Below are 202806 nucleotides of genomic sequence, written 5' to 3' on the forward strand. Positions count from 1 at the left end.
TACATAAAAAAGTATTTTGTTCATTGCTTTAAAAATTACTGTAGTCAGAATTTGCATCTCTCTCCCTAGTGACATCCACCTCTTTATTTTTTTAAGCTATAATCAGGTCAGGTAAGTGCTTTTAGGAAGTCTCAAAAAAATCTATAATAGAACAAAAAGGTCTATGCTAGGAATCATGATTTCTAAAGCATGAAAAGTAGAGATGAATTGCTGCAAATTACTCTAGAAAAGCCTTTGTAGCCCATCGCCCGCAGACTGGGCCTCTCCCCAGGCTGAGCTTCCAGGCAGTGATGAAATCTTTCTGGTTTTATTATAGATCCTCACCCTGACGGCATGCAAGAGGAGAAGCAGCAGAGAATGTGGCTACTTCATGGATTCGGACCACCTGAGCCAGTTGTACTCTCGCCGAGGTGTCAGGCATGACACGCATTGATGATGGTGCAATGTACTTTTAATAGGAAAAACTGATATTTTTTTCCTTCAGTGCCTTATGGAAGACTCTGAGACTCACAACAATGCAAACCATCACCGAAATATTCTTGCTTTGCTTGAAAGAAGAAAAAGACAAAGAAAAAAGAGGAAAGAAAATGAGAAAAGAAATTAAGAAATGAAAATAAGGAAAGAAGAAAAGAAAAGAAAAAAGGAAAAGACAAGAAAAGAAAAAAGAAAAGAAAAGAAAGAAAAGAAAAGAAAAGAAAAGAAAAGAAAAGAAAAGAAAAGAAAGAAAAGAAAAGAAAAGAAAAGAAAAGAAAAGAAAGAAAAGAAAAGAGAAAAGAAAAGAAAGAAAAGAAAAGAAAAGAAAAGAAAAGAAAAGAAAAGAAAAGAAAAGAAAAGAAAAGAAAAGAAAAAGAAAAGAAGAAAAGGAGAAAAAAAAGAGAAAAGGAGAAAAGAGAAAAAAAGAAAAAAGAGAGAAGAGAGAAAAACAACAGAAAAAGAGAAAGAGAAAAAGAAAAGGAAAAGACTGGTAACAAGATATTAGTATGTGGGAAAAAAAATCTTGTAAAAAAATCAGTGCAACAAAAGCCATTCTTTGATACCACTGCACAGTAAAGGAACTTGTGTCCTGAAAGCAAACCGCAGCCGGTTTCATCAGCCACCCCGACCGTATCAAATTATGAAACTCCTCCTGACTCAAAGCCTCAGAAATCTGCTGCGTGCGAACACGGACTGGCCTGTCACTGCTTGTATGAGCTGATGTCAAGACGTTTCAGAATTTACTTACCAGTGGTGTGACATTTTTTTTTTAATTTTTCTTTAAACTCTCCAGCTAATTTGAGCGATTCTGTATAGCAGTAAAAGGTGTAACGCCTGAAGAAAACAATCTGTGGATTAAAACCAGTTCAGGTCAATGACTGTGAATCTGTAAATCCAAAAGAAAGTAATTTGTGGAACTGTATGTCTTGCTTCCAGATCAGTAAATTAATTCCTTGACAAGGTAACTAAAGTGTGGGCAGAAAATACTGCATTCCTTTTTTTTTTTTTTTTTTCTCTATCATCAGGCATACCTACAGGTGCTTTATTAAAATGACATTGGGTGGCTTTTAAAAGAAAAAAAAAAAAATACAAGAAAAGCTACTTGCTGTTTAGGTTCAGACCATATATCTCTTTTCTTGCTGTGCATTTGCATTTTAATTCTCTGTTTAATATCAAGCAATGAAGCAAGAGAAGCGCGGGTTAGTTTTTCCCAGGCCTGCTTCCGCTCCCCCCCGGTTCTCTCGCGAGTAGCACCGTGCTCCGCTAACGCTTCCCGGGAACGGCCGGTTTAAAAGAGAAGTAAGGGAAGAGGCCAGTAACTCCAGTTAGAGCTGCAGTTCCAGAGTAACACTAAGCGATCTAACACGACTCCTGCTAGTACCGTTCTATTTTATCAGCTCCTGCCAACTCTTGTTCCGTGGCTACTGGTGAGAGGATGCTCCTGTCCGCACCCTCTCCGGAACGAGGACCCCGCGCTCCAGCCGGCACCGCCGCGGGTCGGGGCTCAATGTTACAGCCAACCTTAGGCAGCAGCAGCGTTTCAGCCTTGAACCTCTGCCTGGAAACTACTTATAACTTCAGCTTTTAAAACAAAACAAAAAAAATAGCAAAAGACAGAAAAGAAAAAAAAAAGAAACAAAAAAACACCCCACAAAACACCTTGAAACATATTGTCAATCACATGGGAAACGTTCAGTGGAATATCTGCATACTAATTACCTCTAATCGACAATATGTATTTTCTGTAGTTTACTATAGAGTTTTATTTCATCAGTAACATACAATGAAAAAGAAACTCATTTAAACCAGTCTGACCCTTAGGCGTTTAGTTTGCTGATGATAGATCTGAACTTTTAATAGGATTTAAAAAAAAAAAAAAAGAAAAAGATTATATGGGGAAAGTCTTGTTAAAAATAAGTATTTCCAACAAAATGTAATATAAAATCATTTTAAAAGCTCATAGGAGAATAATTTATTGTTCGAGTTTTTAACAAGATCTTGACAAAAAAATGTTGTTTCGTTTTCGTTTTCTTTTCATGAAACTGTAATTTTTTTTCAACTTCTCAACGCGATCACGTCCCCAGCCAGGGCGAGCTAAAGCTGTGCGGTATGAGTTGTATTTAAAACAGACATTTTTTCTTAAAAGCTGTATAAAAGATGTATGTTTATCAAATCAATTTTTACGAGTGGAGGCTTCACACCAGTGAAGGGAGTTTGGTAAATGGTTCGATATATTTTAAACTTGCATGTAAAGCTAAAACAAACCGTGTTGAGTGCTTTCCAATTCCGGCTACCGACTTCAAGCTATCGGAAGTTTGGCAGTAGTCTCACAATGATTTGTTTCAGTACTTTTTTTTTTTCACTTGTTTGCTTTGGGGGATTTGGAGGTTCTTTCCTTTTTCTTTTCTTTTTTTTTTCCCCCCTCCTCCTTTTTTTTCTTTTTTTTTTTTTTTTGTAATTTAAGTTCCTATTTTTGGTCGTCGAAACTGCACTTCAGTGAGCAGAAAAATTGCCATGCAAACTAATGGCTGTAAAAGCATAAACTGCATGTGTGGGCATCAATTACTGAGCCTCATTTTAATGAGGTGTTGTACAAAGAGTTTTAATACATTTTGTAAATAAAACTGTAAAGAAAAAAAAAAATAAAGAGCCTGCTGATCTTTTCACTGGAGGAGAAAGAGTCCCTACCCTGATGTCCCTTTGGCCAGGCAGATCTCTCTCTCTATTTGAAATGCCCCAGTTTGGGGTCCTGGAGGTGCCACCGATGCTTCACCCACAACGCTGAACTGAGGATGCTGCTGGGAAATACCGTATTTCTGTTTTGCTACCCTGCAAACAAACTAATTATTTTTTTTCCTTGATGAGTGGAGCTGGTTGATTTTTGCCAAGTCTGAAGGGTACGCTGTGGGGATGGGGGGACGAGGCAGGGGAGAGCCCCCGTGGCTGCGCTGGGGCAGGGGGTGCTATGCTGAGCCCCAGGGTGCGCAGCAGCGTGGGTAAATAAATTCCTCAAATGGTGATATAGAGATTTATTTTCCTACAGTTGCCACAGTTTCAGCAATGCCTTTTTAAAAAAAATAACTTCACCCAACATTGCAGCTAATCCCAACTCTAATTTATGGAGCTCACCCCAGCCACTGATGGGCTTTTCCAAGTCGCCACAAACTATGAACCATAGGGAGTAATCCTGGTATTAAAAAGCGAGTGTGCACCTAAATCACACCTCGGCAGGGGCAGCCCCTCCATGGGCACCCCTGGGCCAGCCAGCCTGGTGGCACCCACCAGGAGCCAGTCCTGCTGGGCTCCCTCCGGGGGACGGCAGTGATGGTGACAGGTGACAGTCCTCAGTGAGTGCCTGGTACCTTCTGGGGGCTGCACTGGGGCAGCATGAGACTTTGCACAGATGGCTGGGGGTGTGGAGGTCATCTCCTGAAAAAGAAAATTCCAACCGTGCAGGTTGCATGGAGGTAGCACTGCTGCAAAGCTGGCAGGCATGGGGTCTGAGCTACCCGTTCGGTCGCTGCTGGCCCGAGCACACCCTGGAACCCAACCAGACAAGCTGCGTGGAGCATCCTCACCACGGTGCCTCTGTGTCTGGGGAAAAACATGTGCGGGGTCCTGGCTGTGGGGCTGCTGCCAGCCCCTGGTGCGCGTTGTACATGAGCACAGCGGTGGGACATGGGCTGAGCCCACCTGTGTGTCTTCAGCCACAGCAAAATGCGCTCAGGAATAAGCAAGGGCTAGGTAAAAGCACTAAACAGCAGTTATTTGACCCTAAACCATCCTACAAGGCTGAAGGTTTCAGGTTGTTTTGGGGGTGAAAGAGCACTGTGCTCCACACCAGGACACGCAAGTCCCTCACCTTGGCCTTGGGGCACCCACGCTGAAATCAGCTGATTTGTATGTAAAGCGCCCACACAATGAGTCCAGGGAGGCGTGAAAAAAACGCTTCTTTCCTATTGGCTTCATTTCATAATCACCATTCAGGCCAACATGGGCAAGTTGCACTTTTCTAGAGAGCGATCTTGACCCGCTCCCCAGCACCTGATGGCCACACGATGGCCACGGGGCGAGCGGTGCTCCCATCCCCATGTACCGGCCGAAATGAGCCGCTGCGAGCAGGGTGGGATTCGCCTGCTGAGCCCCAGCACCGAGCTGGGAGGGTGTGAGGGAAACGGCGATGCTGGACTGATTGCCAGCCCTGACCTGTAGCAGCCGACGTGGTGCTGCCCGCCGGGGTCACGCCGAGCACACAGCAAATCGGGATTCAGCTTTGCTAGTAAATACGCATCAGGCCAAACAGGGTAATTAGGGCTGGGGCAAAGAGGCAGGGGAGCTGGGACGGAGACAGCCCCACACGGGGCCGTGGCCACGAGGACGAGGTGCAGGGATGGGGCACGTTGGGCCAAAACCTGGACTTTGCAACATACACGGCAGTGAAGGCAGCAGGGCTCATGCAGCAGCCCTGGGACGCAGTGCTCTAACAGCCCCCAAGTGACTGTGCCTGCACACTTTTGGGAGAAATGACACAAGGAAAAATTCAGAGTAATTCATCTGGTTTCCAGAGCCAGCAGTGGGAGCAAAAGGACCACAACAGTGTTCAAGTTCAGCCTTAAAAAAAAAAAACAAAGCCATAGCAGCTCCTCCTCACAGCAAAGATCATATCTGACAACAAAATAAAATAAATGATAATAAGTTGCAACAAACCTCCACTGTGTTATTGACATAGTTTTTGCCTCCAAGGTTTTGTGCAAAGCACTGCAACGTTTTTTTTTTTTAAAAAAAAAAATATTATTTATGGTTATTAAAATAATAATGTCATGGTTATTAAAATTAAATTACAAAATTTCTTTGGTGCTCATAGTCATCATCTCAATCTGGAAAATTGACTCTATTTTGCAGGCAGCAATACATAAACAAGCTCTGGATAATGATAGCTCTTTTCAATTAAACTAAAGGATTTAAGCACAGAGATAATATTTTCATGGATATTATAAATTTTAAAGTAATAATAGCTCAGAACACAATACATCTAAAACTGGTACTGGGGAGGACAGTGCCCACAGCAGCAGCTGTGCTCAGTGCCACCAGGACTGCAGGAAAGGGCCAGGCTGACATTATGCCATGGGCTAATGCTGACGGGCTCGGCTGCAGCCCCACCACCACGGTGGGACACCTCCACCCCCCCATCCTGTGTGGCACCCTATGGAGAAGCAAGTTTGGCTAAAATCCACCCCAGTCCAGCTGTGGCTCTGTGCTCAGGCTTTCTTGTCTTTAGTTTATCAGTTATCACTAGAGGACTTACTGAGCCCAGTTTGTAACACGGCAGCATCACCACAACATCATCAACGCCAGTGCTTTCCCACTTCCCTGGCTGTCAGCACTGGCAGCAGTCGCCCCACAAGGCACGGAGCAGTCAAACACCGTGCCGGTGCCAAGAGAAGGGTCCAGGCAAAGGAGCTACCATAGCCCTTCCAGCCAGCCTAACAGCAAAACCTCTGCCCCTTCCAGCTCCCAGGCGTTCCGCTACCCAGCGTAGCTGCTACAGCTCACTGGAAGCACCCGCGGCACCAGGTTTCGTGGGCACCATGGCCCAGGCAGTCGGAGGCGGTGGGTGCCAGGACCTCCATGGTCTGACACCAAGGGCAGGATAACAAACCCCCTCATGCACACACCAAGTATTTATTTATTGCAGTTTCTAACGTTGAAGTCTTAGCCCTAAATTATTTATGATGGCTATGGTGTTTTAGATGTCAGGACAGGTTATGGAAGAGCAAGAGAGGATGAGATCCCACTCTGCAGCAACTTGCAATTAGGGGGCAGGAGGAGCAGGAAAGGTACCATGAGAAGTGATGGAGCACAGGGCCAGGGGAGCGGAGCCCAGGAAGAGGCTTTCCAGCAGCGGGTCATTTCCAGCTGGTGAAGAGGCTGTTGACATGCAAACGGGCAGAATTGACACCGAAAGGTGAACTTGGAGCCAATTTGTAGCAGCAAATGAGGATCAAAACCGGGCTGAGCGGTGACACCTGGCCTGCCCCAGCAGACAGTTACAGAGGAGTCTTCCATCCTCTATTTTGTTGTGGTTTCAGGTCTTTCTGGCTTTATTCCAGTTTTAGGCAGTGTGAAAGAAGAAGTGAGGAGCTGAAGGCGGCAGCAGAAAACAAGCTAAAGGCGAAGGGAGACAGCTCTGAGGAAGGGCTGGGAAACACGGCTGGTGACTATAGAGCGGGGACCTGCGCAGGCACTGCGGGGCTGCGGAACGGGGCTGAGCTGGAGACTGGTCCACAAAGGGTTAACGGGGTGCACGGGAGCACCCCGGCCTTGCTGGCAAGGAGAGGGTGAGGCACAGAAAATGAAAAATGCACAGCACACACCACAGCCGCGGCGCTGGTAATGACTGGTGCTTTAGATAACGTTTAGCATATAAATAAAGTAATTGACCAATTAATGAGCGCATGGCAGATGCTTGATACGCTGTGACGAGTAGGGAAATGTACGATATAACAGAAAAAAATTGATTAAAGGACTATAAAAGCGGAGCTGCAGCCCGTGCAGGAGAGCGGGCGCGGTGCCCGCGCCCCGCTGCGCGGCGGGTTCGGGTCAGGGCCGCCAGCGCGGGGGGGGACAACGAGGGTTTGGGCCCCGGGGCGGGGACGGAGCGGGGCACAGCGAGGGGAGGGGATAACGCCAGAACACCCCGGCCCGGGGAAGGGGGGGTCGGGGTCCGGCCGGCTCCACCCGCGGCAGCACTTCCCCGGTGTAAAATCGACCCCTTCGGCCACGAAGCGCCCAGCGGCGTTTAGCCCCGAGGCTGCGGGTGCGGCGAGAACGTGGCAACGAGTTTTCCTGGTGTCTGCCCGCTCCCAGCACGGGCAAAGGCGGTTTGAAGCTCCGCGGCTTTGGCTGCGGGACACGGTCCTCCCCGCGCCGCCGTTGTTCGGAGCAACACTGCCGTCCCGCGGGCCCGCCACCGGCCCTCCCGGGGTGCGCCCACCCTGAGCCCCCCAGGCTGCGTCCGCGTCCTGCCAGGAGCTGAGGGCTCGCCCCAGGTGCCCCCCAGGCTCACCCGACACGTCTTCCCCTCCCCAGGTGCCCCCCGTCCTGCCAGGAGCTGAGGGCTCTCCCCAGGTGCCCCCCGTCCTGCCAGGAGCTGAGGGCTCTCCCCAGGTGCCCCCTAGCCTCACCTGACACGTCTTCCCCTCTCCAGGTGCCCCCCAGCCTCCCCTGACACGTCTTCCCCTCCCCAGGTTCCCCCCAGGCTCACCCGACACGTCTTCCCCTCTAGAAGAGCCTCGAGGGCAGCAGGACCCCACAGCAAAGGCAGGTCCCAGCCATCCCCCCCACACCCCCTCCTTCCCAGCTGACAGCACCCCAGGGTTTGCACCCTTTTAAGCCCATCTCCGTTCGACCAACTCTTTCGCCCCTGTGCTGCCGTGCCAGCTTTCCATGCAGGACTGGCATTTTCCGAGAGGGAGAGGTGTTTGCTGTGCGCTCAGCTCAGGGAGCAGATTTTAATATCACGCAGAGCTTTTCAACAAATATTGGATTTGAATTCCAAATATGGGCTGAGCAGGCTAATTACAAAAAAACACCCTACAAAATTAATGTAAGAGCCGCAGTTTGATCCGAGGCAAATAAATATAAATGGTATTTATTTAATATTCCCCTGCCCTTTAAACAAGGCAAGTTTGCCATATTCAGGCAAAATAGCTGATTATAAAATAGCTGAAGCTGTGACCTGCCACAGATGCTGCAGATCTCACAGAGCGATTAGAATATCACATCCGACAGGCCACACCAGGAACAGGCTTAACTAATGGGGCCCTTGGAGCAGGTTTTCTGCCAGGGGCTGCCATCCCCGTCGCCCACTCGCCCATCAGGTCCTGTCTATTCTCCACAACCCTCTCGAATTTAGACGATGGACACTCACTAACCCCATCGTCTAAATTTGAGAGGGTTGTGGCCATGACACCTGGCCAGCTCTGGAAACACAATCCCCTTCTCTCCATGATTTCCCCAGCCCTCCCAGACTCACCGACCCCCCCACCCCCCCCCCCCAATATTTCCACTCGATCTCTCCCACCATGAGCTGTGATACAACTCCCATCGCCAAACACCCCTAAACCCTCACTGATGCCTCCACTCACGTGGCTGAGTCCCTGCAGAGACCCACACAGGGAAGAAGGACCAACTTTCTTCTGGGACGTATTCTTGGGGGAGAAAACCTTCCCATAAGCACAAACATGGTGACTTTAAGGGAAGTATTTCATTTCAGACTGCCTTAATGAGTTAATTAAAAGCACCTGAGTATTTAGCCTGGTTGCTCTCCTTTTTAGCAATTCTTCCTCACCTCTAATTAGCCAGGTAACTCTTACTCGATTTGCTTCCCAATTAGCCTGTGTCTTTCTTGCACTGCAGGACACAGGTTTGTAACCTTCTCCGATTCATTCGGAAATAACCTCTAATTAATAAGGACAAAGCTAATCAGAAGAGTTTTACTGATCAAGTCTGTAAGCACTCCAATTTCTTAATACTCAGTATTTTCAAATACAGCCACTGAGAAAGACATCCCTCTGTCCCAAATCCCAGATTATTGAAGACACAAACTGACTTTCACATAGCACCAGGGACGGTCAACTTTTGGTTCAAGTTTCTTCCCTCTGGCTTGTATTTTTTTTTAAAAAAAACCCAACCCAACCCAAGCCACAAAACAAAGTACAAAATCCCACAATATTTAAAAGACAAATAAGCCTCTGTGTAGGTTAGGTTTTTATCATTATAGCCACCAAATGTTTTATTAGCAATAGGTGTTTTTGTTAGTATTGAATCCATGCCAAAAAAAAAAATAATCTATTTCTAAACACTCCTGGGAATAAAACAAATTAATTTGCTTTGTGGACAGTACCTGTAAGCAAAGATCATCTTTTGCAATTAAAACTCTTGTCAAGTTACGAGTCCTTACGAGGCAGTAATTTTAATGTGCTCCGTCCTCTGAGTCCCACCATCTACATCAGCACCAACAGCATCGCGCGCTCAGGCACGGCAAGCGCGCTGCCAGCTGCAATCATTCCTGCAGCCCCTGGAGCGGGACCTGGCTGTAGTGAAAGAGCACGACAGATGCAACATCTCCAAAACTTAACAAGAATCTCACTGTAGCAGCAGCTCCTGTTCTGCAGTGAATACGTATTTATTGGGTATGTACACTGCTGTTCCTTGGCCAAAAAAGCTCAGCTTCCAATTACATCTTTTTAATAATTAAATAGTGAACAAAGTCTCTAGGCAAGACAAGGGAATCTCCCCTTCTTCAAAGAGTACCAACAGGTATTCCTTCACAACCCACATTTTCTACCTCAAACAACAGTGATCATGTTTACTAAAAAAAATCCAGAAATCCAAACCTTTGGGAGGGCGGGGGTGAAAATTAGTCATGAATGTGACCTAAAGACTTCCAGACCTGAAGATCTTACCCAGGTGAACCAAAGTGACCTACCATGCTTTGTCAGAAGCCAGACAGAGCCACTTTTGTGTCAGGCATTCAGCTAAACTGGTCAAACTAAACTGAGACATTTTCAAGACACTCAAGGTCAGTCTAATTTGACTAAATTAGAAAATGAGAAAGAAAAAAAAATAGTGACCTGCGAATGAGGGACAAATGCCTCAAAAGATATAAACTTAACCGAATGCAGGAAGCCAAACCCTGAGCTCTTGGAACCTCTGGAGGAGTATAACACATCTGCACGTCCCTCGTAAGCAAAGACAGAACAGACCCTCCCACGATTCCAACATCAAATTTTCATAACAATACACAAAGCAACAAAGTGACCACGCAGAGAATGATTTACGACCCATTGAGAAAACTATTGTTTATTTAGAAAAAAGGTTACACTGGTAGAATTCAGCAGATAAAAAAATTCTTTTTTTTTTCTTTTTTAAAAATGTCATTGTGAAACTTTTCAGACTAAAGTTCAGCAATACAAAGCTCCTGTAGCTGTAATTGAAACTTAATTTATTTCAGTTTTTGAAGAGAGCATTTCCAATCAATCTAAAAACAACATGACGAACAAAAGGTGTGGCAAGGGACAACTGAGCACAGGTTTAGGTTGGGATGGAAGGGACAGGGTTCATTCTTTGTTTCTTTAAACAAGTCAACGTTGTACACAATATACAAATAATCCCTAAGCATTGCATGAAAACAGTGCTCCCACTTGACTTTTTTTTTCTTCTTTAGTCACTGATATTAAAAACAGGCCAAGTAATAAATAAAAACTGAGTTTAAATGAGGTAAATCCAAAAAGGTTCAATAACTGTTTATTCGTGGTTTTCAAACATCTAAAAGAATGCATTTCAGATTGAAAGAATTACTAAACTCAGGCAGTATTTTCGACAACCTAAAGTGGAACTCTGTACACATGAAACCTCATTTGCACTATGGCAACTGTTTGTTTGCAGCACATTGTGCTAAAATATGGAATAGGTAACACTTTCAGCCAGGTACTGAAAATAAATGTGTAAGAAACTAAGCAACAAGTTAAAATACAGTAATGTACAACTCAACAATTAAATCCTCAGCATGGGGAAATAAAGCAGAGAACTGAATAATTTAAGGAGATGCAGATGGGTCCTCTTCATTCACAAATTTCTGTGCAATCTATACTCTGGAAAATACATTTCTGGTCACAGCTGGATATCTTCCTATTTGAATCTCACCTGCAACAAAGGCGTACATAATCGGAATTAGATGTTGTTCAAATGAATACCAATCTCACAACTTAGCATTTTATTCCATTCACAATTCAAAGAATGAAGGGGAAAACAAACCTATTTTCATCCTTCATTCATTCCTTAACTCCAGTTTAATCCACAGCAAGAACTACATTAATGTGAGCACTGCATTGGAAGTAGTGAAACACACATTTAAAGATACAAATGAGAAACAAGTGGTCACTTGTGAAGGTAAAAACTCTTTTAGAAGTACAAGCCCCTTGAAATGTTACCATCTCCAAATCAGGCAAGAAATAAATGCAGTCAATCAGACGTACATTAGGAAGAATGTTATAAAAGATTTAACAAACAGGAGCACAGGATTAGACTCCACAACTGCATTGCTACAAGAAGCATTTCTGGCATTGTTTCATACTTCACTAGGCAAACGATGGGGTGTGGTCAGTATTGCAAGCCAGATGCTCCAGTTTAGCCCATTACAAAGCTGGATGCGAATTTTACTGTGCAACTGACATTTAATCTAAGCACTTGTTGCTTAAATCATGATGTAGTCATAAAAACACAGTTGTGTTTTTTTAATGGATGACAATCCCCACTTTGTATTGAATTGCTGGTCAAGATAAAACTTCATATTTTATCAAAGAAGCTGCAAGTCCTCAGTAGTGAACTTCATCTACTAAGATTGCCTTTTTTTTTCAAAAGTAAACGAATGGGGAAAAAAAAGCTGGGATACTTCCACAGTGATCAGACAATAACGGCTACGAAGGAGAAAGAGTCAAAAAAATTCCATTAAATTCTTTACAAAGAGTGCTCGTAATTTTCAGTTTGGAAGCGATTCATGGAAGGATCTATTATTTCAAGAAGATTAAGCAAAAAGAAACAGTACTAAGTAGTAATAACCAGAACTCCTATCCTGTTCTCTACCAACACCCTCCAAAGAGCAGCCGGTATCAGCATGAGCTTTATTGACCCAAGACCCCGCCGCACACTGGCCCTCAGCTTCAGTGGCTGAACGAGCAATGTCACCAAATGAAACCCTTGAGATCCTTTTTCCAATAATCTCCTCTTTGCTCTTTCAGGCTGCAATCCACACATGGAGACTTTTTTCAGAAGACATTTCCAGATGATCAGAAAATTTCAGAATTCAAATTGGTTTTGGTTTGGTTTTGTTTTGTTGGACTCTCATCAAAACACTCCTCTGTAAGTGTTACATAAGATATCCTGTAATCCTTAGGCCTCTTGGAAAAGCATTCCCAACAGCAAAGCATTTGCACCTTTCAGATTCAGCCTCTGTTGTTTTAGTTAAACAGAAGGACTTGGGACTATGTCATGATCTTTCTCTGACACCTAAGGCAAGCACAGCCACTAGCAGGAGCTACGCTGATTTGAGAGTCCACAGCCAATAAATCTTTCCCGTAACTTCTGCCATATCACCTTAAATATTCTCAAACATGATATCTATAGAATTGAGTTTCGAAAACACTGATGCTGGAAGGGACCTCTGAAGACTGTCCTTGGTCAAAAAGCAGAGTTTACTCGAACGTTGCTCAGGACTGTGGTCTGCCAAGTTGGGTTTTGAACAGCCTAAGGATGGCAGCTCTGCTGCCTCTCTGGGCAAACAGCTACAGTTTTTGACCATTCTCACCGTAAAAAGATCCCCCTCCAATATCTTTAAATGGAATCCACAACAAATAGTGTTTGTGAAAGTTTGCATCACTTTCTAGTCCAGCCAAGAGAGTCATGAAAAACAGACAAATTTTCAGCCTCATCAATTCTTCTTCAATATGTGAGCTGAAGGAGGACTCGTGCATTTAAAGACGTCGTCTTCCCCCTCTGCAACAGTCTGTCTGATAAAAAGGAAAACTCAGCCGAACTTATATGCTGTTCAGCATTCAACACATATATTACTCTATAAAAGCAAACAGTCTCAAACCGTGAAAAATGTGATGAATTAAAAAATTGTTTCTACTTCATTTCTGCTTGCGTTCACTTTGAGTGCTTACAGAATCCATACACAAAGTTTTAACTGAAACAATTCATCAACTCTGAATAGACAAGAAACATAAGAATTGTAAAGCACTTGGACAATTTGTGTACAGAGAGAAGCTGTATTCTTTGATATTTGTTGAATAATATCAGTTATTTTCATGTTTACCCAACATATACACACTTTTTAAAATGTAAAATTGTCCACTGCTTTATATACAAAGGTTGGTAGCAGTGTGTGACTCAAGTTGGGTAGGTCAGGTGAAGTAATTTTAAGTTCACTGGGGCAATTTCCTTCCCAAATAACTGAAAATGAAACATTCCAAGACTCTTAAAATGGCTAGATGCAAAGAGGAGAGAAAAAACCCTCATACCCCTAAAACTAAATTTAAATGTACATATATTTGCACAGGTCTGAAAAAAAAAATTCAGAACTCTGTCAGCTTCAAAGAGCAATTTATTTTTCTAAAAGCTCCAGTCTGAATATGGGTTACTCAAAATACTCTGAAGTCTCTTTTCTTTCTGCAAATAGTCAATGCCTCCATGTGAAACTTCCTTTGGCTTCTTCCTCCTCAAATCTGATCAAATAAAAGAGTAAGCAGAGATATTGAATTGACTTACTACACTATATAGCAATTTGGTTTAAAATCTAGTGCTTTCGTTAAAGGATACAAAACTTGACCTTCCAACAATTAAGAATATCTTAATATAACAGGTAGGTTATCAAGACTGATCACTATCAGTATTCACACAGATTCACCTTCTGGTTTTGTATGGCAATCTTTCTTGGAAAAAGTGCCAAACATGAAACTGCTGACCCCACCACCCCGCCACTTTTGAGGGTTTTTTTTTGGCCAAAAAAATTTGACCATCTATACAATCTCTATGCTGATGATGTGGAAGGTTTTGTTTCCTGGGATAGAATTTAAAAAACAAACAAACAAACCAACTGAAACAACCAACTACTCCAAAAAAAATTTGCCCCCTCGAAACAACAAAAAAACCACTGTCAAAAACCCACCCTGGGTAATTTCAGTACTTTCACATTCAGGGTCTTTTGTTTATATATCCTTTATCAATCAAAAGGAGCCACAGGAGATATCAAGTCAAACTGAGTAAATTATAAAAATTTTTACCTTGACTGGAGAAATCTTCATTATCTGTGCTTGTCTGAAGATTTATGAGTAGATTCAAAGTTAAGGAAAAAAATGTATTTTACTACATAAAATAAAAGGAAGGTTATTTTCTGTACTTTTTTGAAGAGTTCATTTGCAAAAGGATATTGTTTCTTTTCTTCTTTCCCTCCAGTACTGTCTCGTTTTTCTTTCTTTTCTGTTTTTTCTTTATCATGTCTTGATTCCTTCAAAAAAAACATGCATATGGGAAATAGTTTATTATAGTATACATGGTACGATCTGAGTAGAAGGATTATACATATTTAGTTATAACTGGCCACAGTTAAAAAAGAATCATGTCAGAATTACAGTAATCAGCTTCTATGATTTCTGAGATTATTCTAACTTTGTCTTACAGTTCTATAATAACCGCTATGACTACTACAGAGTTACAACAGGGAGCTATTGTTTGGTGTTTTATGAACATGACTACAACATACTTACCTGTCTTCACAAAAAAAAGCTGTGCCAACACATGCACTTGAAAATCTGAATACAAGCAGACTAGTTTATATGTAAATTAACCCTGCTTTCACCTATTTGCTCACCAAATCAGTTTGCAAATATTCTAGATTATTCAACACCTGAAGTACAAGTTTTGAATTTTCCTGGCTACTGCCAAAATGAACTATTCCTCCAGTTTATCCAGGAGCAATTGCTGAAATATTTAGAGCTACAAAATACCAGAATTTCCAGAAGTGTTTCCTACACATTCACAGCGTGTCTTTTTAATTCAGGCATAAAGCAGCAATATAATTTAGGAAAAAAAGAATCAGCTTGTTCTGTCAACAACAACGAAATCAAATAAAAAAAATAAGAATAGCTTATTTTACCTTTTTGCTACCAGAGGAGCTCTTCTCCATCTTTTCTGCTTTAATTGAATCACCTTTCTCTTTTCCTGAAGATTTTGATTTGTTCTTCTCCTTCTCTTTTTCATTTAAGCGGGGGGAATCAGAAGGACTTTCACTTTTACTATGTTTTGAAGAACCAGCTAAAAACACAACAGAAAGCTGTAATTCACAGCAACTACAAGCCCAATATACACATACAAAATAAAATACGTACTTGTCCCATTTTCCTCTTTGCGCCGTTTAGTTGAATCCTGTGGTACCTCTCGGTCACTGTTTGAATGATCCTGGCACCAAACACAATTATGCAGATGTTAGCAGATTAAAACACACTCCTGACGTAGCATCTGCTTACAATGATGGTTTGGAGAACTGATTTTTGAATACTTAAATGTAAATGTAACTGAATTATCATCTCTTGCACAAAGTCTCTCGAGATCGGTTTTGAAGGGACAAAGTTCTGAACACATTACTGTAAACCGACCTTTGAAAAAGAAACAGAGCAAAAGAAAAACAACCCTGATACAGATCACTTCTGCTTGGATAGGTTGTGCAACCAATTATTACTGCAAGGACTTGGAACAGAAAGCTTTCCAAGTATATACCAACTTTCTAAACTAGTTCATAAAAATTTCACCAACCCTTTTTCGATCTTTCCTTTCCTTTTCATCTTTCTTCTCTCTCTCTCTGGATCTTTCCCTTGACTTGTCCAAATCTTTCTTGTCCACTTCTCTCTCCTTACTCTTGGACAGTGTTGGAGTAGTGTGGTTAATGTAGTGCTGTTAAATTAAGGCAATATCACCAAATATTAATATATATTCCTAGATGTGTAATTAAGAAGTCTTACTCTAACATAACAGATCTAGCTCAAAGAGCAGAATTAAACATTAACACTTTACTAGCAAAAAAAAGAGTGATTGAAGACACTTTCTAACTTGTCATCTATAATTTAACCTACGGCTTTGTTTTCTCCATGCTGGAAATTCAAGAACACTTTCTCTTAACTGAAACGCTTACATTAAATAAACACAACGTTGTTCGCCTGTATCGTTTGATATAGCAAAACAAGTCAAACAGCAGTACTAGTGAAACAGGATATGCAGATCCCTGGGCTGGCTTTAACGCTTGCAATCTTGCCTGGAATGAATGAATGGAATCAGGTGCTTAAACACGTTCTAATTAATTTAAAGAATAATCTTAATTCACAAAGTACTTAAGCCAATACTTTGAATAATGTGTTTTTTCACCTGAAGTAATACAAAACTCCACCTTAAGCCTCAACTGCAAACGATAAAGGCAGTTGAACATACAAAAGAATTGGTTTTGCTCTGTAATGTGTTCTAGGTTGTTATTCCACTCTCTCTTCTACACCATTTTGATAAGCTCTGTAAAACATACTAGTTTCACAAAGCTGAATATTTTTAATATAAACTGGGGTCGCGTGGGAAGAGACTAGAAAATAAGTCACAGTAATGTCAAGTGTAACACTTGCCAAAGTTTAAATGCTACTGTAACTAATTCTGTCTTTTTAAATACAATTCTATAGCTAGATCTTTCTAGGAAATATTCTTCATAAAATACCAGTAAGTGCACATTTTAATTTAAAAATACCTTTCCTTGGTATTTTATATATTTAAGTTACAGCAACACACAGATTTAAATCAGTATACTTTACTCTTTCCCCAGTTCTGTAAGCTAACAATTTTATTTGGGGAAAAGAACCCCAAAAAGCTTTTTAATTAAAATATTCTCTGTATTTCTTTTTAGAGAGACATCTTACTTGAAAGGACACCAAAGAAAGGTAAGTGAAGGATTAGTTTAGCACAATGCAGAAATCACTTGCACCAAACCAAATCATAGAATCATAGAATGGTTAGGGCTGGAAGGGACCTTCAAAGGTCATCTAGTCCAACCCCCCTGCAAGGAACAGGGATATCTCCAACTAGATCAGGTTGCTCAGGGCCTCATCCAACCTGGCCTTGAACATCTCCAGGGATGGAGCGAGCATCCACCACCTCTCTGGGCAACCTGTTCCAGTGTTCTACAACTCAAATAATTTTATTATTGTAATGAAATTAATCCTGTCCTTCTCCAGTTCCAGTAAATGTTTAATTTACCAAAACTTGATGTTACTTGTCCTACATTAAAAGTCACACTGAGAACGTTAGGTCTCTTTTCCTTTTATTACTTAACTGGGATTATATTTTCTTCCTCTGCCAGACACTGAACCTTCAATACCCCTTTCACTAGATATTCTTTCCGCTCTTTTCCCCTCACTCCTCTTTTATTGTTCCATTTCCTATATTGCCATTCCAAAAGTAAGTTTATCCTTGCTACTTTTTTTGCTGTCAACTTTTAACAGTGACTTGCAAATATGTTTTTTTTCTACACAGCCCCATTCCGCTGTCTCCCAGAGATGCTTTCCATGTGAGAAAGCAAACACGCAGCTCTGCTTTCTCCTATTCCATTTCCTAAGTTCACGTGGTTGTTCGCAACAGATTCCACTGCTCTTCTACCATCTCAACGAAGAGTTTTGGAAAACTGCACCCCTCCCACCCCCTTTTACAAAAAAAAAAGGGTCTGGATTTAGCTCATCAGGTTTTATCAGCTTGCTTCTAGAAATGCTGCTAACTGAGACCACATCAAATTTCGGGCACTGTTGTATGCTGTGTAACTTGGGCAAACGCCGAAGCAAGAACAAGCACAAACCTATCTCAAGTCTGGCACCATTTATTTCGTAACTTGCAATGTAACCAACACTTCAATGGTCTGGCCCCTGAAGTTGGGCAAAAGCAGCAATAAAGAAAGCCTGTAAGCATACAACAGCACTAGACTTCTAACTTTCAGTGGAAGCTGAACTCGTAAATCTTAAAGGCTTCTGAATACCCTGTCCTTTCGCCACCCAAGCACATGGCAGTAAAAAAGAACATTTAACTTGTCCTACACCATGTATGGGGAACACTGTCAAGAAGTGCCTTAAGTCCGTTAGAACGGCACTGAAGAATGAAAATTAGTTCATTCAGCGAGAAAGAACAGAAAACAGCATTTAGAAGAGGAAGGAAAGGGTTGGACACCCCCCAACCCCAAGCATGTAACAAACAATAAATCCATGAAAAAGTCACACAACTGCAATACACTTCCAGCTAAGTCTATACAAATGCATTATAGTTAATTCTAAAATGTAACTTTTCAAATGGACTAGGAAAATAAAGCTGTTCATTGATCATTTAATTACAAATAGCTCCACTGTCTGTTTGATTACCTCATCAATGTGTTAGTAAGTATAATAAATAGTTTTGAATAAAAATTTAGCTTAACTAATGAAAACTTGAGTGAAGTTTCAATTAACCAATTGAACCTTGTAAGGTTCAATTTACAGCTGGGAGAAAACTGACAGTAAGGGAGGAAAAGGCGAGATTATATAGACTACCATATACCACACTTCAGATAGAAAACTATAATATTTGTCTTGAGCTCACATCTAATTGCAAAAACCAAAAATGTACAAGATACCATGACAATGATTTACAAATTATTTTTTGAAAGTATATGGATTCAAGCTATGGACACTATAATTTCATCAATTGCAAGAATCAAAGGATGCTTGCTATATACACTCTCCCTATAAGATTCAATTAAAAAAAACCCTCAGCAAGTGTCCATTATAAAATCAGAGCTATTTTGAATTAAAACATGTATAAACAGTGTTCAGAACACTTTACAAAGAGAGCTACAAATAAAACTGTAAATATAGAATAGGAAGTGAAAATCCATTATGTATTTTTCAATTAAGTGAATATAAGTAATCCTAGACAAAACCCTAAGTTATCTGGAAAGTCAAAAAGGTCAGCATTTTCACCATTTCCTGAGTAACCAAAAAATCTTAATAGCAATTTTAGAAGATCTGATCCATTTCCTACTAACCACATACTCTAATATATTAGCAAGTTCACAGTATTTGTAACTGTTACTATGAAAGTGGTTGAACAGTTGCAGAATCTGTCTAAAATCCAATATTGCAAAATGTCATTCAACTCGTATCTCACTCCACTCAGCGCTTGTCAGGACACTCCTGGAATACCATGTTCAGTTTTGGTCCGTGCTATACAAAACAGCTGTGGACAGGCTGGAGAGGGTCCAGAGAACGGCCACAAAGATGATCCAAGGGCTGGGAAGCCTGCCATGTGAGGAAAGGCTGAGAGAACTGGGCTTCCTCAGCCTCGAGAAAAACAGGCTTGGGGAAGACCTTATCACAATGTTCCAGTACTGAAAGGGTGGCTCCAAAGAAGATGGAGACTCCCTTTTTAGAAGGAGTCACGCAGAAAAGATAAGGGGTAACGGGTATAAGTTATTCCTGGGGAGATTCCCATTGGACACAAGAGGAAAACTTTTCACAGTGAGATCAGCCATTGGAATAATCCCCCCAGGGAAGTCGTGGGGTCCCCAACACTGGACACTTCTCAGATTCAGCTGGACAGGTGCTGGGCCATCTTGTCTAGACTGTGCTTTTGCCAAGAAATGTTGGAGCAGATGATCCTTGAGGTCCCTTCTGACCTGGTATTTTATGATTCTGTGAACTCCTGAAAGCATTTTTTTAGCATATGTTCTCCTAAGATACCAAATCCGAAGTGCGTTTATAGGAAGCAAATGTACAAAGATGATCATTTAGGAGGTTGTCTGTGATGTTTAGAAATATAGTACTATAGCACTAAAACATGAATACAACAGTGGTAAGGGGAAAGAGTACTGATATTCCAGAGATATGTCTCAAATATTTTTGGTTTTAAATAACTACTGTTTTTTTAATTGGTATCAAAAAAAAAAAAGAACTAACTACTCTAAGAACTATTTTAACTGTTCTATTACCTCTTCAGCCAAATAAATGGCTTAATCATAAGGACATTTCTATAAATTTTCAAGCTTCAGAGAGCACCAGAAAACATACTGACCCATTAAATCTCTTTAAAATATTGACAGAATAGTAAATTCAAGGATTTTAATTATGTTGCTTCCACATAACTATCCCTTCTTCTCCTGTACAGAGGTTCTATATAGCAAAATCCCTCTGTTACTACACTAGAATTAATAGGATGGAATTTGAATTTTCTCATGGAGCTTGCCACAAGACCAAAAGGTAAGTTCTCTCTGCAACAAAACATGAAAGTAAACTTTCGTGGTGTCTAAAAGATTCAAACCTTTGCTGAAGAGTCCTTGAGTTCGTTGAGGTTGTCCTGTAGAAAATGAACGGAGATGACACGTAAGCTGGAATAGTTTTCAGAAACCAGAGGAACTTTGGGAAGCATGGCCGTACCCTTGAAACAAAAAACAGCTACTCCTTCTGAAATAAATCTTATGTTAATAATGTACACTGAATAAAGCTAGGAACCAAAATATTTTTTTAAAAAGAAAGAAGGAAGGGAAAAAAAAGAAAAAAAGGAGACAGTCATATCTACTCTCTAGACCCAATTAAGTAAAGTATAAGATGTGTTTACACCTAATTCTTCATAAAACTGTGAAAAATACTCTCCAGCCAAGACAAAATATATCGGAAAAAAATAGTCTTAACTCTAAATACAGCTGAATCACAGGTGAAACAGGTTTAAAGTGTTTTTAAACCTGTATCTTCTCCACTTGCAGTTAAACGTGGTAGAAGTCACTCTAGAATTATTTTACACTGCCATTTACAAAAAAACAGGCAAGAAGAGCTTCCTCATTTTGAGTAGCTATTACTGTCACCTGCTTCCTCAAAACTACTGACAGCTATTTGATTTCTCCAAAATTAACCTAAATCTTTCACGTAAATCTTACACAGAAAAAGATGTACTCTGAAAAACCAGAAAAAAAGAGAAGCTTGTTCTAAAGTTGGTGAGATGGTGAAGTTTAAAGGCCCACATAATCCGTCACAGTGCTCTTGATGAAGTATTAGTAACTTACAGTTTTAAATGTTCAACGTACTGCAAATTCAAAGATTCCATGAACATAGATGGCTTAGAAATAAAATAAATATGGAGCAAGGAGTGGCTACCCTGAGTCTTCAAGTAGGCTACGCCCATGGTTTTGTGCTGCGCTTGAATGCTTGGGGTTTCTCTTTGCTGGGTAGTAGGCTTGGTTGCCACATCTGGTTTTATCGTAACGCGGGGCTCAACATGGTGGGAACCCATTGGAAATAAACAAACCTCGAAGGGAAGGTACAACAGAAGCTGCATGCGCACTGAATACACACAACTACAGGAGAACTGATCACCAAGGAGACTTTAAAATGGAACTCCTTTCAAGACTCCTCCTTAGAAGGCACATATCGGTATGATGCTCATCAAGAAGCCTGATGAATTCAGAGGTATCGTACATCCCGTATCATCCAGGAATCTTCAGTGCTATAGATTCTTCAATAGAAGTGCAGAAAAATACGCTCCACTCTGCTGCAAAGACTCATTTGCTTGTAGCTACCATTGCACTCCAAAAAAACCGACTGCTTAAAACAATGAGGCACTTCTGTGTAAAAATTCTCTTGCCATTTCCAAGCACTATTTACAAAATTTGTGCTAGGTCCTTGAAGCATTATTTTGGTCAATTAAAAATATTTTTATAGAAAAAAAGACAGTCCGCCAATAAAGAAAAGGTATGCATTTTCTAATGCAACATAAAACCTCCAGTGGTTCCAGTGTATACTTGGCACAAAACTTGAAGGAAGTCGAACATTGGCATCCCAAGCTTGTGAGCCTAACATGGGTGCTGCCTTCCTCAGGCTATACTAACCTTTACTGTTGAGGAATGTGATGGAGAAGAATGTGTATCAACTTTGCGGCGTTTTTGTTCTGAGGAAAGAGAAGAACAACAGCATTATTAAAAAAACATTTAAAAGAGGATAATCTAACAATATGGCCTTCTGAAGTACCACAATAATTTAAGCTAGAACTCAAGTTTTACCAGTATGTAAATCTTGTTTTTCTTAAGCTACCTAGAGTCACCAGCATGCCTGAACTCTCTTTAGGAAAGTTTGCAGGAAAAGTGTAATGTGAACAAACTGCTACCAAATTATGCTCACATCAAACTTCCACTTTATCTAAGTCTGTATCTGGATTTCAGAGTTGCTATGAAAACTCTGAAAAGGGGAACTCAAGGAAAAGCACGACGACGCTCCTTTACTTGGCTTTCCTTAAGCAGCGCAAGTATAAAACTCAACATCGGCCTCAGATTACAGGAACTTAAAATATCAGCCTTAAGGATATGTTAACCCTCAATATAAGAAGGAACAGATCAAGCTTACTGTGTCCTTAAGGAAAAAAGCCTACATCTTCCCTATCCCCTGTTTTCTTTCAATTCCAAAGTTATGATGAAACTCTCAGAATACACTCTTGAGGTTTTTGTGTTAAATTTTTGCAAAACTTGCAAGGCCACAGTTATACAAGTGTTAATAAAAGAGCATTTAGACTTACAGTAAAAAATGACAGGCTTCACAAAAATGAGCGCTCACTGAAGACACGTGAAGTTCACACATTCACACAGTTTGCATTTTGGAGATATCCTGACTACCCACTTTAGGAATTAACCACATTTAAAAGCCAGTGCCAAAATGCTTAGCTAATACATAGCAATTCTTTCTCATCTTTAGCATTTTTTGACATTCAAGGATTTTCCAGTGACACAATTCTATTTTTCTAGACAGAACAAAAATTAAATATGCAAACTTACCCCTCTCAGATTCTGATGTTTCTGATCGGGGAACAGGTGACTTCAAGGACCCAGCTACTGGCATCTTTTCTCCTCCTTTAGCATTTTCCTTGGATTTCATTTCCTTGGTTACATCTCTTTCTCTGGATGGCTCCTTTTCTCTCTCCTTTTCTGCAGTTGACTTTGACTCAACGATGGTAACAATTGTCTTGGATTTTTCTTCTTTTGAAGCTTTTTCTTCTTTCTTGACTTTTTCCTTCTCTTTGTCAGATTTTGGCGTTTTCTCCTTGATCTCTCTTGCTTTCTCATCTTTGTTTGCCCGTTCTTCCTTTGGTTTGTCTTTCCCATCCTTCCCAAGTGCCTTCATCTCTGGAGTGGCAGCTGGAGTCTTTTCTTTTTTCTCTTTCTCTTTTTCCTTCCCGCTTTTTTCTTTATCATCTTTCTCTTTAATAATTTTGCTGCATGAAAAATAAAAAGGCCAATTAGTAGGCATACAAAACCAGCTCTAGTTTTATCACATTCTGACAGTTTGATAGAACCTCCTGAAGCAGTCACTGTCAGATTCCAGATTTGCAGTCTCCGTCAGAATAGCAACAAGCAAATGTTGTTATTTGCTCTGTCTTTATGTAATTAAAATGGAATGCATTTAACAACAGTGTCAGATCAGTACAGCTGTACATTCTGGGAGAAATAATCTCATTTATTAAACTTTGAAGAAATAGAAACAATTTATATGGAACCTGAAAGTAAAAAAGAAAAGGCAGGTCATTTTCAAGTGGAAGAAAACAGAGAATGCCAGAGAGCAGTTCCCCTCACCTATTAGAAGCACTGTTTCCATTGCTTGTCGTCACCTTCGGTGCAGCATTGACAGCTTTATTAATAACTTTCACCACACCTTGAGACTTCTCCTTTAGTTTATCTGCTTAAAAAAAGACAACAGCTTTATTTCAAGAAATTAATACACATCCTACTGGTTAATATAAAACAAGTATCTAAGGATATTCATGTAAGATCACCTCTGCTAACAGTTAAGTAAATAAATGCAGAACACCCTCTCCCAAAACCAACCAAAAATAAAAGAACACACACTGACTCTGATACTTAGAATTGCATTTAGATTTTTTTTTCTTTTCAGTTTAAGGAGCCAAATTTTGAGAGAATAGTCTGTAATGTCAGAAGAATTCTACTAAAAAAAAAAAATCATAGGTTTGTTTACCAGTCTCCTCAGTAGTGCCTTCTTCCAGTCTAACTGTATTTATTGTGAGAGATGTAGGCATCCCAGCACCACCTGGCCCATTTTGTACTGTTGCAGCTACAGCATTCCTGGCAGGTGGGTCTTTGTGGTGGAATTCGTTTTCAGGTATCATGAAAGGCTTCCTACTTTTCAACTGCCCAGAATAGCTGCAAGTCGCACAGATTGTTAAATATGCACAAACATAAAGCAAAACATGGGTTGAATTTTAAATGAGGATCTAATCTAACAGTTCATCTGTTATTTGTTTCACAGTTTTTCCCAACTGATAGGCAGTTTCTTCCCCCTTTATTGATGAGCTCGAAAGAAAAAAAGGCAAAACAAACAAAAAAACACTAGACACAGAAGAAGCTGTACCTCCACACCCTCTTCACCACCACCACACACACACCTGCTAAATACACAGCTGACACAGCCTACAGACAAAACTTACAACTGTTAGGGCTACCTGAATTGCCCCTCAAACACACGTGGATGGTTCTGCATTCATCACAGAAAGACGTTAAGACATAACTAAGCATTTTGGTTTAGCATTTTAGAATCACAACTTCCAAAATCTAAGCAGTCTTGCATCAATAGCCCTTGGCTTTCTTCATTTTATTCTCTTTCCTACCTACCAGCTGCTATACTATTTCTCTAAAATTAAGCTATGATCTTGTAAGTGGAAATCTTTACTATTTAAAGTGTTTTACTAGAGTCTTGTAAAGGAAATTAGTGATCATCCAGCACAAAATAAAAGTTTTCATTCACACTGCCAGCCCTGAGATGCAGGATAGCAAAATCTTCTGTGGTAAGGTTAAAAAAAAAAAAAAAAAAAAAAAAAAAAAAATCAAACGTTAGGACTGTAACAGTTCCGAGTCTTCAGAAACCTTTCATGATCCACTTTTAACCACTTTCTTAAAGTAAGGTGTTGTTACCCCATAGCCAACGCATATAGATCAGGTCTCTTCTCTTTCTCTTCCTGACATATTTTATGTACTCTTCTTTCCAAGGCTTGGCCCAGGTTCAGCACTTTTGGATACCACGGAAGGATTTTCGTCAGCACAATCAGGATATTTCTGATATGTGTATATTCACCTGTTTCAAGGCAGTGCACAGAAGCCTAGAACACAAAATAAATCTCATGAAGTTGCTTTTTTTAATTAAAGCTTCCAAAACTCCAAGTTTTTCAGCATCTTTGTTTACCTTAGTTAATTTATAGTGCCATTTGTGTACCACATGCCTAAAATTCTCATAATCCAATTGATCAGCTTTATTTCCACCATCAAATCCGGTCGCCCGTAATATAGTTAGGAAGCCTGGATAGTTGCCACATTCCTACATGTGCATAAAAGAAAAAAAAATATTTTTTGGGAAGCATAAAACCAGTAATTCTTCAAGAGCTAATATGATAACTGAAGTACTTTTTCACTGATTCTGCTAAAGACTCAGATACAACCACACTTTACAAGTACACATACTTTTTTTAAAAAAAGCTTATTCATGTTGAAAACTTAGTTGTGGGTGAGAGAAGAGATTATTTGTAATTCAATTAGCGTTTGCAAGGAGTATTATGAGAGTTTCCATATGCTCCCTAAATTATCTTCAAGACAAGCCAGGAGAAAATCAGAAATGTAAGATTTTTTTTTAGCCACTATATTTTTTGACACTATACAAAATTACTTCTATTAAAACTACATGAATTACAGAAATGTAATTCTAAGATTATGTCATCAGAAAAATTCAATCACACTGTTTTTAAATCCAACGATTTCACTAAGTTCATTTTTATTGGGCTGAATTACACAAGTGGCCATTATATACCCTCATGAGCAAACCTGTTTTAATAACTTCACATACCTTTTCATATATGACTCTATCACTGTGCCATCTAGTCACAGTCTCCAGCATGCAGCACAGGAACCTGCCATATCTACTAGCTTCATTTTCAGTGCAACTTGCAACTGTATATATAATATCAGAGAAAACCTGTGAACAACAGCAATAAAAAGTTATGACTTTACTGAATTACAAAAGGAACGAGAACTAACAAAAATTCCAAATGTCTCTCACCTCAACGACTGTTAAGCTAGTTTCTAAATATAAAGATCTCTTACAAAATATGCCTAGTTTGTTTTCAAGACTTTATTGCCCAACTGCTGGTCCTTCACACTTAGCCCAGAATCTAAGCACTGCGTATAGCTGCTGCTGACATGCAGTTTTCCATAGTTAAAGTGTGTCTTCATTAGCATATAACTGTTTTGTTTCAAATTAATGAATTTACTTGAGTAGGTAGAAGTAAACACCTACCCAAGCTGATGCAAAAGGATTTTTTTCCTGGCCTACACAGATTCATCAGATCAGGGCATGAGCCCTCTTTTGTCACCTAGAACGTGGACTCAATATTTGAGTAAGAATGCTCTTTTGGACTCATGATATCAAAGCAAATACCTCATTCAAATGTCTCATCTCAAAAGAAACCAGACAATCGTAATTGAAGGTTCACATGAAAACAATCTTCCCCATAATTTTTTACAATACAGCTCCATACACATCCTTCTAATCAAAGCTCACAGTTAAATCTGTTACAACTGTACAGATGATGCACTAACTTAATAATTTGACTTCTTATAGCCCAAAGTGCCAGAACAGTTCTGATATCCCGGAACAGTACAGTCAGCTGGAGCTGAATGCATCCTGCAAGATTATTCTACGTTCTCCACCTTTTTCCTCCACAGGAGAAAAAGAATGGCTATATAAACAGTGAGAACAGTCTGAACAAATGCCTGCTTCAACTGCCACGTTTGACCCAAAAAGCCAGGTTGCTACTGCTATTGAAAGTATCCACCATGTCACCATGGGGGTCCCTTCCCATGTCTCGGCAGTGATACAAATTAGTCCACTGTCTGTAGTACCATTCACCAGGGCCAAAGGGTCCTAAGGATGCTGCTTGTAGGGCACAAGTATGAGGAAGCTCATACTACAGTAGTAGGGCACCTACAGCTAAAATGGGAGCTAAGGCCCTAGAAACACAGACCCTGAAAGGCTGCAACTCCTAGGGCTGCTAATGACTTTGCTCTGAAACTGTAGACTCATTAGGATAAATCAAATCCAAAAATTTCTTGACAACAAACTCCTGAAGATCTAGGAGAACTTAGTTTGTAGAATCTAAAGTACAAAAGGGAACTTTTGATTATCACAGATTCTAGACTTAAACACAGATTATGATTTTGTTTACTTCTTTTGGGAGGCAGGGAGGATACTAGTTTTGCATGCTCATCATAGTAATTAAGTACATAAACACGGGCAGTTACAGCTACTTACTCTATCATAGCAGAGGAGAGTGGAAAAGTTGGGTGTTTTCTGCTGATGCACCAGTTCTACAAAATGAGCACAATAAACCGCATCGATCGCCGAAAAAATGCATCGAGGAAATATACATAACTGCAAAAATTTTGTGATAGTCTCATTTTTGGTAGACTCTTCAAAAACAAGGAAGTTGAGAGAAAAAAAAAAAAGAAGACAGACAAAGTTAATGGGTTAGCACTCAACTACTCTCTTCCCAAGAAGTTCAGTATCACGCATCCGTATTCTTGCGTTTGTGCATCAGGCCACTTGTATTCCGGACATATCTTTGGCACTGCGCAGAAAAGTCAAAATAAGCTTAACTGTTTGAGGATGGGGGGACGGTAGGAGGGTGGTTGTAGCAAATCCTTATTGCTTACTAGGAAAATTCTATCACGCAACAGGGGAAAACACAGGCTCAGAAAACACTTTGGTAAACTTCTCCAACTGCTCAAATTCTGCACATTAGCGAAAGGAACACCATCTGCTATTCCTCTGGAGCGCTTGTTTTCTCCTTTCTAGGTGGGGCTGGCTTTCAGCTCAGTTTCCTTAAAAATGGAAGAACATGCTGTCTCTATACAATCCCTTAACAATCATTTTTCCAATCAACGAACCAATTACACGAATTCGAAGAGAGGAACAGTTTTCAGTAAACCACCATCCCAACACACACACACTTTGTGAAAGTCTCCTTCTACCACTAAGCAAAGTTTCATTCTACCACTGATTGCACTGTACGGTCAATGGTTACCCGCTCCATTTGGCCAACGACTGGTTGGTCAACATAACAGTCAAACAACTGCCCAAACTGGTCCCCATGGCAGCTCAAGCTCAGTTAACGAGGAGCATAAAAACAAGCTGGGAGGGAAGGACAGTGCAAAAGGAAGGCAGGAATTAAAATATATGGATGTAAGCACGGAACTAAAGACTGCAAATGGATGCCTCAGAGGAAGAACAGTCATGATCCTTATGAGGTCAACTGGTATTTTTGCAACTGGGATTCTTGCACAGGCTGCGGGGCACAAGTCGTAAGACCCAGAATTTACTTGCTTTGATTCTGTGATGCTCATGGAATAAAGCTTGTTCAAGAAAGGACTGTCAGCTTTTTACTTAATTAAAAATTTTATACTGATTTTATTTAATTTTAGTATCTACCTCTCAAAGGTTATAACAAGTCTTTGACACTTAAAAAAACCCAAACCCCCCAAAACCAAGAGAATCACAGCTTATAGAACAACCAAGTGTGTAAGCTGCACTTGAAAAGTGTAAAAGTAAAGCAAGTAAGCAGCCAGTCAGAACAGCTAGTTTCCGACTGTTAAAACTACTGGTCTACTTATTCTGCTAAAAATTAACCCACTCTTAACGTTATCACCACTCTATCACAAATATCTACATGAGAAGTCAGTCTTTTGGGGAAAAAGAAAGAGGAATAATTTTTTTAAATAGTAATTAAAACAATACTACTACAGTGGATGTACGGTTCAATTTCCTCCTACAGCACAACTTCAGGTAACTTCTGTGAGTGGGGAAACTGCTGAAACAGTTAAGTTTATCTCCATATACAATGTTGGGAAACTTCCTGCAGTTGAAGCCTGGACACTTGAGCCAACAACAAGCTATTCCCCGCATCCCACAAATGGCTGTATTATTTACAAGTACGCATTTAGGTACGGATCAGATCTACAGAGTCTTCTACACACTTTTGGGTGCTTCCTTAGGCAGACAAATTTATCAGTCAGCTCTAGACCAAGCTTCAGTTAGGTAGTAATTTTTCAACCAGTAATTTCATGCAGCTAGTTAGCTGTCCATACCAGTACATGAAATATTTATAGGGAATAACCTTTCTTGATTTAACTGTCAATGTTTCTTCATTAAATCAGTTGGGTGAATCTTACATGAGTCGGACAATAAAACGCTTTTCCACTGGATTATGCTAGGATCCTTGGGACAGACGAACAACTACTTCCAGTTACAAACTGAAAGTTCTTCCAGAGAAGAAAACTGACCAGAGAGAAACATTTCAGATTAACCATACTAGTAGAGTTCACAATCACTATGAAACATTACAGAGGCTTTGTCAGAGAAAGTTTGTTCCGCCTCCTGCATATCTGCCAAATGAAACATTTGCATGCTGTTTCATTTCGTGGTGCTGTCAGGCTGGCACAATATTTATCTTGCCATTGGAACAGGGTTTATATTGCTGCCCAAATACTGGCATGTTGCTCCTAATCACAGGACTCAAAGTAAGTTAACTCAAACCATGCACTGAGAGTTTACATGCCTATTTCTTGCAATGTAGCAATTATCCTAATTTAGCAGCATTCTATCTTGCAATTACAACTTTCCAATGAATTGGTCAACCTCTTAATTTATTTTCTAAATTAGTGCAAATCTAAAAGATCTTGACATTGTAAGAAACATCTCCCTGAAAACCATTTGCAGCAGAGACACATTACATTCTAATTAAAAGTTTACCTTGCTAACAGACCTCAACATATAAAGAGATCAAATTTTGAAATGAACATTAAGAGTATTAGTGTAAGCAGAACTTTCAGTTCTGGAGACAGCGATGACTACAAAAACATCCAGTGTTTCCCCTGCACACACTTACTTGCCAGAAGCCAGTTATCCTTTTCTAGTTTCAGTCTCTGTAGAACCCTCTGCACATGCTCCAACTGCTTCTTCTCCTCTTCAAGGAGTTTGTCCTGAAGAGCTGTGCAACGTTCTTTTTCTTTTTTCTTTTTATTTGGAGGCTATAAAATGTCAATGCAACTCATTTAGTATTATAGTAACACTTGCTATAGATAGAGCAATTAAATTCCTGATAACGCTAAAGAACACTTGAAAAGCTTTCTATTTCACTGAATAATGTTCTGCTCTAGTAATTGATTGATTTTATGAACACTAGCTGACTAAAGACAAAAGTGAACAGCTAAACCACAGATACGGGTGCCAAAGATTACTTTCCAAAACACAGATTTACCAGTAATTTTCACTTCGTAAAGAAACTGGTATTTTTAATGCAGGAATTCTAAGGAAGAGTCAATCCAAATTATGTGAATGTGACAAATCAGAATGGATCAATCAGTTGACATAAAACCTCCCATATCTAAATGGCCTTAACATAAGAATTCACGAAAAAGAGTCTTCCAAGGTCAGAAAGTTTAAACCGGACCATAAAATTATATAAACATACCATTTCCTGATTGTCATCTATGGCTTTCATCTGGACTTTAAGTTTATTGACTTCTCTGTCATAGCTACTGTGCGGGACGGCAAGGTCATACATTGTCAAAGACCAGAACGTAGCATAAAACTGAGGGCTGATGTCATCCCAAACCTTGGGAAGGTGCAGAGAAATCACAGCATCGTGAACAGGAGCCATCACCAGCTCACAGGATGTAATGTATTTGTGAACTTTGTGCTGCTGTTTATTTCCCTTCTCAGCTTTTTTCAGTTCATCATACTTTGACTGTGGATTAAAAAAATTAAAAAAATGAAAATGTGATCTTTGTACGCAAACAATATAACTGAACTTTTACAATATAATTTAGCTTTTCTCAAAAGTATTTCTACATAACAAATATTTACACATACGAAACATCATTTATATACACAAAGCACTGAAGAACACCACACAGAACTTTCAGTATTCATCCATATTGGGTGGATTTATCTTTCTTCACTGATGCTGTGACCTGGTGTTATACTAACACATTATACTGCACCAAGTAAAAATTGCTCTTGATATTGAACATTTGAGACGCGGGCACAAATGTACTTCTGACACTTCCTGAGATACCACATCTTTTGGCAGCTGCAACATTTTCCTCCACAGCAAAAATCCACCTAAAACATCTGCAAAAGAACTTATACATTTGGGGGAATGGGGAGGGAGAGAACTCCTACTGATCACCTAAATCATCAGAAGAGATGACTTCATTAGCTACAACTTCTGTCAGTTGTGTGAAAGTGGACACATGGACCATATTTTCTGTGAAAATAAAGTATAACCTGTCCCAGCCCACAGCTTCTCTTTGTACCTCTACTCATAAAGCTTCTGCAAGTTTTGTTTAGCAAACTTTCTCAGGAACCTAAGATGTACTTTGATAATATGTAATACAGCAGCACTAACAGCAGGCAAACAGAAGAGTTCTACTTACTGAAATATGATGTGCATACATGGGTCTTGAGAGGAAAAACGCAGCATCATGAGGTGTGTGAAACTCATTACAGAGAACGTCAATAGAAGGCACTCGCTTAATGTAATCCTCTGTGCTTAGATTGGATGCTAAAAACCCACCAAATTGTACCAGGGTGTCATGGCACTACATGTGAAAGATACAAAAAGTGACCAAACGGTATTATTTTCTTCAAAAGTGAAGTTAGGGAGAGCTTGAATGCTTTCTTTTTTAAAAAGCTAACATCACGTAGCAGGGCAAGAATTTTCTCATAAGGGAAGAATTGCTAAGTTTTCCATGCCACATGCTTCTGTCACTCACTGCTGGCTCAACTCTATCTGCATCAAAAAAAGAGCCCTACAAAAGCCAGTAGAACTGTAAGAGCATTATGTTCTACCAGAATGAAATGAAACTAGTTCCTACTGCCTAAGGCGGCAGAAGAATTTAAGCTGCTGCTTCAAAAAAAACGAAAGTTTCCCTAACAAAGTAAGATCAGAAAACTGTAATAGCTGACTTAAGAAATAAGAACTTTTTATGACAAAGGATGTTCTAATCTTTCGCTCAGAAGTCACTTGTCATTGTAACATGTATTTAATACACCCATCTATTTTAATAATGAGATCATTGCAACTAACTTGGAAAATTCTTATATATTTGTATTTATTGTGCTGAAACACTACAAGTTACTGAAGAAAAGGAGGGGTTCTCACAAATTCAAGTGGTTTTACTTGCCTGATCATACAGTTTTCCCACCAGCTTCAGATGTTTTTCCCCTCCCTCCTGAAAGATCACACCATTTCTCTGTTGAGCCATAAGCAGACACAGTGGAAGGGCAAGATCATGGTCCAACAATGCATCTTTCAATCTCTGAGAAGATTTTTTTGTATTCCTGATTTGGCCAAAGTATCCACCCTGCATAGTACAGAAAAAGTTGCCCAAGTTTGGAAATACTGCATCACAAATGCAGTGTGTGTTTCTGACTGCAGAAATACTGATAAATTAACATCAATACAATTTCCTGCTATCAGTAAAACTCTCTGGATCCTGTACTGCAATGTATGTATGTAAGAATCAGAAACCAAGTCTTGGATGCTATTAGTTAGTCTTTTAGACAGTAAACGAAGAGTGACATTTCAGCTCAGGCATCATGACACTGTATTTTAGACCTAGGTCTGCCATGATCTGCTCAAAGACCCTTCTCTGTTCAGTAAAGGAATTTTAGATTTTAGTTCCAATTACACCTATTCAAATCCCTAGAGAGTTGAGCCTAGGTCAGACTCAACTCGGTCTTTGACGCCAAGGCTGCAACAGTTTTAGCTGTTAAAACAATTTAAGATGTTACTCCACTCAACAGGGAGCTGCTACCCTCAGAGCAGGGCGTAAGTGGCAGGATGGCACAATACACAAGCTCACCGGCTGCTCTAATTCACAGGTCTCACATTACACTGAATAATGAAGGCTGCTTTAATATGAGATGCTGTGAAGCACAACAATTAAGGCTCATTTATACCTTGTCTTGGCTGCCTGTCTGCAAGGTTTGTAAGCTCAATGGAGTGGGAAGCTCCCTGATGAAAGAGTAACACCTTTCTCAGCTATGCTGCCAGAGTTCATGAATCAGAGTCTTTAGAACCACCATTGCGAAGCAATAGCTATTATTAATTAAATTTAACACAAAACACACCTCAGCTTTTAGTTGTTCTCCACCAGTCATGGCTTCCAATTGTTCCATTGTCATTTCTTCTGTAATTTCTATCCCTGCCATTTTCTGTACTACCTCTTTTAAAATAAGCAAATCAAAGCTGCATAAAAAAAACAGAGAAGTGGAGTAAAAAACAAGCAAATTTGTTTAAGAAATGGAAGCTATGTCATTCAATACGCAGTACAAAGCAACACTATGATGCACATTAAAAGAAATAACATTTTAATTCTTTTTCAAAAAGAAACTAGTATGCCGAGTGCACAAGGATCTCTTCATTGCAAGTAAAAAGTTAGTACTTAAAAGCAACGCAGGCATTCAACAGCTAGGTTTCAGAACCCCTTCAGAACAATTTCAGTTTTCGAAAATAATAGTGAGTGTGGTGTTATTAACTCTTAAGTATCACCAAATTAATCAAAAAGTTGATGGATTCCTTTTTTTTTCATGCTTCATACTGTACCTATACAGTTATTTCATGAACAGGGAGTATTTCAGATTTTATTGAAAGTTTCTTGAATAGCGCACAGTCTTCGAAATTTACTGGCAAAATTAGTCTGGAGAGGTTATTTGGAACATGAAAAACCTTTTTACTTAAAAAACAGAATATACAAAACACTCCAGTAATCATCCCACCCAGAGACTAGGCTTTTACTTCCTGCTTTGAATTCTATAAGGGAAATAATTTTTCATCAACAGGAGTACAGTAAATGGTATCATGATCATTCAAATCAGCAATATTTTCCAGTAACTTCTGAAATCTGTGTGACCTACTTATAAAAAGTGTTGATCCATGTCCTCCAAAACAAAGTTTTATATTTAAATAATTTATATTGTTTCTATTTTTGTTTGCTGTTCCATCTATAAGCATGTTTTCAGTCTAGGAACTATGCAATACCAGCACATACTCCAATTCAAACACTTGAATACTCCAGTCCTATGGAACTGATCATATGGTAAATCCATTCTACCTCTATGACCCAGGTACTAAACTGAGTATTAAAAATAAATTGATTTTTTTTCCAAAATATTTCAAGTTTTAATACTTAACTCTGGGGAAAGACAAGAAACATTACTTACCCTTCCTCTGTAGTGCAATGTGATTGTACCATCATCAGAATATAAAACAAATTGGGGACAGGGGAGCATATGAGACTGAGTGTCTACATTGCAGGGAAGGGAAAAAACTAGATTTCTGAACATAAATACCCTGAAATAAGATGCTGCGTTATCTCCAGTGGTAAGCTTTCAGTAAACATATGGGGATTCATAACAGAAAAAAGGTGATACTCACCTATGTGATAAAAATAACACATTAAAATTAAATAAATAAATGAAACAATAATACTAGGTGATAGCAATGGAAGGATAAAAGGAAAAAAAGAAGATTCAAATTGCAAAGCTTGTTTAAAAATTCTTTTTTGAGTTATGATTGACAAGGACACATCAAGAAGCAATTCAACTGCCATTAAATAAATCAGACAAAGTATTTAAAATAATATTAAAACACTAAGAGCCATCCCTGCGGAGAAGACATTATGAGAAAAAAAACCTAAAACTGTAACAGTCACACCCTTTTATATCATGGATACTTATTTTTTTAAATAACGTACAATAATTTCTATGACAATATTACAGACCAGCAGGGTTTTTTTCCTGTCTGGTTAGTTGTTAAGAAAACAGTGTTAAAATTTAAGTTACAGATAAAAAACCAATACTCAAAAAAAACCCCTCAAACGTTTCACAGCTATAAAATTAGAGGAAAAATTATGTACTAAAGAGAATATTATTCTTTCTGCTATTTAAATTTTCTTAACCTTCCTAGTATTATGAATGGAGCTTTATCACTACTAGAGTAACTACTACTTCAAGTGCTCATGTATCAGCAAACACCCAAATAATAAATTATAAAAATTGAGTTGATAAAGACCAGTTGTGCAAGACTTGCCTTTTCCCAGCTTTCAGTTGGTTGGCTACATATTGAAGTAGACCAGCAAGTTCAATCGGATATTTTCGGAAAACTGCACCACAAAAGCTAGCCAGACCTAAAGCAAGGAGAAACAGCGGTGATCACACCTCATGAAATACTAATCATCACATAAGCATTAGTGAAGTACATGTGGAGTGTTATCAATGTTTGTATTTTTGTAATACAAAGAAAAAAATATTTTCCTACTGATTAAACTTGACAGCCCTCTGGTTTGTTTAAAAAATTAGCTGGTAGATCCCAGTGAAATATTGATCATAATGATCAATAGTATGGTAGATCGAAGGGAAGGTGAAGTATCTTAAACATTAATGTAATAAATAAAACAAGAATACTAACTCTGCAGCCAGCTCGAGATTGTAGTGTCATCATGCTTCATTCTCTCCTTCTCGGGGTTTGCCAGAGCTTCAATGATACAGTCTTTAGTGGAGTTAAAGAGAATATTTTTCCTCAATTTATAAAAACAAAAGTTACACAGACCCGTTTTTCCAGCTCCACAATTAGTAATATATGAACATGATATGTAAGTACAGCAAGCATGACATAGGGGATGCACAAACATAGTTATGGTATAAAAAATAAAAATCATGAAAGAAATGGTAACTTAAAAAGCAGTATTTATCTCAGTATTTACAAGATCACTATGCCTTAAAAAACAGAGTAAAAATAGTAAAAAAACCCTTAAAAATAAAGTATAATTTTAGAAAGAGTGAATAGAGAGGGCTCTGTAACCCACTAGGAGTGCAAAGGTATTTGCAAACTCCACTAAAACTTCCAGCAAAAAGCAGCAAGAATAGAAAACAACAAAAGACAATATTTACTCACAGGTAACAGATTTAATCTGGCTACAATTGCAACTTTATCAGCACCGAGATACACCGATTTACGTAAAAAGGATACACGCCAAGACATCGTAGTTGAGCGAAGTGAGGTATTTCAGTGAATCAACAACTGGAGTTATTAAGTTATCATATTTTTGAATTTGGGATAAAATCTGAAAGTTACAAAAGACATTCAGCTGAACAGGAACTGTATTCCTTATCTTTCACATAATAAATCAAAAACCACTTAATAATGCTTGTCTTCAAAACCTACACAAAATATCCTTCGAAATTCATTTTTCCAAAGGTCCTAAACCACTGCCAAATTAATAGATAACCTGATTAATTTATCTAATACCTTAGAGATATCAGTGAAACAAGTCTCTAACATGTAAAAACAATTACATATAACTATTTTTCTTTTCAATCATCAGAAAATAAAATCACAAAAACATTTCAACCTTTTTTTCTTCCCCTAAGATTTTTTAGGAATCCTAAACCTTAGCAGTAAGATTTCTGTTGCTACTTCTAATAATAATAAAAGACTATTTATAAAAAAATGAAGCTAGGTCACAAAACAATACAAGTAAATTGTGTTAATAAAATTTTACAAAGTTCTGTTCGGTACATAACACGTGCATATGTGTGTATTGCAGTATTAATTTCTTCCAAGCAAAATCTAAAAACTGGTAGATCAATAATCACAAGTCACATTTATGAATAAGGTGGAGGTCCACCAACATACTTTTACACCTCTCAAGCATTCTGTAGCACTCAGTAATCTTAAAAATCCTCCTCAACTTCACAGGTGTACTTCAGACTTTAAAAGCTTTATATTTTCTTCTAAATGACCCCGATATATCTCCATCACACATATACAACTGCTCAGAGTAACCTAACTTGAATTTGCATTCTGTATAACCCCATCAGCACATCCCCTTAGCTCTGAAACACAGCTCAGCTCTCTCAAATTAAATACTTCACTCCTGTAAATAAGTGGATGTAATTTTCCAAGCAGTTGTGGTTATTGAAGAGCTATTGTCATATTTAATATCTCAGACCTGTGCACTACTAGCAAATTACCGTATTTTAAAATTTGCATCAAAATAATGGAATTAGAACTGCCCTCTAAGACAGCAGGTCCCTTCCTGTACTTTAATATCTATTGTTAGGATGAAATAGTATTCAAATACATGTATCTACATACATAATCAAATAAAATTGTAGGATTGCTGTGGCTGAGCTTCCCAATTTGTCTTCCAGAGGGTTTCACATTTTCCTTAGTTAAACGCCTGTAAAAGAGAACATGTTTTATTGCAACAGACAAGCTAAAAGAATACTAAACCAACAGGTTTGTTCCAGTGAAGAAACACCTTTATTAGTTGCAGAGATTAGATTCTCACTAGCACGTGCATTTTTAAGGAATCTAAGCATAGAAATACTACTCCTCTGGGAATCTGAAATTTATAATCCTATAACGTGCAGACAGTACAAACCAGTTGTCCCTGTATTACTGTGGACTGTATTCCCAGTTTCAACTTTGAGCGCTCAGCATTCAGAAGTTGTCAGTGGGACCTGTATCACACACAAAACCAGCATGTGATGTGTTAATCTCTCCTGCAAACTGAAGCTGCAGGAGAGCGGCAGATCAGTCGTTTTGCATTTGTTGCATTCTGTCCATTGAAAACCAGTATCAATAGTATTAATTTCACTGTGTTACCCTTCCACGGCACTCCCTACTGAAGGCAAGAGCATAAAATGAAACCTGAAAGTGATTAACAAAAGGAAATTGTACACACAGCAATCCCAACAACCTACAGCACTGTGACTCATCTGCACAACTGAAATCCATTTTTTTGGATTTCAGTTGATATATGATAGCTATGCAGCAAGTGAGAAGAGAACCAAAATCGTCGTTTCTAGCTTTCACAGCTCCAAGCCCAAAGTCTTTTACCCAGTAACAATTATTCTGTTTTGCCTATGTAGAAAGGTTCTAGTTATCCACGTTGTAAAACCACAGCATCTGCTGGCAACAACAAACAGAGAATCCAAATCTCTGACAATGATGTCAGAGACGTTAAATGTGAGGTAAATCCGAAATTGTTGTGAGCCCACTTGAAGAGGAGAATGAATCATTCCGCTCATTTCAACTTACTGCCCTACTTTCAAACCTACAGAAACTGTGACAAGAGTTTTAAGACTCTCTGGATTGAAAAGCCTCCATATCTAAAGAAAACATTTTGCACTCTGACATGTCCATAAGGAAAGCAGTTTGATCAAACAGCATACCCACAGAAAAGGCTTGGAATAATTTAATGGGATGTTTTTCAGATGAAATATCCTTGTTGGTGACAGATTCACCTGTCTTCTTACTTATCTGACAGTTTTTAATCACAGTACATCAAATACTTCATGAACAAGGATTATCAGTTAAATTACTGAGTCATGAGAAAGGGAATGTATTTGTGAAGTTTGTTTTCTTTAGCTGGTGACGTGCAATACATTGTATCACAGTTGATGATTATTTATGGAATTAGATGACTTACTTCATTATGTATTTGGCTCGGTCTATGGTCTGAGCTTTAACTTTCACGAGAAGTGGGTGACTATTGTATGTTTCATTCTTCCATTGCCCATAAAGACGGTACCTTGAAAGATTATAAAGGAAAATTTATTTATTTTTAGTACTGGCAACTCAAGAGACCACTTCTAAAGAAAGGAAACAAATTATTCTACTCACCGGTACTGGTATGGAAAGGTTTTGAACATTCCCCATAATTCTTCAGACATGCATGCATTGCAGTCCATCAAAGAAAGAGATGGAAGTAAGACTTGATCGGTAATACTCAACAAACAGCTAAACAGTATCTCCTGAGATAAAGACAAAAACCCAAGGTAACTACGAAGTAAATACATAAGAAGCAATGCTACGCATGCTATGCAAATACACAGGAATTGCACATCTTAGTAGACAGAAAAAAACCAAGTTTGCCACAAGATTAACAATTCCGAAATAAAAACTAACAAACAAATCTGAAAAGGACTTAAAAACATCTCTCCATTTTTTTTTTTTAGATAATTCACAGACCATATGCACTATCAGTATTTTATTTGCCCATATATGATATTTGAGCAAAGCTGCTGAAGCTTTCAGCAAGTTGCACTCATATTTTCAAAACAAATAAACAATTTAAAAATGGAAATATTGTGAACTTGCACGAAGCACAAGGAGTGCAAAATAGATCTTGGCAGCTGCTTTCAATGTATTAAGGTACTCCTTGCCACTACTTCCACTTTCCAAATTCCAGATTAAAACCTGAAGGAATAATACATGTTCCCAAAGCACAGTACCAATTTCCATGTTTTCAGTATTCTATCCTCACCCTTTCCTAACATCTCTCTTTTCCATTGAGCTATGTTAGAATAACCATAGCAAAAAAACCCAAACCACACACAACAGAAGAGACTAATTTTCTCTGCAATGATTCAGGAAGTCAGGAAAACACGACAAGTGAGAAACAGGAGTAATAATGAAAGTAATAAAAAACTGCACGAACGCCACATTGAAAACTTGCTTATTGATTCAAAAAAAACCCAACAACTTGTTTTTATAAGTTAGATCTCAACTGGACACTTGTGCTGCACTGTGACCAACGTTGATAATTCAATAAATTAGAAAATTTAGAAAGAAATTCATCCATAAAGACAAATTAGTCATTGTAACATTAAACAACTTCCTTACTTCCAATTTATCTTTTTCTCTATGCTCTTCCCGAATAAATTCTTTAAGATACAATGTGCCACCACAAAAAGTGTATTTATAGAATAAATGAACAAATAGTTGGATGTACCCCAGCTAATTCTGAGCAAACAAGCAGCAGAATGCACCAAACTATAAGACGATGATTAGGTTTGAGGAATGCAGGAGAGAATGAAAAAAAAAAAGACAAAAGGGCACGAATAAAAAAAAAAACCACCACCTGTGACTGGCTCAAATTTGCCTATAAAAATCAAGACAAGTCTGCAACTTGCATTTGTTGAAGCATAAAATTCTACAGAGAAAGAAGAGTTGTACAGTTAGTAAACATTACATGTCAATTACAATCTCACATAAAAACATCTTCCTCCAAAATAAACTCACCATTTTCTCTTTATCTTCTTGTTTGCTTCCGTCCGACTGAAACTGTAACAAAGACAATATGTTAATTGAAGTATAATTAACGTAACAGTTACAGTTTCAGAACAAGGCTACCTCAGCAAAAGCACAAACCTGAAGGGCCATGTGTCTAGTAAAAGTTTAATTTTCCAGCTCTGTCAGCGTTAAAATATTTTTGAACAGAAATTCGAATGCATAGATTAAATGCGCTGGTTACATATACAGGGGCTTTGTACGCTTTTGAGGTAATAACTAAAATATCAAGGAAACTTACTATTATATATGAAATACTGAATTTTCTTACTGAAGAAAGGAAAAAAAACAACCTAAGCATTCACCTTCCATCTAAAAAAACCTCAGGACTTTCAATCCAACTATCAACAGCCATAGATGATTTTCCCCACCCTTCTCTCACAATAATACCCTCTTAAGCTTTTAGTCTTCATTACTAAATTACTTTCTTTTCTCTCCTCTTGCTCCACTCACCACGGAAAGCACATTAAGCTATCACACCAGTAAGTGCACAATTATTTTAAAGGTACACTTGAGTATGAAAGCTGCAGTGCAATGTTAGTAGTCTAACTTTTCAACTACTGCATGGGTTAACTTACAGTCAAATCACCTCCAGTTGTAAGTATTTCTACTGCGTGTTAAAGGTAGTTTCATAACTAGAACATGCTGATGGCAATAGTGCATTAAAAATAACTTTCCCTATGTTACCTTTACCATTCTGTCACTGACGAATTTCTTCATAGTTCCAACCTAGAGCAAATAGCTAAAATGTTGCTCATTCTTGTCAGAAACACATTAAACTATTATATTCATGTATTTACAGTAAAACTGCATGAGACATTCCTATAAACAAGTAAACTCCATTCTACCGTATGTATCCAAAGAAATAAGGGCTTTCTCACAAGCCTTCAGTACTTGAACTTAATTACAAAGTAGCCCTAATAGTCTGCTGACAGCAGAAAAATTAATTACTCTCTTGAAATCATAATTTCCAAATTAACTGCACGGTCTGTGCCACGTAGTGTATCACTCAAATATCAATCTTCTCACAGGCCAGCAAGAAATAAGCATGCTACAAGCAACAGTATTAACCACTGGGAAATCTTATTCTGGATGAGAAGATGCTGAGAAATAATACCTCCTACAAAGACACAGAAGTAGAGGAAGATGGAAATCCCTGAAGTTACCATGATTTTATCACAAAGACTACTCGAAACCCAAAGTAAGAGTAGCTTCTGCCACCCTACCGTTGCATCTTGGAACCTGATGAGAGCAAACTCTCTTGCCAAAATCTGATAACTTAGACAAAAAGATCTTCAATTCCAAAAATTACCTGTGTTATTAGCCCTGCATCAAGTACAGCTGGACATGAGAGCTTCCCCTCAGGTGGCACATAAGTTTTTAAGATTCCAATATTTGTTAGTTGTAGTTGAAATAAAAAATACTTTGAAGAAAAAGAGAGTTAAAAACTGAAAATCTCCCCTCCAGTACCAGTTAGATCAACCAAGCTCTCCAACTTTCAGTTTTAAGTTAAAATAAAAAGATAGGTAACAAAATAATGATTTTTAAGTTCAGGGGTTTTTTTTGTTTGTTTTTAATAATAATTTAAGAAAATATTTCAAAAACTAGGAATTCCAAAGTTTCTCTGAGCTGCTATTTAAAAAAAATTAAAAACATCCGGTTGTTGACTTGAAAATAAAACAAAAACTGCTAGTCAAACAGCAAATTGTCAGAAAAGTAGCAAAAGAAATCACTAGCCTCAGTCTGATCTACTGAGGACATTCCAAGGGATTTCAGAATATAAATTCAACAGGTCATACTACCAATCTTTCAACATATATACGTGGTAAAGATATGGTCAAAAGACCATAGGTCTCAATAGGTCATTTTATTTCTAAATTTGGCAACTTGAGGCTTTGTAGGGTGTTTTAGATCTCCACATTGAACTCATCCTTAGGGGCACCCAGGGATTTGTCACTGACAAGTTCACTGCATTTTAACTGGTAGAACAGGAGGACATCTCACTAATTAAAAAGATGCAACTACTTCCCAAGTAACCTAACAGGTGGAATAGACAGTGCTATTTTAAGTACTGGATGTGTATTAGGTTATTGTTGCCCATCATCTACACTGTTGCTTTAATAACGTAAAAGCTTCCATGCAATTAGTATCACATGTCTGTTTTTCTAAAAAAACATCCATACACAGATAACACTTTAAAAGATGAAAACCATAATGAAATATTAGTTATCACTAAATATTCCAGGTTACAAACCTAAACAGACTTCAGTTGTTCATAAAAATGATTGTTACGTATATTGATCATGAAATGATGAAAAATTAAAAATCAGATTCTCCAAATTTGTCCTTAGTCAGAAATTTTTTATGTTTCAGTATTCGAATACATACACAACTAGTAAAACTTCAGCATTTTTTTGACATCAGAGGAACTGGTATTTTTGAAGTTCTGACAAGCTGTTCTGTCATACCAACCTCTTTCATAAACGCTTTTCCAAGGCGCACCACTTTTGCAAATAAAATGGGATCATGGGAGAGATGAGGACCAAGGTAACAAAGCATGTTGAACACTTCCTTTCTCAAGTCCTCAAAGCTGTCTGCTTGCTTTGGTGCTCTCTTGTTTGGCAAAGAAGAAATCGGTGACCCTTTAGCTCCTTTAGGTACACCAACTCTGAAAAATAAGTGCAGCATTTCACATGAAACAGAAGTGAAAATTTCAGAAATGCATCAATACGGTTAGGCTTATTAATGAATTCATGCTTACAAATAAATAGTTTTCCCTTATGTAGAAACAGAAATCTACTTTTCACTGTACCTGCGGTAGAGAGGCTCAATTGTCACATGTACAAGCTGGCAAAGGGCAATTGCAATAGGCTTGTGGGAAGTCGCATAAAACGGAGGCATCTGATCCATAATACTTTGTGCATGCTGCCAATCCCCAATTTTTAATAAAGCTTCCAATAAACCAAGCTTTTGATTATCAGGAAGCTGCAAGATAACAAACAATTAATGAAAAAGTATATTCACAAAGTCTTAACATTTCTCCTTAAGCAATATGCAGCTAGAGAATAAAACACCCGTATTTCAACTATGTAATAAAAAAATATCTAAAATAAAACTCAGCTAGACATTTAAATAATAAGCACACTGCAAAAGCGAAAATAAACCAGTTCACATAGAATCTAACATCTGGATCAAGGAAAAAAGTTAAAAATACAATTCAAAACAGAAGTTTATGAAGTCTGACGTATGTCTGGTCATAGACTTTTCAAAATGCCACAATCCATTGCAGCTTATTTCTTTACATGACACTTTAAGAACAATGCAAGCATTTAAGAATACATTGCGTTGTGTGTGGTTCTGGATTTAAAAGCACAAGTATATCTTGCAAAACTGTATTTTTTAAAAAACAATACAAAAAACCTCATACCAACAACATCAAACCAAACTCAAAACCTTTACCTGTGTCTTAGTTTGCCTGCATCATAAGTTTCACATTAGCATCTACTCTAGAAAACTAGTTTTAAGTGCAAATCTACAGGAAGTTTTCCAAATATCCCATTTTGCAATATAAGCATAAGAGAAAATAGGAGTTTACAGCTAAGATCATGCCTTGAAGCATTTTTTACATGGGCATGGTATTGATATATTTAATTGTTATAAATTGGCTTTCCCTGGTCCCCAAGGTAAAAGTCTATTAGTAAAGTGATTGCAAGGAACAGTGATTGCAAACTAGCTGTATGTAACTACTAGCTTAAGATGATGTTTACACTGAGGGAGGGAAGATTACATGTCTAGGACAAAATCTGTAACCATTTTAAGGCAAAAAACTAATTTTATTTAAATCATGCGAACAGTCAAGACAGACTGAAAAGAACAAAAATTAATTACACAGTAGATGCTTCTGTTGTTCTATAGTTTGCATGGATTTTTAATTTTTTTTTCCTTTTAAAACTTCTTCATAACACTGGTAACTATTTTTCAGATAGTTTTGAAAATAGAAAACAGTCTAATACACAGTAACATGCAGAGGAAAGTTTCAGAACAAAACAAAGTGCACAGATCTATTCTATATTTGTGTTGAACTTATGCAGTAACGAAATTTTGGCCTTTCCTTCAGAAAAAAATATATCTGCATATGAGAACACGATGAGCCTCTGAAAGATTAAAAAAATACATGTGCAATCAGAAATGCACAAACTAATGTTAGTTTACCATGTAACTAGTTCAAGCTGCTTAGATACCAAGGATTGTCTTTTTAAGTCAGCATCCACTGTGCTAACCAAAGGGTACGCTGATCCTTCAGGGTTTAAAAACTTTACTTGTGCAGTACACGCGGGGAGGTCCAAGTCCACGTTTTATACAATAGACTTCTTAAAAGTCGTATTATTACCAAAAGAAAAAAATATAAACCAGTTATATAATTGGTGTGAACATACCAGTTAAAGTTCAATACTAAACACCACATTTTGGGTGACTTGGGGTTTTTTGGGCTATTACTAACTATATTAGAATCTGTGTTTACTCACAGAGCCTTTCTAGGCTATACGTGTCAGTATGCTATTTCATTTCCAAAGCAGCCACTGTGTACACACACGTGTGCTGCTCGACCGAGCCTCTCTCCCTAGGTAAGCAAGCTCTTCTGAAACACGCTCTCCAAAAGCGAAAGCACCCATAGAATCATAGAATGGTTAGAGTTGGAAGGGACCTCAAAGATCACCTAATTCCAACTCCCCTGCCATGGGCAGGGACACCTCCCACTACACCAAGTTGCCCAAAGCCTCATCCAACCTGGTCTTGAACACTTCCAGGGATGGGGCATCTACAACTTCTCTGGGCAACCTGTTCCAGTGCCTCACCACCCTCTGAGTGAAAAATTTCTTTCTTATATCCAATCTAAATCTGCCCTCTTTCAGTTTAAAGCCATTGCCCCTTGTCCTATCACTGCATGTCCTTGTAAAAAGTCCCTCTCCAGCTTTCCTGTAGGCCATGGCACAGAGAAGAGCCAGTCTGGAACTGCTGTCAAATCTAGTCAAACTGCTGAGGCTCTGTGACCTCTCAAGTATCACTGCATTATTCGGTTATGTAAAACGCATCCTATAAAGCAAAAGCAGATAATGCATTTGCCAATACTAAATTATTCACGTTAGAGTCATGAGACAATAATAAATTTCAACCACACAAAACAAGAACTTCGTGGATTCAAAATAAAAGTTAAGTCAGTAATCATTAAACATTATTTTCCTTATCTAGGCATTTATTTCATGCTACTATATCAAAAATTGTACATTAAAACTGAATACTGCACACAAAGTACTCCAATTTAGACTGTCAACAGCTTTCACATGTAGCTACTTACTAATTACTATTAATTGCACAGCTAATCACACGCAAAAAGACACAGAAACAAGCTTGTCGAGAAACAGCATACATTGCATAAGTGTGCAAAGAGCCACAGAAACTGGTTTTAAGCACAGCTCTCCATTTTGCTGTCACACAGGCTCAGACTCTGTTATTTGTCACTGCAATCCTTGAGAAGAAGTTGCAGTTTCTGCTAGAGCTTAAAATTCCCTAGTTCTTAATTCTAAAGCTTAGCCAGAAAAATGGTCTTCATCATTCTTCTGGCATTACTTGCAATATGTACATTCCTCATGTTCCATTAAGCCTTTAGTTTTCCATCAGAATGTGGTGACATGCACACTTCCAAAGAATACCAGGCAGTCTCATCAGACCGCAGAGAAGGCAGACCAAAGCAACGTGGTATAACCAAAAGAGACACTGAAATAATGAGTGGGAGGGAGGTCAGAAACTTAAAGCTAGAGAAAGGAATCAGTTTGAGCAGCAGATGTGGCTGCAGTTGAGAGCCAGAGAGCAGTGACTGTATCAGCTGCCCGAGGGAAGAAAATGAAATTAGATTTTTCAAGCTAGGCAAGAAAAATGGAAGGCAGCAGGAAGGTCAGAGATATACAGAATCAAGGTGAGGCAGAACAAATAGGAATAAGTAGACAAAACAGATTCACAGAATCATAGAATAGTTTGGATTGAAAAGGACCTCAAAGATCATCTAGTTCCAACTCCCCTGTCATGGGCAGGGACACCTCCCACTACACCAGGTTGCCCAAAGCCTCATCCAACCTGGCCTTGAACACCTCCAGGGATGAAGCATCTACAACTTCTCTGGGCAACCTGTTCCAATGCCTCACCACCCTCAGAGTGAAGAATTTCTTCCTTAGATCTAATCTAAATCTGCCCTCTTTCAGTTTAAAGCCATTGCCCCTTGTCCTATCACTGCATGTCCTTGTAAAAAGTCCTTCTCCAGCTTTCTTGCAGCCCCTTCAGGTACTGGGAGGCTGCTAGAAGGCGTCCCCGGAGTCTTCACTTCTCCAGGCTGAACAACCCAAACTCTCTTAACCTGTCTTCATAGCAGAGGTACTCCAGCCCTCAGATCATCTTCGCGGCCCTCCTCTGGACCCGCTCCAGCAGCTCCAGGTCCTTCTTGTGTTGGAGACTCCAGAACCAAATGCAGTACTGCAGGTGGGGTCTTCAGGAGAGCAGAGTAGAGGGGTAGAATCACCTTCCTTGGCCTGCTGGTCACACTTCTTTTGATGCAGCCCAGGATACAGTTGGCTTTCTGGGCTGCAAGCGCACATTGCCAGCTCATGTTGAGCTTCTCATCAACCAGCTCCCACGTCCTTTTCCTCAGGGCTGCTCTCAATCCATACTCCGTCCAGTCTGCACTTGTGCTTTGGATTGCCCCGACCCACGTGCAGGACATTGGACTTGATCTTACTGAACGTCATGAGGTTTGCATGAGCCAATCTCTCCAGCCTGTCCAGGTCTCTCTGGATGGTATACCTTCCCTCCAGCATGTCAACCACACCACACAGCTTGGTGTCATCAGCAAGCTTGCTGAAGGTGTGCTCAATGCCACTGTTCATGCCGTTGACAAAGATGTTAAACAGCACCAGCCCCAATATCAACCTGAGAAATGTCACTGGTCTCCACTTGGTTGTTGAGCCGTTGACCACAACTCTGAGTGTGACCATGCAGCCAATTCCTTATCCACCGAGTGGTCCATCCGTCAAATCCACAACACACTAATCTAGAGACAGGGATGTCATGCGCGACAGTGTCAAATGCTTTCCACAAATCCAGATAGATGACATCAGTTGCTCTTCCCTTATCCACCAATGCTGTAACCTCATCATAGAAGGCCACCAAATTAGTCAGGCAGGATGTGCCCTTTGTGAAGCCATGCTGACTGTCACCAATTACCTCCTCATTTTCCACACGCCTTAGCATAGTTTCTAGGAGAATCTGCTCCATGACCTTGCTGGCACAGAGGTGAGACTGACTGGCCTGTAGTTCTGCGGGTCTTTTTTCCCTTTTTATAAAACGGGGTTATGTTTCCACTTTCCAGTCAGCAGGAACTTCACCGGACTTCCACAACTTCTGAAATATGAGGGATAGTGGCTCAGCAACTTCATCTGCCCTCAGGACTCATGGATGCATCTCATCAGGTCCCATGGACTTGTGCACCTTCAGGTTACTTAGATGCTCTCGAGCCTGATCTTCTCCTACAGTGGATCATTCTTCATTCTCCCAGACCCTGTCTTTACCTTCTGTGTCTTCAGCAGCGTGGCTAGAGCACTTAGACTGATAGATCAATATGTATAGATTGATACAATGAATCAAAGGAGGATACAGAAAATGAAGAACAGAAGCTGTCAAGACTGATGAATCCCTCCCCCCTCTCCAGTACACCACTTATAAAATGCAAATATCAAGCTTTTTTTGTTTGTTTTAAATAAGATATTTGAGAATTACTTAGACACTCAAACAAAGATGACAAAAAAAAGGCTGCTAAGAAGATCAAAAAATTTTGGTTTTAAAGTAAGGCTTGAACAGACAAACAAATTAAACCTAGGGCAACATTAACAACACATGATGCAGCAGTACGTTAAATAAAGGGTATGCATTTACGCATACAAATATACCGATCTAATAGAAAGCACAGCAGACAGTTACAATTAAAAATGGTCAGTTAAAACCTTTTACTACAATGCAAGGTAATTACACCAGCGTTCGTAAGTCTGGCAATTCTTCATGTCTCAATTCTTGATTGAGAGAATTAAGTAAAAAACTCTTACTATTTTTTAAGAAATAAACTATTATTAGACTATCACAGGTCCTAGAAAACACAGTTTTTAAAGATTGTGAAGTATATGAATGCTGGGACATACTTAGCAGAGCTGATACAACAAAAAAAGGAAGAAAGAAATTAATTAGCCATTGAACCAGTAACAATAAACCTAGAGAAATCCAGATCAAATCCCAAACTAAGCATTTTTGCACCTTCAATGTAATGGAAGTGCAATCAGAAGATAGACACAAGCCTTCCAAGTACCACCTGTCTGTTTCAAATAAATATAACAATGTTTTTGCAACAATTATTATGTTTAGTTTAAAATAATTTAAAGTAATTTTCTTGGAAAGGAAACTATTCACACACACACCTTTTCGGTTTTCTCCTCCTCTTTTTCTTTTTCCTTCTCCTTTTCCTCAGTCTTTTCAGATGATAAGACAACCATCGTAAGTTTTCTGACAATTTGCTTAGCTTCCACTATCTCTCGCCTGTGTTCCTCAATGATGGCATTATCCCCTGGAAGAAGCTAAAAAAACAGAACAAATATTGCATCTGAAAATTGAAGTGACCTACTGCTACTTTTGATCACCTGAACTTGAAGCAGGAGTTTGTTGTTCCTTGTTACTAATCAGATAAACTTACTCCCTGGAAGACTCTCCTTGCTACCATCATCCCAAGGAAGAAGGATACTATTGAGAGACTATTCTAAAATGAAGGACTCATGAGAAATAATACTGTTCTACTTCATCACAACCATTACTTGCATAAGCTCCCTTCACCCTCTCCAATTAACCATTCAGCTGTAGTTATATGGTGACGATTACACACATACTTGATGATAACATTTACAAAATTCAGTGCCTTAAAATAAAGTGAATATTCCAAAGCATAAATTTTCACTTGCTTATCTAAAAGAAAAAAATTTTCCACCACGGAAAATCAGGTAACCTACTTAGGCACACATTTTGATTGCACTTTATTTTAAAGGAACCCCATTTAAAGCTTACCAAATTTCCTATTTATCAGCAATGTGGTTAAACACGTGTAACATCTGTTCCTTAAAAAGCATCTTACACTGAGACACACCTTGAATGATAAAACCTCAGCATAGTCTTATACTTGAGAACAATCAGCATGAGGAAGATAACCCTACACTCAAAAAATAAAAGGTCAAGTTGTGAGACAGAAGAAAAGCTCTTTTTCTGACCAAACTTCAATTTGATTCCAAAAATCATGTTCAAACTTTAACTGCAAATAAGTTATCAAAACTTACCGTACAGTCATGACCTCTTTGATACTCTCTTTTCTTCTATTATTTTTAACAAGGTAAGATTTTTACCAAAATGACAGTAGAAGAAGGAAAGACAAAGCATCACCCTCTTCAGAAGAAAGATAGTAGAATTCCTTGATTTCATAGAAATTTGGGGAAGAAAGAATCCTACTTGGAGAGGTAAAAGGTTTAAAGAGCTACGCTACTCTCATTTGAAAACACAAGTAGCCTACTAACAATCACCAAGTTAATATCTAGTGTGGAATTTCAAGGGGTAAATCATATCTTCAGGATGCAATGCATATTATATACGGCTGTGTGTATATATACAAATAGAAAATAGTTCTTGCAGGCTTGGAAGGGGAAGGGAGGGCGGGGGCCGGGGGAAGAATGTTCTTGATATGAAGGATAATCCTGACAGCTGCTATTGTACAGGAGCCATACAATATGTACCACTTACGACTCAACACCTACACACTAATCTTTTTCTTGAAACTTCCATAGCAAGTTAAATTAAGCCTGAACTGAAAAAGTGTAAAAAAATGTCATCCCAAACATGCAAAAGAGAGACTGGCAGAGAGATTCTGGAATGAAATTACATTACAAATGAGACTGAGAATCAACATGAGGAAGGTGAACAGTACAAATGAACGCAGGGACCATTCTAGCTGAGACTGGCAGAAAATACACCCATACCTATCCAGGTCTGAGTTGGGATTGCACAATGCTCCAAGTCTGAGCGTTTGTTTTGTAAACTTAGAAACATCCCTTAAACTAGCATTATCATCATGCATTCCTCCCTCCACACCAATTACCTGAGACATACACTCCAACTCTTGCTCCACTTGAAATGTTTTTAGCCAAAATACTCCTATGAAGCCAGAGACAGTTATTGACAAGTCAGACCTTGACTAATGGTTTTAACTGCCAAATAACGGCAGGGCTACATTCCAAAATTTCCGCAGCTGTAATTAGAGCTCATTTACTTGATTTCAGTGGAAGAGTTAAGAGTATTAATGTAAAATTATTTTGATAATTGTAACATTCTGGTTACCATCTGCCAAACTGGTATTTTGGTTGGTTGGTAAGACTGTCACACTGGAGAAGATAAGTGTCTCTGATTAAATCTGAGTAACTCCATTTTCCTCTTTCAATGTAACAAATGGTAAGAATTCTTGTAGATGGAATAAGAGGCCTATTCAGGAATATGTTAAGAGTTTAAAAAAAAATCCTACCATTAAACTAAAAGAATGTTAGGAGCTGATTGGCCTATCACTTTTTTCAAAAATTGATCCTGTAAACTAAAATGCTCAAAGGGCCTAATTCTTAAGGAAGGTTACTCAAGCATTTACCTCCTATCTCCTATTCAGGCAATGGTCATCTGAAGGATGCTACACAGATAATTCGAAGAAAGTGTACCAGTATTCATATTTCAGTGTGTTCATTTGAATACGCAGCATTAGAAAGTGCTGGGAATTTTAAAAGACATTAAACATGTACATACATAGGTATCAGACAGTATGTGCTGAATCTGAAGCTTTAGGAATAGGGTAAAATATCTGGCTTTTTTTTTAAAACATTCTTAGTTTTGGCATTTGACAGGGTAGCACTGTCACTTACATGAACATAAAGATCTTCCAAATCGATGAGATTATGTTGCAAAAGGACAGCAGCAACTCTGTATAAGGAGGAGGGTGTCTCACCACTTGGATCCTAAAAATGACAAGATTGCAAGTTTAAGGGAAAAAAGCAAACAGATCACTGCAGAAGGCCATGAAACTGAAAAGAAACTACTCAAAGTTCAGATGAAACATACTAACCTACAGTTCTCTCTGTTACTGTGTTATTTAACTGCTATTACTCCAAAGCCACTAGACTTAACTGCAACACACAATCAGAATTTTCAGAAACATTCAATTATCTTCACAACTTATGGTGCTTGCACACAATTCCTAACCATATGTTTAAAAAAACCCTTGAATATTTTATCAAATATCAACCATGACTCCCTTGCAAACACGCTCTTCACTCCTGAGGACAAATCTTCTGTTTACAAGGTACAATATCTTTGATAATGTCAGTCCTGATATAATTATACAAGTTCAAATGGAAGGTATCAAGATTGTTTTCAGCTGTCTGTCTTGGAGAACAGTAAACATTCTCCTCTAAAATGCATTAGAGACTTCCACTCAAATCATGAAGTTATTGCTTTTAATATCGGAATTGTACAACTTGGAAATTAATTTCTATGTGGAAAAAAACCACAGCAAAAATCTGTTATCACTGACTGCAGTTCAACACCGAGTACAATCAACACCAAAAATTCAGAATGGAAATACATTACCTGATAAAACTTGAATTTGAACCCGAGGATATGGCATAGAGTTTGAGGTTCACACATGTACATGTAAGACTCTATCAGTGGTACGAAGAAGTCATCATACTCAGGCCTGCATTCATAGACTTCTAGGATAATATCCAAAACTCTGTTTGGATCAAGGTTAAAACATCCTAGTGGAGAAGAACAGAGTAGAAAAGCTTAACATTGCTACTTTTCATCTTCATTCTGTTACTATATCACAAACGCATTGAAGTGAATTCTTTTTGGTTAAAATTAAGCCTGGATTTATCTACAGCAAAATAACCTGGATCATCTGTAAATACAGCATCAATCATGTTGATTTATGTTGAATACCGAACTAGGCAAAGATACTAAGCAGGACTTTCAATACAGATTACAGAAAAGCTATAAATTACCATCTTAAGGCAAACATTTAATAAGCAAAAATCCAACCTCAACAATATCACAGTGCCAGGAAAAGACATGGGCTGCTTCCTCTGCCCTTGTGCTGGCACACATGTTCATGCAGTCACACAAATCAGCCAGCTAGAAACTATTTTACACCCCAAAAACTGCTCTGGTTTGAGCTAGACCCTGATCCACCTGGTCATACTGTCCTGTCAATTCAGCACTATTATCATCAGGGAAAATGGTTTATTGTGAGGGGAGCAAGAGAAGGATATGGATTAGCTTAAGCCAATGTTGCGATCCTGCCTGTATTTTATTATAGAATCTTCTCCATCAATACTCCAAGAGACATGCTCGAGACTTGAATACTACTTTTACCAAAAGAATCCACATCTAGACTATTTTCTTCACTGTGACATGAGAAGTTTTATCCAGGCACATCCACTATGCAGCTATATAACTGCATCAGTCTTTCCTTCTGAAATGCCATTTCCACTACACCAGGACCTACTGCAAGTCAGTACTTAAAAAGAATTGACAATTTACAGGAAGTCTATTTGCAATTCCTAAAATTCCAGAGGACAGAAAAATGTTTTATTATAAAATTCCTCAATCTATTTTTTTTTTTTTTTACCGTAATAACTAGCAAAACTCATCGTCTTCTCTAGCTCTCTTCCAAAACAAGTAGTATTATTACAAGCATTTGACAGTCTCAGGCAAAATTCTGTGATAGACTAAAAAAATTTGCATTTTTACCATTACTGCACTGGCACCACATGACACAGGCACTGGTGCAAACAACAATATATTGTATAAAACCCTTTATTCAAAAAGGAAATGTAAAACACGGGAAATTACAGATATTTCCTGATTTTAATGTATTTTGCACTTAGATTGTGACACTCTTGCCAAGACGCAACTTAGAAATATGGACGTATCACAAACAGAACTAAAGGAAGAACTTTTACTACTTCTCATTTCTCTTCATAAGGAATTACTTCAACTCCTTTAAGACTAAAAGAACATCCATGCATCAAATTGAGTACCGTAAAATAGCAAAAAAGCATTACTTTGTTACACCAATCTGCTGGCTAAGAGATGACAAGCGCATTCTGAAAAAACACTGCTGAAATGAATCAAAATCACAGCACACAGATTTGAGCCTGTACCATAAATTCATTATCTAATTACATTTAACTACACAGTATTCCCAAAATTAATTTTGCCACAGAAACAGGAACTTCCAAATGTTGTAATTCTATCCAAGATATCTACCAAGACATGTTACTATTGCACTACACGCCTGCATGATGTATTATTTGATCCACAGATGATCTCACACAGTAGTCTAAAGTCACTCTAAAGTAGTCATAAGACTGTGTAAGGAAATCCAGTGCCCACATTCCTTCAACAAATTGCTTACCTATTAAAGATTTGATATTTTCAAGGATTAGATCACTAGTGATATTTCCAGATAAGTCTTGCCCCAGTTCTGCAATGAGCTTTGCATAACCTTCATTCTCCTCTCTTAACAAATTAAACTTCTGTTGCTTGTAACTGCAAATAAACAGAAATTAAACACTATTGTGTAACACATTTCCACAGTGAAGCTTAATTTATGCTTTTATTAATATTAAATGTTATACAAAATGCTAATTTGGAACGCAGTTTCAAGAACTTGTAATTTACATGAGCTATTGCAAAAATTATAGAATGCAGTACAATGAGTACCTGCAAGGTAGTGAGCATTCTCCAAACAAATCCAGCTCTTATTTCAAATGCAGACCATTTAAAAGCAAGATTATGCTTACACGGAACAGTGAAGCTTGTTCTTACACACTGTGCCACAGAACCACTCTGTAACAGTCCCTGCTTAAGGATCTGTTCTAGTGTCAAGTGGTGTTCTTTAACATTGAGACCAAAACATCGGACGCAGAGACAAAACCCAACGTACACGACAAATATATATCCTGTGTTGCCAGAATTATTATAACTACATTTGCTTATTTAAGAAAATAAACGCCTATTCTTAACCAATGCAACAGCAATAATTAATTTGCTTATACTTTTTAAGTTCATATTTGTCACAAATAAAATCAAATATTAAGTATTTAATCTGCACATACAGGATCACTGTAGGAAAAGCCACAGCAATGGGTAACATTAAAAATAAAGATTCTACGTTTCTCAAGAGCTGGAAAACTAAGAGGGCTACTGAGGTTCTTTTGTCAATGACAAGTTAAAGCGCAACAAAACACATTTCCTAAAGAAAATTGAGTATTTTATTAAAAGAAACATTACATGTTGTTAGGAAACACTGTTACCAGACTAATTACCATTGCCCCTCCCCACCCACTCCCCAAACAACCTTGCCCCAAAACTTACAATAGTTTTGTCTTTATTTTAACAGATTTCTGATTGAACTGTTGAGACTGCTTAATAAGTCCTAGTGACTCCAGTGTCTCTGGATCTAAACGCTCCTTCAGCACAGTGTCGGATACAAGATACTGAAAAACAGAAAACACACACACGTCAAATTTGTCAATTACAAAACTTAGAGACCATCTGATTATTACTTTAGGCTACATACGCATTCGCACTGAAAACAAGTTGAGCTATCATGATATACCATGATACTAAATGCATGCTGCTTCAAACATAAGTGGACAAAACTGAGAAACTATTGAACTGAAATTGGAATTGTACAGTGAGAAATTTTATATACTAGAGCACCTTGAAGAAACAAGTCCTGAAGCCTAACTGCTGGCTACAAAGTATACATTGCATAGCACCTAGGGATATTATTAAACAACTGCGTATCTACAAAGCTTATACCCACACTCTCTCATATTCTGGGAGAAAAGCCTTAGTTTCAAATGCAGAATTTTCCTACTAATCAAGCTTATTCCGTGTAGTTAGGAATGCCACTTCTAAAGACAAAGGAGGTTGCCTAAAGGAGAAGTCCAACTCAAAACATAACTCAGAAGCAAAATTTCTGTTGAATTGACAGAGGGAAAAAATTCAGTTCTCTCAAAACTCTTTAAAGAATTCAAAGGACAACTACACTATGTTACTCTAACGCTTTGAAGATGCATTTCCAAATTATTTGGGACATTTGTTAAAATATTCTAATAGTCTTTTCCTAAAAAACAACAACAACAAAAACTCGTCAAACAAAAAAACAACTAGCAAACTTCAAAACTCTGATTTTTTCTTCTAAGATTTTGGCATATACTTTTACCAAAAGACTTTCTAAGTGCAACTTACCAAACACGCTAACACCAGCTGGGTAAAATGATCCCTCTTACTTTTTTCTTCTAAACAACTTGTTTCAATATCTAGGATAAAAGATAATGGAAAAAAAAGGAAAAAAAAAAGACATCATTACCCATGGAATATAAGAGTTTCTTCTTATAACTCTTCCAATAAATGTTAATGATAACACGATGCAAAGCAGTTTGTTTATAACATGCTAGCTTCTTGCTACTTTCCAGCTACTCATCCACCTTGAGGTCCACACGACATTTTGAGGACAATTCTCACACCTCCACAATTCTCATGAAAAAGTGAAACAGAAACCAGAGAAATGCCATAGTAATTTTTCATGCCCTGTTCTCTGTTGCAATAAGGCTTATGGAAAGCATTAAGAATCAATAATAAGCACGAAAGCAGAGAAATGCAAATCACTGAAAAGAACTCCATGATCCTGGCCTTAATGTAATCTCCTAGTCTCTTTCCTGGTGTCTTCAGAGTAACTACCATTTATCACCTGGTCTGCAGTCTTTTACTAGCTATGAATCTGTATCTCCATTCTTTTCTTTTGCATTGTCAACTACTGAATGCAATTCATAAATTCACTCCTGTGGGGAGACAGGCCATAAAACAACAGCCAAGGAAGCACACCCGTTTGAAGTAGTTTAAAAAAGAACATCATTACAGGAAGTAAAGTGCTGCAAAAGGAGTGGAAAACTCAATAAAAGAATGCAAGGCAGACACTACAAAGCAAACAACAACAACAACAAACCCCACCCACTCATACCCACAGAAAAGCAAGACCTATAGAGAAAACACCACCAACAAAAATCTAAGAAAGAAGCTCCCAAACAGACTGAAAACCAATGATGTAGCTGGGTGGCAGTGGAGGCAACAGACTTGCCAGATCAGTCTGTACCCTAGCAGCCAAGCCTCTCAGTCAAAGAAGAATCTGCAGAAAAAAAATTTGTCCAGGGAATGTGGATGAGTGGATAAAATGGATACAAATCAAAATTCTCATATTGAAACACATTTACTGTGAGAAGATGACATTAGAAAAAAAATCCTAATAGCAGTGAATACTGGTTGGAGGGAAAACATAATAGAGGAAACTCATTAAAAAAAAGCAAGAAATTGTCCAATGCCCTTTTTCCCCAGAGTTTGAAACCCAGCTCCTTAATCACACTATTTCTCTCCTACTAGTGGAGGCATGATATTTGGCTATATACTAATCTGCAGGGAAGGAGGAGGGGCAATAAATAAATACCAAAGAAAATAAATACCAAAACCAAAGAAAAATCACCAACAAACAGACAGATACACTGGTTTCAGTTATTCAAGCAGTTCAAGGAGCAACTAATCTAAGTTTTCTAACCCAACTTAAAAAAAAAGTATCAGTGTAATAATGCATTATAAAAACCAATTATTACAAAAACATGATACAAGTACACAGAATGAAACATGAATAAAACAAGTTAAAATTCATCATTTAGAGGTTACAGAGCCTGCATATGCAAACTTAATTAGATGTCTCTCTGCACAGGCAGCCACAGCACTGAAGATGCCACACTCCTTCAGTACACACAAGAAACCAGGATCTGGTGAGCAGACTGTCAAAAGAATTTGCTGAAATTTGATGAAAAAACAATAGAGACATGGAACAAGACAGAAACTGCAGGCAGTTAAAACTGATCTAGAAAAAAGGATACAGGATTAAAATGCTAAAAACATGAGAGAAATAGCATTGGATCAACATTACAACATAAAAATCCAGAATTTATTACTAGAGTAAGTACACATCTTTAGAGCCTGCTCAGCTGGTAGACAGTAACTTGGCAAATGATGCCATTCTCCTTTAGATTTCTGGACAATTACTACAAGCTCCATTTCACTAACAGTGACTGTACAGATAAAAATATTTACAGAACACATTCTGAGAACAGAGGATCTACCTACCAGTAAGTCAACTTTTATTTAACACTTATAAGAATGATAACATTTAAGTCACTGATTCCATTAGCTAACATCCAACATTCTTACAAGCTAGCTCCTTTAACTATTCTGGGCAGATCAATTTCCACTGCCTTTAATAGGTAAACTTCTGGAAACTGTAACAGAACAAAGCAGAATGAAAAGACATTAACAACTGAGATACAGACACACTGAGGAAGAATCAACACGTGTTTTGCAAAGAGAAGTCACACTTTACAGATTTAATGAAATTTCCTGAAGGAGTCAACAAGTGAAGGCACAAAATACTTATTTCTCCAAATCTGTTGCAATGCTGAGAGGAAGGGAACCCAACTTACCTAATATGCAGAATACATCAGCTAGGATGGAAGGCATGTCTTCCCGAAATTCCTAAAAAGGAAAAAGATCACACTCAGTGAATACAGGAATTCCAAGAAGTACTCTTAGAAAATTCTTATTCCATTACATAAAACAACACTTCATCGTAAGGTAAGCTCAGCTCAATTAACAATGAGGATTATTGTTACTAATTAATAATGAAGAGGCTCGATTATGGACTAATATCTAACATAAGTGCTCTACTAATTATTGGTACATAACGAAATAACATAACATTTTAATGTGATTAAAAGAGCACCTAGTGACCAGGGACAAAACTCTTGGGTTACTACCTCCATTTCTCCAGCACAGTGGTACTCCCTGTCAGAAGAGCAGCACCAGCCTGGAGAGTAAGCTATACTTTCTCAGGCACCAAACAAATTACAAATTCCTACAGTAACTAAAGATCAAACATTACCACGTGTTACCCCAAGAGCAAGGTGCACTTCAGCCTTGACTTCTCTCAAATCCAATGCAGAAGTTTAAAAGCCTTAAAAGGTTATCCTAGAATAGATTATTGCAAAACCTATTTTTTCTCCATGTTCTGTACATGTCAAAATGGCAATCTAAGAACTTACAAAGAATAAGAAATCATTTTTAGAAGATCTTTTAGAGTGTATTTTTTCAGATTTTTTCTTTTTAAGGAACACCAATATTTGGTAACCTTTGAAGTTTAGAGAAAAATACTCTTTTCCCTGCTTTCGCTTTTTATTCAAAGCATTTTAAAAAAAAGCTTTTACAAATAAGAACAAAGACTAACGCATTATTTTGAAGGCAGTCCTGGGACCTAGACATCTCAACAGTAAAATGGCAGACACACACATTGTTACACTGTAAGAAAGATGTGAATTATAAAAGCCAGTAGGTGGCATTATAGACATGCTGCATAAGCAAGTGAAATCTATTTTTAGTATTTATTAAAAACTTCAGTCTTCACACGCCATTTAAAAATTATGTAATTTTTAATTTATGCTAAAATGAATGTGTCTACTCCTCACCACAAAAGTAGGAGAAAAAAATGAAACCCAGCCAGACTACATATCTTTCGAGAGCACACCAATGAAGAAAAAGGACTTGACAAGAATGACATTTTAGACAAAGAAAAACAAGTTTATTGAATATTATCCTGCCTGATTTTCATTCAGACTCTTATAACAAACTAAAAACTTAGTAAGTACGCAATTGTTACAAATATATACTTACTATGACATCACCAAGAACATTAGAAGCTTGATCATGCTTTAAGTTTCCTCTGACAACGTGGTATGCAAGCTCATATAAAGCCTGTTGGATATCTGTTGAAAGAAAACAGATTAAGGAACAGATTAGGTAATCCTTGGTCTAACTTTTAAAGCAATGTTTACAATAATGCTGTAAACTTCAGACACCCTGCAAGTACAGAGGATGTGCTTCTCTTACCAATGAGGGGGATTACTTCATTACTGCTCAAACTTGAGCAGCAATATCTAAGAACTCACACAAGCACGCATAAAGAGATGATCCACTTTCCTAGAGAGTTCATGGAATAACAGTAAAATGGGATGAAAAACCACAGTCCCGCACGTAACAGTTTGACTCTTGGCAGTTGATTTAACTAAGACACCTGTAACTTCTAATTCACATAAGTAACATATTATACATATATATACACACATACATAAATATATTAAAAAATATAATATATAGAAACCATTCCAGTACTTTTTGTTAGTTATCTCACCACAGATACACTTTCAAAAACCATTTCTGTAGGAGAAAGTAAACTTTAATTGGAGAAAAAAATGCTTAACAAGGATTTATTTTGTTGGTTTGTTGGGGTTTTTTTAAGAAAAATCTCCCATAACCGAAGAATGCTGTTTTACAAAAGCTTATATTAAGCTGAAACACTAAACAGAGGTACTGCATTTGAGAAAACTCTTGCAGCATTAAACATGGTGGTTGCAAAAACAACTATGGTAAACTTGTAAGGAACTGTTTTTAAATAGTACACCACAACATTGCTATACTTTTTAGTATTTGAAAAACAAAAAAAACTCTTTCACCTTGCACTTGTACCAGGTGGTTTGCTCAATAAACAGTATTCATAACGAGCATACAAGTTACAGATCTTGATGATTTAAACCAAGTCCTCAATCACTCAGCGACTGCAGACCACTGCAGCTGCATTAAAAGCAGATTTACTTATTTTTTAAATGGACAGGTTAATTTTATCTATCACAGTGCTTTTGGCAAGGAACACTAATTGATAAAGACTTGAGGATAGCAGGATTGGTTTAGACATCAATTCCATGTAAACATAACTCCATAGTACTTTGAAGGCAATTCAAGAGGGCAGTTTGTTGCAGCACTCAATTTAGTACTTTGTGAGGAACCCGAACCAGCCATACGCACCGCCTCAGACACGTCTCTGCCAGTGGCTCCCCACATTGTGGAGAATTACACAGGTACCCTGCCAAACCTGATCTGTCTCCATATGTTTGTGGTACTCTGGACTTCAAAAAATGTCCTTCTGGAACTAAAAGGCAGAAATACAAGTGCCAGGGCAGTTTTCAGAACTGGATCCAGATCACATGGACTCAAACAAATTCTTAGCAGTCAGCATCTCTGTACCTCACTCCAGATTATCCATATTTTCAGGGTGTTTTCCATCACCAGGACTTCAACTATTTCTACTGTCTTTTAATTCCTCCAATATAGCCACTGCAGGTATCTATCTAGTAATTTCCACTGAATCTTTTAGACCCTGACAGCAAGGACAAAGAAAAAGAAAACAGCATGTAAGAATTGTCAACCTCTGTCTAGAACAGAGAACATCTGGTGGCCTTTCTTCAAAAACTTTGGGAATAGACATTTTGCTTAGTTGAACAATACATTCCTGTTACTTAATAATACTACTTATAATTTACATTGAAACGTTTTGGCTTGTCTTTTCTGCTATTACAACTGCCCATTATGACTATTGTAGCAAGAACTCAAAACATCATCTAAACAGTGTAGCACATTTGTGGTCCTAGTAATATGGAAGCTTTTCTTCCAACAGATTCTGCAAAGCAAACAAAAAATTATTTTTTCTTTAAACGCCAAAGATTTCTTCATGTGAGAATTTAAAACTTAAAGCAGTAGTGTCTTTCACTAACAAAGGAGAAAGTCTGTAACTCAGGTATTGTAAAAATTACTTGCATATGTCAGTGTTCATATATTTAATCTCTAGAATAAAATCTAGTTGTACGTTGAGTTTGCAAAACGGAATTCCACTTCCTACAGCACAGACCAGATGCTGGACTACCCCGTGACCATTCACTACTGTCTATGAAATCTCTCACCAGGACATCTGAAGACAAACCTAGTTGTGGATGTTCGTATTGCCTTACTACCTGTAGCATCCACCTTTAGCACGCAGTCACTGTATCAGAATGTTCCAAGCAGATACATGCAGAGGTACCATGATCAATTATTTCCAGGCTTTTTTTTTAAATTAGAAACAACAAAAAAAACTACACAACTTACCTCTGAAACCCATGCTATCATGGCTTTTGTTTTCACTGAGAGTACGACATAGTTGCACACTGAAATAAAAGAAATACAAAAAATTGAAAAAAAATAGATATTAGCATACACACACAAATGTTTTGGGGCTTTTTGCTGCTGTTCTGGCTAAAATAACTTTAAATTTGGGCAGTTTAAATGGCTGACTATATTTTAATATTCATTGAGTAAACGCTAATTCACAGAAGTTACACAGCAAAGAAATACAAGGCTCCCAAAAGATCTCATACATAAGTGTATATATATATCATATAATTAAAAAAATACTCTTCCTAACATTGTGCATGCTTACACACAGCAAAGTGAGAACGCTATGCAATTTTAGTATGTGAAAGGAAGCATGGAAGTGCTAGCGTTAACCTACTGTTATCAACCAGTGAGGAAATGCTTCTCTCAGAAATACTATGGCTATGGCCATTTTCAAACTCTAGTCCGTAAAAAAATCTTTCATATTAAAATATGTGCATGATTTCCTGATACGTTTTATCAATAGTAAGACAATTTTACCTATCCTAGTCACTACGAGAATCCACTACAGGATGCAAAGACCTGTCATGTTATGTTGTCTTAAGTCACTCCTAAGGCTCCCTCGACCAAATTAGCCAAATACATAAAGTACACTAAATACTCTACAGACTGTTCCATGAAATAAAAAAGTTGTGTGTTATGAAATAAATGCTTAAAGAGTAGGCTTCTCCACTACACTGACAGCCTAGAAACGGACATGCTTCCAAGCTACAAGGATCTTCCCTCTCCTCTACCACTACTGTCACATTAGCACAAGGCTTCAAACACAGTTTCACATTTAAAAGCAACAGCATTTTTAAAAAGGTAGTGATATATATTTTTTTTAAAAAGGTAGTGATATATCATAATGCCAATGTTAAGAACAACAGATTGCCAATCTTAAGAACTTTCTTCATACTTGCAAATTTTCAACCAAATGTTTCACATTTTTTCATCAAAAAGCTTTTCATGAGCAGAAACTGAAGACAGTATCAGAGCTACATGATATTCCCACACGAGATGGCAAGACTACAGTTCCTGTGGGAGCAATTTTGAAGTATGTTCTCAAACAAAGCAGGTATGCTTACAATTATTACAAAGGATTATCATGAAAAATAAACAGTAAAAAAGATTCTGTAGCAATCCATTACTCACTCTATTTGCATCCTGTACGGATTATTACCTCTCTAGCAGGACTAAACAGCTCTTCCAGCAATCGAAGCATTTTAATTAGGAAATACAAGACATATGCACCCTTTAAAGACAACTGGAAAATGGGTATTTTCACATATAACACAGCCAGCATAAACATGCAAGCTCAGCAAAAAGCAATGGTATGTCTAAGATGTTCTAAATGCTATTGAAGAGAATGCAATATATTTGGAAATAACCAGAACAGAGACAGCAGAACAGGGGAATAAGTAATTTATTTTCGTTTTCATTAATGGTAAGTGCACTTTTTTTAAAGAAGCAACAGATTTTTTTTTTCCCCAGCTGTCCCCAAAGACTGCATCAATTTGATCTAAGTCAGATTTTCTTAAATTTTAATTACTACTCCTCCATAAAGAAGTTACCCTATAAGCACTCATTTCCAAGCTCTGTATACCAACAACAGTAAAGTGACACATCTCATTCCAAAAAATCATCTACTGAGATGCACACTTTGACCCCCATGTCATAAGGTGGTATCATCAACCAGGTTACATGAGCAACAACCCTGTCTGCTTGGACTGAAGAGTTCACTTAAGTACATCTTAATAAAAAAATAAGAGTTATAACCACTTCTAATTCCCTTTCCAGCAATACCAAAACTGTACTACCAACTTCACCTACTTTAAGACAAATCTGTTTGATCAGTGTAACAGGAAACCCCATTTCAGATCAGTCTGTAAGCCAACTTGCTTTATATTTGTAATTAAAAACCCTGCATTATTAAATTAAAAAAAAAAAGAAAGAAAAATTTTCTTTTTGTGAAAGCCTACATGGGAAAATTGCAGTAGTAGAAAAGACGACTTGGGTATTACTCTTTGGATCCAAATTAATAATTGTGCTTATATTCTTTCATACAGGTACTCTGTCTTCAAAGGAGGATGATGAAGGTGCTGGCAGGTAATACAGCTGTGCCAATTTAATGGGTTTGTTGCTGCAGAAATGGACACATTCACCAATAATTCTTCCCTTCTTGGCTGTCCAGTTCTAGCCCTCATGTCAGTTAAATAAACTGACAAACCTGGCAGAAAACTGCCAAAAAACTGTCATGAAACTAGTCTTCCATCAACTTTGCGAGTTGAAGCAGCTTACCAGGAGGTCAGATAAGCACCAGCATAGAGCCCTGGTGAATGAAGACAAGGCAGAAGCCCCCCCTTCCAGTACCAACAAGCTGTGAGATGGGTTCACCTAGTCTCAAATAAGCACATCATAAATTAATCATGAATTAAAATCAAAACACTTTCACATTCACAAGAACAAAAACGTTACTATTAGTATGATTGATCAACTCAGAAAAAAAACACAACAATACTTTGCCACTTAAATAAAACTTATCAAGTTCACTTTTCAGTTCAACAGACACAAACTATTGTCTGTTAAGAGTTTGTTCAAAACTCACTACTCTAATTTTGTAGTTCATTGCTGCAAGTTTCAGATGGAGAACTTCCCTACTCTAGTAAAATCTCAGTCACTTCATCCAAAGGTAAAACTGTGTAATACAGGTAAAATACAACTTAAAAATAGGATAACCCACAAAGTAAAAATAATATTAAAACCAATAATACCACAGAATCACTTCTGAAAACCAAAGTTTCAAAATTAAATTTGTTTTGGACTAAGATTTGCTTAAACAACAAATTCTGAAGCAGCGCTGAGCACCTATCAAACAAGTTTGCATGACAGAGCCAGCAACCGAATCTCAATTCATACGCAACGTCCTGTGTCCTCAATTATACTCCCACACACGGTACATGGCAGCAATTATCACAAAGTGCATGTGCCTGCAAATATTTAATATATGAATAATTTAACTAGTGTAGGTAGTTCTCTGAGATATAAATCCAATCAATTGCATTTTGTAGTCAGGATAGCAAAACTACAACTCAACTCTGTCTTCCTGCCTCTCAGCCCTTTAACTCAACACTGCGACGTTCCTTATGCAAGCAAAGCAAGAAACACGTTGGGAGTGGTGAAAGATCAAGTCTCAAAATTTCACCTTCACAGAATGTTAAGCTTCTTCAGTTTATATTGAGGCTTAACAAAGAATCACAGAATGGTTTGGGTTGGAAGGGACCTCAAAGATCATCTAGTTCCAACTCCCCTGCCATGGGCAGGGACACCCTCCACTACACCAGGTTGCTCAAAGCCTCATCCAACCTGGCCTTGAATACTTTCAGGGACGGGGCATCCACAACTTCTCTGGGCAACCTGTTCCAGTGCCTCACCACCCTCAGAGTCAAAAATTTCTTCCTTATATCCAACCTAAATCTTTCCTCTTTCAGTTTAAAGCCATTGCCCCTTGTTCTATCACACTGCATAAACTGCCAGCCAAGTACATTATTAAAGACCTACTTCCCCACTAAAGGGTCCTCGATGTGTTTACTCCATCACAAAACAAGGCATCAGTCTAATAGTAAGTGCTCGCCATTGTATGCATATTCCCAACGTCCATATGGGCTACCAGCATCTTACCATGGAAAACACTACACAAAGTGATACTATTTCACCACAAAGGACGGCGTATGTACACACAGGAGTCTGGATTGACCAGCGTAACAAGTAGTCCCACACAGACTCCAACTCCATCTCTACGCAACATCTGGCAGTAGCAAAACAAACGCACGGAATTTAGTACATTACATTTAGGCAGAGAAGGGTCTGAACAAAACAGAAAATGACAGATAAGATGACCACATCCTGACCAATTTATAGTTCTGGCAGCTAAGAACACTTAAAACTACCACACGATGTACAGTTATGTGTCTGTGTTCGGTATTACTACACACCAGTAGCTGGATTAATTAAATCCAAAGCATGTGCAGTTTTGAACAAGGTCTCGGAACAACTTCTAGGAAGTGAAAGGTCACTCCTACCTAAGCTCAACGATGCTGCCTTACTAATTAAAATTATGACACTCTAAGACACATACAAAATCCTTACCTCCTGGTTCTTGAACATTACTGTGACAAAGTGATCACATCTTTAAAAATAAAGTTAATTATTTTTCACAGGAAAAGATCAGTCAGTTTAAAACTGATTTCCTTACTGGATTTCTTTAAAACATCCCTATATTTTGTTTTCTTTATAAAAAAATCAAACTTTTTCTTCCCCCCTCTACCTCTCCCACAGACTACACCAATATTACAAGTCCCATATGTTTTCAAGTACAGGCAGACCACCACCATAACACTCAGGATCATGTAAGAAAACATACAGTGATGATTTTGAGCATCTGTTATTAATCACAGAAGAAGCTGAAATGCCAAATAAATAAAAAAAATATTTACTTCTCTCAATATAGATTCACATTCCCCCAAAACATAAAATTTTGTTTTTATTTAGGTAACTAGTAACTGCCAAAATACTACCTTGGGCTGATGTAGCCAGATCATGTAAGCCATTTCATGCTCCAGCAAATAATTCCCCCTCCCCCCCATTAAGAGCTAATCTTTTCTTTCTGCTAATTATGACTTTTTTTTTCCTGTAATCCTCACTTTACAACAAAGTTGGTATTTGTCTCCCTGTGAATAAGCCCACCACTCTGTTTAACACCAAAACAAGACCCTCCACACGAGTGGATGTACTCTGTCTTCACATATGGGATTTATTAGACCGGGCTTCCATAGATTAAGGAAAAAAAGACATCTTCTAAATTTTTTGCAAATCCTGTATTTGATAGATTTGTCAGTTTTGTCCTCTTGCAGTATTTTTCCCCTCCATGATTTTCTAACTTGTTTATCAATATAATACATTGTCTTAACTTTGAACCACAAACCCTCAGACTGGAATTGTGGCCTAGACCTAATTTATATTTCTGAGCATATTTCTATTAGATAAATAATTGAATAAAAATAAGTATAATTTTATTTATTTTTTTTTTTAATTTAAGTATTATTTTACAATATTTCATGTGTTTCATTTTGGAAAGAGAGCATCATAATTTTATTTTCCTCCAGTAAAACAGGAGATAGCAAGTTTTGGAAAAAGAAATGTGAAGTTACACACTGAATATTCTTCCCAATAAATTAGTTTCCTAAAAATTTCTCTACATATTGGCTACAGATACATTCTTTTGCTTCTAGAAAGTAAATTCATAGATGTTCTGCATGCTTCTAAAGCTATCACTGCAAAAATTTACAACTGTTACCCCGACACTATCACATTCCTCTGAAAACGCATGGCCCCTTTTGCAAACTACTCTTTAAACCATGCCTGGAACTGCATTTAAGCAGTACTCCAAATGACATGTAAACACCACAAATACAGGAGTTTAGTCTATCATTATGTTTTGTTGGTCCCACAGCAGATTAACGCTTTCTTCCCATCACAGTTAAGAGGGTTCCAGGACAGTTTTGCTCTAGGGGGAGCAAAAGGTTTTCTCACAGTCAAACGCTACGCTAACTTGCCTCTTACACAGCTAAAAGTTCTGAGAATTCGATGCAAACAACACAGTTGCCATGACATGATCAACTGTGAAATTTCTGTCTTTGTGCAAACTCCATACAATCCATACAGTGACCATAACAGGGTAAGTTACAAAAATCATAATCATAAGCCTTAGCCTGAAGTGGTCACATAATAACAACCACAGAAAAGCTAGCAAGTGCATCTACATACACATGTTATGTATGAAAAGGCAATCTGTTTATTAGAGTCATTTGTGTATTTTTTAAAGGTACCAGTATACATTTATACATTTTATTCTTTGTTATTCATACAGAGGTTTTCTAAACACTGAAGTTCAATTAAAAAGTCTCTGTGCTTATTGCATAAATATCACCATGCTGGATGCAAATTCAGCTATTGCCATAAAATCTTAAGCAGGAGATGAAGAAAAGCAATGCAAATCTCAGCATTGTTTGGGAGGTCCTAAACACTTTTATTACTATTGGAAATGCAGGTACAGAAAATATTTTCATTGGCCTTGCATTATTCACATTAAAACATGTGAAACTTACATGCTAACACAAGAACAGTTCTATACAACTCAAAGCCAAAAATGACATAGCTATAAAGGGGGGCCCCTTCACTACAAAATGGAGGGTCTGGGGAGAACGGTGTTTTGTGCAGGAAGCCTCTATGTCCTCTATTCTCTACCCCACTATCTTTTTCTTCGTGCTCAGGGAAGATCATTGCCATAGCTGCACAACCTTTTAAAACAGATGAACAAAAGAAATTAACAAAAAGAGCAAATATCAAGAAGCATTCCTTAAAGTGATCCCCCAAACACCCATATTTGAAATCATAGGGACTTTTAGTTACAACAAAAACTAGAAGTGCATAGGGGAATCAAAATAAAGGCATTTAAAAACATACAGTTAGCACACAAGGCACCCTTGTCAAAGCTATCATAGCAACGTGAAATGCACAAACCGGTGAACAACTCCCTGAACAGCTACACTGAAGCACCGCAGACAGCACGGTTAGTGGACCGGCCAAGTTAAGATTGCTTCCAACAAGAACGCAGAAGGGCCTGAACGGGAAAGCTCCTGGCACACCGGGACTGACTTGGCGAGCTCCAACCAGACCCCTCGGCACACAGAGGTTACCTCGGAGGATGAGCAGGAACGACTGGCTGATCCCACCTTACCCGGATCAGAGAACACCACGCCAGTCACCTCGGAACAGGCAGAAAGGTGGGAACGGGGGCTGAGACCTCTGCCAGAAAGGTCAACACGGTGCAGCCCGCGAAGCGAGAACGCTTCATGCTCCATGTTACCGGGGAGGCCGGCTAAAAAGGGGCCCGACACCCGACAAACCGGGCCCGGAGCAGGAAGGGGGCGCTCAGGGCGCAGGCGGCTGGCGCCAGGGGAGCTAGGCCCGGCTACCGGGGACGAGCTTCGGCGGAGGCGTTAGCAACCGACGAAGGAGGCCGAGCTGGGCAGGAAGGCGGCCTGGGCCCTCTGCCCGACCGGGGTTCCGGCCCGAAGCCCCAGCAGCAAGGACGCAGTCCCGAGCGGCGTCCTCCCCGCCCGCTCCCACCTCTCCGCCGCCCCGCACCAGCCTCCCTCGGCCGGTGAGGCCCGGGCTCCCCCTCTCTCCCGCGGGCCGGCGGCCTGCAGCGCCCCATCGCCTCCGCGCGCCAACGCCCCGCACTCACAAGTCGTTCTTGCCCCCTTTCTCCCAGTTCTTTATCCACTCGGCAGGGAGCAGCGCCGCCATCTTCCCCGTGTGGCGCCGAGAGCCCGGATGGTGGAGCAACGGGCCCGGGTCAGAGGGGACGCAGCGGCCCGCGAGGAACGACGGGAGGGAGGGAGGGAGCGCGCCGCGCCGCGGGAGGCGGCGCTCGCTGCCACCGCGCCTGCGCGTTAGCGCGCGCGCCAACCCCGCCTCCCGCCGGCGGGGACGCGCGAAGAGGCAGCGCCGCTGCACGCCCCCGCGGAGCCCCGCGCCTTGGGCGGGTTTAATGCGTGTGTGGCACGAAACGCTCGTCATGACGTCAGTCCGTCAGCAGCACAGTGACAGTTAAGACGATAAGGTGGGCCTGTGAGAACCTCGTGAAGTTCAGCAAGGCCAAGTGCAAGGTCCTGCACGTGGGTCAGGGCAATCCCAACAAGTACAGACTGGGCGGAGAATGGATTGCGAGCAGCCCTGAGGAAAAGGACTTGGGAGTGCTGGTGGATGAGAAGCTCAACGTGAGCCGGCAATGTGTGCTGGCAGCCCAGAAAGCCAACCGTGTCCTGGGCTGTATCAAAAGGAGCGTGGCCAGCAGGTCGAGGGAGGTGATTCTGCCCCTCTGCTCTGCTCTCCTGAGACCCCACCTGGAATACTGTGTTCAGCTCTGGAGTCCCCAGCACAAGAAGGACATGGAGCTGCTGGAGCGGGGCTAGAGGAGGCCACAAAGATGATCCAAGGGCTGGAGCACCTCTGCTATGAAGACAGGCTGAGAGAGTTGGGGCTGTTCAGCCTGGAGAAGAGAAGGCTCCACGGTGATCTTATAGCAGCTTTCCAGTACCTAAAGGGGGCCTACAGGAAAGCTGGAGAGGGACTTTTACAAAGGTGTGTAGTGATAGGACAAGGGGCAATGGCTTTAAACTGAAAAAGGGCAGATTTAGGTTAGATCTAAGGAAGAAATTTTTCACTCCGAGGGTGGTGAGGCACTGGAACAGGTTGCCCAGAGATGTTGTAGATGCCCCATCCCTGGAAGTGTTCAAGGCCAGGTTGGATGAGACTTTGGGCAACCTGGTGTAGTATGGCACCAATCATTCTTATCCAGCTGGACTGAGTTGAGATAATGAACTACTAATTAACTACTCAACTCAAGGTACCTATCCTGCCTACAAGAGGCAGGCCATTTCCTCCTGGCTGTGGAAGATGGAACAGCGTCCCTGGTGCCGCAGCCCAGGCTGGTGAGCAACAACTGGTGACCCTGACGTGATACATCCATGAGACCCTGGGAAGCCCCGACTCCCTCGCCGAGCGCCCTGGCTGCAAAGGAGCCCGAGCCAAAAGAGCCGGAGCTAGAGCCGAAGCCGGGAGCTCGAGCGAGAGTCCTTTGGAGAAGAAGGTAAAGCCGCAAGCCCCGATGTGGTATTCGCGGGAGGGAAGCGTGCTGGAGTTGGATGAATGGGCCGGGTCTCTGCTCACCCATAAAGCCTTTGTGAAAACAAAAACCGGTAAAACAAAAAGGGGGAATTATGGCACCAATCATTCTTATCCAGCTGGACTGAGTTGAGATAATGAACTACTAATTAACTACTCAACTCAAGGTACCTATCCTGCCTACAAGAGGCAGGCCATTTCCTCCTGGCTGTGGAAGATGGAACAGTGTCCCTGATGCCGCAGCCCAGGCTGGTGAGCAACAGTGTAGTGGAGGGTTTCCCTGCCCATGGCAAGGGCGTTGGAACTAGATGATCTTTGAGGTCCCTTCCAACCCAAACCATTCTACGATTCTAAGATCCGGTAAAAACCACTCTGCTGCTTTTCAAGAGCTCACCACCGAGATTCCAGCATCGCCGTTTGAAAACAGCAGGAGTTTTACTATTTTTTTTAAAAAAAAAAGCAAATTCTGTAAGGGGAATAAAGCTGTGCTCTTTCCCAAAGCCACGTGGTGCTTTGCATCACTGCTCCCCAAAAAACTGCAAAACTGTCACCCACGTGTAATCCCGTTGCTGAAGGGTGAGTTAACCGGGAGTGCAAGCGGGCAGCACACACGTGCCCTCTGTTCAATCCACCACCCCTCCGATAAAGCAAAGCTGGAAATCCATGGACTCTGGAACTAACTGCTTCCTCTAACTCAGGGTGACCTAAAGCCAGGCAGCGTGTAAGCAGCGTGTAGCTCTGTACGGATGTGCAAGCAACCTCTGTGCAAGCAGCAGAGCCGACCTTAGAGTAACCACCAACACACCAAACAAATTTAGAGAAAAGGACTTGAGGGAAATAAAGAAGGTGGTATGATTTTCAGAACATTTTGCGCCTTAAGCTCACATGGCCCTCAACAGTCCTTCAGGATGTTTTGTTATTCACGTTCTGCGTGTTTGGAAAGCATCTGGCAAAACAGTGCGTGGCCAGGGGGTCGGTTGTTCTAAACACCTGGAATTGCAAAAAATACAACCCTGGTCTTCAAAATTCAGAGACCCCTGTCCATGATGATGAGCTGTCCATGATGATGAACTACCTCAGCACCCCTTGTGAACCATGTTGCAAGAGGAACAGGTTTTAGCCTTCAAAATAAAAAGCAGATTTTCTTCATCTTTTGCCACAATGTTTTTACCAATACATTATCAAATTAGTTTTTCAATTGCAATTTAGGTAATATTTTGAAAATTTAAACATTTTTCATTACCCTCTGACAAGTTAGTATTATTTTAATAAATTATTAACTGATTAGATTTGTTAAGGCAGTACATTTAGTAAATTTTTTAATAAAAAATGTTTTAAAAAGTTTTTATATAAAAATTATTATGAAAAATCTAAACTGCCTCTAATTATACCTTCATCTTTCTTGGACATTCCTAATGTGGTCACTCTAATGTGACATCTCTGTGAGGTAATTTTTTATTAAATAAGACACAGTATTGAACCCTACACCTGCAAGTACACATTTCTTTAATTGATTATATCACATTATTTATTGTGTTACAGTCTCCAATAGAAATCCAGAGTATCAGTGAGACATTGTACTATGTTTGAAACTTGATTTTTTTTTTGCAGATGATACATTTGATTATGTGTTTATATGATTATGGATATAAACATGACGAACAACTATCTGGATGTCTTCTTCTGATTAGCATCCCTAATACATGTGCCCATTTTATTACATACTATTCATCTCCGTAAGTCTCTCCAAGCTGTTCTTAATTTCCTTCAGTTGTTAATCGGGATATATGAGTTAAGAAATACTTCATTTGATCAGGTAGCACGCGTTTTCAGTCTTTCCAGAAATTCATCTTGCCTGCCAAGAAATCTTTATTTCATCTGCCTTGTCAGTCTTGTACATGCTTCCTCCTCTGTTGAAGTGTAAATCATTTCATGAGTATGACGAAACTGAGGAAAAATGAGAATTTGAAATTAAACCAAAATTTTTTTTAAAAAAAGATGAGGCCTAAGTGCCCTTGTGCCTGTTTCAGTGCTGGCACTGCTGTAGTTTCTCTGCTGCATCCTGTGTTCTCCACCTTCTACAGAAACATACAGCTTGCAATCACTTTGTGTAGAAGTGTTGTTCTACAACGACCATAGCCCTGATCAGAAACTCGGTAGAAATTCAGCAAATCCCTGTAACTGCTGACGGAGAGAGGGAATAGTGGTGTTTTAATTATAATTCACAGCCAGTCCCTGTGCAAGCTGTGTGCTATACAGAATGCTGTTGTTCTTGGTCTGTGCATACAACACCTGCTACAAAGGGACCCGTTACAGCCCCTGAACTCTGCAGTAACACAAGTAATAAAGGAAGAGATGGGTTCTCTGCCTCCAGTACTTAGATTTTTAAATTAGATGCAAACTACATTTCGGGCATATATTATGCAGTGTGATAAAAGGTAAGCTCAGTTTAAAAGTGCCGAATGTATTCATGAGGGATTATTTTTAAAAGTTTCATGAAATAAATATATTTAAAACAGACACATGAATGATAAAAGGCACAGAATTGCAAGCCTAAGGAATAACATGAGAAGGTATCACAAGAGAGTGCAACAGGTGTGTTTAGAAGATAACCCTAAGAGATGCATAAACAGAAAACAAAAGGTATTAGGAATAAGGATTTACGTAGGCACAGAGCTGTGCAAGGTCTGGATGTCAGCATGTGAAATTTTGCCTTCCTAATGAGGATGAAGAGACACTCGTGGAGAAATACAGAAGAATAAAGCCGTCAAGTCAATGCAGGATCAAAAAGGCTAGATCCCAATTTTATTCAAGGAAACTAAACCACTTCTTTTGTGAAGTATATTGGTAACAGACTGGAACAGGCAGAAGATAAAGGGGGTTATTACATGCAACATAGAAATATATGTGACAGAAAGAATTTCAAAATCAAATTAAGCATGACATAATAAATAACAGCTATCAAGTCTATGAGAAGCATGTACTTTTGCTTGCTATGTTTTGTGCTAGAAGATAATCATTCAATATAAAGATCATTGCTCATGAGTTCTAAGTGTAGGAAAAGTAATTTCAGGTCAATATAACAACTTTATGTTTCTTTTTGTTGTAACACAGGGATGTTTGTATCTTCCTATGCTAATGCAAACAACATGACTGCAGTGTCATAACTGTTGAAAAACTCCAACTTTTCTTACTTGGATGTTGTAATTCAGCAATGAAACCACCTAACAGAGACAAATTATTGTAAACTGAAATATGGACTTACATAATTGAATTTGGTTTTAAAGTGGATGAGTTACTCAGTGTAGAAATGAGATAAATGTTCGGTGTTGCACCTTCTTGCAAAATCCTGGCTGCTTCTGCAAATGCTTAGAACCCCTGACCATCATTGAGAGCAATTTCATTAAAAATACTGTCTTCCTCCTTTTTTGGCCAGAGCTACAAACTTCTTTTTAAAGATCCTACATGGTTATTTTCAACGTCGACTTCATACTGTGCTAACACAGTGCAATAAACAATTTTTATTGTTTCAAAGTCGATGAATTTTTGTAGCAAATGCCTGTGGTCTGGCTCGCGGCAGAGTGCCGTGTAGCCCTAATAAATAAGTAGTATTCTATAATCACCTTTTAGTTAGCAACCACAATAATTAATGACACGAGAGCAGATTTTCAAAGGTGTTAAGGATGCAGTTGGGACCATAAAGAGATTTTGCAAAAGTAGGTCAGATGCGTGGCTCCCACGGCTTTCAGTGAGTCTCTCAGAACTACCCGGTTTCAGTGTATTTATCTCACAGGCACTTGCCTGCAACTTTGAATATCTGAATCTTAGAATATATGCACTTAAAATGTCATTAGAGTGTGGTACAGCTTTTCAAGGATGAGAGGTTTAAGTGGTTTCATGGTTTCTAAAGCTTCACAAAGTGAATGTGACTGAAAGGAATTTTAGAAAACCTGTAAGTATTGTAGATCCACCATTAAACAGTGATTCAGTAAAAAAGTATTTTGTTCTTGTAAGGGTTGAGCTATTAATTAAATATCTTATTAAATACTTAAATAATTATTGAATAATTAGGCCTGGGATTAAATGACAGTCAATTATTGTCAAACAGTTTAACCAAGTCAGCATTACTACATTTTGTATATTATCTATACGCTTCATTTACAGTAACTAAATAGTATAGTGAAATTGTGGTGAATAGTACAGCTTTTACAGTAAATGAAATGCATTAGCTGTTGGCGCTGAGATGCTGCAATTCTTTTGTGTGGTAGATGCTTTGTAAGTTATTTACAATCCATTTAGAGCCTATTCTTATGAGCATTTATGCTGGTGAGTAATTTTACCTGCCGAGACATGCACAGACCAGACATGAGTAAAGTTTTCCTCTTACAGAAAGGTTTGCAAAATCATGTCCTAATATACTGCAATTTTTTCATATGTAGAGATATGATTTGTAGCTCAGAATTATTTGCACTTTCTCAACACGTTGCAGTTCTCTGTTCCAAGTTATTACTTTCAGGTTTTTAATAAAAACAGTTAAGAATACTAAATAAGCATTGACAAAGAAATAGTTTTCTTGCAAGTCCACATGAAATGAAAACTTTTCTTAGAAATTATCATCAAATGAAGGACTAGATATTTCCAATTTCATATTTAGAACTACAGCATAACAAAAAAAAAGAATGAAAAGCATATGTAAGAGTATAAATACAGGTTTAATATGCTTGAGTTTTAGAGAAACATTTGTTCTAGACTCAGTTTGCTTGCCATTTTTCCATTAACTTTACTGGCAGTTTAAGATGGAAACTGGGGGCGGGGAGGAAACAGATATAGATCTTTATAGAGGACCTAAATGAAGTTACTTAGCACTTGGCTAAAATGTATTTTAGATGTATTTCACAAATTGTCTTGCAGATAGTTTAGGTATTACACATTTCCTATTAGCTATTTATTATATATATATATACGTATTCCAGCCATTTACATTTTTTATGGCTTTTACTGTCCCAGAATCATAGAATACTTTGAGGCTGGAAGGAACTTTTGGTGGCCACCTGCTCCAAAGCCCTGCTTGAAGCAGAGCCTAAAAAGTTCAGTCAGGATGCTCGGTGCCTTATCTCAGAGAGCTGTGAATACTTTCAAGGAGATGATTTCACTGTCGCAGTGTTTGAGCACTAAAGCTTTTTTCCTTCAAGTCGAACTGGAATTTCCCTTGCTGCAACCTGTGTCTACTCTGAGAGGAGTCTGATTCCACAATATTTCTATAGCACTATAGAAAGCATTTTGTGATAGCATTTATATAAAATATGCTCTACTTAATAAAGACGCGTGATATATAACCTCTGAAACATAGACACTTGTACATTTTAATAACTTAATGCAGGCAAAGCAAAATATTTTGAAAATAAGTAGGTACCAGTTCCTCTTTAGATTAATATGTTTTTGACACAGAGTAGTCTTCACTCCCAGGCTATAAAATCATATTTAATTTTGTCTTATCCTTGCTTATGTGGTGGACATTTTTCTTAGTACTACCTGGTGTTAGCTGAATTGTGAGGAATTCCTAGGTTAAAAATTAAGATCTGTATTTTAGTTCTGTAAAACAGCCTGTATAGTTTATTCTCCATCTTTTCATGAGGCATTTATATCCTAGTGAAAGTGTCATGGGCATCCTAAGATTCCTATAAATGAGTCAGAGACCTTTGTCAAAAGCTAGGATAGCTTTTTGTTTCCCTCCGTTATTTCTAGAGGTTGACATTTACCTTTCCAAATGTTGGGATAAAATAAGATTTTGAAAAGAAGGAAAAATGATGATGACTGCAAAGGCACGATATGTCACACTACAGTCTTAAGTCACCTACTGTGCTTCCTCCCTGAATGTTTTGTCCCAACTGCATTAAAGAAAATGCCTTTGTTGGGCACTATGGTAACAGCTGGATAGCAGCAGGAAGTTATTTAGCTTCACGGCAAATACAAGGTTTTCAAGGGTATAGTATATTATTCAGCTAGGAAAAAAAAAAATCAGTGTTAATTTGATCTTATAAAGATGTATTTATTCCTGGTTTTCTAAATAAATACCACAGACACTAATTAGGAGAGCTGGAAATGTACAAAAGCAGAAGAAATAAAACATTCAACAGCTCATTTCCTCAGTATTAACCCACTCCATGAATTCATGTGACAAGGCACAGCTTTATTATCTGCTCTGAGGAGTAAACAACTGAGTGTTTTACTTTTCTTGCATAGACATTTAAGAATGACTGTTTGGAATAAAATGTCCTTTATTACTTGGCTTTTATGTCATGTCCATTTAAGAATTAATTGCTCTAAATTCCTGGGGTTTTTTTATGTTGTTAAATCAATCATTGTTTGGTGATTGTTCCTGTTCTTTTTTCTGGAGACATTTCCTAAATTCTCCTGCAGAAGAAAAAGGGTACAAAGAAGGCATGCTTCCACATTTTCCAGATGATTTCCATTTGGTAAATGCTGTTTAGGCAAGTAAGAATCCTAAACATTAGCTAGTACCAGCTGTTTCTATTCAGCCTGGCAAATGAAAGGAGAAACATTCTCAGTTAGTGATTGTCAGACAGATCTTAACAACTTTCAGGTTTTTTTCATAGCTCAACTTAATATCACTTCATCGTCCTGAGCTGTAAAATGTACCAGATTTAATTAAGATCAGTGGATGTGGAGGAGCACAGTCTTTGGGAAAGGTTTGCTTGTTTTCAGCTTGCAGAAAGCAGGATTGTTGAGTTTGACTGTAAGAGTTTGTTGTCTGCTTTTCTTACCCACTTTGCAATACAGGCAAGAGCCAACCCCAGTTTTAGGTTGCATTTCCAAACCCTGTTGGCCTGGGAGTCTTCTGGTCAAGCTGTTGGAACAGTTGCGTTCATCTTCTTCACTTGTTGGTTCCGTGTATGTTCGTGCACCCGCTGGTGAAGAATGGAAGGCAGAAAGACTAATGAAGCTTTTCCACACAATGCCTGTGAAGAAGGGGCTTTATTTGTTAAAAATGATGCTGGGAGCAATACGATTGGAACTGCGTTTGGTAGGCAGCAGACTAGTTATTTGCTTGACAACATATTTCACTCTACTTTAATGTGTATTTCTTTCTGATCAGAGTGTATAGCTCTAAAGAGTGCTGCTTAGTTTTTTCTGATTAGCATGAACAAGGAAAGACAAAAAGACCCCAAAAACCCCTGGTTCAGCAATGGCTTTGAAAAACAGAGAAATCTACAAATACCGGAAAAAAAGAGAATTGTTTCTTTAACCACAGTCTCACCAAATGGCAAAATGTTAGTGCAGAAGCAGAGATCTGTAAGTCAGTTACTGCGGGGATTTGTCTGAAGGATGGAGAGGAGCTGTTCTAAGGGGCTTTGCTCCCAGCCTGAGCTGGAACCATTGCATGGATGATTCCTGTTTGCCTGCTGTGAGGAATGAAGGCACAAAGAATAACTGAAAAATGAATTAAGAAACATTTTGCTTTGCAGTATGTGCACCTTCATAGCATGTGCCTTATCAAGGTCAATTATTGGAATCTCAAGATAATAGTATGTAAAGTGTGAAAATATGAGAAAAAAACCCTAGGAATTTTGCACATTTTGTAAGCCGAGCAGTGACAGTATCATTGACAATGCAATTTACAGTCTTGCAGCACTATCTGAGTGCACTAATGCAGAAAGGCAGAGTACAACTTGTAAAGCAGGTATTTCTGAACTCACAGTTCATCACTCACTCGTTTGTCTAATAGCTGGGTATTCATTACACCTCTTGGATTACAGACATCCTGCAGAAAATGGTATTTGACTTACTGGACTCTGCTGACAAAATCCCTTTGCTAACTAATTAGCCTGCAGTCACGCATATGAAGGGTCTGGCATAGCAGCTCTGTGGCAGCGGCTGTCCAGCGTCGGGAGTGCCAGGCAGCCCATGCTGGTGTCCAAGCAGCTCTGCAGCGTGTGCTCACAGTTTGTGCTCCTGCCTCTTTCCTCTGGGATGTATCCAGAGAAGCTCCAGATGACTGGAGCATCTGCAGAGGGTTGGCTGGGCGCTGGCGATGTGGGAAGCGTAGGAAGCCAAAGTTTGCCAACCACAGTCACTGCTTATCAGTGGGTGGACCGTAACTGCGGGCTGCCAGAGCTGATTGGCGTGGCTGTTATTGAAGTTCATAGGCACTTAACCCATGGCATACATGAGAAAAATGTTTGAATGGCATAAGCACCTTGTGCTGGTTTACTGTGAGAGGTAAGGGTGTTCGTGCATTGAGAGAATATGAAGGTTTATAGGTAAAACGTAACTTTGGTAAGTCAAACTCTTAGCAAAATGGTCCACACCCTCATTTGGGTTGCCTACCCCAGATACCAGGTATGTTTAAACGAAAGTGTGTCTGCAGCTAATGATAATCATGCAAGAGAAAACCTGAACCTCCACCTAGACTTGGAGTTTGCAGACTGTTAGGAGTCAAAGGAGCTATTTCTGAAACTGTCAGTCCTGATTCCTCACTCTTGATCCCAAGCTGGAAAGCAATCTGATGGCGCTTTGTCCATTGGTCTCTGTTCTGCTGCTGCTTCTCCTTCTGGTACTTCGATCTTAAGTGACTCTGGAGTTGGAATATACTTGATTAAACACATCTGCCTTTGACATGTGAAGATTATCTTTTTTTAACCTTCTACTTAAGAACAGTAGAAAGTATTTAAGAACTACAGAAAAGTTTGCTCAGATGAGATTTAGATGGTCATCTTGATTTTCCCCCATATATAATAATTCTCAGACATCATCAGTGGGATGTGGGGAAAGGCCAATGGGATACTGGCGTGTATCAAGAATAGTGTAACCAGCAGGAACAGGGAAGTGATCCTGCCCCTGTACTCGGCACTGGTGAGGCCGCACCTGGAATATTGTGTCCAGTTTTGGGCCCCTCGCTTTAAGAGAGATATTGAGCTCCTGGAGCGAGTCCAGAGACGGGCGACTAAACTGGTCAAGGGGCTGGAAAATAAAACTTATGAGGAGCGGCTGAGGGAGTTGGGGCTGTTTAGCCTGGAGAAGAGGAGGCTGAGGGGAGACCTGATTACAGCCTATAAATACTTGAGAAAAGATGGTGGGGAGGTGGGGGAAGGACTCTTTACATTAGTGATGGGTGATAGAACAAGAGGAAATGGGCATAAGCTTAGTCAGGGGAGATTCAGGTTGGATGTTAGGAAGTATTTCTTCTCTGAAAGGGTTGTCAGCCACTGGAATAGGCTGCCCAGGGAGGTGGTTGAGTCCCCATCCCTGGATGTGTTTAAGAATAGGGTGGATGATCTACTTAGGGATATGGTTTAATGGGGATTAGGGACGGTTGGACTCGATCTCTAAGGTTTTTTCCAACCTAGAAATCTATGAAATCTATGAATCTATGAATCTATGAAAATGAATGACAAAAGCAATTACTTAAAGGGGACATATTCATTAACCATAGCATTCCTCTTCACTCCTCTCTGCCTCTTTTCTCCCAGAAAGATAACATCTAGAAGCATGCAGGGAATAGGCCAGCATTGCCTTGATCTTGGCATTTTTCTACTTATTATATCACTGACTTATATAGTACCTGTATGCCAGTACCAATATTCCAGTGCAAAGGAATTGCAAATAGAAAACCATGTATGTGGTCATATGCCACATGCTTCCTAAGTCCAAAGTCTCAGCTCTAGATAATTATTTCTGGCATTAATTAGTTCAAAGAGAACTAACATAAATCACCAGTTGCATGTTTACCATTTTCCTCTTCATTTGGCATTTATCTTTGCTTGCCTGCTCAGCAAGTTGTGAAAGAAAGTAAACACTCTGTGTTTGTCCCTGATTTGACACCACGTGCAAGTGAACTTAGAAGTAGTTTCAGCCTGTGGTATATCAAAACAACAAAAGAAGTTTGGGGTTTTACATGCTTAAATGCTAACTTTTCCCCTGGGCTCATATTATCGGTTTCAGTATTCAGTACTGCTGCCATTATTTGGTGCTTTTAAATTTAATGAGAACGTGTTTTGTTGCATTGTCTGATCAACAATGGAGTTGGGAATTATAGGAAAGTTTGTCCTGCCTGAGGTTTCATTGCTGAAATTGAAAAGGCTCATCATGTTTTTTCAACTTTTCCTATTTCCATACCATGATTGTACCTCTAATTATCTCTAACTTCCTTTTGGACTTTCCCACTACCTTCACTAAAATGTAATGAGAATGATGTTTATCACCTGCTTGCAACAAAAGGAAATGAAGAATGTGCTGTAATAGTAAGTGCTGTGGATAAAAGGAATGGGTGTCAATACTATTTTGGAAGAGAGAATCAGATTTGATTTTCTATTCCCATCAAATGACTCCATCTCTTCTTCCAATGGTAGGAAGAACATTGGATGTAATTCAAGGGAAAAACACAGCTTTCAGGCATCTGTTACTTATCAGTTATTTGATTTTCTATTGTCACATTCATGAAAAAATGTTTCCAGTTAAGGCACTGTTTTGTTATTTTTCTGCATTTGATTTTCTTTCTCTGCTGCACCTCTGAAATTCCAGCTCTGAGTTGCATAGCTTTTTTCACTCCATTCATTAACCTGATAGCAATGGAACAATTAATGAGTCAATGTGATTAGTACAAAATAAGAAATTACATTAATTTCTTAGGGAATATATCAACAAACACAGATTCCCTTATGAACCTGGGTGACTCATGACCCATTATTGACTGAACAGTTTGTGTCAAAGAGCTGTTTGCTAAGTCCAGTTCATATTTATCTGACTCCAACAGCTTGGAACTGATTGAAATCTTTAACACAATTGTGTAAACAAAGCTTCAAAGAGATTATACTTTTGGTACGATCTGATTTTTCAGTTTTATATGATTTTTTATATTTTTGAATCATAGACTCATAGAATAATTCAAGTTGGAAAAGATCTCAGGAGGCAATCTAATCCAACCACCTGCAAGGTGGCCCATGAGGTCAGATTAAGTCACCCGAGGCCTTATCCAGTTTGGTCATGAAGCCCTCCAAGGATGGAGACTCATGGTTGAAAAGCTTTTGCTTATACCCACTTAGAACCTCTTGTTTCCGTTTATGCACATTGTCCCTTGCCCTTCCACCACACACCGCTGTGAAGAGCCTGCCTCCATCTTCTTGGTAGCCCCCTTATAACTACTGGAAGGCTGCTGTTAGGTCCCCCAAAACCATGTCTTCGCCAGGATGAACAAGTCCTCCCTCTTCCCTTGGCCACCCCTGACCACCCTGGTGGTCCAGGAATGCTGACCTCACTCCAATTGATCTGGGTTTATCTTGTACTGGAGCCCCTAAAACTGGGTGCAGTGTTCTAGACATGGTCTAATGAGTGCTGAGTGAAGGGGAATAACAGCTCCCCTCGATCAGCAGGTCCTGTGCTCCTGTTCATACCGTCCACGATGCTGCTGAGCACCTTTGCTGCCAGGGCCCACTGCTGCTTCACGTCTACCAAGATCCCCAGGTCCTTTTCCGAAGAGCTGCTCCGCAGGCAGGTGGTCCTCAGTGGTTACCATTGCAAGAAGTTATTCCTTTCCAGATGCAGGAGTTTGCATTTATCCTTGCTGAATTTCATGAAGTTTTCTATAATTTAACTAAAATTCTCCACATTACTCCAAAATATGTTTTAAAGATCTTGAATAGTAATTTGAAAATAAATTTTTATTTAATTGCACTAAAAATTTTAGTAGAATGTACATTAAATTAATCTCAAAAGTGTTACCAACTCTTTTCCTGGAAGGATGTTAAAAGATCATCTTTGCATGAAACAATTTGAAACATATGGAAATTGTCCAATTTAAAAATTGTCCAAGCTATGAAATCTTCATGTTTTACCAAAAAAACAAACAAAAAAAACCCACCCAAACATCCCCAAGCAGAAGGATATTGAAATCTCTTTCACTTAGCAGAAAATCTCCCCAAATCCACCTATTGGACTTTATTCATACTGAACTTTAAGTTGATTAAACTCAACGGAAGACAAAGAACTAGCTTGCTTAGAAAACAGATGTTTTATGAGCATTGCTGTCCTTATTGCTCATGTTTTTCTTTTCCGTTATGTTTTCGTATCTTCTAGTTCTTCTGTGTTTTGGTGCTAGAGCTTTTTGGGTTTGTTTTACCAAAATTTTTGATTTAGACATCAAAACCTGCAAGTGGGTCACTGTAAAAATACCTTGTGACCTCTAAAAACAATCTGCTTCATTTGGAAAAGTATCAAAACCTCAGCAGAGCAATGGCCTTTGTGAAAATCATTGCTAATGAATGTATTAATAATGTGATATGACAAGGATTTATAAGATTAAATATTCGTGTTTGCATGGCGGTGTTAAGGTACAGCCGTCTTACTGTGTCATATTATGCCAAAGATCCTTAAATAAATGGTCTTGCTTTGGACTGGTGTGAAATGAGTTTAGATGGATGTGACTTTTGCTACTGCAATTGAGCTGTTTCTCAGATCATCAAAGATGTACAGTTTTCATCTTGGCATTTTTAGGCAACCAAATTCTGCCTGGCTCACACAAATATTGTCTCGAGCCTTTTACATTTGATTTTCTTTTTCTCTTAAGGAAATAGAGAATACAAATGAATAAAAGAAAAATGGTATGTGCAGACATTACAGAAGAGACAGAGAGATTTAGCTATGTACTTGAGAGGTGTGTTTTAAAATTTCAGTCAGTTGTAGATCTAAAGTAATTTGGTTCCATAGCACATTTCTGGAGGCCATCTCCGTTCACATTAAAGAATATCCCTGAAATACTTATGTAATAGTTTTGTAGTATTTCCCTGAAAAATGATCTGCATTTTCAGTACAGTTTTCTTGTTTAGAAATTAGCCCATTTCTTTTTTTTTTTTTTATTTTACACAGATACCCTGAAGATTTCAAATTGAGAGAAATACCAAACCCCTGAGAAATTAGCCCAGTGTTACCAGTGAAGGATTGGAAAAGTTATTTATTCTCATGAAGGAGCAAGGGCCATAGTAATCTCACCAGATGCCAGAATTATGAAAGCAAGCTTAACGACACAATTACGTTTAAGAGCCACTGTAAAATATGTATTTTGTTATTATTTTTGCAGAACAAGAAGTGTAAGTATTAGAACTCCAGGACTTAAGTTAGATTGTAAACTAAGTAGAGGATTTTGCCTAAAGTTAATCATGGGCGTAATCATATCCCTGCGGTATTAAATTGCAAAAGGTTTATAGCACAGCAGTCAAATTTTTGTTTTAAGACAAATATTATCAAGAACCTGTCTATAGTAATATCTTTTTTCATAGTTTCTCATTAGTCTCAAGGTATTCCAAAAGTGTCAGACCTTTTGAACTATTTTTCCTTTTTTTAAGGAAACCTTTTGTTCATTTCTTATAAGCTCAGCATCACCATTAGGCTGCATCAGTAAATGTAAGGTTTTAGGTTGTGGGTCATTGTTTTTTGAACAAAGAGCAAGTAGTATGTGCGCTTGCATCCCAAGTTATTGAGTATTGTTGGTGATTACTGAATTATGATTTTTTTCTAATTGACCAAAGGGAGTTTTTTACTATTCAATTACTAATAGTAATGGAAGTTACTATAGTTACTTGTAATAACTAGAAGCTTTGAATCTCATTGGAGTCTTAGTAGATACTGGACCACATAAAGTGAGAAACAATCATTCTGTAAAAGGGCTTTCAGTCTAAGCCTTGGAGTCTGCAAACATTCTGGAACATTGTATAATCAGACTGCTTCTCCTGAAATTGTGCTGAACTATCTGCTGCAAGTCTCCAGATTTGAAAACTAAACAAAAAACTTTGAGATCATTACTCCACACAGCTGACTTCTCTTGAGCATAGCAGGAAGCAGATCCCCTACATAAACCCAAATCTTGGCTACATTAAAATTGTTGGATCAATCACGAGGGCACCCGCACTTCAAAAAAAGAGAAAAAAGTCAATGGAATATTTTAATGTTGCACAACAACCATCTTAGTCTTGAAAATCGTTAGATGATTTTGGCTACAACTACCAAAGAAAATAGCCTGAGGCTTCTGTCTCATTTCAAAAATCCTGGTCCAAATACATGAAATTTATATTAGCTGGTGAGAACACAATCTGAAGAAAAAAAGCCGGTCCTGGCAAACTTAATAAGAAGCACTACCTGCTTTGCTTTCATATCCCTATGATTTATGAGAAAACATTAAGAAACAATTATAACTTTTTAGAAGGGCGTGTAGTGACAGGACAAGGGGCAATGGCTTTAAACTGAAAGAGGGCAGATTGCGATTAGATCTAAGGAAGAAATTTTTCACTCCGAGGGTGGTGAGGCACTGGAACAGGTTGCCCAGAGAAGTTGTAGCTGCCCCGTCCCTGGAAGCGTTCAAGGCCAGGTTGGATGAGGCTTTGGGCAACGTGGTGTAGTGGAGGGTTTCCCTGCCCATGGCAGGGGGGTTGGAACTAGATGATCTTTGAGGTCCCTTCCAACCCAAACCATTCCATGACTCTGGGATTCTATGATAACACAGCCCGAGGTGCACTGAAGCATTCATTGCCTGTAGGCATCTCACGTCTTCCGTGAGCACTTCGGAGATCAGCTTCCGTCTGGCAGACGATTTTGTGATTCTCTTTGTGCAGCCAGTTAAGAGAAGCCTCTAAATTTCAGAATAAATAACTGCACTGTCACACAATCTGCGTTACGTCAGACTGGTGACTTTATTAGCATCGACCTCGTCCGTCGCCCGCGGCGGGGCCCCGCGGGCTGCGGACCAGCCGCAGACGGGCCGTCGGGGAGCTCGCCCCGCGCTGCACCGCCCCGGGATTGACGGATTTAAGTCGTAACAAGCCGTTATTGCGAGGACGAGGGGTGGGAGCACGGAGAGCGCTGGGATCAGCACACTCCAGACCGGAAACCGTCCGGAGGAGACGGTGTGAAATGGAGGGGCTGTCCGAGATGCTGAGGGAGGACAGGGCGCTCCTGGCCCGGCGGGGAGCCGGGGCGCGGTGGCCGCGGCACGGCGGGGACGGGGGAGCGGCCGGAGCTGCGGGGCGGGCGGAGGCGGCGGGAGCGGCGCGCGCGGCCGCTCCGCGCTTCCCGGCGGCTGCCGCCAGGTGGCGCCGTCCGCCGGCGCGCGCCGGGCCGGCCCGCCCCGCCCCGCCAGGGGGCGCTGCTCGCTCCCGTCTCGCCTCCCGCCGAGGGGGCCGGAGAGGCTGCCGGGAGCCGCCATCTTCTCGGCGTGCGCTGGTTGTTCAGCCGTTCCCGCAGCCGGCGCCGGCGAGGAGCGCGACGCGGCGCGGTGAGGTGAGTTGTCAGGCGGGCGCGGCCGCGGCCGTCGGTGCCCCGGGGGAGGAGGTGTGACGGGCTGCCCAGGTGCCCGCTCGGGCGGCTGTCGCCGCACTGGGCAGCTCGGCCGGTCTCCCCGCGCGGGGCAGGGGGCTCGGTCCCCCCGCGCTGCCCCGGGGCCCCCCGCCCCTCACGCAGGTGGTCCCGGCGGTCCCGAGCGCTGGCGGCGACGCCGCTGCCCCTCGGCTCTCCCAGGCGGCGGCGGCGGGGGTGGGCGCCAGGCGCCAGGGGGAGGCGTTGCCATGGGAACGGCCGCGCCTCCTCCGGCGGGAGCTGCGGGTGACCCGGCCCCTGTCCCGCACCGGCGGCCCCTCCGGGCGGCTCTGCGGTCCGCGCCCGGCTGCCAGCTCAAAGGTGCCTGAGCGACGTCCCTCTGAATGGGACGCTTCATGTTGTGTTCTCTTTGCATACGTAAAAGAAAAATTTGCTGTGCCAATACGCACTTTTGTGTTCGTCTTTGTTTCTTCTGACATACTTGAATGTTGTCTTGTTTCCCCTTGCCCACTTTTTTTTTTTCTTTTTTTTTTTTCTTTTTCCTTTTTTTTTTCTTTTTTGATAGATCCATCACTTTCTGGAATGCCCCTTCTCCTTGTAAATAAAACCGCCATTTTGTTCAGATTTTCTACAGTAAGAAGTCAGTAGTTAGTAAGGATTCTGCAGGAAGAAGTTAACTCAGATTGTATTTTTTCAGCTGTAATTCAAACTTCAGTTCAAGCGGTTCTCTTTTGCCCAAAAGCTGTGTAGTTGTGCGGATATATTTCACATTAACAGTTCATATAGTTCTGTTTCTGTGCTGCTCTCTCTCTGATGCTCCTGTCTTCCTGATAGAAGCCCTATAAATAGATGTAAAAACTATTTTTAGTCTTGGTAGTTTCTGTCCTTTTTAACTGTTATTAATTTGCATCTGCTAAAAAGTATAAATTTATTCTGGAAACTGCTTTTAGGTATTTTTGCAATACTGCTTTCATTATCCCTTCGTTGCTGCAATCTTATGTTGTGATTTTAGTACTTCATCTAGCTAAGTGGGAAGATTTTGTTTCTTAAATGAATAATCAGAAAATGCAAGATCTTATGGTAGACCAATTTGGAAGGAAAAGCAACCAACTGGGGGCAAAAGATTTGACTTTTTTGTCAAATACTTTTAAAAATGTAATACCTTGAGAAAGAGCAATAGGATATACGTTAACTTAATCTACTGTTTGTTTATCGTGTAATAAATCACCACGTGACGGAGAAGACAACAGTGAAGTATTCTCTCTAAGAAAGCAAGTTTTCATGTGGACGATTTGTTAATTAAGCTTTTATTTGGATATTTTTCGTCTTCTTAAGTGCTTCATTTTGCTGTCTACTTAATTGCTTTGCAGTTTTCTTTGAGGCCCTTTAAAGAACACCCAGCTACTACTTTCTGTAGAAAACTTGGCACCTACAGCATCGGCCAAGAAGGGCAAAGGAACAAGTTAATGATTGTTCTGTACCTCCTCAGGCCTTGCCCTTTGTAACCTGCAGCAAAAGTGAAAGAGTTCTGATGAGGGTTGTTGTTTGGTTGTGAGGTTGTTTTGACTGCTCCCACTGATACGAGGCAGACTTGCCTTTGTTATCAGAAGAGTTAAAAAATGTGTGTTCGTGTCTCGGTTTTTGAAGTATGAAGATGGATTTCATTTCAGCCCTCTGTGTACCTGTGATAGTGCTGCCACATCTGTAGCCATCCTCCCAGGGTGGGTGAGACAGCTGTGGGGAGCTGAAGAGTTTAAGGAAACCTAGTTTATAAAAAGATGCAGAATTTCCTAGGAGAGAGAGGAGGAGGCTGGATCATTGGATCTTATTTGGTCTGCTGTTAGTCTTTCTCCTTTTTGCTCTCCTCTAGTTTTTCATTCCAGGATTTTGTTTTGCCCTCTTTGGATCTTCTGGAGTCTCCCCAGTCTTATGTCCCTTTCTAGTTTCAGTAAAACATCAGAATTTCAGACTTTCCCTGAACTCAGACTTTGTTAAATTTAGAATATATTTTAATTTGGATTTCTTGGCCAAAGGACAGAATTTAAGTTTTTCTTTTTTTTTTTAATCATAGTTTTGGAGTGGTGCCTTTGTAAACAATGTGGAAAGTTATGTGGAAAGAAAAATTTTTAACCTTTGTTTTTTCTACCAACAGGAATGTAGATATTGGAATTTGTTGTAAAGATTGGTGGAAAATAGAAATGAAACCCCTGTCTGCTCTGATTAATCCATTACTAGACTTGATCTGATTGGATACTAATTTCTTAGGGAAAAACTATTGTAAGTATCCTTTGCATTTTTTTGTTCCAGGAGTTAGCAGCGTGCAGTCCTTTGCAGCTTTTTACTTTTTTTAGCATGTGGTCTGTCTTGTGGAGTTCTAATCCAAAATATTCCAAACATGACAATTGAAAGTCAGGCTCCAGAAACAGCAAGATTTTTGAATATGAAGAAAAGGTAGCTGTGCATGAAGGTTGTTAAGACTGAAGAAGGCATGCAGCAAAGCTTGAATTGGATTGTCCTTCAGGACCCACAGTGCTAGAACGTTAGCTGATGGTTGTTCATAATGACTCTAACTGTGCATCAGAATGTTTGCTCTTGCCTTTTCTATCCGTGATTAGTTACCAAGCTGACACTGCCAGTAAGACCTTTAGCCTCCCACGTGGTTCTGTACTTTTGAGCAGGTGAGGAAGGGACAGAAGTTCATTTCCTGAGAGCAGATTCTACATATCTAATTTTGGGAGCATTTCCTTTTTTAGAAATGGAAACGGTAGTACTATGTGACTGTAACTGAAGATTCTTACAAGGGGACCTGTGTGCCTCCTGTGTTAATTTTGGACTTGATGACCGTCCAAAATCATCTTTACTAGAGAGCAAGTTCTATTTTAAAATTTGCTTAATGGAGTCCTGTTGAAGTTGAGAAGCCAGCCTCTGTGAACAACGTCACCCTTATCATATAAAATGTAAAATGAATCTGCACCTATCTTGCAGTTTGTTGTCCTTCCCCTTCTGTGTTTTGGAGAGTTTCTTATTAAATAGAAAGGCAAGCAGAGTGTTTTCAGCAGGTGCAACTTTCATATCTCACTTTTGCTACAATATTATAATTAGAATTAATCCCCAAATCATCCCGATTTCCTGACAAACTTAAAATTAAAATACAGAGGATAACTCAAGAGAGATTTCTAAGTTTACAAGATGGCAAATAGTGTTTGTGTGTGTGTATATATATGTAAATATATATATATACAAAGTCACCTCCTTCTGTAATGGCAAAACATTCATGCTAGTGATACGGGAAAGTATCATCATGCTGCTTCTGTATCAGGCTGCAGTTAAATGAATGTGAATAATGAACTAGGCAGCACTGATGTAGTTGGGAGTGTTAGCTGGGTGGAAATGAACACCCTTGCCAGTGGGTGAGGCAGGAGGCCACAGGCTCTCTGCACTTGGGTGGTTTTACAGCTGCTTTCTTTAGAGTTCAGAAGATTCAGCACTTTTGCTGTGGCTTCAATTGTGTTGCTGTAGCTAAAGCTGCACAGTGCTGTAGCCCGCAGTGATGCGGGTATCATTCTGTCTCCTTGATGAAAGGCGCCTCCTTTTTCCATCTTTTTCTTCCATGACAAGTTTGAATGACTTGTGTAAGGATGTAACACTAAAAGCTGGAGCGCAGCTCGTACTCGGGGAAGGAGATGCATCTCAGAGCGCTGCAGGTTTTGGTAGGCATTTTTTACTGTTGGCTATTCTACCTAATATACCCACATTGACTGGGTAATTTTTTGTTCCTTAACCGAAAGAGCAGTAACTCAGCTTTTAGGGGTTACATTTCTATAGTGATACACTTCATAATCATAGATTTAAACTTTTTTTTTTTTTTTTTTTTTAAATTTAGCTCATCCGCTTGCTAGTTGACAAAAGTATCTTGTCATTTCTACTTTTAGGACAGTAGGAACTGCATAGCTTGCATAGCCCCCAAAATGTATTGGTAGGTTTTCATGGATGGCAATATGCTTCAAATTGTATTAAGTACAACTTCCAAGCTGTTTTCTATTAGAGGGAAAAGTTGTGGAAGTTTAGTCTCAATTTCTTGAGGAAACACTTGAAGCTAAATCAAATTCCTGTTAATAATGCAGCAGTTAATGAATTAAATATTCTAAAGTTAAAACATAAAAATTATATAAAATGTGGATTTTGTATCATCTGAATTGTACATTTAAAATGTAAATGTCTAATATAAAAATGAAGAATCCTTTGAAAAATTGATTTTTTTTCCCCCTCCCTTCTATGGGGTAGCGTTGTACTACTGAATTTGAAATGTATTTTCACAGCGAGTCATGTAAGAAGCTTTTTATAAGAACAGGAACAATAGAATTATTAAGCAAATTAAGATATTGGTAGGATGTATGGAAATGGGGTGGAAGAACTGATAGGCTGATTTTCCGAAGTGTTGGGCGGACGAAAAGTCAGAAATGTAAAAATTATTCTTTCCCTATGATTTGCCTGAAAGAATACTTACAGAATGTCAGGAGGCTTAAGTGGTACAATTCAAGCTAAATTATGTATGATTTACAGGAGTACAATGCCTTTCATGGAAAATATTTCGATATATTCCTGCTTATGCCATGAATAAAACATTCATCTTGCTGGAACTGCCAGAGAAATTTGAGACCGTCAGGATTGCTCCTTTCCTTTTTATAGTTTTGCATTTTTATGTGGGAAGTTCTTTGTAGTCTTGTGCTCTTGTTGTTGGCTCTCCTGTTCTCTACTTTTACCTTTAGTCTCTCTTTGTCTCTTTCTTGGTATGCTTGAGGTTTGAGGCTTGGTAGGATTTTGTTCTGTGTTGGTTACGGGTTGTTTTGGTGCTTTTTGTTGGGTTGGTTTGGGTTGGTGTCCCTCCACCTTATTTTTAGGTACTGTCATCTGTAGGCAGTTTGTTTCAGTGGCAGCAGCTGTCAGAACTAAACCTTTTCTTTAGATAAGTTTTCCTGTGTCCAAATTAAAAATGCCAACATCTTCACACTTTGCTTTGCACTGAACGCTTAGCAAGGTGTGGTAGAGCCAAAATGGTTTTCTCTAGACCTTTAGTCCTTCCTCTTCCTGGTCACTTTGGGTAACGCTGATTTGTACATTCATTAATGGCTCTAATTATGTCTTATGTTTGACTTTTGATATCTCTGTAGGACCATGTACTTAGGCTACAGCATGCCAGTTTTTTGTGTAGTGGCTGGTATTTACTCCTTCCTTTTCATACTTACAGCTAAAGTTCTTCTGAAGACATTTATCGTGCAAGTTCACAAAAACTGTTAGGTTTTTTCCCCTGCCCTTGGCAGATGCAAATTTGTCCCACTCTTACCTTCTGAGAGCAGTGCCACAAATCCATTCTTCTTGTTTATTGCTTTATGCCATACCCATGTGACTTCTTCATAAAGAAAAATACAATATGAAAATAATACTCAAAATGGTATATTTCTATTGGCCTGGTTATATTTATTTCTAAAATGAAAACAGTGTAACTCTTTGTGACTGGAGTCAAGAATTAGGAGGATCTAACAGCAGCCTACTATAACCTTGAGCAGCTGACTGACTTCCTGCAATGACAAACCCTGATGGGAAGCTAAGTAGGACCTGTTTGAAAAACAGACAAATGAAGCTGAGGTGATGGATCCATGTGAGATTTGGCACTGAATCAAAAGGCGTTGACTAGATACATACCTTCATTATAAAATAAAATTTAAAAAAAATCTCTAAGCAGAATTTTTTTAGAAATGGCTATTGATACTTAGATCTAAGGATGGAAAGATTTGTAAATATTATTTAGATCCTGTGTTTCTTGTGGTTTTAATGTTTACAAGTACGCTTTCAGTGAGCAGCATGCCCCTTCCTTGATCTAATTGCAGCTGAGCAGGCACGAAGCGAGATTCAGTGAAGTGACATATGCATAATCTGTGCGTCAGATGGTACAGTATGTTCTGTTTGATATTTACGTGGTGCACTACTCTCACATTTCAAAATTCAGTCGACAGTAAACACTGACATTGCTCTCATAGTCAGCGTGTCAAGTAGTGGGAGCTCCGCGTTGACGTACCCTTTGGAACATGAGGCTGGGCAAGGAGGTTTTGGACTTGGAGGCTGCTGCCATGCTCGTCATGTGGGAGGATTAAAAATAACTCATTACAATGCCAGTCTGGTTTAGGATTAAGGGTGGAAATAATCATGTCTAATAAAGTACTTGAAAGAGAAAAGTGGGTTCTGTACTTTTCCTTTGAAGCATTTCTGATCTAAGTAGTGCGATGATGTCGTATTTTTGCATAAAATTGTACCTGTTAGTATTTTCAAAGTTGAATTAAACGTGTTTGTCTTGCAACACCACAGTGTACAGTTTTGCATTTTGAATAAGTTAACATTTTTGCTGTGAATTTTTGTCTTTATTTTTTCTTCTGAAACATAATCGGTGGACTATATAAATTGGTACTTTAGCTTGGAAGTGGGAGGTGTCTCGTGACAAATACCTTCAGATGTCTAAAAGCAGGATTAAACTTGGCTCAGCTTCTGGAAGTCTTTCAGGCTAAAGTAGGCTTTGTTTACTCACTGCATATGTAAGAAGATACATAATGTTTCAATAATAGTTAAAAAATCTGAGTTTTATACGTGAAGATGAATTTTAACATTTCTGGACCTTTTACTTTTGATTCAGATGTGATTAATTAAATCTATGCAAAAAGAATTAACTTCATATACATGAAGTATACTCTCTGAACTCAGGTTTGCTGCTGGTATGTATTGTAAAGTCTTGTATACACAGCTACTTTTTATTAATTCATAGTTTATTTATTATTATATATAATTTATTTGTGATATCAGGTTTTTTTTTCATCATAGACCATTCAAAAATTTATCCTCTGTTATTTTTCTTCTGCAGTTAATGTTTGTCTGAGTGGTGTTATGGTGCAGGATATTGTTCTAAATCATTACTGCAACTAACTGGAATAAGGCAACTGTTAAAATACCTGGGTAGAAATACTATTCCTATGCTAGTTTTAATTTTACACTTAGAACAGTTGCTTTTAACAGTTGTTTGAGATAGAAATAATTGAATTTGATGTTGCATTTAAAGTAGTACTAATGTTGTATTTAAAGCAGTGCTTACACAGAAGAAGCATTTCCCTCAATTGTTAATAAATACGTTAATGTCCTTTTCTTTTAGATAAAATTATTCTGAAATGTAAGCCAGCTATGTTTAGGGAGGCTGTTGTAAGGGAAGGGCTTGATAATGTGGATGGAGTGTTGTTAAAGCCAGCAGATACCTGTGAGGGGTTTGTCCTGCTGCTGTCATTGCAGTATTTAGACGTGGCTTTGAGAGGCTTGTGGAACGATGGCGGAATCTTTCTGCTCTGAAAGATCAAGATTAAATAATGGGGTTGGTATAATTAGAAATGGTTCCTTCAGATTAAAGAATTGATCTGTGGCGATTGGACCTCATGCTGTTATTTCCATGAGGGAAGCCTGTCATATATGAGATGTACTACCTATGTGATGTTTTGAGTTCTGCAGCTCGTGGTTTTAAAGGAGAGAAGTTATTTTGGGAGAAGAGGAGAAAACGCGCAATTAAACGTCATATGTTTATAGACACTCTGAAAACGAAGCCTGCTTTAAAAGAAGTGGGGTCTTTAGAATGAAATTATCTAAAAAGTAGATGATGACTAATTGCATGAAATAAAAATTTTCAGAATTTTCAGCTTATTTACTAAAAAAAAAATTTCCAATGTTGGACGGGGAGAGTTTTAGTGAAAGAACCCAGAAAAGTGCTGCCAGATCCAGGCTTGCTCATGTAGTGTAAATATGATTTGAAGATCATCTCTATCAGAGGGCACTGGAGAATGTGGACCTTACTAAAGACACAATATTTGTTGAAATTGCTTTGATGAAATATCATCTTTAGCTTATGAAAAGCAACGATTTGCAGTGCATTCATGTCGTAATGACTTTTTTTGCATATATATATATACCTGATAAGTATTAATCTATTTTTTATTCTTTATGCATATGATACTGCTGTATCAGACTTTTTTCTTTTTAAGAATGGCGGATTTTAAGATGAGTTCTGGTAACAAAGCAGTTAAGTGGTGCTTAAAACAGAACATGTAGGTAGTTTATGAGAAGCGGGGGCATAGTTAATTCTGTCTCTTAACTGTTTTTAACTTCCTAGACCATAGTCATCATTATAGTATGTGATCACCCCATATGGCATAAGGAACCAAAAAAAACCACAAACCAAGAGTGATCTTTGTGTCTCCAGTAAATTCTTGGGATCCATCAGGCTTGAACGTTGGTCTGTCTTTACCCCTGATTTCACTAGGGAGAGGGAGGACACATTACAGAGAATGGCTGAGTAGATTGTCTCTGATTTGCTGCAGTTATTTTGTATGCAACAGATCAAAAGGGGATGTAGAAGCTCTCTTCTGAATTTACAATAAAGATGAAACTAGTTGATAAATAAAAATTTCAATGGGATGAGTTGTTTTTTCATTGTTTCTGAACTCATTTCTATGTAAGTGAAATAGAAATGAAAATATGCTGCTCCTCGTACATTGAAAGCGTATGCATTTGGTTTGGTTTTTCAACATACGTTTTGAAAAGGAGTCTCTGAAGACTGAGAATCAGTCTCTGAATCAGTATGCAGCTAACGGTATCTGAGTGATACAAATTATCCTGTGAATGTAGTGTAGTAGTAATGATGAGACACCCATAAGGTCACTTGAGATCTTTACAGAGACAGTCCTAGAGGATTTAAAATAAGATTTTAAAAGGAAATAAACATGAACTTTTTAACTTTTGATATAAAAATTGATTGTTTTCAATATACAGATGTATATTAAAAATGTATGTATTGTGAGAGCTTTCATATTACTACACATAATTACTTATATGGGGTTTTTTGCCCTTCAAAGTCCAAACAGGCATATAGGTCACATTTGTAGGTCAGACCATGTAATTTATCCAGAAGCTATTTTGGAATCTGCTAAGGTAAAACAGAAAACCACAGTGTAATTTCTAACGTCATTCCATTAGTCACGAAGTGACTTACAGAAGGGAGTGAAGCTGGAGCTCGTAGTATTGTTGTGTCCATGATTACGTGAAGCAACCATGCTGGGTCTCTAACGTCTTGTTTTCTCAACCTCCTTATAGGTTAATGATCTTTGTCATCTTGGCAAAGGATGCAGTGATCCTGCAATGCATAGTCATGTTAGTTTTCCCCTACCCCTTCTGAACTTTGAGAAAGATTTTGTCCTTCCAGTAGGAGCTAAATCTGATATTACATAAGCAATCGTCGTAATGTCTGCATTGACCTTACAGAAAGCACAATCAATGTTAATGCAGGTCTTGGGGAAGAGAAATTTTGGCCTGATGGCCTACCTTATAAAGGTGAGGACTGGAAATAGATACATTTCAGGATTCGTATCGAAGACAGAGGAGGAAGCTTGTTCAAATAAATACATGTTCTGTTCTTCCTTATATGCGTTTCTTTTGACTTATTGCTGAATTATTATTGCTTTGCGCTAAAAGTCCGTTTGGGCAGTCTCATAATAATTTAATTTACCACTTAATAAAGGTGTAAGTTTGAGATGTCTGTCGGCAGTAGCCTGTGTTTTACTCAAGACTTTCCAAGTCAATAATATCACTGCGCTTGGCAGGACACGAGATGAATTTTTACTGTGCTCCGACTTCATCCGTCTTGGGATGAAGGTGATGACTGTGTCAGTTTGTGGTTCTTGCACAGGGAACCAAGCTGCTTTCTCTCATCCTCCTGAGAGAAGGGGCTCGTCTGAGTGCTCTGAGCAGCCTTCTGGCGTGGAAGGGCGCGGGGCAGGACGAGCAGTTGGTGCTCACCCTGGAGAAGTGTAGGCAGGAACAGAAATAGGAGCAGGTGATAAGGAGAATGACATTCCTTCAGGGAGGGAAGGGAGGAAAAGCTGAGGTGATGGCAGAGGTGCAGGAACTGGTTGTACTTTTGGTAGAGAGTGTAGGCAGGGCATGGGGAAGTGGAAGCAGAGCGCTGGGCGTGAAGGCTGGTGCTGGATATTCCAAGACACTGATCTTAAAAGCAGAGCACAGCACTTCGGTGAGTGCCCCAGTGAAACATCCAATAGTTTATTTCACAAGATACTTTGATAAAAGGAAAGCTGAGATGGATGTCTTTACAATATAACACAAGCCCAAAGGCTCATTTCTTTTCAATGATAGCTGTAATGGGCATGGTGCTCGTGGCCTTCATACGGGGGAAAAATAAAGATAGTTATGTTTCAGAACTGGGCTGTAAAATCCTGCGAATGTGGTCTGGCTTAGATCAGCAGTTTAAATTCAGTAACTTCGTATTTCAGGTTCAGAAGCCTTTTGGCAGGGTTTTGCCCAGAGCTTGTGTTAAATATTTTGTTGATTTCATTCTTGCAACGTTTGTTTGTTAAGAAGTAAAACATTCTTTTAAAGCTACAAATATATAAACCTGTGTGTTTTCCAAGTAAATTTTTACTGGCCTGTAAAACTTTGTGATCTTCCTGCCTTTCTTTGCATTTTTTTTTTGGATTTGTTTGTTTTTAATGTTCTGGTGTTTGCCTCTGCATGGCAGGCGAGGCAGGCAAGGGTGAGATGGGAGGGAAAAGGAAGAGACATTATTTTAATACAGAAAGCATAGCTAGTTTGATTTAGCCAGTTTCCAGGCTTGCATATCGGGATGATCTGTTCTTCTATCTGTGAAACTAAAACATTTATTCTTTGTTTAGGAAATCTGAAAGCAGAGCCTTGCTTATGAAGAGATGACGTGTAATGGCCCAGGTAACTCGGAAGCTTGTGCCACTCCAGACACTAACCATGACCAGGAATGGGCACAGGAACACTACCGACTAGAAACTTTTGTTGAATTTCCACTTGACTGTCCAGTTTCGGCATCGGCACTAGCACGAGCTGGCTTTGTTTATACTGGAGAAGGTGACAAAGTGAAGTGCTTCAGTTGCTCTACAACTGTCGAAGGATGGGCGCCAGGGGATTCTGCAGTTGAGAGGCACAGAAAGCTTTCTCCAAATTGCAAATTCATTACTGACTCTAGTTTTCTGGAAACTAACGTACATCCTCTTGCCTGGAACTACCAGCACAGAACTGAAAACGGTTCCAGCAATTCAGCCCTCCCGTGTACTCTAGATGACCCATCTGATGTGGAGGCAGATTACCTTTTGAGAACGAGGCAGGTTGTGGATATGTCTGATAATTTGTATCCTGTAAACCCTGCTATGTGCAGTGAAGAGACAAGATTAAAGTCTTTTCACAACTGGCCCGTGGATGGCCAGTTGACACCAAAGGAATTAGCTGATGCTGGATTCTATTATACAGGTGTTGGTGATCAAGTGGCATGTTTTTGTTGTGGTGGAAAATTGAAAACGTGGGAACCCGGTGACAGAGCTTGGTCAGAACACAAGAGGCATTTTCCCAAATGCCTTTTTGTTTTGGGCCGGGATGCTGGAAATGTTCCAAGTGAATCTATTCCTGCTGAGCATGGAAGAGGTGGTCTGAACAGTGAACAGCATCCAAGGAATCCATCTATGGCAACATATGGAAGACGTTTACAAACGTTTTTAACTTGGATATATCCTGTTGACAAGGAGCAACTTGCTGAAGCTGGCTTCTATAGCATAGGTAAGCCAGACCTTAAAATGGCTAATGTATTTCACAAAGAAATTCTGTATGATTAAGTGTCTTGTTACGCAAAAATAAACATTTTGTTATTCTAATATGGAATGATTTGCCAGTATTTCTTTACTGTGTAAAGTACTTTTCATAGTTCTCTTGTAAAATGACGTACATTGTATTGAGTATTTTCAATAGCAACATATAAACTTGGTCATAAATTAATTTTCAGCAGTAAAACATCAAAGCGTGTTTCCCTTGCTGGCTAAAACCCTCGTAATACATCTTTCACAATGACAATCATTGAAGCTAATGTTTTTTTAAAAGTGAAGTGCTGTCCTTCATCCAGATATCTGCCTTAGGTCTAAGGAGTGGGGTGGTGGCCTGTGCAGAAGCGTATGAACAAGGCAGTCCAGGTTGTGTATTTATTTAGTTAACACACGTTGACACTGTCCTGGCATTCGGACACCCAAAATTGCCGTTGCCACCTCCTGTAAAAGCTTTATGAAGACCATGACTCCAGTGGAAGAGCATTTACTGTTAGGCATGTAGTGTATGACTTGGATAAGACTCCAACGTCCTTGTGCCTTGGTTTCCCAGTTGGATTGAATTGCACAGTGCCTTTAAAGCTCTTTGAAATTCTTCACTGAGAAATGCTGTACGAGCACAAAGTGTTGCTCTTACTAGGTCACAAAGAAAAGGAGATTATCCGGGATAATTTCTTGCTCTCATCTTAAATGGCTCTCAGAAGCTCTCTCTTTGTAGCTCTCAGAAGAACTTTTAAGTCTGATTCTGTTTGTTTTACTTGTGGCCATAAAGAAAACCTTTGATATCTTCTTGTATGGGTGATATTTGGGCAATATTTGTACCCAGTAGAACTGTTTTTATTGGTATCTTCTTGGATTCCTAGAAGTACCTAGCTTCTGACAGCCAAGTGAGGTCTATATTGTGGAGCTGGGCTGAATGGCACCAGTTTATCAGACTCACTGTTCTGGTGACTTCTGTGAAAACTGTTTCCTGTGGCCTGAGAATGATTTAGCTGTGTAGGAAGAACCTCTCCATATCTCCTCTCATTGCAATAAATACAGTATCCGAGCAGTTTCTGGCGCAGTCTTTGATTACAGCAGGCTTAGTGCTAGAGCAGAGAGAACACAATTTCTCCCAACATCTCCTCAGTCGGTTATGCTGCTCTATATACTACTGCACCATAAATCTTACTGGTGAAATGGAGCACCAAAAGGGCACGCGAACATCCTTAACACTTTGTGGCAGACTACTTCATGGCTTGTGTACCAGTGCATTGAGCTGTTTTGATAGTAGATTATTTTTAGCTTTTGCTTTTTCTCTGTGTAATTACTTGTTAAAATAAAATTCAGGAATATTTCATGTGACTCTTACTTTGTATTTTTTGAGCTTGAGTCTCTCCTGAGCATTTGTTTCAAATCATGTGTATTACATCCTCCTTTAAAATTGAGTTCTTTTTGGTTACAGTTGCTAATCAATAAAATAAGTGTTTTTCTTAACAATGAAACTTTTTAGTTGAAAACTTATTGTTATGCTTCCTAGAAATACGTAACTTTATTCTGGTGTATTTCCTCAGGTAATGGTGATCACGTTGCTTGTTTTCACTGTGGTGGAGTATTGCAACAATGGAAGGAAAACGAAGACCCATGGGATCAACATGCCAAATGGTTTCCCGGGTAAGGTGTTTTTTACCATTTTCTTGTTGCATGTCCGAGTCTTATTTACAGTACGTTATGTTTAAGTGACAGAGCATACTGATAAGGGTTTCAGAAGGTTGATTATGGCTTAATGTTGTTTAGATTTATGAAAATACCTTACTTTTTTTTAGTTGCCCTCCTCCACTTCCTTCTTCTTCATTTTTGTCACGTTAGGCACGAAAGGAATATTGGTTATCTTCCATGGTTTACATTTTTCCTTTTCAATAAAAAGATTTTAAGGAATTTTTTGCATGAGTTCCTTGTTTTTGTTGTTCCATTTGTTCTACCTTCTGTAGTCCTACTATCATATGTGTAACCATCAACATATGCTTTAATGTTATATCGGAGGCCTCAAAAGAGGACATTAACCTCATGTGTTCTTTGAGAGGTAGGACGGAGTTCTTCTCAAGTGGATGGGAAAGAGAACTAAATAAATCTCAAGAGGTCGAGGGCACAACTAACTCATTAGAGGTGATCAGTCTGAAAGGTTGCCCTGAAATTGTACCTTCTGAATAACTTCAAGTCGGTGGTGTTTGTGTGTCAGCTTGTTTGTAGGAATTATTACAGGGAAGAGATTTCTGTGTCTGGAATTAACTGATGTCTCAGCTAACAGAATTGTGAAGTTTTGTGAAAACTTACCTGATTTTTTTTTTCCTCATTATTCAAGTGCTACATTCTAATTGTTATTCTAATAGCTTCATACATGCCAAAGTTTGTAACGTATGTCAGGATAGGAAATGACTAACCTTCTGTCATGGTGCAAACAAACCCGAAGAAGTCAGTAGTGATACTGAATTCAAAACATACTTCTATGCAATTTTAATGGACTGGGGATTCCAGACCCAGAGGTAGTTTTTAGAAAGACTGCCAATTTTGTGTAAAATCTGTCTTGAGGAAAGGAGGAATCGTGTATGACTTGTTTCTTACAGGTGGATAAAAGCTGTCCAAGTACAACGACTCAGTTACTTGTAAAACATTGACAAAATCAATGTCTTTTATATGTTGGCTGACAAATTTGTCTTCTGTGGTCAAAGGCTCTCTGGAAGCTGAAAATTAGTATTTATGCATTAGCTGATCCTTTTTTCAGTAGTGGTACAGGCAGCTTTTAATTGATAGTCTCTACCACTTGGAGGAGGTGCCATCCAAGTCTTTGGCTTGGTGCAGTGAATGGTTAAGATGCATTTTCGTGCTACGTTTCACTCCTCTTTCTACAGGTTTGATTTTGGTTTAGTTTGCTTAAATTATGTCAGATTTGATTACTTCCTGTCAGATCATTAACCATATCATGTGGAGTTTTTGTTTGCACATCACCTTCAGTGGCAGTGTATCAGTCTCACAGCATGCTGTCTTATGTCCATGACCTGCTGGAGGTGAAGTGACCGCTGAAGCTAGACAACTATTGTCGAGGAGTTATGGCATTCCCTAAATCTTCTGGAAGAGAAGAGCTCTGCCCAGTGGCTAGGCCTGGTTGGACATAGTGAAAGCAAGCACGTAAGGCACCTGTCTGACCCAGGACTGCTTTTCTTTGATTGCAAAAGACTAAAAGAACCAACATTTTAACATAGTGTTTGTTTTATGTTGGAGTCTTTACTTTTATAAACCTGTGGCATCAGCTGTCATGGCCAACAGTCTTAGATTTCTGTTTCATCAAAAATGTGAAAAAGAAAAGTACTGCTGAAGTGATTAAGATGTTTTTAAAAATGTTTAAATGACATTACTGATGTTGACTAAACATTTAGAGATTTCAAAAGCAAGCATTTTGTATGATGTCGACAATGTATCAAAGCTTTTCAAAGTTATGTAATCAACTTTTGTCTGCTGCTTATGCAGTTTTATTATAACTAAATATTTTCATTTATAGGTGCAGATTTGTGAGAAAGGAAAAAGGGCTTGAATTTATAAATAATGTTCACTTAAGAGATGCATGTAGGGATTCAACAGTAAGTGTCTTGCTTATTAATCAAATACCATTTTTCTTAACGTAATTTTTCTATGCAGTTTCTCTTCTAAATATTTGTATGTCATTTAGTCCTTCTGCTGCTGCTTTTATTGGCAGAAAGTGGAAGACATGGAAGTATGTTTTAGTTCTGTCATTCAGGGTTTATAGATGTTACAGCTCTCCTTAGCTGGGTTAGGGTTCACATGTAGAATACCTTGTAGATGTTGTATATTTGATGCTGAACAAGTGCTGGGTTTTTTGTAGCCTGGGAACCTAAGGTTTAAGATGAATAATTTCCTTATTCAAGTGTAGTAGGTAATTTTTCTTTTCTTGTTGGTAGAGGATAAACTTGCATGCAGTCACTGAAAAGTAAAACTTTTGTTATTTTAGAATTCTTTAATAGATTAAGAATCATGTGTATACGATTATAGCAAAGATGAGTTAAAATGAAAATTTAAAACTATGTGAAAGACATAACAAAACACTGATGCCTCTGCAGTTGTTCAGAGTAGATTTAATAGTTTAGTCAATAAAATAACTGAGATTAAATAATTATTTTCTGTCTTGTAACTGTATAGGTTTCTTTCTACCTTCTCCAGAATTGTAATTTTGTCTGTTTGTATTTCACTTTTAGACAGAAGCTGCTGAAAGGACAATATTTCCTGAAGGTATCTGTTTAAAAAAAAAAAAAACTACAAAACAAACAACCCCCTTATTTTGGAATGTCCATATTTGCATGTATCATACAGGCAATGGTTAATTTTAAAAATAACCCTATTACATTTTAAAATAAAGCATGACAGGCAAATTGTTGGATAATACTTTCCCATTGCTTCTAAACAACGGTGGTATGAATTTTATTTCTCTTAGGGGAAATGTACTCATGGTTGGGTAAATATTGTAAGGATTGTAAAGCATGAAAGAAGTACGTATAAGATGCAGTCTTATTTCTTTAGCTAGTAAGTATTAGCATCAAGCATGGAATTAGCAGTGCTGTGGGATGAACATTAAAGAACACTGAAATGAAACAATTGTTGCTTTTCATGAGGCAGGAAGAGTCAATCTGTTAAATGGCAAGGCACAGGAAGCTGAGAAAGCTTAAAGAGCTTGTCATGTGTTCCAGTGTTACACATTCCTGCAATGTTTTTCACAAATACCACGCACTAAGAAGACAAGACAGTTAAAGAGGTAGTAGGAAGACAGTCAAGCAGCTTCATCCCAGGGAATGATAGCTGTTGCTAATAAGAGTGGTTGCACAAAACAGATTTTGGAAATCTCTTGCACATTGCTCGTTTATGAGAGTGAAAATTAGGTTTAAAAATTTTGCTCTTTAAACAGTCTTGTTAAGTAAAGAAGAAATAGGTCGTTTACATGTAATAGAAGAATTGGAAATAAGACACACTGCTAACAAATCTATTCCAAAAATTACATTGAAAAGAGGACGGGAGAGGTCCAACAGACTGAAAAATGGTTTCACAAAGTAGTGTTGTGTCTTATCGTGGATAGGCTTACTTGCTTGCTGATTGTACTTTGTTTTGGTTTTGAAAATTCAAATTATTTACTGGTTTCTCCCCATGTATGTATGATTATTATGTATGAACTGAATTAATGTAATGTTACCAAATACGTATCTATTGTGCCTTGGAATTTTGGGTGAATTTCAGTTAACATTCAGTTTTGGAGTTTGTGATATAGACATCTTAAGAAGTTCAAGTAGTTGATTTGAATAGCAAACCTAAGAGGATTTCTATATTATAAGTAGATGAAGGGAGACTGGGAAAGCTAGGATGGAAGACATCTCAGATCTGCGGTTTTGGATGTTTAGACAATGCTTTCTTACCACTACCAGAATCCTCAAATCAGAAATATAGATCCTTTGGCTAGATGTTTGCAAAGGTGTCTTAGAGTATTGTAGTGAATACTGTCTGATAAGCAGATTCATCCTTGATAAATTGTTGTTTGTTTGTTTTTTAATTTCTTGTTTTAGATGATCTCTTACAGAATCCTTTGGTACAAAGTGCCATAGACATGGGTTTCAGTTTGTCTGAGATTAGGAACACCATGGAAAAGAGATTGCAGATGTCTGGAGAAAGTCATACATCTGTTGAGGATCTGGTAGCAGACTTAAGTGCTCAGAAAGAAAATACAAGGGAAGAAGAACCAAATGAAATCCTTGTTGAGCGAGATGAGCTTATTCAATTACAAAACCTCTGTGTGTACTTTCATATCAGCTATGAAATATATCTTATTGTTATCTGTTTATTCTACCCACTGATCCAAGTCTTATTTATGGTGAAATTACAGTAATGTAACTTAAAATTCAAGAGATTGATCTTTGGACATTAAAAAAAAAAGCTGAACAAAGACGGTGTTAAAAATGTTTGAGCGAAGCAGCGTTTAAAAATATCATCTCTAAAATATGTAGTGTTAATACCTTAAAAGTGTGTAATATTGAAATACCAGTGCTTCTGGGAAAGGTTATACCTGCTAACTAAAAAGCCAGAATTATTGTGGTGATGACATTTAAAAAACAAAACAAACCAAGAGTAACTAGATGTGGGGGACTCTGGTGGCAAAATGAAGTAGACACCGTAACATACTGTCCAAATACTGTGTACTCAAAATGAAAAATCTTAATAGCAAATTATTTATTTTTCAATATAAAATTGTGCATGGGATAGAAACATTTTCTTTCATGGCTGATAAGAGTAAGTGTTCTTCTAGATGATGTTTCTTTTCAATTATTTGTGTTCCAGCTATGCTGGGACCTGCATGTTTTGCTCAGAAAACCATTCTGGTACATTCTGCAAATAGACCAAAACTAAGATTTCCAACTCAGGAGTACTTGAGACAAGCTGCTGGGTGGATTCATAGGGAAGGAGAAGACCGTCTGGTTGGCATGATAGGCAGAGATCCTACCAGCCCACTCTTTTAAAAAAGATTTTTAGTGGACATCATGGGTAAAAAATAACTTGCAGTGAAGACGGACGTTATTTTTGTGGTTGGCTGTGCAGAGCTTTCCCCAAGTGGCTTTTCAAGTTTGCGTTTTCAAACGGGGCATGATGGAATAATGAAGAGCTCATGTACAATGCAAAATTGATTCTTTCTGTATTACAAATTTTTACGCTTTTTAAGTATGAGCATTTTGAAAATGGGGGCATGGAAGAAAATCACATCCTCATTCTTTTCACTGGGGAACAGTCGGAAAAAAAAAAAGACCAAATTGCTTAACCAGTATCAACAAGCCTTTCTTTCACCTTCTATACAGGTTTTGGGAAAGTTGTCAATAGGAAGTCTGTGGGCAGAATGGTTCCTGATTAAAATATGCATATCCTAAATTCTGTAGATATTTCAAGCTCTTGCAAATATAGATAGCTGAATTCTCTGCTTGCATTGGCCTCAGAGATGTAATGAGATGGGAGGGGAGGGTGGAAAAAGAGGATTCCATGCTGCAGCTTGGTTTCCTCTTGTAATTTTTTTTTTCTTTTTAAAGGTGTGACCTTTAAATCACATGACAAAAATCTTCATTGTGTGTAAATAAAAAAAAAAGAGATTAATTGGTACTACATATGCTGACTTCTTTTTATGTGTTTATTTTCTTTAGATCTCAGTACTGAAGAGAAGTTAAGACGCTTGCAGGAAGAAAAGCTTTGTAAAATCTGTATGGCTAAAGACATATCAGTCGTCCTCATTCCCTGTGGTCACCTAGTTGCCTGTAAGGAATGTGCTGGAGGACTTACTGAATGCCCTCTGTGTCGTTCAGATATTATGAAGAGACAGGAAATTTTTATGTATTAGTGAAATACGTGTAATGTAATGTAAAAAATGCATTTAATTCCAGGATGTAATCATATGGCAGTATTTAGATTTTTCTGCTGTCAAACTCTACATACATTTTTCTATTTTAAAAATTATTTTCCTTAAGGGAATTTTTTGTATGTAAAAAGCAATATTGAAAGGCAAATATATATATTCTGTAACTTCGATTCATACAGCTGGTCTGGGAAAGCCTAAATAATGCAAAACTTTATTTATGTGATCATTCCTTAGGACTCTGTCCGACTGAAGTTTATGCAAATACAGTTGTGTAAAGAGGCCCTGTGTAAGATTTGTAAATAAGTAAAAGAATTGAAAGAATTATTGTATACATGTATATTATATCTGAGATTTTAGCTTCTCAAAAATGTAATATAAGATTGAAAATGTTATTTCTGCAACTTTGGTTGTGACATAATTTAGAGTATACACATAAACCTGCTGCTGCAACATTTCACCTTATGTTTGCTACTGCTACTTTCTAAGTTTGTCTGTTTTGATGTATAATCCCTATGTCCCCTTTTCTTTTTTCTGGTTTAGATGTATAAGTTGGCTTCAGTAAACTGGTTTTAGCCATCCATTTTTCACAAAAATCCCTCTGTATGTAAAATGTACGTTAATTCCATTCCTTAAAAGAGAACTGAAGAGAAATGAAGGAGGCTTTACGTACGTACCTTGTGCCCTTCATGAAAGGAGCAGTCTCATTTTAAACCTGTCCCCTACACAAAAAGGTGTTCATGGTTTGATTTTTTTTCCTCGTGTTTCTTTGACGTTTAGCGTTTCCCTAACTCATTTATCTGCTAATACTCTGCAGTGCTTCTGTTTGTTTCTCTTATTTTTTTCATAAGGGAAGATTAAATTTTCTCTCTATGAAAACACCTTTTTTTTTCTTTAAATTCACAAGTAATGTTAGAAATCTTTCGGTTTTGTTCTTGTCAGTTTGCAGCATTTAAATTAAAAAGTTAAGAACTATTATAGTGAGAGTCACCTTAAAATACTTAATAAACTATTTCTTACTGGATTGATTCTCAGTTCTCCAGTTAAAAATATCATAGCTTTGTATTTAAGTACAGCTGGTTTACAATCACTCTACTTAATTATGTGACTTCCTTATTTTATGGAGCTACTAAAATGTTCTGTGTATATATTTTTATTTTTGAGTCCTACACACTAATAGATTGAGAATATAGACTGTATGGAATATAGTTTTTCACATGATAAAACTTTTAAATCCAATACACAGAAATTTAATGTCTACTTTTTCTACTTTTTAAATATGTGTGATGATTATATGGTGGTGTAATGTCATGAATATTTAAAATAAAGTGCAACTTAGTTGTTCCTTGATCAGCATATTTGATTCTCACATGCAAAAAAAAAAAAAAATTGTAACAGAAGGTTGCTTTCCGTTGCTTTTTTGTTTTGTAGCTCAACTGTTACTAATTTAACCTGAGTATTATTAAAGATAACAAATATATTTTAATTGGAGAGGAAATAAAAGCTATTGTTTGTATAAATTAAAGTTCATTAATTGTAAAATTAAAATATGTTAATTTTGCTAATTTTTGTGATGAATTAGAATTTGCTTCTTAGGAATACATGATGACTAGAAATGCTTAAAGAATTCAGCACAGAAGGGGTGTCTTTTTCCCTTTTTGTGCCTTTGTGAAGAGTTCAGTGTTTCAGATAATTCATGCATATGGGAATTTTTCAGGACAGATACGGACTGGCAGTTGTGGCAGGCTCGTTTCTAGCTCCCGTCCTCGCTTACAGGGAGGGTTTTCTGTACTTTTCAAGGGAAGTTGAAGGGGTGGTGTTTGCCCACGAGCTGGCGTACCTTGCCTGAAATAGCTCGTTTAGTTAACGTTGCAAACCGCCTTCTGCTGAGTTGCTCAAGCAGATGGCTCGTTCCCTAACCTTGACCTAAGTCATGTGAGAGAGACGATCTGGATGAACTGGATCCAACTTAGAGCCTGCAGAACTTGGCATGCGGCTTGGCAAAGCTCTGTCTGGGAAAGAGATTGACCAAATTTTACTTAGAACTGTTACAAAACTAAATCCTAGTAAGGAGATGATTTTGGATGTAAGTATAGTTATGTGAACTGTCCAAGAAAAGCCTGGAAGTAGGTCACAAATAGTAGTTTCTAAACTCAACTGGAGAGCAAACACATTGTGCAAGTGATAATGCAAGCAAGTAGACTAAATGCTTCATGTTAAAGCTTGTTAACTTTTAAAAGGTACACTGTGTCCCTTATTGTAACTTTTTGATAAATGTTATATAATAGCAATTCAAATTTTAATCCCTTTAGGAGCATTAAAGGGTTAAAAGCCTGTTAGCGAGATGACAAAATAACTGCTCTGCTGGTTTACGTTCTTCAGAATCAGAGTACTATTCAGACTAAATGTGAAAAAAATAATTAGCATAGTCATCAAATTTTGACAGCTTGAATTAGGAAGATGTTTTTCCAAATGACTTTGATTTTCAGCATCTTAAAGAAACAGAGAAGAAATTCCGTGGACACTGATACTGGGCTGAGCATTTAGAGAGAGAAACGAAGGATGCAAACGAAGGGAGTAGGAGCACAGGTGCTTTGAAAAGGAGGTTAGTAGCAGGACGAAGATGCCTTGGGAGTTGATTTTATAAGAGAGTTACCTGGAATTAAAAGCTATGGAATACGTTCAACTGTCAGTATTCAGTAACTTTCTTCTAGTAGCTTCTGTGTAAAATCTTTCTTACTTCCATTTTACTTGCAAGGGCAGAACCATTTGCTGCTCATACGTGGGAGATTTACAAAGGGTTTTAATACTGTGTTCTGGAACTGTTTTGTTTAGAAAGCATGGAAATTGCATGCCTAATTTAGGAACAGAAGGCTAAAATAAGGAAAACTCATAGATCCAACACTTTTTTTTTTTTTTTTAGCATTTAGCTTTTTCCCATTGCCTTGAAAAATGGGGCTTGAAACATAATTCTGACTTACTCTGTTGGTTGCTGCAGCTTGTATCTCTACAGATACTTCACTGTCTGTACTTTTTAAAATTTGTTTTGGGGGCTTGATCCAAAGCTCTTAGCACAATAAAAAGATTTTCAATTATTACATATATTTTTTTGATTAGAGTATTTTAACACTTCTTTTAGTATTACCTGGTTAGTTTTGAGCGCACGCTCCAATTTATTTTTTTTGTTGTTAGCTATTATGTGCAGCCGAAGCTACAGGACAAATAGTTTGTCAAGAATTTCAGTTGTTAACCTAAGATGTGGGGTTTTAAAGTTGGCTTTTATGGTTTAGGTTTGTTTTTTTTTTAATTAACAAAATTTTAAATACAATGGGTTATTAGAATTGAATTATAATGGTGTGGGAGGTTAATGCAGGCACTTGATTACTGTGGTCACGTGAAACTGCAAGCTGAAGTGTTGTAAACGAGCGTTAAACATGGCAAGGGGCGACATTTGCTGCCAGAGTGTTCAGTAACTACTCGGAATCTGTTCTGCCTTCCGAGGTGTGCGAGTCCTGGCACAGGAGGTGTGAGCCCTACCCAAGGGAAGGTCAGCTCTTCGTAGAGCGGAGTTGGAGATTTTTCTGGCTTTTGCAGTGTTTTTCTGTGGTGGTAAGTATGCCAACAGTGAGTTGCTATGCAGTGTTCTTTGTTATCTTCTGCTTTGTGCACGATTGACTTCTATCAGCAAGAAGGCTAGATGCCAAAGAGCGAGTAGAGAAGCACTTCTGCTGCTCAGGGGCTTTTCACTGCCTTGTGCAGAACGGCTGAATTGGCCTTACCTCGAACCTGCCCTGGGAAGGGTGATGGTTGCCCTCTCCATAAAGTCCAACGGAGAGAGCCAGTCTAGTGAGGTCACCCTCATTCCTCAGGGAGCTGAAGCATGAGTGAATACTCTTCCTCTTAACTATTTTGCTGTGTGGTTTACATGTGTCCGTTTTACTGAGTAGCTTGGAAATTTGATCAAGAAAATCCTTCCTCTTCCATGACCCTGCTGTGTCTTCACACCGATCCAGGTTGTGGAAAGTATCTTGCTATCTTCGTGAATGCCACTGTGTCACATTGCTTCAAGAGCTGTACTGATGCTGCTGTACAGCAATTAGTGTGCTGTAATTATAATGCGGCTTTCTGTGAGAAGGCAAATGACCTGTGATAATGACCTTTGCTGAAATTCAGATTTTATCTTTAATTTTTTCTTAACCAAGAATTCCTATTAAGCAAAACTGGCATCAATGTTACAGTAAGACTACGAGCATTAATTCAGAGAATATGGCTCTGTGACCAACTTATCAAAAGAACTTGCTTTTTCCAAGGACAGGAAAGAAGATAGTACATATTCAGTTATAAATGGCTTGGATAAACAAAACCCCTAGGAAAATCTGGGGGGAAAAATGGTATTAACTATATTGCGAGTATGCAATATTTCAAGGTAGGTGAAAACTACCTGATTGCCTATGGGTAATTATTAATTTATAGTTTTATAGCCTGGACAACTATTGATGATGGCTGAAATAAACTGTTTGATATCAAAGTTAGAATTGCTGGAAATGTATTGGAGCGATACTTGAATTAGAGTTTTGCTCTTAGATTGAAAAATGGTGTTCGCTATCAAAAAATTTTGAAAAACATTTTTGCAGAGCCCCACTGTGAAAACATCTAGGAGAATCATTACAATAATTGCTGAAAATCCAAGTTTAGTAGAAACGCATATAGTCACCTGCAAATTTTGGAGAAGGAATTAATCTAACTTCCAGAAATTATGAAGACAGCATTCAAATTTATTCATGATGTCTTTTTGATCTTACGAACTTAGATCTTGCTGTAAAACTCGACACAATTTCTCTTATGTAACTTAGTTTTGCACGGTTACGATGAGAGTCACCACTTAAGCCAAAATAGTTAATCTTCTAAATACAGGCTTTTCAAAAGTGGGTGCCAAGCTACAGTAGTCTCTTTCTTTTAACTCTTGCATAACAGAGAGAGGCTTCTGAGCCTAGAATTGACTTAGCCTCCCTTTCCTGCATAACCAATCCCTGTGATGTTCTTGGGGTCGGTACAGGAGCTCTCTTCGTAGGGAACAAGCCATCAGAAAAATAACTGTTGCTTCAAATGTTGCTTTTGGTGTTTTGCAAAATAGAATGTACCAAAAGTAACATTAATTTAACTCCTCTCTCTGCATCACAATTTAGCCCTTTTATACCTTTGTTAGAAGTTGCTTTGTAAACACTTGATTGGCAATTGCAAGTTTCTGTAGGGAAAACCCATGTTCTAGGTTGGAAGCTTCACCTCTGCTGGGCTCACAGCTGGAACCAGCAGTACAGAGAACGGAGGTAAAAGTACGCCCTGGGGGGTGCAGGGTTGGCAATCACTGTCCTCCGAGCATGTAGCGAGAGTCCCGAGAGTGCTCTTTGCCATGGAGGGGAAACACATTGGCCACAGCTGCTGGCACGGAGGCTTTGCAGGGCTTCTACGATCATGCTAAAGGAAGTTACAGTCTAAAAGAAGTATTTTCATCTTAACGGTTTTGAACACCTGTGCAAACCACCAAGATGTCATAAACTTGCTAGTTAGGCATCGTGCCACTTAAAAAAAAAAATCTAAATCAGAGCTAATGACAAGATCATGCTTTGCTTCCACCTCCCACTGTGTCAAAGAGTTGAGGTGTCAAGAATGACCTTGAGCCCCACACACGACTGGAAGGAGAAGGGACTTCAAGGTTTCTTTCAGACAGTGCTCCTCGAAGTTGGTTGATGATGAAATCTAAACCAAAGGCAACCGTGTTAGGGATATATGTAGGATCTTGGGAATGTGGTAGGTCAGCCCCAGAAAACCATGCAAGCTTATTATCTGAGAGTAAATCTGTTCCTTGACTTTATCTGTCATGTAAGTAACAACCCTCTATTGCATGTGCTCCCATTTTAACCCTCTTAAGTTCTAACCTTGCTAGTTTGTGGGGAAAAGCCCAAGATAAACCAATCTACTGTCATCATCCAAAAATGATGTGTTTGCCTGCAAATACAGAAGACACCTGTCCCATTCATTTAATGGAGGATTTTCCTCAGAGCTTACACATAAATGTATTTGACTTTATAATTGTTTTGCTCTATGATCTTGGGCAGAGGTTGAGCTGAGTAACGACGTTTCTGTCCCTGTTCTGCTCCAACCTCATCTAACCACAAGCCAGCCTCCTTCCTCCCCTTTTCAGGCAACCCCCTGGCTCCACATCAGAGTCCGAGGGGGGCTGGAGGCCCCAGGAAATCCAACCAGCTGAGAACTGCCTTCTCTTCCTGACAGGTGAGCTGCCCGGCACATCAAGAGTACGGTGTGGTTTCACTGGTTTTGAGCTATCGCTTAGCTGAAGCTGCTTCCCCTGCTCGGTGCTAGCTGCTGCTGCGCGGCCCACTTGACCTTGTTTCAGTTCTTGCCTGCTTCTCCCCCCAGCCCTTCTTCTGTCGTACAGTCTGTTCTTTCCTGCCTTTAACCGTGCCCTGCCACTTATCCAGCTTACCCAATTTGAAACATGTTTCTCTGGTTCCTCTTCTTCTTCCACAGACTTTGACACTGACGCTGTCATGGTGCCTGACTCATAAAATGGTCCCTGACTCATGATCCCTCTGCCTGGACTTTGCTACAGGACACAAGAATGTCTTGGTCACGTTTCCCAAAAGCTCCCTACATCTGGAAACCGGAGCAGATCGTGTCCCAGCTCCAAGACAAGTGGCTTGAATGGTGACGCTTACTCTTCCCTGTACCTAAGGTGAGGTGATGCCTCAAGTGAAAGTGATTCCTCTTGAGTGAAGCTAGAAGAGCTTTTCATTATTTCCTATATTAACGTATGGCTAAGGGATTTTTATCTCAAAGAAGGACACATAGCAAGAGCACCTCACCTAAGGGAATGACTGCCAGGCTTTGGGTAACAAGTGGCACAGATGACTGAATAAAGCTGCTGATAATGCAATTAGCAGGAAGGCATTTGCGACTTCCTGGGGTTCAATTCATTTCTAGAGCTGATAACGAAGGGGAGTTAAAACTTCCTTCCGTTTCAGTGATACGGGACAAACTGGTATTCTGTGCTCCTTTACAGGTCTGAGAGCATGGTGGGCAGAAACTGAATTGAAGAAAATTCAGGCTTGAGTTAGGTGTTCTGGAAAGACCTGGTGAGAAGTAGGGGCATGCAAGGGAGACTTAACGTAAATCGCAAAAGGAAGAAATTGCTCTCGGAACAGGGAAAGGCCTAAGGAGCTACCGATATGCAATCTCTCTCCTGCAAATTATGGGAAAGTAACCCATTTTTTGGTCTTTATTTTTGTTTCTTATGTAATAGCTCATCTCCAGAAGGATTTAGAGCCGATTTCCCTAGAGTGACTAAGCAAGCTTCAAAAATCTAGGAAATACAATCTGACTGGGAAGACTGCTTTTCCTCTCGGTACCCAACTCAACAGACAAAAATATTGCTGTGGCTTATTCAGTACAGGCCATCAAAGTTACCTTCTCGCCTTGGAATGAATCCAGAACACAAACTCTGGTTTGCTTTCCAATTCTTGTAAGCAAATCCTTTTAAAATATAAAAGGAATGGTAAAGGATTGTGTTGGGTTTTTTTGTGGTGTTTTTCTTTTTTTTTTTTTTTTTAATAGAAAAGAGGAAACAGAATTGCAGAGGGGGTTCCTATTCCGCTGCCCTCAAAGAAAAGGAAGCAGCGTGAGTATGAATCTCCTGCCTGGAAGAATGAATCAGCCATCTGGCACCTTGAGTTTATTCTGGCCATTAATTCAGACACAGAATTGGTCTCTCTACTCTCTCCTTGCTCAGCTTCTTAACTGGGTGACTGATCAAGAGCTCTCTTTGGAGCAAGCATAATAAAAGTTTCTGTTGCAAAGTCTTTGTTAAATCATCTCTGAATTGGACTCAATATCAGAAACGGTGGACTTTGAAGCTCTTAAAGCGCAGCTGTTAGGAGAAAGGTGACATAGTCCTGTAGAATACTTTGTCCTAAACTTTTCCTCAGAACATCTTTTCTGTCAGATACAAATCCCTTCTAGAAAGGTCAGAATTTAAAATATCTCTATTTCCTTATCATGCTAGGATAACACTTTTTTTTTTTTTTTGTTCTCCTTGTTTTTTTTTCATTGTATTGGCACATGCTAGAGTGCTAAAACTATACAGAAACTCTAGGATGTTCTTTGATTTCTTCACAAAGTCTGAACAGATGGTAGAAGCCCATTCTGGAATTGTTAGCTTAGAAAGAAGTGGTGTGCTAGCAGAGGAACTGCTTTTCAGCTCGTTTTCCCTGTTGTACCAGTGGGAAGGCTCAGTCCCAGATGCAAGATTAGTTCATGGGGAAAATGCAAAAGTCTGGCTATTCAGAGAGCGAGTTTTGTCCCCCAAAAAGACAACAAATATAACGGTTAACAACTTGTTCCACTTTTCTGCTCCCTGTATTCCTACCCACCGTTTGAGAGATTGTTGCATTTGCTCCTTAGATGCACACTATATAAACTGGCTTATGGTGGTTACTTGCAGGATCTGAGTGCGGTGCTGTTAGGAATCCTCCCAGGGCACAGCTGGCTTAAGAAATTCCTGTCTTCTGGGCACTGGAGCAGAGCAGAAACATTCCTGACCTCTATAGGAGTGCACCGCACCTTCAGTTGTGCCGACCCAATTGCTGATGTAGTTGTGCTCTAAATAGCATCTGAGAAATGATCCGGTTTGGGGGGCAAAAAAATGAAACCAGTCCCTTTGAAAACAAGTGGCCCTCCCCACTTCACTGATGAGGCAACAGTTTTGCTCAGACAGAGGCCAGGGAAACAGCTGAATGGCACGACTGGGAGGGAGGAAATGAACTGGAGTGTGCAAAATCCTCTTAGGCAGGCTCTGAGACCAACGGTTCATAACATGCCATTGCACCTGGAGTCTGGTCTCCAGAGCATTTCCATGTTTTGTTGTCACAAGTCTAAAAAAGCAAATTCTGTCATGTGAGTCAGGATGCCCCGAAGTGTTATGAATCTGGACTTCCAAGGTCTGAGTCAGCTTTGGAAACAGGCTGAACTCTCTGCCGTGGTATTGTCAGCACTCGCAGAGTCATTCCTTCAAAAACACACCCTAAAAATGATGTCAGGTTTTCTTCTGTTAAACGCTTCTGCCTAAAAAAATCTCAGCTATGAGGTCAAGTGTTTTGAATCTATGAGCTCAATTACTGTGTTTTTGGAACAGACCAAACCTCTGACGCACGTGCTAATACGTGGATTTTATGCACAGCTGACTGTGAAGCTGCCTCAGTGCTGTGCTTCTGCCAGCTCTCGAGTAGACTGCTGTGATCTTACAAAGTTTTGGATTTGAGTTGGAACAGGAGTAGCCCTACAGTATCTCAAGCAGAGGACACATTACTAGAATTCTGTGTGCAGGCAAAATGTTAGTTTTGGAAGGGTGTAGGGTTTTTTTAATGGAAAAGTTGTCTATCTGGCAACCGTCGGATGTTGACTTTGTACAGGGAAGGTACAAATGGATTCAGCTCCTTTCCATCTATTTCTACGTGTAATTTAACAACCATGTATGTCATGGGCAAGTTTAAAACTTACCTGAGGTTTGGGTTTGGTTTTTTTCTTTTTTTTTTGAACAGGTTATCTTTCATTCACAATTCTTCTGCTATTTCCAGACAGACATTAACAGACTGACATTAAAGATCAGCATCTGTAGCTGTAACTGAAGCCTTGAACATAGTTTTATGACTATGGCTTTCAGGAGACTATTTTAAAGTGTTCCCTGAAAGGGAATCTTTTTCCTAATTTTCTTATTTTTTCCCTAACCTTGACAGGAGGTGAAAAAACATTCTGAAACATGAATTCAAGCTATAGAATATAATTTATTTCTATAAGTCTGTCTCATGTGCCAACTGACAGATTATATCTAGACTTGCTAGGTGCCATCAACTCATATTACACTAGTTTTTTATTTTAAACACTCCTTACCGGATGACAGTTTCCATTAGAAGCGTCGTTTGCTCTGCAATGCCTCATCTTAGTTTTGAAAAGACTGGAATTGATGGATATTCTTAAGTGTTCTGCCTTTGTTAGGCAGGTGAGCAGAGTAACTCAGCTCGGTGCATGCTACCCTCTCCCCAAATTTAAAAGCAGATAAACACAAAAGGATGATTAGAGAGTAATTACCTGGACAAAACTATTCTTGTGCTGACGGATCTAACTATAAGCTTATGTGCAACTATTCAGCATGAGTAATGTGCTTAGCGTTACACAATACAGAGAAAAAGACATAGAAGGAACTACTGAATTGTGTGTTTACAAAAACAAGCCTCACAAATTTTGTATCTGGTTACTTTAGGCGTTCTACACTGCTTATATGCGATCATGTCAGGTTCATATGAGTCTTCATGCCGGGGAATATAAAGGAATTGCGCTCAGTGCCTGGAACAAATGCCAATTTAAGCCGGGAACACATTTAGCGATGGGCAGAAGCAGAAACCCTTTCAGGAGAACGCTCCTAACCACAACCAGTGGCACCATCAGTGCCAGCAAACATTGCCTGCTTGTATCCCCACGCGAGCTCGGAGTTCTCAAGATAAGGCACCCCGCACCCATGTGGGCAACTCTAAATTGATTTTCCAACCCACAGACTCGCTCGCACACAGCTCTGCTTCCCGACCGCGCAGGGATGAGGACACGGCGGACCAGCGGCGGGCGGCTCGGCCGGAGCCCGCAGCCCCACGGCGCGACCCGCCCCTCCGCGCCTGCGGTTAACGGCACTGCTTAGCCAGGAAAAACGGCAATTTTTGGATTATTTCTAGAAAGACTGAACTTTGCCTCAGCTGAACGTTTCGCTTTCCCGTTTCTTCTGTGTCGCACGGGGAAAGGAGAGCGGGCCCCGCGCTGCCTGGGCGAGGCCGGGCGCGTCCCCGCGGCTCCGCGCGGGCCGGGGCAGCGCCGCGCCGAAGCTCTCCTTTTTAGGCCGTCCTCATCTTTCGGTTACCCGATCCCGGACCGAGAATGAAGCCAGCAGCTGGGCCGCCTCCTGCTCCGCCGGCCGCGCACGGAGGAAGCCGGGCCCGTACCGCCTGGGAGCCCGCCGGCCACCACCTCGCCCCGCCACCTTGGCGGCGGCCCGTCCCCGGCCGGCCCCGCTCCCCGCCGGGCGATCCCGCTGCCGCCGCCTCAACCGGGCGCCGCGTGTTCCTTCCCGCCCCCCGCTCCCTTCCCTGCGCGGAGCTCCCGAGCCCCGCGGGGGCGGGGGAGCGGCGCGGCGGCGCGCGCATGCGCGGCACCTTGTTTACCCCGCTCGGCGCGGCCCCGCCGCGGGCGGCCGGCAGGTGTCGCCCCACGCCCAGGAGAGCGGGCGCCGCTCGGTGGCCGCCAGGTGGCGCCTGCGCCCTCCATTCGCTCGCGAGCCGCCGAGCAGCGAACACCCCAAACAATCCCCAGCGCCGCCGCCAAATTAAATAACCTGCCCGCGCCCCGCGCCGTCCCCGAGCCCCCCCGCCGCCGCCAAGTCGCCGGGCCGGGCCGGGCCGGGCGCGCAACCGGCAGCCGGGCCGGGGATATAGGAGTGGAGCTACGAGCCTGGGCCTCCTCGCTGCCTACGCCGACACTGGGCAAGGTAAGTTAGAAAATGGCGGCGAAGCTTCTGGAAGTTTGGAGGGGGGACTCGGGATCGCGGTGCGTGGCTGCGGAGAGAGGTCGGGACGGGGCCCGCGGTCTCCGGGCCTGCAGGGACGGCGCGGGGCGCTAGGCCGGCTGGCCACAGGGACTCCGTGCAGCCAAGATGGAGGACGGCGGGGCCGAGCCGCGAAAACACTCCAGCCCCCCGCTTCCCCACCCCCCCTTCCCAGCGCGCCGCGGCGGGGAGGGGGGACGCGAGCGGGAGCGCGAGCGAGAGGGCGGCGAAAGCGGCCCCCGCTGCCCGCCCGGAGCCCCGTTCCTCCCCAGAGCTGGCCGCGGGCAGGCTGGGCCCGGTGCTCGGCGAGCTAAAATGGAGAACCACCTTCTCCTCCTCCTCCTCCCCCCTTCTCCCGAGCCGAGCAGGGGCTGCCGGCAAGATGGAGGACTCGGGCATTGTGTGTGTGGGGTGTGTGTGTGGGCAAGCCGGGCTGGGCCGTTCGGGGGGTGGCGAGGGAGGGGACGGGGGGTCGGAGCCGCTGCGGACGGCGCGGGCCGCGCTCGGAGCGGGGCGGGGGGGGGAGCGCTGGGCCGCGCGGCGCGCAGCAGAAAATGGTGGGGCGGCTGCCGGTGCCCCGGGGTGGAGTGTCGGAGGAGGCCGGGGAGAGGGGGCTCCTACCCCTGACAGCACTCCCCCTCCTGCCCGCTGCCCAGCAGCCGAGCTCTGCTTGCCAGCCCGCTCCCGGCCGCTGCCCCGCGGAGGGAAGTGCCGAGGGAGCGGGGTTTCTGCCCTCCGTCTCTCTTCCCCGGCTCGGCCGAGCTGGAGCAACTCCGGCCGCCTCTTCCCTGGGCTGGGGGGCTGGCGGGAGCGAGTTCCCTCGGCCCAAGTGAGGACGTGGGGACTGACCTGCGCCTTCCCCCCCCCCGCCTCTGAAAGAGCTGGCGACTCCCCAGCCCCGCCGCCCAGCTCGGGGAAGGCCTTTGTGGGGCGAGTTTTCCCCTCCGAGTGACTTTGGGCGAGCTGTCCGGCGGCTGCCCGCGAAGAGGAGGAGTTGTGGCAGTTTCCGTTCGGCTGGCTTTATTTTTTTGTAAAGAAAGGGCGCTTGCCAACTTGCGCCGGGGACGCCCGATGCCGGGAGCCGCGTGTTGCAGGAACCCCGCTGGGCAATCGCCGGCCCTGGAGGGGGAGGGGGGGAGGAGGAGGAGGAGGAAGAATGCTTCTTACTGGGGGGTTTTGGCGCCACTTTTGTTTTAGATAGTGCTCCTCTGCCCCCTCCTCCTCGGCACGCACTGAACTGAGCTGAACCCTGCCCAGGTAGGAAGCGAGAGCTTTCCTGGTGTTTCTCTTTTCTGGGCGTTTATTTTTCTCTACACGGATTAAAAAATACATCTATGTGCAGTTTGTTGCCGTGGTGAGGGACTTGGAGGGACCGGGGAGTGAGGAGAGAGCGGCGGCAGATGGCTGGGCTGGGAGGCCCTGTTTTTCGGGAATTGCTCTCTTCCTGCCTGAGCGCATCCCGGGGCCCGGGTGCGCTGGCTCTGGGTGCCTGCACCGCTCTCTTCCCTGCCGCTCTGCCTCCATGCCTTCCTCCGTGGCCGGTAATGCTCTCGTCCCGTGGAAATCCGGGACCGACCGACCTAATTTTTTTTTTTTTTTCCCTCTTCTTCTCACTCTCGAAAACGGGGAGTGTCGGTGCTCGACTGTCTCTTTCACCGCTTTTTATTTATTTATTGTACTTGTTGTTATCTTCCCGCGGGATGCGGTGTTCGGAGTTAACACAAAGTTTGATAACCGCCGAGTCCTGTGCTGTAGTTACTGTGCTGTTTTGGGTTTTATTGGTGTTTTGGGTTGTTTTTTTTTTTTTTAATTACTTGTTGGCAGCCCGGGTAACACTGCTGCCCCCCGCCTCCTCCCTCCCGCGCTGGCTAAGTGCTCTCTTCCCGTGCGCTCCCCGGAGCCACACCCTGGCGTGTCCGGTCTCGTTAGGCGCCTTATCCGTCGGTGTGACCCCGCGTTTTCCCCTCGCCTCCCGCGGGAGGAGCGTGCGTCCCGCGCGGCCGCGGCAGGAGTGCCCGCAGGTCACCCGGGGCGGCCGAGGTTGCGCTGCGCCCCGCCGCCGTCTCCCCCGGTGTGGCGAGGAGGGGCCATGTCAGCGCGGCGGTTCGTGCCGGGGGCGGGGAGTCGGGTTACCGAAGTGCGTCACGCGCGGCCCCGCCGGGGCCTGCGCCGTCGCCGCCGCCTCGCCCGCCGCCCATCGGCCGGCGCGGGGCGGGAGGCGGCGGCTTCCCCCGGCGGCGGGCGGCCCGGGCGCGGACCCCCGGCGGGGCTCCCGCCGCCGGCGCGGCCCGAGGTGCGCTCGGAGCGCGGCTGTGGCGGAAAGGTGGCGGCAGCGCAAAGGTCGCCTCGTGTGAGGTGCTTCCTCGTCCGCTCAGGGCTGGGGGGGGGGGGGGGGGGGAGTTCTCCAAACGGAAGGGGAGGAAAACGCCTTTTGGATCGCTTCCCTCCGGTTTTGTGTTGTCCGGGGGTTCTGTTCAGTCCTGGTTTTCCAGAGCAGGACGTTCTTCAAGCACAGATCTCACTGTCAACTTTCGGCAATTCACTCTCCATTTGTGGTTGATGTCTTCTTTCTCGTTTATAATGCTTGGCTGTTTGAAACAATTTTCCCCTCTTCATATTCTCTTTTCCCTAAATCAATTATTTATTCATATATTGATTATTATTCTTGGAGCGTATACTTGGTATGGAACTGCCCAGGAGTTACAAAACATCCGTATGCAGGCTGGCTGGTTGTGTGCAGGTAAATAAATACGAGTGGTTGTGCAATTGACAGGCGTTAATCTCTGGCTTCTTGGTATTTCGTGCTTATTATCCCCAACTTGTAATTTTGTGGATCAATCTTGGTGGTGATCAGTCACGAAATCACAATGCCACAGACGTTTGGGCTCTTGGTGGGTGACACTGTTTCTTTTCCCACATAACCATGATAACAGTTTCGTTACAAAATGAACCAAGGTGTAAGAAGGCAGCTGCTGTGCTGTTAGCAGAAACCATCTTTCTTCGCTGCTTTCAGCGCTGGAGCTGGGTGGGGTGGAATCCCCAGGCTGTTCTGAGTAATTAAACAAAGACTTCAGAAAGCTTCAAAGTTATACAAAGGAGAAAAATGTGAATTAATTCCCATCTCTGACAGGTAGATCTTGCTCCGTAACTGCTGGGGCTCACGTGGGTCCTTTTTAGAAAAACCAGTGACATTTTACGATGTCGTCTACAGGCAGATTTTATGCAACCTGTGAGAGAAATCCTTGGATTTCTGTTGCTATTGTTTGTATTAAGTTAACTGCATTATACTTAAGGTTGGATGTTGTGTGAGCTTAAATTCAAACAAACGAAAAACCAGCCATGGAACTGGGGGCTGGGAGAGACTCTTTAATTTCCCGTGGAACTTCCTAGTACTTGAGTATCTCCCAAGTTATGCACTTGGGCCAGAGTTATGTTTTTGGAGCTTTTTCATCCATTTCCAGTTTCAGGAAGATAGTATTGAGTAAAGTCAATAAGTGATGTAAGGGTTTGTTGAACTTGTATTTAAGAAGACTAGCTGAAATTCATGTATAGATCTTTTCTTTCAGACATAGTCTTAATGGTCCACAACTGAAAGCTGAGATTATTGGTTTGAGTAAATTGGTTCAAAATAATGGTGGTGTGATATTTTAATATATTTAAAAAAAAAAAGGGTTCTGTGAAATCACAAAAAGTTGGTAGGTTCATAGCTTATTAAAATATTTGGTTTAAAAACACATTGTGCTACTTGTAGAGCATTCCATTTTTAAAATGGGAGTATTCAATTAGCTGGCCATTAATCTAACTCAGATTCCATAAATATATCACATTCCAGCTTTACGTGTTAAAGTCTTTAAAGGCATAAATGCGCAGAATGAAATAATTTCCACATGGAAGGAGTGTAAACGGAATTGTCAGATAAATACTCTTTAGTTTTATTTTGTTACAGTGTAAGTTATCAACAGCAATGGAAGTATTTTTTAAAAAAGTAATGTAGACAGGTTCTCTTGGATATTACATGCTCCTACAGTCTCCTGTAGAAAATAGCTGCAGGCAACAAACCACTTGAAAGTACGTGCTCTTGTTGGTGGGAGCAGCTACATTAGCCTTAGTCAAATCATGGAATACTGTTAGCACATCAGAGCGTTATGAACTTTTTTTAATTAGATCGCTCTTTGTCACTTCTGGTTCAAATTTAGAATGATTTGAGAGTCCTCATTTGTCATCTTCATTTGTGGTGTTACTGTCTCAGCTGTTTTGCTGCAGGCAAATATTATAGGAGAGATTAGGTTTTCTGGAAATTGTGCGCTGGCATAAACAGGTTGTATGTTTTGCAGAAACTTGAAACACTTTGGTTGCGTATTTTCATCAAATGAATCCCCAAAAGTAAGAAAATATTTCTGCTGGTTACTTATGGTTCTTGGTTGTGTTACTGGAATGCTGTGCTTTGTCAAACAAGATGAGGTTTTGTGATCTTTGCCTCCAATGTGACCATTTCTTCTCCGATTAGTTTGAAAATTTAGTAGAATATTGTAGATGTGAATTTCCAAAATGGTGCTGTTGGGTTTTGGTGGTGCGTTTGTTTTGTAGATTTCAGGTGGGGTGGGGTGTTTGTGTTTATTTTTGTGTGGTGTTTTGTTGTTGTTTTTTTTTGTATGTGTGAGGCATTAAGAAAATGTACTGGTAAAGGAATGTGTTGTAGATTGTGTCTCTGTCAGCTAGATGCTAGAATTTCCAAGAGTTTCATCTGCTTCAGTAATTGTCTTGTAATGGAAAGAAGTGATTGATAGCAGCCATCAACATATCAGTTTAATATTCTTAAATAAGCTCTGCTCGCTTCCTCAGGATCACTTAAAACACTCATATTCTGAAAACTTCAGCTTCCTTATATGAGGATCATTGACAAAGAAGAGAGAATGGAGTGATATCTTAGTCCCGGAGAAACTGGAGTGAGCAGGGAATTAGAGTTTTAGGTTGGAAAATAGGCAGCTTACGCACAACAAATCTATGAGGGAGCGGGAAGAGCTGTTTTCCATAGGCGTCATAAAATCTTCAGTGGTGGCATACAGGCTCAGTGCATTGGTTTAGGCTCAACACCATCCAGTGTTTCAGTCACCTCCACTTTCAAAGTCCAAGGATGAGTAAAGATGGGAATTCTTCGTGGTCCCGTAGCTCTTCTGTCACTGCCCTGGCAGTTCTGCAGTTTGATCTGCTCCGATCCTCTTCCCGCCTCCTGACCCTTCTGTCCCGTTGCCTGCCGAGAGAGGTGGATCTAAATGGGGCTGCAGGAGGATATTAAGATATTGGAGCCCCTCCTGCCGGGAAGGAGTGTGCAGCGTGCCGGGGTACTGGCCGCGGCCCGGTCAGTGTTGGGCCGGCAGCAGAACGTGGTCTCGGGCCGCTCCTCACTGGTTGCGCTGGCCGCCCCCACCCGCAGGGGGTGCCACAGGGGTGGAGGGGTCTGCGGGGGGACGCGGAGTTTGGTCTGGGGGGAGATCTGGGCAGGGGGACCTTCTGGTGACGCTGCAGTGGTGCATCTGCACGACTGGAGCTCTTGCTCTAGCACTTGTTTGTTCTGCTTAGAATGCTGCTCTCTGGAGTAAACCAGTTAAACCCTTCCACCATTCTGTGAACTGGTTTTGTGTTTGAAGATTAGTCAAGTGACTTCAGTGGGCTTTTTATGTTGGGGGGAAAAAAAATCTTTCAAAAAGTTGTGTATCTTTGTGGTTTAAGGGTAAGCCTTGAAATCTGATGTAATTTTTAACAAGGTCAGATATTTACTTGCGAGTGTGATACAGTGAAAACTTCTGATTTTGAGAGTTGGAGACTAAAACTGTGCTTTTAATCGTATGTTGTTCAATTAGAATTTATTTACTTTAAGTTTTCTTATGTTGCAGTTCTTAAGACTCTGGTGAAGTTGGATTTTTTTAATTTTTTTTGAAAGTAAATACAGACTAAGGGGAACTTCTGAAGGTGGCCCTGATTTAGATCACTGCAGACAAATACACGGCTGTTGCTGACTTGTTCGAGTTGAGAAGCTGTAGTGTCACTGACTTCCATCTTGAGGAAAATATTTCACTGTTCAGGTATTGACGCAAAAACTGTGTTTTCTTTTCTTGATCCTCTCAATTTGGTGGCCGGAATCACGAAGACTAGACCAGAGTCCTACATTTGATGAGTTATGCCATTGCAATATTTCACAATATCCTCTTGTCCCTTTTAAGTATCTCTGTATCTCCAAGTGTTGCACTATTATGAAAACCTCAAATCTGTGACATCTTGTGTAGAGAAGAAGGGAAAGCGAGACTTTTTTTCCTGCATCTCACAAACGTTTTCCCCTCAGCTACTGAGATCTGAGGAGAAATCTGGCATCCAATTTTGGAGGTAGGGATGTGGGAAAATTTGATGCCCCAAGGTACCCCCTTGACTTTCATGTGACAGTTAGCTCTTTTTTAGCCTGTACGGGCTACAAAGTCATGTGGAGGAGCACAGGCGTAGTCTGGTTTTGAACTTCTTTATCCTAATTTGAGTTAGAAATGAAGGACGTATAGGATTGCATTTGTATGCAGTTACCTCTTGTCTTATTGTGCCTTCAGAGGGAAATTAAGTTAGCTGTCATGTAACCTCTTTATCCAGGTGCGTGCTTTATGCCCGTGTATGTAATTTATTGCTATCTATTCCGTACGTTTTTTTTATTGTGTAACTAGCTATAACTTCTCCCTCCGGAGGGCTTGTTTTTGTAAAAGAATATAATCAGAAGGGTGAGTAGATTGAAGAAGATTGGCATATATTGGAGGGTAGATTGTATTCTCTGATTGAGAAGTTAATCACAATAACCACCCAAAAACAAGTGTCTAGAAATGAGAGTGTGTGTTGGTGGTTTGGTTGCATTTTTTTTTTTTTAAGTAGAAGAATGTTTTTATTTTCTTATGGCTCTGAATCTGATGGCTTATTAGTCCTGCCCTTACACAACCTCTTACGCATTTTACTTTTCCATGCTTTTATTTCAGTAAAGGTTAGTCATTGGATTAGAGCGAGGGAATATGTGTGGCACTGGAAGTCAATGGAAGAATAGTTGTGTTCTACAGCAGCTTTTCGTTAGCGTTTCTGTGTGGCTCCTAGAGAGGAAAGTATTTTTGCATCTGTTCCCATTGTTCTAGGGTTGATAAGGCAAGCCAATGACTTTTGCTTACATTTTGAAGAAGGTCTCAAATGGTGCATGTTGCCATGTAATATGTGTGTCTGCAGTGGTCTAGATCAATAAGAATTAGAGCTGAAGTCCAAATTTCAGGATTTTCTGTTAGCAAAATAATAAAAAGAAATCGAATACTGACATTTCAGAAAGCACAAAACATTCCTGAAACTACTGAGGACTTAAAAAAGAAACAACAGACCTTAGGAATGCATGTTTTATTTAGTTGGGATCACATTCCAAAATTGGCTTCAAGTTGCTGCCAAGGTTTGGTGAAATGCTGCTCAGCTTCCGGCCAGTGAGTGAGCTTTGGGTGATTTGAAGGACAACTGACCTTACCTGCAGGCTTCCCCCAAGTTTCCCCCTTCCCCAGTGGCACCCCGCTCTCACCGAGTGACAGGCATCGTTTAGTGTGCATACTGTCAATTTGGTGCTTCCTGGGAAGATTTGGTGATGTAGTACTTGTAGTCACGTAGCAAAGAGGACTTGATGCGGTTATTTTCCTATCGCTTAATACATGTGGTCTGCCTAGAAAGAGGTGAATATTTTTGATGTCATGAAACAAGAGCAGCTTAAACATGGAATATTTAACACAAAACTGTCATCAACTCTGGAAATTTGAACCATATCAAGTCTTAGTAAGCAGATAATATGCAAGTAATATAATTATCTGATTTTATTGGTCAGTGTGATTTTTTCCAGCAGGGAATGTTTGCTATGAGGAGAGTTTGTATGGAGTAGATGTGTGAATATTGAAGATCTGTATTTTTTTTTTTTTATATTATCTTAAGACAATTGAATATCTAGATAACTGGAGTTACTAAAAAAACCATGTAAGTAGTAAATGTTAGGAACACAGTTTTGTAATTCATGTAGCATGCATTTGAAGTGTCTAGTTTTCAATTTGAAGGTGATTTTATATGACGTGAGTGATTATGGATATAGTGGCCAACTAATTTAATTCGAGTGACAAGGTGGTACATCCTGACCACTGGCAATATTTTTCATTTCACTTCTGATCATCTTAGAAACAGAGAACTGATTAATTATGATATTTTTCCCATCAAACTTGATGGAACCTTGATAAAGACTTTTTTTTTTAAAACAAACAAAAAAACCCTACGAGAATGACCGGTGGCTGCAGTGTACATATGGCAGTGCTGTGCTTGTGGCAGACAAATAGGAAGATCCAGACTATTGTAAAGAATACAATTTAAATATAGTTGAAAAGGGAAAGACTGTGATGCTCATCTGCGCTGGTTGTGGCTGGGACAGAGTTAATTTTCTTCACAGTAGCTGGTATGGGGCTATGGTTGGATTTGTGCTGGAAACAGTGTTGATAACACAGGGATGGTTTCGTTACTGCTGAGCAGTGCTCACACAGCATCAAGGGCTTTTCTGCTTCTCACTCCACCCCAACAGCGAGGGCTGGGGCTGCACAACAAGCTGGGAGGGGACACCGCTGGGACAGCTGAGCCCAACTGACCAAAGGGATATTCCACACCATATGACATCATATGCATACAAAACCAGACGAAGAAGGAGGAAGCGGGGTAATGTTGGGAGTGATGGCGTTTATCTTCTGTTGTGCGTGATGGAGCCCTGCTTTCTTGGAGATGGCTGAACACCTGCCTGCCGATGGGAAGGAGTGAAGGAATTCCTTGTTTTGCTTTGCTTGCGTGCATGGCTTTTGCTTTCCCTATTAAACTGTCTTTATCTCAACCCACAAGTTTTCTCCCTTTTGCTCTTCTGATTCTCTCCCTTATCCCACCTTGGAGGGGTGAATGAGCAGCTGCGTGGGGCTTAATTGCCAGCTGGGGTTAAACCACAACATCATAATTTAAGATCAATAATATCAGTATTTTAAAAATTGTGTTATTTTGTGCTATTTTGGAATGGGAATTATATTCTTACAGGAAAGGTCCAGTCTCATGTGCTGCCATATACTGTTTTATTTTTATTTTGCTCTGTGTACCTGTTTGAAAACTCTCCACAATACGTTCTTTTAACTCAACGTAAAATAAGGCTTTGCATTGTGGATGGGCAGTCGCTTCCTAGAAGCGATGCCGCAATGAAAAATACTTGCGTGTTCTACATTGCAGAATTGTATAGGAAGGAAAGGCTCTCGAGTTCTAGTCCAGCCTCCTGCGTAAAGCTTGTCCAGTTACACCAGGTTGCACAGGAGTTTGTCCAGTCAGGTTTTGAATATCTCAGAGGATGGAGTTTCCACAGTCTCTCCAGCAATCTATTATGCTCTTCTTATTAGAAGGTCTTTTTTTGTTTCAGGTCTTGGTCATCTTAAGTTCCTATGAAGATTCATGCCCTTGCACCTCTCAGTATATGTTTGGAAAGTATTCCTTGATGATGGAGGCTTGGGAAGCTAATGACCTTGTTTGGACTTGATTGTAGTTTTTAGTGGGAATTACTGAAAAAGGGAGAGGTGAATGGCTATGGAATGACTTTTTGGTGCCTACTTTCCTCTTACCTCTGGTCACGTTTACTCTCTTTATTCTTCTCCTGCTGTCCAAGTTCAGGCTTCACTACTGTTTCTATGACAAGGTCTTGCAAATAAAACTTTATTTCCGAAGCATTTACGTGTTCACTTAAGTGTCATTCATACACTGATCAAAACTATTCTTGCAGTTTTCATATTTAAGCAGTGATATTTTTATTCCTTCTCATAAGTATTATTTCTAGAAATCTACAGTTCATTTGAAACTATGGTAACGAGAAAGGAAAGCTGCACAAGTATTTCTCTTGCATCTGTGGTATAGATAGGTCTGTCATTACTTGCATAATAAACAATTGACCAAAAAAAAAAGGTGAAACTGGCTTTTGCATACTGATTTACCCAACATAGAAATGGTTTATTAAGGCAAATACTTCAATGACAATGGAAAAATGTTTAGGCTTTTTTTTTTTTGTGTGATGCTGGATGACATTTTTGTCTTAAATATTCCATGTTTAAGCTGCTCTTGTTTTATGAAGTGGGCTTCCATTCAACTTAATTTGATAATCTGTATTTTCAAAACTGATGCCTTTATATTGGTATTTACTTAAAATGTTTATGAATTAAAAAGTATTGCTGATGTAATATTGTACATACACATTGCTACTACTCGACTGTGAAAAACAGAACAGATTTTGTAAACTAGAAGACCTGTGGCTTGACAGTTGAAAAATAATCAGAAAAATCAGCCTTTAGGCATTTTATTCCTATTGCTGCATTGCATTGTTTTTTTCTGGTTATACTGCTCAGTTTCTATTCAGCAATGCAGTGGTTTTATGAAAGTTAATAAAGTTATATACTTAGAGTATATTTGTGCTTCAGAGAAGTAGTCGCTGCTAAGCAAAAATTTTCAGAGGTGACAAGACACAGGTTGTATACATCAGTATTATATAAAAGCGTCAAAACCATTTTTAGAAACTTTCAATCCAATAACACTGTGGATAGAAGAAAATACGGTAAGTCATCCCCTTCAGATAGAGTAGGTCAAGCATTAAGATTCTTCATCTTCACCTCCAAATGCAGTAACAATCTCTGTAAAACTGAATTCTCAAGTTTTTTCCTTTTTGTGCTAAGGGGATATAAACTATGCTAAGCATACCTTGCATTCAGAACTGGTTACTGAAGTTTTGTTTACAGAGAGGATTTATGCATTCTTGCATAATGCTACAAATGGGCTTAGTCTTCCCGTATCTCCAGTGAAAAGAAGCATGGAAAAATTCACACAGTTCTTCTGGATGCAAGATTGAATGCATGTTCTTGGTAGCTTGAGGGCTTAAGAAACCTTAAGTTTTTCAGTTCCTTTACAGTAAGGACTATTTGACAGTGTATAACAAATAAAGCATCCTAGAAGTTGAAATGGGATTATCAGGAATGAAGAAAATTATACCAAGGAAGTTGGGAAAGATAGGAAAGTGTAATAATATTTCGATGCTCACTAGAACCATTTCAGAAGTATGTTCTGTGTCCAGTTGTATCACCTTCCCTTTTTTTGTTGTGGAGTGTGTTGGCATTGAGTTACTAGCTACATAAAGTATAAATAACTGCTTTTATGTAAAATCTTAATGTTGGAATACGTCCCGTCAGATGTGGAAGGTGCAAATGTTTGTCTTAAATGTTTGCTAAAGTTAGGAATTGAAAAACTAATCATTAAAGCCTTTTACGAGGGGATCTGGAGGACACTAAATCAAGCTGGCAATCCATTGAAAATGGAGAGTTGTTTTTTGCTGTGAGGATAGTTGGTGGGGAGACTAGTTACTTAACTGATGTGAAAGAACAGAATTGGGCAGTTAGATAACTGAAAGTTAATAAAGGCATTTGTGAACGTAACTCCATGTGCAGAGTTTCCTCCCTGTTTCACAGTAGTCTTCCTTCCATGCTTGTTCCCTTCAGGCTACTGAAGATGTGCCTTCCCCGTGTAACTGGGCCAGTTCAGACAGTGGTCCTGTCTCTGTGTCCTGGCCACAATCTTCTGTTGTTCGCCTTGTGCCCGTGTTTTCTGCCCATTTGAACCCCACAGGTGAACTGGCTCAAGGAGCCAAACTGTGAAGAACAGCAGTTTTCTGTTGGTTAAATGGCTGTGGAGCCAAATGGGTGCAGCTTCTGCATGGAGAAGGATACAGGAGCTTTTGGCCAGTGAGAATCTAGAATTGAGGGAGACTGCCCCTTGCAGTGGTTTGAAGTGTCGTTATCGGTTGCCTGGTCCAACAGTAGTGGCAATGTTTTCTGTAACTGTGGGACCAGGAAAATAAAACCTTACGCCTGCAGTTATCTGCTGCTTTTCTCCCTGTGTTACTCTTCACAACCATTTGGGCGATATGCCAGTTCCAAAAGTAATCCTCTAATCTTTGTAGTGATCTCTGTTTTATCTTTTTTTTTTTTTTCCCCCGAAATGTTCCATAGTCTGTCATAGATCAATTAGAGCCCTGCAAGGGAATTCAGGACTGGTGTTGATTTGCATTAATTTATGCAGGCAGGAAGATCGTGTGCGTTTTTCTTTGGTTTCAGTCTACTCACTGGTTAGAAGTTCTGCAGGTGTAACTTGGAGTGAGATGGAAGTGGGGAGAGAAGACTTAGATTATAGAAGGGTTTCCTTCCCTCAAGTTTTTCTTCCAGCCTTAGCATGGTTAATCAGATGCTGTTGTCAAAACCCTGCTAGACCTCCTCCTTCAGTTGGATGCTTCCCAGCCTGTTGTGGTTAGATCTTATTATGAGCCTTTGCACTTTCGAGTTTTCCGTGGTTTATGGAAGCTGCAGTGCCAGTTCTATACATGAGGTCTGTCTTCAGCCTTTTTATGGAATGTGGACCAGCCAATGGTTTTAAGTCCTATCCTTCCCAACTCATCTGCCTCCTGGCTTCTGAGTTTTTGGGGGCATGCTGAGGCTACAGGTCTCATTTCCAGGAGTACCTGAGAATTAAACCAGACATACCCTTTTTTAATCTCATAAAATATTAATATTGTCCTTCAGAGATACTGAGAAATAGACCAAATAATGCCTGAACATATTGCCTACCTCTCCTGTCTGCCTCCCTGTAGGCTCATTTCAGAGGATTTTGTTTTCTTATGCTCTTTGAAGAAAACTTGCCGTGTTTTTTACAACGTGGAATCCTCTTTTTTTTTTTTTTTTCACTAGCTAAGAAGATGGCGGCTTTCTTCTTTAGGTGTTCAGGAAGAGTTTCACTGTCGATTGATCAGAAACTATTGCATAGTGATTCACTGCTTAATTCCTCACCATTTCAGAGTTTAGATCTGGGGAAGCTGGTCTACTTAGGCAGAAGCTATGATTTGTTGAAAATAAGCATCTATGTGAATAATCAATCTGACAGCTACACTGCAGGCTGTGATTTTGCTTTGTACAGTTACAGTCTGGTCAGAAACACTAGACAACAGGAAAGCCACATATACAGAATTCTTGGGAGTTTTGTAGATCGTTTTGGGTTGTACAGAGGATTACAGAGATTAGGGTTGTTGAGTATGCATGTATATAAGCCATGTTGGAACAGGAGTTAGTTTTTTTGTGTGGGTTTTGTATGTGACTGAGCACGGCTGAGCGGGCATTGGTTCTCCCCAGTTTTGCAGGTGCTCCTTGGAAGGACTGTTGTGAATATAGCTGCAGTTGCCTGAGCGCTCTCTGTTCCTCCTTACTGCTGTTGAAATGTTTCTGTGGGACTTCCCTGCTTGGAGGCATGCCAAAATGAGTGTGTGGGAAGACTTAATACTTGCTACTTACATAGCATTTTGTATGTTCAAAGTCTCCTGCAAATATTAACTAATCCTTATTTAACATTTGAGCCCAATTTCTGTCAGTATAAATGAGTAACAGCCAGTTATGACCCCTACTTTTTTTGAGGTCAAAAGAACAAAATGCTGTAACCAGTGTAGTTAAGAGTAATCTTTACCATCTTCCCAACGTACCATTTTTGTCACTCTACTCTTCTGGCTTAGTGTGGTGTAGGAAAACGTTATGAATGGAGTATAGTACTACTCTTCAGGAGGTCGGTGCATTGTAGGATGCTGACTGCTGGAAGGAATGGCATTTCATTCATTTTCTGTGTGGTATTTCAAGCTTTTCTTTGCTAGTTTTTGTTTCTGCTATATTAAGGTATATTTCTTCCCAGCCTGGGGAGCTACAGCATATTAATAACAAGTAATGCTGTGAGAATAATGTTTTAGCTTATATTATCAGGTATTATACTAGTTGTTTTTCTTTTGAAGAGATTGTAAAATATTCTTCAGGTAGTTTGCAACTGTCGTATGCATGAAGTTATAAATGTGTGTCTTTGCAAATTGGATTGAGTATGTTTTCATGTTAAGCATCCTTTTAAAGAGAGGCTGCAGCAGTTCTGACTTAAGCTTCGAGATTTTGTCATTCCAGCTTTTCCTTAGGGAGTTCAGAAAATTTACGAGAACAGGTCTATACAGTAAATGGCATGCTGGAAACAGTGTGGACTAATAGGAAAAAGTATTGAGGTCAGGGCCATCTTGGTATGGGTGGGGTACTGTGCTAGAACAGCTCTCTTGTTTTCTGTACCAGCACTGGCCTCGGTGCTTTGCTGTGACTTTGTGTTGCATCTTGGAGACGCTTACAGAACACTAAGAAAAATGAAGTGGTGGATAGGGCTTATTGGTCATAAACTTTTAACAGAGAGTTGAAAGAGAAGTTTCCTAAATTAATGTAAAAAAATGTTCTGACAGTAATATATAGTCTATGGAAATATATAGTTTGCAGAAACTAGAGAACAAAATTCTGCTAGTCTGTAAGTTAGTTTGAATTGTATCACACTAAAAGCTGACTGCAAATTTTAGAAAAAGTCTGTAGAAGGAGGTCTCATCTTTTACTTGCTGTTATGTTTTGTCTTTGACCAAACAGTTCACCAATTTTAAATTGATTGTTACGTATTCATTGGCTGTTGAGTTTTAGTTAATGAGGTCTTTTTTGTTTATTGTCAAATTTAGTAGCTTAGAAATTAAATGGCTCTGGGACTTTTGACCTTTGCTAAGTGTCTAAAATGTAGCTAGCTTTCCAAGGAGAGCAGTGTTGTACAAAAATTAGTAGCATGCATAAGTATCGCATATGCAGGCCTGGTACTGTCCTAAGTAGTCTTCTGATGTAGTTACAATGGAATAGATCTGCATTTCTGTGTGATTATCTGATAAAATGCTAGTCAAAACAACTTGGGTATGAACACCCGAGTAGTGTTTTTCTGGTAGTAGGATGATTTTTAGAAGCTACACAGATCAGTGAAGAAAATCATTAGAAATAGAACTAGTTGTCATTACGTACTCTTGCAGTACTAAACTACTCAGTGGTGAGTGCTGACTGATTGCAAAAAGCCAGTCCTGGCTTTACGTAGCGCAATGGCAGGTTCTAACCATGTCTGATATGGTGAAGAAGTTATGATAGTAATGGATTATGAGACCGCTTGGTACAGTGAACCAGTGGTTCTTTGTTCCGCAGCATGTAACATCTTTCTGTCCCATCTCTGCTGCTTTCATGGCCGTTTTATATAGGGTTTAGGCAAAGATGATCAGCTCTTGGCTTGTCAGAACATTTATTCAGACACCACAAAACAGAGCAAATTACGAATTTTTGTTATTGTTGGAAAGCAGCACGTTGGGGCCAGGCTTTTGTGTTTCGTAGCCTGCTAGATAACACTTGGTACTGGCGTTTGGGTGCTGTACTGAGTCTGCATCATAGTGCCATAGCCACAGCTGGTAAGATAGATTCAGAGCAGCGTGTGGCAACTTTTAAAGCAGTTGTAGCCTACCAGAACAGTATGGACATATCTTTTTCCTTTGACATAATTTGACAGTTGATCGTGTCTGCTGTAGTTTCTCACTGATTTTTGAAAAGAGCTGTTTTCTTGCACCAGCCACAGGACTCTTTTGTTGAGCCAGCTCGACACTAAACTGTTGGAAAGCTAATTCACTCAAAACGAAATTAATAGATTGTTGCTCAACAAAGGGTCTGACAAATGCCCTTGAGTATGAGATATGGCCAGAAGTAAATGCAGGGAGAAAAGGGCAGTGGGGCTGTTCCTTTCACTGGTAGCAACCCATCCATTTTATTTTGTTATCAAACTACTGTGGTTATTGTTTGTAGTTTCATTCATTATTTAGCAAAAAAGAGGATAGATACAGTTAATGCAATCTGTTCAGATTGGTATAAAATATGCTCACGGTTGATAATTGAAAGGAATGCTGGAAAAAATTTTGAAATTACTAGAACATGGCTAAGTTGTTTCCATCGAACAGCTTCTTTTTCTCAAGATGAATGACAATTTGAGAAGGCATGCAAAAGACAAAGATTGTGAAATAGGAAAGTAAGTGGAACTAGTGGAAATACTTGAGTTTTAAAAATGGATTTTGTGTAATGTATGTGTAACACATTTTATATTCTAAGTTTTCAATAATAACAGTAAAACTTTTAACTGCTGGAAAGCAAGATGGCTTTAAAAATATACTTAATTTTTAGAATTTGGTAGTTTCTTCACAAAAGACAATGATATTCAGAGTTGAAGGGTGTGTTGTAGGTTGTACGTTGGGACTTGTGTATCACAGTGTAGTAGAACATAGTCTAGAGTGTTAGAAATCTAGGGTATCTGTGTTCTCAGACTGCTGAAAATTTACCATATTGTTACTTCTATTTAAGTAGTTTTCTGGAGCCACTAATCTGGGAATAGATTATACTCCAAATAAAATGTGGGAGGGTTCTGAGGTTTATTCAGGGGACACATAGATGACAGAATTAATCAGTTAGCTGTATCAAACAGTATAAACTGCATGTTGCTGTAAAAACAAGGCTATTTTGGGCATCATACAAAAGCTTAACTATTGCAATTGTCTTGTTCAGAAGCGGTATCTTATAACAAATCAGAACAGTTGATACTGTTCTATGATTATAAGCAATAAGCAAAAAATGTTGTTATTGGTATGCAAAAAAAAATTACTCAAAATGTATTTCACCAGTGTTGTTAGAAGATACTCAAATCTTGAGAAAGCAGTGCTAAGGAATGTCTTTGTATGGATATACATGAAATAAGATCAAAAGGAGAGGAAAAATAAGTTATTTAGTTTGAGAGAAATATAAATTACCAAGAAACAGGATTGTCAAAATTGATAAGAAAATACTTGTTTAGAATATTTTATAGTATAACGATAAATCAGCATTGAAGGAAATGCAAACTTGGGGCAGTAAGGAGTGTCTGTCAGGAAAATATAGTGGAAGGTGTTTGGGAGCATGACTGGAAATAATATTTTGCATTGCTGTTGAGTATATACTACAGTATTTTGGTTTGTTATAGTCTGCATTGGTTTTACTGGACAAATAATGTGTTTACTCTTGGATATACTTTGCCCTGCTGTGTAAGTTAGAGTTACTTTTTCTTTTAAAATACCATTGTATTTTAATACTTTTGAGTAACAGTAACGTTTGAAGCTGTGTACTCTGTGCCTTGTTGTGCATCCCTTCTCCCCACTCCCTGTTTTTCTCCTTTCTTGGCTTCCCCAGCCCAGTACAGGTGCTCTTTTAAAGAGAGCACAAAATTCAACCAGTGTTTGGCAAAATAAGGGTTTTCCTTGTTTGTAACACTGGTTTTAGTATTACTTCAGTTAGTTAGCATTTTTTTAATTTACAAAACAATTGTATTTTGGTGCCCGTCCTTTGTGAAAGAGACCTGGCAGCACTCTTAAGTATTAGTGAATGAAAAATGCCACAGCTACATGTTAGGAAGGTGCCAACATTCCACCTGTTCGTAAAATCAACCTGCAATTCTCAAACAGGTTTAATGATGAATTGGAGTCTTTTGTCCAGGACAGATCTGGCCTTACGTGTTCGTGCAAACTTATCGGAAGTGTAGTTGTGTACCTCAGTCTAATATACGTCAAGTTTTCAGGACTGAGTGGTCCGGTGCTACGTTGTCCAAGTGTAAACGATTGTAGTATTGCTGTCAAAGGACTCCTGCAGTGTGTTTCTCTGTCCTCTTGGCGCCAAAGGCAGATGTTTATGCAGAAACCTGGAAGATGGTGTGATTTAAGTATCGCACTGCAGTTTTTGACTGTTCTGTAAATTAGATTTTCCTGTGCTTAGACTCTTCCTCTGGTGACTTCATTTTGGAACAAGACAGTTAGTTATTCTGGAAGTGCCACACAGCTACTTAGAAGAGGCTGGGTTATTCTTCCCCTGAGCATTGTTCCGTGGGAAGTGTGTGCGATGGCAGTGCAGGTGAATATACCTGTTGGTGCGTTACCTGCCTGTGTCGCTTCGTGGGGTACAAATGGAATTCGTAACTCATGTTGTTGTCGAAGTTTCTAACACCTGTAAATTATTGGTGGAATACTGAACTTCTCTTATTTGAGAGCCTAATTAAAATAAAGGCGCAAGATATTGCAGAAGAGTCAATACCACTCATTTTGCTCAATAAAGACTATATTATGTGGTAAGTAAATACTGTCCATTTCATAATGGCTGAATATTAATCTTCTTATTCTAATTTGGTAGCGGTTACCTTCCTGAAGTAATTCTTTATCCATGCCGTTTTCATTTGTTTCCTCCTCCTCCCTCATTGCTGCCCCCACATATTTAGATTTATGAATAGCATCTGTCTTTTAACACTGTTAACTAACTCCTCTGTCTTTCAGAGTTCTCTGAAAGATGTGGTAGAGCTGCCCTATTTAATTGCATGCAAAAATAAATCTTTTTCTTGCATTGATGTTTGCTAATTCTTCTTGTGAGGTAAATGGTCTTCAGCATAGCAAGTAGAAGCAGGGGAGTTGTCAATAATGGAGATGCAGGCTTATGGGTCCACATTAACGGCTACCACTGACAAGGCACAGGGAACTCCATCAAGACCTTTTTTAAAAAAAAACCTGCTAAACTGAAGAAAGCCTAGAGGACACACAGGTTTTTAGGGACCCCTTGATATCTATGGAAGTAGACTTGATCGCTTAGTTCCAGTTAGGGCAAAAGACTGGAACGTGAGAAATAAAATGTTTTCCCTGTTTTTCTACGACTTGCTATTAGATATATAGTTTCCTGTGTAATATTACAAAGGGGTTTTTTTGTTTGTGTGTGTTTTTGTGTTTTTTTTTTGTTGTTGTTGTGGTGTGTTTTTTTTTTTTAATACATTGGCAGGCTTCTATAGACTTTCTGACCCATAGAAACGTGAAGACCCAAAATCAACTTAGTCATAAATTCAAGTTCATAAAGCATTCTTGGACTAAAATTTCATTTTGGTCTTGTATGTATTGATGGAGAATAAAAATAAACATTTTTTCACTATCTCAGGAAAGTTTTCCACATTAGACCAGTCAACTTTAATTGAAATGACTAATTACTTCAGAGCAAGAGGTATGATACCATACTCTTGAATAAATGTTTATAAGAAATTTTTTGTTAATGTAATTCTTTTTTTTTAATGCATACTGCTTTTAATCTGATTGGGACATGCAATAATACGAGCTATATAAACTGTGCTGTGGAAAATCAAGCTTAGGAAAACGGTTGTTGAAGGCCATGGATAAATAGGCGAGCGGGTGTGTTGTGGAGTTCTTGAGGGAAGTGGGGTTTGTTAGGGTTAAGCTGTTGCTCTTGCACATGGTCAAAGCTAGCGGCGGAATTTTAAAAGAAAGTGTAAGTGTTGGTGATCTTGCTGTTTGGTTTATGTCATTTTAGTGAGGGAAGCTTCAAATTGGGATGTGCTGTAATGTTTCGGTTGTTCTTTCGAGTCGCTGAAACCACTTTGGTAGGTTGACTGTAGTGGATCGTCAACCAGTTCCTTTTGCTTGGGCCAACCGTGTTTTAACAGTTTGCATTTCTGCGTGCAATATACCTGGCTTGAAGGTCTGTTTTAAAACTCATATCCCTCTAAGACATCCTCTAATTTCTTGTCAGTAGCATGTGTTGTGGCATTTTTCTGGAAACTACGCTAGTGTCCAGTCATGGGAAAAAAAATTGCATGTGTTTGGGTTCTTAATGTTTTCTTATATGAGTAAAGCATGTGAGATTCAAGTAGGTAGCCTCTTGAAAAAAGTTTTGGATTCCACAAGATTCTTAATAACTTAGCAACTTAAGAAAAACGATTTTTTTTTTAATTTGTCTTAGACCACTGGTTGAGAAGACCATGACCTTTTCAGGGAACAACACAAAGCTGGCCTTGTTTGAAGGGTAACCGTTAGGTTAATGGCCTGTTTTAAGGACTAAGTTTGATAAAAGGCTGGCTTTCTTTAATAAATAATGGTTACGTGCTTGCAAATATTTGCGGTGGGCAACATTTTTGAATATATATACACACATTCTGCAAATCAATTTCACTGAACGCTGTTTTGCTTGTAGCATTAGAACCTCGACAGAGCTTTAACTAGCCATTGATAAGTCAACTGCTGAGTTACTGCCCAGATTTGTACGTTGGCTGCCCATACTCCCTGAGATTGTAGGATTTTTAGTTCATTAGGGAAGAATTGCAAAAGCCTTCCAGAAACTCCAAGCAATTGTCACAGGTTAAAGTGAGAGTTAAAAAATTTTGTAAAAAAGCAGAGCTCGTGATTTCCTTTTGATCAGTAAGGGATCGTTAAGGATGTAGGGAGCTTGTGCTGCAGGGGTGGATGGATTGATTGTTAGAGATGCAAGTGAGTGCTGTCTGTATGTTAATACTCAGGAAGGTTTTGAGAACCAGATGTCGTCTGTTAGCATGCTTTGTCCTTTTCCTTTCTCCCCACGTATGAAAGTACAGGCAGCACTGAAGCAGACATAGCAGAAATTTTGTCTACTAAAAAATGGCTGGGGGAATACCAGGAAGATGAATACTTGTTATTGCAGCTCTGCAGTTTTCTTTGGGCTTTGTGTTGCGGGTGTTCATTGTTTCTGGTTTCAAGCTGTTTATTAGAAAACAAGTAACCTGTATCCAGTGTCAAAATTTTTCTCACGTATAAAAGTTTGTGAAAGGTTTATTTTAAATAACTGGAAATTAATGTATTAAATTACAATATTTTTAATCTTTCTTAAAATACTGCTCTTCATGAGTTGATTTTATGTCTGTATTAGAAGTACTTAAATACCAATATTTCCTGTGAAAAAGTAAGAGTTTTGATAATTGTGGCTTAACAGATGTTTTTAGCAGTATGTTCTGTTCACTCATAACAAAATGCATGAACATCCCTTCTTTCATGTGATTTGAGGGGACCGGAATACTGCAGTATTGCTGGTGTTTTGTTTTGTTGGCTTTTAACTGCTAAGGGTGATGCACGTCATGTGGTCTTTCGCTTTTTCCCCCTCTGTCCCTGGCAGTGTGGGCTGGTTGTTGCCTGCCTGTGCATAGCTAGATCTGTGTTATTGATGCTGCTCTAATAAGCCATAAGCAGTTTCTAGAGAACATCTTGAAGACATATTGTTTCCTTGGGGATTTATTGCATTTGCAACATCACACCTCTGTTCCTGCTGCTTACAGAATATGATTATCAGCTGTTAGTACAGAATATTTAAACGTGGTCACTACATAGTGTTTCCCTTATCATTTGTGATGTCTGTCCTGCTCGTTATTAAGGATCTCTCTGTTGTGTTTAGTTTTTGTTGACTTCTTTCATACACGGTGTTTTTTTTCACCTGTACTCGTCGTTCCAGTATCAGTTCTGTCTAGTTGTTAGTCTTGCTGGCAGAAATGTTGATAGCTTTTTACGAAATGATTTTTTTTACAAAATTTTTTTCTTCATTTTCCTAGGGAAGATAAAAGTTCCTTCCTTTTTTCTAGTGATCAGTCAGTCTGTGATATATTTAAGATGGTGCTTTACATTGTTTCTCCTCCCTTTAGTCTTGTATGTGTGCTCCAGAAAACTGAAAAAGCACATCCAGAATATTTGGGTTTTGCCTTCATGTTGCCTAGATAAGAACCGTTACCAAGTAGCTTGTCATACTGCACTTCAGAGGCTGTGTGATATGAGAACATCAAATATTATTTCAACCCTGATGGTGTAAATATTTTTTTATTCGTTTTTGTTTGTTACTTATAGCATACACTCATATTGTCATACTTCAGTTACATTCTACTGCTGTGCTGGAGATGGATATGTTTTAAACCATTGCTGCTTATATCAAATCAGATTGTGATTTATTTATAAATAATAATAAATAAATATTATTTATTTAGTCTGTTATTTTGATGTAAATTTTGGAAATGGTAAGTATCAAAACTTGAATTTGTTTCGGTTTAGGATAGGGAATCCTCATGGTGCATGAACCTTGATGTATTAATTGGTGAGAGATTTGGTTTAAATAGGTAGTCGGGCAGTTCTTTGGCTTCTCTCCCTTGACAAACACAAGCTCCATTTTGAACAAGAATGTTATTTTGGTAAAGGGGAACCATTTAATGCCATCGTTCTAGGCTAGTGCTTGAGAGTTGTACACATAGCAATCCAACAAATGCTTGGAGATTTCTTGAGCTGGAAATTGCTGCTTGTGTTGCTCCAAGGAGTCACCTCATACGTAAAGTGAATTGGTTGATGAGTACTTCACTTTCTTCAGGGTTATTGGAGGAAGCGAAGATATTTTGGTATCTGCTTCTGGAAATAATGCTGGACAATTGTCTCTTTCTGTACAAAATGATCTTTTCCTTTTGATTTAAACTTAAGGGAATTGATTCTTGGGGAAGTCAGGTGAAGATATGTTGATACCGTTAAAATTCTCCATTTATGCTATACAGTTTTTCATCTATCAGAGTCAAAACAACTTTAGTTTTCTCCCTAATGTGTTCTTTTAGGGCTTTTGAGGGGACTGTGATTGCAGTTCTAAAACGTGTAGACTCACTCAGCTGTATTACAGGATTAATATAAAAATACTGTATCGTAAAGAATGATTAAACCTTTGTTGCTGTAGAATGTAACTTGTAGTCTATAATCATCATACAGTTAATAACATCATTATATGGTCTGATAGAGTGGCATATAATTGTTTTGCTTGGGAAGAAGACATTTGTATTTGCTACAGAAACCTGATGACATTCTGTTAGGCTTAAACTGATGAGGTGTCCTTTGTGGATTGGCTTTTTTTGTAGTCAGTGTAAAATGCCAGAATTATTTTCTTAACTATGTCCTAGTTTTTGAGAGTTGTATGCATTTATTTGTAAGAAAGCTGTGTGAAGAGCAATTTTGGTGGTGTACTTTCTATTGCTCTATATCACTGCTACGAGGGGGAAAAGGCTTCTTTAGAGCTCGTCACTCATAGTGTGCGTTTACTGTATGTAAATTCAGTGCTAAGACTTGGTATCTAATTTTTAGCACTTACTATGCTTTCTTACTTTTATTAGTGCACATTATCTTAACTGGAGTTAATTCCCTGAGAGACCTGTGCAGAGTTCTGTAAATTGAGTGATACCTCCTGTTCTTGTTAAAGCTTTTTTTAATTTCTCAGATGGTGTTTGTGTTTTGTAGTTTTATTTTGCTGTTGAAACAGCTGTGACTTTGCCATTCTTGTGTTTGGTCCTTCAAATGCTCTGGCTATGTCCTTAGACCATCCCTTACCATCTAAGTTAAGTTCACAAGCAGCTAATTACTGCTTGTTCTGAGGTTCATCATCAGTCTTCTCTGACCTTTTTAAAGGTTGCGTTGCTGTCTGGCTCCTCCTCTGCTGGTCTATGGTTCTTACTTTTGTTCCTTACCTACAGCTAAGACTTGAAGAAGAGGAATTTTACCGGTTTGTGGCCTAGCAAGTGTATCTTGCTATGATCACCTGCAAGTGCTTACATTCCTTTTCTGGTTTGTTTTCTTCTGCCTTGTTTTCTTAGTAGAACATGTATTATACCAGATTCTGTGGTTCTAGAGTAGTTTCTACACTTAGCATATAAACTCTTAAGTTAATTCACATAGTAATAAAATTTACGTTCTGCAATTAATTTTTTTGGCAGGCATCTGTTTCACAGTAATGAATTGGTAGCAGTTCCTAAAATGTCTGTTGACTAGAGAATTGTAGGAAAGCTGGCATTTTAAAATGTTTCTCATCACTGAAAGAGGTGGGCAGCTTTATATTAACCCATCTTTTCTCAGAAAAACTTCCCAAACTTCCAACTGAACTATATATACATTAAAAAAAATAAAAAATGGTGGATAATTTTTCTGTCAACCTCTGAATTTAAAGGGTGATTACTTTCCCTTAATCTCTGAAATTAAAAAGAATACATTAAGGGTAGAGATAGTAGTTGTGTTTCTTAAAAAAAACAAACAAACAAAACAAAAAAAAAAACCACAAAAAAACCACAAAAAACCAAACCAAAACAAGAAACCAAAAAGCCCAACTTGACATGGTGTTATCTATTATTGCTATTGTCTCTTCAACTCCTAACAGCAGTTGAAAAGCATGGCTCTGATTGCAGGTTCATTTCAGGTTGCTTGCAAGACTGAATTCATGGTGTTTAATGATGTAGGATTTTCATACCCCAGGGCAAGATTATAGTAAGTGGAGGTCACGCTGAACAACCGCCAGACCTAATTTACACACGGATAAAAATGTTCTTGTCTAACAATTAGATTGAATGTTATTACCTCTTTCCCTGACTTTTGCTAAAATTTGGTTGATATTGTTTCAAGGCCAAGGCAGTCTGATGCCAAGAAAGCATCCTCTGAATGCTACATTAGCCTCACCTTTTGAGTTTATGGAATTGCACGGGATCAGGTGTCCGTATTAATGGATCCTAGCACGCTTGCTGTGGCGGGGATGGGAGACTTACTCCAGATAGAATATTTTCTTAACATATACATTCCTCTTAATATGATGTCCACATGAAAGTAGCAGTCAGTGATGCTTAAACACAGGGAAGCAAAAAATCTGGGAAAGATGTAACCACTTATTTACATTATTATTGCTTACATTTGAGTCTTCGAAGACAGATCTGATAAGCGTATTTCGGTAGGATTATTGTAGTTACTTTTTCAGATCAACTGATCTGTTAGTAACCCATGTTTTGCTGCCTGTGTGATAGATCATGATCAAAATAGTGAGAGGCTTTTCATACAGGTTGGGTGAGGAATTAAACATTACTGAAACATTAAAACCTGATTACGCTTAGTTGTATGTGGGCAAACAAAAGTAAAGAAAAGATGGTAAATGTATTTCGATCAAAGCATTGCTTTATTGTAACTGAACGTTACGTGGAGCTATTTTGTCAGGTGAGGTTAACTTCCAGTGGCGTACCTGTACTGGAATTCTATTTAAATTTCAGAAAACTTTGAGGGCAAACTTGTTTGAAACAAGATGTTGTACTTGTAATCCTGATTAGCAGTACAAGAGCATGAGAATTCTATACTGCTGATTTATTGTAAGAGCAATTGTAAACTTTAAGTGGCTTTTTGAGTAAGCAGAACACAAAGTTGGCAGTTTGCATTAGTAAAGTAGAGAGATTAATATAACACAGCTTACTGCTGATCCAGTGTTCATATGAAATCAGTGCCTGGGGCATTAAAATCATGGCTTGAAAAAATTTTGCTACTTGATAATATTTAAGTATGCTAGGTTATTTTTCACGTGAAGGTGTTTTAAATGTGCGTGAATCCTAATCCGGTTCAGTTAATTTCCCTTTTCCCATAATGAATAGCCATCCCTGTGATAACAAACTATATGTAATTGAAAAAAATTTTTTTTTTTAAGTAGACCTTGGTTTCAGGAGCTGTGAACTTGCTGTAAATAGTAAATGATTTTGCAGAATCTCAGCAGGTGAAAAGCTTTTTATTTGCCATTAGATGTTACAATATGATGTTAGAATCCTGAGTGGTGATCACAAGCTATTGGTAAAAATAATTTATGAGAACAAAATCTGTTACTCATAAGTAAAAGCAGAGTCTGCAGAGTTCAACACAGGAGTAATGAATAATTATGTAATTGATGGCTAACCAAGTCAAAGAAACACTGCTCTAGAATAACTAGCTAGGACAACTGGGTAACAGCATGGGGAATTCAACTAAATTTTATTTTGTAATTTGGAAATTTAAATACGTGGTTTGGAGAAAGTTTATTGACTTATTTCAGCATTGTGTCATTGACAATCTGAAAGAGGTATTGCCTATTTTAAATAATCCCTCTTCTGTTCAGAAGTTGGAATCATTTACTGAGAAAAGTCAGAGAAATTAAACTAGGACTGGAAGAGCCCTGTACTCTGAACAGTATGTTGTGTTCCCAACTGCCGAGGTACCCGGTTCTGATTTGAGTGTGGGGAGATGGGGGATATGGATTTGGTACAAAGCAGAGGAAGAGAAACCTGTGCCAAGAGTAGGAATGCAGTTCATTATGAAACCACAACGATTGAGGACGTGGTGACAGATAGAGCACTTGCAATCTAGCAATTCTTGTTTTAATAATTAGAAGTAATTTCAAACTGGGAAGTCAAATGCAATCATCAGCTGAAAACCACAAGAAGACGATAGAGCAGATAATAAATTAAAAGCTGCAGCTATAGTGAGAGGCTGAAGCGTTTTTCCCTGCGATGGTTGGACAGCTATAGGTTTCGATAGTTGAGACGTTGACTCCTGCCGTGGCAGTTGAGAGTTTTCCATCCAGCAGAACGGGATTTGTCAGCTCTTTAGTTCTCCCTGTTTACAGTTCAGAATTAATAGATCTGTATGAATTAAAGTATAACTGCTGTAAATACAGTCAATGCTGCAATGAAACGTTATTTTCTGTTTTATACATACTTACCAACTGACTTTTAGCAGTGGAAAATAGTTTGTTGGCATGCCTTGTGTTAAAGGAGCTAGTAAACTGTGACGGATAAAAGGAGGTTCTTTTTGTGGTTTTTTTTTTTCGTAAAAACAATAGCTTAAATTCTTCGCTTGTGCCCAAGATTGCATTTTTGTCTCAGCTAAGGAAGAAAAAGAAAAAAAAATAGCCTTTGGCATGTGAGACCTGTTTCATCTGCTGGAGGTGAGCGTAATTAGTAAGCGACTTGGGAGTCCAAGAAATCTGCTGCGAGTTTCCCGCGATTCCAAGAGCGTGGGGCAATTCTTTGAGCGCAGCTAACCCATGCTGTAGGGTACACCCCGTTCCAGAATGCCTCTCTTGGAGTGGGGGAAGGGGCAGGAATCATAGCACATGTAGCTTGTTTAAGAGACATCTGGCACTACTGCTCTTTTTTTTTTTTTCTTCTTTTAAAAAGAAAAAGCAGGAAAAAGGGGATGAAAGTAACCACCTTATCTCAACACCTTCTACTGTGCTGCTGAGCTAATAAGTGTGATAGTTGTAGTTTTAAAGAATTTTCTATGTATTGAACATTGCTCAAGTAGAAACAAATTATGATACTTGCATAATGTGACTGGTAAATTTTCAACAAAGTATAAATTTAGCTGTAGGCTGTAACTCCCTTTTGAAGGAGGGAGAAGCTGCTAGCTTTATTTATATGATGAATTTACTCAAGAACAAACTTGTAAGGGTATAGATTTTTGATATTTTTTCTTTTTAGATTAAATGAAGAACCCCAAGGTTCTTTTGTGTTGATTTAACAAGCTATATGTGTCATATTTTAGATCTGTGTGGAATGGATGCTCCTGTATCCCTACGGTGCGTAATGCACAGTTTTTGAGAGACTTAAAAAAGAAGGTAATTTCAAAAGGACGGGTCTCACTAACCTTTGCTTCAGAATGTTTTATACACATCAAGAGTTTCTCAGTATTTGTCAGCTTGCTTAGTAAAATGAATTTGGTCTCTAAAAAACCTCGTTTGGATACTTTTCTTCGTGTTAGCTTTCATAAAACAGGCATAGTATGTTATAGCTCTCCCAGTTGATGTAATTTTTTACCTGCCACAAGTAAGCAATTACAGAGTGGAAAGAACTTATTGATTTGAATAATGCCAATATTTTTGTAGTGTTCTTAACGTATATAAGTGGCCATGCTGGTTTCCTGTGGATATTTAATGAATGTCAATAGCTAACTCTAGGTCTCCATACGTGAGGCTTCAGCACCAGTCATCTCTCCTGCAAAATTCTTTTAAGAGGACTCTGTTTTAGGATGAATAAAGAAAAGGAAAGAAGGTGATTTTTAGGCTTGATGATAATACTTTTTTTTTTTTAATCTGGTAATGAATACATTAATGGATTATTAGCATTCAGCATTGTGGATATATTAAGTTCTCTAAATTGTGTGAGAGAACATGCACATCACAACTGCTGTTTCATATAAAATTAATATTCAGTGCTGCAAATCTCTGAACAAACCAATTGGGATTTTAGCTCAAATGTTACGAGGGAGAACAAGAACAAAATGTTGGGTATTAAGAATCTTTAAGTTATAACTGAGGATGTATGGAGCACAGATGTTCTAAGGTTGGCAGAATTGCAGAGATAACTTTTTAATGAAAGATAACAAGGTTTTAATCTTTATTTCTTCTATTTTAGAGGTGAAGCTAACTTTTCGCATACATTAGTAGTTGCTTGAATTTTATTTTGTAAGGATGATTATTTAGATTGATTGTTGAAAGAGCCATAATCCACTTATGAAAAGCTTAGGTTTTAGCTGTCATGCTGCCTGGTTTGGATGCAGCACAATATTTATTCCTTTTTTCTTAAATATTCCTTTTCCCTTCTGATGGCGTAGATTTTCACTTGAGCCAGGGAAGGATGGACGACTGCTCTTGATTGTTTACACAAACACACACCAAGGTAATGACAGTTTTTGGAGCTTCACTATAAATAGAGCTTTCCGCTGCTGTTGCGAGACTGATGATGACAGTAGTCATCCGACGGAGAGGGAGACAGGAGAGCACACGGCATCGGGGTGCAGAGCGGTGAGGTTTCTTGGCTGGCCCGTGGGGAATCTGAGAAAGTGAAGCTCTTTCTGAAGGCCTGTTACAGAAAAAGCTGGAAGAAAGCAGGATGGAAAGGGACATGAAGCATTCTTGCACATCAGCCGCCTCCATTCCCCTCTCCATAGCTTTAGAGATCCAGTTAAGTCTAATGCAGTTCAAGTTGTGCTTATACTCTTTTCTGTTTGTTTCTGTGCTGGACTGAGTCTATTTAGTTATCGTCCGGAAAGAGTTCAGCCATTTATATGTAGTGTGAAGCTTCAGCTAATAAACTCTGGTGGCTCTCAGCTGACAAAACACAGAAGTGAGCTGGTTCTCCTTTTCTTTTCTTAGCAGGCTTGAGATGACAGTGCAGGGGAGCACAGTGGGCTCTTCAGAGGACTGTCCAAAGCACGCTATGACCAGACTGATAGGAGCTGACTCTGGGAGATGTGCTTGAGAGATTTTGCTTTCCACTCTTTGGTAGTTTTATTTTATGAGGTTTTCCCTTATTTCAATCATCTAATACTGACTGTATCTTACAGTAGCAGCTGATGCTATTGTAGTGTGTACTGTGTAGTCCCTCCTCCAGAATTTATAATGAAATGCAGTTGTTCTTAGAAATGCCCAAGCAAAATTTAGGGTATAAAGCTCTAGTGACCTGGACTTTTCAAAGATGAAAAATCTGCGTAGTGGGAGAGGAAGCTGAGGCTCCTATAAAGCGAAGCAACTTGCAGGTTCACATTGATCAGCAGAAGAACAAAAAAACAGAACTTGCCAGATGGGATACCTTGTCAGCTAGAAAACTCTACCTCTGCCGTGTGTACTGAAGCCGTATTTTTGAGTAGTCAGAGGCATATAGATCTATTCTGTAGTTCAGTCTGGAAATTTAGGGCATTTAGGCAGCTGGGAGGTGTGCTTCTGTGCTTGCCTTGTATCATAAATGAACTAGTACTCTTTTTTTGGCTTGTTTAAGTAGGCATATGTGGCGCCTTTTTTTCTTCCTTTTTTTTTTTTTTTTTTTAAAATCTTGGTTGTCATCCGACTTGGCTTTTATTCTTCCTAAGAGCCTCATTTTCCACGCAGTCAGACTGCAACATCTGGAAGTCATCTCTTCTTTGGCAGGAAAAGATGTGACAGACACAATGAGGTGTAACTTCTACTTTTGTTACTTTACCTTTACCTTTTTTAAAATTAAATGATTTTTAAAAAGTATGGAAATTTCAGGTGTGTTTTAGAAAAGCTCAGGAATACTGTTGAGCAGAATCATTAGAGAGTAATATAAATATTTTTCTTTAATAAGAGTAATAGTTGCATTTATTGTGCAGTTGATTTAATTTTTCAGTATTTTGTAATGCTTATATTAATTAGTTTAAACCTTCATTTTACTGCACCATGTCAGCTACTAAATACCAATGTATAAACCTCATATGATCCAAACTGTAACAGCATATTTATATTTCAAAATAGTATTTAACTTACAGCTTTAAAGGTGCCGATGTTATTAATGGTACTTTACTGAGTAATCCTGTGACTGTGGAGCACTGTAGCAAGCTCTTTTCCTTCCATAATAGTTGTTCCACATATTTATTTAATAAAAACAGCAGAGGTCCAAAAAACACTTTTAACGAGAAGGGGACTATTTGATGGTGAAGTTGAGGTTGGCAGAGTTATTAGGATGGTACAGAGGTCCTTGTATGTTACTCACTTTTCAAGCCTCTAAACTCTCTGTAAAGTCTAAACTTCCCTTTAGGTTTTAGCATTACTTTTTTCATATGTCTTTTAAATCTTCCCCCGCCTCTTTTTTCCCCAAAATAAAGCCTCTACATTTTTGCTTTCACAGCGTTAAACTGTGAAAACAAATTTGCTTTCTGTTTCCTGATGTGTGCATTACCTCTGGGGACCTATGTTTTCCATGTGCTTGGCTGTTTCCTGGCTGCTCTCCTTCTCAGGCTCTGTTAGCTGGGCTTCTCATCGGGAGGCTGGTAAGGAGCAAATGTTTATGTAGGTATATGTGCAGTCTGCTGTATAATGAAAACGTAGGAAGTGCCTGTGAAAAGGGAGTAATGCTTTGAGGAGGAGACAGCTAAGACTGGGCAGGTGCCTGATGAAATTACAGCTAGAACATGCTGTCTCCCTGAGATGTGTGGGTCACGCGTTAGGTGGTGACCTGCAGGGCTGCTTCAGCCCACCGGAGCCACTGTCAGCTGTGGCCCCTCCCGAGGAAAGGGGAGGAATATTAGAAGTAGCTGTGCAGGGACTCCAGTTTGCCACTTCTCTTCCGAGTATCTGGTCCTGCTGGTGATGAGCTGATATTGGCCAAGCTCATGGTTGGCTTGCTTGTAGGGACACGGTTCCGCTGCCTCCCATATTGCATCTCGTGACTCGTGTGGCTGCAGTATGACTTGATTCAGTACGAGGGTGGTAAGACTTTGGAATAAATTACCCAGAGAAGTTGTGGATGCCCCCTCTCTGGAAGTGTTCAAGGCCAGGTTGGACAGAGCCTTGAGTAGCCTGGTCTAGTTGAGAGGCGTCCCTGCCCATGACAGGGAGGTTGGATTAGATGATCTCTGAGGTCACTTCGACTGTGCCATTCTATGGTTCTGTGATTCAGTTGGCTGATCCAATGGAGAGCTAATCATGGAAGGAGGAAATAGTTTTGTTTTCATAATTGGCTTGCTGCTGGTTCGTTTGAGTGCTAGTAGGGAGCAGAAACTTTCTTGTTTGTTTGGGGAGTGGAAAGGAAGACTACTGCTTTCAGCAGCAGCCCACAGTGTCAGAAAATCGTGTCCTGAGATGGCTCTTTCCTACTTAATCAACAGAATTGTTGCATGAACTAAAGAGCAAATATTGTAAAAATCAAATAAAGAGCAGGCCAGGGAAGAAAAATGATAGTGCGATGATGTAATATCAACAGCTGCTGTAACGTTGCTTTTTCATTTTTTGACAGATGAAGAGAGATGTGTGGACAGAAGTGATGTGGAGGGGGTGTAAGAGCTGGAAGTTTAGGAAAAAGTAAATTGTGAAGAAAGAGAGTGAAAAGATGAGACCTGTATAAATTAGATCATCTAGGTTCCTTGTTGGAGTATTAACTGTTTGGTGACTTTGGCACCGTGAACTCTTATTGCGCATCCAGGCCGTGTCTCTGTTGGTAAGCATGGAAGAATGTAGATTGATGAGGTCTAGTTCAGGTCTTGTAAAAGAATTACAAGACTCATTTGTTAAGCAAACAGCACAAAAATAACCACCCATCTAAAGGTCCTAATTGCATTATTGTTTAGTTTAGTCTTGATTGTGCTATCATAACATGATCAAAACTGCTGATACGGTTATAACTAAATCATGTTGAAGTACGATGGTTACAGTGCAGAATGCTACTTGAAGTATGTTTTCTGTATTTTACTCAAATTACAGCATGCTTTAAAGCTTGTTGGCAGCTGAAATACTATGTTGTGTACTTTCAGTAGAAATCACACACGTAGAAATAACACACACGCTTTCAGGCCTGTAGGGAATGTCCTGTCGTTGCTCAAAATCTCACTTAAAAAATCTGTTATGAAGATGAATACTAAAGTCAAATGGAGAAGTGTATTCATCTGGGGGAACAACCCCCAACCAAACCTTATTTTCTAAATCATACTCTAGTTTCTCAGAAAAAGGATGAGGGCCATAATGTAGTTGATAATGGCTTTCTCTTCTAGAATAGTTAAGGGAAAATATTGGACATCTGATCCTTTACTTAAATTTTTTTCTGACTAGCATTTGAACTGTTGCTGCTGCATAATTGTTTCTGAAGCATCAGCATCTCATTCATGAATAGATAAATAATTCAGGGATGAACTTTAGCCATGCACTTCAGCTTCACAAGTTCAGAAGTTCTAATTTTCTAAATTAAGAAAGTGGAGTCCTTGATTTTTACGGGTGATTAAGTGAATTACAGGGAAAAAAATCAATATATCTGTCAACAGATATCCCACATTTTTAAAATCTTTCTGCTGCCACGTAGCCATTTTTAAACTTTGCATCCTCTGTCTTGCCCAGAAAAATAACTGCTTTACTGATTTGCCTTATAAAACTTCCAGATCATAGATGCCAAGCAACAAAAAAAAAAAAAAAAAAAAAATTTAAAAATAAATGTGTAAGGAACCCACCCCAAACTGAAACCCACCTCCCTGAAACATCATGCTGTCAACTTGTTAAGTAATACTCTAGTTACTGCGTGTACAGAAGTGTATGAAACATAAGCTTCTGGGACAGATCTTGTGATTCCTTAGTATTTGTGTGTGTGTATATATGCATATTCTTCTAAGAAAGGCTGCTCAGTGAATTATATTAATGTTTATTTAGCCTCCATGTGCATGTAATAGAAATTGTGAGAGAACAGGTAGCACTCAGTGGGTGCTGACTGTGTATGTGTTATTGTGTGAGTCATGCTGGGGAATTTTGTCAACTTCTTCCAGATCTCAACATTTGGCCAGTATATTTCAGTTAATCATAACCATACCTAAATTAATTTTTCATGTATTGGGAAAAATAACCTTTTAAAATTTAAATCTGTTTCTCAGTGAAGACATGTTTGAGTTCTTTATAGTGTTTCATGCATAGCTCTTGCTTTTGTCAGTCAAATTATTTAAAATAGAAACTCCTCTTACATTTAGAATTGGCACCATTATGTATGATTAGTGTTCCTCGACTATTTCTGTTGTTCCAGTGGTTTTTCAGCTCATTAACTTTTTGTTAGCAAAATTTGAAATGGTGAGGTGCAATGAAAGGATATGTTATTTCTGCTATTAAAATATATTTTGAAATTCTGCTTGCTTTTGAAAACTAAATACTGAGACTAGTCATACTACAGCAGCTGTGTGCATTTCTGTCTTTGAAAGAGTCATTGAATCAAACACATATATGCATTTATTTCAGAAGAGATGCGGGAATCTTCTGGTATCTTTAATCTAAATATAAATCTAAAGGAAATGTGCTACAATATTATTGCAGTTTTAGCAATCTATTATAAAGTTTATTGCACAGAAATAACTAGGTCAACCTCTGGATGACCTGTCTTTTGGAGTTTCTTCAGTTAGCTTTAGGCTAGAGCTCCACCTTGTGATCTTTCAGCAGGATACATTTTCTTTTTATAGTTAATAATTTAATTATGATTTCACAAAGTTGAGTGACTTCATAAAGTTTTCACAGACTTGAGATATTTCAGTATCTACTTGGGAAAATTGAAGTTGGAATTCTGTGAACATGCAAAAAAGAAACTGAAGAGCTGCTTTTTATGATGCATTTCAGTTTAGATTTAACTTATCAAATCTTCTTATTAGTGTATGTTTAATAGATGATGTAGACTTTCACTGTTTTGAATGGCATTTGGAATGACATCTGCAAGAATTTCATTTTCCTCTTTTCAGACTGCACTGTGATGAACTTGGTATGTTTTGAAAGTTCTGATAAGGTGCTTGCATGGACGATTTTCCTTTCTACTTGACTTCCCAAACCGGGTGCTTTGAATGAGTCATCCAGTATGTGCGTGAAGAAGACATGGCTGGCAGTAGTCTAGAATTTCCAGGAGGCGTTTACTGAGATCGAGGATAACGGGGGATGACCAATGCCAGTCTTTTCCCATACTGAAACAAGAGAACCTCAAATAAAAGTAGAAAGTGATAAATTCAGAGGAAATGACATGCCTCTTGGCAGCGTGGAGTTAGACTGTGGGAGTTCTTGTGTGGAATACCATTGCTGCTGAATCAAAAAGTAATTGGAAATATTACTAGAAAAAATATTGACAAGAGGTTATAAAATACAGGGACAGCTTCTCTGGCTGAAAAAATCCCCGAGTTATTTCTGGATGCCAGGAAGGTATTCAGGGAAAACATCACTAATAAAAACAAGGCAGATGTGTTTTTTCCTTGGGCAGTTTCTGTTGGCCACTGCCAGAGAGGGCATGCTGGGCTGGGCTGGGCTGACCCTGCTGGCTGAGAATCAAAAGTCTGTGTCATATTCTGAATGTATGTAAATCTTTTAAAATTACCCTTCACTGGGACAGATGCAAGGGGTTTTTCAGTTGTTGCTGGAGTTTGAGCTTGATGCCGGAGATCCCTTACAGTCCTACTTGGTATATTCTTTCAAGGCGTTCATCTGCAGCTACTCTTTTCCGTAATACTGGGATATAGTCGCGCTCACGAGGGCCAAGTTTCTTCTTCCTTCAAGAAAAACAGTTCTCGAAACGTAAATCTTAGTAGCTTAACACTTCAGTATCTAGCAAGTGCTTGATATTTCTTTCCCATTTTATAAGGGGATTCTGACCAAATAATGCTACGTTTTCTTTCATGTTTTGTTGTTTGTACTAAGATGAATGTTTTTTACAAGAAGTTTGATGTAGAAGAATATGTACTTTAATAATTTACTCATCTTTTTTCATAGTTTTGTTACTGATTTTTTTCTTCAAAGTAGTTCTGTGATTGTAAGAAACTTTATTGAGAGTTTTAGCAAAATTTGGTAGGACAATAGATTTACTTTTCATAAAGGGAGCTAAAAATGTGTTAATTCTGTGAACAAGTGGTTAGCTTGCTTTGTTTCTCCATACTTCCAAATTTTATGGAGCAAGTAATTTTGGTATTGTAAATAGGTAGTATTAACGAGCCATAATTCAAAATTTGCATGTAAGCATTCTGATTGTCACTTCAGTAGATGTGTTGCTTCTCAACATTGAAAAATGTAAACTAGAAAAAGTCAAATAACACGTTGATAGACAGGTTGAACTTGAAACTTGTGGTTTTTGAAGTTTGCATCTTTGCTTTGTGCTGGGACTGAATCACAAGGATGCCCCAGAACGATCTTGTGTGGCTGGATCTCTGTTTTTTGTTTTTCCCTGCTGCTTTTTCTTCTTTCTCCTTTCCTCCTCCCCAGGTACACCTCTGAGCAGGTGCTAGCCTGATGACCAAGGCACTAAAGTGTGCTGTGGTTTTTACCAAGTTCAAGTTGCTGACGGGAATCAGAGCAAATATAGAATTATTATTATTATTATTATTATTATTATTATTATTATTATAATTAATAATAATAACATTATTATTATTATTATTAATCCAAAGTGTAGAGCGTTTTGACATGTCGCCATCTGAGGATGTGTATAGTTTTACAGACAGCCTGAATATTATAACAACTCCTTGCCACCAAAGAGCAGTTTTACTTTTCCCTCCCCTGCTCATGGCTACGCGGTCCTGTGTTTCCCCCGTGCATTGGCTCCGGATACCTGCTGTTGAACCAGTTTAACTTGATCATCCGGGGGAAAAAAATCTTGAGGTGTATTTTGCCCATTTTAATGGGGAATCGAATCGGGTGAAACTGAATGGCAGAGCCTACAAAGATAAATGGCTGGGGAGGGGATGTTACCCTGCGTCCGAGTGGTCGTTTGCTAAAGAGAGTATAAATGGAATGGAAGGGGATGAAACGCACCACTCGTGCCCGTGGGGTTGTGGAGAAGGGAGGAATGGAATGACAAAGGTTCTTGAAGCTTTTTATCTTCTCCTGTGTTCTGGATGGAACATGCTTTAGTAGTTCCAGACTGTCTTGAGACTCACCAGCCTCTCTTGAACCTCCTCTCTTGTTGCCACTGTTTCTTTCCACTCTGGTTCTCTGCTTTTATGTGATGTGTGAAACGTGAAGAAAGAGCACATAGTAAGCGCAGTGTTTATGGTTTCTCTCGGCTCTCTAAATTCTGGAAGCTACAGTGGCCCCTAGCATTCAGAATAAGCACTTGCAGGAAAAAAAAAAAATGTCCAGCCTCTATCTACATGCTCAATTGAAATGCAGTCTCTGGAGCGTAGCTACCAGACGTTAAGCAACATGTGCTTAGCATGCCGAAATTAAATCTTTCCCTCAAATACCTAATCACTCCAGCAAGCTGGAGGGTCAGCAGACTTGGACTCTGAAGGTTTTTCTCCTTGCTATTGTATCTTTAAAATACCTGAACGTCATGCTTTCATAATTTCACTGTGTAAAAGTTAGCCTGGGGCAGACAATCGAGATAAAAACTTTAGCCTGCATGGTTAAATTCCACATTTGAAGAAGTGAGGTTTTTTTCACCTTTAAACATAGAAATATCAGATAAATACCAACATTTATGAATAGGTGGCAATATTATAATTACGTTAAAAAGCAAGTGTTTTACAATCTTAACGTTTTCTTGATAAAACACCATGCTGTTTCTGATGGTTTTCTTTGTAATGTGGATATTATTATCCTCCTTGATATTCTTAGAGTCTTGTCAAATGTTTTAAATTTTAAATTAACTGTTGTAACCCTGGTTTGTTGTCTCTGGAAGACAGGGAGTTGTGAAACAGCTGGCTAGGTTATCAGAACTGGTTATAAGAGCTTATCTTAGTGGAAAATGTCGTGGAAGTTTACGAATCGCAGATACAAAGCTAGTGTACGTAATGTCCTTAAATATACACACACTGCTTTAAATTTAACATCAAGTCTGGTTTTGGTTTGGTTAAGCAGAAATATCCTAGCATTGGTAATTCTGGGCTCTGCAGCGCATGGTGTTACAGTTCAAACTTAAACCTAGTATAGATATAGAAATAAAAGCTGTCGCTTGCAAGGTGTTAATGAAAACCATTCCAGTTTGCTCATCCTATTCAGAAAATGTTTTGTGGTTTTTTTTTTCCAAATGTTTTTGTATTTTATTTTACTGTGACACTTAAGATTTGTGGAGGTACTTCATAGTAAGATCATGGGAGGAGTGAAAAATATAAAATCTTTAAACAGGAAGAAGCTTGTTTGGAAACAGATGGTGGTGTGATCTAGATTTTCTGCATTTACAGCTTTTTTACCCCTTCATATGTGGAAAAACTTTCAGTGTATTTATTTATTTTATTGTAGAAGGTGTCCACTACGAAGGAAGAAAGAAAAGTAAGCTTGTACTTCAGACTGGTTTTTGAATATCTTTCTAATACAGTGGTGTTCCAGAAGATGATAAAGAAATGATAGCAGCTCCAGAAATACCAACTGATTTTACTCTCCTTCAGTAAGTATTTCAAGAATTTGTAGTTTCATTTTTAAATGCACTGACTCTTTTAGTGTTAATACATATGGTTGGTTTTCTCTTGGAAATAAGGAAACAAAATGAGGGAACAGAGTTCTAGGTTTTTCCCTGTTGAGAAATTGGTAAAGCATTGTCCGAATGAGTATTGAGCAGTAACTAAAATAAGTATTTTAGATTTGCTTTATTATTTAAAATCAATTTTTAAACATTGCTGGTAGGAAGCCATTGTGACAGACGCTTATTTATGTGATGTACTCCTCAGGATTTTATCTTTCAAAATGAAATGTTTGAATAAGAAACTTTGATTGGGAATACTGAAAAGGTTTCTTTCGTTAAAGTCTCTTTATAGAGAGAGAGGAAGTAGTTGAGCTATGTGCCCTTAATAACTGGGGCAGGTTGCCTGATATTTAAAATAACTCGTGCCAAATGCTTTAGTTAAAGCCAAAGTCTGAGCTTCCCTCAGGCATCAGTTCCTTGGTGTTTTTGACATGATTTTATTAGCTTGCTAGTCTTCCTGCAATTTTTAAGAAACAGACGTTTGAATTTCCGAGATTTAAAATCAGATACAGATTACATTTTGGACAGAGAAATAAAGTGATTATTTTAAGCAGACCAAAATAATCCAGTTCCTTACCTTGTAATTGTCAAGAAATTTGCATAAATACATTTCGGCAGACTGTTGAAATTTATTAAATTGGTATAAAAATCTGAAAAGGTACAAAGATGCAATTTTGTATCCATGAGGTGGTTTGTGTGGGTTTTTTTTCCTTTTAATGAGAAATAAAAGTAAATTAGAAGATGATTTAATATGAAATGCTGTTTTTACAGCTGTTTATAATGGTTTGTGTGGGGTTGTTTTTTTGTTGTTGTTGTTTTTTTTTTTTACTCTGTTGGTACAGTTCATTGCTTAGTGAAATGTTTGGAATTTGTGTTTTATTCTTTCCTGTGAAAATAAGAACACTTCGGAGGAAGTTTGGAAGAGAAATATTTCTCACCTCTTTCTTCCTCCTGGCCCCACTTCGAGACTTTCTCAGTCTGTATCAGAGCACATAGTCAACAAACCCAGAAAAAGCAAAATACGTATTAAAAGGCAGAAAGCTCTGTTCAGACGTTGTTGTTTTGTTTTTTTTTTTCTTGTGTTTTTTTCTTCTCTCTCTTAAAGTATTTGTGGTGCTCTTTGCTTTTGGAGATGGTGTAACGTTTGTCATGTGCCAAAAGCAAAGTTCCCAACCTATTGCTATGTTCTACCCACCTTCCCGTCTTTTAACCTTACTGTATGGCTTTCTTCACAGGTAAATTGTTTGGAGGAGGCAGAGTAGAGTGTGAGTGAGGATATGCTCTGATCTGTTCCTCGACAGCAGACAAACAAGAAAAAAAGCAGTTTCACTGTTAGAGCTGACTTACTGGACTGAGGGCATAATGTGACTTTATGTAGTATATTTAAGAATGTTTCTGATGAAATGTGTAAATGGTTTGTGTTTTTATCCTTGCAGGGAGTCTGAAACACACTTCTCTTCCGATACAGACTTTGAGGATATTGAAGGAAAGAACCAAAAACAAGGCAAAGGAAAAGTATGTTCAGTTTATAGGGATACTGAAATACTCCTGCTGTTGGGAATTGAAGGGTTCAGCTCTTGCTTTGAAGCTGAATGAGCTGGGAATATTTCCTGAAGATGTGAGCGTTCTGTGAAGAAAGCTCATACTCATGTTTGCATTGAAATGCTTCATCTTGCCATGATACTTCCTTAGTGCAATAAAGACATAAGGGAAGTGTGTGTGGGGGGGAATTAGTTGTGATTTGATTAGTCTCTCTGCACGTGTTCCATCTATACTGAAATTTGGTGCTAGTACAGTCTCTTTTGGTTGGTGTCATTAATTCTGGCTCTCTTTCAATTTGAAAACTGAACAGAAACCAATAATTCAACTAAAAGGGTTTTTTAAAAGGTTGGTGACAGTAGTTTACACTGCCTGAGTGGAAGGTCTAAATCCAGTTAATGGCCTTTTTCTCCCCTTGTGGGACAGCTGTCCTCCCCACTGGCTTGGCACCCACCGCATGTGGCTCCTTTGCTGCTGTGGGGCAGGCAGGCTGCTGCACAGCGGCTGGCCTGGGCTGTGACTGCCTCCCTGGGCACCCCAGGGACCTGCACCCATACAGAGCGCCCGGCTATTAAGAAGTGCTGATAAATAGTGTTGTCCAACAGTCACTTAATTTCTGTTTACGTTTTTTTTTCTTCTTTCTGTAAGTCGTACTCCGATTTGGAGAATCGAACACAAAGACACTTGTCTGCTCTTCCTCACTCCCACTTGCCAACGTGTGCTCAAATTAAAAACCAAAAAGTTAATGAATTGCAGAGGAGACTTTGCGATGTGTGCTATGGGAATTACTATAGCTTTTTAAAGTAAAATCTGTATAATCTGTTTCACAGTTTCAACATGAGAAAAACCTTTGTGTCATACATTGTCACTAATTGCATTTTTAGTTGCTAGAGGATTTTAAATGAGGGAAGGAGAAAATGGAGCCTGCAGAATTGTCCTTAATCTTTGTATCAGTGAGGATCGGCTACTATTCTCAATTTCGATTTTAAATCTAGTTCCTGAAAACAAAAGGCCTTGTGCATAGTTCCCATGGTGTGAATAGTAATTCGGGGGTTTTTTTGGTTTATTTTGTGGGTGGGTTGGTTGGTTGGTTGGTTTTTAATTACTACATAATAACCATGTAAAACTCGTGCGTGTGTTTGATTGCAGACCTGTAAAAAAGGGAAAAAAGGACCAGCAGAGAAGGGAAAAAGTGGGAACGGAGGAGGGAAACCTGGTGGTCCAAATCGGATGAATGGACATCATCAACAGAATGGTGTGGAAAACATGATGCTGTTTGAGGTAGTTAAAATGGGCAAGAGTGCTATGCAGGTAAGGCTTTGGGTATCTCTGTGAGTTGGATGAATATGCAATTCAAATATAACTATTTTCCTATACCTACGATTTAATAAAATGAAACCTAAAGTAAATTTTTTTCTTCTATTCGTAGTTTTTAGTTCTAGCTTAAGATATTTAAAAAAAAAAAGGGGTTGCATTGTTAAGGTTCGAATTTGAGTGAACAGATTTTTCGTTGCTAAATATCAGGCATGAATAATCACATGTATGATGAAGAAATTCCAACTATGATTCAAAGTGAATTTTCAGTATCCTGAATGAAAGGTTATTTTAGATTACACAACTTCAAAAGCTTTTTTGTGTGGCTGTAACTAAATTCAGTCATGCTTTGTGCCTGTAGTTGTCATAGAATTTAATAAGAAATTTGTAGTTTATAGGTGCTCCCAGAACTTAGATTATCTGAAAAGAAATAATTGCTTCTCTTCTCTCACCCAAAGTAAAATCACTATCTGTAACTTAACGACTACTCTTTAAGTTTCTCCTAAGTTGACTTGGCTAATGTCTATTTCAACACTCCAGTTGATTGGAATTTGGGGCAGGAAATTTTAAATTGTTACAATTCTCTGCATTAGGCACTATCTCCACTGTGTTTCCTAATAGGACTGAGGTCAGTCTATTACGAAATTGAGCACTACTTTTTTTTTTTTTTTTTTTTTAAATTTAGTTAAATCAGTAAAGTGTTTGTTTGATGTTGTGAGTCTTCTAGTGGAGAGAGGGTTAAAGTGTAAGCCTGTCAGCCATGAAGCTTTCCTGCTGACTCACTCATGTGACTCCTCAGCAGCCTTGCAGAAGGACTATCTTCGGGATTGAAGATCTAGAGTTTACAGCTTCTGCGATCTGCCTGCAGGAAGCTGGATCTGCGTACAGTCCTCTCGGGGTGTGCAGGCTCCTGTGTTTCATAGCAGGAATTTCTTAGCAGAAATTTGGTTCAGACTTTTAAAAAGAACAGACTGTTCTGATGTATTTGCACAGAGAATTTCTCATACCTCTGTCATTTGTTTTGTTGTGCTGTATTTCAAAGCAGGTGGAAAAACTATTCTAACTATTGCTCTGTGTGCTAAATTTTTAGGCAGTTATCAGCAGTTTTATCTTCATCACACTTTAACTGTTTTAAATGATATACAGCCAAAATCTTTTGCTTTCCAAGAGCAAAATGGACCTTTGCCAGGCCTGATAACTCTGTTGAATTGGGGAATTCAATGATACCTGGGTAGTAGAATGGCTCTTAAGTCAATGTTTTTTTGTCAAAATGAAGGAAGAAAAAAATTTTCAAAGTCTTTCTAAAGTAAAGTCAAGTCCACTTCAGCCTTCAGTGTAAAAACTTTTCTCTGTGGCCCTCAGCACTTGCTTGCTTGAGATTTTGATAATAATCTTAATTTATTTTATTATAAATTTTGTTCCATACCTTCTTCTGATTTAGTGTCTATTCTCTGCCAAAAACAGATGGTTCATCTACTGAGACAAAATGTTTTGAGAAACTACTGTTTTGCTGGAGGTTCATTCTGAAAACAAGGCTGCCTAACTGAAATATTTGTCTTGTTCCTGGCATTATGGTGTTCTTGCACAGTGACCTTCTTTATAAGCCTAATTTAAGGTGTTTCCTAGATGATTTCCCCCTCCCCACAGATCAGTCAAATCAGTACTAGTTTCTAGGTTCTGCTACTGGGAAGACAGTTTCACTTTGAGTTTTTAATTATTTTTGTCTTGTTGACAGAAGTTGTGCATCATGCTATAAACAATCTTAAATTTAGGATATCAGAGTAAGCACTGAGAAGAGTACACACAGGAAACATTGGGGATGCTGCCTAGTCCAGTTGTCTTATGGGAGTTTCAAACTATTCCTTCATCTCTCTCTATTGAGAATGATTTTAGGGCAGGGTATCAACATACTAAAAAAAGCTCAAAACTGAGTGCTTGGTACTAAAGTGAGTCTCTTACGCTTGTGTTAAAAATGATTTGTATGATGTATATTTTTATGACTTCTGCAGTAGACAGTTTGTACTATACACATGGATAGTTTAATCATAATTGCATGTAAATTGTATTTTCTCAAAACCATTATCATAGATTTCCTATTAATTTGCTTCCCTTTAAGAGTTTTTAGAAAAACGCTCTTGTTCCTATTTGGTTTAGTTAATACAGAGTAATTAATGTCCATGCAGTGTGGCCAGTGATACTCATCCTGTTATTGCTAATGAATGTGTAGCACAGTTCATGGAAGGGCAACATTTTGGAAGAGTATAGAGAGTTGTAGTGTTGGAACTGAGCACCTAAACAATAATCTAGTGAAGCGTCACTAGTGGGGGGGAGAATGAGGGAGAAAACCTGCTTCTGTAAAATATACCCACTATTTTTGCATTCTTCCTCAAAAAAAAAACCTACTGTAGGACTATATGGTCTTCCTGTGCTTTGTGTTTAGGTGTTGGTTTTGTACTTGTATATGTTTATAGAATAAAATGAGTTCTTTTCTTGGAAACTGATATTATGGCAGTAAAGGATCATTCAAACGTTTTGTTCTGTGTTCATCAACAAAACACAGAGTTCAAGTTACTTATGGAAGAAACAACAATCACTTACTGGAAAGCAGTTAAATAACACTGTCTTCAATTTATGAAAACTAAAAAGTGCTTTTATATTTGTTTCTTTTCAGTCTGTAGTGGATGACTGGATAGAGTCATACAAACATGACAGAGATATAGCACTTCTTGATCTCATTAACTTCTTTATTCAGTGTTCAGGCTGCAAAGGTAAGATAAAATGTTTACTCATCCATTTTATAGTATGATTCTCATTCGTCACTTTTATACAGCTGTATGACTGCTCCATCCGTGTGACTAGTCTGCATTATTAGGTTCATAGATTCATAGATTCATAGATTTCTAGGTTGGAAAAGACCTTAGAGATCATCGAGTCCAACCATCTCTAATCCCCATTAAACCATATCCTCAAGTAGATCATCCACCCTATTCTTAAACACATCCAGGGATGGGGACTCAACCACCTCCCTGGGCAGCTTATTCCAGTGGCTGACAACCCTTTCAGAGAAGAAATACTTCCTAACATCCAACCTGAATCTCCCCTGACTAAGCTTATGCCCATTTCCTCTTGTTCTATCACCCATCACTAATGTAAAGAGCCCTTCCCCTAACTCCCCACCATCTTTTCTCAAGTATTTATAGGCCATAATCAGGTCTCCCCTCAGCCTCCTCTTCTCCAGGCTAAACAGCCCCAACTCCCTCAGCCGCTCCTCATAAGTTTTATTTTCCAGCCCCTTGACCAGTTTAGTCGCCCTTCTCTGGACCCGCTCCAGGAGCTCAACATCTCTCTTAAAGCGAGGGGCCCAAAACTGGACACAATATTCCAGGTGCGGCCTCACCAGTGCCGAGTACAGGGGCAGGATCACTTCCCTGCTCCTGCTGGTCACACTGTTCTTGATACACGCCAGTATCCCATTGGCCTTTTTGGCCACCTGGGCACACTGCTGGCTCATATCAAGCCGGTAGTCAACCAACACCCCCAGGTCCTTCTCCGCCAGGCAGCTCTCCAGCCACTCTTCCCCAGGCCTATAGCGATGCTTGGGGTTTTTATACCCCAAGTGAAGGACTTTGCACTTGGCCTTATTAAAGCTCTTGCCATTGGCCTCAGCCCAACGATCCAGTCTGTTCAAATCCCTCTGAAGGGCCTCCCTACCCTCGAGCAGATCAACACAGCCTCCCAGCTTGGTGTCGTCCGCAAATTTACTGAGGGTACATTCAATCCCCTCATCCAGGTCATTGATAAAGATGTTAAACAGAACTGGACCCAGCACTGAGCCCTGGGGAACCCCACTGGTGACCGGCCTCCAGCCGGATTTAGCCCCATTTACCACCACTCTTTGGGCCCGGCCATCCAGCCAGTTTTTAACCCAAAGGAGGGTGTACCTATCCAGGCCAGCAGTTACCAGTTTCTCCACCAGAACACTATGAGAAACTGTATCAAAGGCTTTACTGAGGTCCAGGAAAACTACATCCACAGCCCTTCCCTCGTCAACCAGGCGGGTCACCCTGTCATAGAAGGTGATCAGGTTTGATTGGCAAGACCTGCCTTTCATAAACCCATGTTGACTGGGCCTGATCACCCGGTTAACCTGTATGTGCTCATTAATAGCACTCAAGATAACCTGTTCCATGACTTTGCCCGTCACTGAGGTCAGACTGACAGGCCTGCAGTTCCCCGGATCCTCCTTCCGCCCTTTTTTGTAAATGGGGGTAACATCCGCCAGCCTCCAGTCCAGCGGAACTTCCCCAGTGAGCCAAGACTGCCCAAAGATAATGGACAGGGGTTTGGCAATGACATCCGCCAGCTCTCTCAGGACTCTCGGGTGGATACCATCAGGCCCCATAGACTTGTGGGCATCCAGCCGAAGGAGCAGATCCTTGACCCGTTCCTCTTGGATCACAGGAGCTTCGATCTGCTCTCCCTCCCTGCACTCAGACACCGAAGGCCAGCTCACCTGGGAACTGCTGACCTTATTATTAAAGACTGAGGCAAAGAAGGCATTAAGGACCTCAGCCTTGTCTTCATCCCTAGTGACTAACGTACCCCCTGAGTCCAGTAGGGGCTGGAGGTGATCTTTAGCCCTCCTTTTGTTATTAATATATTTATAGAAAGACTTGTAGTCTTGTAGTTAAACAAGACTCTTGTAGGTTCTTGTAGTTAAACTAGTATTTCTGAAGGTGGGAGCAGGAGGTTTAGAAATATTATATTATATTTAAAAACATAGGTTAAACCTTTTGTATTCACACCAGAGGGAATGCAGTACTGGTATTAACACTTGCTTCATCTTCCTCTGCTCCTATTATTTCAGAAACCTGTCTGTCTCTTTTAACACTGATAGTATAGCTTGTTCAGCCTTGGAATTCTAGTTTGGATTGATCTACTTCATATCATTGAGCATTGTAAGATTGTTTCATGGCCTTTGTAGAGATGCTTGATTTAAAAGATACTACGGACAGCTTCATGGTAGCCTGTCCACAGTAAGACTATATTTCCATATTTTATTTTCTTCTTTATTTTCTGGTTTTCTTTCCTCATTTCCGTGTCCTCCATTCTTTTTCCCCTCACTTCCTTTTGAAGAGGAGAAGGTAACTTACCCTGCAGTGTCACTGCACTTTGATAGAGTAGGACTGGATGTAATTTGTTCTGCTCAAGCGTTTCTCTGTCCCAATAAACTTGTAACGTGCAGAAATCTCCAGAGAGCTAACAGCATTCCTCAGAGGTTGTCCGTGCTTTCAAGAGCAGTGACCTTTTGATTATTGTTACCAGATAAAACTGCAGTCTTTTAATACTTTCTGAGATGATCCCTGTCATGAATTTTGCAGCATAGTTGCAATAGACTTCAGGAGATCTATTTGATTTTTTTTTCTTTTTTTTTTTTTTAAATATCACTCTTTACACTCTTAACAATTTGAGGTTAAGACAAACAGAAATTGTTGAAATCACTTATTTATTACAGTGCAGAACATAGTAGCACTAGAACTGTTCAAAATTGTCTTACACCATTTAGAATCTTGAATCCTGAAAGGTCACTTCAGATTAGTGTAGTCTCTCAGCTGATGAAGGGGTTTGGCACAAGTATCTTTGACTTCTGAATACGAGTGAATGAGTAAATTCTGGATGTGTCTGTACACACACAAAAACATGCTTTTAAAAAACCAATAATAATAAAACCTATTTATGTATGTCTCTATATAAAAAGTATTGGTGCCAAGCACTTGTTATACACAAATGTTAAATAAAAGAAGTGTAACTTCCTAAAAAGTAAATGTATAATCTGTAGGTTAGCTGAAAATTGATCATTTTTATATTGTAGCAAGAGGCATGTCATCTGCCATCTACTTCTTTCATTAAAAATGCTAATAATCTAATATCTAAATTGTAGGAGTTGTTACAGCAGAGATGTTCCGACATATGCAGAATTCTGAAATAATCCGAAAAATGACTGAAGAATTTGATGAGGTAATGTAACGAAGTGCCGATAATGTATTGATATTAATTTTTTACTTTTCCTGCCCTAATCTTGCCAGATCAGGGTGCTACATGTTTCTTTCAAGGGTAAGGTCAGCTGTGAAAATGAGAGGACTTCAGTGAATGAAAATCTTGAACTCCCTTATTTCACTGAACTTGTAAGACTAGGAAGTAAAGCTCTGCATGTATATAAGTTGTTTTATTAATGGTTTAAGAAATCAATATCCACTTTCAGTTTTTGAATAGTGGGAACTTCTACTACTGTGAGGCTGTGTGGGATGCCTCCCCATTCCTGCTGTGCATGTAAAGCCTTTTAAGTCATCTTTAAGGAAATTACAGAATAGTTGCTAAATTTATTTCAATACATTCATTAATCTATTAATCGGGGGGGATTTGAATTTGATTATTCTCCAGTTGAAGACTGTAATGCTTTGCCTTTCGTGGGAATTACAGCTTTTTCTTTATATTGTCGTTTGCTTTCTGTTCCACTGAGTATTGGGATAAATGAGATGAGTTGTTTTTTTCGGTGTTTTTTTTGTGTCAGTTTATTTTTGATTGTTATTCCTTTCACTCTGTGTTCCAAAGAATGTAAAGGTGGCTTTAAAACCTGCTCCCAACATTTGTCTAATATGGGAATAATCCCTTCCTCACTTCCTGCTTCCCCCTGCCCTCCCATTAAAATGCAAAGACCATTGTTAACTGTCACAGAGGGGAAAACGTGATATGATTTCGTTTAAAAGGATCTTAATATTCCTTAGAACTGTCTCAGTTCATAAATAGTTTTGATCGTTATAACGTGGAATGGAATTTCTAAAGCTTCAGGTAGGACTGTTCAGGGGTTTTTATCACTACTCTCTGCCCGCTCTTTCTTGTAACCGAATTCTAATGAAGAGCTCTCAGATTTCTGATCCTTTTCCATGGACGCTTTCTTCATTTTCAACCCATCATGTTGTTTAGCCTCTTAAAGCAGCTGATCACAGAAGCACTATTACAAATGATTGTCAGTTTTTTTTTTTCCACTGTCATTTTACCTTTATTTGTAAAGTTTCCCAAATCAGGAGAGAAACACACATTTGTTAGATTCAAGGTGTTACAGTACGTCATTTTATGACTTCAAGACTTTTCAGTCTGATATGTAAGCATCTCCCTGTAAACTCTTACTATGGTCTTGAACTGAGTGTTCCTGAATATGTCAACTCGCTTGCTCATGTGTACCCTGGAGCACATTTGTAAGGGGCATGAATATGTTCTTTTATTCATTTCTTTATCTATTTTTTAGGGAGTAGGACAGAAAGAAGGAATTAGTAGTTATTTCAGCATATCTGGCTATGTGCTGTTTTTATGGTAGGGCTTGTAGAATGTTGTCTCTACATTAACAAGCCTGAGCTGCAAAATAGCTGCCTATTTCTGGATCACGTTCTTCTGATTTATTGTTTTTATGGCATCGGTGATTTTGACTTCAAAGTGGTACCTATCTCTTTCTAATCTTTATATAATAAAATGACTTTAAGATGTTTGAAAGAGCTTCCTGTTTCTGTTTTTTTTTTTTTGTTTTCTAATAGGATAGTGGAGATTATCCACTAACAATGGCTGGTCCACAGTGGAAGAAGTTCAAATCCAGTTTTTGTGAGTTCATTGGAGTACTCGTCCGACAATGTCAATATAGCATCATATATGATGAATATATGATGGATACTGTCATTTCACTGCTTACGGGGCTGTCAGACTCACAAGTCAGAGCGTTTCGGCACACTAGCACACTGGCAGGTCAGTGAATTCTATGTATCTGTGTATTGCTTCTGTTTTACGTTTTGTGTTGCATGCGGAAGAATCGTTGTTGAACTTGTTGTTCGATGTTCAACTTGTGTTTCATTGTGTGATACAGTTTTCCTCTAATGCAACTTGACTTGGTGCAGCTTTCTTATCTTTATTGGTTTTTCAGGCCTGGAAAACACAGCGTTGTTTTAGAGCGTTCCTTACCAGCTGTCTAGTACTTAATTTTTCTTAGCGTAAAGTCTAGTAGGAAAAGTAGATAGAAGGAAGCTTTTCAGTTGATTCTACAAGTTTTTCTTTGGTCATTATAGGAGCACAGATATCTTTTTAACACCAAATGCAGTTGAACCTGTTTATGCTCTGCATTAAGTCAAACAGGAGTCATATTTTAGATTAGATGCAATTTTTACTACAAATTTAAATTTTGCTGTATATTGAGGCCATGGCACGAGGTGATTGAAAGTAGCATGGCCGTTCATTGCATTAGAGAGAACCTTAACGAATGCTTCATCAGTGAGACAGTAACTACGTTTCTGTATGAAGTAATTGTCCTCTTTACATGATTATTTTTTTTTGTTTTTTTTTCCAAATGTGTTAAATTATAAAGGCATCCCTTGTGAGTTAAGTATGGAGTGTTTTAAATAAATACATCATTGTATGGACGAAGGATAAGCTGCTTGGATAAGGAAGTCCTAAACCTGTGTTGATTAATGAAGAAGGGTTTCAGATGGCCTTGTGCAGCAGTCCACTTCTGTAAGGCTACTTACAGCTATTTTAGTCTGAACAAGGTGATTTTTGGACTGTACGTGAAACTGAGTTTTTGCCACACTGGAAATAGTTCTTGTTAGGTTCACTGGAGCTGGCTGATGTACAGTTAGCTTCAGTTCAGACTATCTGATCTGTGGTTCTCTTTCCTCGATCATCTTTTGAATATACATGAGCCCACCGCACAGCGTGCTGCCGCTATGAGACTCCCACTAGCTAAGCCATTTATTGTGGAGAGAGGAACAAAACCTTTTATTTCAGGAGAATATATTCATTCTGCTTTATCATCAATTTGACTGTTGTACCATGTGACTGATAACAACTGTTAGTTCTTAAAAAAAAAAAAATAATTTTGCTACTTTTTTTGAGTTGTGTCTGAATAAAAGTTGCAGAAGTTTCCCTGTTGCATGTTAATTTCTGCTGCACAAAATAATTTTTATTAGTAGTCTGTTTGCATTTGTTCATGTCAGTAGTCTATTCTGTTGATTTTGTGTAATTACTTGTGCATTTCATACGAGATTATGGTTTGTTTTCTGGAAGATTGTGTTTTATATGGGCTGGAGACAAAAATTCTTGTATTCACACATGCTGTTATTTGCAGTAATTTTGACTCTGATGAGCACAGACTTGTTCTTTTCATCTTGATATCCTTGGAGATCACAGTGTGTGACGATATTTCGATATATCTGCATGTCTTTATGCCTCACTCATCAGCTTTTTGCTGGTGGTATATGTTTAATAATGTTCTGTGCGTGCTCTGCCAGTGCAGGCCCTTTTCATGCGTAGGTGTTACCGAAAGCTTGTAAGAAAAGCGAGTATGCTTTTGGCCATCTCCTGGTTTCTGGAACAGGCATGTTTATCTGCACTGCAAAGAAGTCCCACCCAAGTGTTTTACATTTTGGTCATTTCTCTGGCTTCTAATTGGCTAAGGTCCTTTCTCTGCTTCTGCAAATAAAGGAATATTTAAAGAAAACTGCCTTTCATTAAATTGAGGGGATAAGAATGGTGCAGTAGGTGACATTGGTTGTCTAAGACATTTCCTTGTGAAGAAAGACACTTCTTGTATGTTTGAGGTTCATGTAGTAATACCAGTCTACTAAATGATTCTCATAATGGAATCTTTTAAATATTTCTGGTTCCATGTTTGTAAATCTTATGTTCCACCTTCATTTTTTTGGAGGAAGCATATCCTATGTGTCAATTCAACAATAATGCTTATAGTTTTAAAAAATGGACAGAAAGAAAAGAACAAAAGGTCAATGTTTTATGTATTGTGTTGATTAAAAAATGATGCAGTGCTTAGTAAACCACTGCTAAAGTTTGCGTATCAAGAAATTTATTGTGAATGTATTTTTCATAAATACAGAAAGGGTTGACAGGAGAAGGTATCAAGACTTTTGTTTATCATTTTTCTTAGATCAGGGAACCTTTTCAATAACCCTTTTTCTTTTCACCATTTTGTAGCCATGAAGCTGATGACTGCTTTAGTGAATGTGGCATTAAATCTTAGTATTAACATGGACAACACGCAACGGCAGTATGAAGCAGAACGAAATAAAATAATTGGGAAACGAGCTAATGATAGGTTGGAACTCTTACTACAGAAGAGAAAGGAGGTTAGTGCAACTGTCTGTAGCTGGCCTACATGTGATGAGTGTTAATAAATGACAGTAATCTTGTTCAGTAATTTTTTTTTGGTAAAGGTAGTTAGTAATTAAGTTGTTCATGTTTAATGTTTGAAAAAATTACTTCGAAAGGTGCTTCTTACCATCTTTTTATTTTTGTAAAAAGATAAACGTAGACTCTGAAAAAATTTTCAGTTAGTGCCATCTTAGTAAAGTTAGCAAGAGAGGCTGCAATCAGTAATAGATAACTTTTTGTTGTATGTCTTGACTAGTTCCCTAAACTGAGCTCTAATATGTGACAAAAATTAACATACATTGACTGTTTCTGGCGTCTAGAGAAGAACCCCATGATCTTGGGGCAAAATACTACTTTTATGATGTCAGTACGATCTCAGCAGAAAGTGTTTAAAGGCTTTAGATAAGGTTTTTTCTTCTACAGAAAACACTATCAAAATTGAAAATGCAATCTACATCTGTTTTCTTTCTTTTTGTATAAAAAGGACTTGCTGATTCATTGCTGACAGTGCTGTCTTGCTGAAAGCCCTTATTCATTCAGGTTTAAGTTTTTACTTTTGGGGGAACTGTGTTTTTTTGTTATTGTTTTGTTTTAGACATCAGAAATAACCTTCTCGTGATCAAAAGAATCATCTTTTGTTCTTCAAGTTTTATGCTGTTACCTATGAATGTTTTTACTTTATTGATGATTCAGATAAACTAACAACTTTGTACTTTGTTCATCTCACAAAGAATCATAGAATCATAGAATGGTTAGGACTGGAAGGGACCTTCAAAGGTCATCTAGTCCAACCCCCCTGCAAGGAACAGGGATATCTCCAACTAGATCAGGTTGCTCAGGGCCTTGTCCAACCTGGCCTTGAACGTCTCCAGGGATGGAGCATCCACCAAGATCTTGCAGTTTAAGACTGATCCCTTAAACACCCATTATAGTTGTGCTAGGTGTGTGTGCAGGACCTGTCCTATTATAAATAACGCATAGATACACAGAAAAGGCAGCGATGTGAGAATCAAGACTTTTCCCAATCTCAGTTGCTCTTTTAGGATTTCTTATTGGCTTTTCTAGTTTTGGTTTTCATTTTCTGTTTTCCTTGTACCAGATGAAAGTAAGCTTCGAAGTAGCATTCAGTTGTTTGATTGATTTCTTTTTTTTTCATTTATAACTCAGCCTAATCCAGTATTAGAATTCACTTTATTCATGGATTCTTTTTGCATGTCTTTTGGTTTAATATTTTGATTTTCTCCTCCCGTCCCCCCTCCTCCCCCTTCTTATTTCAGAGGCTGCTGTGGTTGTGTTAGATTTAGGCCCAGAATGCGTTAAATATTTTTGTTTGTTAGTCCTTTTCTCCTGCTGCTTACTCTTTCTTCTTATTGTATTTCCTTACAGTTTTTCCTTTCTTCCATAAATTCCTAAATCTTGGGATGCTATGGAAATTGTTCATTCTTGCTGTTTTCCTAAACTTCTGTAGGAAAAGTCCTCTACCTTTTCTATCCGTTCCCCTGCCCATGTGGGGCCCTTCCCCACCTCCCCAGTCTGAGTAACACCTCTGTTGTTTTCTTTGTGAGTGGTTTGGGGGATGGAGGGGTGTTAACTCGTGTCTCCCCCCTGCAATCTCCTCCACCAAGATGCCGACTTCCTCAGTCCTTGACTGTTCTCATTAACATTGTGTCAATTTGTCCTAGTTTATAGTTCAAATTATAGTTAATTTATAGTTCAAACTGCAAAAAGAATTTGCGTGTCTGATGACAGCGTTTAGTTATTCTCAAATCTTTTAACTGACTTTCTTGCACTTTCAAAGCAAACACAATTTTCTATGTTTTAAAACACTGCACATATCACTTTTCAACTCATTTGCTTGTCTTGCTCTTGTGTTGTTAACATGAGACTCAATTTGTCTCCTGCATTATTTTTCAGCTCCTAATTCTTAAATTAATTTTTTCTGCAACACCTTACTCGGTTTCTGTGGGTTTTTTGTCTCTAAGTTATAGATGAGGAGGAAAGAGGTATTCAAAACAGTGTACATGATGCTCGTGTAGCCGTTTGCAAAATTCTTAATCTGTATCTTGTCTTTTTAGATTACAAATTCTTTAGCATAGAGAAAAGACTCCTTGTAATGCAATTTACATGATTTGGGTATTGTTCTGTGTATATGTGTCCATAAAAACATAGTAAGTGTATTAAGCATTAGGCTGAACATTGGGCTTAAAAAGTTACTAGCAAATTAAATCAAGTTTTCTTATAAATAATTTAAGAAGCTTGCAGAAACCTCAGATGTGTCTGTTACAGTTGAAGAACAATTTTCCAGTGGTCAGAATTACTAAACTTTGTATGCTGTTTTAAATACAGTTCCTTAAATAATAGCATATTGTACTGTGAAACAGATTTGTGACTATATCAGGAACAGGTTTCATGGCCACACTTGGCAAATATTAACTTAATTTAGCTTGTCTAGCATCAGCACCATCTGATCTGACTGTAGAAGTGCTGCTTACTGTTTTTGTACTCTGTTCATTCTTTCAGCTTCAGGAAAATCAGGATGAAATAGAAAACATGATGAATGCAATATTTAAAGGTGTTTTTGTGCATAGATACCGGTAAGTGTCTCTTAGTAAGTAATTTGTAGCTTCATTAATTTATTTTGGAAGCTGGTGACAGTTTATTTCTAATTACTCATCGATTTGATCCTGTTGCCCCACTTCTCTCTGCAGAGATGCAATTGCTGAAATCAGAGCTATCTGTATTGAAGAGATTGGAATATGGATGAAGATGTACAGCGATGCCTTTCTCAATGACAGCTACTTAAAATATGTAGGGTGGACTATGCATGATAAGGTAAGCTGAATCGAGGAGAACAACAGAATCATGTAGCGTAACTCCATGGTTTTGGTTGTTGATCTTGCCAGACTCGGTTCTGATCTCTGAACTGTTCTAATCAGTCAGTAATTTTATTACCACTCAGAAGCACTGGTGTGTGTTTATATACATATATTTAAAATTTTTTAAGGAACTGTTACTTGTAAGGAAGCGGTGTTTTCTATTTAGTTTTTGCTGATATATAGACTTCTACTTTATAATACTTAACTATTTAGAATTAATGCATTTCATATGGAATAATCCAGTCATACAGCCTAACAGTTTCACTGTTTTGCCTCCTTAAGAAACTTCTTAGCCTTCTCAGCTAGCTGTAAAAAGCATGGGAAAAGTCCCCTTTTGTGCTGATAAGTGCCTCAGGCTGTTACTTACCACCTACCAGCTAGAGATTATTCCCTGCTTGGAGTGATCAACAGATATAAACAGATAGAACAGGCTGGAGAGGTGGGCCTGTGTGAACCTTGTGAAGTTCAGCAAGGCCAAGTGCAAGGTCCTGCACGTGGGTCAGGGCAAGCCCAAGCACAAGTACAGGCTGGGTGGAGAATGGATTGAGAGCAGCCCTGAGGAAAAGGACTTGGGAGTGCTGGTGGATGAGAAGCTCAACATGAGCTGACAATGTGCGCTGGCAGCCCAGAAAGCCAGCCGTGTCCTGGGCTGCATCAAAAGGAGTGTGGCCAGCAGGTCGAGGGAGGTGATTCTGCCCCTCTGCTCTGCTCTCGTGAGACCCCCCCTGCAGTGCTGCATCCAGCTCTGGGCCCCCAGCACAAGAAGGACATGGAGCTGCTGGAGCAGGTCCAGAGGAGGCCACGAAGATGATCCGAGGGCTGGAGCACCTCTGCTATGAAGACAGGCTGAGGGAGTTGGGGCTGTTCAGCCTGGAGAAGAGAAGGCTCCGGGGTGATCTTATTGCAGCTTTCCAGTACCTAAAGGGGCCTACAAGAAAACCAGAGATGCACTTTTTACAAGGACGTCTAGTGACAGGGCAAGGGGTAATGGCTTTAAACTGAAAGATAGAGAGATTAGATCTAAGGAAGAAATTTTTCACTCCGAGGGTGGTGAGGCACTGGAACAGGTTGCCCAGAGAAGTTGTAGATGCCCCATTCCTGGAAGTGTTCAAGGCCAGCTTGGATGAGGCTTTGAGCAACCTGGTGTAGTGGAGGGTTTCCCTGCCCATGGCAGGGGGTTTGGAACTAGATGATCTTTAAGGTCCTTTCCAGCCCAAACCATTCTGTGATTCTATGTAGTTTACAAATACTCTTTGATTCGTTGTTATATCAGCACAATGTCATAAATTTTGCACTGCAGACTTCAAGCTATCAAATTTGAAGTTAAACAAATGAAGGATGCTTACTCATGCTGTGCTGTTCATGAGTTTGGTATCAAGAAACAATAACTTCAGGCAGTGGGGTGATAGGAGACTGTGGAGTCAGTTATCCTAGACTTTTGAAAAGTATTTCTGTATCTATACCTTAAAACATTCTCTGCTGAAGTAGATCTTGTACTTCAGGAGGAATATTTCTGTCTACTTGGTAAATCTAATTAAACAAAAGATGGTTGTTAATGATACAGATGTTGCCAGCTTAACCTAATTGAAAGGAAACACACAGAATTCTATTTAGAAATGTCTTGAGCATTTAGAGTACATTTTTAAAGAATGAAACAAGTGTATTTTGACTGACAGAGATACTAACTGCAGTAAGACATTGGGGTATTTATTTTTTTTTCTTCATTGTCTTGTTATGAACAGGGACATATTCTTATTAACATGATTATTGATAGTATATCTTAACATTTGATCTTTGTCTTTGAATTAATTCAGACTGCGAAAGAAACTCATCTTGTATGATTTGAAGATCACATCTGTATCCTATACTTGACTTTTAATCCAGTTCTTAATTTTATTTTAGCAAGGGGAAGTAAGACTCAAATGCCTAACTGCTTTGCAAGGGCTTTACTATAATAAAGAGCTTAATTCCAAATTGGAACTCTTCACCAGTCGATTCAAGGTTAGTGTAACTCCATGTTTTTAAGTATGTGTGAGGTTTTTTTTGAAGTTGTATTACACTTCTTTCCTCTTTGAAAATACTTTCTTTTGTGTTCTTAGGATAGAATTGTGTCTATGACTCTTGACAAAGAATATGATGTTGCAGTCCAAGCAATAAAATTACTCACTCTTGTTTTACAGTAAGTACATGTGTACCTCCTTATCTGACCTACAACAAATATTGAAACCTAGAAGTATTTCTCGTACCTGTGGGTGAGGACAGCATCTTGACAGAATTCAGATAATCCAAATCTAGAGAAATGTATACACGTATTACACTCAAACAAACTGGAATTTCAAAAGTAATCTGGCTAGAACAGTGCTCTTACTTATCTGCCACAGTTAAGTAAGTGTAAAGGCTGGAAACTCAGAATTCGTCCTCCCTAATTTGAAGTTATCATGGAATATTTGAACTGAATAAATATGAGATGTATTGAACATTACACAGTAGTTGTACTTTTGAGCATGACCTACCACATGCTCATACTTTATCACTAATTTTTATTTTGATGATACATTGGAGGAAAAAGTTTAGATTCTTCTTCATTTACATCTCCCTAATTAGATTTCATACTCTATTGACTCAGCTTTTTTTTTTTCTTTCTTTCTTCCCATCCCCACCCCTAGGAGTAGTGAAGAAGTTCTGACTGCAGAAGACTGTGAAAATGTCTACCATCTGGTTTATTCAGCTCATCGGCCAGTAGCAGTTGCCGCAGGGGAATTTCTTTATAAAAAGTAAGATGGAGAAATTATAGTTAACTTCTTGTTCCTGTAGGTTTTAGTGTGTGCACTAATACCATGATTCTTAGTAGTTTTAATTAAGAAAAGGAAAAACTGAATAATGAAGTGGCCTTAAGAAATCATTTACAGAAAATGTAACAGTACTGTAGTTTTTGAACTGTTGTAGTTTTTTGAATGGGAGAGAGTAATTTTGAGGGCTAAACTTTAAAAGCTTGTATCTACAGGGACTGTAATAAAAATATTCCTCTGGCTTCTCCTTTCCCGTCCTTGCTCTGTTCTGTGAAACATCTTAAAATGTTCACATGGTTTGGTACCTAAGACTTGTGCTTACAATGAGTATTTTCCCTTTTGTAGTTCCTCTTCCCTTTCCCCCAACCCCTGCTGTCACAGTTGGCTTATATGACCATTTTGTAAAGTATTAAAAAAAAAAAGGAAAAAAAAAAAGAAAAAATTCGGCACATACATAAGGTGTGCAGGGAAACAGAATAGAGTTTCTGTCTAATACTTTTCAGACATTCTTCCAGTGTTTCTTTGCTGCTTTAGTCTCATGTGAGGAGGTTCAGAAAATGTGATTTGCTAAAGAGGAGCATGAGACCTCAAGCACCTGCCATTATGACTGGTGTTTGTAAAGTATTTTGTTATAATTACACATTCCACTGGAAACTGTCAGTGAAATACCAACTCAACGTATATGAAATTGTTCAAATGATACTTGTCCCAAATTACTTGCTTTCGAAATAAAATGTGGAGCCAAGCAGCAAGGTATTAAGTGTGTGTCTGTAAAAACCAGTATCTTGATATGAATTGGCTGTGGCAGAGGCAATGAAGAAGCAACTTGTCCTGAAATTTTTCTTTTAGGCTTTTCAGCCGCAGAGATCCTGAAGATGATGGAATACTTAAAAGGAGGGGAAGACAAAGTCCGAATGCTAATCTTGTAAAGACATTAGTGTTTTTCTTTTTGGAAAGTGAGGTAGGTTGTTTTTCAGGGATATCCTTGTTTTTGTGGTGCGTTTTGGTTTTTTGTTGTTGTTGTGGGATTTTGTTTGTTTTGTTTTAATTTCTTTTAAAAATTAAATTTGTTGTTGTTATTTTTATTTTTCCCACTCATTGGTTAATAACAGTGAGTCCTGGTTTTCCCATTATTCGAGCAACCTGGGGCTTGAAAGACTGTTTTGTGTGGTTGTGTTTGTTTGAAGGATCTGTCCAGTGCACAGTGTTGAGACCGGCTGTGAGCTCTTCTCTAACAAATATTGTTCCATCATTCTTCATGCTAATATATAGCTGGAAAGAAATTACAATTTTATAAGGGGAGAGGGGGAAAAAAACAACCCAAACAAACAAAAACCCCACAACCACTACTTTCCTTATCCCCAAAGTTCTGACAGATCTTGTAGCACTACTCTTTGTGGCAGTTCGTCTGGATGCATCTTTTTAAGTTAACTGGGGAAAGAGAGGCGTCTGTTGAACCAGAGAGCTCGCAAAATTTTCTCTTATTTTTTTTGGCACAGACAGGAGCCAAGCGAGAAAAATACCCCGTACTATAGCAAATTCTGTAATGAGTTTATCAGCAATAAAAGAAAAATGCTTAATCTGTTCTCATTTTAGTTGCATGAACATGCTGCTTATCTTGTGGACAGCATGTGGGACTGTGCAACAGACCTCTTGAAGGACTGGGAATGTATGAACAGTCTTCTGTTGGAGGAGCCTCTCAATGGGGAAGAACGTAAGAGACTTTCATAGATCTTTCTTTATATTGCTATGCAGTTTCTGTTAGTCTTGATTTATAAGGAAAATAAGATGTTTGCATTTATGAGTCCCCATATATTCTTTATTTTTACATGACTGTAATAGATCATTAATACTAATTAAAAAATGTGAGGAAGAGTAGAAAGATCACTTGTGATATGGAAGTGAGACACAGAAGAACAGTGGTGGGAAGAAAAGAGAGGGAATAAGCATGCCGTGTCCAGTTGCCCTGTTTTTCCACAACTTCGTACTGCACTTCTGGCATTAGATAAACTAAGTTGCTTGTGAAACCAGTTCATTTATTGAGTGTTAAAACTGCCCTATGGAAAAATACCATCATTTCTTTAACAACAGTAAAACCAAACAAAAGCCCTGGCTTAATTCTGTAATGCATGAATCTTAGCAAGTGGACTTCTGGAGAGAGAGAGAGAAAAAAAAAAAAGGAACTAAAATCATTGTAAGACTTTGGTATTTGTTTCATCCTGTCCTGTGACTCATCCAGTGATATTCCCTCAATTTAAAATATTTTCTTGTGTTGTTTTGTAAGGTGCTTATTTTCTCTATCCCCTGTGCCACATTCATCCTTGGAAATGAGCTATAAACATATTTTGATCCTTAGATACTAATACTTGTGGAAAATGAAAAAATCAAACTGTGTTTTAACATCTGTTTCTTAAATTTCAGCTTTAACAGATAGACAGGAAAGTGCACTGATTGAAATAATGCTTTGTACAATTCGGCAAGCCGCTGAATGTCATCCTCCTGTGGGAAGAGGAACAGGGAAAAGGGTAGGAAGCCGAAAGCTGCTTGTCTAGAAATGTGGGAATGGCTATGCGGGACAGCGTGGGCAGAGGGAAAAGGTTGTAGGCTGTTGCTGCTGAAGGAACTGAATGCAGAAATTCAGCTTCGGTCTCCACAGCCTCCAGTATCTGACTACTTTGGCTAGTTCACTTTTTCTGGACTTTGGCACGTGCTTAATACTGTTTGGACTACTGTATTTGTGTTTACTATTAAAGGTAATACGAAATTGATTTTGAAAGAAGTATTGGTTGGAAGGGAGAACAAAAATCAGTGTTTGGGAAAGATAAAACTATTTTCAATTTGAAAGTGCAGAGTGAGAGAAGGGAATATGCTTCATGGTCTCTTTAGAAGGAGGACAGTCGACCAGTTCTCTGATATTATGGAGTTTAGGCAGCCCTTTTTTACTGGGACATTAAGCAGGGAAGGAAACTGCTTGCTAGCCTGGTGCAGCTTTCAGTAAGAAACCCATTTAGGTAAAGATTGAAAACTCGTATGAAGATCAGGTTGACATGAATTGAGTAAATAGCATTAAAAATCGTAAGTAAGCTGAAAGGTTTGCTCTTCTTTCATTGTCAAGAAAAGCATTCTGATCATGATATTTTGTTGCAGGGAGAATAAACCTTTTGTTCTAGATTGTTGCTTCTGTTTTCAAGATAATCTCAATAGTATTAGGTGTAACTTTGAATTGCATTTTTTGAGTGCTGAATTTTTTAATTGGACTGCTTTTTTTTCTACATTAATATTTTACAATGGTATTAGAAGGTCTGCATACCTAATTGTCATTTCATTAATGATAATGAAACTTTACTCCAGAACTTTCGTTGTAAAATCCTCACAACACTGATATTTTAGGTGCTGACAGCAAAGGAAAAGAAAACCCAGCTGGATGACAGGACAAAAATTACTGAACTTTTTGCAGTGGCACTTCCTCAGTTGCTAGCAAAGGTGGGTGTCATTCCATTTCTTGCTGATGGACTGTTCTTGAAATGTTAACAAGTATAGTTTCTATAATTAACTGTATGACTTGCACAAGTCTTCATCTTTTTCTTACTGGTCTGTATTAATATTTGATCTGTAATGAATTTTGTTGTCCAAGACTTTTTCATTTAAACTTTCTTCCTTGTTAATTTTACAGTATTCTGTAGATGCAGAAAAAGTCACCAACTTACTGCAGTTGCCACAGTACTTTGATTTGGAAATTTATACAACAGGGCGATTAGAAAAGGTAAAGTAACATTCAGTAGCACTTAAAAGGATAAAACCTGGAATTTAGACTTAGTCACTGGAATTGCAATCACCGTTGTAGGTGATTTTTTGTGTGAGTATTTATTGTAACCCTTATTGAGAATGAGACTTGGACATCAGAGCTGTTCTTAGAGATACTGTGAGCTTCCTAGGGCCTGTCTGGCGAGTTTCAACAGAGAATATTGCCAGTTAGATGAACTTTATGTGAGAACAGGTGGTGTTGGGTTGTGGTCATGTTTGAGGTGTACAGCCTGAGAGATAAAGCTTGTAGAAATAGCTTGCTAAGTTTTCTTTTTCCGATCACTGGAAGTAATAAACCACCATCTTCATTACATGAAAAAGCAAAAAACTATTGGCTCACAAATTACATAGTTAACTGCTCTCATTTTATCTGCTATGGTAATGAAGTTGGTGTAAGCTGTCCTTGTCTCTATTTTCTCCTTCTCAGATGCACTATTTTGCTGTATTGTGAAGCAAGTAGCTGGAAATCATTAGGGTCAAAACAATAATAAAATGTTTAGTTGGCAGCATAGCCCAGCGGTGAAGCAACTCAGGTTGAGAGGAGGCATAGAAGAAGAACTGAAGTTGGTTTCAGTGCTGATGCTGGAGTGTTATGAAACTAAATCTTCGATTATACAGCTTTTAAGATGATGTATAAATGTTTGTGTGAGTGGGAGGTAAATGCTTCTGTGTTGTTCAGTTGTCATTGCAAATTCAAATGTTAGATAAAACCATACTAACAATTGCAAATTTTTAATGACTTTTTAAAATGCTTTGAATCTTCAGCCTTTGACAAGCTCCTACTTAATTTTTGCTAAATAGATTTTTAATTTACTCAGAAGCTTCCCTGGCTTTCTAGAAATGTTTTGTATTCTGCATCATAGTTAGAAAAGTAACAAATTGAATTAATCTTTTAAAATTCCTTAAGGTTTATTAAAAATATGTACATGTGTGTCTGTATATATGAATACGTATTTTTTTCCACACCTCTTCTTTCTTGCAGCATTTGGATGCCTTACTGCGACAAATCCGGGATATTGTGGAGAAGCACACAGATATAGATGTTTTGGAAGCCTGTTCTAAAACATACCACGCGCTCTGTAATGAAGAATTCACAATCTTTAACAGAGTTGACATTGCAAGGAGTCAGTTAATAGATGAATTGGCAGACAAGTTTAATCGACTTCTTGAAGACTTCCTGCAAGAGGTATTTTAATGTGCCAGATGAACTTTTCCTGTCCTTGTTCAATATTTCTGTGTTTTTCTGCCTTCCTATGCTGGTCAGAGAGTTAGAAGTGGGAACTTCCCTCTGACTTTCAAAACTGTTGAGCACAATAATACAACAGTATCATCTCAGGCTGTTCTTTTATAGTAGGACAGTGAGTCTTTAATTTTATTCTCTTTTTGACAAATGTCTTTTGGGAATTTGAGATAAGTTGCAGATAAATTGTGAAATCATGTAAGCTTTTCACCTTTAGATTTTGAAGCTCGTGTTTTTCAGAGATGTAGCATTTTAATTCTACTAGGACTCTCCTCAGATGTACTGGTGTTGCTAGTCGTGCCTGGGATTGCATGTTGCTGTTGTTAGATATCAAAGTCTCTAGAAAACACTCCCCCTCCCTTCCAGAATGCAAGCAAACGCAGCTAATAGCTTGAAAACCACTTTGTTCCCACACCGCGCTAATCTGAAGAGTGAGAATTTTTCTGATACAGTATTCAGCTTCACTGTGTGAGATCCCTGACGTTCAGACAAAACTTGTTTCTCCTCCTCCTTATCTGTGATAAGGAGCACGGGAAGTGTGTTTTTTGATGACTTCATTCTCCACACTTCTCAGGCACAGGCTTATTTTATCAGCTTTTCTCCTGTTCCTCTTGCTTATTGGCCTGAACTGGCACTTCACTCTAGAAACCTTAGACATAACGTGGACTATGTAAGAAATGGACCTAGTAATCCACTTATTTCCCACTTTGTGCAGAAAAAGAGAAAGTGCTAAAGCAAGGAAATGAAATGTCAGACAGTGAGCTTGGAGGAAAATGGCAAATACTCTGGTATTTCAAATACTCTAGTGTTGAAATCCACAGTGCTTTGATAAGGTTGTGCAACTACAGAAGAGTAAGAAGCATTGGGCTTGCAGTATCTCTGCTGTACTGATGGGAGGAGTTTCTGTGACCTTAGAGTTTATCCTGTATACTTAAATAGAGTCTTTTTGGACCAATTCCTTTTTAGTCCTTTTCTTTCTCCAAATGCAAGTTTGTCAGAACTTGCAGGAAAATGAGAATGAAACACTTCCCTTACCTCTCTCAAAGACTTTTTTTTTCTGTGTTTAAAGTAAGATTGAGATACTGACCTGTGGCCCATCTAGTCCAGAATCTATTGTCTGACAGTGGCCTCTGCTGGATTCTTCAGACAGAATTGAAGCACCTACATAATACATTGTATTCTGCTATCCTAGACTTTTTTCTTTTTTTCCCACTCCCTCCTTCTTGCTCATCTGCCCCGTTTCTCTGTGTGCTGCTCACTATTTCTAAACATGAACAGATATCTTCTCTGTGAAACTCTTTAACTCTTCTAGAGACAAATGATAAATTGATAAATAATTTAGATGCAGTTCTCACTCTTTTTGGTTGTTGGTTGGGTTATGGCGGGGGTGTTTTGGTGTTCAGTGATTGGATTTTTTTTAAGTTCCCTAGTTTGTTTAGCATACGTTGCTTGGAATATCTTACTATATGATTATTAAATAGGGGGAGGAACCTGATGAAGATGATGCATATCAAGTCTTGTCAACACTGAAGAGAATCACTGCTTTTCACAAGTAAGTAGGCTTCTGCAAACATCTGTCAGGGTTTGTGATGAGGAGAGGTTGATTTTGTTTGCTTATTTTTGATTTGATATCTCTGACTGTTTAATGCAACTTAGAGGTTTTTTTGTTTAGTGCAAATTATTGAGAGTTGTGCAGAACATGATGTGTCTTGAATATGTGAAGAAATATATACAAAACTGAAGTCTTCTGGGTGTTTTTTTTTTCCTTTTTCAGTGTTATTGGGACTGCGAATTTTTTTTTTGGTAGGGATGTTTGTTGTTTTTTGGTGTTTTTTTTTATTGTGGTTGTGTTTATTTTGTTTTTTTGACCAGTTAAGCTTTTAGTTGTTGTTAAGATGAAATTGCAGAAATGTTGCTAGTTAAATTACATCTTTGCTTCATTTCTAATGCTGCTAGTTAAATTACATCTTTGCTTCATTTCTAATGCTTCCAGTGCTCATGACCTATCAAGATGGGACTTGTTTGGCTGCAACTACAAGTTATTGAAAACTGGCATTGAAAATGGAGACATGCCAGAACAGGTCTGTAGTTAAAATGTTCTTTAGGTGCAACAGTAAGTAGCTTTTGTTGCTGTCTTTTATTGGCCTTTGTTATCTAATGCATTTTTTCCTTTTGGTTTCAGATTGTTATTCATGCACTGCAGTGTACTCATTATGTAATCCTTTGGCAGCTAGCAAAAGTTACTGAAAGCAGTTCCACAAAGGTATGCCTTGTTCCAATTGTATTAGTAAGTAAACATTTGTATGTAACCTGCAGTGTCATCAAGTGGGAGCTGTGATGGAATTATTTAAGACTAAGTTATTTTTTTTTAATACAGATACTTGCTTAAATCTGCCTTTCTAATAAGTTCTTCAGAATTCATAGTTATAGTAGCGCAGTGCTTGACTTCAAACCTAGTATTTCTCTAAATTGTTATGGTTTTGTTACTTAAATGTCAATATTATGTTTAATTTGACAGAATTTTAAAGTAATTGTAGTAAATAAATGCAGTACCTATTAGTCTGGCACAGTAACAATGCTAAAGAGGGGTAGACTACCAGTTATAAAACACAGTATAGTTAGTCTTACTGCTCTAAGGTCGTGGGTTTGAATTTATGTAAGAATCAGTGACAAGCCAGTGAGGTAAAAGAACTGGGACGATATAATAGTGTTCTTATTGCTCAGTGTGTTGCAATCATACTTTGTTCTTCATCAGATTTTTAAATGTGTCATTAAATAAAGACACGAAAAGATTAAGTTAAATTTTAAACTTTGTTAGGAAATAATAAAAGGGCCTGTTCTGGTTCTACGTGTAATAATCTTGAAGGACAAAGCTCTGGCAAATGTCATCTTTCTAGTTTCACTTCTTGAAAAATCTTGGAGGAAGGATTAAGGTTTCTTGTATCCACTGGACAGCATTGCTTACAGAGGGCATTAGGTGGTTTGCTGTGTGAACTGCCTAATGAAGGATGGTTTTTGAAAGGCTGGACTGTTTAGAACAGAGTTGATAAGTGCTGAAATGTTTGAGGATTTCTTTTTTAAAAAAAAAAAGTTAAAATCAAACATAGTTTTTCTGGAAGCCATGTACAGTTTTGTAAGAAGGGTACGTTTTGTGCTCTTCCACTGGAAATTTATGCTGGAGTTGCACTTTGTTTTTGGAGTTACTGATAACACATCATTTATTTACGTCAGAGATGAAATAAGCAACTTCTTAAGGTCTTCTAAACACTTTGGTTGCCATACTTAATATTAGTTTAAGAAAAAGAAGTTGCAGGCATCTGTCATAATTTACTAGTGAGAAAACAGACTCACAACGTGAATAATTTATAATAAATAAATGGTATTGTAATTAATAACCCATTATTACCATAAACTTATTTTAATGTGAAGATGTATAATTATAAATTTTTTCTTTATTTTAGGGTGTGGTAGTATGAGCTGGTAGACAAGGAGTAGAGAAGCATGCTATGTAACTTGTTCTTTTAACAGAGAACACCTTTGTGAGATCATGGTGTTTTCCTTCCTTCCTTTCTTCTATCATGTTAAGACTTCATTAGTCCCATGAATAATTGCAGCCTTAGTGATTCAGTAGTTAAAATCTAAATGCCTGTTAAATAAATGTGAACTTCTTCAATAGCGGCTGGCTAGCTAGTTTACCATCTAGGTTTTAATGGCTTTTAACATTTCCAAACCCAAAAATACCAGGTATAAAGTGGATATGTAGATTGTTGAGACCCACTTATGTGAATAAAGGATTTGGAGGCTTTTTTAGCTTACTCTTTAAAGAGTAAACAGCAGTCTCATTTTTTTGTAATAGTGATTAAATCTTTATGACAAGCCTGATGGCAGAAGCTGAACTAAGTACTAAAAAGTTAAGTTAGGAATGAAGATTAACTTGGCTATTTTGCAGTAAATTGAAATTCATAATTTCAACAGGAATGAATGTAATCAAAAGTGGTCCTTTATTGAGACTATTTTCTGCTATTTTCTGCTCCTGTGTAATAAAATTTGGTAAATTAAAACTTTCATAGGTTTAACTTCTGAACCACAACTATTTTATTGTATTTAACTGCTTGACTGCTGGCAAATATACCAGGTACATACAGAAGTTCCATTGATTTCTGTTCAATGGCAATGGGACATAATGGCAAAGAAGCTGAAGCATGGAATCAGAAGTGACAGAAATGGACTGTGCCTAAAGATTTATTGTTTTGTTTGGTTAGTTTTGTAACAGAACAAAAACCAGCTGCTAACTGGGTGCCATTTATGAACAGTTGAGTAAGAATGGGAACTAGCTTCAGAATATAGGCTACTAAAATAAGAGGCTATATAAATAGTTCAATTTTTATTAAAATTTAAACAAATAATTCTTTATAAAAGAAAATATTCCCATCTCTCAACATCAGTATAGTGATCTGAATGGTAAATGTTGAGAGAAAAGATTTGATGTAGTGAAGTTCTGAAATCATATTGTACTTAAACTTATAGTCAAGGGGCAGCTGTTGCTTTTGTGATCCCTGTTGAGGTTAAATGGTGCCTTGTACCAGTGTGTTACCTGCTTTCTTGAAGGGAGAGACTTGGTTTGGTTTAGATTGCATTGGTACTTTTGAAACTTAACTCAGGGGTATTTTTCGTTTGACTGGTCTGATGCTGGTTACACAGTTTTCTTCTGTCATATGACTTCCCCAGTTCTACAGGGGCTAGAATCTTCACAAGATTAACTAGAAGTTAGCACACCAACTATGTAGCACATGCAAATGGTATTTGTACTGATTTGTTACTTTGCTCAATAATCTACTTTTCTGGAAGTTATTGCAACACTTCTAAAGCTACTTTTTTTTTTTTTTCAGTGAAAGGGGAAGAAAACCCCAACTCTAATCTGACATTTTACTTTATCCCAAAGCAATGAGTTAAAAAAAAATAATACCATGTAGCCATGTCTATTTCAGTTCTAAACGGCTACCTAAAATCTATCCTCTAGGTTGAAAAGTACAGATACTTTTAAGAGAAAATGCTTTATGCTCTGGGTTGTTTTTTTGGGAGGGTGTGGGTGTTGGTGGGGTGTTTTTAGATTTGATTTTCAGGTTTTTTTGGTACTTTTTTTTTTTTTTAATAAATAACTTCACTATTTTCCTCTTAACTTTCGTTTCTTTTTGTGGTGCCCAGGGTGACAGAATTGATGAAATTGCTACTTGCTATTTTTATTTGTAATAGTGATTTTTACATAATGCAGTGAACTTGAATGTTATGACTGTGTATGAGGCCTGTGGTGGATAGCTCTGTGAAAATACAGACACTAAGTGTGGCTATAAAATTGAGAAAGCAAAACTGTTATTTGAAATCCTTCTCTTTAAAGGAGGATCTTCTACGTCTAAAGAAGCAGATGAGAGTGTTCTGTCAAATCTGTCAACACTACCTGACCAATGTAAACACTGCTGTTAAGGAACAGGTTAGTGGTGGTTGTTTATCCTTGTAGTCTTCTAATATTACACTTTTAAAGCAATGGAAAAGTTTGTCTTGCTAATATTTTTAGCGCTTATGTGGGAATGTGTTATGTCTTGAATGTTTAGGCCGAATGCCCTTTGAGTCTGAATACATACCCTACTTGTACACCTGCTGTCCTTTAGGTAATTTAGGTAGGATTTCAGAATCAATTTAAACTTGAATCTTTCTAGTAATTTTAGGCAGCATAAACTTTTATTCAGAGGGGTTTTTTGTTTGTTTCTTTAAACAATGACTGGTCAGACACACTGTGTAAGCCCTCTGGTTTGTAAGGTAGGTGAGAGTTTCATTTCAAAGCTCTTGCTTACCATGTGGTCATGACATACACCTCCAAAGGAGCTGACTGTGGATTCGTAGGCTCAGAGCTGGAAGAGCTAGAGACAGCTATTTAAAGTTATTTTTTAGTTCTGTCTTTGAATGCTTTTGTGTTCCCACGTTTGTACTATGAGATATATATATATGTGCCCATCCACTCAAGACTTGTGAAAAAAACTTTCCTCCTCTTGCTGTAAACCTGTGGGGACATACAGGGGGCACCTTCTCTCTCTGTTCCCCTTCACCATGGTGCTGTGTACACAAAATACTTCTCAGTTCTTCAAAGTTCTGGGGTTTTGGGGATCTCTGAATCAAGAGGAAAAAAAAAAAAGTACTTAACATGAGTGTGTGTGTTTATACATGCACACATATACACTGTAACCTAGGGATTTTATTGTTGGGAAGTGGTATTTGGTTTTTTGTGGTCACCCTTAGGTGTACTCACATACTGGTCAATCGTTAATAGTATTGCTTAGAGATATTTGGAGACTATTCTAGCAAATGCTTGGATGCCTCAACAGTGAGGATGCTCCTGCTCAGAAAAGATGCCAGCAGTTTTCATTTTACCAGTTTTACAGTCAGTCCCGCATAGTTGTCCTTTGTTGGGGAGAGTTTTAGCTGGAACGAAGTTCTTGGATATTTCAGACATAAAATACGTAGGTATTTAGTCCATGCAATTAGTGCCTGACATTTCAGGCAGGAGACAAAACTCCTGGCTTTTTGAAGAAAAAAGCAGATGTGAATGTTTTGGGTGTTGGTTTTTATTTTTACTCCATTTCAAGAAGAATTGAGACATCATCTTGGGAGATACTCGTCTTGAGTTCTGAGGGCAGCAAGGTTAAAGGAAAAGGTTAAACTGCAGAGGCTGAGTCTCTTCTAGTCTGTAGTCAAATGGTTCTCTAGCCAGGACACCCCCAGGAGTTTCAGGTTCCAGTGAAGAGAACAGGTTACCGATAGGAAGATTAATTCTAAGTAAATGCCTTTAATAACCTTTAGAATGCTAAAATGAAAAAAAGAAACTATGTCTCTGGTGGAAAAACCAAACTATCTTCTCAGTATACTTTTTAATTAAACAAATAGAAAGCCGGGAGCCTTTTTGCTGCTAAAAGCAATAACAACCTGGTTGAGCTTGAAGTTGAAAATCCAGTCCACTGAGTCACACGACTGCAGCTTTTGTGAAACTCTTGCTATAACAAGAATATTTCTGGAACCGAATAGGCACGTTCTATGTCGGAGAGCTCTCCAGTGTCAAAATCACAAGGTGTAGAGTGTGAAAGTGCGAGTAACGAAAATTACTGAAGCTCTCTTTAAAAGGCTGTGTAACTGATTCAGGTGAACGCTCTAGAAACCAGTACTGCCACAGTCACATAGGGTACAGGAGCCACGGTAGCTTCCCTTCCCCAATATCTCATGAAAGGGCACGAGGCACTTAAGAGAAGCGTATGTATTTTTGCGACCAGGGAACTACTGATACTTGCTTCGAGGAGTTAGAGGACAGGTCTGTTCATTAAAATGGAAGTACTTAAGAGATGAGAGTCAGAGGTCCAGCACTAAGCAGTGTGTTGCCTTGGTCTGTGTCAATCTAGGTACTGATACATTCGAACTTTCCAGGGACGTATAGTACAGATATTTAAATCTGATGTCAGATGTACAAGTTAGCCAGCAAAATGAAAAGGTGGTTGCCTTTTTGGAAGCAAGACGTGCTTTAGGATTTAAAGAAATTGAATGATCTCAACTGTTAGATGTTTTATGAGTGTGATTGGAACAATTAAAAAAAAAAGAAAGAATAAGGGAGACTATACTATGGTCGATGTCCACACAGTTCTCTAGTGACCTAATGTAGTATCTGCTAGGCAGAATTTGGGAATTTCAGGTTTCTCATGTTTTAATCTCACAATGTCTTGATATTTAGTTGGCCTCATCTGTGCAGTGTTTTTGTTTGGAGACCCGGTTTTCATACAGCAACCTCCTGTAAAAAACTGTGTGCATTTCGACTTCCGCTTGGCCTGTGTGGTTGGTTAGGACTTAAGTGGCTTGTGTACGCCGTTGGGTATTTTGTTAAGTGAAAATACATTATTGTCAGTAAAATGTAGTTTCTAAGCAAGTATTTACTAAGGCTTCTTTTTAATAGGCTTTCACAATTCTGTGTGATGTGTTGATGATCTTCAGTCATCAGATTATGACAGGAGGACGTGACATGTTGGAGCCACTTGTTTACACTCCTGATTCTTCATTGCAATCTGAACTACTCAGTTTCATTTTAGATCATGTCTTCATTGATCAGGATGATGATAATAATAGTGCAGGTTTGTACAAAACTTACGTTTCCTTTATATTATATGCCTTCTAACTAATATATTTGTTTGCCTATGCTTTTTTTGTGGTTTGTGTTTTTCTTCTTTTTCCTTCTTTTTTGGCATTGAGAGGTGTGCATGGGCACAGAGATAGGTTTGTCTTTTAAACATCAGCAGCTGATTAAAGCATTTCAAGTTTTAGGGACATGTAGGATAATCGTGGTAAAGGTTGAGTTTAATAGGCACAAATATGTCTCCGTATCAGGAAAAGAGACTTTGTCAGTAGTCAATGAAGTGCACTGCTGTCAAAATTAAGATTTAATTTTCTGAATCCTGACCATTAGCCCACATCACTTCATATATAATGCTTAAGTATGATGTATTTAAACCTGACAGTTTTTGTGTTCTGAACTCTTTCTAGATGGACAGCAGGATGATGAAGCTAGCAAAATTGAAGCATTGCACAAGAGAAGAAATCTCCTTGCAGCTTTCTGTAAACTCATTGTATATACTGTGGTGGAAATGAATACAGCTGCAGATATTTTCAAGCAATATATGAAGGTAAATCTGAAGCCTAGTACTGATACTTCATAAGACTACTAGAATACAGTAGCTCTGGATTTTTTAATTATTACGTATTTTTCACCTTGCAAGATAACTGAGTCAAAACGTGAAGAATTCAGAACTCCAGCATTAATAGTTTGTAGACCTTTAAAAGTTCTTTTTCTGTAAGAAGGGGAAAAATGACTGAGATTAGTTTCACAGTTCCAGTGTGTGTGTAGCAGGGAAGGGGGAAGGAAACCTGCTAATTGCTTTTACTGTGGTTTTAATAGTTGTATTTTGTTATCCTGATCAGTGGTGTATTTTTAATTCAGTTACTAGTTTAGCTGGCCTTTTGAGAATCTTCCCAAGAGATCAACTCAGTGAGGCTAGGCATCACGAAGTAATTTCAGCTTAAACTTTGTAGATGAGAAAAGAAAAAAAGTTTTGTGAGCTTCACCCACTGTCTGCTCCCCCACCCCCAAAAAATAAAAAAGTGGTCTTCATATCTGTTTCTATCTTATTTAAATACAAAAAAACCCTTCTTGGCTCCTAAGATTCCCAGCTGCACGATAATATGAGTTCTCATTTTGTAAACTTGAAAAAGCTTTGCTCCTTGGTGATTACCTTAAAAAATGTAAAATTTGGGCATCCTGCTTTTGTCTGTCTCAGTGCCCTATATGTATTCTGAATCTACAGATAAGTAATTGGGTCTTCATTGAACCTGAAATACTTAAAGAGCTGAACAGGCAACTGTCTTCATTGGATAAATTATAGCTATGAAGCCATCCATAAGTGCTTCTTTTCAGCAGAGAGAATAGAAGACTCCTCACCAGAGTTCTAGGAGTTACTAGAAAGATTTTATTCTAATCTTGTACCCTGAAGGGGTGAACAAAAAGAAATGGATATCCACTTTCTGATTCGAGGTTTTATTATTATTTTGGAGGTGGTTTAGGATGTCATTTTGGTGATGTAATCATGAACATGTTAGGTTTCTTCCTGTTCATTTTTTTTTTTTTAAATCGCAAAGCCTGGATGTTGTTTTCTGAAGAATTCAGTAGTTGTAGTGTTTTCAACTTAAATGGGAAGTTAACCTTTTTTTTTATTTTTCCTAGTATTACAATGACTATGGTGATATTATTAAAGAAACTATGAGTAAAACAAGACAAATAGACAAAATCCAGTGTGCTAAAACACTTATTCTTAGCTTGCAGCAGGTAAGAATGATTTACAATATTTTTATGCATGAAATTCCATACCGTAGATCACGTCCTGTTGTTTAATAGCTAGTGTGAGGTATTAATGAAGAAATTTTTATGGAAGGTAGGAATAAATTAAAACACGTTTTCTGGAACTATTTGAAAAACTGCCAGAAGTCTTCCTATACTTACCAGATATTGTGCTACAAAAAGTGTTACGTGAGAGGCGGATAAATACAAAATGAATTTAATTCTGTGGTACCTTCTTAACTCTAAAACAATAGTTTGAGTCACGTATTCAGAAACTTGTGAAACTTCTAGTTTACTTACTCATGAACCTATAAACAAGGGAAAACCTGCCTGTGGTGAGGTTTTGTGTTTTAATTTGTGTTTTGTTTTGAGTTTTTTTAGTTATTGTTGTTGTGGGGTGGGTTTTTTTCCTTCTTTTTTTAACTATTCTGAGAAGTAATGGGAAGTTTTAGTAATTCAGTATTTCTTAATGTTTGGTAGGGGCTTCACCCATCTTTGAAATTAAAACATGATTTAATGCTCTCTTCAGTAAATGAGCTTGTTTGTGTGGAGACCTGATGAATTCAGTCGAGGTCAGAGTCGGATTCATCTGCTCACATGAACCATCTGCATGAATCTTATTTACAGGATGAGAACAATAAAACCATATCTCTGCAAACTGCTGTAATCCAACGTAGATCTCTGCTAGTGTTGAAGGGAAAAACGTACCCCGATTTGTCCTCTCTCTCCCCACTCTTTTTTGTCAGTACTAGAGGTCATAGAGCCACATTGCAGATACAGATGTAGATATTGATCCTGGTTGAGAACTAACCAGGAGAAGTCCTTAATGAAGCCCCTATGCTGGCTTAACTGTGTGGATATTGCCAATGAAAGGGAGAATGAGCCTTTCCTTTTGATAGGAGCATGACTTGATAGTAGCTGGTGGAACTGCAACATAAAATATGCAACTAAATACTAGAGTTCCCCTACAGTTTTTGCTGACTTTTCACCAAAGTTCACAAATTTTTGTGATGTTGGGTAAATGCTATCCTTGTTAGTCTGTTCTGTCTCATGAATAATCAGCCCCTTATGTTTTAAAGGGCAGACAGAGGAAGTGAATGTAGTAAGTACAAGTACGCACGTAATAGGGAGGCAGTTCCAGAATCCTAATATGACAATAAGAATAGTAACATGAGGAAACCCAAGTATTAGAAAACAAACAAATGGAAAAACCCCACATGTAAAGATAAACATGTAACTAGCATTTTTTCCAGGAGAACTCCTTAAAAAAAAGAAACCAACCAGAGAAGAAATATTAGAAGTGATAGTGAATAAAGGGAATAACTAAGTTGCAGTGAGCTACACCAACATAAAAGTATGTTGCTATGGGCCAAAACGTATTTATAAATGAAAAGTTAATGTTCATAGCCTTAGTAAGTCCGATTTTGGTTTATTCTGTGTTATACGAGAAAGGGAAGGGTGAGTGTTAGACAAAAGTAGAAAATTGTAGAAAAATATTGACTGTTGAAGAGAACTGCAGTCAAATTCAGTAGGATGAGAAAAGGATTGAGCAAATGAAAAGACTGTAAAGTTCAGAGTCTTTAGCTTTGCCCGCTGAATTCATATTGATCAATGTTTAAAAGTTTGATCCTCAATGGCAAAGTTTCTGGTGTCTTTGGCAACTTCAGGCAAATCTGAAGACGTTTCGATTTTAGAATTTCTTCACTGTACTTGTATTTTGAAAAGATAAAAAAATATGAATTAAAAGTTACTAGTTTGACAAACTGTAATAGTAAAGACTGGGTGAGAATTTAACCCACTTATTTCTTATCTGTTAGCTTATGGGTCAGGGAATCGTACTAATTTTTAGTATTCTTAACTCCAGAACACCTTGTTTAGGGAACTGCTGAAATCTGTCATTCAGCACATTTACGGTTTTACGCGTGCTTGGACAGCTGCATTTCAAGGATTAACTCTGAAGTGCAGGCTTTCCTAAACCTCCATGTTTGTCTTTTGGGGTTGTTGAATTATAAAAAAAAGAAACAAACTACTGTAAACCCTTTTTTTACTGAAACTTAGGTCTTTGTTGATTGGTCCAAGGTTTGGCATAATCTTTTAATAAATGAAAATCTCCCTTTTCCTTTCATACAGCTTTTCAATGAAATGATTCAAGAAAATGGTTATAATTTTGACCGATCATCACCGACATTCAGTGGCATAAAGGAACTTGCTCGACGTTTTGCTCTAACGTTTGGACTGGATCAGTTGAAAACAAGAGAAGCTATTGCCATGTTACACAAGTAATTGTGTGCTTTGTCTTGCTTCCCTTTTTGTAAACACTTCTTGACTAATCTTTTCAGTCTTTCAAAATCAGCTTGTTAATACAAAACGCATCAGCGCTAGAGATGATACAGCCTATTTATAAATTAGGAGATGACTGCAGTTTTGTCCCTGAATTAAGCCCAAATATTAAATAATGTTTGTGTTCTTCAGCATCGTTGTATAAGCCTGTAAATAATAGCAGTGTCGATGCTATAATGAAAAAATATTTTTAATGCTTTGTCTGTAGCAGTAAGAATTGTTCCACTTCATTGTCAGTAGTGGCCATCTTGGCCTTATGCAGAAAACTTGAAATGCAAGGTAGAAACATCATGACAGAAGGTGTGTCTAGATTCGAATTATGAATAGTGTTCACTTTTTTTTGCCAAAGTATGGAAACATCTCATTATTGCTTTCTTAACCTAGAGGAAAGGTGTTCAGGTTTGATAGCTCCCAGTACTTAGAACTTTTTCTTTAATTTGTGCTTTATGTGACTTAATTTTTAACTTTTTCTTAGGGATGGCATAGAATTTGCTTTTAAGGAGCCTAATCCACAAGGTGAGAGCCACCCACCATTAAATTTGGCGTTTCTTGATATTCTGAGTGAGTTCTCCTCCAAGCTTCTCAGACAAGACAAAAGAACAGTGTAAGTATTTTCTTAATATTCTTAATACTTGTAACGCTAACCATAAAAGACATGCAGCTGAATAAATACATATTGATGTTTATTGCATTCACCTAAAGTGGAATCTCGGGCACATCAAGATAATTTTACACTAATGCAGTCAAGTATAATCACAAAGGGTAAATCGTATTTATCCTTGTTATTTTATGGTGGATGAGCAGAAATCATATTCTGGATTTGCCGTTGTCAGGCCTTTTTGTTAACTACCTGAGGAGCATTGGATGTCTTCACGTGTTACCACCTTGTTATAGATATTTTACATCTTTGTAATTATTTTTTCTATTTAAAGGTATGTTTACTTGGAGAAGTTTATGACCTTTCAGATGTCTCTACGAAGAGAAGATGTGTGGCTTCCTCTCATGTCCTACAGAAACTCTTTATTAGCTGGTGGGGATGATGATACTATGTCTGTGATTAGTGGAATTAGTAGTCGAGGATCTACAGTAAGAAATAAGAAGACAAAGCCAGCAACAGGGAAACGGAAAGTACCTGAAGGTAGAACTTTTCTCATCTTAAAATTTACTAGATACTTGTATAAACTACGCATGTCGATCCCTATTTGTTAGCTTGACTGAATTTGTATGCTTTAATGTATTTTTTAAAAACAAGGTAACTTCTGTGTATGTGTTAGTGGGAAGACTGTTCAGTTGAAGGGTCTGAATAACATAACACTGATTCACAACAGGAAATAAAGACACTATACTGCGTTAAGTCACAGAATATAAATGTTATAAATCCAGGCCTTTTGGGGCACACCTAAGACTTTGTGGCAAAAAGTACAGAAATTGATTCTCAATAAGCAGAAAGTTACATGCATTGAAGTCCCGTTCAAACATTCAATTTTAGACGAGTTTGAAAAAAATGTACGCATGTCCTCTGTTTCCTTCCAGCCGAAGAAAGCAGCAGTAGTGACAGTATGTGGCTGAACAGAGAGCAGACAATGCACACGCCGGTCATGATGCAGACACCTCAGCTTACTTCCACAATAATGAGGGAGCCCAAGAGATTGCGACCTGAAGAAAGTTACATGGGTGTCTATCCTATGCAGCCTGAACACCACCAAGCTCCACTCGATTACAAGTACGTAGATGAGTAGGTCTGCTTTGTGTTAGTGTTCATACACAAAACCAGTTCATGTTTAAAATAGAATAATGGTCTTTTTAAGCACGCAAGTAACGTGGATGTTGGCTCAAAGGCAACAGGAAGAAGCCGCGCGACAACAGCAGGAGAGGGCACAGATGAACTACGTCAAGCTGAGAACCAACTTGCAACACGCGATGTGAGTGAGAGTGAAACGTTCTCTTCAGTGGTTTGGGGAGGGAGGTTTCATTACATGCAGCGTTACTCTTGTGTCTTTCAAGAGGGATACATGTTCTAGTTCTGGAGTAGTGTTTTTCCGTGTCTTAAAACTTTAAGTTGCCTTAGAAAAGCAGTGGTAAAAGTGCATGGTGTGATGCATTTAGCAGAGTAGGTCTGTTTGAATTCTTGCTTATTTTTGAGCTTAAATTCCAGGAAATTAAACAGTAGTGAGCTCTGTAATAAGGCCAACTGGTTGTTGAACTGAATGCTGTCTGTGGCAGACACATATAATCAATGCAACACGTGAAACAACATCTTTATATATGTTCCCCTCTTCAGAATCATTTTTAGACATAGAACATTAAAAATGGGTTTTAAAATACGTGTTCAATGTGTGAAGCAGAAAGTTTCTGCTCAGTTTAATTCTACTGTTTCTCCTTTGACTTCTGTGTTGTAAACTTAGAGTTCAGCTGCTTTTTTATTTAAAAAAGGTATTCCTTTTGAAAAAACTGCTGTCTTCAGCATTTCTGTGATTGATACGGATTTTTCTGACCTAAACTGACACCAAAGTTGAGGAATGCTGTAGTACCAGTTTTTGTAGAACTTTTCAACCCAAGCACACAGTAAAGTCCTCATGTTGTGAACAAATATGAAGGCAGTGTAATGTTTTTAAATGATTGCTGTCCTTCAGAGGTGATACGTTCTTACTGTAGTGTCGTGTACTTCATTGATTCATCACACGTGCATTTTGACATGCACGCCAATGAAATTATGTTCCAGAGCTGGTTTAGCTGAGGAGCGAAAAACTAGTTTTAGAATTGCTTTGCTTTAATGAAGACTGTCTGGTTCTACAGAAGAAAAGTACAAGTTGTAAACTAAAACCATGGACATATATATATTGAGGAGCTTTACATCTTTCCCCCTGCTTCTTTTTTATTCTTTAATACCAGTACTTCATGTAATGTAGTTTCTGTGAGTTTTTGTGTTTTGTTTTTTTTTTTTCCCAAATACAGTGATGCCAATTAGTATAATTAGAATGACTCCTTTTCTCATAAGGTCTGATGTTGAATGTAGAAGTTGCAAGGAAAGAGAATGAAGGACTGTTAGGGAATGTCTGTCTGAAAATGGGTTTATGCATCCCCTTTTTTCGCAGTAATGTTTCTCCTTGCCTTGTCATAGGGCAGGAACAATTTTTCTTTAGATGGCAAAGCTTTAGTTCTTTCTCACTTGAGCATAAATACTTGCAAGGAAATCTCTGAATTAGGTGTGGGTTTGATCTGCTTATCAATTCCCACTGCCTCTCAGAATACCTGTTTAGAGATGTACCATAAGGTTCCGTAAGTTAGTTGTTCTCACTCTTAGTATCTTATAGCTGATTAAATACTGGCTTTCTTTAATAGTAGTTGTGCATTTATTTAATTACTTGATTCCTGTCTAATGGAATTATCGTTTGTCGACAGTTTCTCACTGAATATTAGCTTTTTAAATATTCAGATAAAACTTAACTTGATTTAGTACTAAACAGTATGCTTTTACTTTTCATTTCAGTCGACGTGGCACAAGTCTAATGGAAGATGATGAAGAGCCAATTGTTGAAGATGTGATGATGTCATCAGAAGGGCGGATTGAAGATCTCAATGAAGGCATGGATTTTGACACCATGGACATCGACCTAGTAAGAAACTTACTTGTCTTTTAAGCTGATTTTGGATTTGTATTTCTGTTTTAAAGTAGGATATTTGAATCAAATTTTCCTTATGGAAAATTTTTGATCCTTTCCTTTTAGATCTCTGCATTCTTAAAATGGCTGTGCCACTGTCTGTGTACAAGGGCCATCTATTCATCCTGCCATACAAAAAGCAAGAATGCTTATTGTAATAGATGTTCATCTCTCACATTATTATCCCCTGTAAATTCTTACCCCTTAAGAGTTCAGCTTCATTTATTAGAGTTTAAAAACTGTATTTTTTTCTAAAATTTCAGTTAACATGTTTTATTTGCTTGCTTTCTAAAGCCACCATCAAAGAACAGGAGAGAAAGAACGGAACTAAAACCAGATTTCTTTGACCCCGCTTCAATCATGGATGAATCGGTAGGTTAATTTACGTAAGAGGAAATAATGTAAGATCAGTCTTAAGGTTACAATACTCTCTTACTCCAAATTTTAGATGGAAAGAATGCAATCTTTAGGTTGTCTTCGTTAGCTTATTCTGGCAGACTGGTACAGTCAGTGAAATATTTTATGCTGTAATTCAGCTTCATAAATTCTAAGGTAGTCAATGTTCTTTGCAAGTTTATAGGATTTTTGTTCTTAATACTTTATATGTAGCTATGTAAAAATCAAAAGCCTTTGAATCTGAGAAGAAAACGCATCTGGTATGGAAAAGGCCATTGCAGAGATTGATAGCAAAGAGCTTTAAAAAATAAAAAAATTGTGTATACACAATAATAAAGACAAGTTTCCTGTTGTGATGAGCTTAGTTGAGTGACTCTGATGTCATTACCAATTGTCAGCATTGGATGATTTGTGGGGTTTTTTCGATTCTTTTTTAAATTGGCATATTTACTTTTGTGCGTAAGTAAGATAATAGAGAAAATAGGTAATAGAGATAATACAGATTATCTGTTTATAGAGATGAGAGGTATTTTTTCTTTCCGTATAAAGTTTTAGGTCCAAAACATCCGAAGTCTGTAGTTTCTGCTTGCAGTTGCCCTTTTTTCCGACTTGATAAATCTGCAGTCTCTATTCTCTTTTAAAAATCTGCATGAGGGATTCCTTCTGTCTTGAACCACTTGTAATGTATGCAGCCATTTTTGACCTTGTGTAGCTGGTACAAAATTACACTGGAAATAACAAGCTGCAGCAAGCCAGCAGAGGACAGTACAACAAGGCTTCCTGGGCATCTTGGACAGCTTGGTGGAATTTGGAAGACGGTTATGTATTTTTTACAGTATTGTTGCAGCGTGAACCTGTTCTTGTCATGGGAGAAAGAAGTCTTAAATACTGTTTCAAATGCAAATCCATATATTTTGTACCAGTAGGCCTTTGCTTTAGTAGTAATGGATCAGATTAGGTTGTGCATCTAGTTGTTGTATGTTCTGTTCTCAAAGTAACACCAAGAAAAATATATCATCTGTTTTCTGACGTTCTGTTTTAAAATAGTTCTTCCCTTCCCCTTCTTGATTTTTTTTGATTGATTGATCTGTGAAAAAACAGGCATTTTTATTCTGACAACGCTGAAAATTTGGTCTTCTACAGGTGCATTTCAGAAACCTTTCAGCTTTTCGATTTCTGAAACTAAGAATAGTTTTAATAGGTTTACTGTTACTTAGGTTTCTTTCCTATGACTTTATTTCCCATTCCTCACCCTCCACGAGCCCAGCATTTGCTGGGCATCCCTTCGCTGCAGTGTGGGAGTGTCACCACACGATGGCAGCTGGTGACAGTCACATTTCTCTGCAAGATTCCAAGCCAGTAGTGAGAAGAGCGGTGCGCTGGCCCGGCTCAGTGTGCCAGCGGGGCAGGCTGTGTGCTGGTCCTCCGCAAGGAGGGAGCAGCGGAGCGCAGGAATGAGTTGGTAGGGTCAAGGGAGCACCATCTAGCAAACCTTTCTCCCAAGCAGGACACAGCATGGGGGGTGATCCTGGAAGCAGGACTGCAGCAAAAACAGCTGCATCACAGAACTCAGCTGATTTTTTAGCATAAACCCCAGCTAAATGAATTAACTGCCTAAACGGTGAAAGCTCTGCTAATAGTTCAGGAGGCAACGGGAATCCATATTAAATCAGAGCCGAATTTATCAGGCAGTATTTTAAATGTAAAAAACTTCCAGTTTCATAAATGCAAAAAACCTTCTCTGAATAAAGTTAATTTGCGTTATTCATGTAATTTATTTCAGAGGTCCATTATTCTTGAGTTGTTGCACTGGTTTGTAATAGACCTAGACATAGTAAAGTTGTTTAATTTATTCAGATGCACATAGTTTATGATCAAAATTTTAGGCTATCTTCTCATGTTTTGTTGTGTGTCCAGTTATTACTGGCACCAGAGGCAGTTGTGTCTTAGTGTGCTACGATGCATCTAAAGTGAATTTAACACCAAGAACAGTAAAAATCGATTTGTAAGCAGATAAATGTGAACAGCAGTGTTAAGGTTCAGGAAAACTAGGTCTTTCATTGCTCTTTCTGATTTTAAAAAGTCCTGTAAAAGCTAGGACAGTCACAAGATCTGGATATCCTGGGGTTTTTTTTTGTTGATTTTTTTTCTTTCTTTTTCTTTTTTTTTGGCACATCAGTGGTGATACCTGGTTTCATTGGCATAGGAAACTAAATAGCTTGCTCCCACATGGGAAGTGTAAACTGATTCTTCATTTCGGGAAAGCTTTTTCTTCACTTAATCACACAGTCTCCTGAAGGACAGTATTTTGATTTTACCTGATTATTGTTTGATTTTTCACTGTCTTCCTGACACAGTTGATACATTTAATAGGAAATACTAAGTTTGTGTCCTGGCTAGCTGCTGTGAGATGACCTGTTATTTTTATGAGCTCAGACAAAGCAGCAGCCAGTTTTGTCCCAGACTCAGTTGCTGGAAACTACACACTTGATTTCGGGTTTAAGGCCTATAGAACGCCATTGTCAAGGAAGCCTAAGTTAGGCAACTAAATAAAAATTACTTTGCAATTATTACCTAAAATAATTAAAGCACAGTCTTTATCACATTCCTACTGGATCTAGTTAATTTCAAATGTGGGAAAAATACTTTCTAATGACTGCGGTGCCCTTTTCATCTTATTACATAAATCAGAAGTGTGGTGAATCTGGTTTGGAAGCAAAATAAACTTATAATGCCTTAACATATCTTGAAGTGTCTTAATCTTAAATCATATACTAATTGCTTTGTTTTTTTGTTAAATGTGTAGTAGACTACAAATTGACACCATTTCTAACTTTTTTTTTAGGTTCTTGGGGTGTCAATGTTTTAATACCAGAGCAGCAAATAAATCAGTGGTGAAGTCATTTTCTAAGTGGAAGAGGAAGTTTTTCAATACAAAATTGTGGTAGATAAAGTGAAATTCTGAACAGATTTTTCTCTAAGGAGAATGACATGCTTTCAACATCAAGTGCATTGAAGGGGCAGTTTTGTTTGCCTGAAAAAAAAAAAGAAATGTAAAGGACAAGTAAACAATTTGAGGATAAGCTACACTTTTTGTTGGGAAAAAATAATCAATATTTTATTTATGTGCTATCAGTTTATTTCCGGATCATAAGAAGTATTCCCTCTGAGTTTAATCTAACAGTCTGAGAGGTGTTTGGTACAGATTTGAACCCCTCTCTATACACTTGCTGGCTATACTAAATAATGATGAGCTCTGCTGGATTGCTGTTTACATCCATGAACTGAAATAATAGATGGATTGGTTTTCTTACAGTGGTAGAACCAGAAGAGTGTCAGTATTTTAAATTAAATGCGAACTTCAGCAACAGAAGGTTTGTATTAATTAATCATGGAAAAAAATAACATAAAGCAGAATTTTAACAGCTTTTTAATCTAAAACATACCTTTATTCCAAAAGCTTCTTGCTAGCCTTCTCAGAAAGGTCCATAAACTACGAACTACCAGAAAGTAACAGATCTCAGTCATGCTTGCCCATTACCAACCCTGAAAGTTTGCTTGTCCTTTAAGAAAAATGTAATGTTGTGAAATTCCTTCCAGTAGTGCCACTGTATTTTGTCTCCAAATAAAAGAAGCTTATTGTAGTATGTTTGCAGAAAAATTCTAAACAAAAATTATACAGCTTATTAGAGTGTGGGAATAGGGATCTAAATTTTAAATAAAATTATATATATATATAAATTGGTGCTGATTTTATAATTGCGCAGTTTGTTTAGTTTTTTCTTACTTTTAAATTCCAACTTAAAATTATGAGGTTTCAGAAATATATTGAAAGTTTAACAATGTTTAAAAATAGAAGAGCATGAGAATTCATGCTTTAAAAATGATTTTTAAATTTGTATTTTATATTGTTTTATCTATCTGTCTTTGCAAGCAGTCTTCAGGTTAAAGATACTTCTAACAGGTTACAGTACATTTCCTCTGTATGTAAATTAGATTGGATAATAGAAATTCATAAACAACCCATAATATTCTTTGAAAGCTAAGCTTTAAACTCCATTTTGTGTCCATTCACAAATAAATTAAATTTGGTCTAAAACAGAAAGTGGATCTATGCCATTTTGACATCGACTCATTTTGCAAGGCTTAGGCAGCTAGACATCATTTTAAAGGAAATATTAACTTATATTACATATGTATATTTTTTGTCAGTTGTCTCTCAGTTCTTGAGGTATATTATTTTAATCATTCCATGCCTTAATATGCTTGCAATACAAGAATCTCCCCAAATGGGTGAATACAAAAAGGCTTCCTGTTTTTAGACTCAGAAATTAAACATTCGGCTGTGGTAGCCAAAAACCATAGGTTATCTAAAGGATCACGATAAAATATAATTATTTTACTAAGTCATGGGATAACAACAAACTCAAAACTAGATCTGCCTAACTCATTTTACATAAATAAATACTCTCATGTCTAAAAGTACTGCCTATATTGTTTTTCACACCACTGCATTTAATAGAACTGCTGAGAGGACTGTATATATGATTTTAAACTTAAGTTGATTTTTCTTACTCTTGAAGGAGTGTTTCTTTGTGAAAGCAGTTCTTACAGCTTTGTTTTCAACCAGCTAAAAATGTTTTATATATTTACCTTAACCTGTTGTCCTCCACATTCTATTGTCCTAATTGTACTGTTTTCTGATTTGTATTTATGTCTTGAGACAGTAACTTTTTGAATAAAAATAAACCTACAGTATGTTGTATGTTTGATCTTTTTAAATCGGGGTTAGGGGAGGACAGTGAAGAAAGGGGTATGAGTAATGCAAATGTTATGTTTATAGAAATCAAAATCTTTTTCCATGTCTTTTAAGTGTTTGTCTCAGAGTTGGGATAATGTATGGAAAACTGCACTGTTTTATATTTGTAATAAATTGTACAAGTTTTTAAAATGTGAATAAAGCACTAATTGGGTAATAATTTAAAGTAGAAAAGTTAATGCAATCATGATTGTTTTAAATATGCTTTAATTTGAGATAAACTTGTTAAAAGAATTAGTGTAAATACAGAGTGAGCTTTTCAAGGGGTTAGTACCTGCCAATAAAATTTTTAAAATTTGTATAGAACTTTTACATGCCAAGAAATCAATGCTTAATTATTTTTGTGTTACGTTTTTTAAAGGTGTCTCAATAGCCCTTCTGTTGGTTTCTTTTTCCTATTAACTTTTGTCTGACATTATTCAGAATGCTTTTGATTCAGACATTGGAGACTGTATATAGTCCAATCGAAATAACCACTATACGTGTATGCTACTTCCCATTTCTTACATTTATTATACACCTGCTGATAAACATTCTAAGCTTAATTGGCAAGACAGCCAGGAAACGAGGGAAGGACCCTAAACATCTCTTCCTCTCCCACTCTCCTCAACCACTGAGAAGCTCTGACTGTCTTGAAAACTCCTTAGTGTTACAAAGGAGTAATTTTAAAATCTTAGAGATAATACTTCTAATCCTTGCTAATGTAACTTTGGATGGTTTTTTTATTATTATTATTACAAATGTTCATTCCTGTCTCTAAATCCTGCTGTAAGTTCAATAGTCTTGTGGAAAATGGTTTTAGTAGGTTCTAAGTTTATAACACAAGAAAAATACCTTCACTATATGATGTAAAGTCTGTTCTGGTTATACCATTTTGGTACAGAAGTCTGTAAATGAAAGAAATTGGAGTTTTTGAAGAGATATGTGATAAAAATGTAGAAAACAACAAACGATCCAGAGAAAGTAAAGCCTGTCCTCTAGTTTCCCAAAGAGGCCACAGAGAAGATACTGACATAGAATGAAATTAAGAGGCATAGTCTTCACATATTCTGTAAAAAGTATTTCTTGATATTAAACAACCAAAGACGATATGTAAGAAGTTAGTGATTGCTGTTTTTTGTTTGTTTGTTTTTTCTTTGGATGGTGCGGTGCTGATTCCTGTAGCTTGTTAGAGCCAGGAAATCCCCATTTTCTCCAATTTCGGTATAACTAAATAATCGCCTCTTTAAATTTACTCCTCTCTTTTCCTGATAGTTTGCACATACACGTGTCCTAGTATGGGATTTCAGAGAACTTCCTGCCCATAAAAAGTCTACTAAGTTTTTTGAGATGCTTTGATTCATAATAGTATTTTGCTGCTTTTCAACCTATAGTTACCTTTGTGTTTTTTTTAAATAGCCTGAAGAATGTCATGGGCTTGTTCATTCTTTGAAGCATTTGTCGCAATTATCAATTCATGCTTCAGAATTCTTCTGATAACACATAGGTTTTTTAAAAAATATACTCATTCCTACTTAACTGCTGTAATTTAATTTTGTTTAATCAATTTATAATACTGGAATGCCTCTTACGCTATTCCCTTATTTTTCATAATCCTAAGAAAGATGAGATTGTTTAATTTGTGATATTTATTGGTATCCAAAAGGGATGATATCTTTGATGGAGGTGAGTGATGACACGTACTTGGAAAACAAGGTAATGTAGGACAATACTATTCTGTAATAATAATTCTATTTAAAAAGTGACAATTCAATATCAATTGTGCCTGTCCTTTTCCTCAGCTGTCTCTCTCTCCTGTATCTCTTCTTCATGTTGCTGAGCTTTCTTGAATGTACTTCTTTGATTAAATCTTAATTATTGTTTGTTTTTTTTTTTTTTAATTTTCTATAGATTCTCTAGTAAATGAGCCTTTGAACTGGAGGTTCAGTTGCTTTTTTTGATGTTTTTGTTGTTTGGGTTTTTTTTTTTCTGTAGCTACTGCCAGATTTTATAGTTGTAAATCATAGTGGCAGTGCAGTGGTAAGAAGCTGTAACTGTGCCCAAAAAAATGATCCAAAGCCTGTTAAAGCAGTTGGATGGATGGCTGACAGAAACTCGCTTGAAAACTTCCCCATTCTTCTAGAGTGTGTACAGTTCTTTGTAATAATGCTTCTCAAAGCTCATTGTGTAATTTCTGTTAAGCTTTTCCAAGCATTTTTTTTATTGGAAAAGGAAAGGAAAGCCCATCATATTTTGTCTATGTTAACTATTTTTGTCAAATCAAAAGCTGCAGTTACCAGTTTTAAGTGACATTTGTGTTCAGCTGGTAACAGCTTGAATTCTGTACTTTCAGAAAAGCTATTCTTTAAAAAAATAACACAGTAAGCTATAAATCAAAATAATAAAACCTCTAGAGGTCCTAGAACACTTCAGATTAGGAAGGAGATGTGAAGTTGGTAGTTACTTCATGAAAGCATTCAAGTAATAACAACAAGGTTTTGGAGAAATTGATTAATTAGATTGATGAAGACAGTTTCTTGTGTGTTGAGGTGGGTGGTGACAGGTCAGATCGATGCAAACAGCAGCAGTTCATTTAGAATTTGGGAGGTTGTGGACATACCTAGAATACTCTTTTGTCTAAGTTACCAATGTCACGTTTCTTACCATTCTTTAAGAGTGCCTTTGAGAAAGCTCCCCCTGCCCCTGGCTACTAACGCTGTTACGATTTATTTGTCAGAATTTTAGCAGGGGTGGTGTCCTCAGCCTTATTTTGCCCTGTCTGGACTGCTCGTTCAACACCGTTGACCTTAACCTAAACGTTTTTCCCGTGTACCTTTCCCTCAACATTACCTGTACCATCTGTCCGCAGGCATTGTGAGCCAGCGGGTTCCGTGGGAATCGGTAGGAACGCTCTGCTGTAGGCTGTGCAGTTCGTGGTGGGTTGGGGTTGGCCCAGCGCTACGGTACATGTGACAAGGCTTCATCTCAACCTCCTGATCTTGCGCTGCTCAGCCCGACTATTATCTGATGGAGCACTTCAGCCTTTGAGTGCTACGTTGGCAGCTCCACGTGAAACCTCCTGTTCACCGCACCATGCGGCCGTTCCAGGAAGCGTCGCCATTCGCTGTTGCTGTGTCAATAGCAGTTAAACCACAGTTCTGGAGTGACGTACGTGCAGATCTCTCGTTATTTGAACACACTCTTTTTCACAGGTTTATATTCTGTTTTGCCTTTTTTTTTTCTTTTTAGACTGCTGAGCTCCACCAAAAGCAGAAAAGCAAACCACATCCACTTGTTTTTCATATCGTGCACAAAAGCACTTAAAGACGTGGCGTATCTTATATTTAGCCTGCTCTTTGTGTTTTTCATCTTAAAATACTGAGCCATCTTTCACATAACAGTTCTTGCGTATCACCTGACAAAACCTGTCATTTCATTATTTCTGTTGCTGGCTTGTAATCTTTTACATCTTGAAAAGCAGATTTTTTGGGGGAGTTTTTTTAACTGAAGTCTTCTGTTAGAGGCAGGAATTGAAGTGCTCTGTGAAACCTAGCGTGGATTAGGGAAGTGGCTTTGTCAGTGAAAACACTATCTTGTCATTTCCATCCTTCGGAGGCACTGACGTTACGGTTTAAGGGCATATTGTGTAAGTGCGTGTAACTGGAGAAGCCTACAGATTTGGACTATCAGTAGTTTTCCTTGTTTAGGAACATTTGTGTGTTTTTTTTTTCTTGCTCGTATCAATAGCTTGTACTTGGTGAAAGCAGCTTGTTTGAAGTGCCACGAAGCAAAAAGGAACAGATGTTCTATTTAAAGTTGCGTTCATTACAAATTCTCTCCACTTCATCTTCCACTTCAGA

At 38.8% G+C, this 202806-nt stretch overlaps 3 protein-coding genes across 19 annotated transcripts; 2 read left to right on the forward strand and 1 right to left on the reverse strand.

Annotated features, from left to right (window-relative positions):
* Window positions 1–10751: 10751 nt before the first annotated feature.
* THOC2 (THO complex subunit 2) lies at window positions 10752–69088 on the reverse strand. 10 transcript variants are annotated; one of them, XM_086619747.1, is made up of 40 exons: window positions 68948–69088; window positions 61594–61652; window positions 59290–59381; window positions 58047–58098; window positions 55753–55823; window positions 54871–54992; window positions 53909–54042; window positions 52081–52247; window positions 51357–51449; window positions 48837–48992; window positions 43136–43308; window positions 42796–42991; window positions 41011–41052; window positions 40276–40317; window positions 38875–39005; window positions 38681–38782; window positions 37342–37426; window positions 36214–36307; window positions 35653–35733; window positions 35275–35371; window positions 33315–33432; window positions 32366–32545; window positions 31616–31780; window positions 30649–30924; window positions 30064–30205; window positions 27432–27589; window positions 25968–26096; window positions 25314–25445; window positions 25046–25230; window positions 24093–24277; window positions 23693–23795; window positions 22898–23334; window positions 21962–22020; window positions 20401–20436; window positions 15847–15984; window positions 15423–15492; window positions 15191–15348; window positions 14466–14542; window positions 14319–14366; window positions 10752–11181 (listed from the first exon to the last, which is right to left on the reverse strand). In XM_086619747.1, exons 1-39 carry the CDS (start codon window positions 69007–69009, stop codon window positions 14339–14341), a joined length of 4827 nt encoding a protein of 1608 aa, XP_086475873.1. In that variant the 5' UTR covers window positions 69010–69088; the 3' UTR covers window positions 10752–11181; window positions 14319–14338. The 10 variants fall into 10 exon arrangements, 6 of the variants coding, with proteins under 6 accessions (XP_086475873.1, XP_086475872.1, XP_086475870.1 ...); XM_086619746.1 differs by lacking the exon at window positions 41011–41052 and having other exon boundaries at window positions 20401–20517; window positions 23693–23798; window positions 68948–69068; XM_086619744.1 differs by lacking the exon at window positions 41011–41052 and having other exon boundaries at window positions 68948–69044.
* A 16516-nt stretch (window positions 69089–85604) lies between these two features.
* XIAP (X-linked inhibitor of apoptosis) lies at window positions 85605–106348 on the forward strand. Of its 3 annotated transcripts, XM_086619597.1 has the most exons (8): window positions 85605–85669; window positions 87863–87987; window positions 96480–97386; window positions 98978–99077; window positions 100960–101038; window positions 101672–101705; window positions 103025–103249; window positions 104642–106348. In XM_086619597.1, exons 3-8 carry the CDS (start codon window positions 96513–96515, stop codon window positions 104833–104835), a joined length of 1506 nt encoding a protein of 501 aa, XP_086475723.1. In that variant the 5' UTR covers window positions 85605–85669; window positions 87863–87987; window positions 96480–96512; the 3' UTR covers window positions 104836–106348. The 3 variants fall into 3 exon arrangements, with proteins under 3 accessions (XP_086475723.1, XP_086475722.1, XP_086475724.1); XM_086619596.1 differs by lacking the exon at window positions 87863–87987; XM_086619598.1 differs by lacking the exons at window positions 87863–87987; window positions 103025–103249.
* Window positions 106349–116358: 10010 nt separating this feature from the next.
* Window positions 116359–198906, forward strand: STAG2 (STAG2 cohesin complex component). Of its 6 annotated transcripts, none has more exons than XM_086619819.1 (34): window positions 116359–116452; window positions 153844–153988; window positions 155500–155578; window positions 156752–156913; window positions 159588–159684; window positions 162858–162934; window positions 164506–164710; window positions 166946–167097; window positions 169643–169716; window positions 169831–169954; window positions 171901–171999; window positions 172098–172177; window positions 172665–172772; window positions 173637–173748; window positions 174384–174501; window positions 175209–175312; window positions 176178–176270; window positions 176461–176550; window positions 177574–177777; window positions 179313–179383; window positions 179825–179912; window positions 180014–180094; window positions 183227–183319; window positions 185819–185993; window positions 186403–186542; window positions 187637–187738; window positions 189881–190029; window positions 190566–190694; window positions 191023–191228; window positions 191624–191813; window positions 191899–192012; window positions 193581–193707; window positions 194047–194124; window positions 196994–198906. In XM_086619819.1, the coding sequence occupies exons 2-34, from the start codon at window positions 153945–153947 to the stop codon at window positions 197015–197017; spliced, it is 3789 nt and encodes a 1262-aa protein (XP_086475945.1). In that variant the 5' UTR covers window positions 116359–116452; window positions 153844–153944; the 3' UTR covers window positions 197018–198906. The 6 variants fall into 6 exon arrangements, with proteins under 6 accessions (XP_086475945.1, XP_086475947.1, XP_086475942.1 ...); XM_086619821.1 differs by having other exon boundaries at window positions 197465–198906; XM_086619816.1 differs by lacking the exon at window positions 196994–198906 and adding an exon at window positions 194861–196986.
* Window positions 198907–202806: the final 3900 nt, after the last annotated feature.

Source organism: Tauraco erythrolophus, chromosome 13, assembly GCF_009769465.1.
Source record: "Tauraco erythrolophus isolate bTauEry1 chromosome 13, bTauEry1.pri, whole genome shotgun sequence".
Lineage (NCBI taxonomy): Eukaryota > Metazoa > Chordata > Aves > Musophagiformes > Musophagidae > Tauraco > Tauraco erythrolophus.

Coding starts and splice junctions, on each gene's coding strand:
- THOC2 (XM_086619746.1), bottom strand. CDS start 69,009: ATGGCGGCGCTGCTCCCTGCCGAGTGGATAAAGAACTGGGAGAAAGGG. Junction 43,309..48,836: donor AGGAGGAGAAAACCGAAAAG/GTGTGTGTGTGA, acceptor GTTATCTTGCAG/CTTCCTGATAATCAAAAGCT. Junction 20,518..21,961: donor CACATTCCTCAACAGTAAAG/GTTAGTATAGCC, acceptor TTTTGTTTCAAG/GGTACGGCCATGCTTCCCAA.
- XIAP (XM_086619597.1), top strand. CDS start 96,513: ATGACGTGTAATGGCCCAGGTAACTCGGAAGCTTGTGCCACTCCAGAC. Junction 99,078..100,959: donor CATGCCAAATGGTTTCCCGG/GTAAGGTGTTTT, acceptor TTTCATTTATAG/GTGCAGATTTGTGAGAAAGG. Junction 103,250..104,641: donor TATTCAATTACAAAACCTCT/GTGTGTACTTTC, acceptor TATTTTCTTTAG/ATCTCAGTACTGAAGAGAAG.
- STAG2 (XM_086619816.1), top strand. CDS start 153,945: ATGATAGCAGCTCCAGAAATACCAACTGATTTTACTCTCCTTCA. Junction 179,384..179,824: donor AGAATCACTGCTTTTCACAA/GTAAGTAGGCTT, acceptor TAATGCTTCCAG/TGCTCATGACCTATCAAGAT. Junction 194,125..194,860: donor CTTCAATCATGGATGAATCG/GTAGGTTAATTT, acceptor GACCTTGTGTAG/CTGGTACAAAATTACACTGG.